The sequence below is a fragment of the Tauraco erythrolophus genome, chromosome 6, assembly GCF_009769465.1.
Source record: "Tauraco erythrolophus isolate bTauEry1 chromosome 6, bTauEry1.pri, whole genome shotgun sequence".
Taxonomy (NCBI): domain Eukaryota; kingdom Metazoa; phylum Chordata; class Aves; order Musophagiformes; family Musophagidae; genus Tauraco; species Tauraco erythrolophus.
Window position 1 is genome coordinate 41,774,555 of NC_141470.1, and position 288,358 is coordinate 42,062,912.

A 288,358-nucleotide genomic window follows, 5' to 3' on the forward strand; every position below is an offset into this window, starting at 1 on the left:
GGCTGTAGAATAGATAGATAACTCTCTAGTTTATAAAGACGTACTACAATAAATTTGATTTGCTCACAGAACTGGAAATTTTCCTCAGAATGGTTTCTCTAGTTGACATCTTGTTCAATTCTGTTCTAGCAAAATTTCTGAGAAGGTCAAGATAAACTTCCCCAGTTTAAAAAGTCTGAAGATACATGGAGTGAAGACAACGGCTCACAACTGTCAGTAGTTAAGAAAACTAATAATTGTAGAACTTGAAAAAGTAAGGGCAGCAAAACATGTCGTTACCCACTGAAATGAACCTGATGACCTAGTAACAAAACATGTAGTTTACTGTCTTAGTTCTCACAAGTTGATGGGACATTCAGCAGAATGTATCAGGCCAATAAATACATAGATTTTTCATGTTCACATTAGAAACATTCTAACCAAACACTGCATGCCCTAATGCAAAATTAAAAAAAAAAACCAGCAACAACAAACAGGTTAGTTTATCCTCATTTAATATTTTTCTCTGGGAAATATAAAAGGCTTTAAATTTACTGAGACTGAAATGAGAGAGTCTGAGTGCATCCAGAAACATCCAGCAATGAGTTCAGGGAATGATTTTGTAGCAGTTGATTTGATCCAAAATTTCTGCATTGAAAAATAATTTCAAATTTATGATAGTCTTAAACTCACTGCAATAACACAAGCTACTGTGATACAATAAATACATAAACAAAAAATATTCCACACCTTGCATCTCGATTCTATTTGGGGAATCCGGTCAAGAGCAAAGTATTGTTTTTCTGTGAGTTAACAAAAAATGTTCATCATTTACAATGCTCTAGTAGCATACCTAGAGAATAACAACAACATTCACATTGAATACTGATTTGATTTGCTACATTATCTCAAATGCATTGTTAAACAGTGAAAATCATGCCTTAATAAAGACAGTCTAGCTGTGTCAACAACTTAATCTTAAGAAAAAAGCTTGATTCGTACTGTGTGTGACAATATGTCAAATCATGAGATTTCCTAAATTACAAGTAGATTTACTATACTAAAAGTGTTCATAAAACCAAATATGTCCAGACAACTAATGCTCTTCACCTAACGTAAGCGCTGTCAGGAGAAAGCACAAAAGGGAGACATTGGTTCCAACAATAGCATTCTAAAAAAATTTTAAAAATACAGTGTCTATACTACATAAGTACAAGTGGTAACATAGATGGTTTATGTGAACTTTCACTAGTTTAGAAATTGGCTACATTACCAGAAAGGGCTGATACGCCTTAGTATTGGTTGAAAAAAAATATATTGGTGGTTTAAGTGCCCTATGAGTGTTCCTTGGACTAAGAAAAAAGATTCTTTGTTTTAGGAGTTTCTGTGTTATCTAGTGTCAGGGCCTTGGGAGGTTGGAATAGGTTTGGTGTTTGTGGGGGAGACAATTGTAGTAGGCAAGTAGGAAGGTAGGTAAAGAAATGTCTATATCTCCCAAAACGCACATGAAAGTAGCTTCTGTATCCATACGTTTTACTACTGTCATCTTCATCTTCTCCTAGTTTCTCGCTTTCTAGCTAAATTTGCAAGTTTTATCAATTTATTTATAAGGTGTTTATAGTTTCTATCATATCCTATGTTTTTATCACATATCTACCTTAGTGTGATGCTAGTACTGATAAATTATACTGTTTGTTAGATACAGCAGGTGGAATGAAAATGTTCCATGTAGACTGTAGCCCCTGGAAATGGTCAATAGCTTTATTTTTACATTCAATGTATTTTTGGTGTTGCTGGTGGTATTGTTATTGACAAAGGAACCCTGCCCAGTATGAATACCATACTTTTATCAAGATGAATCTGGAATGCTTCCTAGGTTATACATCTGCTTGCTCCATCTAATTTACATATCAGAAGATATGCTGACCAGGGGATATGGAGAGTAATTATATGTATTACAAGTTGTTAGGCTACTATTTCTACAACTGCCAAAGACTCATCGCCACCACCCCCTAAATCTAAATAAGCTTCTGGTTAGCTGGCTGTCAGAAGCAAGTTAGAGTGCTTGTGTGCCAGATACAACTAGCTGTACTGTGTTTACATGCTATCATGGACATATTGCAAGACTTGTCACAGGCTAAACATTTTGCCACTGACTAGAGGACAATAGCTTTTAAACATTCTAACATCACATGTTATACTTAAGATTCTTTATCCTTTTTTAACAATTTCCCATTTGTTTATTAATTGTTTTTTGTAAGCTGTGTTCATTGTAAATGAGCTCTGGACAAAAGTAGTGGTAGAGACAGATTGAAAATAAATTAGTTGCTTTTAAGGGATAGAGTCTCTTACAGTAACCTCTATCGTTGGTGCTTCTGCCTGGCTCAAACGTGCAGGGACAGTGTCAAGACAGCAAAACGTCACTGTTTTTTCATACCATACTTTGTAAGTGAAGCAACATATTATAGTAAGGCCAACACTGGAGCCAGCCACCTAAGTTTTGCTACTGTGAATGTGGCTTGATATGCATCCAACAATGAAGAGAATAATTATTGGGTAGTACAATAGTTTGTACCTTAGTGTTCAAGAATTTTAAATAATTTGTCTGAATTTCAGCTATTGATTGGTATCCGTCAGTACTCACGCCAATTACTAGAGAAGAACGAGGTTTCAAATGTTTCCCTGGAGAATCCGATACAAAGCTCGGCTCTTCTTTGTTCGTCCTCCCCATCAGGAATGATGAAACATTAGCCCAGGTCTTTTAAACACACATAGACAAAGTGTATAATATGGTGTCAGATCCAGAATGTTTAAAAAAAGATTAGCAGAGAACATGCAGTCTTAAGTGGATGTATTACTCAGTAGTGAATGCATTTCAGACGCAGCTTGTCATTGTGAAGAGGAGAGAAGAAGAGCATCTTGGTGTATCCAGTTAAACGTGCACCTGTATATAAACCTTATGGCATTGGTCTGAATTTTCACTGTACTCCACACTTGGTCAAAATTCTGCTTGCTACTGACTAAATAAGAAACATAAAATTAAAATTCTCTGACACAGATTTTCGGAAGTGTCCTGACAGGGCTAGTCCATTATTTTTTAATGGAGATGCACTGGATAATTTTAACATCGGCAGCTCAGCAGAAGGCATTGCTTCATCTGCTCACCCAGTCAGGTGTTGCATGATTTTGTATGAAACAGTAGCCAATACTCAAAACTTTATTAGTAGCGATATGGTGTAGCTAGTAAATATTTAATCATGTGATTTAGACTACCTCTACCTGAACATAATGGCTTTTGCACAAAAGGCTTATGTTATCTGTTTAGTATTATATAATTTATTTCAAATCACACCTAATCATCTAATTTCTCCATAAAAGTTGTGAAATATTCACAGACACCTAAATAAAAGACAGAGCATTATGTTTGATAATTAAAATGTTTTGAATACTTAGGTCAAAAGAAAAACAGGATAAAATCAAAAATGAATTAATTTTATTCATTTTTTATTAACTTCAGCAGTCTCTCAGAAATCAATACAGAACTGTCAGCCCCAAAGTTTTCCAAAAGTTCAGAGTCCTGATGACATTAGAAAGTTATTGAGGTTACACTATACAGGAGGTGAAGAACTCCTTGTTTGTTCTGCAGGTCACCACTGAATTCTTCTTTCTTATTTCATCTTTTCTGTATATACATGAAAAGTTTACAGATCTGATCCTCCTGTCACTTACATTGGAGGTAATATGACTGATCATGATGTGAAGGAAAATTTGAGGACTCTACACAGTCTGTGGATCAAATGTAGCTATATAGCTACCATAAAAGTTCTCCAACCCTCAGGTTCACAAGCTTTTCTCCTTCTTGTTTTTACTTATTAAATATGGTCTTCAAAAATATCAAGTGTTGAGTAATCCCATGTGATCTTGTATCAGTATGACATCCAGCTTCCAGCAAGAAATTTCATTTCAGAAGCCAAGAAAATATAAACTTTAATTTCCTCAGAAAAAATGTCATTGAATATAAGTTAACCGAATATTAGACGTTAGCAGAAATCTATAAATGTAAAAAGCTACCAGTAATGCAGAACTGTGCTTGTAGTATTGCATCTAACAAGATATTTTAGGTATTCTATTAGCTATTCCTATTTATAGCTGCTTTATTAGCTATAATGAGAGATTATTAGATACACTACCTACATTACTTGAGAATCATTCAATAGAAGTAATTGTATTCATTAATCTTTGAATTGCACACTATTAAGCTAAAAAATATTAACAGCTCAGTCTAGAAATGGAATTCGGTTTTACAGGTGACAAATGTATTTTAATGGATAAAATGCCTACAGTTAAAAGAGGGCTTTTGTCAGACTTTACAGATTTGTTTTTATTCTTTGATAAATAAAATGACATAAAATAAAAAAATTAAATAACTAAAAAAATTAGATAAATTGTTTCAGTGTTATTTTCTGTGATCCATTCTGTTCTATGACCGTATTTCAGAGGCAACTTACTATGAACTATCTTACCATGTTTTTTTCTTTTAATTTTTCTTTACACAAGTAGTTCACAAGACTTAATAAGATTTAATGGAAATGATTCCTGAGCTACATTAGAAAGTTCCATAAATCCTCTTTAAGAAGCCCACAGCATTACAGATTTGTTAAGTATGAATTCCGCACAGTTTTAGAAAGACTTTTTCTTTCTTTTTGAGAGAGTAAATTGGCCTACTATCCATACTGTGATGAGAAATTGAGTTGTACTGAACATTTGCAGGGTATGTGCATTAGTCCAAATAACAAAAGAGCTGTAAACACTGCTGACGACTTATTAAGTGCTTGTTTGGGATGTGTGCAAAAGAGAGTAGTTGTACTAAAAAAATGTCTTTTTTTTTTCATGCCAGCAATATCTAAAATGTAAAGTTGTTTATTTTAGTATAAAGTGATCGGCATGCATTACAGATGTAAAATGTTTGTTGCTAAAAACATGCATTTACAGGTGAACAATGTCCTAAGAACAAGAAAGGCTGAGACCATTCTGTAGGTGCAGACTACAATAAGAGGAATTGCCTTTCCTCCTTCTCCACTTCTTTTCCTTATCAAAACTTTGCAATATCTCAATTCATATTAAGTATCATTTCTGTCTAAAACATATGTACTTTTTAATATATATATACGTACCTACTTCTTCAATGAATAAAAAGTAAGAAATGATCACTTAAGAGAAGGGAATACTTTAATTCTGGTATTTTAGCCGTGTTAAAATACGAAGAAACATCTGGAAGAACAGATAAAAAGAGATAAATGTTTAGCTTTGTTATGAGTAACACACTAACATACGATTAGGTTGTAATGGTTGTAACTTAACAAAACAGTTGTATGAAATATTTTGTTTAGCATTCATTAAAAACTGCTAATGTACTTGTGGTTTTTCATGGACTATATTTTTATGCATATTATTAGTGGAATACAAATATGCAAAAAATATGGTGTTATAATGTGAAAAGAAATTTTACACCAATCTTAATTTTAATTTGTATGGGAACATTTTTACCACAAATTCCATATTTTAATAATACTATCCCAACTCTATTTTTTAAACTCATTTTGTCACTGTTTTGTAACAGAAACACTGTAAATATTATAGATGTGGTAAACTATTATACTTGTTTTCTTATAAATGAAATGATCTGTGCCAACACTGACAAAATGAATTAATGTGTTACTAAGGCAACAGTCACATTATATGCTTTCTCTTTCACAGTATGCGGTAGAGCATATGGTTTACTCTTAATGGAACACTAGCTTCTCATTAACATACCAGTAGCAATGTCAGAACTTACAAACTAGCATAACAGGGAAATGGAAAAACTTATAAATTAGACCCTTTCAGTACTATTGAGTGGGAAATGACTGATGTTGCAAGGTACAATATTTAGCTAATACAGTGCCCTTTTCTGCATCTTTCCTCTCCAAAAAGAAAAAAACTTTTTCTTGTTATAAATACAAATATAGAGGTGCATTTCTTTTTCTACTGTAAAATGATTGACATTCTTATCATTTTTAAAACCATATTTCAGTGTTTTTCTTTCTCTTGCTGTGTTTTACATAAGCTTCACTTTCTCTAGAATGTATTAATACCAACAACATTGTGGGGAAAATAAAAAGTGCTCACTTCTATAAGTGGATTATCTCATCAGTAGGTATAGTGAAATAAATAGGAATTGTAAAATCAACCACATCATTTCCTTGACCATTCAGGATCATGCAAAAGAAATGGATACATCAGACCACTGGGTCATCCCACGGGGACAAAATAATGTATCAGACCGTCACTGGAGTTTCTCAGTGTTGTCTGCCATACTAAAGCGTTTCCCTAACTGTAAAAGTTACAGCTGGTTTATGCCTACTGAAGTATTTTATCTTTTTTTTACCTAATGTGTCTGTGGCAGGCCAGCAGTATGTCATAAGTGTGGGCTATAAGAAAGTTTTATATAAAAGTTTCTTATCTTCTGCTTTTACAAAGAAATTGAGTGTGAATTCTGAGTGTGAGCAAATATGACAACAGCAGAGTAAAAGCTATATGTGTGACATTACTATTTCCAGGATAAAAATTCATAACAACTATTCTTTCTGCCGACAGTAAAAAAAAATACTGCAACAACAACAAAAAGTTCAATTATGCTGCATTTCCTTCACTTCAGTACTCTTATTTTTACATCCCAACATAGCAGTGATACAGTTGAATAACCTGGTTGTACGTGGTTGTCTGCTACCCAAGTCACTGCAGCGGTAAAGCTTGAACTGCCAAAGTCTAGGTCACTCCAGAATTTCATGGGAATTGAAAGCTGGCATTGAAATTCCAAACATTTGATGTTACAAACTATTGAACCTCAAGTCCCTTGGTATGTTGCAAAACATACCAAAGAGAAAGTGCTACATCTGAATGGATTCAGCATGACTGCAGTACTTCTAGTGACAGTGAAATTCTCATTAAGTAGTTCTATGTGATCCGACAAAATTATATTAAGCAACACTAGAGAACATAAGGAAAATCACCACAGTCTTGTCCTATATGTTATTTTACTTTCAAACACGTATCTACAGGTGGTTTTAGAAGTTTGAGTTTGTTATATGGTACTCAGGGCATGAGAAAATCTTGATTAAAAAATCTTTGTGTTATTGAACATTTACAGTACTGCAAGACAGAAGATTTGCTCAGCTTAGCCTGCAGAGGATTTTCTTTTTATTCATTCTCAATCAATTTTCATCTCTCTCCTTTCATTCTTATTCCTTGAATTGTTTTTTTGGTTTTTCATTGTTTGTTTGTTTGTTTTTTAATTCTGCAGCATGTTTTTCTGCTGTTTTCATCACAGTTAGTGAGGTTTCTACAATTACCAGTTAAGGACTATGTATTAAGAACTGAACAAGATCCATCTCTGCTCCTTGGGGTTTTTAGCAAACAGTAACAATATCCGACACAGGCTGAGGGCAGTGAGCTAACAGTGCTTACAGCAAAGACTCCAAAACCAAAAGTAAGAACTGTTTACACCCAGGTGTGGGGGTGTGGGTCTGTGTGTGTGTGTAAATAAACACAGTAAGGCATACTTCATTTGCAGAATCCTATTCTTTCATTGAGAGGAAGTCATCAACAAAGAAGTGTAATTATCAGACTAGCTTAGCTTCTCTTTTTTTCCAACTGTATTGTGTACCAGCACCTGAGTGAACCCTTATCTCACCTCATCGAGGATACCTAAGCTGAGTATCAGTTTAACTTAAATAACACAAACTGCTACTGCAATTAGTTCTATACTAATTCAGCAGTGATGTTTGTCCTGTATGCATTTTTAGTAACTAGGGGTAGTGCATCTATATCATTTGTAGAACATAAACAGGGTAGGGAGGAGGAAGCTTTGCAAACTCCTTCAACTTTAGGAAGCACAAAGATAATTGCCCTCAGCACAATTGCTTGTTAACTCTCTTCTTCCACAATCAACCTCTGCTAAAGAAGCACTCATTTTTACCATCCACCTTTGCACCTCAGCATTATAGGAAACATATTGCCATTGAACAGTAACACTGCTAACTCCTGCCATTTCAACAAAAATAAATTGGAAAAGGTTGTTTATTATTTTGGTGTCATTACTTGATCTGGTCACTCCATCATCGGACTATGCTGCTTCTACAGAGAGAAGTCAGTGCTTGTGAAGAAGTTGGACAGTCATTTGTAATTACTTTACAAAACAGTAGATAATAAGAGATAATTAAAATGTCTGTCTATCTGACCCTAGTTCCTGCCAGCTTTACGTAGCCACCATGTTGCCACTATCTTTGTTTTGTTTAGACAAAGAATCTCTATGTTGTGTTAACAATAACACTGAAAACAATTGCTGAAATAAACATCCAAACTGGAGAGTTGCAACACTCTTCTAATTCTGGTGAGGCTCATGTACTGTAACAATGGTTTCTTTTTCCAGGAAAAGCATTGTTTCATTGAATTTCCATTTGTGTTAAGACATTAAGGCTTAGCCTAGACATCATGCAATTCTAGATATCCTCTTCAAGAGAGAAAATTAATTAAACAGCAAAGGAAGCCAGCATGCTTATCATTTGATCAGGTCATTGACATAAGTGCTTCACACTTTTTAAAGCCAAAAGCTGTCTTGTACACCTGCTCAGAGGTCTCATCAATTTTATCTGAGCAAAGCCAGTTCTTTTAAGCTTGTCCAGGGAAAAAGGTGGCAATTGTGATGGGGAGGGAAAAAGAGAGAAAGATGCGTTGCAAGCTCTTTATCTTGATCTGACTGTTTGTTTTTGCACTGATGTGTGTAATGAAACAAAGAGGATTTAATCGTGGAAAACAGAAGCCTATTGGCACCCAGAGGGATCTCATTTTCTCTCTTACAAGTCTTTTTCGTTTCAGGTTGCAACATCTTCTTTTCAGCCTATCCACAAGGCTGAGTTTCTTACCTGGGGCTTAAACTTGTGAGGCGTGAAGTTCTTTTGTTTTGACAGGTGCTCTTTGCTACACATCAGCCTGGCATTGGCAGTGCTAATACACAGAATAAACTTCAGATATGCTAATGACTGTAGTTACCAAAATTCTGTCTGTAATGAGTTTTATTAGCTTACCTCACTTTTAGTTCTTGGGATAAACTGATAAAAACAAATTGCACTAATAGAAGAGTTGATTGCTTGTTATGCATTGTATGAATTTCTCCAGTTTCTATAAAATCTCTGGATTAATGAGAATATCATAAATCAGCATGTAAGAATCATATTATAACCTCTTGCATAGTATAGCTGCATGCAAGATGGTTCACACATAAAGAAAATATACAGAGGAAACTTAAAATAGTCCTTTAATTAATGGCTTCCCAGCTCTTCCAGAAAGGGATATCCTTTTTTTGTTGACCGACTGCCGTGAGCCTAACATATTATTTATGTGTTTTGGTTCTTAAGTGGCAGCCCAGAAGGTCGCTATAATATCAATAACAAAAAATAAAGCATTTTATGAGATGAAAAAGTGGACATTCAGGCCTTGAAGTTGTGAAGCAAATTGTGAAGGTAATTGCCTTGCATTACCTTGCCTTGTCTTCCCTTCCCATCCCAGGACCCTCCATCACTGAGGTACACCTCATTGGTACATCATACCTATGACGTATGTACACCTATCTATGTAGCCATTGGATGACTAAATTCTAAATATCTATTTTTTCAATTAAATAATGTGGAGCTGATGTTCTTGTTCTGTTCTGGTTCAGAAGAAACTTCAAGGGCTCCAACTGTGACTAAAAAGCCTGCTTAAAAGCAGGGAAAAAGAAAGAGAACTCACCAATATTCTGGAGTTAATAGAAATTAAATGCATGTACAACATAGCAAAATTATTATTAAACAATAATTCAATTACAATTTATTTCACTGTTGTAATAATTTCTATCAAATTTTAGAACATTTTTCCCAGTGGCTTGACTTTTGTTTTCTAGGCTTGTCTTTGTACTTTGAAAAAAGGGAAATCACAGCTGTAGAAGCTTGTAAAAACAAGAATGTATCACTTCTCTGGAAGCTGTTTAGATCTCAGTATACCTAAACAGTCTATGAAAAGTCAACAATTCAAGTAACTTGGACTTGATGGTATCAAAGGTTTTTATTTTTCTCCCCTCTCCTTTTATCCTATGAATAAACTTTGGCAAAGTAGACATTTCATTGTCCCACTAAGACACTGGCTAGAAAGGTATATACTGTCATCTCTATTTCAAATAGCCATGAAAGACTGTATCTTTCTTAATTTTGTCACGTTGAATAAACTGACTTCACTACTATGATTAAAGCAATCATACGATATCTATGCCAATCTAAAACCAGAGTGCAGCACCGTTGGCCAGAAATTGCAGGTTTTTAGGCCTCAACTTCTTTTTCTTGTTTTGTTTCTTGTTTTCTTTCTTTGCAAACTGTTTTTTTTTTTATTTTTATACTTAAGTGTGTTAACCTCTGAGTTGTTTGTTGTTTTGTTTTTGTTTTTGTTTTTTTCTTGAAGGGACACTTGATACTTGAAAACGTAATTCTGTATACACAACTGTTTGGATGGCAAATATTTGAACGGTTTTATTTACAGCTTCCAAAAACCACATTCAAACAGAGTCTCCTATGAGGAGAAAGGGCCATTATTAAGACTGTGAAATTTGGAAGGGAAATTTTGCCCAGAACCACCAGCACAGTACTTACCTACAGCTGAACTTTTAGGAGATGTTTTAACTTAGTGCTGGCAGGTGCTCAACTTAAAAGGTTTCATCCTGGTGTTCCATGCTTACTTCTAGATACTTCATAAGGTTGAAGAGTTGGGCAAATCCTGCTGAGATTTGACCTGTGATTCCAAAGTCTACATATTGGTGATCTATTGCTTTTCCGTATACTCATCAGCTTCTCCCAGTAAACTGGGCAGGAAGGAGAGAGGAAAGTTTTCCAGCATTACCCTAGTTTTGTCATTTTAATGTGGCTATATTTAAAACCACAGGTTTTTATAACCTTGTAAAGGCAGATGGACCTAAAGCCTTGCAATCCATATTAAAATTTGCATGAAAACATACTCAAGCAGAAGCACCAGTACATGCAACAATTTACTAAAAGTTAGTAGAGAGAAACTGAGCTTACTGGGTTTGCTGGTAAATGTCTGGAGTACAGTGAAATGTGCCTCAAAGCGTGTCTCCATTAAGCTTGGGATCACTGAAGTACCTCAATGGCTTTCAGTTCCAATTTGGTCTACTGTTGGTGAACCTTTCCTGGCTGTTAGATTGGGCACTAAATCAGATTTTGGACAGGGCGAGAAAGACTAAGAACTAATTGCAAAACAGTCCAATGTTAACCAATAAACATTTTGGTTGGTTTTTTTTACAGCACTTAAACTCTTGGATGTAAGTGCTGTCAGATTGGGGGATGTCTGGGGGCATAGCTGCATTTCTTTGCAGGAACTGAGAATCAGAGTCAGCGGAGTTGGATCTTTATTCCACCATGTGCAATATTTCACTTTTTCATTTTCTCCTCTAATCAACTGTGAAACAGGAACATAAGGACAGAAAAAGTATATCAGAAGGAAGTTAATACCTGAAGTTTGTGGAACAGAGTTGTTCTATAGGTCTTATACAAACCAGCTTCCCATCTCCTGACTGGCTTACTAGGAAAAACTTTTGTGAGTGATGACTTGACCCTGTACTCTACACAGTCTCCAAGGGTATGAGTTTTCTGACAGCAGGTTGTTCTTTAGCAAGATTTCTTGGCTGGAAGCAGAAGTTAGGCATCTTTTACTAGAAATAAGGTGCATATTTCAAATACTGAGAGCTCTCAATCATTAAGGAAAATTTGCTAAGTAACAAGGTGAACTCTTTCCTGTTTGAAGTATTTAATTAAAGATTTGAGTTCTTTCCACAACATTCAATCAAAAGTTCTAGATCTTGATAGGGAACATAACTAGGATGAGATTTTACAGTCTATTCTGTGGAAGAAAGTAGAGTGGCTACACATATGATTTCTCCTGGATTAAAAACCAATTGTCTCTATAAGCCTCATCCTTGTCCTTTGATCCTGTTAATTTCCAGATTCATGGCAACTACCTCAAAGAGAATCTACCACTCTGTCTTTGCACTTCCTGCACACTGTTTCCTTTCTGTTCCATCTTTCCTTGAAGTCTTTTCATAACAGGTTTGTCCTAGTTGTTTCACAACTCTTTCAGATTTTTAGTGTGCTACAAAATATTTAATTTGATTTCTCTAGTTATAAATATTTCCTGCTTTGGAGAAGTGTTGGATTTAGCCCATATTCTCCTTGGAAAAACCCGAGAAATGTGTGAATCTATCACGTTTTCCAGAGTGTAAACATTGTAGTTATCCACATCAGATTGCAAAATCCACCTTGATTTCAAGCCTAACCTATGTTTTCCTACCTTCACCCTTCAGCTTTTATTTCTAGAGACTCATAACTGTAAGCTATAATTGCTCTGAGCAGTGAGGGTCATCTTGGTAGCAAAGCTTGCCTGCAAATTGTAGGAGCTGAAATGAGAAGCTTGCAGTTGATGAGGCATCCTGCTGAAGGAAGGCATCTTCTTTCTACATCTTCCTGAAGACGATGAACTTCCAAGAATTTCACAAATAGAGAGAGATACAGAGAAGGTAGTACATTTAGGGTATTTGTTCTTTTCCCAGTGGCTTGTAATCTCCTCTATTTCATTAAGTGAAAAACAAGCCTAGCTTAAAAAAGCAGGGGCAAAACTTTCGTTAACCAGGAAGTTTGATCACATTGCTGATTCAGCTCTTGAAGGGTTAAATTGTAAACCAGAGAGCTCACTTTTCAGGGAGATTCTAGGAGTTTAAGTGACAATGGGAGTTTGGGCTTACTGCTGGGATAGGAAGTTGGACGGCAAGGTTCAGCTCTTATGAGGGAATCTAAGAGTAAGCCAAGAGGCCAGAAGGTTAAAGGGCAGTGCTCAGGCTTCCCATCGGCTCCAGAGACTCCAAACATTCAGATATTCAGTGGCTGGATTCCCTCATGACAATCAGATGAATGGCCAGTAAGGATGTGGAGCTAAAACTGATCCTGCTTTCACCTCAGTGTAACTTGTCACCCACCCTCATTCATTTAAATGGAGGTAATAATTGAAGAATATAATTCTACTAAAAGTCATAGGCAAGAAGAATTAAAGAGGAAAACATCGTTTCTCAAATGTGTTTAAGTCTAATTCTCTGTATTTTGAACTGCAAGCAGAAACGAACATAAAACCAATGAATGTTCAGAGAGCTCCGACTCTATTGTATCTTTTACCATGTCTGTGTGCAGTAAGGTATATTTTGCACTAAACATAGCTTTTTAGAGGACATATCTTACTGGAGTTTCTTAGAGGATGTAGCATAGAGGGCTTACGGAAGCTCAGAGCACAAGCTTTAGTAAGTTACAGCAGTCAGACTGAAATTCATGTGTTTTTCCAATTGTTGTTTTTTCCCCAGTTCTTTTCTTTTTGACAGCATTACACTACTTTTACTTTATTTAGCCTCTTTTTGTGATGAATAAAATAGCATTATATTGCAATCTTGCCTCCTGATCTCCTGATGATCTCTACACTACTTTGCTTTCAGTCCTTTGTGTTTGTTTTAAATCACTGTGTTCATATATTTTACCTTCTGACTGATTTTGCAAGTTTTGAGCAATAACTTCCATAATTTCTGTTTTCTGTTCGAGTATAGGAATTAAGGTTTCCTATCTAGATCCTACATGGGCACTAACATGTTTCAAGAAAATTTTATGCAATATTTCTTACAGCAGCAATTTCATCACAGTTTTTAGTGCAGCCTAATTGACTATCCCCTGCATATTTTCATATTCTGGCTTGTTTACAGTAACACACATGTACAGCTCCTGTCCTAACCCCACCAGAAAGTCAAAATTTGAGCTCTGTTTTTCTTTTCTTTATTCAGCCCTCAAAAAGTTCACCATGAACCCAATGAACAAATGAAAAATCTTAACGTGGATGTTTTAACTATACCTAAAGAGGCTTCTGTATCAGAGTTTGACTGTCTTGCAAATAGCTTACTGTAATGCTTGTAAACCCCTATTTTGGACTGTTTCCGGTTGCATTTGCAGAAGACAAAAGATTTGTTCATAATCTCATATGCTGTGACATATGAGAAATGCAAGTTTGACAACAGATATTGGTAAAAAAAGATTTTTTTTTTCAAATTTTTTGGCAAGAATTGATGAGGAGACATGAAAAAGAAGAAAAAAACCTGTAAACACCAGATCTATATAATGAATCCTTTAAACTAATACATGAAATTTAGCTCCCTGGGTGCTGAAGCAACATATATGTAAGGAGTTACTATGATTCACAAAGAGTCATCTTGCCGTTTAAGTACACTTTCAGCTACAGCAGCTGCTTTGATTCATAATCTGTGCTATAGCAAGGTTTATTTTAAAATACCAAGCAGGGGACAGGGCATTCAAACATCAATTACTTAACCGAGAGGATTCAAAACCTGAAGTGCTTGAAACTGAAATGAAACACATGGCAAATATTTTGCTTCCTGTCACACAAGGGATCCGATCCTGCAAGTTGTGTGAATGCAAAGCTCCAGTTTGTCCGCAGTCGACAGGTGAAATACTGACATTATTGTAATCAACCAAAATATTTCCTTCATCTTCCACAGGACTGGTATGACCACAGGGTTGTTTTCTGAACAGGGAAGGGTAAGGTCTCCGAGTCTTCAAGGTCTTAATACTTTAAGTTGGATTCTCTACAGACTTGTAAAAGTAAAATTGTTGCATGATCTTTGGAGATGCTGGAACAATGATGAAGAATGTCATACCTTCAGTCTCCTGGAAGGAGTGTTTGAATACCCACATGCGGCTCCTGCAACTGTAATTTGAGCCAGTTCACTTCACATCAGTCCTTCTCTGAGAATTTGCATTCAGTTCTTCATGCAACTTAATTGCAGCCTATATAGAGCAGAGTAAGATTAAAAAAATAATAATTAATAAAATTATATATCTATATATAGAGACATATAGGCTCAATCCCTTATAGAAATCAATATATACGTCTCAGGGAGGAATATACTTGCCAGCAACTATTAGTCTCTTCCTGTATTTGATAAGTCAGCCCAAGTCCTGATCTGCCAACTCAAGCAAATAAGCCACCAGTCAAGCAGCGTGTAGCATCCTTTCACCATGCCTTGGTTCACTGACATGTGAGGATTGCCTGGATAAACAATTTGCAGGATCAGGCTCAGACAACACCTGGAATTGTCAAAGTGTTCAGCCATACAGATGGTTGAGAGGAACTTGTATGTGGCACTCAAATTATTTTGTTAATGGTGCCATCTCCTGGTAGTAATTTGCTAAGCTAATCTTTGCCCCCATAAACTTATACATACAGTTTCTGTTTTAATACCATAACACCGAACAGAGGCAAACAAAATAATTTAGATTGCTTTGTTTGCTAATTTTATTTTTATTTTTTAATAAGGCATTTTCAAACAGGAAACAAGCTCTTATTAAACAGTGGTGCATTTTAAAAAATAATTGCAGGATATAGACCAAGTGCTTTTTGAGAAGATTGCATTTTTTCCTACTCAAGTTGCTTTCATTTCTTGCTTTCATAAGTATCAAATACCATGAAACCAAATACAGGCAGATGATACTCGCAGAAGGTGATGGATCTGCAAACCAGTGCAGATCTTAAACTAGCACATTTTGGTGAAAGCAATAGTGGAGTTCAGAATGGGTTTAAGAATATTTGACAAACAAACAAAGGAGTTGTACACTAGAAGAGACTGATGTACACAAAAGTCAGTAAGAAATCTGTCTTCAAATTCTGAATGAGAATAGTAACGTTTAAATGCCCCTTTCAGAGCCTTGGAAGAGTTCATTTTCCAGGAGATCTAAGAAATAAAGTGCTATTGAATTTGGAAATACTGAGACATCTTAGTGAAAGCAAAAGTAAAATATCCAAGTAATGGATCTAATTACCTGATATTACAATGAGGAAAAATATTTCCTGAACTTACTCAATAATTTCTTTCACTGATACAAAAGGTTTAGAACCTTTGTATTGAGGCAAAGATATTGTAAACTTATTTTCTGGAGCTCTAGTTCTGTTTCTGTTCTGGTTATGCCACAGACTTTGCTGTTAATGGGAAGAAAATGCCTAACTGAGATACATCTCAATGCTTTTTATCAACAGAAAGAATTTGTAACAGGAGTGATGGCAAGACTTCTGCAAAGATCGATAAAATAAAGTTTGCGAAGTACTTGTATGCTAGGAAGCTCAGAACCACACAGTAGCTAATCACAGTAGCTAATCTAACTTGTAATACAGTTCCTGTAAATAGGTAAACTTCTTAGTGCTCCTGAATTTGGCTTTTGCTGTACTTAGATTTGATGCACAAATTTCTTCAGGATAACAGAACAGCTACTTTTGCAGAAACATATATGGGCTCCTGAATGTATGGAAAGCTTCACTTACAAGCAAGAATGGACATGCATTCTGTGTAAGGACTTTACTGCTGCAAATTCCATTTAGATGCAATATTTATCTTTCTTCACATTGCTTTGCTTGGAAACCAGCACCCAGCTTACTCTACTCAGCACTTGAACAGTGTTATCATACCCCAAAGTTTAATCAGCCGACACATCTATCTTTTCCCAAGTGTGCCTCTTTGACTGGAGGAAAGCAGTCTTGTATTTTCATTTGCCATTTGCCCATTTTCTTCCATGTTCATTCTGTTGCCATGTAGCATCTTCTCAATCTTCCCATCTGAAGAGAAAAAGGAGATGTAAAGATAATCCAGTACCAAACTGGTCATTTCAGAACTGCAACTGATTTGCCCTGAAAAATATGAATATCTTCTAGCAGAAAGACTTTGTTGCAAATAGGTCTTATGCAATAAATACATAAAGGAGTCCAACTATGGTCAGTTTTGGGAGAGCTCGCACAAGAATCACACAGGAAGATATTCTAGGGGAAGAGACCATTTCTATTTACATGTGGTGCCTGACGTGCAGACAAGCTGAAATAGTAGCAAGGGAAAATGTTATCACATGTAGTGTGTGGACTACAACACAACAACTTGCAAAGGAATGGAGAATCGAACTGCACATCTACTGGGAAAGGTTGAATAATGTAAGTGGCAGAATATTTATTTGGGGAACTCTAATGGTGGATAGATGTGAGCTACAATCTAAATAATTCAACAGAGTTGGATATCTAGTTGTTTGTGCAAAAAACTCAGCTGAAGGTAGACTAAAACCACAGAATTAGGGAGAGATTACCATCAAAATGGTGAATAACAAAGCAAACTGTCAAAGTTTTCAATATATACTAGAGGTCAGACACTGCACAGTTTGAAAGCAAAAGAGTGGTGCGACTGAACAGGAGGAAGATCAAGAAATATAAAGTAAGAAGGAGAAAGAAGTCTAAGAGCAATAATCATCTCACATCAATTTTTAAGTGGTTTTACATCTTACCTTTCTTTTTGTATCTCCAAGTGTATCTCATTACAGTTTAGCTGTGGTTTTTGACTTGTTTTTCCACTGTGCTGCTATATTTCCTCAGGGGGTTCCTCAGGGGTCAGTACTGGGACCAGTGCTATTTAACATCTTTGTTGGTGACATGGACAGTGGGATCGAGTGCACCCTCAGCAAGTTTGCAGATGACACCAAGTTGTGTGGTGTTGTGGACACGCTGCAGGGAAGGGATGCCACCCAGAGGGACCTTGACAGGCTTGAGAGGTGGGCCTGTGAGAACCTCATGAAGTTCAACAAGGCCAAGTGCAAGGTCCTGCACGTGGGTCAGGGCAATCCCCAGCACAAGTACAGGCTGGGCAGAGAATGGATTGAGAGGAGCCCTGAGGAAAAGGACTTGGGAGTGCCGGTGGATGAGAAGCTCAACATGAGCCGTCAATGTGCGCTGGCAGCCCAGAAAGCCAACCGTATCCTGGGCTGTATCAAAAGGAGCATAGCCAGCAGGTCGAGGGAGGTGATTCTGCCCCTCTACTCTGCTCTTGTGAGACCCCACCTGGAATACTGCGTTCAGCTCTGGAGTCCTCAACACAAGAAGGACATGGAGCTACTGGAACGAGTCCAGAGGAGGGCCACGAAGATGATCAGAGGGCTGGAGCACCTCTGCTATGAAGACAGGCTGAGAGAGTTGGGGCTGTTCAGCCTGGAGAAGAGGAGGCTCAGGGGTGATCTTATAGCAGCTTTCCAGTACCTGAAGGGGGCCTACAGGAAAGCTGGAGAGGGACTTTTTACAAGGGTGTGTAGTGATAGGACAAGGGGCAATGGCTTTAAATTGAAAGAGGGCAGATTTAGATTAGATATAAGGAAGATATTTTTCACTCAGAGGGTGGTGAGGCAGTGGAACAGGTTGTCCAGAGAAGTTGTGGCTGCCCCATCCCTGGAAGTGTTCAAGGCCAGGTTGGATGAGGCTTTGGGCAACCTGGTGTGGTGGAGGATTTCTCTGCCCATGGCAGGGGGTTTGGAACTAGGTGATCTTTAAGGTCCCTTCCAACCCTAACCATTCTATGATTCTATGATTCTGTTTCATGGAAAAATCACTTAGATCTAGGGAAAAAAATGTTGCATTTGACTTCTATGGATACAACTAAATGAGCTTAATTTTTACTCTTATGAGTACATTTTTTTTTGACCAACTGCTACAGAACTTTCAGCATCTTATTTATATTCAAATAAAGATTTTTTTATGCAAGCTAAACTTTTCACTTCATAGAGACACTTTGCACAAATGTTAATTATCAGTTAAAGGGCTAATAATTTCAATGAATGTATTTGAATTGTTTATCTTATTATTGTCTTATTGACTAATGCTTTTGAACTGAAAGTGGGACATTCAGCACTCTTTCTATGCAGCATTATTTTAAAATTTAGCTGGAACTGGCTGCCTGTAAGCAGCTTGTACTGTGGACTCCGCTGACTAGAAGCTGCCAGAAGTACTATATCGATTCCTGTCTGTTGGGTATCTGCTTCTACATTTAAAAAGAGGTTATTGCCTTGTTATGGAGATTGAATGCAGAGGGGAACCTTACTGTTCTAAAACACAGATTCATTAGCAGCAGCGGTGGAAACTGAAACATTGTGACATCAGACAGGAGGAGACTTCACTACTCATCTTGTCATGAATTCTTGTATTTTCACATTAAAAATATGATAGAGATTGGCATGTCACGTACTTCGTATAAGGCTTTGTAAGAACAGAGCTATCACTGATTAATCTGAGAAAAGCCTCAGGCCTTGCTGTGCATCTCCGCGTTAACTCATTTATGCAGATATCCGAGATGGTCGGTAGGTGGCAAAGTACACAAATACACAATGCTGCTTCTGGGACTGAAAGACTGCATATTGCATGAGATTTACTCAGCAGCAAGCCTGAACGGACTGTAACAGCTAAAGTCATCTCTCTACTGAGAGATGTCCTATAGAATTTCAGTATTTTCAGTTTTCCCTAAGTATGATACCTTACTGAATATTACAGTTTAACAATAAAGTCTGCACTGACTTGGAAATAAGAAGTTGTTAAGTATCATCTTCTACAACATCCAAAAGTATGAAAAGATACTGGGAATTAAGTAAAATCAAACAGTCTTTCTTTCACAGTTATCATGCAAAGCAGACAACACAAGGTCTGGTTACCGGATGGCTCAGAAATTTGACAATACTCTGGCACTTTTGTCTCTGATTACTGGTTTGACTTCGATCTAGGATGGTAATAGTTACCCACTTGGCTCAAAAGAGATAGTTTTGGTAGTTCAAGCTAATGCACAATCATCCACATCATTAAATGATGACAGCTACTTGGCAAAGTGATTAGAAAAGGGAGGCCAAGGCTATGTCTGAACAGCGAAATTCTGCTACTTATGCAGATTTAGTTAAAGTGATATTATTGTCTGGATCTAGTCATACTCAACATACATATTTCTGTGTGAGTAGGGATTTACATTCTATAGCTGTAAGAGACTTTTATGTCCATACAGATATGTCTACTCTAGAGGCTGTGCCAACATACTTTTACTGGCAAAAAACTCAGCTTAGCCAACAAAAGAGTACAAATATTGAGAGAGGATTAGAATAATAAATTAATAACATTGTCACCCTTAAGGACACGAATAAGTCTGTGCAAAAAAGTTAGACATGGAGTATATGGACTGTGCTTTTAAATATCTGTGAGAGTAGAGTTATTAAGCATGAAAAACACTGCAGTATCTATGATACTAGTCCTGCACCCTCTGCACTACCTAGCCTTCCCACTCTGTTGTGGTCTCACCACCACTACCTACCGGTGGAACATGTGGTAGGTAGCCTTCTTCCTTCTGTCCAAATGCTTCCCGAGTCTCCTTTCAAGCAAAAGCATCTAGCAGATCTACAGTAAATCTGGAAACTGTGGAAGTCTGGGAGATGCAAAAGGAACTGGGTTCAAGGGGTTGTGCAAGGCCAAAGGGCCCCAAGCCTTTTACAGGAAGGGCAGGAGATGTCCCCTGCCCCAGGCACTGCATCCTCAGCCACAGGGTACTTCAAGGGACAGGCAAGGTCAGCTTTGGGTGGAAGACTGGGAAACAAGAAGCAGAAGAAATGGTAGTCCCAGTGCAGTCACTGACACTCCTTGATCCAAAGAGTAAATTATGTCGTGCAATCACACTTTTTTTCTTATAAGGCCATGAAAGATTGAAGTGCTATCACCCACCAGTGATACTCTAGTCTATTTGTGCATGCATTCTTTATTACCTTGAATGGCAAGATTGGTTTCTTCATACTCACTGAGAAGTGCTTCACATTTTGCATAAGGTTAGGAAATGGAGAGGTGCAGTTTAATGTAATGTCCTATGAAACTATATCTTACTTTGTCATAATACTTTGTTAGCCGTGTGCTAAGAGATTTGTGCTGAACGAGGTCAGAAGCCCATGGATCTGCCATGGCTAGCTAGGGCCTTTTATGAGGACCTCAAGAACTGTGCCTTTACTTGGCAGCTAGCATGCGGACACTGGGATCCGAGGTAACTGCGGTTGTAGTTTCAGGAAGGTGCTATATTTACAAGTTCTTTAAATGTCTGACAAAAAGGCTTCCTTGTAAATGGATTGTAATTGCTACATCATGCACACAGTGTAGCCTTTGCCTCCCACAGAATCCATCAACGGATGCATATTCTTTGCATGCATCCGAGTGACCTGGAAAGGTGAGAAAACATCACCCAGTATGCCTGCCTTTTCTCGGCTTTGAGTTCCAGATTACTGGTCTCTGCTCCCAAGTCATTCATTTACTTTCTTTGTCAGTTTGCCATCTACAAATGGAGTTAAATATAGAAACATAATGAGGGGCTGACCGAGAATATTGTACATTCCTGCATATTTTTGAATATTGTATTTTCCAAGTGTCCTTAATTCCATAAGAAAACTAAGATATAAGTCTGGATAGTGCCTGGCTGTGAAGGCACTCTTGTTTTGAGACTGCTTTTGAGGCTGATTTTTTTAATGCAAGTTTGTTTTGAGCAAGACAGTTCGTGTTTTTAAACCTGTTATCCCACCTGTGACACATGAACAGTGGTATTTGCCTACTTTCTTGCAGACAAGTGGCTAATAGTCATAAATTTTTAGAAAAGGTAAAATTATTGTGCATCTCAACAGTTGCAAAAAGGGGATCAGAATTCTGGATATCTAGCAGTTTTGCTTTGTGCTCCCTCCAATTTCTAAGTATGGATTCATCATCCCAATGCTACAATTTTCTTATTGAATTTCCTGAAATGTTGTGACCTTGAAAACCAACAGTCTGTGAATTTTTTTCCTTGATGTTTTACTGGGTTCTGAGAATGAGAAGGTGTATTTCAATTTTAAATATATAACACTGTCTGATGATGCTTTTCTTGTTTAATAGGAACTCTTCCAACTTTCCATTAATATATACGCATATAAATACAAATGCATTTTTTAGGCAACAGAGGATATTTTCAGGCCACAATTAATATGAAAAAGGCTTTATCCAACTCAAAGCAGTTTATCTTGAATTTACCCATTTTCCAGATGGAACTTTGATATACAAAACTTCTCATTAGGGTTAAGGTAAAGTTGAATTCAGCCCAGGAACATGAAAACTGCTTCTTATTAAGAGCTCCTTATTTCCCTGTGAAAGACTGCAGTCATTATGTTTCTACTGGTAGGTCTCATTTTGCTTATTAGAGGTTTTCCAGCCTGGGGCTTTGAGCCAAATGCCTGCTCTTAACTTTTCACCACTTTCTGCCATGAATATTCTTAACTGTATATACTTTTGAACACACTTCCTTTTGACAGATTACGAAATAAGGCCTGCAGATATAAACATTTTACATGAACATGGGTTTTTAACATCACCTTAATTATTGTTTTTATTAAGATTCCTGTTCATAACTTCTGTAGTGATTGTCTATGATAAGCGTATGCAGAGGTACAATGCCCTGAGTAAGAGTGGCAGGGTTAGAAACATCAGCAGTCCTTAATTACTCACTGAGGACCTTAAATCTTATTTCAGAAGAAATCAGGAAGCCCAAGACACCTAGAAATCCTCAGATATTCAGGCTTGCAAGCTCCTAATTCACTTTTGAGAAACGCAATTAAAGATTGGCATGTGATTTCTGGCAAATCTGGCTACAGTAGTTTAATATAGGCATTCTCCTTCCTGCCCCTTTTCCAGATGACTCCCTGTGGCAGAGCTGGCAGAATGGAGCAACACAGCTTTAACTCACAGTCGGGCAAATTAACTTCAAGATAAAAATTGTGTTCAGATGCTTTTCACTGTCAACTAGTAAAGTTGAATTTTCACTCTGTTATAAGGCCAGTAACAAACAGCTGGGGACTGAGACAATAACATCTTCAACTGCTTCAGCTGTTTACTTGGTAAATGTGAGCCAGGTCCCTCAAGTCAATTTTATTTTTTCTTAAAAATATGTCAGTACACTTTCCACTTATTAAATTTAGTGATCTAACTGCTCAAAATTAACTCATGCTTTTGTATGCCTAAGTCAACAGTGGAACCAAAATGAACTACTTGCTTTTCAAAGGGTAGTTATTAAGACTTTCTGAAAAATTAGTTCCAATTAAAAGAGCCAATCCAATTCCAAGATTGTAAGAGGTCATCACCAATAAGTCACTATTCATTTTGGAAGTTATATCAAAAACTATTTAAGTTATATTTGGCAAATGTATCATAAATTCATACTGGAAAATAGTTCATCTGGATAGAAATACTTCAACAGAATCTGCCAATTTTTGTCAAAATTTGGCAGCACACATGTGCTTGCAGATTTCGGTATTTGCCTTAAAGGCACGTTTTCATCGTGCCTGTTTTCCTTGTAGCTCCCCTGGTTGGCACCCTGCCTGGTGGACTTCTGCAGCATGAGGTGTCAGGCCCTCCAGGCTCACAGCAGAGCTAGATGCCCTAAGGTATAGCACCTTAGTACTTGGATGCCCAAGCAAGACAGGTCATTTCATGGGACTTTTGAAAATAGCAATTTTTCAATCCAAAACATAAGTAGACTTTTCTTAAATTCTTATTTGTGAACAGCTGATGTTCAAGTTTGTACATGTGCAACATGTACAAGGCAAAGTGTAAAGCAGCACAACAGTTTACACTTATAATGTGTGCTCCCTGTTCTTCACCGAAGCAAAGCAAAGATTCAGTGTGAAGCACAGACAAATATTAGCTCACCCAGTAGACCCTGATTTTAAGCTTTCACTTGTTTCAGTTGCTAGGAATGAGTTAAGCAAAAAGTAAGATGAAACTCTGCATCCCATTCAGGTGTCAAATTTGTCACCACTGAAAAGTACCGGATCTACCAAGTCAGTTCCTCTGGTATACATTTGATTCGGTTGAGATTTTTACCATCTGGCACATGCACAGTAAACCCCATGAATATGAGACTTTTGGTTCAGATTCCATAGTTCTGGTCATAAGGTAGAAGATGGCCAGTGCAGTGTGTGGCTGGATTCCTTTGTTGCTAGAATAAATTATACCCTATCTTTCCAGAAAGAAAAAGAAGAAAAAAAATTATTATCTCTGGGAAAGTGATAAACTGAACAGAGTTTGGGGTGCTGAACAGCTACAGGGACAGGGCTCTGGTTTATCTGTATGAAGCAGAGCTTTCTAGGATGTTGATATTTGGGTAGACCCATCCAAATAATACTGCACCATAATCTATAATTACTCAACTCTGATCTTTCTCCCTATGTCTTATGTACTGCAGTAGTATATGCGGGCTAACCTGCCCAGTGATTCACTCCCTAAAATAAATAATCTGGTTTGTTTGACCTCTCAAACAAAAAAGACTGTTGCTGAGATAAAAACTAAATGGTTATTGGCCTGCCATGAGGTAAGGATTTACAAAGTGAAAATGGCAACTTAACATAAATCAGAAGTTCTAGCATCCAAGTACATGTTGGCTACTTTCTGCACTACATGGCTAAGCTTTGACATAATAAACATGTCTACAGACATACGATCATGTGTACACATGTGCTTAATAGGCATGTGATATGCAGTAGCACAGCAGAAAAGGAAATACCATCAAGAGATCCTCAGGTCAGTATTTATGTGCAGCACAACCATTGTTGCATTTTGCTTCCATGATGTCTATGCAGGAACTGTTGGCCTAATGGAAAATCTAAAGGCCATGGAAACATTATTACAGAGCAGCCAATCATTCCTTTTCCCTGAGTAAAACAAGCAAAGGAAAATCATGTAGGGTGACATGATCCCAGATTTGCTTCAGTACTCTTTGATGCTGATGTATCTGGAAGAGCAAGTTTCCATTTAGGCTTTGAGTTAGGAATCACTGAATTCATCTATCTGGCTGAACGGCAAACAGTTCAAATTTCACAGTGCAACATTTTTGAACGGCAGCAGGGAAAATTTTAATTTATTATATTGGCCAATGGCAGATTCTTTTTTGAAAAGCAATGAATATTTGCACAAGCCCCCTAAAGCGATGAAGCAAGCTTCAGTGCTCAAAAAAACCCAGACTTGCGGAGGGAAAAAAGTATAATATGCCTCTAGCAATAAAACAAGAGCTTTTTTGAAATAATGTTTGGTAGCTAGTCAAAAAGTATCTCAGAGTAGTAATTTATTTATACTTTTGTCTCTGTCCTGTTGCTGACAGTTTATCAAAAGTGCTCCATGAGATTAAATATGTATATCCACATAGGTCTGGGCTCAGCAAAGCCTTGTGCACACTAAGCATTGTTATGGCAGAAATCAGCAGATGATGGGGTTTAGTTTAAGTACTCGATGTCCTTCCCCCACTAAAAGTTGCACTGGTTTTAGTTTTGTCACTCAGCTTCTTAGAGAAGCCATTGCAAGAAGCAAAATAATATGCTTTCTCTTTTAGTATCCTGACTAGTGTCCATGCTTGAGAACAGAGTGCTGGTACACTATTTGGTATTTTTGAGAATTTGTGTCATTCGAAATTACCTTTGCTCAAGGGTTGGTACACTAACTATAAATAAAAACAAGCCACTAATAAAAGCCTGACTCACCTAAACTGATCAATATGAAAGCAGAGCTCTAAATCTGTTACTGGTTAACATAGAGGAATGAGACAACAAAATTAAGGCACTTCCTGTGAGGTCATGGCTCCTTATGAACAGTCATGATATCAGTGTCTGAACAAAGTCTAACTGATTCTGATAATTTTCCTCAATTTCTTTTTAGAAAAGTTAGTTAATTTGGCTTGACTCCTGGAGTTGTTAAAGAACAGAATATAATCTTTATACATCCACAAGTCCACCACTGCACCTTTAAGTGGACTTGCTTTTAAATATATGGATACACTTTTACTGACAGAAATTTGATAATCAGCCTGAGTCTATTTTTATGTTTATTTTACATCTGATTTAACATTAAGAATGAGGCTGAACAAAACAGAAACAATGGCCAATGATTAGTCAAATTTAGCCTTTTAGGAAAGTCCTGACTGAAAATACAGGCATTACAGAATGGCAGAAAAGTCAACACATTCGAACTCTGCCCAACCAGAGCTGTTTCAGAACATGCTACAAGGGTAGTGTTATCAGAGAGCTTCCTTCAGGCTCCAGCTGAAGTGGAAAAGGATTTCTGAGCTTTAACTGATATCTTTTCTGGCAGTGGCAGTAGGGGAAAAGAGGTGAGGAGGAGGAAGAAGAGTTTAAGACATTTTTCACAATACTTTAAAAATTTTCTGTAAAATATGATTTTCCCCGCTTTAATAAAGGTGTCTTTTTTTTTTTTTTTCTACAGTACACACTATCTGTCCAGTAGAGGTGTAAAATAAGTAAAATTCTGCCTGCTTTGGTCATGTTTTGTATCTGTCATAAACCTACTCTGGACAAAGCTCTTCTTTGAGGAATGTATGGATTAATACGATGAAAAGTTCATGATTGTAACAGACAAGATTTGATCGGTAGAGGTTTATCATATATGGCTCTAATCATTGCACACTTCTGTCTCTCATCTGGTATATCGCTTCTTTTTTAACTTCATTCTTCAATACCTGTATATTAACTTTTTTTTTTTTTTTCAGAGTTCTATTCCATGTCTGGGCATAGAATAATTTTCAGCTTGTCACTAAGTTACTCCGGCACATGTTTTACAGTGCAGTCTGAATCTCTCTCACAGTTAAAGCTAAATGGGTTAGTGTTGGAACACTAAGCAATTGTTAGAAATGAAACTATCTTTAAAATTTTCAGGAGAAGGAGAGCGGGAGGGATCCACATTACCTTGGCAGTTCAATAGAACTCAGTGGAAAAGCAGAACCAGCACACTTCTCTCAAAAATAAATTTCCATTAATTTCACTAGTGCAAAATCAGTGTACTCAACCTCCCCACTTCCCCAGTATGTTTCAAAACTGATTGAACTTACGATGTGAAATTGTCCAAAGTAGGTTCTTACAAAGTGTGTTTTGTAAGTACACAAGTTAGCTGGTAGCATTTTCCTATCTACCTCCACATGGGCTTCTTAATGATTAATTAATCTACTCCACCTGCTTCTGATGCCATTCTAAGGATATTTTAACCAGAAATATAGACAGAATATTTTAACAAGACTTTTATTGAAAACATACACAAAGTCAACAAGTTATTTAGCTTCTAAATGTACATATTAGAGAAGAATATTTTAAGAAAAGGGGAAATACAACCAACATATGCTGCAGTTTACATTACTAAGGCATTTAGGCTTAAGAGCAAGTTATAGTGTGCATGTGTGTGTGTATCTACATACACAATACACAAACACATACACACAGGCTATCTGATTTGAAACTGTACAGTGGTATGCAACTCATTATTTTTTGCTTTCTCTATTTTTTCAACACTAAATAAAGCTTTTATCCAAATGGTAGAAGTTGTTCACAGAACAGCAGTTAAAATCTACTCTTCAAGAGTTTGCTTACAATTACAATACTAACGATGCACAAAAAAAACCCCAGATCTTCATGGGACAGTTCTCTCTTACCAAAATGAGGCTCAAGTAAGAAAAACACTAGTTTGCAAAGGCACCGTGGAGACAGGTTTTAATACATTAAATACAACATGAATCATTCACAATAACAAGTTTAGTGTTTCTGGGAACTTTTGTAAATACAACACAGTTGGTCACACAAAAATGTTTCTGTTGATTTGTCTTGGCAACTCAAATACATCAACAGTGTAACAGCATAACAGCTTTGTTCCCATCTGACAGAAAATAATGGCAGTTCTGCAAGGCAAACGTTAAACCTGACCGTATGTATTTATTAATTCCACAGTGTTTTGACAGATTATAGGGGATGCAACTTAAAGGATGCTGACACGCTCACTGAGGGCTTTCATTTCTGTTTCTTCTAGCTTGGTGCTTTCATTATGGTTAGCATTTGGACTGATAAGGTGTGCTGGATACTGCAATCCATGTTCTCCTGAATACTGTTCCCATCGGGAGTCGTCACTCTCATGGGTGATGTAACGTTCCCCCATTTTACATTCAAGTTCTCTTAAATCTAACCATGTTTGATAGTCCTGAAACAGAATAACAGTATTATTTTTAAATTTCCTACAATAAATGACGTTCCCTTCTACTACCAATAACATGCAAAGCACTATTAACTCAGTAATCTGAAGGTCATGCCACCTCTATTGCTCCAGAATGGAAAAATCTTATAATTAATAAATATGAAATCTGCCTACAGAGATAGGCTTCACCTCTAGAGGACTGTTTGATAAATCAATTTATTAAACACTGTCGTAAGTATCACATGGAGAGATTACAGGTTGTTTTGCAGAATGTATGGACAGTCTACAGATTTCCCTAATATCTAAATAAGGCATGGGTGGTAAAAAAATTCCTCACACTAGTCACAAGATGAATAAGGAAGAAGAAACATCTTTAAATCATACATGTACATCCTAGTGATCTGTATCTGATAGTCAAGACAGTTGCTTCAACTCAGCATAATGGTGTAGAATATAAATTCTGCTTGGGTAGAAAAAAGTCTGCTCTTCCAAACAGGCAATTACTGGTGTGCTCAAAGAGACGTATACATCTAAACATCAAGGTACTTTGGAACTCCATGTTGACAGTCAACAGTAAGGCTGGAAACTGGTTTGGTTCTCACCCTGTTTAAGCAATCATGCTCTGCAGCCTCTGATCTGCCTAAAGTGTATCTCAAGTTTAATAATTTCTTTTCTTATTCCCACCCAAAGCACACCTGATGCTGAAGTAATAAAGCCAATCCTAGTCCCATGCAGATTAACCTCTGCTCATGATCCTGCATACAGTTTTCTTTTTTCTCCTTCACCTTGTCTCAACCTAAGACACAACTCTGGTCACCTAGCCAAAGCACCAGAAAGTCCACACACTGTGAGTGCATGAAAACTTCATCTTTAGCATCTCACACCCTTTGGCCCACTTCTTACACAGACATCCTCTCAGAAATCATCTCTAAGTCTCACTGTCCTGCACCACTGTTATCTTTCCTTAGCCCACAAAGTTTGGCTCTTCTGGAAAGAGGACTAATCTTATCCATGGTACTAGAACTGCTGCTGTACTGCCTCGCATTAGATCACCTCCACTCACTATGCACAACAGATAAAAGTGGATGCAGAGAAGTGAAGGACTCTGTTCTATCACGTGAGACAGCCATCATCCTTGCTGCAGATCTTAGCCCAGACCGCCTCTCCAGTCCCCAAAAGCTCAGAGAAATGCATTCTGCAATGGTTGCCAGGGACATGAACGGTCTTGGAGGAAAAGACTGGAGACTGACATGGAAATCTGGGAGGAATAAAGCAAGCCCAGGAGAAACATCTCTGGGGAAGGCGTGGGGTGGGGTGGGATGTTGCAGCCCTTTTCCTCCTATAGCAGCAGGTTATCCTCTACTTTGAGAAACAGCTGCAACTATAAGGTACTGAAGTAGGAGCCAGTTTTCAGTTTGGAAGTTTCCTTCGGGATTGTGGATTACGCATTTGATCTGCGCTATGCCTGTGCCATCATTACTTTCCTAGATGCAAATGTGGATCCCTTGGGAGATCCCACAGGCTGATGTCCCTGCTTGACCTCAGCCTGTCTCCATCCCCTGCGAGGCGCCCAGTGCCCTGGCATGGGGCTGCCCCTGGCACTGATTCTGGTTTAGGTCTTGCAATGATTTGGCTGCTGCTAGGATAAAAAAGTTATCATATGAGGAGCAGAAGATAGTGGCTGCTAGCATCTCAAAAATTCCTAACACTTCAGTTTTCAGTCGAAGATTTCAATTGAAAGTGGCTATTGTATCCTCCTGGAAAGCAAACAGCTTCACTAGTTCTTCTGACAACTGTGAAGTGAAAGCCCATTGATTAGTTTCAATGGGAAGGAAATCAGGATAGACTTCAGGCAATGAGATAACATAAGTCAAATGACTATAAGGGTTTCTTTTTATACAGTATGTTCTCAGTGGACAAACAAGATAAAAATATTTCTGTCATGTATTTTGAAACATGAGAGTTTAGCATTGGAATCTAATTTGTTATGTACTTAGAGTCTAAATACATAGTAAAAAATATGGAATTTGTAACAATACCTGTAACCACGGGTGGCTTAAAGTTTTGTCCACACTGTAGCGCTTCCTCATTTTCACTTGCAACAAATTATTTATGAGATCAATAGCTGAAAAGAAATAATATTGGAAAACATCAGTTTAAATGTATTTGTTTCAATCAGGACATGCAAACACAGAAATAGACAGACATGATAGTTGTAAAAAGAGGAGAGCCATCCCTTCTTACTCCAGATTTTTACAAACTGCAGTCAACATTGTTGTCCCTGAAGGTACTCATGCAACCCTTCCTAATGGGATTACAACTGTTTTACTGAATAGTTGCCTGCTAGCTAGCATATTGTATACCTCCATGTGTTCATTCGCAGGCATAGAGCGAAGTATGGTATTCAGGCATATATGATCTTCAGAGATAATTTTTCATCATTTACTATGAATCTCTGTTTGGCAAATAGGTCAAGGATTAATGAAAGAGTTGATTATCCTAGGAACTGATTTCCGTCAGCCTACTGTTGAGATAGAAGTGGATGTTTCCCAAGATGAGCCTCTATAACTGCCAAGTACCTGCTGAATATCTTCCTGCCATGGAGTATTGACAATAACAGAATCACAGAATCACAGAATGTTAGGGATTGGAAGGGACCTCAAAGGATCATCTAGTCCAATCCCCCTGTCTGAGCAGGACCACCTAGATCAGATCACACAAGAACACGTCCAGGTGGGTTTTGAACATCTCCAGAGAAGGAGACTCCACAGCCTCTCTGGGCAGCCTGGTCCAGTGTTCTGTTACCCTTACTGTGAAGTTGTTCTTCCTCATGTTTAAGCAGAACCTCCATTTCCCCTTGTCCTATCATTGGATGCCAGTGAGAAGAGCCTGATTCCATCCTCATGACAGTCACCCTTTACATATTTATAAACATTAATGAGGTCCCCCCTCAGTCTCCTCTTCTCTATTATGCATCTTCTGTTCAATCCACTGGAAGGAGATATGACTGTGAGCCTTAAAAGTGATGAAATTACACATAGCTATTCAGCCTCCCTCAAATTACAACAGGATGAAGACCCTTTTGCCCCTTTTTTTCCCTTAGGACAATGACATACTACATGTAATAGCATATTTCTTTCTATTTCTGGGGGAAATTGCCAATGGCTTCTTGAAGTGACCAGAAAGGCATTGGTCTAGAAACCATGAAAGCACGACAAGATAAGGCACACAAAGAAGGACAGGGAAGGAAACCAATATGAAAGTGAAAAAGCAGTTTCCCAGGATGGTTAAGATTGTCAGTATTGAGCAACCATTTATTCCTGAGACCAGTTTCCACAGAGTCTGTTTGTTTCACCATTGGAATATTGCTGTCTCTGTAACAAGTTTTGGTGTTTGTTTCTAGTTTTTTACCTAGGGTTCTTTTCGCCAGGAAAGTTTTGAATATCACTTGCCTCTTAGCAATAAATAGGCACAAATGCAAGGTGACTATTATGAAGACTTAGGGCCAATCCCATTTGCTTTAATACTCAAAGTTTTCAAATGTAGGTAAAGAGAGAGATCAAAAATGAGTTTCAACTGCTAAAAGCATTTGCTATTTTTTACCAGGAGATCATGCAATCCAAGAAAAGCTACTTCTCAAGCATAAGACTATCAGAAGTCAAGATATAAGCAATACGTACAGGCAAGGCAACAAAAGGATGATGCTACATAAAGGAAAGCAGAAGATAGGGAGTTCAATGCAGACAGGCTGAGTGCTGGAACTGAAGGATTAAAAGACTTATTAGGGATCTGGAATAGTCTGTTAATGGGAAAATTCTGAATGTAACTGGTGTTAAATAAATTGTAGAGGTTCAGACACTGATATGTTCTGTGGGATTATTTAAAGGAAATGAGGAAAGATCCTGGTTATTCTCTCTGTTTCAGCCTCAACATCTTGTCCTGATAGTGTCCTGACAGCCACTATCTAACATGTTTGTTATGGCTACAGTTCATATAAGATGTACAAACAGCAATATTCATGTTGACTCATTTTCTGAATTAAAAAAAAAAAATTATATTATTAATAGTTTGATTACATTTTGAGTTGTACTGCCTAAAGATAAAAGAGATAAAAATTTGGAAGGTATTAATATTTAGTTTAGACATACAATGCAAGTGTGATTCAGGGGACCAAACTGAGGCATCAACTATTAGGAAATTAAATTTTCTGTCTAGGAAGATTAAGCAGTTTTGAGGAAAGGGTAGGAACTACGCTGTATTTTAAAGTAAATTTTATGAATTTTCACTAGAGATTGATTTTTATTTTTTTTTCTATTTAAATCAAGTCTTCAAGTAATCCTTGTCAGACATTTTAGGAGCTTTATAAAGTCTGACAATATTCCTCTGTAAAATCAGTAATTCAATAAACGCAAAGCATTAAGAAAGACCAGCTATGGTCTGCACATCATCTACAGGAATCCAACAGGTTATCAGCAAGGAAGCAAACTAAATGAAAGTTCTGAGAGGATTATGGTACTGCTTTCCCCAACACTTCTCTGGGCTCCTGTTCATGATTTAAAGATAGCATAAGCAGACAGCTGAGGGCCTGCCAAATTCCAGGAGCTGGAGACTGTTAAAGGGGATAAACCAGCTAACTACTCCAGTAGCATGACTGCTGGTCATTTAGATAGGTGATCATTCAGCAGAATCCCCAGTGGGAAAACTCAAAGGCAACTTTAAAAAGCTGTATGTCCCCTTGATGTTAGGGAAGTTGCATTTTACTGTAAAGAACCTCCAGAGCCAGAAGGTTCCTTTTTCTAAACTGCTTTGGCAGTTTATCAGTATGGCAAATAATTAATTGTATTAAAGACACAGTAACAATTTCCACTCTAAGTATCAAATTAACACATGATAATTACAGTTTTCATACAAATGATTGCTTTAACTCAATTAGGATGTCACCCACACCTTAACACAAAAGTTTATGAAATATCTGAAAACCCTATTATGAATCAATCATTCATTTAGTCCTACTGTACATTAGCATTTCACATAAGTTATAAAAAAGAAATTGCCTTAAGAATATCAAGAAAAGCAGTCCTAAACTAACAATAAATTTATACTTGGCCCAGAATTTTTGAAGTATACCCATAATGTTAGCTACTCTTCCAACCATCACTTGTAAAAATTTAAGCTGCTGCCATTAATGTAAAACTTAGGACTTCCTAGGCCCTAGATTCTTCTGAGTATAGCTCTGTTGATTAGCTGTATAATTATTGCATACACATAAATCTCTTTTCTATTGCTGGTCAATACAGCTTTGTTGGCAAATGCTGTAGCACACATGCAGTTATTTTGGCAAAAAAAATAATCTTCATCTGGCAGAGTTTATTATTTTCAGAGATATGGATTCAAGAAATCCTTGGGAATTATAAGCCGCACCTCTACAAGAGAGGTTTTCTAATACTAATCTATCCTAGCAAACCTGTGTAAGTAGAGCCAAGACCTTAGTTTAAACAGCTAGTTAAACATTTACTGAGCATCTTTGAGCTATAACACGCGTTTGACCTCCGCGTACTTAATGCCCATTCATGTGACTTTGTCATTAATGTGTGGAACAGAGTTTCTATTCACATTATGCTGAAACAAGTCTACATAAACACTGCCTTGAAGGCAGCTGTGGTATTTATTTCTGACTTAAAAGTAGTGTTACAGGCACACCATGATCAAATTTAATGTATGGAAGAAATTGCATTGTTTCTTCCCAAATTATTTAATAATACGAAGCAACGTGAAGCACCTAATGAACAGTGTGCACATCATATAGCTCATCAGGCTAGTAGTAATAGCTGTGTTGGTAGCTGGTGAAAAAAAAACTGAGAATACAATGATTTATGAAAATTCCACAACAGAACAAAACACACCATGAATAATCCAAAGCTTGATGCAGCGTGTTTTAGAACCATGCAGTTCAAATAAAAACAGCCACCATAGTGAAGACACAATAGGTAAAATACACTAACAGGCAGAAGGACAAAATCCTTCAGGGAGTTCTGTCTTTATATTTAGCAGTATTTACTTTTTTTGTAACTATTAGCTAAGTCAAAATAACCCTTTTGGGATGATGCAGATTTGGTGGACTGGAAGGTCAAAGTTGGAAACGGACAGTAATAATGCTGAAAATAGGCTCTATGTTTGCCAGATGTGAAATTTAAAGCTACAAAGTAGGAAACAATTCTGCAAGTAGATTCCTCTGTATGAGTATCTAGCAAAATTCCACAAACAAGTCTGAATTAAGGTCAAATTGTCATACAGCAATTCAGTGAACTTGGAAATGTAAGCTGGCTTGACAATCATTGAAGACAAAACAGAAATAGCAGATTGGGAAATGGAATGTTGAATGGCTGTGATAAAATCTGATTTTCTACAAGATACCCAAATTTTACCACAGAAACTACCTCCCTACAGTAATGTCTTACAATTCTATTTAGACATACGAATACAAACTCAGGTTTTGGGGAATACTCTTTCAAAAGAGAGAAGCTATTGGAAAAAGGTGGCAAAACGCAGCCACTTAGTGGAGGTGGAAATCAGAATTCCCTATGGAGGAATCTGTGAGACTGTGTGTGCATGCGCTTCTGACAAACCTTAAAATGAAAAGCAATTTGGTCTGGTAAAGTTACAGAAGGGATTTTGTGCATAAGGGTTAAATTTGGGGAAATGATGCTAGCAGAAATGTTCTGAATGGATAACCAGTTGGGAAAAAATACATTTCTGAGAGCTACAAAAATTGAAAGGTCTTAGTTTTTACAGGTAAACTTTTAATGGGGAAGAGGACAGACAGAGCATTACACAAAAAAGCTAGAATTTCTCAGCAGAAAGAGTTGATGAGATTAATCCAGATGTTATGACATCAGACAGAGACATTATGGAGAGAGAAGAGTCACAGTCAATGACTAGACCACATTCCTGAGTGGCAGAGAAGACAGAACTGTTGATAGTGACAGAAAGACATTAGACATTCAAAACTATTATCCTCAAATGGATTCTGCCCTCTTTCTTGGCCTGTGAGTGTAGATTTTTATTTTTAAAATTGCTAGAAAATGCTACAGAAAAAGTAATTCTCAAGAAAATAAACTAACACAGACTACATTCATGACACATTTTTCCTCCAAAATACAATTTCTTCCCACATGTTTTTGCTCTGAACCTGCTAGACTTTAAGCACGTTATTTATATAATCATGCAGTTTAAAACATTATGGATCATGTGTTTTTACAAATCTATCATAGAATCATAGAAACATTTAGATTGGAAAACACCCTTAAGATGATTGAGTCCAACCACTTCTCCCAGTCTTCCTGTTCTTCTTCTGCTGTTCCTTCTCCTCCTCCTTTTTCCCCTTTTCCTCCTTCTCTTCCTCTTTCTTCCAGCTTGTATTTCTTCTATTCTTTTGCTAAACACTTCCTCCTGACTTTCACCTTCACTCTTTTCCTTATCTTTCACCTTCCTGTGTTCTTCTCCATGTTTCTCTTTTCTCATCTCCTCCTCATCCAGTTCCTCCTCTTTTTCTTTAAATTCCTCCTACTATTCTTCCCTCCTGTTGTCTTCTCCTCTTGCCTCCTGTTGCTTTCTCCTACTACACCTGCCGTTTCCTCCTGTTGTCTTCTCCTCTTCACCCTCTTCTTTTTATTTCCTGCTGCCTCCACTTCTTCCTGTATCGCCTCATTAGTGCAGTTTAGAATTTAAAAAGCCAATTGAATTTTACCTTACGATCAATAATTGAATAAGGAACACAGAATGAGAACATTTAGGCTACTTTACCGCTGGTTTTGCTTTTCCAGACAATGTTTAGGTATGACCTATCTCATTTTTCTTTCCTTTTAAAATTTTGCTACTCTCTCCATTCCAGCTCCCAAATTAACATGCTGTTGCTTGGCAAGATGAGAAAAAGCATCTAGTCAGCACTAAAACCAAAGTGGTGATAAACACAGCATCATTTGCTCGAATTTGTGCACTAACCATTAAATGAAAAGCAGTAATAGAATATTTGAGCTTTTAATTCCTCTCTGATTACAATAAAAATAGTAATGATCTGAAAAGAGTGCAGAAATAACTACATTTGCAAGAAGTTTTACATCCAGTTTGGCTCTCTGAGCCACAGTAATAGTTATAAGCAAGAAACAAAAAGTTTGAGTGCTGTTCTGCTTTCCTCAGTGTTGATTTTTGCAATAGGCATACAAAAACTCCTTACACCGCTTTCATTAGTCATTCTGTGACAAATTCATAGAATCATAGAATCATAGAATTATATGCCCTTTCAATTATATGCCCTTTAATAAAATTGTTGTTTCACAGGCTGCCAATAGACTTGGTTGATGATCATTTCCCTTAATCTAAGCTGAAAATTGCCTAGCAAGGTAAAAACACCACAACTTTTGAAACATTCACAGTTCTACTAAAAGTACATGCACAGAATCTCGAGCAAACAAATAACTGCAGCTTAAGAAGTAACTAGCTCAGGTGTACCAGTTGCGTATGTTTGTGACCCTAACTTGGTACATTTGTGAAGTAAACTCTCTTATCTGTTGTTTTAGGGTATCTGTCTTATCTGCCATCACTTGCTTTAGGCATCAAGCAGGATTGTTGATATAGACAGCAATAGGTTTGAGTAAATGTTTCTTTTTCTTTTTTTTTTTTTTTTCAGCTCAACTTGATATGTAATTCCTTCTACTACTTTCCACTGTTCTGCAACAGTGTTTGTAGGAATCGTATCATGAACATTCATAGCAACCAGTACTGGCATATTTCAGCAGTAAAAAAAGAAGAAACAGTCATGCATATTGCATTTTATATGGTCAGAGAACCTAAGCATTTTTGTTGGCATGCATAAATCAGAGTTAATATTAGTTCTCTTAGATGGTAGCCTAGCTCTTCTAAGTTCACTGAATTCTCAGTTTCTGCTATTACTGAGGTATGTAATATAATCTCTGGATGAAGGCATCACTCTTAAAATCTAGCTGTAATGTACAATTCAGAGTCCATTGTTAAAGGGTGCCTGGACCCAGCACTGTCTTTTGGACATATGAGAAGTTTGCAGCAATTAATGGAGAAAGAAAGAATGAACCTTTTGACAAATGGCTCCTATATTTCAAATTTGCATAGCAAAACACTTTAAAAGATCTTTCTTACCTGCATTAAAGATAATATTTATTTTGCATTTCTTTTATCTGTGACAACAATACTTGCCTAATCAATTTTGGTTTCAATTTTTTAATGTTATAGCAGTGCAGCAAAAGTTTGGTTGAAGGCGTCTGTGAAGATTATGGTTGTTTATTATGTGTTAAAGTTCTCTTAAATATTTGCACAAGTTTTTAAATGTCAATAAATAAACTGGACTAACTGCTGGATCTTCAACAGTTTTTCTTTCTTAAAAGTAAAAATGTAATTTAAATAATTTAGTTTTAATTTTAGAACAAAGACTAATGCTGCCTGCAAGAAAATATCTGTGTAGATCCTTCAAGACAAACAGCAATTTCAAATCACATTGGCTTGAAAGATAAGTTGATCGATGTCTATTTATAAAGACCTTGCCAGATTCTGCTGCAGAACTATATTCCACACTGTGAGATAACTCCCTTACAAACTTGAGTGGAAGAACTAGTTGATGACAATTAATGTCCTCTCGGGAGAATTATTGTTATGATCCAAATTCCAGGAAATAGTTAAATAAGAAATCTATTGTGCCCTTAAAATAAACCTATTATGGATCTTTTTATGCAATACTTAAAACATCAAAAAAAGTAAACATAGTCATGTATGTTAAAACTTATATCAAAAAATCTTCAATGATTACTAATAATTGGCAAAAAGAATAATGGAAAACATAGAGCAGGCATATACCACATTCATTAGCTTAACCTGTTTGGGAAGCTGGAAGAGCCTATGACAAGCTAAAGGAAGACTTTCAAGTGCGCAAACGCAATCTGTTGGGATTGAAACTAATTCTCTGTCTGAATTTTGTAGATTTAAAGCACTTAGTGCAGAGAAATTTATGAGCCCCAGTGAGCGTACTTCAGCTTGAAATAAGCTTCATGTTACATTCAATTACACATTTCATTACACAAATATTTAATTACACAAACTTTTCTCAAATGTTTTTTACTTGCAATGTTGAGTAAGCAACTTCATATAAATCTTTAATCAATCATCTGTGTTTCCCCCCTAAACGCTTCAATGATTTATAGCATCAATTATCATGGCACTGTTCAGAACTGTAATCCAGATTAGATGTGCTCAGACACCAGGTACAGATTTGCATTTTAACCATGCTATATGGTCACAGATAACACATTGGATAGGGCTAGCAGGTGTACAGGGCCCATCCACTTGCTCTTTTGTGACCTGCACAGGAGCATGGACCAGAGCAGCTGACATGAGAAAACCATTCCTTTACTTCCCCTGGCCAATCTGGAGTTTGAGTTCAATTTTAAACTCAAAAAGTCAGCATTATCAAATAACTCTTAATGAAGGCTGTGATTCTATGAAGGAAGAGATAACATCCCAGTGGGTCAGTTTTCTGTAGGTGAAGTCTACAGAAACTGAATCTTCACCTCTGAATGTAGAAATTGATCTTCTGTCTACCACAGGAGAAACATGTAGGAGACAATTTCCTACAGCCTCTTCTGTGTTGATTGCTATTTGCTTATCTCTAGCGCCAGATAAAGCATTGCTGCCAACAGATTCTGTCAGCTTTCATATCAGAAGTGTGTGGAGGTTCAGAAGGACTTCAGTGTGTAATCGTGCAGATTTCTAGCTGCTTTTTTTTTTTTCCCCCCAACAGATCTCAAACTTCATCTGCCTCTGAGATGAAGTTTCATAATGCTCTCAAAGCATTTTTCAGCTGAGAGTCTCACATGGCTATAATATATATTATAGTAAGCAGCAGGCACACTTCTGTAAGCTACCACTAACATGGAAGTTAAGCATGTCACCTGAAACCCAGAAAAACTGTACTATAAATAATGGAAAATGTAAATGCTACTATTCTAATTCAATTTGATACATATTACAATTCACCAAAAAAAGACGAGAAACTGATATTTCGAATGTTTCCTTTGCTTTAAGACTTACGAAGCAATTTTGCAAAGAATTATGGACATAAAGATGAAAAACAAAATCCCAAGGAAAATCATGCTGGCTGAAAATGTACAAGATGTACAAGAAACATGTACAAGAAATGTAGGTGAAACCACAACTGGTTTACAGCATCCTACTGAACGAAAACTAAAGTACTGGCACAAGTAGAATGAGAAAAAGACTGCAGAGGCACTAGAGCTGAAAGAAGAGGTACAGAACTAAATATAAGCAACAGCAGTTCCAGCAGCTGAGGTTCCCCACAAGATACTATAGCAACCCAATCTGTAGGTGGCTATGTGCCTTCTCCTGGACAGATCCCAAGCTAGAGGATTACACCATATGCAGTCTATACGTGCTCTGCAGGAAATATCTAAAGCAGGTGATGGCACAAAACAGAGACTTTACATTATGGTACCTTGAAATTTCAAATCTTTTTTTTTCACCAGTGTGTAAAAGGAAAAGAAATATAAAAGCAAAACACAATTCTCTTCTTAGCATTTATATAAAATCAGTCACAAACCGGTATTACCTTCATGAGAAATTTCTTTCCATGGATTAGGTGGATACATGAAAGCAGCATTCTGGATTTGGTCATGTATGTCTTCATCTTCATTGAATGGAAAGGTACCACTGAGACTTACATAAATGATGACACCCACAGACCACATGTCCAGAGATCTGTTATAGCCTTTGTTTCTCAACACTTCTGGAGCAAGGTAGGCTGGCGTTCCTACGACTGAACGCCTAAATGACTTCTCTCCAATGATTCGAGCAAAGCCAAAATCGCAAAGTTTTACCTGTTTAAAGAAAAGTGCTACAGTAAGACAGACATAATTTTTATTACCAAATACATACTTGAGGAACTTTTATCATGGTTTAGTTGCAAGATGCATCTCCTGCTGTTTCTTCAAGGATGCTTTTTTTTTAAACTCCTCTCTGAAAGGGATACCCTTATTCTGCCGAGATGTTAGACTAGATTACCAGTCCATTGAATCTCCTCTATTCCTTCACTCCATGAAAAAAACACGGTAAAAGCAGTAACACAGGACAAAGTAACACAGGACAACTTAGAATGAAAGAATGGATGGGCCTAATAGCTCAGGCTCCTGGTGAAAGTAGTAACACAAAGTAATACTTATTCATTCACAGCATAAAAACACCGCAAACAGAAAAATTGTTTTACCTATTGCTTTTCCCTAAATCAAGCAAGCTGAAAAAATTTAGTTCTTGAACTTCCACTTTTATTTTATTGTGGACCTAGTTACACCCTGCCTCTCTGCAAACTTCCCTGTCTGATTTCTTCAGAGGGACAGATTTCACTGCTTAAAAATTCTCACTTAATGCCTCAGTATAGATCCTTCCTTTCCAATTATTGATTCTGGTATTATTTACAAATTATCCATAGTGCTTCTTTTGATTATGGGCATTTGGAGGAGATTATAGATGAACTCTGAAGATCAAAGGTAATATGAGCTGATACAAATACCTTTTAATGAGAAATACAACAATGAGCCAGAAAGTATATTTAAATATTCTGCAATCTACCTGGCATTTAAATTAATAAAATTAAAGAAGCAGGTCTTGTTCTTCATGAGCTATACCCTAACTTTCAGAAAAACAACTGTTGTTCTGGTGACTGCTTGCAAATTGTCACCTGTTTGGACCAAATCAACCAGGTAAGTAATTTGTGCTGTAATGGTGAGCAAATTAGAAACAATCACACAAGTACTTAACTCACACTTGAAAATCTAGTTGAATATTTTAGGCAAATGACAAAAGGCAAGGATTTTCAAACATGTCTTCTTTAGAAATTTTTTTGAATAAGTAGTCTGTTTTTTTCATATCTAAAAATTTTATGTAGTTCCTGGAGGAGATTCAGAGAGGTAACGAGTCACTTTTTTGTTTGTTCATAAAATAATCATTGCTAGCGCTTATTAATTTGAACAATTTATCTTAAGAAAGGGCATTTTCTACTTACCTGTGGGAAAGGATCAGCTGATGCCAATAACACATTTTCTGGTTTAAGGTCACAATGAACAATATTTTTGAAATGAAGATGTCTTAAAGCAACAAGAATCTGTGAAGAAACAAATCAGAAAGAAATTAATGTCATACTTTTTTGTTGTTGTTTTATCTTGTTCAGACAGTCAGTGATCAGAGAATCAAGGACCAGTGTAGAAACAATCCAAGAATGTACCTTTTACAACAATGTCTACAATAGAGAGAAAGAAAAAAAAAAGTCAGCTATTATTTGCTGTGTCTCAAATTTTCTTGATGTTTCACTGTATGGAATATGATTTTTCCCTCTCTAAAGACTTCATATTCTAAGCAGTTTTTTAAAAACTGGGTTCTAAGTACATGTTTACTTTTTTTTTTTGGTGAAATCTTTGGACACAGAAACATTTGCAAAATGACCTTCCAGATCTAAATTCACTGGGGGGAAAAAAAAAAAAAATCACAGAAATATTATGTGATCCATTTTAAACATTTTCTTGTGGAAGGAAAGTATAAGGAGCCTTGTATGTATTTTTAGTCCATTCCACATACAAGAACGTTGCAACAGAGTGCAACAGAAACTTTTATCCTATTCCTGTGCCTTTAATTCCTTTCCTGTGTCTGGTGAGCAGCTGGAAGAATTTCCCACTATATTAGAGCAGTGAATGGCGAGGAGAACGAATGAACCTGGGAAGGCAAGAAACTAATTTCTGAAGCTGGTGGCAGTTGCACCTATGAAAACCTGAAAACTAGAGAACCTACTACATCCTACCCTGAATAATAAACATCCAGAGTTAACACTTGTTCCTGCTCCTTTCTTTTTCCTGACTGCTGAAACACAGACTGCTCTGACTCTGAGGTCGCTCACCACTCAGTTGTGTATGTAAATTTAAATCAGTATTATGGGCAGCCAAAGAAGTAATATGATAATATGACAACAGGAAGAACAGAAAAAAAGAAACCCGGATCACATTGTTACCAGAATTCATACAGGAAACCAGATTAATTTAATCAGAGGTAGTGCTGAGATCCAATCTCAGCACAGAAAATATGCACGAAAGTGCATAGTACGAAATGCAATGGTTAGGTATGAGACAGTTCAAGAGGCTCAGACTTCTTTGTGTAGGTCTTCAACATTTTGCTGTTAGTGCTTTGTATCCTTTTCTTGTGCAAGCATATGAGAAAATGGAGCCTGGTGATCTTTCCATTCAGCAGCCAGACAGCAGTACACATAGAATCATAGAATGGCATAGGCTGGACATGTCTAGTTCTAGGTCCTCTTAATGACTTACTACCTACCAGATAATGCACACAAAGCTGTCTGTACCAGCACTGATATTACAATTCAGGCTTTCATAAATCAGACAGGTAAATTATGCCAAAAGCAAAACATAAGAAACGGTGATGATAATTGACCTCGAATCTTCTTCAGGCTCGCTCTATAATTCATTTCTCACCTGAGTAATTAAAAACTTTGTTATTATCTCTGGCAATCTGCCCTTTTCACTTGATAAGATCATCTCCAGCATGTCTCCATGGAGTTTTTCCATAACAACAAACACTCTTTCCGGTGTCTCAAACATACACTCCAGATTCACAACCCCAGGATGATGAAGATTCTATGAAAGATAAATACAGCACTTAGATTTCCTGACATGATTAGTAGGTTTTATCATTACATAGCCAGTCTTCAGACTCCCCTACACCAGACAACATTTCAGTCTTTCATAATTTAAACCGTGTGCCTAATCTTTAGGCAACAGGCATGAAATTTCTAGGTACAGTATAGGAGAATGGATGAATGTCAAATCAGTTTAACCAACATACATTTTAGTTATTGTGCCTGGAGCATAAGACTTTAGAAACTGTAATTCCTAACATTACATTCCAAATACATTTGGTCTTGGCTATTTATGCAGATAAAGCAGCAAAAATACTAGTATTTTTGCAAAATACTAGTGATTATCAATTAAAATAATTATATTATCTGATATTTATAGTAATGTATAAATTTAGTTAATATAGTAAAAAGAGTAGAAAAATACCTGTAAAATTGCAACTTCATTACGAAGTTGACTTTCCTGTTTAGTTGGAAACCTTAGTTTGTCAATTATTTTAATGGCAACATCTCTTCCTGTTTTACGATGTTTTCCTGCATTAATAAAACAAAAGGCCTCTATCAATTAACATGATTAATTCTGAAAAATGTTCCACTTTCACTGGATTGTACAAATGACTACAACCAAGTAACTCTCAGAGCAGGTTTGCAGTGAAGTTAGTCATGCAAGTCGTTAAAAGTTTTCTATCTTTTCCCTTCTTTCTACCCTTTAACAAGAACTTTTCTCATTATCACCTAACAAAGCTGTTTAAACCTGTAAGAAACATACACATATGAGAAAGTCAGCTCTGCATTTCAAGCATATAGATGCAAAATTAACTTTCTGAGAGAGATATATATGCTTGTTCATACACTTAAGCTGCATTCTCTGCAACTGGCAGCTGGTAGGCTTAGGCCTTCGATAGTAGTTCCAACTAGCAAATAATGAAATAGGTGATCGCCTTTAGGCATGTGAGTGCATGTCCCAGGTTTACCAGAGACTCATAGACACTCTTCAGTGAGAAATTTGTAGTTAGTTCTCACTTCACACTGTCTCAAACAACAGCTGTACCTAAATACACCCCCAAAAACTGCTGAAAAAAAGGAGGAAAAAGAGGAAAAATGACTAAGAAAGTTAAAAAATAAAGGAAAAAGCTCTCAAAAATATGCCACGAAAACCAGCCGGAATAAGAAATTACACTTTTTTTTCCTTCTTGAATTATAGTTCTGAAAAAGAACAGTTTTCTGTGCTGCAGGATCTTCTTTACTAGAACTTACAGAAAATATTAAGCTATTAATATACACTGACTCACTACTGGGTAGAGAACTTCAAATTGCAAACTACTTTGTGAAAAAAAAAAACAGTTTCATGCTTATATAAAACAATAGACAGCTAATTTCTGTAACAAAACATTTCAGAGTCCAAATACTTGCACCATTCAAGAAATTTTTTATCTTAAGCAGAAGTGTACAACACAGCAAAGCCTTACCTCCATAAACAATTCCAAACTGTCCTGATCCCAACACCTCATCTGGGAAGATTTGGTATACAGTGCTAATATCCTGTTTATATAAACATAACAAATATTAAGCCCCCAGATACGTAAACAAAATTTGTATTTCATTTGCTTTTTCTAATAGGAAGCAGCACACATTTACCTAATTCATTTCAAAATGTATTATCTGCCAAAAACATTCACGTACGTTTTCTTAAAAGCCATGTTAACAGTGGTGGCTGTAAAACCTGCTGCATCTTCGATAGGTTTCAGCTGCTGCCATCTTCCAGGCAAGTAGCCCCGAGCACACAACATTACACTTATCTTTGTGAAATTTGAAGATGAGCATACATGTAGAAACAAAGGGGGTCTTGTTAGCAATAGTCTACCCAGATGTCTCAGGATCCCAGATCTAGGAATTACTGCTGGTTTTTACAAAAAAGGGAGAAATTAGAAATTTAAAATTTTCTTCAAAATGTTTCTATATCAGCTCATGTCAGCCACGGAAATGCAAGTAGTTTCTTAGTTTATAGAAAGCTTCATGAATATCAGCAGTTCTGGGCTTTAGCTCTTTGTGTTTGTCCACAGAGCGGGGTAAAATATTCCATCCGTGCCAGACATGGAGTCTCACATCTCACTATTTCTTAGTGCCTAAACACCGGCTAAAGCACAAGCTGTTAGCAGATTCATTTGGGAGACTCAAACCAACCTCAAATCTTGGAGCTCAGTTTCATTTTCCTGATATTTAACCAGCAGCAGATACAAAGCAGAGGAAAAGAACGCCAAGGAGTTGATAATAAAGGCTGTCTTGCTTTTTCTTAGGAAACAAATGGATACATCTTTCCCCAGCATTTTTCTGCCAAATACCAGAGCTGCCCCAAAGCTTTGCTTGGCTGCAGGGAGTCCTGTTTATTTCCTCTGCCCATGAGAGAGAAAATCAGTGGTGTGACTGTTTTTCTTGACCGCATGTCCTGTGTCTAACAGTCCCAGGTAAAAGAAACGCAGGATTCTTCACACATGTGTAACAACATACGTAACTCTTCCTTTGGATAAAGCTTCATCCTTGTACAACAGAGAATATCTGATCTCTAAGTGATGACAGGAAACAGTATATTTATCAAGGCTTGTGATTAGCCTTACGAAGTTCACCTGACAGAAATCTCATGAACTAATAGCTTCTGCAGCTCGCTTTTCCTTTTGGCAATTAACATCCTGCAAGGATACGCACTTATATTCTGTTAAGAGAAATTACCCATATGTAATTCTTGCGTCTCAAGACAAGCTGCCATGAAGATAATTTTTCTCAGAAGTTAGCACAGCTAATTGTTTGTTAACAAACGCCTCTCCACCATTTCTCTTTGTAAACGTGACGGTTTGATGCAAAGGGGTTCTGGTGGCAGGAGAGGGGATTTGCTCTCTGTGACTTCCCTGGCTTTGGAACCAGGTCAGACCCGGTTCTGGCCACCAGATCGGACTTCCATCCCCCTCGGGGCTGAGGCAATCGGCGCCTCTGCGAATTGTCCTATTTAAGTTGGGACAAAGGAACTGGAAAAGGTGCACTTTGCCTGGGAGTGAGGAGACAAGGGAGGAGGGCACTGCCCCCGCTCCCTTGCTCCTGGCTGGGCGGCTGCCTGCGTCGGGCTGGCTCCAACCGCTGAGGACGGCGGCGGTTGGAGCCGCTTGGGGAACCTGGGGAGCGCCCCACTCCCTGGGTGCCCGCTGGGCCGAGTTCACCCAGAGAGGACTGAGATCTGAGAGAAACGGCCACACTGACACCAGGTCAGTGAAGATGGAGCGGGAGGAGGTGTGCTGGAGCTCAGTTTCCCCTGCAACCGGTGGCGAGACGGCAGGTGGCCCCCCTGCAGCCAGGACAGACTTGGTGGAGCAGAGACCAACTCACAGACCGTGGAGAAGCCCATGTTGGAGAAAAGATGCCTGAGCCTGAGGACGGTCGTGGAGCATGGGACGCACGACAAGGTAGAGATGCATCTAGAGTCCATGGGACGACCCATGCCGGAGTGAGTGAGAACAGCTCCCTAAGAATCCGAGACTGTGGTAAAGCCCGCACTGGAGCAATCCAATGGGGAAGGATTGCATCCTGAGGGTAGGACTCACGCTGGAGAAGTTTGTGGATTTTCCTTGTGAGTAGGGGATCCACTGGAGCAAGGGAAAAGGGTGTAAGGACTCCTCTTCCTTTAAGAAAAGGATTGGCAAGAACAACATGGAATGAACTGACCTACACTCCCCCATTCCCTGTCCCCCTGTGCCGCTGGGGGAGGAGGCAGAGCCAGGAAGAAAAGGAAAGGGCAGGGGGAGAAGGTGTTGTTTTTAAGATCTGGCCTTGTTTCTTTTTATCCTCTCGAGTAACTGGTTTTGTTTCCCTTTGTCCTTTTAAGTAACTGTTAATAAATTGCTTTGCTTTGACAAAGCCGAGTCAGTTTTGCCCAGGACCATGGTTGGTGGGTGCTCCTTCTCTGTTCTTGTCTCGACCCTCAGTCCTTTTATTATATTTTTCTCCTCTCCACTTCACTGGGGAGGAGAGAGTGGCTGCGTGGAGTTTAGTTGCTGGATCGGCATAAACTACGACAGTGAAATAGATCAATGACTTTGCAAGCTTAATCACAGCATGTCTAGCACCAGCATCCAGAGAACACTCACCACATTTTCTTGAACTTGGCAGTTTGACACAGAAATACTGACGGATATATCCCCTGGGGAAGAAAGTAAAATATTCTTTAGATTGCTGTGCTTTTAGTTCAAACATGTAGTACTAGGAAATGACATTCACATTACATCAGTATCTACTGGCAGCTCTAGAAATTGGACCAACTAGGTCAGCTTGTTCATCTACCGGCCAATCTAAAATTACACCAGCCACAAATATGTGACTTATCATAGAATCATAGAATGGTCAGGGTTGGAAGGGACCTCAAAGATCATCTAGTTCCAAGCCCCCTGCCATGGGCAGGGAAACCCGCCACTACACCAGCTTGCCCAAAGCCTCATCCTACCTGGCCTTGAACACTTCCAGGGATGGGGCATCTACAACTTCTCTGGGCAACCTGTTCCAGTGCCTCACCACCCTCTGAGTGAAAAATTTCTCCCTGATATGTAATCTAAATCTGCCCTAATCTAATTCTGACTTGAAAAATAGTTTTGCAGTGTATGGTAAAGAACAGAATTATACATTTCATTATTAATTTTTTAATAGTGGAATTTCATCATTCCCATTTTTAAGCTTATTATTTTTGTGCATTCCTTTTTGGGACTTTATGCCTCATGCAAATAACATATCTGTAACTAGGGTAAACTGTTTTTATTTAGTGGATTAAATAACAATTTTTATTCATAGTGTCATCTCCAACGTATTTGATACCATTCATGTCAATACACATTCACTGGGCATATGTACTTTTAAAAGTAATACGTGTTTCAACTGGCTTAAGAGGCATTATTAAAACACATAATGGAAATAAAAACTTGCACTTGTGCTTCAATACAACAAATATCAGATCCAAACTCTACAAATTCAGAGCTTAAGATGTTACCATAAGCTTTCTGAACTGCAAACTCATGAAGGGGTTCAGTAAAACTTGAAAATATGTCTATTGCTAAGTATATTACACAAATAGGTCATTTTAGTGGGAAAAGAATTGGTTCTTTGGAGTATTATGATCTCTGTCTCCTACCTCTGTCTTGAATTTCTTAGTATGGATTTCAGCCTCATCAAAACCAGTGTTCTCTACGATAAAGCCTGCATTACACACTGAAAACACTCACTACTGCCCATCAGCATCTTTCGCAGTTGCAGTAAGTAGCATGAGTAACTTCTGCCCCATGTGACTTATTCCCTTATCCTTTGCTTAGGAATAGACTGGTTTTGGAACAGAATGTTTCAGTTATATAGAGGATTTTATCATTGCCTTTTTTTTTTTTTTCAAATGTCTGTGCTGCTTTGGGTTTACATGAAAAAAAGCATGGACAAAGACATTGAGCAGAAGACAGAAGGTTGCTATCATCCTCAGTCCCCACAGGAGTTTATTCCAAAGGTCTGAGACGACCTTAATTTTCGCACAGAAAACCTAAAGATCACTACTAACTTGTAAAGAAAATGTTCAAACTTCTCAAGGGAGAAGACAGCTGTCATTCCATGTCCAGTGTTTTAGGTGATTTGTTTAGCTATGCTGGGCTCAAACCAGGGCACTAGGCAACTAGCCTGATTGAAATGACATCCAGAATTTGACACTATTTTATGTAGGAACTAAGTCAAGAAAGCAAAGGACAGAACTGATCTCATCTGATATGTGAGCTATTGTGCCTGGAGATGTAATGCCACAGTCTGTTGTATCACTTGGTTTCTGAAGGGTCTGTGCGGTCTCATTAGCATTTCACGCTGCATTAATAGCATCCAGATGTCAAGTGCTACGGTGGGTGTATATCGCAATAAAAGGTCTAATACAAATTGTATAGACATACACAAATTTGTTTTACACTGACTAGGCTGAGTACGAGTAGCAGAGCCACTACAGCAGCACGTGCCTAGTAGTGGGGAATTGTTTGCTCTGTTCTACTTTGTTAGCAGTACCTGAGCTAGATTTAAATGAATTTCATGTTTGGTTTAAATAAGCTGTCATCTTTGCTAGAGAATTACCAAAAGGTACATAAATTGGAGGCAAGGATATAGTCAGTCTTTTGGTTCTGGGTAACATCCATGCCTTGTTGTGCTTAGAACAGCTGTTCTTCACACTTAAGCTCATTTCACCTCAGCATGGGACAATGTTTGTGGCAGTTGTACACCAAATGTGATAAGACGGAGCATATCATCTCCACTGCAGCGATAAAGAGTGAAGACCTGCTTCTGCAGATAGCTAGAAACGTAAATCACAGTCATGATGGGAAAAATCTATCAATTCTCAACTGGAGCTCTGAAAATTTCATGCCTCTGCACAAGGAGGCTATTACTCATGTTAGCAACATAAATATGGATGAGATGCCTTACAAATAGAGCAACTATTTGCTCGCTAACAAATCTGTAGCTTGTATTTTAACACGGATGTCCTAATATAAACTGGAAACACACGGATGAGAAACTGTAACATTTAAAATAATACACAGACAGATGACAAGCCATGACAGGATAGCCTTTACTAGCTGTGCAATACCTCCTTTCAGTGTGTGCGGAAGATTGAGCAATGTCATTTGTGATATGACTCGACTTATCTGAAATGGAAGAAATGAATAAACTTACTGTGTAGGCTGGGTCCTGACCCAGACGATGTCCCTTTAGGGATGACAGGCATCAGGGCATGCTGTATTGCCATCTCCCACATTCGTGCCACATCGATGCCAATACCACTGGTGATAACACTATTATTCAGTGGAACACTTGAGAGGTTTTCTATGTTTTCTCCAACATAATAAACTATATTTGCTGTGCTTATTTCAAAACAATGAGGATTGGCTCCTTGAGGCAGTAAAGTGAAAGTTTTTGCAGGTTCCAGAAACAAAATTTCAGACAATGGGATTTCCTAAAATAAAAAAATGTTTTATTTTGTCTATAAAGATTACCAACATGCAAAACTAAAGCATGAATTTAATTAATTAATTTATGATAATAGCCATTGCTTTTAATCACATGCTGCTTCTACAAACAAAAAAGGCTCTTGCAACCTGAACCTCCATGACACAGAGGACTGTTGATAGTAAAAATATTAATGTTTCTCTCAAGATCAAGTAGAACTTTACTTATGCAAGTAAACTTATCAAATAGAGGAGTGAGGTGCCATCAGAAAAGAGCAGGACCATCCCTATATCAACAGAACTCTACTGGAAAATTAAATCCCGTTGACTCCTTATTTAAAATTTATTTGCAATAAATTATTTGCACAATAAATCTATTCAACATTAAGATTCCAAATCTATCTTTCACATAGGTGCAAACTTGATTGTTTCATCTTGAATAACATTTAGAGCATGTTTCACTGACATATTTCCCTGAGAGGAAGCCACATGAAAAAAACACTTTCCATTATTAAAAATTATTGCAGTTATGCCTAAGGAATTTAACTGCCTCAGGTAAAAGCATATGAGCATTAAAATAATCTTTTATAATCAAAATCACAACATGATGTCCAAAGGACAGAACTAAAATAATATATACTATAGCTAATTGTTTGGAAAGAATTTGCATTATGAATGACAACATCAGATGAGTTTTGTGCCAGAATTTGTTGCTGGTACTGAATTGTCCCTATATAAAACCCTTTCATTTCCACAACATGTATTTTATAGGTCCTTGTTAGCTGACACCTTTCTGATCTGAGACTTGTTTGTGAAAGGCAAAACACACATTTGCAGCTTAAATCAAGAAAACAAACATAGATCAAACTTATACTACTAGTGCACTTTCAGTAAGTATTTACTAATCCGGAAATTCAGTCACCATATTGTGCTGGTACAAAAAGAGATTGAGAAATATCCCTTACTTTGTAGTATTTGCTTCCAGTATCATTTTGAAAAAGTGTAATGCATTTGCTGTCCAGTCTCCAGTAGTGTCGCTTCCTCTGCAATGAAAAACAAGGGGAAAATCTTTCTAGCATTTCCAAGAAAATTAATGAAATCTTCCTTTCTCAAAAGCATCACTTCTAAGATGTTTCACTTAAGTTTAAAGAGATTAATTGTGAATGATAAAGATTCATTTGCTATTACAAGATTTGTATGAGGACTTGACATCTAAGTTTAGGCTTTATAGGGCCACCTTCTGCTGTTTCAGTAATAACCCAGCTCTGTTCAAATTGTTCAAATTTTAAAAATTTTCAATGTCCCTCATGTCTGCATTACATGCAGCACAACTTGCTACAGGTGTGCTGTTAAAACAGTTGAACTTTCTTTTTGTATCAGTTATAACACCCCAGCTCACTTCAGAAGTCCACATACTGAAGTATTTATTCCCGTTCTAGCAGCTCAGAATGAAAATAACTTTTCCTGTACTAAATCTATTTTACAGAACTCTCAATTCACCTTGCAGTAAGATATCTAGGAGACTGCAGCTGCAAGGTAAAGCTACTTTCCAGAACCCCTGAGGTGATAATATTATTTTTTATTTCTTTCAGAATGTCTTCACATTTGGCTGCCTATGATAATGCAGCTGACACATTCAGGTATTTTTTTGTGTTTCAACAGTCTTCTGTTTCTTAGAAGCCGTGCCAGCTCTGAGTTATGACAAGAGTCAGGACTTTAGGAATCACAAATACTGCAAAAAACGTCTTACATGAGTGACTGTAAATTCTCAAAGCCTTGTTAGGATTTGATTCCGTACTGTCATATAGCATGTACAGTAAGACAAGTCTTCCTTTACATTTCTTACCAGTGTGTCCTTGCTTGTATAGTGAACCATCCAACCCTCCTTCATTACTGTGCTACTTCTCCTTTTTGTGTGCTTCACAGATTGTACCACTCTCATTAATGGAATATTGTTGCTGGTTGAAGGGCTTAAGAATAAATTAATAAAGGCTTTTAAAAAGATAACTTTGGATAACAAGAAAAAAAAATCTTTTATATCAAAATCTGTATATATGCACACTTGATATCCACATTTATATTTATCATCACTATCAGACTTGGACTGGACAATATTTTGCTCTGTCATTCCAAGTATCTTGAGATTACAAAGAAAAAAATTGTAATGCTACATCAGGAGAATGTCAGAGACCTCTGAAGGCTTACACAGAAATGCACACACACACTCTATCTCCCAAAAATATTCCTAAAGAGGAGGTAAAAAGATGGGCAAATGACTCGGGCCTCAACCAGTGTGTGGGTGCCACAGCTCAGGCCTGTGCTATGCATGATTCAGACTAGTACTCGATCTTGAATGTCTCATAACCTAAGTAAACACTGTCCATCAGATTACTGTCCTGTGATCTTTCTTGGGTTCCAACACACGATGGAGTTATGACAGTTTACAGAGTAGAAAACGTGTCTGCTGACCAGCTGTGTGTACCCTGGCAGGGCACAGCAGAGACTCTGCAGGAACCTCTCAGAGAAAGAGGTTTCAGCTAATACATTTTGTCCTCAAAGACCTAAAGGAATATCCCATTGCCTTGCACTCTGGGGTATGCATGCTGAAACTTTCCATGACTCGGCTGACACACAGTGAGTCGGGAAGGCATGGGAACTTGACGGTACGCCTGATAGCACCATCAGATAAAACCTGGAATATCTAGTTGGAGAGGTTTAAGGAGCCAAGCCCATCTTCCCACTTTCCCTGCTGCTGGAGTTAACTATTCCTAGAGCAAATTCTGCATAATGGAATATGGACTCATAATCTGCTCAATCCTAAACCTAAATGCTTAGTTATTTCTGGCAGAACTTTAAACAGAGATGCTGCATTGTACATGAAAACACAGCACAGAGAGCTCATGTGTTCTGCCCTGCTGGCAAAGCTATTGGTACAACTACTTCAACAAAAAGGGGCAGAAAAAGCCCAGGAAAAGAATATTATCTGATGTTTCCACAGTTGTTCCGACTGTGGGTCTCTACAGAGTGCTCTGCTTCACTGTAATGCATCTTGAAATTAAAACATTTTGTGAACTGGCAGCTTCCAATCAAAACGCAAAATGTGTGCTGTTTTAATGTGTCATTAAGACTGTAACACACAGTTAGCATCTTTTTTTTTGTCCGAAAAGTTATCAAATGCACTGCAGTCCCTATATAAGTATTCTTGTCTGTACTGACAAGATATTTACTTTATTATTTGTTTTTAATAGATCACTTAAAAATCATCCATGGTCACGGTGACTATCCTTACAAATGTATTATTGCATACATTACAAAGGTATAACCGGAAATACAGGGATGCCCCCCAACTAAGTAAAACACGTACCTCGGTTATCAATGTTTTTATGAGCTATAATTGGGTACTTATATTTTGAAAACCTGCAATGCGGTCTATTTCTTGTAACTTGGACATTCCAAATGTTATATGACACTGATTTTGTGACACAAGCACAGGCTTATATTCCAGTGATACAAGATGTCTCTACATATTGTCTATGCAGATGAATATGGCAATAGGAAAAACAGTTCACTGTTGCGGGAGATAAAACTACATATTACTGAAATGGATTGCTTTCTATTGGCACAACAGGTACAGGTTAGTAACAGAGAGCTAAGAGGAACGTGTTACCAAAATAGGCTCCTAGTAAGCAAAATAAAAGAGGAAACTGCAGGTCAAACTGGGACCTGTGAAAGACAAATATTCTATAATTCTTCAAGGTATAGATCCCTTGCATCAAGGAAATTACAGCTGAAAGGACCTTGATTCAATTTAGGTTCCCTGAAAATGAATAATCTCTACTTTTTTCCCTACTACTCTGTAAGGTTCCCGTAAGTAGAATAATGCTTTCTTCTCTTCAGACATTTCTAAGGTAAGTTGCACAACTCAATTCCTATTTTCCCTCCTGATTAGTCATTTCGAACCACTAATCAATTTCGTAACTTGCTTGAAACTGTTACTTCAAGTTTGTCAAACTTTCCTTCTTTCTAAAGTATCTAAAAGTGTAAACAATTCATCTGATTATACCACAGCCACTTACATTATTTTCCTTTTTTTTCAAAAAAAAAAAATTAAATGACCAGACATTGCACTTTTACTCAGGGAAAAATAAAAAAAAAAATTTTCTATTGCTCACGCACCAATAAAGCTTCACAACATAATTTTCATAAGAGAGTAGACCTGTAACTATTACTTGTGCATCGGTTTTCAGTTGCTAGTTCAACTTGACAATAATTTTTAAGTTTCTCTTACATTCCTAATGCATATATTCAGTGCAGCAATCTCTCTGTGATTTCAGAACCGCCATATATCACTAGCTCTCTCCATTCTCAATGAACGAGAATAGGGACCACACAGATTCCCCCTTCAGCTCTAGACGTAATAGTCACAAATAAATATGAAAGAAGATGGAAGGTACACTCCCCAGCTCACCTGATCATCCTGTTAGACTCATCATGATCTGGATCCGCATCCTGCATTTCCCCGTTGTCACTATGGCATCCTGTCATTGACATCTCAGAATCATGAGCTATAGATTCTTCCATGTCATCTATAAAACCACTGTTTCTTTCACTGTCATTGTCATCACTCCCTTCTTCCATGACCACGTCAGACTCAGCCCCAGGACTAAGGAGATCTGGAATATAATTTCTTAAGTTATTATCTGAAAACATGCAATACTCCAATTACAACATCCTGACACATTTTGAGCCGCAGGAAAACTCAGGTTCTCTCTGAGTCTCTCTCTACTCAGTGTGTAACGGTGAAGTGCGGTCTCTGTAACCAGCTATTGAGAAAATCACTACGGAAAACTGAAAATGCATCAAATCAAAATACATTCAGAAATGTAACTTTATATTAAAAAATGCCAAAGTCAATGCAGAATTTCTTATCCATAGACTTCTACCAAACATTATACAATCATGAGTTTTATTTCTGAGGTCTGGCAGATTTTCTGTACTGCTTGAATACTGCATACTGGTGTGATGGCTGTTGGCAGGCTACAGCTGCAAACAGATGCTAGAAGAGCAGTAATTTCAAAACTAGGAATTTTGTAATATGATAATGAATTATTGAAATAACTCCCAAGACAATTACTTATAAAGTGAACTAGATTTTTTTGGAAAAAAAGATATTTCCTTTGCACCAATGTTCTCTGTGAAGGCTGCGCAATATGGCACAGTAATCCTTACTATTGAAATAACACTCCTTGCCTTTAGAACAGAAATACCAAACAAATATTAAAAAATCCAATGTAAGATAGCATAGAAAAAATACTAAGACTTAGGATTTAACTTATTTGACTATGACATAGTATTAACAGTGTCTTCTAGCTTATATTTAAATTATGTTAAACTTCCCAATTTCGAGACTGGATATGCCTAAGCAAGATCAAAGCAAGAAACAACTTTTTATTGCATTGCTACTTGTGAATGGATTTATCTGGAAGACAGAAAGGAATAGAAAATTTTAAACTTAGCTAAGGACTTACTTTACAAAACCAAACAAAAAAAAAAAACCACCAAAAAACTGGCATTTTATTAAAACTCAATCTGCTGCTATACAGGCTGCGATCTAACATGACAAAATCATCAGTCCCATCAAACAGGAAAGACAGCAAGAGTTTTTCTGGGATGTTTGCAGTGTTTCAGGAATTTGAAGATAAAATCACATAGAATACACCAAATATTCTCACTGAGAAACTTTTGCTTAATTGTGTGGAGGAAGGTTCACAACAGTCAATGTAGAGGATGCCCCAAAAGAAAAACCACATTGAACTGGCTGACAGCAAAATGTTTTGAATTGATAGAATTTCACTCAAATTGGAAGTGCACAGCTGAAAGGTTCGTTTCCATGTATAGTAGTCTTAAAATGTTTGGATATAAGTTACTGCTGTGTGATTAAGAGACACATTATACTTGATCTCTAGCAGAAAGAGCCATCCAGTCATGAATGACGCTTTACAGTGCAAGGCTCTCTCTTTGCTTTTCCTACAACACTTGTTAAATCTCTATTTTTAATAAACCCACAATCGGTTAAAAATAACCTCCCACATTTAGTATACAATGTGTTTATTAATTAGACCAGACTTGGAATTTTATTGCTTCAGCTCTTCCTTCACTTACTATTTTGGGGGAGATGGATCACACAGCAGATGGACAGAGTGACAGATACTGTATTTTATTTATTAAGTTTGAAAATGATGTGAACCAAATCACGGTAAAAATAGAAATGAGATACCAGGATGAAATTGCCTTTAATAATCCTAAGGACACTATATCAGTCATTTAGGACACACAATTAAGGGCTCTACTTTGATGCTATGGATACCACACTATGGATATTATTTCATAGAATCATAGAATGGCATAGGCTGGAAGGGACCTTAGAGATCATCTAATCCAACCTCCCCGTCATGGGCAGGGACACCTCTCAACTAGATCAGGCTACTCAAGGCTCTGTCCAACCTGGCCTTGAACACCTCCAGGGAGGGGGCATCCACAACTTCTCTGGGCAATTTATTCCAAAGTCTTACCACCCTCGTACTGAAGAATTTCTTCCTAAAATCTAATCTAAATCTGTTCTCCTTCAACTTAAACCCATTTCCCCTTGTCCTATCAGTGGACACTCGTGTAAAAAGTCCCTCCCCAGCCTTCCTGTAAGTTCCCTCCAGGTATTGGAAGGCAGCTATTAGGCCCCCCCGAAGTCTTCTCCTTTCAAGGCTGAATAATCCCAGCTCCCGCAACCTGTCCTCGTAGCAGAGGTGCTCCAGCCCCTAGATCATCTTTGTGGCCCTCCTCTGAACATGCTCCAACAAATCTATGTCTCTCTTGTGGTGGGGACACCAGAACTGGACGCAGTATTTGAGGTGGGGTCTCACAAGAGCAGAGTAGAGGGGGAGAATCACCTCTCTTGACCTGCTGACCACGCTTCTCTTGATACATCCCAGGATGCGGTTGGCATTATTTGGTGGGGAAAAGCCAAATTCTACAAATTTTAAGATGGAGAGCTTCAAGAAGTACACTTGGAGTGAGCTTGGAGTATGTATTCTCACCCCAAGTGGCTTTGCACCAGCTTTCCTCACTCAGCTCCTCCTCAGACAAACCATCACCTCTCATCAGCCCAGCATCAGATTCACGTGTAGGAGGCAAGTCAACAAAAGCAGTGTGTTGTTTGTGGGGAAGGCAGGGAGGGGGCACAGAGGGTGCGTTGGAGGGATGAAATGCAGTTGCCTCAGATGGAAAGAGGGAACTTCAAGGAGTAATTCAGAAAAAAATGTAAAATTTGTTGATTTAGTGCAGCTGTCCAGAAACAAGGTTTGCGTTCCTGTCTTCTCTTAGAACATTTGATTAATGCTGTTTTGCACTCCTCTCTAAAACTACACCTACACAGGAAAAAATTTATCACTCATAAGCAGATTTAGTTACTTTCTCTGACTGCAAATCTCAGGGAAAACTCTATACTGTTATCTGTGGAAGTAACATATGATGGTGTATGTTAGCTCTTGGATTTGAAAATCAAAATATTAACTCCCACAAGCATCGTTACTTGCACTCCTGAAGTTACGTTACGGGATGGTTAATAGTTAAGTGATCTATAAATGGTGTAAAGATTAAAAAAAATAAGATCCCAGTTTGAGGTGCATCAGAGAGGAACATGTAGTAGGAGTGCAACATCAACCTTCCAGAAAATCATGCACCTTATCACGTTTCAAGCTGGATACTCAGCATCTGAAATATTTTTGACTACACTTATAGCCATTTAACAGAAAAACTTTGTAGTAATACAGTCACACTGTTATGAGAAATACTATGAAAAGTCTTAGTTAATATGGATAATTTTGGAAATTCTTGATATCTCTTCAATAAAGTAGATCACTGATTTAAAGTTTGAAAAAGAATACCTGATAAGGCAATACTTTATTAACCCCAGAATCAGTTTAGGCTGATAACTTAACATGGTAATATGCATTAGAAACTGAACACTTTACCACACTTCTCGTTCCCTTATCACATAGAAAAGTGACATTTTCAAGGCAATCAACAACTCATCTACAACCATCCCTTTTTTTTCTCTATCACCGTCTGTCAAGCCTACCCATACATTCCCATACTTGACACAAAACTGACAGCACATGTATGGGAAAACTGGCAGATATTCAAACCTTTATTTCTGGCAACTGATACAATTAGTTTTACGCCAACAGTGAGACATGGAATTTCTTCCTGGAGGGCCTTCTCAGTTCCTCTAGGTACACTTACCCTTTTCAGGAAGATTATCTTAAAACAAATACTTTTTTTTCCCCCCTCAGATTAAAAAAAGCAATTTTGTGTTTGTATGTGACAGGTGAATGCCAGCTTCTCATGTGTGCAGCTTTTTGCTTCACTCTGGCATTCTCTACTGAACATGCCACGATCACTTGGCCGTTCTGCTGCTGACACCACCTCTGTGGCACAGCTGAGCTTGTCTGTCAGTGCCATCGATGTGGAAGACACAGGCTCTGAGCTGACGGTGTATGAACCACTCGTAGGCTTCCTCCCACACTTCATCTTTGACATACAACAGAAATATCGTGGAGGAAGAGCCACTCCCAAGCAATGGAAAAACATGTCTTTGTGCTCATCGCAGTTTTACTTTTCTCTTGTGTAAACTGATGGTTTAAACGACGCCAGAAACATTGAGGCAACTTACCTCCATTAATGGCAACTTCCCCCAGGCAGTTATTCGGTACTTTAGGAGCACAGCGTTTATGACAGTTGAACCTACAGTCTGTTAAGAAAAAGACACAGTAAAATTATTTCTCTTTTTCTGTGACACAATTATATTTTTTCCCACTATCCAGCATATAAATGTCGAGCTCCATTATTTCACTAGTACAAAGTTAACGTGCCCAGAGAGCATCCCTGTGCCTGGCTGCACTCCACCTGTCAGTGGAAGGGACAGGATGAAGATGCTAGAAGTGTGTTCCCCTGAGGGGGAAGGAAAGTATTACTGAGGGCAGTTGGGTGGAGGCACCAGCTGCAGCCGAAGCGTGTGCTCAACTCATCTAGGGGAGCGACTGGGAGACCTGTGTGCTTGGCTGGAAAGACAGAGCTGCTTTTCCAGTGAAAGAGGCAGATCAAGCTGCACTGTATCCACTGCAGTTTAAACGACTGACTACAAATCAAATGCTGCAGACTGAAACTTGAAAAAGCAGAACCCAAGCCAACAATTTTAAGCAAGAAAATATTTGTTCTTTGCATTGCAAAGCAACTTCTAGACAGCTTTGAGTGAAGGGTTCCTTCAATACCTTCCTTATTTTCTAGACGTTTTTATTTCACTCTACCTTTACTTTTTTTTCCTATCTGTAAGTAGCCCTTTATTAGAGGTCATCTGAACTGTTTTCTCTTGGCTTATGGAACACATTTTACATAGACTAAGAGCTGTAACTTATTAACACACCTGGAAAAGCAGAGCTGGGAGGGAAGAAATATACTAAGGATGTCTGTATGCTTGTAATTATCCAACTTCAGATTGATTCAAAAACCAACCAAAGTACAGCAGTGCCAAACTATTGGTAATTTATTTTTTTTTTAAATCAAGTTCATATTTGCTTCTGTCACTAGGATTCAAAATGAACTAAAAGAGGTGATGCCTTCATAGAGATTTTGCATTAGTTAAAATCACATTAGAATTGCATCTTAAGTTAAATGAATGCAACTTTGAATTTTTGCAGTGTTAGTTCAAAGAAGCAACACAAAGCATACTGATTAATTCTATGATAGCTATTGTTTATTTTAATAGAAGGAAGACAATTTTAAGGATCTGTTAGCTGACGTTATCTAACAACATCGCATGCACAATGCATTGAATTTATGGGCACTCTAGTTGGCCAAGGCAAGCCAGTGATCTAGGCTACAATCCAAGGGATTTGATTCACTTTAGCACCTGCTAAGGTACAACACCGTCTGACTTGAGAGAATATTAACCACATTGAAAAAACATGGTTTTAAATTCTCATATAAGCTCATCTTATTTTATTTCCACTACAATTCCCCCAAAACCCTGAACGGCTGGGACTCAGGCGCATGCTTCAGTTCAAGCATAAGACTTCATAGATTGAAAACATTTAAGATAAGAATACAGTCCTTTGTGTAATGTCTTCTGCTGTAACTGCCTGTCAGCACACGCTCACCTAGTGCCAAATACAAGATAATTTACACCTGATTTAAAAAGATGCGAGCTATGGCAGATACACTGCAGGATAAGAACAAGCAGCCGTGCAGCCAGCTCTTGCAGAACAGCGATTACTGTAATTTTGACTCCAGCTTAATCCAGTGTAATTGTACACGTGTCCACACCTAGGCAGTTTAGTGAAGAAATCATCAGTAAGGCTACATAGTAACTACTCAAATGCTAATTGACTAATTTTATTATGCTTAGCTTTTATGTTCCTAAAGGGCGTTTACTCACCTTTGCACTGCAAACCCTGTCTAAAAAGCCCTTTGAGCAGCTTCTTACAGTACTGGCAAACTGTTGGCCGTGTGTAAGAGTGGATGACAAAAGTGTGAGGCACTTTAACCTTGGACAATAAGATCTTGTCTAGCTGAATAGGTCGTCCAATGTAGGACTGTGAATTTGATCTCTTCTCTCGCCCAGTGAACGATTCTGACTGTGTCTTTTGCTGTGAAATACATAAAAAGAACATTTGAAATAATCATGATATATTCATTTTTAAAAGAGTATCATATTCACATATATTCACCTTCAAGAACAGTAGGCCATGTCATAAAAAGTAATGTAAGTGCTTTTAAACACTAATAGAACATGCAACACACCCTCTCTCAGATGGCTTTTGAAAAACTGGAATGGTATAAACAATATCTTTGCCAACACTACTATCATACATTTCACACCGTGGCTGAAATAGGTTGTTATTTAAAAAAAAAATATCAAAATGATAATTTTAACTAAAGATTTCTCAGAAAAGCATTTTGTGTTACAATCAAAACACAAGCCATTTTAACCTCTCATTTTCTGATTTATATCAAAGGTCTTTAAGTTTGAAAGGCTGTATTTTTTGTATAAACATTCGAAAATTCTTACCTTATTCTATGTGCATACAGGTTTTTGATAGAAAACGGATTAGTATTTGTCATCCCCTTTATTTGTAATTTTTGCTATCACTAACCTTACCATATTTAGATCATGCACAATAGATCACAATAGTATTTAAATGCATATATATAAATACGTATGAAGAGAGAGACACATAGTCCAAGGTATGGAAGCAAAAGAATTCCTGAAAGAAACGAGTTACCTGATTTTCTCTACTAAATTTATTTATATTAAACAAGGTAATGACCCCAGGAAACAACTGACTCAGAAAACTGCCTTCTCCTAAGAACTGCCCTTGAAAAACAACCAAACTACACCCACAGTTAACATGGAAAGGAGAAAAAAGTGACAAGATGCGGCTTGATCATTTAAAATTCAGCATCTTCTTGCCATCATCTGCAAATAATCTGATAATTGAAGGCTAGAAAATGAGTCATTCCCCAGTGAGCCTGCACTGTTCAAAAAGTTGTAGTAGCTGAAACTTCAGATTGGCATAACTCGAAAAACTGGTTTGTTTCAAATTAATAATGTTATAGGAAATTCTGTATCTGAGAAGAATGATTATTGTTTCCTGGTCATCAAAATATAAAAATACATTTCTGTATGCTCCTGTCTGAAAATCTCGAAAGAGGAATTTGAAAGTCATTTTGATGCCATTTGGGTCAGGATTAAAGGGAGGGCAGGGACAAGGGACATAGTAGTAGGGTCTGCTACAGACCACCTGACCAGGAGGACCGAGTGGATGAAGCCCTCTACAGACAGATAGAAGCAGCCTCAGGTTCACGAGCCCTGGTCCTCATGGGGGGCTTCAGTCACCCTGATATGTGTTGGAGGGACAACACAGCAGGGCATAGGCAATCCAGGAGGTTCCTGGAATGCATGGATGATAACTTCCTTCTCCAAGTGACAGAGGAACCAACGAGGACAGGTGCTTTGCTGGACCTTTTTCTCACCAACAAAGAAGGGCTGGTGGGAAACGTGACCCTCAAGGACAGCCTTGGCTGCAGTGATCTTGAAATGGTGGAATTCAAGATTCTTAGGGAAGCAAGGAGGGTGCACAGTAAGCTCACTTCCCTGGATTTCAGAAGAGCAGACTTTGGCCTCTTCAGGGATCTCCTTGATAGAGTACAATGGGATGAAGCCCTGGAGGGAAGAAGGGTCCAAGAAAGCTGGTTGATATTCAAGGATCACCTCCTCCAAGCTCAGGAGCGGTGCATCCCTACAAAGAGAAAGTCAGGTAGGAACACCAGGAGGCCTGCATGGATAAACAAGGAACTCCTGGACAAAATCAAACAAAAAAAGGAAGCCTACAGAGGGTGGAAGCAGGTACAGGTAGCCTGGGAAGAATACAGAGCAATTGTCCGAGCAACCAGAGATCAGGTTAGGAAAGCTAAAGTCCTGATAGAGTTAAATCTGGCCAGGGACATCAAGGGCAACAAGAAAAACTTCTATAGATATGTCAGTGATATAAGAGATCTAGGGAAAACATAGGCCCTCTCTGGAAGGACAAGGAAGACCTGGTTACTCAGGATATGGAAAAGGCTGAGGTACTCGATGTTTTAGATCCTCATTGTCTGTAAAGCACTTATGCATATGAAAAAAACCCCAACCTCAAACTAGTCTCAGTTTAGGACTAAATTTAATTAATACTTGTTAGTTAGCAATATTGTTTACCTGATATTTCCAAGGACAATTGCGTTAAGTGTTATGAAGTCAACATGAACAGGGGTTTGGAAGCGAGGGCAGAAGCTCAGCAGGAAAGCAAGAACGAGCCCTCATATACAGCACAAACTGCATTGCTCAGCTTGTGCAAACTGCCTGCAAATGACATCCCTTGGTACTTGTGGACAGGACAAAGCTCACAAGAGGAGCCAGAAATAGCTATGCGGTTCTCAGTCTTGTGTGTAGAACAGGGACTGTTTTGGCCTAGACTGATGCTACTTCAGTCTTATGAGTGCAGTGCCTTATGAGTTACATCCTCAGCCCTATGCTATGGTCACATGCCTAGTTCTAAATTTGCTCTTCAACACTCACAACAAGAAGGGTTATACATGCAATATACTACACTTTAATATAAGGATTTTCTTCTTGAAGAAAGCAATTCTTTAAAGGTTTGCCTTAATTCTAATCACTACCTGCAAGACATTAGTCGTAACGCTTTGCTGTCTTTATCTTGAATATGGACATTTGGTGGACTTTTCACTCTCAAGATGGATGTCAATTGACAAGGAGTAAGAATTTCTACGGCAAAAGAGTTCTATTGTTTGCTTTCATTATTTCACTGCAACAACTTAGTATTTCAGTTTACTGCTCTTACCACTAGAGCTATTTCTTGACTATCATACTCCTGCCTGAAGTACAAGTGATCTAAATATCTCCTACCAGTAAGATCTCTCTTAGAATGCTCTGTAGTATCACGGATATCTGTATTGTCATTCTTTGCCTTCATTTTCCAAATTATTGCCAAATCAAAACTTACTTTGGCAACTGAATACTGCCAAAAGCTTTTTAAAAGTCCAAATTACTTATATCTAGTTAACCTCATGCTCAAAGGATTCTAGAAAGCTGGTGCAGCCCAGTTTTTCCTCACCAAATGCCTTGCAGGTTTTAGAAACATCAGTAGCGTTGCTGAAATGTACCAAGACTAATCTCGGGCATTTATATGATTAACACAGAGAGACATGCTTCCCTACAGCTTTGGCTCTGATCACTGAGATGTGCTGCCTAGACAATGTCTGATCAAGTCCCTGGTGTGGTACTATATGAGTGTTGGACAAATTATTTTCTAATTTTTTTGCTTTTTTAGTTTGATGGTATTTTTCAGTTTTTATGTGCTATATTATATGTCTCTGGATGGTTCTGAAAAAACATCAGGTTGAACAAAAAGTGAATTCTGTGTGCTCTGCATTGACTCAGTCCTTTCTGAAAGATAACTCTGCAACAGTCACTCATTGTACCATCAGCTTTTAGCAAATACTGAGTTACCATTGATAAAGCTTTTGTACTGTTGCTTATTAAACTTGTTTCTCAAATTTCTAATCAGTCAATGCACAGTTATAATTTTTGATGGATTTACTTCAAGTCTCACTTCATATTTTTGTGAACAGTTACATTTTTGCTAGTAATTTAGAAGTGCTCTCTGCAGCTCAAGTGGTAATGGATACTAAACATAAGATTTACCTTTTTGGAAGACCTACTGCAGAATGTCAGTCTTCAAGATCAGTCTCTACTTTACTTTTTTAATGTGATACTAGTAGTCAAAGCACTGCTTATATTTCTGTTAAAAATAATACACTGAGAATGAATAACAAGCTCAATAACAAACCAACACAATTTCATCATGTTTACTTCAAAATGAGTCAAAGGAAATAGGTAGGCCTGAACTCAATGTTCATAGAAAATATCTGTCAGCTTTTTCTATTCCCAGAAAAAGAATTTCAACTTTTTCTTTGCCATTCTGCCAGCACTGGCTGCTATGCAGCAGCAGCAATAGCACACTGTGTAACACGCTGGCAATTTATAATTTACTGTGGCTTCAGGTCCAGTAAAAGGTAAAGTTCAGTTTCATCTTCTCCCATACTCTAGGAAAGACATCAGCAGTCTTGGATCTGGTCTCCTGCATGTCCAGGCCTAATATGGTGGACTCGCACTCCCTTCCCTCTTCCAGCCAGAGGCAACGTGACCCTCGGCTCCTGCTCAGAGGCAGCATGAGAGGGCAAGCTGTTGACAGAGAACTCATGGCAGCAGCTGCCAGAGTGGTCGCTCCACACTCCTCTGATGGCTGACAGATTAGGAGGAGGAACACCTTTGCCCTCTTTTCAATGATAAGCTGCTCCTCCAAAACTTCCAAAAACTCCTGTCAATATCCCTCAACTTTAACTTCTAGCGCTCTCAGCATCAGACAGATGACACAATTTAAAGTCCCTGAGAGAAAAGGAAACTAGAAACCATCCCATTTTCACTGCAAAAGCAAGAATCTCTTCCACAAAGCACCTTCTTCTTTGGCTGGTATGCCTGGCTTGTTAGAAAGATAAATTAGTTTTTCCTGGTAGTCAGCCAGACTACTGACTCAGCAAATCTGGAAACTTCCCAGGAAATGATTGCTTAACTGGATTACACCATGGAAACGGCCTGTGCGGATCCAAAAACTAAGCAGTCCTTTACAGCAATCATCCCAGCAAGGTAATCTATACTTTAACAGCTCAGAATATGATTTTCCAAGTGACAACAAACAAAGAAATGTGCAGATATTTAATTGTACGGATGTTCAACTAAGCCAGTGACACTGATCATATCCAGAGACTTCAATTCAATTACGCCTTAAATTATGGGAATATCTAATAGAATCCAGTGTTTGCTTACTCTTTTATTTTGAAAAAAGTTGTTTTTTTTTTTTTTGTATTCCAAGAAAGAAGAGGTGCCAAGCTTTTTCCCAATATGGGACATTCTGCATGACTCTTACTAGTTGATGCCTCACCCCTCCTTCTTGTTCAATATCTTTCTTTTATTTTTTGGAATATACTGAACCTACTCATGGTTTATCTGGTGAGCTTTGTTAAAAGCTATTCAAGAACACAACAGTTTGTCTACAGTAGCCAGAAGCACAAAATTATTGTGCAGAACCCTGACGTTGCAGGAAGGAGAAAGTCCTCCATATAACCGCTACTCCAAAAGTCAAAATCCCTCAGTGGGGGATCCCTCCTGTCTTTTTGCCTTGTCCCAATCCATCACAAAATACAATTAAGAAACTGAAATAAATACTTATTTCCTGTCAAGGGATTCAGCTGTTCTCATTACCTGCGGGAGTTTGACTGTCTTCTAGCACCGCATCTATCTCTCCCAGGCATAGAAATCAACGAAACTTTAGGGAGATGCTGGAAGGATTCATGGGAAGCAATAAAAGTCAACTGACTGGATGCAGAGTTGGCCTCTTGGGAACAAAGACAAGGAAGAGTCTTGCAATCCAACTACACAGGCTAGCAGAAAACAGAAAACAGACTGCTGTTTGCCTGACTTCTTTTGAAAGGTTTCAATAGTCCCACTAAAAATGTCCCAGGGTTTCTGACAAAACTACACTGAAGAGTTCCATGTTCTAGAAGATTTAGAAAATAAATACTTTAATTTTGATGTTTGAACTTCTTACTTTAAATCATGCTTATGGAAACACATTAAACTTTGTAAACTTCACTCAGAAGAGAACAGCTACATATCCTATACTCTCCTAAACATATAATTTTTCAACACTGTTCACAAAGAAGTGCCAACCTTCAGGCTCAATATCGAAAAAGTATTGTGACATTATTCCTGTACTTTACGCTGAGATATTCAATCCGAAATAACGCAGGTATTCGTATATTTATGAAGTGTTTGCCTTAACAAAAGAAACAAATTATCATGAACTTTAAATTTATTTGCCTGGATAACTGAGAAAAGTGCTATATATATTTACAAAAAGCAAACAAACAGCAATAACTGTCCACATAAAGTTTCATTTTCAGCAGTGAAGCATACTTGTTGAAACACGCATTTCCTTCCTATATTGAAGTCAGAGGATAAAGCCTTAATATTTTCATATACAATTTCTTCACAGGAAGCTACTGTCAAATGAGGTGCTAGATAACTGTGTAACCACAGGAACTTCTATGTTCTTAATGTAATGCAAATGTTGACTTTCTTTTACAAATTAAACTATGTGACTGTAATTAAGTGAATTCAAGGAAATAAATCTTCAGTTAAATATACTGAAATACCACACTTAGAATGCAATCAACTGTGTTGTCTTTCAAGGCTTCTTGCACTCTTCTCTTTAAGTCAAGTGTATGATTTAATCCTACAAGCACTATAGTTACATAGCTATGGTTTGAAAAACACTTCAGTGCAACATGTGTAAACACATCGAAGAACTGACTTCAGTACAAGCTGTTAATATTAAAGTATCCACAGATGGAAATTATTATGTACCCTGTTCCTCCACTCAGACACCAACACCAGCAAACAGTGGTTTGAATGCTGTCTGTAACCTGCATGATTTTCTAAGTAATAAGAGAAGATTACTAGGTTTCAGCAGTAGTTGTGTGACTACGCTGACTTCTCAAAGTCAAGGATTTCCCAAAACAAAAGGTCTTTACTGACAAAGGATTTGCTAGTGACAGCAGGCATAGTAGGGCTTATATAGCAAAAAGCTTTTTTCCTGCATCTTACAGATGCATGTTCTTTCAAAAATATTAGGTTTAGTTTGACATTCTATTATGTGCTTCATAATTTTAAGTATAATAATTTTAAGTAATACATTATTTTCATGTAAGTCTCTTGCACTACTAGAATGCCCACATCATAAGCTAGACTCAGCAGCTCAGTTGTGCTGATGGCGAAGATCTGAAAAACGAAGGAAAAAAGGCACATACAAAGGTGGTATAGCCAAGTTATAATTCAAGACAAAGCCCTTCAGGGAACAATTCTGGTTCATGCTATCACAAATGAAAATTGCCTGCCCCCCCCCCAATGTCTGTGTAAATGCGTCCCATTTGATACTATCTCCACACCATTCTTGCTAAACCACGGATAACCAGCAGGCCTTTGCGCTTAATGAAGAGCCACTGCTTTGGAAAAAGGTTTGGCAATGGACAGAGGAGGTCTAGGCAAACCACCTTGGCAAGGCCTGACTAAAGGGAGGGAGGCTGGGGCAGTAGGATGCCACAATGCACAAAAGCAAGGGAAAGCACCATTGAACATGTTTGTGCCAGGTCAATAGAGATACAAGATAGCACTGATTGCCTTTATTCCTCAGAATACTAATTGCAGATAAGGATTGTACCATTTCAGAAGACCTTGTGCCAACATGAACAATGTTTCAGAGATGCTATAAGGAAAGTAAAATATGTGCTGCAGAGCTTGCCACTTTTTTTCATTTTAGGTATGTGCAAACCCTTGTGTTAATACTTACAAACAGCAAAAACTTAGCTCTGACTGTACATTTGCTTAGATGTATCATCCACTCCTAAAGAATTCCTTTGCCACAGTCACAGAGCATCTCCAAGGCCTCAGTTTAAACTGAGGAGGCTTATATGGAGAATCACAGCCTGAAAACTACTATTATTGTATTTCTTTCCTAAAAACAAAATGGGATTTAAAAGCAAGTGGCAATTACTCGAGGACAAGAACAAACTGAACCTCTCTCCTCTTCCAAGGTGAAGACTAAAATACTCATAAAACTTCTCCAACAGATCACAAACAAGTTGCATTCAAAAACAGCAGCAGACATGACACACATGCAATTTCAGGACACGTACATCTTAAGCTGTTTACCATTTTCTCTTCTATCTATCTTCCTAGGTATTTGGAAAACACGAGGTGCAAAATTTATGCAATATTTAACACTTTCCTAAATATACATCTTTTAACTTAAAATAATTGGTCTGATCACCTTTTAGATCTTATCTAGCTGTGATGAACTTCTGAAACAACCATATGTGGGCAAATTAGGCCAGAAAAGCTCTAATTTAGTTTGAATTAGTCACAAGAAATTCAGTTTAGTGCATGGCAGCTAGTACGGGGACTACTACTATTTCATGGTACAGCACTGTATTCCAAATTTACTTTCTGTATCATATAATGTTTTAATTCTGTGTTCAACTGGACTTTGAATGTCATAGACATGCAATGCTTTAAGAAGAAAGGGAACTAAATTTTTAATATTTTTTGTTGATGTGTTTTTTACTTTTAATGTGTTTTCATATTTTAAATAATTGAGCAAAACCAAGGAAACTAAAAAATAATATCTAAAAGATTGTGGAATTAACTTAAATTCCTATTTAAGTATTTAACTTTCAGTGTCAGATTCACTGAGTTCTTGATTCTCAGTTCTGTTCAGTGCAAGACCCTAGATTCTCCTGATGAATCTGGCACTAAATCAATGTAACCATTACTTAGAATTGGTTTAGTTCACAGCCTATATTTTACATTTTTATTATTTTTAAATAACATCTAGATTTTGGATCTTAAAAAAATTCCAGGAGCACTCCTCAAAATAGCTCAGGGATTTTTATTAAACAAACACAATGAAAATAAGTTCCTGTAAGACAGAGAGGAATGTGCAGTGTACACCACTGGAGCATGGCAGGGTAACTTGGAGAATAGAACATAACTATGAGTGGTATAGTATATTATAATTATATGTATATTATAATATATATACATATAATATATTATATATATTAACTTGAGTGTCTTTCTTCAAGAGGAAATATTAATTTTGCCTCTGAGGATCTTTCATCTAATGAACTCTCACCATCAGAAAAGCATTTCTAATAATCACAACTGGCTTAAGGCATGAAGCTGCTCTCAGCTGCAACACCACAGCTCTTCTTTAACTCTTCCCTCAAGGGCTCCTTTTTACAGTCCAGTGAGTTGGGGATGCATATGAGGGATTGGAACTGGGAAAAGGAGATGCGTCTTCTGTCTGCACATGGAAAAGGCAGGCTTCAGAGAGCGGGAATTTTTGAGTCATGGGAAATGAAGACTCTATTTCAGTGAAGTAAGAGGAAAGAACAGCTGTATTAAGAGCTGAGTACAAGGGAAAGAGAGAAAATGCCTATCTACAACTCAAGACAATTCCCTCCCACAGACTCTACTGTCCTAGTTCTGCAAAATCACTTTTCTATATATAGCTGAGAAGCCTCAAGTCAGCTCTGTTTATAACAAATCTACAGAGGCAGGCAACATCTGGTGCTTTGTATTCTGTCAGTGATATGTGAATAGCTTTTTTAAACTAAATGAAGCAAATTATTTATTAAAAAATAATTCCTGATTCTCTCTCAAAAAGCAAAGATAATATGTAGGTAAATCTGTAATACTCTACCAAAGGTCTTGGGAGTCTGGGGAGGTTCCTGCTGACTGGAAGCTAGCCAATGCTATTCCAATTTACAAGAAGGGTGGCAGGGAAGACCCAGGAAACTACAGACCTGTTAGTATGACCTCAGTTCCTGGAAAAATTATGGAGAAGATCATCCTAAGTGCTACTGAAAGGCATTTAAAGAATAATGCAATCATCATGCACAGTCAACATAGGTTCACAAAAGGAAAGTCCTGTTTAACTAATTTGATATCTTTCTATGATAACATCACCTGCCTATTGGATGAAGGGATTGTGATGGATGTAGTTTTTCTGGATTTTAGTAAGGCTTCTGACACCGTCCCTCACAGCATCCTTCTGGACAAGTTGTCCAACTGTGGGATGAGGAGGTTCACAGTGCACTGGGTAAAGAACTGGCTGAACAGCAGGGCTCAAAGGGTTGTAGTGAATGGGGCTACCTCTGGCTGGCGACTGGTCACTAGCAGTGTTCCTCGAGGTGCAATTCTAGGGCCAGTCCTGTTCAATATATTTATCAGTGATCTGGATGCAGGAGTTGAATGCACTATTAGCAAGTCTGATGATGATAACAAACTGAGAGGTGCTGTTCACTCTCTTGAGGGACAAGGCATCTTGCAAAGGGATCTATATAGACTGGATCATTGGCAATGATTAATGGGATGAAATCTAACAAGTCAAAATGCCAGATTCTGCACCTTGAATGGAGTAATGCCAGGTACAAGTATATAATGGGAGAAGAGTGGCTGGAAAGTAGCTGTTCAGAAAGGGACCTGGGGCTGCTGGTCAACAGCAGGCTCGATATGAGTCAGCAGTGTGCGCTGGCAGCCAAGAGGGCAAACCACATCCTGAGGTGCATCACAGTACGACCAGCCAGTCAAAAGAGGTGATTACCCCGCTGCATTCAGTGCAGGTGCAGCCTCACCTTGAGTAAAATGTGCAGTTCTGGACACCACAATTTACGAAGACTGTGAAGGTCCTTGAATACGTCCAGAGGAGGGCAACAAAGCTGGTGAAAGGGCTGTAAGGCATGTCCTGTGAGGAGCAGCTAAGGACTTTGGGGTTGTCTAGTTTGGAGAAAAGGAGGCTGAGAGGTGACCTCATGGCTCTCTACAGCCTCCTGAGGAGGGGAAAGGAAGAGGGAGGTGCTGATCTCTTCTCCCTGGGATCCAGTGACAGGACACATGGGAACACTTCAAAGCTGCACAAGGGGAGGTTTAGATTGGACATTAGGAAGCATTTATTTACCAAGAGAGTGATCAAACACTGGAACAGGCGTCCTAGAAAGGTTATCAACGCCCCAACCCTGTCAGTGTTTAAGAGGCATTTGGACAATGCCCTTAATAACATGCTTTAACTTGGTCAGCCCTGAATTGGTCAGGCAGCTGGACTAGACGATCGTTGTAGGTCCAGTCCAACTGAAATAGTCTAGTGTATATTCTATTCTATGCCACTTAGCTGTGCCCCATAAGACACAGCATTCCTATTCTAAATGCAAAGCCTAGCTAGGCTTTTTCTGAGAAACTACTGACAATGTTCCTAAAAAATTACCTTAACGCATCAACATTCATTGCTTCTAGAAGAATGAGTAAAACTTACCAAAATAATGGAAACATATTAAAAAAAGAAAAAAAGAAATAAAATGCTGTTGTGTTGCATAAATGTATTCTAAATTAAAAACTTAGATGGTTAGCATACTTTTCCTTTTCACAAAGGAAACACAATTTTGTTTTTCCTCCAAATACCTTTCTTTTTTTTCATTACTACTTTTAATTACTGTTAATTTAGGATAATCCATCACCATCTGGATTGCTGGATTTACCATTTTTCAGATAGCACATACTAAAACTAAAATTATCTTGGATATTACAAAAAAGCTTTTTCTATATATGCTTGTTTGTGTTGTTTCATGTATTCCGTGGAGTTGCACTTCTGAGGCACACTATGATACTTGGGCATACTACAATCTGAATATATGTGTTTTAGGAAGAAATGAAGTTATTTCTTTCAAAGAGATAGATGTTCAGCCATGATAATCTTCACTTCAGCATAACAAAAACATTCCTCAGATTAACTATGTAGTATTTCTAAAAAGGAAAACATTTGCAAAGCCCTTTTCTCTGGCTGCATCTCAAATACATGCTTCAAGGGAAAGACGCCGAGATTTCACAGTTTCAAAACCTTTTTGAAACTTTAAACATGAAAAAAACTTATTTGGAAAATCCATCTTGAAAGCCAAAGAGGACAACATTTGACATGAAGTACCCATTAAAAAAAAAAATTGTTTTCTCATTAAGATAGACTTGATACTCTTTCTATACATAGCTGTAACTTTGTTGCACGCTGCTCATTTTTCTTTCCACAGAAATACAGAATCCTGACTTTTTTTTTTTTAATGCAACCATATTCTGAAATAAAGCTACTACATTGCATTATGGTGTCAGAGGTTATTGCTGGCAAACACTTCAAGGTCAGGTTTATTCAGATTACAATAAAGTGTTTATTTTCTACATTACTCCAGCAAATCCTCAATGTCCTGAAAGCGATGTTAAAATTTTCCTTCCATGTGTTACTACCAGTAAAAAAGGGCTAAAGTCCAACCAGTGACCTCTATGAAAATGCCACATTTGTATCAAAATATTTTAATGTTAGTTAATTTTACTGTTTAATATAAGACTTATGTCCTTCATTTTGGAATCTGGACTACACAGTTTTGCACTGGATAGACTTTTTCTGAAAGAAAAATAAATGCTCTTGAGTTCTAAAGATCATAAAATACTAATCTGATTAAATTCCTGTACTTCTTCACATTGACACTGATAATCATAAAAGAGGATGTTCCTGATAGTATGACAGGAAGTAGAGCAAATTCAGTACATACCTCATAGCCAGGGCTGACAGGAGACTGAGACAGGAGGTTGGAAAGAAGAAAAAAAGAGAACAAAGAAATAAGGGAGGGAAAAAAGACAGAAAATAATGTTACTTTAGAAGCAAGCATGAATGTGTGATTATTTTATACTTTCATTCTATGTTATAGAATAGAATGCAAAAGAATTGCATTTGAGCCATGGCAGGTAAAAATCTGAGTTACATAGCATTCTCCTAGTTCTAAATTTTTTTTAGAATTTCTGTTTGATGAGTTTTACTCTACTAAATTAGGAATCAAAAAAGAAGGATATTGCCCAGATTTTATTCCTTGGAGTTAGATTTTTAAAGCTGCACCTAAATGTAGCCCCCAGTCAATTTTCAGCTCAAATGAAATGCTTTATTGGCAAATGAAAACATTTATACCCAAAGTGAAATTATGTCTGTGTGGTGGTTCCCTATGAAAGGATAATTAAAGTACACTTTGCAGGATTCCACATTATCTTGTCTTAAAGATTTTTCGAATGCCACAATTTCCTAAATTAAGGCATAACTTCTTCACTTCATAAGTGATGTTTTTCCAGAAGCCAGACTTACAAGCTAAATTTAACACTGTGAGCTAAAGTTGGCTTCTTTCTGGTTTACACAACATCAACAAAAAGGTTCGGAAATCATAACTTAGTTAATAATTCAATCTACAAAAGGTCTCCAGAACTCCTTCTCTCTCAACTGCTCTGACTCTACGTAGTAAATAGGGGTTAAAAAAACCATTTTTTAGTCCTATTTGAAGAACTGAAAGATATTGGATCAAAATCAGTGGTCCCAAAGAGAAGCTGTATTTTGCGACCAGTGATTCAAGTCCCACACCAATACTAATAATGAATGATAGGATTTTGTGAACGAGGATGATGTTTCTCAGTATATTCACACAGGCTGTAGAAAAATGAAACACATTCCAAAGTGCATGCTTTGACTGGTACCACAGTATAAACTGCCATAAAACTTATCTCACAAGTACTGCAGAAGAATGGAGTCCAAAGGACAGATCTGATACAGGAGAACTGACAAAGCTTATGTACACTTAAAAAAAGGGAAAAAAAATTGTAACACATTTAATGCAAATAACCCAAAATAAAATCAAAGACATGTAGAAGCCATATGTGAGAGTACTTCTGAAAATCTGGTAAATGACACCATGATTTCCTGAAATAAAAGTGAAATCAGAAAGCTATTTCATTTCTCTAAGCTAATGTCCCTCCCTGTACCTACTGTAAACAAATTTTCTTTGTGCATGTACGTGTGTGTGCGCATGTGTGATGTTCTTCAACCATCAGCATGGGTACACTGATGATTACAAGTTCTTAGAGAAGTATAACCTACAGTATACATGAAACTTACTGTATTTCTACACTGGCAATTTTAATATTTTCAATAGTTTTAAAATATGCAGCTTTGCAAAACAGGTATTTCATATCAGAATGTATCAGCAAACAACAGAGTCATATAATTAGATATGTTTTAAAATTGATTTTTTTGCGATCTTCTAACTGTACAGTGCAGTGAATATTTGTAGAGAATATACCAAGATGTTCACTCATATTTTTTTTTTTTAAATCCAGAAACAATTCAGAATTAAGGCCAACCTTCCTCGAAATTTTCTGTCTTGGTCTGAATAAGTCAGGATTTCTGACACAATCTACTGAGAATTATGAATAATCTATAGTTTTCTTGCTGCAGTTTTTGCAGAACTTAAGCACCTTACTCATTTATGCACCTTTTAAATTAAAATTACAGATTCATAATGTTAACCTTAATTTCCAAGTAGCTTTAGGCTAATGATAATCAGTAGCATAAGTACATAATTATGGTTCGTAGATGGTACTGCATGTAACACCAGGTCTACATCATTTGCAATAGTGTCCTTTTAGTATGTCAAGTTTAATAAGTTTAATATTCTAATTGAGAGGAAAACATGGTAATTGTTGTGTGTACTCATAAATTCTTTCCTCTCTTTAAACCTTAAGGTTTTCAAAACTTTCACTTAGGAGTGGATTCATTTACACACAGAGTAAATTCTTAACTATTCAAGTGTATTATGACCAAGAGTGTTAAAAGGAGCAAATACGCCCAAGATAAAAAATACGTATCATTCTAATTCACTCGTCACTACATTTTGTTCTCAGAGAGTTGTTTTCATGATGGAAAACTACTATATTAATGCATATACAAGTATACCACATATTCATGTGTGTCTGTGTGTATACTGTACATCTATACATACATCTACACACATATATACAGGTATATACATACATTCACCAAAAAGATTTGTTTGAGGAAATAATAGAGATTTCTCCTACTTTCTTCTGAACACTAAGATATATGCTAAATACACAGGCTCCAACTAATTAACAACAGCCCTGACTGTTGCAGATACTCAGTTTGATACGGTGGTGTTTGGGTCACAGTGTTCTCCTGAGGCAAACCTTTCCTATATCATAAACCAATGGATATAGTGGTCTGATACAGAAGAAATTCCACTTCTAGTTCCAGAGAAGACACCTTCCAAGATGCAACTACTCACATTGGCATGGGTGGCAGTTTTAAACCTTCAAAATAACCTAATTCTTGCCAAAGGGAAGTACCACACGCCTTAAACCCACATACCTTAAGCTGGGGACCTCCCTTTCACGTCAAGATGCCTTTTCTCACAGCAACACTTACATATCACCCTCCTGTGTAGTCTATAACAGGCAAAACCAGATCCTATAGCACTACATGTCACTGTTCTTAACAGCAACACCCATGGCCTCTATAGATAGCTAGCGAATCCCATACCAGAAGGGCTTCATCTGACGCACTGAGCGAGGGTTCTGCAGAAACTGTCCGAACAGAGCTGAGTCCCGTTAGGGAAACATTTGACAGGCGCCTTTTCCGTACACCACTGCAGTTGTTGGGGATTTTAAATGCACATCTCTTATGGTAGTTTAGACCACATCCTGAAAAGAGAAATTTAAAACCATCTGACTACATTTTAATACTGGAAAAAGGAAATAACTTAAAAAAAAAAAAAAAGAAACAAAACCAAAAAACAAGGGTTCAAAAACGAGGGTTTTTTCCTCTACTCTGCTACTTTATTTCCTATATTTTACAAATATCTAGAGAGATAATGCTAAGAGCTCTGAATAGTTATATCTATAACCAGTGTTTTTTCTTCAATTTTTCAAAAATCTATAATCTCAAAGTGCAAGAAATTTCTGTAATCTGCATCTGAGAGGTAAGGAAGTCTTTCACTGGAAATGGTATATTCTATTGCATACAATCTGCCAGAAGTAAATTAGTTGTGGCAAAATGAGAAAAGAAAGCTATTACAACTTTACATGGACTGACAGTAATTTCAGTTAAATGATCTGAATTAATGTGATATAGAATTAGATACAGGCTCAGGCTCACAAGGGAAGTGTGGAACACAGAAAACCTTTCCTTAAAAGTCCACATAGGTCAATTTTTTTGCACTTCAGGTTACAGAGCCATATCTAGGAGGCTTCAGAGCAGTCAAAAGGATTAGCTCCTTAGTCAGTTAATTGTTGTGATAGCTCTCACTGCATCTACCTACTGTAATTTTTTTTTTCTGATGCCTAACCAATTTAAAAGCAGCATCAGAGACAACATGCATAAGTGGAATGGACGGGTCTCCTCCCGAGACTGAAAATGACATCTCCCTGCAGCTTACCTTCACATTTGAGTCCCTGACGCACCAGCCCCCACAGCATTTCTCCACAATGGTCGCAGAAGGCTGGCGCTCGATACGAATGAACAAAAAGAGCATGGGGCCGGATTTGAAAGTCTTCAAATGTAGCAGAAGCTGTAATAACAAGATCATTTCAAAAATGAGTAAAACTAGTAACATAACTGGTAGGCTTCATTTATGTGGTACTTCATCATAGAACAAAGCAAAAGACCTTTTGGTCACTGTGATGATGAACTCTGAATTTTTTATTGGACATTATTCTATATTTGGAAGATAAAAAGATTGATAGAATACTATCAACCAATGGTATATCATATACAATGACCACTGGAAAAAGAATACAGCTGCTTTTACAAACTTGCAGCAGTAACTTCTCTAATGATATTTTCCCAATAAAACACAGGAGGATAATAGCATATCAACCATTTATCAGAAATTGGCAGAGATCAATCAAGTTCAATCATTTTTCAACATACTCTTTTACAGACTGTAAAGGTCTACATATATGAGATAAGCTGAATACATCCACTAAAGAAACATTTATTTTTTTCAGACAAATAAAGGAAAATGTATCAAAAATGGGCTGTTTCAGCTGACCATTTGGTATATCTTATTCAGCAGCCTGCATTGGCATCAGTGAACTGATTGCTCAAGTTGAAAATACTACATTAGAGTTTTAAAAGAAAACATGTAATTATACACCCCATCATCATCAAAGATAAAAACTTTGCAGAGCAGTCTGGAAGACTGCTGTACATTTCCTGAAGTACCAATCTGTTCAAAGTGATGTGAGCTTGTGACTAGCATAACAGTTGCAAAAGTTACAGGGGCTTGTTAAAGGCACTAGTGTAAAACTATAAAAATAAGCAACAAATGTTTTAAGAAATATTTAATATACAGAGGCAGCCAGTACCATGATACATTTAAAAATACACTTTAATGAAATATTTTCTGTTACTTATTAAATATGTTAAACATCTATCAGATACTCTAATGAAAAATAATATCTGTCAAATGGTGTTAAACATCGAGCACGTATGCAAACATTTGATCTCATTCAGACTGCCATTTAAACAGGTGATTTAAGTGTGTGCTTCCTCTTCACTGATACCATTATGAATGAACCAGGTATGTAGCCACTTAATAGAAAAGTACTTTGTCTCTCAACAGAAATACATTCCTGATTTGCAACTGAGAGGAAAAAAACATTATTTTTTTTTTGCAATGGTTCAGTTCAAATGAATTCCTAAAAGATCCAAATACTCTTAGCCCCTGGCATGTTCTCTGTGTATTAATGAAAAGATCACCAAAAATCTGCATACAATCAAGAAAAGGTTTTTAACTAATTAGAGTGGTGTACCAATAAAGACCTATGCCCTGGACTTAGTTCCTTCTGTGCACAAAACTGCTACTCTTAGGAAAAATTTTCCAAAAACGGCCACAGAAGAACATGTTTCTAGTCTCAACCAATGTTCAGTCTAGGGATCTTTTAACAGAGGCAATTGGAATACCATCACAAAAGTAGGATCCAGTGACTTCAACGATATCAAACCTTCTTTTTTAAATTTTTATTAAAACAATCCAAATCATCTAACAGTTTGTTTATGTCAGGATTTAATTTTCCCAGAATTAATCTGTTTCTAGTTTTTGTAATAAGCCATGTTAAAAAGCTTACTTAATTCATAAAATTAGGGTTTTGTAAAACAGTCCAAGGTGTTAGAACATCCTGAATCTGAAATAAAAGTTTTGTATTCATTTAGCAATGTTAGGTCAGCCATTTTTTTCAGCCTCAAGGACTTCCAAACACACAGGATATTTGTTCAAGTATGTTGTTTTTCTACTTTTTTCCAGGCTGCAGAGGTCAAGTTCACTATTGTTAAGGCAATGCTCACTCTGTGATGGTAATGCTGTCCTTGGTATGCTAGAAAACACAACTCATCAGAACACGTTTTAGATGTACAGAATTCTTGTGATTTTACTTTGTCTAGAACTTAAAGCCAATCATTTCTTCTGTGCCGGATGTTTTTCTACAATTCTGACCAAATCAAAGAATAAAAGGGAAGGATCAAGCACTCAAACTTGAAAATATATTTTCAAGTATATATTTTCAAGTATATTTCACAGGCCTGTGAGAACCTCATGAAGTTCAACAAGGCCAAGTGCAAGGTCCTGCATGTGGGTCGGGGCAATCCTAAGCACAAGTACAGGCTGGGTGGAGAATGGATTGAGAGCAGCTCTGAGGAAAAGGACTTGGGAGTGCTGGTGGATGAGAAGCTCAACATGAGCCGGAAGGACATGGAGCTACTGGAGAGAGTCCAGAGGAGGGCCCTGAAGATGATCCGAGGGCTGAAGCATCTCTTCTATGAAGACAGGCTGAGAGAGTTGGGACTGTTCAGCCTGCAGAAGAGAAGGCTTCGGGGTGATCTTATTGCAGCCATCCAGTCCTTAAAGGGGGGCTACAGGAAAGCTGGGGAGGGACGTTTTACAAGGGTGTGTAGTGATAGGACAAGGGGCAATGGATTTAAACTGAAAGAGGGGAGATTTAGATTAGATATAAGGAAGAAATTCTTTACTCAGAGGGCGGTGAGGCACTGGAACAGGTTGCCCAGAGAAGTTGTGGATGCCCCATCCCTGGAAATGTTCAAGGCCAGGTTGGATGAGGCTTTGGGCAACCTCGTGTAGTGGAGGGTTTCCCTGCCCATGGCAGGGGGGTTGGAACTAGAATCATAGAATGGTTATGGTTGGAAGAGGCCTTAAAGATCATCTAGTTCCAACCTAGATGATCTTTGAGGTCCCTTCCAATCCTAACCATTCTATGATTCTATGTTATTTAAAACATAAAAATACGTGTTTATTCTTCACTTGTACAAACAGAACAAAATAAAGGCATATTAACTTCCCTATTTAATTTCATATTGAAGATATATCACAGGAACTAGGACAACACCTCCCCTGTAGATCAATGGTTTGTAGAGTTCAAGAAGGATTCATTTTTCTGTGCCTCTGTATCACGAGCATGCAAGCACCAGGAACAAAAGGTGCACAGTCAGGCAAGAGACACCTCTACGGTCCTACCACATATAGATACCAATTGAGCTATGATAGCCAAGGAGCTGGATGAGGTCAAATGATAGATATAAATTATACTGAACTTAAAGAAAAGTTGGACTGGAGGAGGAGCAAGGAAAACACTTTCAGGAGTTCACAGCCATGCTGTAACCTCTCTGCATAGAAAATACATGCTGCTAGCATCTGTGCTGGTCAGCCTCCAGGTTAGGAGGTCAGATTGTCCACTGTTGTCTCATATGGAAGCAGTTGACAGGGATATTCTCTGTCATCCGTTCTCCTAGAGACTACCAAGGAGTCATTTTGGGTCTTGGTAATTCACACCTTCCTCTCCTATCACCTGGTCTATGAAGCTGTGGTCTTCAGCATGCTGGAAACTCCAGTCACACAGCACGCTACCATATACCTCCTCAGCAATGCAGACCACTATAAACACATCATTAAGCCTTTGAATCTCTTTACTTATTCCCTTCAGAGTTTCAATTTAAGTTCAGAGCCTCCGCCCTTCTGTTCAGGACTTTTGATTCTGGGTTTTCCACAGCATATTTACCTACAGCTTTATGAAGAATATTGCAATTAACATCTCCACTTCTTCACATAACAAAAAGTTCATGGAAAAGCTATGTATTTGGCAGCTTTCTGAAGGATAAGCACCAAAACTGGAACACCATGACTTGTCAGTTTCCAGCAGAACTGCAACCTCCCCTTCTTTGCTATTGTTACTAGTTTAAATTTTCACATAACAAATATAAAACTAAAAAAGTTTACTAACACAAGATATTCAGTGAGCACGCATTTCTTCCCAAGGGAGAAGACAAGGAAATACACTACTGTAAGACCCTCAGACATGATAGCCATGAATTTTGATAACATATATGTGAACTATAGAGATGCAAACTTTTTGCCTTTAAGAATACTTTTGTGAGGTTGTTTCTAAACACATACAAGTAATAATCAAAGCACTATTAAAACGTGTGATGTGTAAAATAAAAACAGTGTCTCAATCTAGCAATGGATTTAAGTGTGTATATAAGTCTATGCCTATTTTCTTGAATACGTACCTAAAGTTATACATGTGTATAAATTCTATTTTGAGTAAATGACATTTGCTAAATTGGCAGATTGGAGAGGAGTTTTACATGGATTCACTGGGTGGTTTTTCAAATAGTATGAACAGTGCAGTAAAAACACAACTAAGCTTAGAAAAAGCAGTAACTTCAGGTTAGCTTAATAATTTAGATAATGGATTAAAATATTTTAATATATCTTTATATTAAAATACTAGTTTTTGTGAAAAGTAAATATCGGTATCTCTGTAGAAGCAAATCTGAAATTAAAGCCTCTCACAAGCAGTTTTGCCTTAGGGATTTGATCATTTGGCTCTCCTCCTATGTCCTGAATTCAATTCCATCCGAAGCTGTTAAGTTGTTGTTGACTATCATTCTCTCAACTCCTGTTTTGTGGTACTGGCCTCTTCCCTCTCCCCACAAATGGTGATGAAGTAATTGATATCCTTTCCATTAAAGCTGTAACTGAACCTTCCGGTCTCCCTGCAAATTAATTAATGGGTTATCATGGCTCACGCTCTTGTAATAAAAAAATGTTTCTACTCCCAAGGTAATAAAAGTGATTTAGAAATAACTTAATTATACTCTTTTGTTTAGTTCACGTTACAAATATAAGTGATATTAATTAAACACCACACTTAGCAGTAATAATGTTAATGCAATTTTAGGGAGGCAGAAATCAAATGTAAAGAAACCTCCCGAAATACCAAACTTGAAGTGGTTGTACCAGCTATTATAAACACACATAACACACATTCAGTATAACATATTTAGTTTTTTTCCTTCATTTAAATGTCCTTCAATTTAAATTTCTTTCATAGTACGTGTTGCAAAACAGAGATGACCAATTTTCAAAGAAATTGCCTTTTAATGGAAGCTTAAATTTTGCCTAAGCATTTAATTGATTACTGAATTAACATGGAGATTTTCTTCCTTGACAGAAAAGTAAATTGTCTGCTAAATTACAGCTGGATTTGAATAGCTCTGCAGCAGGTTAGGCTGCCTTTTTCATGGTGAACTCACCCTCCTGTATCTGCCGTATCTGCTACAACACTGTCTATCTATTGGAGTTAAAACTCAGCAGGCAGGGAGGAGCTGACTGGCAAAACTGTTCACCTACCATGAACTATGAGAGCATCAGAACTATACTTCTGTGACAATAAGGGAGCACGAGCTAGTAATGAAGGTTTCACCTGACCTGAAGCATCCTTAAAGTTATGTTGAGAAGTTCCAGAAACCAAAGACAAAGCATGGAAACAGTTTCAGGGAACAGTGAAGAATTCTTAGATCCTGCCTTTGCACAGGGTTTTGGGGCTGCAATACAAGGCAGTGTAGACCAGCATCCCAACATATCTCTACTAGAGGATTTACTCCACAGCTTGAAGATACTGTCAGGCACCACACATAGAGGTGGTCAGCAACAAATTGAACTTAACAACAAACTACTGGATGAGGAACACCAACCTGGTGCTTGAAAAGGTAAATGAGGCAGTGCTAGGCTGCTTCCAGTATTATCAAAAAAAGATACCAATAGTAAAGATATGCAGTGATAAATAACAATCTTATTCCACATTTCAACCCTCCTGGCTGAATAGCTGGAACTTATCATACAATTTTATATAATGATATATTAAAAAGCTGATATCATTTTACACTGACATGATAAATATTCAAAAATAAAAGGCAAGGAGGAAAAATCCAGTGTATTTTAAGAAAGCTTTAAATTTGGCAAGTACTGCAGAATACAGCAGCCAGAAGAATACAAAACATCATTCTGTCTCCTTCTTTTGAAACTATTTTGGCAATGTTCCACTCTGTTAAAAGGCATGGAAGTGTTTTGGGTTCTAATTTTTAAGGTAAAACACAGTGTTTTTCTAGGCTTCAGATTTATACGTTCTGCAGACAGCATTCTGTTTTCTTTTCTCATGAAATGCTGTTATTTCAGAGCACTATTCACTGAAACTAGTGTGTCTTTAGAACTTGATCTGGAAGAACTATGTTAACCAGCAAGTTACACAAATCTTTAATCCATATAAACATGGATAATTTGTATTTCTTGTTCTGTCACCTGTATGGCATAGTTGACTTTCTATGGCTAAACCTAGCACAGCTTAAATTTTCAGAGCATGCAATTACAGCAGCAGTCATATATGAATTAGGTTGTTCTTTTAAAATTCTTTCATCATCTTGTAACTCTTAACTTTTTAAAATTACGTATCTAAAAAGGCTTTCATATAGCCACTAACAAAGTTTTAATTTTCAGAACACTCCCACGTTATTCACTGAAAAAACAAAACCCCTGCTGATGAAGAGAAAGATATGTTTTTTTTTTTTTCATTTTTATCTTTTTTTTTTTTTTTAATGGAGACCTTTCTTATTAACAAAAAAGCTTCTGTCATGTCAGGCTACCCTTTTGCTTTTACAGAGCACTGATGGTGCAAAGGCAACTTTCTGGCTGGATGTAAAATTACGCAGTAAAAAAAGAAGGGATTCCAAATATGCCTACAACCATATCCTGAAAAACTTACTACTCTGCAGAAAAGTTTGCAGTATTATGTTATTAGTATGATACTGTTACACTGTTAACTCTCAGGTTAACTTGTCATCATTTAAGAATTCCTAGTATCATCAAAATACAGACATTGCAACTACAACAGTTTTGACAAGACTATTTCATCAAGTCTGTTAATGACTTGGCTGTTAATGGCTAGTACTCCTTGTTCTGGGCTCAGGAGCAGATCTATCATTCAACACAGCTGGAAATGAGAACAAGAAGCCATTGCAACTCACAAAGGCAAGGTCCTGCTTTCAGAAAGAGGCAAATGATTTACTGATCGTTTTGAGTTCCAAGTCCAAAAGGGCTTTGAACTATCAGCAGAGGTGAGATCCTGCTATTATGAGCAACAGAGTTTCAAGCAATGGGAGCTGTCATCTAGTATCCACGTCTGTCATAGCATAAGAAACCATCAACCACACAATTAGCAAGATCTTGCAGCTGTGAAAAGCAGACATTATCTTCTCCAATTTGGAATGCCTTTAAGAGTAACGCATGCAGTTAACTTCCCACAGCACTTATAACTGAGTCCCTACAAAAACTGCTGGCATTCACCGCTTAAAAACCTAAATGTAACATATCATTATACACTATTCCACTTCAAGCAGTGATTAAACCATAACAATTAATGACTGTATATGCAATTTCACTGGGCTAAGAGAAAGGAAAGCATTTTACTCTTTTTGATATTCCATCCTGGCGATCAAAGACAATTTAAGTTCTCAGAGTTCCATCAAAGTCAGCAGAGCTGGGGTGGTTCATACAAGCCAAAGATCTGATCTCTGATCTCCATCTTGAAATCTGATTTTAAAATTAAACTAAGATTATCAGGACCCTAATCTACATAATAGAAATTATAACTTCCTAAAATCTAGACTTGTACAGATTTATAATCACTCTGTTTATTTGTTCTGCTCTGAAATATGGAAACTTGGTTATGGAAAATTTGGATCTAATGAGCTTTCTGGATATGTATGCAAGTACTTCAGCACTCTAAACATTACATGCAGGAAAATCCTTCTAATCCAATACGTTTTGGTTGGTTTTCCTTACCTTTCATTGCTTTATCCCAATGATTTAAGTGAAAAACAGCTTAAATGACGAATGCTAACAGTTGGCAAGCAATTGGCTGTAGGAGGCAGGGATGGAGGTGGAGATAAATTTTCAGAACTAAATGTTGAACTCTCAAGAAGCATGCTATTTGCTAACTGCAACTGGTACAGGCTAGTTGCAATTTTTTCTAACATCCAGACTCCAGTGACAGAGAGACAAGGAACTAAATCACAAACTACAAGGCTGATCACATGTTGTGCTTCTGCAAATGACTCTTTAGATTGGGAACACTGTGAGCCTGGAAGTCTAGAAAGATGAAGAGCTGAAAAAGAAAGGTCCCCCAAAAGAAGCAGTCATCTCAGAAAGTAGAAGGGGGTCTGGAAAGACAAAGGTGAAGATCCTGCTTAGAGATAACACGGTGGAATTAGGGGAAGAGTCCAGAGATCAGGGAGATGGAAGCTACGGGAAATGGTAGAAATGTCACTTCTACCTTCAAGAAGGGCAAGGAGGAGGACCAGGGAACTATGGGTCAGTCAGCCTCACCCAAGCCCTGGGCAGGTGATGAAACAACTAATCCTGGAAATATATGACTACTTCTGGTACATGCTCTACTGTTTGCCTGACTAACAATGCTTTCTTCAGGTTTCAGATCTTTGATATGGGACCATCGAAGTCAAGGAACAGAAGCATGAATGTATATAACCATTGCGTTTTCTCAGTCTCACTTTAATCTTACTAGGATAACACTAGAAAAGGGAGAAGGGAATGTAAAAATGCTAAGGAAATGCATAATTTCCACATGAAATGCCCAAGATTACATAATCTGGAAGAAATAAATGAATTATTGCTCTGAATTGTGGTTGATTTTTTAAAATGGATTACAATAATTCAAGAATGACTCATCATGGAAACATTCCAGTGCCTGGCCAAGTAGATCTGAAGGTCAAAAAGATAAGCAACATGTTTAGAGAACATATCGTTGCTCCACTAAAGATAACAAAAGTGTTCTACTGACTTAAGTTTACACGGGATTTCACCCATGCACATAAATAAATGGGATTGAAATTAACATTGGGAAATAGTGATTCTAATATTCCTGACTTGATGCTCTGTGTTCAGTTTCTGTGAGACCGACCCAAAAAGAAGTATGGTAAGAGAGAAAAACTGATAGATGAGAAAAACTGCTGAAGGCATGGAAGAGACTTCCATATAAGGAGAGATTAAAAGACTGGAATTGTTTCATTTGAAGAGGAAATGAGTAAGAATTTACCGTATTCAAGAAGAGGAAGAAGCCAAAAAATCCAAACCAGGAAACAAACACAACCCCTGTAGTATAGCCTTCTGCACTAAAGGTGCAGAGGAGCCTTCATGTCCCAAGAAGCAAGCAAGTTCTCCAAACATCTTTTTGGCAACACGTTACGCTTTAACTAAGCTAACAGAAACACTCTTGGGGCCTCTATAAGAGCAAGCCTGAGCCGGATTTCAGTCAGAATGAGAATGTCTCCAGGGTTGAGTCACACTACCATCCAGATATAAACAACCTCAGATTGCAACCTGTGGCAGTTCCTGACTCTCTTCCTCCTTAGTTTCCGTTTCAAATTTTTATATTCCCCAAGGGAAGGAGGTTTGCTTGTTTGTGCTCAGACCTGCTTTAGTTACAAGCCTCAAGCACTTCCTAAAAGATGATGTGTATCTTACCACGAAGGGTTGCAAACATTGTTCATTGAAAATAAATGTGAGACTGTGTATTTCTATCTGCTCTTTCAAAATACCAAAGCCAGCAGTCAGTCAATGAAAGTAAATTCAATGAGTTTAATATTGGAAGACATATTTTTTTACATAAGCCATCTTTAATTTGAAACCTACTGGAGCAATGAGTTACTGAGACCATAAATTCACAGAGACTGAAAAAGTGGAGAGATTCTCCAAACAGTAGATTTTTTTTTTTTTCCTGACAAGCACAGTAGAATACACTGTTGACAGGTTAACAACACAACTCATCGATAGGCAAGTTATTCCAAGTGGGTTACTTTTTTTTTTTCAGTTATGTTTCTCTCTGAATCATTTACAGCTACTCTCCATTCAAGACTCACTACTATCAATTAACAAATACAATGATACAAATGTTTGGTCAAGCATGTATTGGTCAAAGAACTGTCAAACAAATGTATCAAAAAAAAACAACCTATATGAAAAATCAAAGAGTTTTCTACTTAGCCTAAGCAACGCTTGTTCCTGGTTCCATGTTGTAACTAGTGAAAATGAAGTGGGAGAGGTAGTTATGTGATGGAAGGGGATGGAGCCTGGTGATGAAAAGAAATTTTCAAGTTTTGGTAGTTTCATGATTAGAATCTGTGTTAGTAGCAGAAACAACTGAAAGAATATGAAGAACTGAGAAAAGGAGAAAGAAAATTTAATTGAAGCTTCCTTACTCACATAATCAAAAAAATGTTATTTAAAGTTTTCAGAGATGTGAACAACCTTTTTCCTAATAAACAGCTTTAAGTTGCCCTATAGCAGTGGTCCTCAAAGCGAAGTGCGCAAGACAATCCATTAAGGTGCAGGAAGAAAATACTGGAACTTCAGCAATACCTGTAAGTTGTAAATAAATAAATATACACATATTGGAGGTGTTTGCTCAAAATTTTTAGTGATAGGCTGCACAATAAAAAAAAAAAATTGGAGACTGCTGATCTACAGGTCTTTGCCACTCTACTCTTAAGAAAAGCTCAAGTTATATTAACGATACATCTGCTGAAATAATTTATAGCCATAGCCAAGTTTCACACACCATAGAGTAAGGAAAGACTAAATAGATTAAATAAATTTGTGAAACATTGAACAGAGTTGATTCATCATTTGATGGAAATATGTTTTGTATTAACATGCACTTTTGTTTTCTCCATCAACGTCTGTTTAATTATAAGCATTTCATATTGATTCAGAATGCTAATCAGATGATGCCATCACAGTAAAAGTCCAAATGAGCATAGAAATATATATTAAAATATAGGACAATGTACCACAGACTCCAAGTTTCATTCAACACCTCAAATCTTTTGAGAAAGGTTCAGCTGAAGTGGGGGCTGCTGAAGTTTAATGCTTGAATAATCTATTGAGCTACTGTTACTAACTGGGTTGTGTTAGATTCAGTCAAAATGATAACATCTAAAACCATTTAAAGAAGGGTAAATTTGATGTGTATCATATTAAGACAGGAAAAAAAAATTGCCTCACCCAAGTGAAAATAAGGTATTTTCAGGAAAATAAGTGGGTTTTTTAAGTTCAGAGGTTTTAACATACATACCTACCTACGTAACATAAAATGAACATCAAGAACTAATTAGATCGACTTTAAAAGCTGACAGACATTTTTTTTAATGCATTAACTGCAATGAATGTAACTGTAATGAACTGTAATCAACTTCAATCCCGCCTTTCTTGGAAAGCTGACTATACAACTTATTGATGCATAATAATTAAAAATCATGTAATTGCTTATTCTACCTTAATCATAACAACACAGAAAATCCACAGGCATTGAGGTTATCCCTGCTGAACTGACATAACTTGAAAAAGGTTTATTTTCAGTAAAATCTTGTGATAAGAACCCAAAAGCATAAGAATGACGGGATCAGATCAAAATCTACTAAGCCTGGAATGTGGCCTTTCAAAGAGGAGTTCCCAAAGTAGCATTAGCATCTAGTGGCATTTCCCCAGACGACCATCTCAGATGCCTATGCTCTGCAGATCAAGCATTATCTGAAGCAGAGAGGAGGTGACAAACACAGATGACATAAGGGCAGTGACATCACGAGCGTTTTCTGTTTTGTCTGTATTCCTTTCCTAAGAATTCCAAGACTTGCTTTTCTTTACTGGTACTGAGCATCAAGATGACATTTTCATATTATAACTTGAACTCAATTTTTGGTATTATCAGCTAACTCTGAGCCCCTTGTTATGTAGGTAAAAGTCAAGAAATTCCCCTGACACTTTATATTGATCTGAATTGCATCTGAGGTGACACCGACACTTTACTATTCATGCCTTCCAGATCATTTAGGAACGTATTTAACAGCACAGACCCAAGAATCTCTGCTAGTGACCTCCTTCCACTGTGAAAACAGAATATATTTCTACTTTTTGTCTATTGAGTCATAAAGAGTTATTTAACCATTTGAGCATCTATCCTCTTCTTTCATGAAAGCATAGGTTCTTTATTAGCCTTTGGAAAAGAAAGCATTTGTATGACTTCTGGAAACCAAGTATGCTATCTCAACTGAACTGAAAACCTGATATTTTTGTTAAACAGCACACCAATAAATTGAAAACGTATTATCTCTGAAAATCGGACAACTAAAGGTGAACAATGTGGGATGTCTGATCTATTAGCTAGAGGTGGAATAGTGAGCTCTCATAAACAGGCCCTTTCCTGAGAGAAGGACGTGTATATTTGTAGCTTCTCTCAAGGAAAACCCAACTTCCTTTCCAATAGTATTTCTTCCAAATTTTATTTTTTTTATAAATACAAAATGACATTGTTTATGATGAATCAAGCTTTAATATGACATCTAAAATCTTGACATGAATGAGAAATTATTCGAGTGCAAACAACTTAGTAAAAATATTTTCTTCCTATGAAGAAACACACTGCTTGCTTTCTTCCAATTCACATTCACAAAATCTTACAATTATTTCAGATTTTCTGCTGCTGAAATAATCATTAAATACTAAAAACATATAGAAAGACCTAAGAAAGAATAACTAGCATGGCCTGTATTTCTGTAAGAGCACTAGAAGCAAAGTAGGCACATTAACTGCTTCCCTACTAACATTTGCCTGTCACATATTATTTTACTCTGTGTGTATTGTTGATGATGGAGCCAGAGAATATAAGGAAGTGATGTTGATAGGATTATTTTTTTCATCTTATTTTTACCTACTCCCTCCTGCAGCAGAAAGAAAAGAATGGTAAGGCAAGACAGGCAGGGAGTTCAGAAAGATTCTGCTGATGCAGAACAAATACGAATCTTGAAGTCTGTATCCAGAAGGTAACAATTATAATACTTACGAGCTGACAAAAAGACAATGAGGCAAAACATAAACAAAGAAGGAAAGAATCTTTTAATCTTAAGAACTTCAAAATCATCTATCTGAAATTCATGATCCAAAATCGATGTAGGCTAATGAACAGTGAGGGAAACAAAACCAATGCTCTTCAACCTAATCAGTAGTGAGCCTGGCCTCTACAGAAAGAAGAAAAAAGTGACATCTAGACACAATTAAAAGGACACAGAGGAAGAATAATTTTAAAAGGTATCATCTTGGACAGGATAGAGAAAAGATAGTCGTATTTTTCAAAGACACCAGAAAAAGAGGGTGTTAACGTAGCCATGAAGACACAAAGAGAACAACGCTTTTCAATCACAACGAAGCGAAGTCACAAACTATGACCAACTATGCAAGTGCTATAAAAAGATGTTTAAAGATATAATGTTTATCTTAATAATAAAGATATAATGTTTATCTCAAGGAGTTGGCACTCAAGCTGATGATACAATCCAGTTGTATGTCGATATGTGGCATTTCCTACAATTGCACAGTCATCCACAGCTCTTATTCAGCTCAATATATTTTATCATATACAAGACAGTATAAACTGCACTGAATCCAAATAAAATGTCATCATCTAATGATCAGATGGTGTACCATCTATGTGATATTAAAACAGAAACAGCTTCCTAACAAAAGAAGTGGATCAATTCCCACCCTCATCAGCGCAGCAAGGGAACAAAAAATAGCTGCTATTTGACTTTCTTGCTCCAGGAATCCTGCCAAGCTGAGCACAACTGCTCACAGCAAGCAGATGAAGTACATTCCACTAATTTGCACAAGATGCTAACCTTTCATTGTTTGCCTTCCAGTGGCTGGCAGAGATCTCTTACATCCCAATGTAATTTTGCCCCAGTGAAAACAGATAGAACTTTTATAAGCAAACTCATATTAAAGCTGTAAATATAAAAATGTTTTTTTTCTCTATATAACATTAAAAGACTTGGGAAATTTACACAGCAGTTTTCAATCAACTTTCATGAACAAGTTACAGCATAGGACACAAACTACGCTGGCAAGAACAAAAGTCTGAAGGCATCTAAAGTAACTGTTTCCTTGAAGGCCTCGAAAAACACAACTCAAAAAGAGTCGTCAGAGTAAAGAAGTACAGAGCCACAGCAACTCTCATTTGTCAGTTTGTTCTATACAGTTGGTGTATGAAGAACTATACCTCTTGATCATTTATATCTCTTTTTGGCATTAACAAATAGCAGTTGACATAAATAATTTTTAAAGGCTAGTCAAAAGGATACCAAACAGCTTCACAAAGTAGGAGTTAAGCTTAAAGAAGCCAGTTTATCAGAGCAAGTATATTCCATTCTCTTCAAATTTACTTTGAATTTTACATTATGTTATTTTGGTGATTTGCATTTGCATCCTTTATTTCACAAGTAGAACATGAAAGTTACCTTTTCATAGATCCAGCTGAAGCTTGTAGCAAATATTACTTAATCACATCAAGACTGAAGAACACTTTTCAACTTAAGCTCACCTTACATAAAATTTACTTCCTTTTCTTGAGCAAACAGTAAGACTGCATTTTAGAGAGACACCTACAAAGATGCAACTTTTGGTTTCTCTTTTTTCTTTCAGTGTTTATGAACTACTGACTAGTCACACATAGCCACCTTTGTAACTTCAACTGCAACTTCTGTGCCTTGCTTCCTGGTTTGGGCTGCCAATTAAATTTTGAGAGTGTTCTAATCAAAAGGAACCCTTCCTACAAACATAACTTGATAAAATACTTTCTGCAAAGATTTGGATCCTTTTTCGGTCTGAAATACAATTCAACTAAGTAAATGCTAGATTCAATGAACACGTTAGTGGAGATTCCCAGAGCACTAGTGAAGGACTTTTCTCTTTTGTGCATCAGGAGACCAGATGCACTTTTCTAACATTTTGAAGAAGAAATGAAATAAAAATGCACAGCTAAGAAAACAGTGACATGGCAAGTAACACATTACTGTCAGAATTATTTTAGTGATAGTGCTCAATGAATGTCCTGGAGTGCAGCCTAATATATCAACCGAGTGCAACATACAAACTTGTGGTTTTAATACATTCCTGAAGCATCCCCATATCTCCTACACAAACGCTATTAGAATCCCATGCAGTCAACAGAAACACAGTGTTAAAACAGAGAACACTTAAAAAATACATAAAATAAAAGGAAGAAAACAGTATAATAGGTAAAAATAAATAAAAATAGCCCTATTTATGAGGGCTACTAATGTTCATAATGAAAGTTCCCTTTTCCTCTTTTAACATGCAGTTGACTGAATCTGTAACTCAGCATACTCTTTTGCTTCCACTCTCATAATAATGCCCAACCTTTAACTTCCAAAACGCCAGAATCTATATTGGCACTGAAGGATGATTCCTCTGGCTGACCGCAATCGCCTGTGCTCATCTCCTCTGGACCAGTCAGCAGGCAGACACACAACATTTGTTCAGCGAGTTACGCGACCCTTACACTCCATTAAAATCCTACTGCATCATGTACCAATGCAAAATACAAGTAACAGTGTTCATTATGAATACAAAAGAGCAGCAGGTGCTGCATTCTGAGCTGATTAAATGTCTCGTGTTTAACCAGAAACCTCTAGCTATACCACAAACTGTTTCAGTTATATTGTATGACATCTGCAGGTACAATTTTCTTCCCTAAATGGACCGAAGTGCTTCAGCTACATGAGCAACTCCTCTCAGCTACAAATTCTTCTAGATAACTTTTCATCTCTTTCAAGAGCCTGTAATATAAGTTCTAAACCAGCAGATGATCGTACTTATTATTCCTTAAACCGTCAAGAACATAAGTACAAAAAGAAAAAAAAATTAATCACAGGTTGTCCAGCCTTTATAAAAGACCTTGTAATTAAGTAAACTACAATGCAAATCAGCAAGCCGTAGTATTAGGATATGAACTGATTATATAACCCCTTAGCACTAGGGCTGACAGTTCAGCTTTCTCTACCCTGACCAGTATTGACATGTGCAATACAAAATGAATGCAGTGGATCAGTACAGCTTTTGACATCAGATATCAGGGCCTCAGGGGATGTTTACCCACAGCGCAGAGAGTTTTCAGCAGCGAAGCTGTAGCAGTAACACTACGTTCTACTGCCTCTTTCAGACATGCCACTCAAAAATAATTGCTGTATTATACCTTGAATTTACAGAACTTTAGAACGTGCATTCTGTTTTGATGTTTATAATGTAGGCTAGAAATAAAGCACTTCAACCAGTTCAACATAAGCATATGAACATATATTGCATTTTTCTTTTGTCATTCCCACTGATCAAGTGCTCAATATCATCCACTGTAGTGCTCAAGGCCAACCTCTACTGTTTTCAGAGAGGTTTCTCCTCCCTTCAAAATAAAGTTTCAAGCCATATCTGAATTATGAAGTATCATGAAAAAAATTCTTATGGCCCTATATTTAGGTAGACTTTTTTTTTTTTAAATTAAAAAGGAGAGATAACCCATCTTTAGCTAATTTATGATGCACTATTGCCAAAATCTATAATAACTTGAAACTACGCCTAAATATATTTCAAGAAAAAACTGCCTACATTAGTTTCAATAGTTCCCTAAATATTACAGACTGTTTATATAGTTCTTTCTCTTCACCAGTGTTGCAGAACCGGGAATACTTTCCTCCCCTCAATGACATGGGTATTTTAACATTGTGGAAATGAATTGCTGCATTTAGTTAAGGCTCATCTGTGGGAGGACATCAACGCTCGAGTGTTTACAGAGGAAATGCATCTAGTTTCTTGTACAGCTTGAGCCATCTGACTAAAGGCTTTCATTTGTAGTAGTGTAATCATCAGTTAGGCCATGACATATTAAAAGTTTCATTTGCTGTCCTTTACATTTAGAGAATAAAAAGTCTTCTGAACACAGTGTTGTCTAGTGAAAAACATTGAACTGTTAGCAGATGAGCCTAATTAAATCCAGCAATTTCTGCAATGTTAAAGTTCATGTGCAACTAGAGGAGGAAACCATTTCCAATTCTACAATATTAAAACAGGTACTGCTGGCTGATCTTTTACTTACTTTTGCTGCAGTGTTTAGGAGCTGGTATTACAGCATGTCAACATAGAAAACATGTTTCAGCAATTACTCTTCACAGGAAACTCCTTCAGTAGGACAGGAGAAAGACAAAGCAGATACAAGCTGATGAAAGCTGGGATTCCAGCTTCAGGAAACCACGCTGATAAATCTGCTATGACAATGCAACTGAAAAGGTGCAAACAACTGACCCAGCCCTTTTCTTGGGTTTCAGCTGTTAGACAACTTGAGATATCACCAACGGATGACTGAGTGGTCTCCACTCCTCCTTCTCTGCCAAACCACATGTTGTCAAGGTTTCATAGTAAGATCTCTTTACATAGCTAGGTGGGCAACAACTGTTTTTTTTTGCTGTTTTCTTTAAAGCTGGTTTTTGTGTTTTATTAAAAGAATCACAATGGTTGGTCTAAGCAGCAGCTTGCATCAATTAACTACATCACTTTAAAATCTCATACGTGCAATTGTTCTAGCAGAAACAGACTTATGTGTGTGTAATCTACAAAGACAAGTTGCATGAAGAGGTATGAGGTATGAAATTATATTTCTTGCTGAACTCATACCACTGTAATTGGGGAGGTAAAAAAAAGTCCTCAGCTCTAGAACTACACGAACTAGATACTTAAGCAGTGTTTCTCTACGAAGAATCTGTACAATTTTTTGATTATTCAAGAAGTACCAATTGCCATTTTTTGAGAAAAAGAGGGAAGATTTGTAAATAAAGTTTATTAGTCTGCAAGAGGAGTCGTGACATCTCACATTTTCTTTCCCAGTACCTTAGTAAAGTAATAAGCAATAGAACCGTTTGCCTTCAGAGCTCATATTGGGATAATATTTTAATGTATTTGTTGTCTGAAATAACAAAATCATGAAACTTCTGCAATTTTCTTTGAGGTTTTGTTTGTATTATATAAGAACCTTACAATCTTACATGCCAGAAAAGACAGTGTATCTGAAAATACAAGCTTATTTAGATTTACAGAATAGAGCTTAACAATGCATTATGCTTTTCTTGAGGATCTAAAGGTCAAAAAGTGAGAGAAAAAAAAATTCTGATTGCATGTACTATTGCAGTAATTTCTTTCATCCACTGTCAGTATTTAGGGTGCATATATTTTAAATGAAAACATTTTATCTTAGATTGATAGATATGCTATTAAACACTTACTTAATCTGATACTAAAATATTAAAATAGTTTGGGGGCAAGAAAATGAAATGATTTAAGTACTGTTTCCTGACTGCTTTAGCCCATTCTATCTGAATGGTCTTTCTAATACTTATAAACTGCTACCTGCTGTAAAATCCTTGGCATCTGTTTAGGTCATGTGTAAGAAATGTCACTTTTATGCAAAGTTCTAATTAGCTGTAGAAGATTTTATATAATGATATTCGGAAATTCTTGAAGGATCACTGGTATAAGTGGTAGATATAAAGTTAAAGAATCTAAAAAGTGGAACAAATAACTTCAAAAAAACCTCACAGCTCTTGTCAATAAGTGTCTTTATTTGTAACAAAAAGACTGGAAGCTTAAATCACGAGTAGCCAGAGGATCTAGAGATATATTTTGATCTGTGGTGGTATGATGGCTTGATAAGAATTAACTGAAATCATCCTTACAAAAACAATTTTTGGAATGAAAATGCTCGAGAACTGTTGTTAAAGGACATTAATTCTCTTTCTCAGTTTTGTTTCTTATAACAAGAGTGAAAGACATAACTAATAGCCTACATATATCAGCTTTCTTATTCATGTGGACATGCTCATCAAAGCAGAATAGGTCAAAAGCAGAGCACTGACTCACACGAGAACTCAGGCAATAGGAGAGAAAAGAGAACATGAAGAACAATGAAAAAGGAGAACTGATATTTATGTGTTACAACACAGACCTACTTTAACCATCTGAGGTGTATGCTTGTAATCTCTTTTCAGTCCCATTTCACCATATTGTGCTATGATGACTTCCACAAGATTAAGAGAGAATAACATTTGATTAAATGTGAAGGAACAGTAAGCTTCACCTTCGTAACTAAAGCAGTAAAAGGAAGACGAGAGCAAAATATGGTCTTGTTGCTGAGGACAGGCCATCTGACAATGGCTAGGGAAAAGGCCAAGACACTCAACGCCTTCTTTGCCTCAGTCTTTACTGGCAAGACTAGCCTTCAGGAATCCCACATCCCTGATACCAGAAGGAAAGTCTGGAGCAAGGAAGACTTATCCTCAGCAGAGGAGAAGCAGATTAAGGAAGATTTCAGCAAACTGGACATGTATAAATCCACAGGGCGTGACAGCTTGCACCCATGAGTGCTGACAAATGTCATTGCACAGCCACTCTTGAGTACTGTGCATTATGTCCAGTTCTGTACTGTGTCCAGCTCTGCCCTCCCTAGTCCTAAAGAGACACGGACTTAATCTAAATAACAATCTAATCTAAATCATAATCTAAAAATAATTTGCCAACTTTTGCGCAGGGGCAGAGTACATTTCTGGCATGTGTTATCAAATGTATTGGATGAACAGCATGTGAACTTGATTATTTGATAGCAATACCATTACTTAGGATGTAATTTCTTTAAGTACTTTGTACTGTGCTACACCTATTGCCTTTGAAGCTAGTTTAAGAATAAGTGCTTTTAAAAAGAATACTATGTCAGCTTTGCTAATATAAAATACTACAAATATTTGTATAAGAACTAGGTAACAATTTTTCCTTTCTAAGGAATGAAAGGCCCAAGGAAGACTTTCAAATCTTTTAGCAGAGAGGAAAAAAAAATTACTACTTCAATTGTTGAATAAAAACATAGAAACAAAATCATTGGTTTTGGGCTGTATGGAATTAAGAAATAAGTATACTTCCAGAAGCATCTTAAGATTCCTCAACCCTAACTTATAAGTAAAAAGCACCACTTCATTTCAATGAGAACATGAGTGATGGCTGTAGTTAAGATTACATAAATTAGACACTCTCAAAATAACATGTGAAACAGCTTTTAGCACTGGACTGGTGGTTGGTCAAAGAGACAGTAATATGTCTCCCTTATATTTTCAAGAAGTAGCTTTAGATATACCAGGCGGGCTGGGGGAGAGGGGAAGGGACGGAGACATGCCCCCCCGCCCCCCAAACAAAATAAAAGAGACAGAAAGGAACAAATTTTATTACTACAACTGCTAATAGGATGATAAAACTGAAACAAGAACTATTCCCAGGCATTAGAATTACTAATCACTTTCAGTGAAAACAAGTTAACAAAATGAAAAATTAAAAATTCAGAAACGCTATGACTATGCAGGTAGGTATGATCACACCCTATTTCCTGTAAAACTATAAAACTGTATGCAAAAAACTATAATATACTTAGTTCTCAACATATCATAATCTTACACGTGTTTTGCTTTGTATATTTATTTGAGATACAATAATTTTCTTAATTAATGAAATTCCTCCATTACAATGACCTTCTAAAAGATTTGGATCCCATAAATTCTCTTTTTTTCTTCTCTTAACCCATCATGACACACTGCTACAGCTGCACAACTTTTTACAGAGTTGACACAGTCGATGAAATGCAAAAGGGAAATAGCCAATCTCAGAAATGACATAAATCAATAACAAGAACATAATAAACAAAGATAAATTTCTTTCAGGAGTGTATCATAAATAAAACCAGGCAAAACGATACAGCTGATCAATACTGTCAACATCCGTATAACAGAATTATTAGGAAGCATGTAATAGTGCACTTTGGGGATTTACCTTTAGCTAAAATTCGGTTACTAGAATACAGTACAACAGTACACTGTGATACTAAAAATTCCAGGCCTTCAGCCGGCAATGTATGCTTGAAGCTGGAGGGTGAGAGGGAAAAATAGATGGGTCCTGGGCAATTGTAGGTACCACCCACACTTTCACGCAGTGTTGGTTTAAGAGCCTTCCTCTAAATATTGCAAAGTTGCTTATGCTTGACCACCTTAGTGGACAGATGCATCACCTAAAAAATAAACCCATAAATGTTCTAATGCTCTTAAACAGTACAGTTCTCCTTTATCACTTGCAAGTACTGCATAAAGTGCTGCTCTTGAAGATTTAAACAGCTGCTTGCCCAATTTTGGCAAAGTGGAAGATATGTGATCTCCATTTCAAAAGCATATGAACAATAAACACAAGTGGTGTTCCTCAGGGTTCAGTACTGGGGCCGGTGCTGTTTAACACTTTTGTCAGTGACATGGACAGTGGGATTGAGTGCACCCTCAGCAAGTTTGCTGATGACACCAAGCTGTGTGGTGTTGTGGACATGCTGGAGGGAAAGGATGCCATCCAGAGGGACCTTGAGGGGCTGGAGAGGTGGGCCTGGGAGAACCTCATGATGTTCAGCAAGGCCAAGTGCAAGATCCTACATATGGGTCAGGGCAATCCCAAGCACAAGTACAGGCTGTGAGGAGAATGGTTTGATGGCAGCCCTGCGGAAAAGGACTTGGGAGTGCCGGTGGATGAGAAGCTCAACATGAGCCGACAGTGTGCACTTGCAGCCCAGAAAGCCAACTGTATTCTGGGTTGCATCAAAAGAATCGTGGCCAGCAGGTCAAGAGAGGTGATTCTGCCCCTCTACTCTGCTCTCATGAGACCCCACCTGGAGTACTGCGTTCAGCTCTGGGGTTCCCAGCATAGGAAAGACATGGACATGTTGGAGTGAGTCCAGAGGAGGGTCATGAAGATGATCTGAGGGCTGGAGCACCTCTGCTATGAAGACAGGCTGAGAGAGTTGGGACTGTTCAGCCTGCAGAAGAGAAGGCTCCAGGGAGACCTTCAAGCAGCTTTCCAGTACTTAAAGGGGGCCTACAGGAAAGCTGGGGAGGGAATTTTTACAAGGGTGTGTAGTGATAGGACAAGGGGCAATGTCTTTAAACTGAAAGAGGGCAGATTTAGCTTAGATATAAGGAAGAAATGCTTTACATTGAGGGTGGTGAGGCACTGGAACAGGCTGTCTAGAGAAGTTGTGGATGCCCCATCCCTGGAAGTGTTCAAGGCCAGGTTGGATGAGGCTTTGAGCAACCTGGTGTAGTGGAGGGTTTCCCTGCCCATGGCAGGGGAGTCAGAACTAGATGATCTTTGAGGTGCCTTCCAACCCAAACCATTCTATGATTCTATGAATACATCAAATAAAGCACTAAATTCCTTGCTGTTTTTTTTCTATTGCCTCCGATTTACTGATCTGGAGTGATTATTTTCAGTGGGAAAGATGTAATAGAGATTACTGGTATCTTTTCAAATGGGAAAAATTGTTTCCTGATATGGAAAACATGAATGATGACTTACAGGAATGACTTGCATTCTTCTTTATTGTACTTCTTTCTATTCTAATCAAAGAGTATGGAATAGGGTTCTACACAAGAAAACTATACTTAAAAGCTCAATTAGCTTAGATTATGTGATCTAACTCTTACCTCCACTCTTTTCAGCATCCATTAGGACTTTGGGTTCCTCTTCACTAATCCTACACTCCTATAGATTCAATTTCTACCTTGATATGACATACACACCTCTCTATTTTTACATGTCTTTCCAGATGCTCTAACTGCATGTTCCAACTGCAAAAATAAAGCTCTTCAGCCACCTTTTAAGTTTTATTTCTCAAATATCATCTTTACATCTTTACAATTCTAGTATTCACTCTACTACATACCCTTGTAAACTTTGCATCATTCCTAGTCACATACCTCATCCCTTCTTACATCTAAGCTTCTGACAAGTCCTATTGACACCTAACGGCATGACCAGACTTCCTCTACATTCCAGTCACATAATTTCTGCTTATTTCCTACTTCAGTTAGAGTAATCCACTCTTTATAGTCACTCTGCTGGCCAAACATGCTCCTTAAATCCATTTATCATTTCATTACCTCCAAAATTTGGCCTTTCACCTCATGATTCACTCATACTACACCTCTTCTTATATCCCTTCACATGCTAGACACCTTCAGACTATAACTTTCACTCTCTCGTTTTGCACTGATCTATATTTTCAACCTATTTCCTCTGACTTTTGTACTTCTTAGGCTCTAAATAGTTATTTTCTTTTGTTCCACTTTTTCACCTCACCTTCCACACCATGATTTATACCAGTCAGACATCAATAGTCCTTTCCAAGAAGTATCCTGCACTCCTCTTGGACAGCCGTCTATAAATAATATATATTTCTTTTTAATTAAGAATTTAATTAAGAATTTAATTTACTTCTCCATAACATAAGAACATAAGTTTTCCTCTTACTTTCCTAAATAATTTTAAAAACGTAAGGAGTCAAAGCAGCCCTGGCAGGCATTGTTATGTAAGGCTTTGAAACAGCAGTTACTCTATTTTCAATGGATGTTTTTATGGCACTTCATATAAGATAAAAACTAAAAATCTTTACTTTAAAAGGAGCCAGGTCACTTTAGCAAGAAGAGCCTTGACAATTCCTCCACAGGTATCTATGAACTGACTGCATCAACTAAAGCAAAAAGGTGTACTCTATCCATTTAAATATTAAACTGCTGATACTTCATGCAAGATATGTGAAGACCAATTCTAGTTTTCAAGCTACTTTGTTAATTAAGTAAATGTTAAAATATCTATTGTATTTTGTCGTTATATTTTGTTTCTACTGTGCTTCTTTGAAAAGGGTTGTGCTGCCACACGGGATGATTTTTTTCCTTTAAAAATGTAGAATATACATATTTCAAATAGCTTAGTTGCTTAACTAGTAATATGGACAATATGGACAAAACAAAGGCTGTTAAACAGCATACAGTGCAATAGGAAAAAATGAATTAATAGGCATAATATCTCTATACATATCTGAGAAAGATTGTGACGTATTCATTGTAGAAGTGAATCCATACAAATAAAATCTCATTTTTTTGGAATCCTAACTGAGACAAAAATACTGTGGATCTTTTCGGTTGCAAAAGTGTACAGTGATTTTTCAGTTTTTTAGTTACCTGACAAGACAACTTCAACTAGGTCTCCTTCTTGAATATCTGCAGCTGATTTCACCAACTGGAGAATGTTTTCAGAGGTTGGGTCATGGCGGAAGAGCAGAATTTTGTCGTACATTCCATAGAAACCACATTCAGGAAACTGCAAATACAAACCCATGAGGATTTACTACATCGTAAAACACATAATTGTAAAATATAATTAATAAAATTAATTTTGAGGGCAGAGCTGTCTATTCCTCACACTAGTACCAAACAGAAAATATATTTTTCATATGACAATATTTATCACTATATTCTACAACGGGCTTTTCCCTCAAACAAGTAAGATCATTTGCCTTTCTCTTTCTCTGTGAGCAATACAGTATCCACTAGGAAATGAGAGAGAAATAAGTGCATCCCTTAGCTGCTGCTGATAACGTTTCAAAAGACAAGTTCCTGAGCAAGGTGATCTAATCAGACTCTCCTGGCGCAGGTGTTTGGACTAGATGACCTATGGAGGTCCCTTCCAGTCCGTATTATTCCATGATCTTATGATCTCTCCCCAGATTAGTGCCAGAAAGACACCTTGAGGCCAGAACACACATTTTTCAGCTCTGCCTAAGACACATCCTAATGCCTAAATGATAGCTCATTAGGAAATATCTATTTCTTGAGACTCGAATTACTAGATATATACTACCTTAAGATACTAGACACATAAAACAATGTTTCCAAACTTAATCATAATCATCTATTTCAATGTAAAGGTGTTGGAGCTTTGAAACCAGATTATGTCCTGTTTAAACTAAAATAGATTTAAAAAAAACCTCTAGATGTTGTAAATTAAACTTGAGATTACTATCTAGGCAACAATTTTTCCATCTTTTTTGCTGCAGCACAAAAATGGGAGTTAATTTTTTTTTTCTTGCTCCCAGCTTAAAGACCTAAGATTTTGTTTTGAAAACATAGTCAAGAAACCCTTTTTCTGATACAAAAGATTCAATTCAATTTCACATCATCGAACTACTCTATGTATTATTTGGGAGTTTTATCAACACACAGTGAAAGCAGCAATGATAAGCATAGCTCAAGATATAAGCTGTCAGGTTTTGAGGTTATAATTACTTTGAAAAGAATGTAGAATGGAAGGAACCCAACAAAAAGTACTTTAAAACAGTATATTTATTACTGATTACCGGAAGCTTTGAAATCTATCCAAGTATCCCAAGAAAGTTACGCACTTTTTTAAGTTTTAAAGCATGCAGTTAAAAGAGAGACAAAATGGTCTTATCTCTAGTTTGTATGAAATGCATCTAAATCTCTGAAGTTTTATCTGTCTTATTCCAGATTATACCATAAATACCAACCCACCCAACTCATTATGGCTTAAATTGTTTGTTCTCTCTTTATATTCTCATTCCATTTGCTCTTTTCAAATTAGCTCTATTTTTTCTACCTTTAAAAGTATTTACTACATTACATGTATTATATATGTGTATATAAATATATGTATTTTGAGGTATCATTTATTTTATTCTGTAGAGAAAAATAGATTCAATCACAACATTTTTTTGTAAATTATATACAAGAATTATCTGCTGGGTTAGAGTTAGTTTTCCTCAAATATCAACTACTTTCATGCCAACAAAGCTGTTTTGATGGTGCGAATCTCCAAACAAAACATTGTGTAAGGACCAACTGTTGCAACAGTGACAAAAATATTCCCTCAGCTAAGCTTATTCCTGCCAACGATGTTGATATGCACAAACAAAAGTAAACAAAAAGCAGCCACATTGCTTGGTACTACACCACTATAAATAGCATTTATTTTTGCCAAATACAGGGCAAAATAAGAAATGCGTATATGTCAATCTACCTACAAGCTAACTAAAACAAAGCTAAGTAAAAACTAACTAAAAACAATTATATTGGATCTAAATTCCCAACACTAACAAACAGCCCCTGTTTCGGTATAATAGCTGCTTAAAGTGGAGTTACCAGGAGTAAAATGGTCATTGTGATTTCTATAATGAGGAAATACGGTATTTCTGTAAGAATCAGGAGAGTGGAAAATTGTTTACACGGGGTTCAGAAAAAGGATCTATTTCTGGATGCTTAATAAGGCATCAGTAGTCATTAAGACACCACAACTGTCCATATACACATTGGTTGCCTACTCCAAGTGTGAAATAAAATGCATCTTCTTAAACTGTTTTCAGTGTGGTTTAATGGAAGGTGCATCAGTTTACAACTGAAGCAGGATAAATGACCTTCACAGTATAACAACTTGTTAAACTGTCTCAGTTTAGTCATGTATTTCAAGTGTGCTCCCCCCTGCCCTTTTTTTGAAAGACCAGCTCCCTAGCATGATTTATATCACTTGCAAAGAATTTTACGTTCCAGATTTGCAATTTTGCAAAACTGCTGTATCAATATAAGTCTAACTCCAGTCAGATAATGTTGTCAGATAACTCAGTCTCATAATGTTGTTATTTATTAGGTGTTTTCCATTTTAAAGAGAAGACATGTTGGACAGCATGCTTACAAGACTGTTTCTGTATGGAACATTAAGGATTAGCAAATTTAAAACACAGAGAGGGTAACAATACAGGGAATTAGACTATAAACAAGGAAAGCTTTGCAAGGATAAGAATTTAAAAAAAAATACCTTATTTTTGCCTAAGAAAAGGAATCACTATTACTGGAGGGTTTTTTAACAGAACAAATTAAATAAAATTAGGAATCTGACTGCTGATCTTTCTATGTTGGTGTTAGCAGGATAAAGTAGGCAACCTCACATGATCTAATGAACACGATGTTGAAAAGTTTACTGTCTAGAATAAATGAGGAAAAATAAATGGCTAAATGTGTATTACTAATTTGCATGGTATTTATTTACCTATTAAATAGAACTCCCTGTCCACGAGCAATGTTAAATCTTGATATGCCTATACAAGAGATATTAGGTCAAAAAAAATGCTAACCTTCACATGACTGATCTAAATAAAACTGTTATTATCATATAAAAGAAACTGTATTATTAATCCACAGGTTTTGTTCATTAATTTACTAAATCAAAGGTAATTTAATATAAGAAAGCTTTTTGTAAAATTAAAATATAAACTATCTGAAGAAGATGTACAAGTATTAGCTTTGCTATAAGAGCAGTTAACGTTGTCCAGCCTTGCTATGTAGATGCCATTCATTATTATATCAGTACAATAGACTTATAGTGGAAGCACTGTATCATTCCCTCATTCTGTATAACTGGTAAGCAGCCTGTAAAGTACCAGGGGGATACCATAGTACACTATGGGAAAACTATTGTAAAGGTTATATAACACATAAACAACTCCTCTCAAAGTAAACTATTACCTAATCTATGACATGCTCTTCTGCAAGAAAGGAAATAACAATATACTGGTTTTCATCATACTGAAAATGGCATTTAAACAAAAATTAATCACTCCCATGAAGAAACAAAATTCTGGCAGTAAATAAACTGCCTGTTTGTGAGGCTTAAAACTTCAAGGAAGATCTGGATGCTGTACCATTTGCAGGGCTGTACTGAATTGAGTTACGATTTGACTACTACTGACCAGTGTAACTATTTATAAAGCAGACGAATATAAGTTTGCAGGATAAAAGGTTTCAGTCATTAGTGTAAAATAGCATTATATAGACAAACAATTATGTCACAACAGAGTCAAACTGGTAGCAGACAGCTTGATGACAAAACCTGGTAATTTAGAGATCATCTCTCTTTAAAAATCAGCTTTCACGGATGGCAGAGGGGGACTGCTTGAAGTTTTAGTAAGATGATGTTTCTGGATCAAGCTGTAAGTTATTTCTAACCTGTCCACTTCAAAAAGGAAAAGTAAATATTCTTTTAACAAGACAATGTTCATTATTGTTGCTTGCAGTCATCACAACAGTGTTACAATTCTGAATAAAATGTGTTTATAGATGGTTAATAGCGATTTAAATTTGTTACTTTACAAGCTTTTAAACTATTAATATTTACTGAATGTAGATGCAGCAATCATTCACAGGCTGTGAATACTACTTTAATCAACTACATTTCCACAAGAAATAAAATGTATATACATACATCTCAAGAGGTGTGATTACCCTAAGGTTTACTTTTAAAAATGTCAGCTACAGAGATCTGAATGTCAGTTTTCAGCATTCCTGCTCTTGACTTTTCAATGATGCTTGTCTCATATTATGCTAATAATTTCTCCTCACGTGTACTGTAACATTACCACAATAAAAGTGTATTATCTGGGAAAAGCATAACAGACTTATTCCAAACCCAGAGTCTTAAAAAACTGCTGTCTAAACATTCATATAAAACATGTTTTACATGATATTGTAGCAGCTTTTAAGATACAAAACAGGAAACACTACTGCCATTTGAAGTCACCTGTGAGCAGACTGAAGGTGTGAAATTCTATCATTTCCTGAAAATATCATGTAATCATTATCTACCTATAAGACTTATAGGAAAAAAAAAAAGAAAAGAGAAATAAAAATAGCTTTTTCAGATGAAAAAAATTGCTGTTCAGGATCTCAAGTGATAATTTGGTATTGGCCATCTTGTGGGTACTATGGCAGCAGATTATCTATAAAACACAGGCCAAAAGAAGGCTTGGCACTAACCTTCACTCAGAAGATACCATAGCAGAAGATACCATGACAGAAGTCAAATGATCAAGCAAATTTTGAGTTTTCATTTAAAAAGACTTCAAGAGATATTACAAAGAAAATTACAGTCATTAAATTTCAATTAACCTCTAATTATATCAGTAGTTCGTTTAATCCATTATCCATTGTATTAGTCAATAATTTCAATGGCATACATCCATCCGTATGCAGACACAAGCTGAACTATATATGTGCATAACTGTGCGATATTATTCACGATTGTTCTCAATACAAGGTTCAAAGACAAAACTGCTGAAAAAAATTATTATATTTAAAACACTATCCAATTATTGTGACAATCAAATGGTTTTATTATTAAAGAAACAGAACTTTAAGAGACTTCATATATCTAAATGTGAAAGTATTTCCGATATGAATTGGGAAGCTTTCAATAATTAATAACTAATCATACTGAGTTATTTCAATGGAGAACATATTCAGCCTTCCTCTTTACTTTACCGTAGTAAAGCAGAATTTCCAATAGAAATTAACTAAAACAAAAGGTAAGACTGTCTAAGTCGAGACATCTCTCTCACCAGTTTTGTTTAATAACTATGTATTTGGAAGATTAGCACAGCAGATATATCAAATGAATAACTAATAAGAAATAAATTTCTTCCACGTAAAGAACTTTAACTAGAAGAAATGGAAAACACATACTCTAAACATTGACACTGGTTTTAGTGTAATTATTAATGTAATCCAACAGTTGAAAAAGCATGTTGCTGTGATCATTTTGCAAAAATACTTCTTTCAACATACTAAAATCGTCATGTTTTTACAACAGAACAGGTAGATGGATTCTCAGTGCTAAAGGTGCAAAGGAAATAAAAAAACCAAAACCACCTCCTCATGTTTCTATCTTTTTGTATGTTACTACAATTTTGCACATTTCCTGTAAGGGATAGATTCTGTTGCTTTATTGTAGGAAGTAATGAGTTTTTAATTTTTTCAGTCCTCATTGACCTTTTTCTTAATATTAAATTGAACTATGTCTTTTTTAAAGATAACTATTTCTTCCTTCTAAAAAGTAGCTATATTTTCCTTCTAAACTAGTTAGACTTTTTCAAGTCTTCCTCCTAGAGAAGTCCTGAGTGACTACAACAACAGCAACAAGAACCTTGATAAAACCTGGAAGTCTTTCACAGTACAAAGATAAGGATCCAGCACACATAAGGACTGTGGGCTAAACAATGTCTTCACAGCATGCGGAGAAGTTTAGTCACATTGAATGTTTGTTGACCTAACTTAACTTGCTAAAACATGTTAGGCTGACCTAACCTAAACAAGGTTGTTGACCTAACCCTAACTTGTTTAAAAACAAATAAGTAGTCTTACATTGCTACAACTCTTTTAAAATAAAGATATAAATGTACAACATTTTTGAAACAATCATATTAACCAAACTGAAACATTCTTCTTTTACATTCTTAAAATAACAATGCATTTTATTTTTAGAAGTCAGGATTTCCTTTGTCTACAGAGGTTATAACACAGCAAAGTCACAATACTGAAAAGCAGAGAATTTTTGGCCAAAAGGACTGCCTAAATTCTCACTTAATTATAGTAAACATTATTAACTCACTTGCAAGTCAAAAAAGATTTTTAAAAGGCTCTATTTACCAAGCACAAAGCTATCATGAAAATATTAGTCTTTCCTTATGCATTGAGAAAATGCCAAGACTTCATGGTTTTGTTGTAAAAAACCATCAGTTAGTATTCAAAGACCTTCACATACACTCCATTACAGTTATTACAAACTAACACTAACTCTGGAGTTTAAATAGAATTTCACAGTATAGCTATACAGAAAATGCATAGTAACATTTGAGTAATAACATGAGCTGGTTTCTGCCCAGCAGTAGTGGTATCTCCACCTTACTCCAGAATGTTTCATGCTGTGCTTAAGACATCTCAGAAATGGTGACTCTCTCTAGACCTTTCCAGTGATTGCATTTGCACTTGTCAGGCAGCCAAACAGCAAGGACAGGCAATAAACGCTTATTTCTTTTCCCTCTTTCCTTGTTCCTTTTTTTATTTTCCCCAGGCAAACAGCTTTCAAGTCATACAGGAAAGAAAAGTGTCAGAAAATACAACGAGTAGTACTGACCATCTCGACATTGCCTACATTGCAGTACTACCCAAGACAGGCCTAGGTCAAGCCCATTTGTCACAGGCACAGTAAGGAAGACAAATGATGGATGAACATAGATCTTGCATTGTAAAGGTAAAGAAGCAATCAAAGAAATCTTGAAAGGTTAGGAGGAGAGATGACCAGAGCAAGGAAAATACGCTTAGAACAGAGGCATAGGAAAGACCTTGATGCCTTGTGAGCCTTGAGGATAGCAGCAAGGAGCCAGGTTTACAAGGGTTAAACCAGTGAATGGAAACAGTAGTATAGGTCCTTGCTTCCTTTTTGCCTTTGTGTTCCCAAAAAAGTATTAGAAAGTTTGCTTCTGATCTAATCGCTAAGTGAAACAAGATGTTTCTAAGATTATATCCGTTAAACAACCAGGAACCACTCTCTGAATCCAAGGCTAAGTGGCACAGAAACGGCTCACTGCCATATAGCTGAACTCTTTCTCCAGAAGCAGGGAGATGACATTCCCACTGCTTATCTTAAAAGTCCCTTACACGTGCTTGTACACAGTCCCTTGCCCATCCGGGCATCATCAGAAAGAGTGTGATTTGGCACAGTCCAAATTGTATGAGGAAGCACACAATTAAACAACTAAATTTTACGTGATTTTGAGGAGGTGCTTGAGCCTGTATTTTCATTTTAGTTTACTTATAAACGTCTTTTGAGATATAACTTCAGAGAACCATCACATTTGGTACATTCCTAACATCAGTTAAGCTTCTTAATGCTTTAATATGGGTAGTGTCATTCCCTATTTACACTATTTATTCTTCTTTTTGCTTTTTTACTACAGTCCTTGATTAATTATATGTTCTATAAAGCACAACCGTGATACCTACAGCATAGTAGTAAGCCTTTTCCAAGTGGGCCATCAGAAAGGAGAAAACCTCTAATTGTTCATGATACAAACAATAATTTAGATAACGAATCTGCACATACAAAAATTTCGCTAATCCTGTTTGCAGCAGTGATTTGCTGCAAAAATCAGGTTCCTTCACCTCTCTTAGATCAGGAACAGAGGGCTTAGTCCACACACGCTGACTTGGACTGGCACCGAACTACAACTTTTTCTGCAGTTGCTATCTATGGAACAATGATGACCACAGAGGAAAAAATCCAGCTGAGCTCCCTCACAGAAATATCCATGAAACAGATGAAACATGGCCATGGTGAAACATAGAACCTGACTGTTTTGGAGAGAGCCTGACTTCTGAGCAACCTTTTTGTCAGCCTCTTTCAGTACAGGTTGTTCCTTGTGGCCATTCAGGGCAGGAGTTGCTTCCTTCCTTTGCACAATATCTGAAAGCAAACATGTTGCCTTGCTACCTATGCCTCCTGCCACTGCATGTTGGCTTGCCTTCTGTCACTCAAATTGCTCACTGCCAAAAATATTGTGAATACATCTAATTACCCAAGCTACTTATATAGCTTGGTTAAAAACGTCCAGTACAGGGCAAGAAGCAAGAGATATAGACTGAGAATCAAAATAAAGGCATCTCAGCAATACTACATGGCGTTTTTTCAAATCTAGACTCTTTTACCCAACAGGAAATGGAAAGCAAAGTTGACACATCAGAAACACAGCTCAGAAAGGTTGTTAAATTTTACTTGTGCGGTTGCAGTTGACAGCTTCAGTAAAACCATGGTAACTTTGTAGGTCCTGATTCCTGGTAATGTTTCTTTAGTCATTTTAAGAAACCTGAAGGAGGGGTGGGGGGGAGGAAAAAAAAGTTTTCTCTCATTGCCTCTGAACTAAGTCTGGCAAGCAGTTGCTGGATGGGGTCAACCCCACCACAGCTCAATGCAATTAAACATGAAAAATCTCAAATAATAACACTTCTCTCTAAAACAAAGAGATCTTTAGCATAATTAGTGTAACTCTATTTGCGCTATCACAAGAATCTAATATGAATCTCTCCATTTCTATTAAAAAGACTGGATTTACTTTCATTGAGACTTCTGTGGAACTACTTCATTCTTAATTACTGCATGTAATGGCTTACCAAAAATATATGTTGGGTATGTCTTGGAAATTGTTTTTCACTAATACAATGCAAAGACTACTTTTATTTAAAATAACCTCTGACTCTTACATATAATTTATCTTCTCCAAGATTCAGCTTTTCTACTGTTACTTCCTCAGCATTTTGTGAATATTCTATTACAGCTTCCAACTCAATCAAGATGACACCGAGTCACGCAAGATGTAAAGAGAGAATAAGTCAAATAATTCAGCCATTGAGAAAATCCTCAAATAGTTTATCACATAAAAATTCTAAAAGTTCATGTGCCATGCAAATCAAAGCAGACTTGTGTAGCTGACTTCTCTATCATGTGGACTGAGGTTAATTCAATGGAATTATTTACAAGAATAGTAATAATAAACACACAACAATGAACCTCAAAAGAGAAACTGGTCTTTGCATCCTGTTGCAGCCAATATTACGTATACCACATCTGCATATGTCGCATAATTTCCCTGAAAATTTTCACTGGCAGAAGCACTGAGGGAGACCACTAACAGTTTGTGTCTTCTCCGTTATTTCATATTGAGCGTTTGGGAGCACTGTTCTGCTAACATCAATAAATTAATGCCACATTTCTCTTTCCAAGGCAACACGGGGACCTCAGCAGAAAGGCTTCCACAGTTCCCGTGTACGTTCTCTGTGCAGCCCAACACTGTCCACCCCAGTACAGAATTATGGAGTTTCTGGTGAAACATATAGGCGAAGAACGCGACAACAATGTTGTCAGATTGTCGACAGGCATCCATTGATGTAGACACTTCATGAATAGATTGCATTTCTCACCAAAGAGGTTGAGAACTGGAGCAGAAATTTTCATGTCCTTCAGGAGACAGGCAGAAAAAGGATGATGAATCACTAAAAAACTCAAATATTTTTTCTAGCTCCTTTAATCAAAAAAAGATTTAAAACAATGACTAAAGAGTCCCTTGCTCACAAGTACTCAGTTTCTGAAGCTGCAGTTTTACTAATTCTATGCCATATACTACATCTGGGAAAACAAACCCCTAACTTAAACATGAAAACAAACTAATTCAAGAGCCAATTCTACACATTGTTTTAAAAACAAACACCCCTCCCCCATTTCTGTGAGAGTCTACCACCACACGTTTTAGCTATCTCTGAGCAAGCATTACATCAATTCAGGAGACTCAGTCAGGTACATAATTCAATAGACTACACAGACACAGAATAAGTGTCCTTCATCTCTTTACAGATTGGACATGTAAACTACTTCCATGCAGTCAAAGTTTCTATGTATGAGGTAAAAGATTTAGGCAGATCTAATAAAGGTAAGAGAACTTATTCTCACTTGTTTACAGCTCTACTTTGCTTCCAAAATACACTTAATTTCCTTCAAGATGGATGTCACTTTAAGCAACCGCTTAAAGATAAATTTAAAACTTTTTTTAAAAAGAAAAACAACAGAAAACAAAACAGCTCTAATCAAGACTACTGTTTTAACTAAAGCACTGCCAAATACGTAGTTTCCTCCTGAAAAAAGCAGAACTTCCTTACATTTTGAGTAAAAATGTTAAAAGATTTTGAAAATTACTTTTTCATCTGATCACAACATTAATTCCATATTACAGGAAATACAGTAAGAGTCATTTGAAAAATACTTGTGAAGGGCTCTCTTCTACCGAATTTGACAGAAACGTGACAGGTTTTTTACGTATAAGAAGAATGTTGGTTCAACTTTTAGTACTAATAACTAGTTTGCTCCTTGGTAAGTTGTCTATTTTACTTCCATTTAATAATAACTAGGATCCTTATTAATAAAAGATAAACAAACACCAAATAACAGGATTACTGGGCTCCCTAATCCTTTAATGAATATAATCAGGAGGAGATTATAGAAGGAGAAAAGGCTGAGACCGCTTATGCTGGACAACAGTTCAGCATGAGCATACATATCTAGAAACAGGTCCGCACAGGGAGTCAGATGACAAACTCACGATATCATGTTACAAACATTAATTCCCGATTCAAAACGTGGCTTAGAAAAGCCAAAATACTAAGAGGAAACTGTCCAGAACTGCCAGTAAAAGACATTACGACAGAAATGTCTGCAAATGATTGTTTTATGCAAATTTAGCATCTCTTTGCAGATCTCAGTAAGGCATGGCATGGGAGGTTTGGAATTCATTGTCCATGATACCCAAAAGGATTTTCCTTGCCAAACATCTCTTTGGGGATAGGAAAACAGCATGAATTTATTTTTCTAATATGACCAAAAAAATGGCAGCTTTTACATAATACTACTAGTCATATATATATATAGACATCTAGATAGTGAGCCACTCAGCAAGAGACCTTTTGGGTTTCTAGGCATTCCTTCCTACCTGAAAGTTTCAAAGCTGGACTGTACAACTTTTCAAACACAGTCCTAATCATTGGGCTAGGACAAAAATCACTAAAGAAACAAAAACCACTGAAAGATCTATGGGATCACAAACAGATCACAACAAAGTAACAGGCACTCAATAGAAACCAGACAGTTAAGAGATTAAAAAATAAAAAATCCTCCTGAAAGCAAAGGCCTAAACTAAGATTCCCCTCACCAAACATCTTGTCAGCAATATTGTTTCTTAATAAAAGTGCTGGTAGCTGCTGTGTTTCCATTAGTATCCAGTACATCCTTTAAGAGTACGTATATATGCACGTAAGGAAAATCTCTTAGCATGCTCAGGCATAAAGATTAAAGTTATATTTAAGTCTTCTGTGAATCTAGGAAACACTTTCACAGAACTAGGACAATCATTTAAAAAGAAGCACACGAATAAACCTTAAGGTTAATGAATTTTTTTAATTGATTTCAAAAAATAAATGCACTTAACATAGAAATTGCCAGGCTGCAAAAGGAGCTTTGAAATGTATGTTTCATGTATACAGAAATGCAATGTTCAAAACAGAAAGCTGATAGCAACATATATAAATAGAAACTTAAGAGCTGCAGAAAACCACTAAGGAAAGCCAGAAGATACGCGGAAATGTTACTGTCAGCACACTTAAGACACATTAAAAGTTTTGCAAATACTTTAGAAATAAAAAGAACTACAACAAATCTACCATCCATAAAAACGTATCCATCAATTTCCTTTTTTTCTTTTTGTTGTTGTTTGTTTGGCTTTTTTTCCCCACATTTTGGGAAAAGACAGTATTAGGTATTAATGATGAAACATTTTCTATTCTAACACCAGTTGATATGGATGTTGAAGAGGACTCACTGAAGTTGTGTACTTCTACTGGCAAGTCCAAAAAAACTTTACAAGCTCTTCCAATTTTGCTTTAAAGTCAATGGTTAGATTCTAGAGCAATCAAGAGGAGGAAAACTAATGTGCTACTTTTTAGAAAGAGAAACAGAGCTACCTGCTTACTCTAGACTTCTCAAAATAATGCAACAAAAGGTACACAGTTCAGCAAATGAAAACATGAAGGACAGTACTACTATTTAACTAATTAACTTGGTAATGTAATGAGGAGAGTGCACAAGCGCAACTTAACAGTTACACAAAGTCAGACTTTGCAAAATATTATGCCAGGCCCCTAGAAATATGGAATGCAAGCTGCTCTGTTGTTAACAGGGAGTCTATTCTGAAAAGCAATGATGAAATTTAGCTAACGTAGTGGGTAACTAGATGCGTAACTTAGTGAATTGCTTTTGCCATAAACTGAGGAATGTCAAAGAAGCACATGAATATATTACCTCTGCTTTTTGCACTGGTACAACTGCAAATGGGAGTCTGTGCTCATACCTAGCACCTAAAATTCAAAAACTAGAAGACTGGAAAAGGATTCAGGGAAGAATGATAGAACAATTAAGGAACTGAAAGACATGCGGTCTTGTACATGGCAGGAGGGGACTAAACTGTTTAATCTCTACGGGAAGGTCAGAATGCAATTTGATCATTTTTTGATAAGCATCAGTACGAGAAAGTGAAATCTGATTTTCTATTGATTTATCTGCCTTGCAGACAAAGAAACAGCAAGTTTCAATTTCTGACAGCTGAGACTATGTAGAATTAGACTACACAACAATTATTTTGCTGGTCTGATTTCTTTTTTTTTTTGCTTAAAGTAGCTAAAACAAGTGCTCACTGAAAAACAAATATGGTAATGCTATTTCCACATTATTGGATTTCTGTTTCTAAGAGAGACGCTCTGTTTGAAAAGGAATTAATTCATACAACTCCTATGGCCTTTCTTATACAAAAAAAAAATACTAGAACAAATTACCATGACATCATACTCTCTCAATCAGCAACAACACTCAGTCAGGCTAACCAGAGAAAGCTAACCACTTTCCTGGGACTCTTCTCAAAGCATCTTTTTCTTTTTTTTTTCTTTTTTTTTTTTTTTTTTTTTTTTTCAGTCTTAGGATGACAAAATGGGCATCTAATACACCAGGTAGCTGACATTATCCTGCCACTCAATTTTGGCATTGACAAGACATCTAAGGTAACATTCCATCTAGTTCTGGGTGCCCAGAAACAGTCCAAGGACAGCACCAAATACAAGAGTTCTGTAAAACATGACATAGAAGGAAAGATTCAAAGAGCTAAGCTACAATCAGGGGAAAGACAATAGATGGAAGTCTTTGACAGTCTTTAGTTCTGTTAGTTAGGCATTAAGGACTTTAAATAAAGGTGAAGTGAAATATTAACTAAAGATATTTTAAAAACTGGGAGTGACTTTTTGGAGATACTATAGCATCTCTGTCACTGGAGGTTCTCAGAACAGGTCAGAGGAGAAGGGTGCAGATAGAGCTGATCCAGACTTGGAGAGGAGGAAGGCCTTTCTATCCCTGTACCCACAACTTGCGCCTTCTGAAAGACACAAGAAAAAAAATTAGTTGCTGTTTAGAATAAGAAAAATAAAATATATAAGACACATTCCTACAGTTTACTGTTCTTTTCTGTAAGTGACATGCCTGCAACTTCCCTTTCTGATTATCCAAAACTCCCATTGTAAATTCAACTGAAGAAATACTTCCCCATTTTTTTTTATCCTGAACTGTTGTGTAGAGCTCCTCTGCAATGTTACATAGCTGCCACATTTCAAAAGGGAAGTTTCTGCATCTCAGTGTGGGTGAATACATGTCCACCCCCATCCAACTAGTACTGACATTATTTGACAGTTTAATTTCATTCAGACCTATCTGCCTCAAGAATATTTTTAAACATCAAGACAAAAGCTGCCTTAGAGTTTAATATGCCTGGGATGTGCATTTTAGAAATCATACTTCTAACAGATGAAAAGTACACACTATCAACTCTAAATTCTTGCATGGGTTTACCTGTCTTCAACTATCCACTCTTATCTTCTAATGCTTGTTTAATTTTTCCAATATAGAATTTACATGCACTAAATCTCATCTCTTCTCATACGATGGGATTGATATTGGACAGTATTGTTTTCAGGGTCAACAAGTGACTGAAACTCTTGTCATGGCTGTGTCTCTCTGACGTTGGACTTTACATAGGTACCCTATTGTTTTTGATGGGATTGAAGCTCTCCTGGTGCTAAAAAAAATTGTAAATGCTTTTATGAATACATATTGCCTTAATCATGTCTCTGAATATTTAATTTCAAGTGCTGGCTCCTGCCTTCTTTCAAAAACAGCATCCCTTAACATATTTTTAAGGCATCTTTTTTAATGTATTTTTATTCATTGTGCAGCGCTACAATTTTCAGTTACAGAACTGTGTTCCACAATTGATGCTGGAATTTTAAGAAAACACGCTTTTTTGGACTCGTCTTCTTAACAATGGCTTAAACAAAGCCATAAAATAAAGACATAAGATTATGATTATTTTTCTTATTTAAAATCAGAACTATTAAATTGTAAATGCTGCAGAAAAGAAATTTTCACCGAGAACAAAAAGGTAAATCAAGTCTTTGAAGCTACAGGTTCACAGGGTAATTTCATATAGAATACTGTATAAAAAAATATATTGCTTACAGCAAAGAAATTATGGCTTCCTGCCTTCTATAAAGAAACTGAAGTCTTTGGCATAAACCACAATATTTTGAAGAGCAAAGTCAAAAGTCTTTTCCTGCCAGGGAAAAGGCTGCTGTCACATTAAACTAAGTAAACTTTTCAGACCTTCATCTAACATGTAAAAAACCCTTAGAAGTTCTAATAACAAATGAGTCATTGTAAAATAATCTCATTTGCTTGAAGTCTCAGCCATTTGGCACCCAGCCAGCCGGGGGTGAAGAACCAGACACTTAATATACGAAGTTCCTAGCAACTAGAATTCTGCAGGGAGCAGGAGATTGTATTACCAACAGCTGAGTGAACAAGATCCCAGATATTACAGAGGAATAGGCAGAATTCAGTTTCCGTGGGTCATCTTAGTCTTTTGCCATAGATAGAGCAGAAGCAGGGAGACGGGCAGTAAGGTTCATAACCAAAGCGGGCAAAAATGAATATGTCAAGTAAACTGCATGATCCTATAAATGTGGAGTAAAGATGTTAGGAGGCTAACTTCTGATGAAAAGAGAACAGAGGGAATGACATGGACAGTCTCATTCATCACTGTTTTAAAACCCAATAACTCAGTTAAGCTAAGACAGTCATCTGTTCTAGCAAGACCAAAAAAACTTTTGAGTTTTGTTGGTTGAACTTTCAAATCCTCTTTTCCCACCCCTCATCTTTTCTTAGATAGCAAAAGGAAGAGGCAAGTAAAGTGACATGTAACTAAAAATCCTAAATCCTATTTTTTTCATTCAAAAATAGTGGTGGTTAATCCATTTAAGCTCTGACCACATTCATTTTTCTCAAGTGCTGCAGTGAGCCACGAATTCTTAGTACGCACCACGAGGAACAGATTCCTGGCCACTGCAAGATTCAGAGAATATGCCAGAGTCCAAACCAAGCCAGACCAGCTGCAGCTGGGTGCCCCTACTCTAAATCCTTTATGCATGATACCTATCCAGCATTTCCCATGCCCCATATTAAACGTTTAAGGTGCTTCATACACAAACACCTACTGCCGCATGCTTACTATCCACGTGCAACCTAACACCCTTCGCTCCACCCAGCTCCCAACATTTTTACCCACTCCTCAGGTACTGAAGGGGTCACTGTGATCATAAAAACGTCTAATGATTATTCAGAAACATAAATCTAAGTATTTTCTCATGATATGTTCAACTGTTTTGATTCTCTACAAGTGCCAGTGTTCTTACGATGCATCACTAAGTCATGAAATAATGGATGGGTGTGTTACTAAGACTATGACAAACACATCCCTTTCATTGTTTCAGATCCTTTGTAACTGCAAAGAGAAAATTTGAAGGCTTTTTTCCTTGCAATGTTTATGAAAGTACTTTAGAGATAATATTTGTGCTTCTTGAATGGCTTCTCTTTTTTCCTCACAGCAATGAATACTTTTACTCAACTAATTATGTATTATCAGCAGGTAATTTCAGTTCAATTATTTCTTGCCTCTAAAACTGGTGAGTGCACAACTGTGTCAGAACAAAGCTATAAACACTTCAAATAAGCACTGATCTAAGTACAGTGATCCAGCGTGCGATCTTGAACTGCCAACATGTATGGCTTCAACAACAACAAATGACATTTCAGAAGCCTAAAGCAATCGCCAAAGAATGCTTCAGGGGTTATGTCATCTCTGATTCACTTTATGCAACGTACCATTAGAAGCACACACTGATCACTAGTTGCTATGCTCCAACTAGGGAAATAAGTGCTTGAAACTGCATATAATGCAGATCAATTTGACTTTTGGGAATTTTCAACAGGGTAAAATGACTGAGGCGATGATTTTTAAAAGCATTCTGTAATTGCTCTTATTTATGGCAAATTAAAATTGACTTTTTAGGAATCAGATTCTCTTGGTTCACATTCATTTCTTATCATTGTGCTGACCATTTGTATCCTGCACCATAGTAAAACCTACGATGTAATAAGAAAGCCAAAAAAGGTCAAATTAAAAGACTGAAATATATAACTGTGTCAAGAGGAGGTATGCAAGCAGAAGTTCTGTTCTGTACAGTCAATTATATTTTCCTCACCAAATGATTCACCAGCAACATCATTTCCATCATTGTGTCACCTATGCACATAAGAGAAAGGGTTTTTTTTTATTATTCACAAATAAACTTGAAATCCCGTAAAATAAGAACAAGAAAAATCAACCAGTAGCAAAAATAAAGCTTAATGAAGTAGAAAGAAAATGTCTGTATTATTATGGAGAGTCAAATCTGAATATAGACTAAATTACTGGGGCCAGAAACAGTTTTGCATGCACAGATGCGGATTTCATACCCACAAACAGGTGCATGTTCAAATTATGTGCAAGTCGACATTGTGCATATTGGTTTCTAGCCATTCCCTCCTTCTCGTCCACTGGTCCTTCTTTGGACCTACCTGATTAGAGACTGCAGATCATCTTGGCTCACAACCACAAATCTGGTTGTAGCAAGAACCTCTATTTACAGCCTACAGAAGTCTATGCAGATTATCTCCTTCAGAAAGCCAAAAAATGCACTACTCTGAAACAAAGTTACATTTCAGCAAAGTGTTAACAACTGATTATTTCTCATGATACAGCATAAAATACTGATATGAAAGGTGGGGGTTCTAATTTCAGCGACTTAAAAGATAATTAAATAAGGAGTAGTCTAGAAATCTTCTTTGCAACTGTTTATTTTTATTTTCTTATGAAGGAAAGAAGACAAAAGGTTTAATGCTTTTTAGTGCAACGATAATACATCTATCATTCCTTAACACCACTCAAAATCATTCCAAGTTGCCAACTTGCCTATATTTTGTTAAATCTCATCTTAAATACAGGCCAGTTCCTTTTTGCTCTCAAGTTTTTACAACCACAAAAGTGGAGGAAAATGACCACTCTGCAGTGGTTGTCTCAGAAAAAAAAGTCTGGACAAAGACAAATTGCCAGTAGCTTGGTCTGCCTACTGGGTATAAGAAGCAAAGAGTCCATGCCAACTTCCTCATACCACAGCAGCCTCCTCCTCCCTTTCCCCTGAACTACAGCTGGCTTTAAGAGAAAAGCACTTGATTTTACCCAATAGCCCACACAACCAAAACAATGGAATCATCTGATCCTGAATGGAACTAGTTGTCTTTATGAAAAAAATGAAAGGGAAAAAAAAAAAAGGAACAAACTATGCTGTTAAGAAGAATTTTTAAACAGAAAGAAAATTCATCACACTGGTATTTAAAAAAAGTTAAAATTCATTCTGCCAATGATTACCTTCTGCCAAACTGGAAAAAAATCCTTCTGGTTAAAATGAAATATGCATAAATATACAGGCATGACAAAAGACTATAATTTCATTTAAATGGTAGGTGTTCTTTCAAAACAGAACAGCATTTCAAAGAGACATACAATCCTGTATTTCAAATGCAGAAGTCATCTCTGAAACAGTCTTTAAGAAAATTTCAAAATACCAAGCAGCAAACTACTGAAAAAAACTTATCAACTCCTGTATCTTGAATAAAAACATAATCAGCAGGAAATAAATGTACCTCTCCCCACACCTCTTCTCCTTCCTCCAAAGTCTGTGCCTGCACAAAGATATAAGAAGCCACTAAACCACGAAGTCTCCCACCTGCCAACCACAATGGCTAAATAACTCACCATATATCAGTGTCATTTTATACAAATGCCTTCCTTTGAGATTTGGAAATAAATAAAAATATGTATAGCAAAGTGATCACTGAAATTAAGTGAGAACATTTTAAAACATGTATCTTTTAACAGTTATATTTACTGAAATAAGTGATCTTATGTCTTTACAGTAGCATACAGAAGGCAAAGGCAGGGACTGGGAGAATGAAGAACCACCCTCTGTAGGAGATCAGGTTCAAGACCATCTAAAGAACCTGAAGGTGGACAAGTCCATGGAACCTGATAAGGTGCATCTGCAGGTCCTGAGGAAACTGGCAGATGAAGTTGCTAAGCTGCTATCCATCATATCTGAGAAGTCGTGGCAGTCTGGTGAGGTTCCTACTGACTGGAAAAGGGGAAACATAGCCCCCATCTTTAAAAAAGGGAAAAAAAAAAAAAAGACCCAGGGAACTACAGGCCACTCAGTCTCACCTCTGTGCCCAGCAAGATCATGGAGCAGATCCTCCTGGCGACTATGCTAAGGCACATAGAAAATAAGGAGGTGATTGGTGACAGCTAACACGGCTTCACTAAGGGCAAATCCTGCCTGACTAATTTGGTGGCCTTCTATGATGAGGTTACAGCATTGATGGATAGGGGAAGAGCAACTGACATCATCTACCTGGACTTATCCAAAGCATTTGATACTGTCCCACACGACATCCTTGTCTCTAAACTGGAAAGACATGGTCTTGATGGATGGACCACTCGGTGGATAAGGAATTGGCTGGATGGTCGCACTCAAAGAGTTGTGGTCAATGGTTCAATGTCCACGTGGAGGCCTGTGACGAGTGGTGTTCCTCAGGGGTCAGTACTGGGACCAGTGCTATTTATCATCTTTGTCAGTGACATGGACAGTGGGATCGAGTGCACCCTCAGCAAGTTTGCAGGTGACACCAAGTTGTGTGGTGTTCTGGACACGCTGGACGGAAGGGATGCCATCCAGAGGGACCTTGAGGGGCCGGAGAGGTGGGCCTGGGAGAACCTCATGAAGTTGAACAAGGCCAAGTGCAAGGTCCTGCAAGTGGGCCGGGGCAATCCCAAGCACAAGTACAGGCTGGGCGGAGAATGGATTGAGAGCAGCATGGAGGAAAAGGACTTGGGAGTGCTGGTGGATGAGAAGCTCAACATGAGCCGGCAATGTGCACTGGCAGCCCACAAAGCCAACCATATCCTGGGCTGAATCCAAAGATGCGTGGCCAGAAGGTCAAGGGAGGTGATTCTGCCCCTCTACTCTGCTCTCGTGAGACCCCACCTGGAATACTGCATTCAGCTCTGGAGTCCCCAACACAAGAAGGACATAGAGCTGCTGGAGAGGGTCCAGAGAAGGGCCACGAAGATGATCCGACGGCTGGAGTACCTCTGCTATGAAGACAGGCTGAGAGATTTGGGGCTGTTCAGCCTGGAGAAGAGGAGGCTCCGGGGTGATCTTATAGCAGCCTTCCAGTACCCTTCCAGTACTTAAAGGGGGCCTACAGGAAAGCTGGAGGGGGACTTTTTAAAAGGGCATGTAGAGATAGGACAAGGGGCAATGGATTTAAACTGAAAGAGGGGAGATTTAGATTGGATATAAGGAAGAAATTCTTCCCTCAGAGGGTGGTGAGGCACTGGAACAGGTTGCCCAGAGAGGTTGGGGATGCCCCATCCCTGGAAGTGTTCAAGGCCAGGTTGGATGAGGCTTTGAGCAGCCTGGTGTAGTGGAGGGTGTCTCTGCCCATGGCAGGGGGGTTGGAACTAGATCATCTTTGAGGTCCCTTCCAACCCTAACCATTCTATGATTCTATGATTCTATGTAATGTCTCTTTTTACAGTAGCTTGGTCAGAGGGGCTTTTTTCCCTAATGACAAAACCAACAAACTTGCTACATAGATTATTTTCACTAGTTCATTCTAACTGTTTAACCAACTATGACTAGAAGGAAAAGAATAAGGAGGGAATATGGAGGATGAAGTTTTTTAACTTTGGTACTACAACTTTAGACTTTTACCAAGAAGTACGAGGTTGCATTTAATCTTAACCAAGTATAAAACCTACGTATGAAAATGGAGGTGTACCGTCCCCCCCCTCCAAATACCTATACCTTAGATTCTAGGCATATCCAATAGAGGGGAATTTGTTCGTGCCATACAAAGCACTGGTAACACTTAATGGGAGTATGATGCATAATCCCTACACTCCACTGTCAATAGATTTATTAATAATATACAATTGAATAGGTGTAAAGAAGATAAGACTAATATGATGGCAGAAATGGGTAGTGTATCTTATGGGACAAGACTGCACTTTGATTAATCTGTCTCAACGAACCTGAAAGAGAAAATAATAGTAGCTTACACACATATCAAGATCTAAAACAGAAGGAAAAGAACAAGCAAAACCAAGATATAGCCTAAGAGAGTGAGTATCAGGTGACTAGGAAGAGACTCTGGCTGCAAATTTAAAGAAGACTCCTTAGCTTCAAAGAAATTTATCTTTTGGATAGTTTTTCCCGGGGCAGAAGGCAAATCTTCTTAAAAGTGAAGTTTGACAATTTCATGGCACAAGTTGATACAATTGTCTGCAATAGCAGACTATAACACAGGATATCCTTTTCTGTCCTAGAATCCTATTTGAATGTAAGTGAAAAAAACATGTCCATGTTGCTAGTACTCTTACCAAAATACTAAGTTATTACTAATCTGTTAATCAGTTTTATCCACTTATGAATAAGCTGCTGAGGCAACACGAAAATCTTCTGAACCAAGTCAATGTTAAAGCTGAAATATGCTGAAATCTCCCAGAGAAAAATTTTCATAGTGTTTTATACTACCTTGTGGTAATAGTGCAGAAGACATTAACTTTTACTGATGTGAAAATATTTTAATGTATATGATAAGTCAAATCAAGTTTTCCTCCAGAAAGTTCTTAAAGATTAATAGAAATATGAAACCAAACTCATTAATTCTATCTTCAACAGTCCAAAAATTTTTTCCTATTGACCTGAGAATTTTTTGTAACTTTTTGCTATATAATACACTTCTCTGTATTACTATAATGGCTCTCTGTTGTTCTAGTATCTATATACATTATGAAATTCAGTTTAGATATTTTTATAACAAGTTACTTCCGTTAATGTTTAATAACCAATTGAGGTTTTTGTACACACAGGATTTATTTCTGAGGTGCCGTCTCACAAGTACACTGGAATTACAATTTAGAGTGACCTACCTGCTGGCAGGTGTGATAAATAAATAAATAAATAGATGAGCTGCTGGCAAAAAGGAGAAGAAAAAAAAATTAAGTACTGCTGCTGCTGTGACCACGTCGGAATACAGACAATCCTGAGTGTTGCCCAAGCAGTAACTACTTGTCCTTCTCATGGTGGCTAACTAACTTATCACCGCTCCTTTTGCTAAAATTTCTCTCCGTCGCACAGGTTCCAAACTCCTTTTCAATGAAACAGTAACATGGATTAACCTAAGAAAAGCTCAGAACTGTTCTCAACTGTACTTGGTTGCAAGGCCACTGCTTCTACTTTAGCCCTAAAGGAGGGCTGGCATGATCTTTCCAAACATATCACTCAACACAGCAGCACTTTCTGCCTTCAGCCATCCCTACAACAGAGGCTACCTTCACCAGGCCTAACTATTTCTTTCTAATAAAGCTTCATTGCTAACACTGGCATCCATATCTTCTGCAGTGTTTCAAATATTATTCAAATTGTCATTGTCTCCTGCTTTAAGTTTTACACTCCTCGAGTTTGACAGTACATTAGTCTTAGGCTTTTCAATGGGCTGGATATTAAGAGTTTCACATACCTACATGCAATTGCTACAAGGATCTGTGATTAATGTTCTCTTTATTCTTCATATGTGTGTTATTTCTTCTGCTTACATATTTATAATTTCAGTATTTTCTGATTTTTACAATTTACATTTATTTATACTCATTTAAAATTAATTATTTCTAGGTAATTATTTTCATAACTGCATTATCTTGCATCTCCAGCAAGTCCTCTGACAAATCCTCCAAGCTTATCAAAAAGAATCAAAGCAATTTCATTCGGACTGAGAGTTGACATGGTCGAATCACCACATTTAGTCACATGTATATGCAGAATCAGGTCTTAACTTTTTACTTGAAAAAAGGCATACATTGCTGAAGAATGATCTAGTGTTCATTTTTTAAAAGGCAGCTTTCTGCATTAATGTTATCTTAGTTATCCTCTTCGAAACAGTCAAACCAAACTTACTGAAAGAGTTTACAACAGCACTAACACATCCTGCGTTTACACCACAATGAATGCAAATATAAAGTGTTTAGCAATAAGGATGTTTAAAAGGCTCACAACTTGAGCAGCAACACTAAGGGGTACCAATCTATTTTCTGTTTTTAAATTTCTTTTTTGAAATTCATTTAATACTTTGGTTTTTAAATACCTCAAGCTAAAGCAGTTGCAGTTATATCACATAGTTTCTGACTACCTTCTGACTGAATGGTGTATTTGCCTGCTAAAGCTACTCGACACCATACCTAACCAACCACTTGTTGCCAGAAATTCCTCCCGGTGAGAACTTCAGACTTCAAGCAAGCTAAAGGCAAAGCAGTGTTGCATTTAAGTCTAAGAAACTGAAAATCAAAATTCAGAGCTTGAATTTCCAAAAAGTCAAATTTCACATTTACATTTTAAAAGAATATGATCTCTAGCACACCACTGGTACAATTCAAGGAATACTCATTTTGCGTTGGTATTGGTAGACAGTAGGCATCACTAGGAAAAAGCAACCCATCTGGGACCTACTGCTATGCAAAGACCTCCCTGTTCTTGCCTCCTGCTCCTCAGAACCAGGCTACCACAGCCGCAAGTGAATGTCTGTGCAGCACTTAACGCAATCAATGCAGACTGCTGCAGAATGGAGTCTGCTGACACTATATCGAGTAATTTAAGTATTAGCAGACACAAAGAAGTAAAAATTATTTAATCAGAACTTTAGTTCAGTGACTACATGCTTTTGCCTTGCAAAGCTAAACACCCAGTGGGCATCTAGTGCACGGTCAGTCTTGAATTCATTGAACAGCAAACATTCCCAGTAGAATATTTGCAGTAAGTTTTAACATCATTCTCTTCAGCCCTCTCTTTTGGCTACAAAAAGGTAAACGTGGTGGTTTTTATACATGTGTATAAATATATTTTTATGTAAGTATGCACACAATAAAAATAAACCAATGCTTAATATTTGTAAGCAGAGTGAGGGATGAATTACAGTATCACAGGACTAATATTTTCCTTCGGTAAACCATTTCTTATAAAAAAAGTTAATTCATTACTGCACCTGAACGATGCTGTAATATGAAGAAGAAATTACATCTGCTATCCCAATGAGGGCAAGTGCAAGTGATATACAAACATTTTGCCACATAATAAAAAGTATCTACAAACTCTTTATTAATAATCCATTCCAACCGTGGTTGGAATCACTATGCTGACATAAAAAGGGGATATTTAGGAGCTTTGAAGACCCTAATAAGCACAAAATGGTTTCAATATATGCACCTGATTGACCAGTATTACTGAAATATTCCCTGAAAATATTTTTCCTTATTCTGTTTCACAGACAGCTGCAGCAATACAGCAGGCTAAATAATGACTGCGTGCATCAGTTTGCTAGGTAGTTATGTTACAATCTGTGACCAAACAGTTATCTGACTTTTCTCTTTATATGAGCAAAACTAACAATGGAAAGTGTAAATATTCAACATATATTCCCAGCTCCATTCATTTCCTTCCTTTAAGCCCCATATTAACTATAATTTCTATCAAATCTGTATATTGCCATCATTTCTGTGCCTAATTACATCAGTGAACACTTCTAAACTTTATTCACATGAAAGATATATTATAAAGATTTTATATAAAAGTACAAGAAGACAAGAATGAAGAGAAACAGAGTTCAGTTAGGCAGTACTCCGGCAAACAAAATCTTTACTGAGGTTTATTTCAAACTTTAATACTGAAATAGAATTAATATTCTTAGTTTGTAAATCATGGAAGTTTTTCTTTCTGTACATTTGAAAAATTCAAATAAGAAAAACAAGTATTGTCATCTTCTCAGGCAACCAAGAAAAAAAATTGTCCATCAGGTTAACCTGATCATAAATGCATGAATAACATGCTCCAATTAACACTAATATTCTAAGTTTAGAGACACCATTACCTCCGCTAGACTGTGTCTAAAGCCTTCCCAATGTCCCCACAACAGCAAGTAGTTTCTATTTTGGTGTCCTGGGATGCAGAGGCCAGTCTTCAAGCAGGCAGCACTGAGTCTCCTAACTAGAACTATCCTGGAAGAACACGTGTCAACTTGAATTAAGTGTCATAAAACCTACAACACTATGTACTGTATCAAATGGACTGGTCCGGTCCAAACTCCTTGAGACATCTGCATCCTGAGCCCCAATTCTGCAATCTAGTATGACAATGCTTAGATCTGTTACTTCACACAACATAAAAATTTACATTGAATAAGATACAAATATCAAGAAGTTTAAGCTAGAAGGTTCGAACAAGTTGTCACAAGAGCAGAAGGAGGAAGCAGTAGCAGAGTCCTGCCTAGGAGACCTGGGCAGCTCGACTGAAACCTGCAGCTTAGACCTGAAAAGAAGGAAAAGCAGGCAAGGGTCCTTCAGCCACAAGATACTGGAGGAAAGGACCAAATTCTGTTGGTCTGTCTCTGCTGTGTAAAAGCACCATGCTAATGGTGTTTCCTGTTGTCTCTTGCTTGTCACATCTTTAACCAAGCCAGATGCAACATCCCCTCCATTGTACAGCCAGCAGCTCTCACACTGTATCAATGATCAGTGGAAGGAGAAAGGTAGAGTTTGTATGAAATCATTTAGGTCATAAGCAAAATTTGTGCCCAGATAACACATCCACCAGTGGCCCAAGACTCCACAATATCAGTCAATATGCATCTTGGAAGTCCAGTCCTCTCTCACCCATCCCATTCACCAAAGCAAGTGTCCACATAAAGACACTCACTGAAGCTATGCTTCCACACAATACTAAATACTTGCAGAGCTAGGTCACCATTATTTCATGCTATTACATCCAAGAAATTCTTTCAAATCTAAAGCCATACAAGAGTGCATTGTCCAAGCCTATTGTGTGCACAGCCCCCACATCATATCATTCTACAATACATGTAAGTTTCCAGATATTTATGCTGCTTGGCATTTATCAGCATGACTGAGGTATGACAAGAGAACACTAAGCTGTGAGGCTTGCTGGGATCCCTTTGGAAGGCTGGACTATCTATAGTGCATCTGATGCAGGCAAGATCACATCCATGCTGCACCTAGAGATAAAACTCTAGCTATTGAGCTCTACTCTCCATTGGCCTTACTAAGGGAACTACTCACAACACAGTGTCAACAATCAGTGAGAGAGGAGGATGGCATGAAGCGTAGAACGCACCAACACAGAATCAGTCAGGTTGGAAGAGACCTTTGGATCCCATCTACTCCAATCTCCTACTCCAAGCATGACAGTATAGACATACTCTCAGAATTACCTGAGTCCAAAACCAATGCAGTAAAACCACATATTATCCTAAATTCAGAGAACTTTCAAATAAAAATCTAGCACCTCTTTAACATGCATTTTAAGACAAGACAATAACATATTTACGTAATATTAGACTTCACTGTAAGTCATTGTTCCATTATAACATTTCTGTTTGCATTAATAGCTGGGGAATGTATTTCTTACACCTTTTTTTGTGTCAATGATATAGATTAGACACCACAGCAGCAAAAAACATTTTAAGTTTACAACAATGTGAAATAGCTTGGAAGAATAAAATCAATTCTATTACTCAATAGCAGAAAACATGGACTTTTTCAAAACACGAGCCTTTAAAGATGAATATATAGGGAACGCAATATAAATACTTAATACTCTGAACAGGGGAAAAAACAAAACAAAACAAAACTGATTTCCTTCACTTACTGAAATCCCATCTCAATGGTCTGACAAATGATATACCGTTTTCTTTTTGTTTTTAAAAGCACAGTGCAACACAAATTATGCATTACATTAACTCCCCTGTAATCTTTCCCACTGTATTCTTTCCTTATAGATTTTAACCTCATATTATAACAAAGTCAAGTCATTTAAAATATCAGAAAGATCTTTATTCCAAAACAATGGACAGAGATTAAAATGTATCTCTTCTCTATAGCAGTCTTGCAAAAAACACCTGTATTATCTTTATAAGTATATTAGACTACCAAATTGAGAACTTGCCTAAATTTTCAAGAGGTTTATTAAATTTAAGGTGGCCATATATTAAACAGGAATGTTTTATCATCAGTCACCCTACTCCTTAGATATCTGTTATGGAAAAATCAGCAGCAATTCCTGAGTGTTTTCATGTAAAGACAGAGCACACCTGAACAATGTACTCATAATCCCCAAGAGAATGTAGATGTCATTAAACATCTTGTAATGAAAAGGACTGCAAATTGAGAGGTTAAATACTGCTAACTTGAAAGTGTGAATAAATGATATATTATCTAGCCATATATCAAAAAACACAGATGTTTTCGAAGCCCATGGTCTGACATTAGAAGCTCCTGAGAGAAAAAAATAAAAACCAAAGAAAAAACAAACAAAAAATCTGCTCGAAAAAATTACATATATAATCTATAAATCTTAAAAAAACAAACAAACAAACAAAAAACACTACAAACAAAAAAAATCAAGAACCCACATTGTTTTCTCAGGGGCCATGGTTTAAAGTTTTTCCTCAAACAATCTTAGTATCATAATAAAAATCTTATCTTGCATTCCTGCTCTAACACTGGTAAGAGAAAAACAAATTGCTAAAAGACATTAATAAAGAAGAACAGTGTAAAATATTAAGTAACTTGAAAGTTTCAATAAATATTAATGTTGGATTATCCTTTGCCACAACAAAAAGAAAAAAACATAAATATGCTTTCAGCATAAAACAATCATTAATTTCAAGTGGTACTTAATTACTGAGTCTGGAACAAATTTACATAAATTCTCATTAGAAGATAAAGCACATTTATTTCAACATTCTAAGTAAAGCTAACTGTGGGTACATTAAGAGTTTGACCATTCTGTGTCAGTATGGTTGTTAGAGCTTCATCTCCTGTTTTCCAAAGTTTGTTTCCTGACATTGTACCTTCTGCAAAGACTCACAATCCTATCTAGCAAAACCAGCTCTACATTGACAAAAAATTGACAGTGAATTAAACATCTTTTAACAGAAACAGTACTTTTAGCAACTAATTATGATTTTGTTAGTTGTGATTTTCATGAAGTTTGCATTTAAAAAGCTGCCATGATGCTATACAATTCTCGTGTTATCCCTTATCCAGGATAATTTACCATAATGGAGTTGGATTTATGGCGCCACAGTGCAACATTCAGTTTATACTTGCTAATGTTACCAGATGGAGGATTCAAAGACATGCTCTGTATTCCAATATCTGAAGCGTCTTATTGCATAGTGTTCAAAATACTTTTAAGTATGGGAGAAGAAACCTGTGTCTCATCTTCCATTTTCTGGCCTGTAACGTTAGGCCACTACTACACCTTCACCAACGTTTTCCTTATTATTAGTCCGTTATCAATTCATTAACAATTAGGCAGAGCTGCTCCGTGCTGATTTAGCATCATGTGCTGATTTAGCATTGTATGCTGCACTGCAATACAGTTTACCAGAACAGCCCTCACCTTCATAGCTTGTGTCACTGAGTCATGGCCACATCCTCCTCCCTGCTGGGATCCCCCAGGACTGCTGCTACTACCTGCCTTGACCAACTAAATGCTTTACCAAGCAGTTTCTGCACTCTATTCCAAAGATGATATACATCCATGCAATATATACCATTATGTTTTATTTCTTAGTTTCTGGAGGTTTAAATTTCAGTTCTCTTCATGATATCAACCCATATTATAAATATCACTGGAATATTTCAGGAGGATATAAACTAATATTGAAGGGCAGCATCTTTCCAAAAGCAAGCATAGAGAAGCAGCACGCCTCTTCCTTCTTCGCTGACCCACAGGCCGCAAAAGTCCACGTGGAGCAAATAACAAACGGTTGGAAATATAAACCACCTGAGATTTGGTGTGTCATGGAAGTTGCCCTTACTTTAACTCCTAGATTGCAAAAACGGGCGCAACACTGCACTTGTTTCAGATGCCCTCAACTTTTCTGTCCCAAGATGTTCTTTTGCAAAATATTCTTACAGAGTTTATGGCATTAATCTTTATTTTGAAGTAAATGTATTATGAATTAACTTATTTATTACTGCATGTGGCAAAAATCCATCTTTCATCTTTAGTGAAGGTATCAGAAAAAACCCACAAAACTAAACATATCTGAAAGTTTGGGTTTTTTTTTATAAATAAACCCTAAACCACATACCTGATCTTTATATTTCATAAAATTGTTTAGGCTTTTTCACTTCTTTTTTTCTTCTTCAAGAATCTCAACAATTATATTGAGACAGCAAAGCTTTAAAATAAAGTCAAAGCTTGGAAGAATCAAGTCCACCATTAAAAAAATATAGCAAGCCTCCGAAAGAGAATACCAATTTAGCAGCACCTTCTAGGCAGTGATTAATAACAATTTACTGTAAGCTTTCAACACAAGTGGCCATCTTACTGCCTGTAGTTTGTCCTATAATAAACTGACTCAAAATGTTGTCATTTGTTTCCTCACAAAATTTCTCGTTTCTCATGGGCACCAAGGACAGCCTAAAATCTGATAAACTGTTTTGCCAGATTTTGTACACAAAATCCCATCTTCACTGACATAGGTTTATATCAACTTATTTTCACCTCCTGTACAGCTATGCAGATTCTGCTATAAATGTAAATGTATCTTGTGACAGTTTTACACTTTGGCAGATTGCAAATGCTGTCAAATTAGAGTCCGTGTCTTTAATAAAGTAAATAAGTTACAGGGAATCACTACAGAAAAGGGCAGTGGGGGTGAATGCCCACATTCGTACTTGATGCTGTAGCTCTCAACAGTTGAGGATTCATGCCTAAAGGCTAGGTGTTGCTGCTTGTCATATTAAAACTTTGGTTTACATAAAGCAGTGACATACTTGACTTTTGATTCTATCACTTTAACCTCTGTACCAAGGCTCCAGCAGTTCCCCGTCAGGTACAGAAAACAGAGAAGAAAAAAAATCCCAACCGACAGTATAAAAACATCCATGTGTACAAGGGCAAGAAGTGGTTCTAGGATCATAAGCAAGTTATTCTGGGGGTCATTCTTCCTTCTTTTAATACCAAACTCCTTGTTAGTCCATAGCTGAAGCTCTGAGAATATCCTTGCATATAGGCAAATTTTGTATGACTTCAGATTGTCATTGAGATTATGACAGAAATATCTATAGCAAGACAGGAGACAACACAACCTCCTGTGACAGCCCCAAGTATTAACTCTTCAATGGGCTAAAGGCAATAAAAATACAAAGAGAATAAATATATATGTCTGTGCATATATAAAAACACTATATATCTTTGGTGACAGTTTTCTATTTAATTTTAGGAAAAGTTGTATGTAACAACTTCAAGCTGGTGCTTAAAGGTGGGTGCTATGAACGTGTTCCATGCACTTACCACTGATACACTCCAACATTTACCTTCAGCAAATGCTGAGGAAATCCCCTAAAACTCACTGGGACTAAGCAAGTCTCCAGACTTAAAACATGGACAGATGGATGAACATATTCAGAAATTAGTTTCCTACACTTTCCAATTCCAGAAATAGTTGCACTGGCACAGAGCAGTGCCTGAGGAAAGATCTACATGTAAACAATTTTGGACCAGCAATTATCCAAAAGGGCCACATTAGGAAAAAAGAGTCGTGAGTATGTGGAGTATGCAAAGTAAGGGGGACAAGTCAGTATTTCCAAACGGTTTGTCTTTATGTTTCTTATCTCTCTCTGCCTCTGTTTCCCTGCCCCCTCCCCCCTCAATACATAATATGTTTGTCTGAGAAGCAAGCCATAAGACATTTATTTTCAGAGCTCTTCATTTGTTTGTACTTCATGTATTTGTGCACTAGCTTAACATTGCCTACCATCTTATTCTCATCTTACACAACTCTCTTCCTTTCTGCTTCTACTTCTCAGATTTCTTTTGAACAATTGCCCTCCCTCACCCAGTTCCTATCGTGTTACCTCACTTAAGTGTCTCTTGAGATCAATTTTCTTCTGTTCTCCATAAAAAGACTACGGCAGACAGAACCGACAAGCTCCAGATGCAGGTAGGTCCTCATACTATCACTAGGCTCTTTAATCCCATCACCACTTCACCACAGAGCTGCAGCACCAGCATGGCTTCCACAGCTGATGGAGCTTCCTGCATTTCCACTAATCATTAGAAGGAAGCCTTGCTGACAGTTAGATTGAAGATGCTTCAAGTCAGCCACACAAATTCTTCTCATAGGAGAATCCTGCTGTAATTAACACAAGAAAAGAATCTATGGAAATACTATAGTATTGCAGAAACATTGTTGTACTGCTTATGTTATCCTCTTATCCAGCAACAATTAAGGCATGAGTCAAAAGGGAGATCATCTATTAGTCTATCCAAGGAGAACAAAGAAAGTCACAAAACCTGTTGTAACATAACATAATTGCAAATGGTGCAGTTTTTATACAATTCCCCAAATAACAACATACTCCATTGAAACACAAGAGTTTTCATAACAAGGTCAGCCTACCTTAACATACACCTTCCTATTAACTGCAGTTCTCTTCTATATCACAAATATCTGGCTACTGCTGTTTCTCAAGCAAGGAAGTGCAACCTGTTGATTTCCAATCAAGAAAATCTAATTTAGTTTAAAAATATACAGTTTAATAGAATGTTCTCAGAAACATCAGTTGGAAATTTTATCAAATTAGAGAAAAACCTGTTTGGTCCAGACAATAGTCTTGAAGTTGTACATCTAAGGAAAACCAGACACGACCTGTATGAAAACAAGAACTTTCTAAGAACACATTAATTTTAATGCCAATGTTCAGACAGAGCTACAATTACCATGAACATTAATTTGCTTCAAATGAATGACTGAACAGGAGGGAAGAATTGGGTGAAGTCACTTTAACAGCAGACTTTGTCACTGCTCTAGCCAAATGATGTCAGAAAAAAAAAACCCCACAACAGTTTTCACTCTGTCCAGCTTTATGAATTCTCAAATATTCTTTCTCTGCAGCAGAAAAATCTTCAGCTCTTCCAGAGTTTTACAGGATGAAAAACACATTTCACACCAGAAGAGCCAATAATACTCATCAGCACACTTTCAGGGGTTTGAGAGCCCATGTTTTGGCCCTAGTGCTCCCTAACTCAAATAATCAATTTCAGTTTGTTACTATATTCCCACAGTTTTTCTACAGTGCAATTCCCTCTTTGTCGAGCACCATTAATTCCTGGGTTTCTCTTTTCACTTAAAAAAAAAACAAAACAAAACACAACAAACCAAAACCCACACACAACCCACACCAAAAAAACCCGCAACACAACTCTGTCTAAATCAGTGTAAAAATATCCTTAAAAACAGATATTAGAGTGAAAAACCATCTGTCAATTATGGCACAATAACAGTTTGTATTGATAACTGCAAATAACAGTTCCGCTTTTGGGTCATTTTTCACACATTTTGATGGCTTCTATCACACACACTGGCAGGCTCGAAAGTTGAAAGGTACGATAGCGAAGCTTCACTGAAATCAGAGCTATCTTTCATTGTGCAATTTTAGGCCTACTAGAAACAATAGTAAGTGTTGATCTCCTCCAGTAAGTTCATCTACTAACCAGGAAAACGTGAGCAATTTTACTAAGTCCTGCTATTCTCAAACTCATTTTTAGGAACAAGGATTTTAAGCCATTTTGGGTATGTTAGGAGAGGATTGGGGTTTTCTTCTCATTAGTAGCTTCCATCTAATTTCCTTAAGAGCTACTGAAGAAAGCTGAACTATACTGCCAGCCATTCACTTGCAAGCGATTTGGCAAAACAGTTCCTCAACTGAACATAACCACTAATTTTAATTATTTTATCTTCAATATTAAATATATAAGTAAAATGGTCATGGAATAGTTATCAGATTTTACATTTTAAGTTTACTATTCATTCAGTAACAATATCAAGAACCTTATTTAAATGAAAAATCAAATCCAATGTTGGTGAGAAATCTTTCACATTTCAAAACAGTGACTCTAGTCAAAAGCTAGATTTTCTTAAAGACAAAAGCCTATTCAGTTCACATAGAATTTCTCTCTTTGCAGTGCAATATCCGAAATATTTAAGTATTATAAAAAATAAGAAGTCAGAAAATTCTGAACTGGAAGCAAACCACATCTATAAACATAACGAAACATACCGTAAAATACAGAATTACTCTTAGTTTTCTCCACCCACAAGTCACACCAATTTAGTGTCATAATCTGTATTTATACAGAATGTCCATATTTGTAATCAGTAACTTTGACTAGTGCGGAAAACTAACTCAGTGCATCCAATTCTTTGTACATTTAAGGACTGATAATTTCTTGCCTCTACATCTACCAGCATCTAGCTCACAAATTATACTCACAGTCACTTTCCCCCCATCAGCACAGAAAGCAGTCTAGTTTTCCGGATGAAAGACTTGAATAAATAATGCAGAGTTGTTTAACGCAAAGTATTCATTACACTTGAGACGAAGAGCTCAGTCAGCAGCAGATCAAATTTAGTGACTTCAACAACTAATACCGTGTCTTTCTTAACACCGTCTTTTTACCTCCATAAGTTTAAGAATGTGATCTAGTATCATTTATTGGCAGTCATCTGTCCAACTTAAATACCAGCCACATAGTTTGGACCTTAATAGGAAAATACAATAATCTATAATAGGATTCATTCTGTAATGTTCAATTTCATTGTAATAATTAATTTTAAAAATAACTAACAGTCCTCCTTTAGAAACTGATATCATGTTGACAATCCTTCAGTAAACAAGAGTGCAAATAAGATCATTCCAGTAAAAACAAAAAAAGATACAAAAATCTTACAAGGTCTTACAAACAATTACCCTCAGTAGGCAAAACCGAGGAAAATCCTGACACCAGGATTCAGTGAACAGTCTAGTTTGTGCTATTAGTTATATAGCTAGTGTTTATACAGAAAGTATATGAAAATGAAACATCTGCACTATTAACTACTCAGTTTTCTTCAAAAGCCCATTTGCACCCAAGAACATTAAGCCCGTTTTTCCTCCATTAGCATTTTTGTTACACAATTAATACCGAGCGGTGCAATACCAAACGTCTGTCTGTTCTCCACGAGCGAACTTCCCAGCGTACCCTGCAAGCAGCAATCAGAACACGCACAGTTGGAAGTCAGCGCTCAAGGCACTTCAGTTGTTTAATCAATCCATATGCATTTTAAGTGAGTTGTCGGCAACAAGAATGGTGGTATATTCCCAGCAGTGGTTACAGTGTTATGCTAAGCAAACAACAGAGAGCAAAAAATATTTTCTTGTTAGGGAAATATGAGGTACGGAAAAAAATAACACTACAATTTTTTTTTTTTTTTTTTTAATTATTCTTTAGGTGGGTATCAGTGGTCCACTGACAATTTATTGCCTCCAGTTCCTCTGTGCATTTAACTGATGGTCTATGCTGGATGTGCAGTTTTAGCCATCAGAAGCCTGTAACTATGACAAGTTATTATGACACTTGGTTTATAAGTTAACAATACAAATCTGATATATCTGTAACATTGGTTCCAGTAACTGCAGCCATGAAAATGTTGGAGAGCTCAATAGAGAAGCTTCATTTTCAGGATGCTTATATTACGTAATCTAAGTTGGAAGCAGTGTGAAAAATTTCTTACTCACTTTGTTGTTGTTATTCAGGGATTTAATTTTTTTAAAAAAATATTTTGCAGTATTCCAGATACTTAGGTGAAAATTCTCCTGAGAAACCAATACAGGCAAAAATGTTAACAGTATTAACAATTTCATACTCATATATAATTACTATCCCGTATTTAAAGAGATGTTTCACCTCAATATAAGAAAGCAATTTTCTACAGTGAGAGCAATCAATTACTACATCAACCTCTGCAGGGACGTGGTAGAGACCCCATCACCGGAGGTTTATTGAGATGCAATTGAACAGGGTGCTAGATAATCGCATCCAGGCTCCCTTTCCCATTGAAGTCTGGACCAGATGATCTTTTGAGGTCCCTTCCAACCTGGGCTGTTCTATGATTCTATGATATAAAAATCTGGCCATCAGAAAAACAAAATAAAAGAATATACACAATATACTGTCAGTACTGCTAACAACCAGTAGCAATTTTGAAATCATGCGACCAGTTAAATCAAATAACAAATAAAGCAATTTTTCATATTTTCTTTGTCACTAGAGTAGGATAAAATTTTAATATAACAATGTTACTTGACTCCTCTTTTGGGTTTAGGTACACTGGTTCTTTTTCGCCTGCAAGTCTGCTCTGTAACTGTCCTCCACCAATTTGAAATGTACTGGAACCATCATGTTCTGCAGGAACTTACTTAAAGTCTACTTTTATTCAGGAAGACTGTAATAACATGGTAACATATGCAGACTCTTTTGACTATGTATGATGGAGGAGAGGTTCGCCGACATGCAATTTTTATTAAACCAAACTAAGTCAGAAAAATAAACCACTACTGAATTGCCTGTCATTCTTGATTTTAAACAATATTTTGTACCATACTCAACTGCAGTACAGATAGTTTCTACAATGAAAGTAAGGTCTGTATCGTTTCGCACTGTTCACAACTCAGACATAAGCCACCAAAAAGCTGGTTTAGGTTAGCCTTAACCTGTGTATGGAAATTATAAGAACTCTTTCTTCATTTCTCATTTTAATATCAGTGCAACTTACTTATTTGGTTGGAGGCAAATGCCTTTCATCAGAAAAAGCCATTTAATAAACCTAAGTATTTCTTCAACCTAAATATCTGAACAAGGAAAGCACACAACTTCGAACTTGGTTTGTTTTAAGTTAGCTAAATCAGGTAACACAACAATACATAGACCCAACAAGTACTGTTTGTTAACAAGAAAGGCATTTTAAAGCAATTATTTGAAATTAAAATAAATGTTTTATCCTTATGTTTAAAGGATAACAATTACATGCTACGAATTGTTCAATACAAATATTTTTTGTACGAGTTACAATTACTAAATTAAAGCAAATTAAAAATACTGTTTCAACTGGCAGTGAAGCAACCTATCTGCCAAAACTGTAAAATTGTGAGTATCTAAACAAACAGAAAGAAGTTCTACTTAAAATTTAACTACGTTAATTATTGCCCAAAATTTGCTAATCAGTCCTTGGTGATAACAACTTGTACTGCTCTCCTAGTGAAATAAACAAACAAAAAAGGCCTCTGATTTAGATATTCTTTGTTGTTGGCAGAATTCACATAAAGCTTTTATTTATAGACACACACATATGTATATAAAATATTAATGAAGTAACAGTGTTACATGCAGACATTGCCTACTTTGTCTCTTTCACTTGTAAATACATTTTAAATGAGCTAATTGAGACAACACATTTGCAACTACTGTTGCTTTTTCTCCAGCTTTTATTCACAATTCAAATCTTAAAATAGCTAATCTACAGCATTCTAAGGGTAATCTATGGACACTGTACTTAAAAGTGCATTGTTTGAGCATCTGGAAAGCTAAAAATCTAGTAAATAGCCAATCCCCTAAACATATGATTAGAGAATAAAAATCTATCTTAGATCTGTTCATAGAAATGACTTGAAACAGTATACACTGCAAACTGTACTTATTTCTGCTGGATATGTTTTTTAAGAAGTATAGATTTTACTTAGTCTTAATTGAAATCTGGTCTGGTAAATGACATTTACCTCACAAATTAATTTACTGAAATTTTAAATTATTCCTGTTAAGAAATTATTAAGAAAAATGTGATTTTAAAATATTAATTTAGCTCCAAGAGATCATATGATATCAGTCTGTCTTGGTAACGTCTTTGAGCAACATTCAAAATAGATGCCATCTGTGGGGCACCAAAATACTAATTTCCAGACATTAGCCAACAGTCAAGGTTCAACTAGTTTTAAGCACTGTTATTATTGTAATAATAACACATTATGGGTAGATTGTTTTAAGGTTGTTGGTTCGGGTTTTTTTAAGAAAAATGCATAATTTAATGTTTTATTCATTTTAAGCAATACTGTTACTGAAATTACTATGAAGAATTGGGTTAACACTAAAATACAGCTGAAGAGAAAAAAAATCTCTTCAGAGAGTTCATAATGACAAGCCGACATGCATTTTATTTAAATTTTGCTCATTGGAACAGCCTCCTGGGAAGCGTATCTCATTTAAATGAGGAGATTTGGATGACAATTGTAAAATTTGACTATGAAATGTAATGACTAAGCTCTAAACTGCATGAACTTTCAGACATAATTATTCAACATGTACCATACAGTATAAGCAAATGAAGTGAGAAGATACATTAATCAAGTTTAAATACAATGATAGTGTGGTATGAATTACATCCAGCAAGTGCTATAAATAATATTCTGCAAACAGTACAATCTAAAGTGCTCTACGATCTAATATTTATTAAAAAATTTCTCAACGTATTTAAGAGTTTCTAGTCATTAGATATGATTCAGCCCCACCACCATCACCACACCAGGAAGGTGACCACTTTAGAGGTGGTACAGGCCATTAGGGCAAGCCCCAACTTAGGTGCTCTAAATTGCATTGTTCTCAAGCTTATTTTCCCTCCATCACCATACAGAAGAGCCTAGGTTAGTTTAAGTACCTCTCTTGCACATTCCCCCAACCCTACAGCTGATCTGCTTACAGTGCTATATTTCTACTCCACTGGGAAAGAAAAACAGTTAATTGGACTATTATTTATAGCTACTTTGGCTTATTGCAACTTGACATTACAATATAATCATAGAATCATAGAATGGTTAGGGTTGGAAGGGACCTCAAAGATCATCTAGTTCCAACCCCCCTGCCATGGGCAGGGAAACCCTCCACTACACCAGGTTGCCATAATCTCTGCAGACATGGAAGGAATTAACTTCACACTACGAAAAAATTAAGTTAGCCTCAGAAGAGAAGCTATAGTTTTGAAAGTCTTAGGAACTCCTTTTTATTTTTTTCTGTGTATTCCATAACAGTGGTTGTTGGCTTTGATCACACTAACTCCATGTTACAACAGACGGAAGCATTGAAGTCTATCCATCAGCATTATCCATCTAGTCATAATTGAAGGTAAAGAGGCCACCTATATTTAGTATGTGTACAAACACATTTCTAAAGAACATACACAAAAAGATTGGAAGACCCGCTGACTGACTTGCTGTCTGAATGTTTGCTTGACTCTGTACATAAACCAAAGGTAAAAGGCAGAGAGATCAACCAAACCAAAACACAAACCCTTAATTTATGGGTTAACTTCAACTTAATGGCAGCTGTTTATCTTTCTTATGGAGATGGAGCCCCTGAAACAGACATGATTTTCAGGTTGACCTATAGTATAATTTTATGAACCAGAGCTACAGTTTACCTCATTTCTTTTTAAACATACAAATATCTTCATGATTAAGGTATCTGCTAAGAAGCTGTGAAATTAGCATATTTAGTTTCCATTGAAAACATTAATATGCAAATTGATGAATATCAAAGGAGAAAAATAATGGAGTTCACCTTTGTGTAATCAAACATTCTGGGAAAGACATTCTTTTTCTCCTCAAAAATGGAAAAAAAGGAAAGGCAGTATAGGAATAAGGCTACCATCAGTCTGTCAATGTAAGTAAAAAAAAAAAAAATTACTACTGATGACCTTCAGCTCTATATTATTTGCAAACGATAATATCAAACAAACAAAATTTGAGTTCTGTAAAATATCTTTAATTTTCATGGTAAAATCTGAGAAAGCAGTTAAGATTTTGAGTAACAGACTTATGTAATATATTTACAAGGCAACCTATCAGTAAATGGTATACTCAGTTGCTCCTAGTGCAAATCCAGTAGGACAAGCAATGATGGCTCATATCTTAAATTTCTCAAACTATTTCTTCTAGAAAACTAGAAAAGACAAGACAAGGTATCCACAACACACCACCACATAAAAATCCAGCAAAATGTAAGAAGGATTTGGGAAGTCCCCATAGCATCAAAAAAAAAAAAAAAAGAAAAGAGTGAAGCATCTTGGAAAATCTTTTCATAGAGAGGAAAGTTTGCAGGGTATAAGTAAAATTAATATTGAAAATCAAAGTCTATTGTCTGAAAAATAAAACTGAGACTGATGAAATGTCTTTGAATATAGATACATACCTCCTTCCCAAGTTTTAGATTGAGTGGTAGTTCAGGCAAGAAAACGTGCCTTTTACTTCCATTTTTCCACACAAACTCGGTTCACGAGGTTCTCTTCAAGGTTTGGCGTGCCCGCCAATGTACCTCCCAAAAATAAACCTGCTATTCCTGTACGTTCATTGAAATAAGACGACCCATGTGGACCAGACATAAGAATGACCATGCATATTTCTTTCATAAATTTAACAAAAGTTCTTGTATTGACACAGTAATTCCTTTGCTTAAATTCATTCAGAGACTAGGCCTCCCGGAGGAGGGGAACTTGGTCCCTTCTCCTTTTCCTATTTCTCCCCAGAATTCACACCAGAATTTTGGCTTGCTGTACATGAATGTAAGAGTCACATCCACTCTACGAACTCCAGTTATAGGAAATCCTGTCTCTGTCTTTCTCTCTCTGCATATAGAATATTTGTACAATGTTCCATCATTGTACTTTTACACTTCAGGAATCTAGATAGTGTGGTGACAGGTCTTCAGCAGTACCTGAAATGGATACTCATATCTATAAAATTTACCCATATCTTGCATAGGTACAATATTATAGGTGTGTACATGAGAAAAATAGTATTCCAAAAGTATTTCGAAAGTGAATATGGACCGGCAGGTACTAAAAAAACCCTCAAAACTAATGAACCATTGCTTCCAAAAGAAAAAAAAATAGCATTTGCAAGAAAAAAAAAAAAATTCCTGTGGATGTCATCAATATTTAAGTAACAATACTGAAGAACATTCAAAATCCTCAGTACCTACTGTGTCTTCCATCGTTCATAGGGTATGAACTAAAAATACTGTTTTGCCTGACAAGCTAATACTCACCTTTCAAACTTGTGTCACATTTTAGGGAACAGGGGGGCTGAAGAGGGACAGCGAAGAGATAAAATGAAAGCAAACACTGTTGTTCATACACATGTTGCTTAGCAATACACCATATGAAACTAGCAGAAATGGTGACATTGGCCCCCGGTTGAATTTACATAAACACTAAACGTGCGTCACTGAAAGAGGTGTGAATGCAAAGTGTCAGGTATATAACCCATAACGACAATAGAGACACAGTAGCACACAGATACGTGTTAGCATTATAAAATCTAAACAAAAACGTCACTACTTCTTTATAGTCTAGAAATGTTTAAAGCAGCAGTCTTTCCCTTCTATGATTTGGGAACTGATATGAACTAAAATTCTAAATAATTTTCTTTTCCTGATAAGCACCATAATAAAAGAAATTGATTTTATTCCTATAACAATGATTAAATATACATCTTTAAAACACGTATTTCCCACAAATAAGATTTGTCCTTATGGCACTGCTACTACTTTTTCTACACATTTTATTAATCACCAATTCTTATTCTGAATAGAAATAAAGTTTTAAAACAGCTAGGATACCAGTAATAGTAGTAGCATTTGGTTGTAACACTCATGTCAGCATTGCCCATTGATCTCAAAGCACACAACTGTAGAAAGAGCAAAATATACTTTTCATCTTTTTTAAAGGTGAAAAAATAAACGCACAGAGTGATGTGATGACTCAATCACTTGTATGAAAGTGTTAAAGAGTAAAATTTTCACAAGAGACAAAATATTGAAAAGTAATAGTAAATTAACATCAGCACTTTTATATCACATTTCACACCACAGTCCATATATAAGGTCAGTTCTATCTACAGCAATACGTCAAAACAGAGATCAAAGACTCAAAAGGAGAATGGCTTGTTTTAAAATTTTTACAGGTTTTAGACACACTGTTAAACACATTATCCACACACACACACACACACACACAAAAGTATGTGTATATTCCCTTCTTCATTAAAATGAAATCTTTAGAAAACAGTTGAGGAAATTTCCTAAGCAGTTGCCCAAAATATAGTATATAAAATAAATATTTTTTTCCAAAACAAAGGGAAAAATAAATAAATCAGGAACCAAAACATTTTTCAAATATTTGCTATAAAATAGTCCATATTTTTATCTCAATAATATGCAACAGTCAAAAGAGATAACAAAGGACACCATAACTTCATATTATAATGCCTTATCACTACATAGCCAAGCTTCTTCTTAAGAACAATTACTTTTCAAGCAAACGGTGATTCAAAAGCTGAAAGGTCATCATATGACACTGATTCTACATTAAATATACTAAGTAAGAATGTAATCTACAAAATGAGAAAACAAATACCACTATCTGTAGATAAAGCCATTAGTAATTTTTTTTTAAAGTAGGGTTTAAGTAGGGGTTTGTATTTCATGATAATGAGAATTCATATGGTCTATTTCTATTTCCACTTACTGATTTTCACATACATAGCAATTAAACAGCTGAAAACAAAAAAAACCCTGCCAGATTGTCCCCATCTCCCCAAAAGACCACTGATAATAATTGCATCTGTCTTGTCAGACTGAATACTCAGTGACATGGGCTTCACAAATATGGATCCACAGCTGAAAAAAAACAAATAAATGCATAAAAATTCCCTTCCTAACAGCCTGTCCAGTGCCATTTTGAATGAAGTGCTCCACAGGGACAGTCATCCCACCGCTCTGTGAGCAGAAAATATCCTCACTGCCCTTCAGAAGGCAAATCCCTACATTACTGCAGAGTAGACATTCCCTTTATTTCCTCATTTGAAACAGCTGCAATTCTCCAAGTTACACTCTTTTTTTGATAGCTGATCAACTGAGTTGGAAAAATGATGCAAACTTGAAATACAGTAGGATATAAAAAATGCTGCCAATTGTTGCTGCATTCTGAAACTTTTCTTCCTGAACAATTCAGTCTCTATTCTTTACATACACTAATAAACAGAATTTTAAAGCAAGAATGTTTACTAGTGTTTATGTTCAGGTGTACCTATTTCTTCCTCTTCTTCTGAATTAGGATGGCTCAAAAGATGTATAATAAAACTCCAAAATCTAGAGAAATATTTTATTTTCTATTAATCAACCAGAGGAAATACAAAATAAAAGTTAGATCATATTACTGAGTTCAATATATTAAAATGATCTCAGAAAAAGGTCATTGCACATAATGAACTAGAAACTGTTGTTTTCCTGTATAACAGATACTCACAGCTAGCCAAAAATGCACGGAGGTTTTTCATATTCTGTTCAGAAGCAACAATTACAGCAAATATACAGGAGACTTACATAAGTTATCACAGTGAGGCATTCTAAGTATCGTGTTTTTCAAGTTTCCTGAAAAAAACCTCTGAATATTCAATATTCATTTCAGAATGAAAAGAACCCAAGTCATGATGAATTTTGATTGATGGATAACCAAATGATTGATGTTTACATTATGGCTTCAACAACATGTTTTACTTTGCAATTGTAGTGGCCTAAAAATATACCGAAGGATCAGTTAGTTACAGCATCAAGTGTGATTGAGATAATTTAACCACGCTTCATTATCTGTCCATGCTCCAGCTGGTTCATACAAAATCAACCCAGGCAGAATCAAGTAAGCTGTGTCTAATACTCAGATATATACGACCACCATCTTACCCTACCAGTAGTGCCCATCACGAAGCAGAGGATGACTGCGGTTTTCCCCACATGAAAACTATACATGCAACTGTTGAAGAGCTGCAAGGATCTCATGAACGAGAGCGCACGGCAGAGTTACAACATAACAGAACAATCAATTTGGCCACACTCAACACTGGCTTTATTCAGGCCCGTAGTTCCAAAATCTTGTGGTGTATTCTCAGAACACAGTATAAGACTCAAGATGACCATAAGATATGAGAAAACTATCCCTGATGGCAGAACGAGATTTACACACATAGCTCTCAGCATGCTCCAACTGACAAGTACAGACGACTCTTTCCCTGCAACTGGAAGTAGCACTCTAGCTAAAGAAATGCCTCAGGTTTCTTAGGCACAAAGTACACAGACTTATAGAAAATTTGCAAGCTCTTTTTTTATATAGCATATAGGGGTCTTCTGGAATCAAAAGCGTCGACGAGATCAAAAAGGCATTAGACAAATAAATGGATCACAGGTTCAGAACAGATACTCAAATAAGAATGGATGTGCCCTCTAAAATCCCTAATCAACGATTCGGAGTTGGGAGGCAGCGTGGGACATAAGCTCATAAGAGAGGCCAGGCTTGAGTTGCCTCCTTAAAGAGCTTCTCCTAACTATTACTGCTGGAGACAGGAGTACTTGGCTGAAAAAAAAACTGGTCTGGCTCATGAGATTTTCATGTGCTGAAGTCACAGAATCACAGAATGTTAGGGATTGGAAGGGACCTCAAAGGATCATCTAGTCCAATCCCCCTGCCGGAGTAGGACCACCGAGATCAGATCACACAAGAAAGCGTCCAGGCGGGTTTTGAACATCTCCAGAGAAGGAGACTCCACAACGTCTCTGGGCAGCCTATTCCAGTGTTCTGTTACCCTTACTGGGAAGAAGTTCTTCCTCATGTTTAAGCGGAACCTCCTATGTTCCAGCTGATATCCATTTCCCCTTGTCTTATCATTGGATGCCACTCAGAAGAGCCTGGCTCCATCCTCATGACAGTCACCCTTTACTTATTTAGAAATATTAATGAGGTCCCCCCTCAGTCTCCTCTTCTCCAACCTGAGGAAACTCAGCTCCCTCAGCCTTTCCTCATAAGGGAGATGCTCCACTCCCTTAATCATCTTTGTGGCCCTGTGCCGGACTCTCTCAAGCAGTTCCTTGTCCTTCTTGAACTGAGGGGCCCAGAACTGGACACAATATTCCAGATGCGGCCTCACCAGGGCAGAGTAGAGGGGGAGGAGAACCTCTCTCAACCTATTAACCACACCCCTTCTAATACATCCCAGGATGCCATTGGCCTTCTTGTCCAAGTCCAAGATAAGGCCAAGTCCTTCAAGTCCTTATGTTCAAGACACAGACTGGTGCAGTATGGAGACTAGAAGAAAAATCAAGTATCATTTTATATATTTTTTTTAAAAAAAAACAACTCATAATTGTTTATCATCAGGGCTACAAATGCTACGGCCATTTCAATCCATTTCCCACTTAAACAAAAACAAGTGATGGCAACTGAGGAGAAAGGAAATAGAATTTCTGCTGCAGGTGTTTTGTTTTAAGTAGAAGAATGTCAGTATGGCATGCACACTTTATGTCCCTTATGAGGCAGGTGCTTTTTCAAACTTTCTTCCTTGTACAGAAAGTACTTGCCTCAGGGGATCTAAATAAAAGAAACTTCCAAGTCCTGCACATATTTGCAGAAGGGACAACACAGTTGCCTAGAAGTAAAGTTAATTGCACCATGAAGTTCCAGATCACTGTATTGGAAGAGCAATGAATGTACTTGATGTGAGATTATGGAGTTGAATTCAATTTACTAGGCTGCTCATTAGCATCAGTTACCATATATAATTTGCTCCCATATATAAAATGCATTCATTCAAGATACTAAGATATTAGTGCTCTTAAACCTAATGCATACAATATAATTTTAAATTAGAGGATCTGAGTAAAAATTATTCATGAATATGAATCTGATTAATGTAAAAAGAGTATAATTTATAAGAACCATATGACTTAATAGCAAAGTCTTTGTCCCAGCAGTGATCTTCTTCTGCTCCACTGTTCAAGAAATGACCTAGGAAACAGATACTTTGATCACTTGAACTACTTACTCAAAACCAGATTGGCAAAAATATTTAATTATAGCACTATCTGAGAATTTTTCTAAGTGTGAAGTGTTTACAGATATTTTCTAAACATACCATATTTCATCATTGAATGTGATGACATGACAAGATGCAAGATGAAAACAAACTTTAAACATATTTGTCTAGTTTATTAGGTCAATTGGCAAAACTGTAAGAAGGATTTAAGGTTTCCAAGCCTAACAATAAGGCACACAAACATCAGTACAAATAATTTTCATTCTCTTTGTATGTTTTTGAACTCATACATTAAACATCTGAACATACACAAAATCATTTTTAAGTTTGCAAAGCCATACATTTTAAACCTCAGAAGTGCCAAAATTAAGGACATGTATAAAAGCTTAATCTGCTTTGCAAGACCATTATACTGGAAGTCATTACACTTGTATGCATACTACTTTGACCCCTCCATCACTTCATGCCTAAATGGTTTCTTTTCTCCTTGCTGTTCAGACACAGTACAGAACAACTTATTTTAAGATGCTGATAATTTTAAAAAAATAATTTTTGAACACATTTTCTTAATTACTTATGTATGATACTCACTGCTATAGTATGTTAATCTTTCCAAAAATATTACTGTGACAACAGTCATGTGAAGTAAGAAACATGATTAGGTCTGTTTGAATTAGCAGGAATTTAGTCAAAGAGAGAGGAAGCACAAAGCAGTTGTCTGCACCCAGTTTGATCTTACATGTATCTGGGTGGGTTTTTTTCCAAAGCACTTCTCATTACATGTGGCTGATACATATAATGCAAACTCAGGAGTGAAGGTGGCACATCCTCTGTGTCGCAAAATATAAAGAAAAGCTGTGGTTGGAGCCATGGCAGGAACGGTGGAAGAAAAGGCTTTTCACAGCACTGCAAGTTATAAGTGATGAAAGGTAATCAAGAAAATAAATCCACAATAGGTTTCTACCTTTTGCTCCTTCCTTATACCCAAAATAAATAGGTATTTGTTAACATAGTGTTCAGTTCATTCAGCACTTCATGTAGTTGCAGCTGCAAGTTCCCATGCTTCTGCAAGCCAGGTCTCACGGTTTGAGACGAGATACACAGAAAGTGATGGTGCAGTATTACTGAAAAGTTACTTGACTTGCTCCACAAAGGAATTTAGCAACAGGCATAGGGATGAACACAATCCCCCCAAATAGCATCCAACTTCACAAACCATGCCATTATCCGTTCTCTTTTTCCACTTTTTTCCTGCATCACTCACCACATACACTGCAAAATTCGCAACAAACGAAGATAATTTCATGTTGGCAGTAACCTCCTTCACTATTCAGTCCCAGTTCAACCCCAGAGTTACAGCCCAAAGTTCAAACACATACGTATTCCTCTGGGTGCATTCTGAGTTTTGGTTTAGTTTAGTACGGAGGTATATGATACTCCTTCTGGAGACATTTCTGCTCATCTTCTGAAAAAAAAGAAATGGGAAATGCTTTCTTTACCAGTGGAACAGCTGGCATGGACCTATCGCTTCAGATCTACAAGATCTTCGCAACTTCAAGGTATTTGTGCAGCGAGCTGTACAAACATGATTTCCTGCTCTACTATTGCAAATAAATGACGACGTAACATATAAGCGGTTCCAGATACAGAGGTTGCATAGAGAACCAGTTGTCAACAGTTTTACAGCTCCGCCCTAATTGCGTTTTCTACTTTTGTAAAGGTCATTATCAGTTTGTACATTTTATAGAATATCTCATGCTCAGGTTAAAAAAAAATAAAATTGGTATTTTCATTAAAAAAAAATTAAACCCAAAACTTACCTACACTCCCTTCATGCTTGATTTCAATCAGTAAACTCCACTATGTTCTTGTTCCCTAGGTTCCCCTCAAAAACCCTAGTCACTCATCAGATCTGAGAAAAGGTGAGGTTTCATTAGCAATGGAGCCAAGCTCTCTGAAAATTTGTTTCTTCTAACGATTATCTCTTGGAGCTACACTAGCACATGCACTAACTAGTAAAAGTTTACTCTCGTGTTACTTGTGTCTCCTAAAACTGATCATCTAAGTGTTTCTACAGCTCTGAAAGAACTGTTGGCCTTCCTTGAAAAGAATCCTAAAGGTAAAAGCAAAACCACCAGGTTCCCGAGGAAACAGATTCCTTTTGTGGATACACAAAGTGAAGTGCCCTCAAGTGTTGGCTGACATTCAGGGAGCTATGCGAGAAGCCTGCATGTGCAAACAGTTGATGGAAAAACAAACACAGAATAGCAAATTAAAAAGTTCACAGACAACTGTTTCTCCAGACTTGGGGATCAGATCTAAATGACCACTTCCATCCGGTCTCAAGTATTTATTTTATTGTTGCTTAACTTATTTTAAGGAATGCAGGAGACTCTCCTCATCCTGACAGAAATGTAGAAAATCTGTGCCAGTTACAGAGAGCACTAAGGAAGTTAGTTAGCTTGTTTACAATCAGTAAAAGAATTGTTCTAAAAATAATTATATTCTTAAGACTTACAGCCAAACAACAGAAAAGTTTTTAGCTTCAAATTCTAACCAAAGTAGAAGTACAGCATTTTTTAAATCAGCTTAAACATTTGTTCCCTATGGAAAAATGCAGTCAAGATTAAAACACAACATACATTCAGAACTAAAACTGTGCAGCATTTGCTTGGACATTTTTTAGGATACTATCTCTAAGCTTGATTACATCTTGTATGTTCCACGAAACAGTATCTACTATAGGAGTAAATTGCATCTTCTTAACAAAAAGAGTCGTAAATAAAAATGTAACTGATATTCTTTTTTCAGGCCTCTCCACTTGACATAAACTGATTTAATAAACTGAATCTTTAATTTTGTTGCAACTTTTTCTTCTATAATCCTTTCTTCATAAAGGCTACAATGTAGATAAACCCATATGTCCCAAAACTCTACATCTAAACATCTCTATATCTACATCTCTACATCTACTTGTATTTCTATAGTAAAATATTGCCTTTGTTATCAGTTATACAAATAAATATTTCCCAAACATAAATACATCCCCAGCTATTTTTTCCTCAATCAGCTCCCTACTTGTTCCACTGAGTTACCTTTTCCAATTGTATCGGTCACTGCTTACTCAACTGATTTCTCCTTTCATGACAACACAGCTTCTGCTTCACTATCACCCCAAGAAGGTCACGCAAATTGTAATTCTTTTTTTAATTGGAGAGAGAAAAAAAAACGGGTGCAATCAGAAATGATTAGAACCCTAGTTCAGATTCCCTCCACATTTCATGAGACAAAGAAAGACCAAATTAGGTTTAGTGTATGATGAGCAAAAGCACACCCCTTCAGCTGCAGCTCTCTTTCACAGGCATTCATGCATACTAATACCGTAAAAACAAAATGCTAGAGTTGAAGACAACTTCAGAGTATCTGGGTTTTGTTCAAAAGATTTACTATTATGAGTGCAAGTAATATGACAAACAGTCTTAAATTTGCATTCTACTGCTATATCACAAGGTGTCCAACATACTGAAACATGAACCACTTTGTCCTGTTAAAGCATGGCAAATTTCTGCATATTTTTAGACATGTCAATCAATTTAGATCAGAAGATTCTTGAAAACAATTCCAGCTTGTTGCATTCAACCAGAAGGATTTTCCAACCTTTGAACAAGCAACCTCACAAATATTAAAAATTTAACTCTTAGTTTTCAAATGAAGTACTATTTCTTCCAACGTGCAGTATCTCTGCACCCACTGCTTTACCACCAAACCTAAACCAACAAGCCTTATTCTTCTTGGAGACTTCATAAATGGTTAAGCAAAACTCATGGCTGCACTTTTCTGAATCTTGCCTGATGGGGAAAAGGAGACCACTTATAATCACCAAGAGACACATTTGACAATTTTAGGATGCAGATGTCAAGCTGCCTGAGTAGACTTTGTTCCACGACCATCCTGTTTACTTCATAGTTCCTACAGAGAATATTATTGCTGGATTAAAATTTGTCACTCAACTGTCTTTGTGTAGTCCTGAAACTGGCAGGTTCATAAAACTGTTTTACAATTTTTGATGCAGGAGAGGAAAGATCACCTTTTAATTTTTACATATCTGTATGGGCTTCTGTTGATAAGTTCTAATTATATTCAGCTATTTAAAAAAGACCTCTTTATAGGGTTTGTAAAAATTACCATTGCAAAGAGAGCATATTTTCACGTTTGAGTAATATACAAAAAATTCTGCCACAGATTAGTGAAAAAAAACTCTGTAAGGTACACACATCTTTCAGGGAAACTACAGCTGATTTTCACAGAATCCAGACATGATAATCTACTGTTTCAGATGATTCATAGCTTCACTTAATGTAAAACCAGTTGGGGGGGTAATAGTGGAAACTCATGTGGATAAATATAAAATTCATCATCTTCAAATTTTCTTAATTTTTTTTAGACTCTTTTCTTGGTTAGATAGGGTTGAAATACAGCTTTTTTATTTTTCTTAAGCAAAGGAGTCAGCAAGATCATTGTGATAGTTTAAAAAATTGTAACTTATATTCAGTAGTAAAAATAATGCTAGATAAACTACTTATTTATTTCCTACTAGTAGCAAGCTGGTGCTTGCTGGTAAGAAAGGAAAATATGTATGTAATTTTCAAAACTTTAAGCAGGACCAAGAAAAGTGGAAAATGAGAAAATTTCATTTCAAAACTCATGATGCTGTGTAATTTTATAAACACTTTGAAACTCATTATTTGAATTGAAATTCATTTTTGAATATGCTAACATAACTATACCCAGGATGCCTTCAGATATATGAGTCACATTGGATTCACTTGGAGCAATCCATTATAAAAATGGGTTGAAGAACGAATTGAGGAGCTGTAGGGACTTTTAACAAAACAGCAGTGTACACACTTCTAAGCCTCATGCTTTTTTCCATACTATGAATTTACATGTTTGAATATTTTTCTCCTCTCTGGCTAAAGTGATTACATGCAGATCATTCCTTCATTCCCCTAGAAACAGTCTGATTAATTTTCAGAGAACCATTTTGTCAGTAGTTATGGATTTGACAGAAGCAAAAGACAGCTGAGGCACATTTATATAGTTTCAGAAAGCAGTGGGTGGAAGATAAACAGAGTTTGAAACTCTGGGACATAAGCGAATCTGCACACAAAGAAAGAGAAATGTGACAATAAATACAGGTAAAGTGGTGGAAAGAGATATTTACTTTTTTACATTTTTTTCCCCTGGCAGAAGAGAAGAAACATCCACAAAGACAAATAACTCCTTCTAAATCATGTTCTTGTTTCTACAGCTTCTAGCTGAAATTAGTCTTTGTAGCAATAGTGGCTCACTTGCCTGGCTGGACTACTAACTAGCACATAATTGAAGACATAGAGCAAAAAACCAACCAACCAAAAAAATATATATATTCCATGAAGAACAAATGTGTCACACTTTTTTTTTAAACAAAAATTCAACCAAGAAATCAAAAAAATCTTTTTTGCCTGTAAAGATTTACTTCCATAAATGTATTCACGGCTTTTTGTTTCCTTCTAGTATTTAACAAAAATTACTAGTTGATCGTTACCTAAAACCATGGAAAACATTTGCCAATATGTTGTTCACTTTTAGTAACACAGCTAGTCAAGGAAGTCTGCAATAATCGTTTATCTTGAACACAACTGCTGCCCAGAGTCTTCCTGGGCTGAATGCACCAGACCCCATTTGCACTTGGAAGCCCTGGACCCTACTACTTGAACACCACTCAGTAGCCCTTGACATCAAACACAACCTCAAATAATCAAAACTTAGTGATCATCAGACTATTGATACCAAATACACTAGTAGGGGGGGTGAAAAAAGCCTAAAAGTAAGACTATAACAACTGAGAATGTTGCCTAGAATATTTAGACAAAGACAGGAGACCAGAGAAGGAATGTCAAGTGAGGAACAGAACTTAAAAGTCCGTTTTTGTTTTTCAGGAAACGGACACCTACGTTTCTGCGACCTGAACTTGGACTAAATTCAAAGAAATGATGCAACTGTAGAACAAAATGCTTTCTTTAATGATGATACAACTCAACATGCACAAGTAGATTGTTTATAAGTGATATTTAATGGTTTGTGGGCCTGTCTGTTATTCTTCCTTTAATATTAGATCTTTAGTAAATCACTAAATTAGGTCTTTAGTAAACCATTTCCCCAGCTATGTATCCAGAAACACTATTAATAAAATTCAAAATTGTTTCTGCAAACGTAAATAAGTAAAATCAATTTTCTGATAGAAAGTAGAACCTTCCTGATATAGCCATTAGAAACACTTACAGATGTTTAATGAAGTGCAGCCACAGGTAGAAGAAAAGACATTGCCTTCAGCTGCATTTCTTTTGGAGAACTGATAAAGTTATTGAGAGTCAAGACTACATGCTGAATATTTACTGTATTGATTTATTTTTAGATAGTTTATTAATCTAATGGGTATAAATTAATCTCAGAATTATATTTTCAAATATTGCATGTATCACAAGAAAGCTCAAAACCTCTACTGAAAGCTACAATAAGTTATTTTCCATCTATGTATCAATGTACTATTTACAGAGTCAGTCCTACAAGCTGACTAAATATGCAGTGCGGGATACAATAGCAGCATGGTCCCTCAGTAGCATGGTCCAGAATTCTTTTTTGGACAATTCTCTTTGACAGGATATAGAAAAAGGTTGTAAGCTTTGCATAAATCACAGTACAAGCAGACAAGCAAGCGCCAGTTTAGACTTTTTTTTTAATCCCATGATAATAAATCAAATTAGGCTATTAAATTTGTGGATACCTGCCACAAATCACTCACTGAAACACTCAAAAAAACACTCAGGACAGGAGTCTAGGCAAAATGGTTAAGCTTCCAAGATTCTAACTGTACTTCCAACAGTTGACACAGTCCACTAGGATGGCAGAAGCCACAGTTTTCTATTCCTGTTCGTTACCTTATTTCACTGAACCACACAGGTTGGAAGGTCCTCTGGAGGTCATCTGGTCCAACCTCCCCTGCTCAAGCAGGGCCACCTATAGCCAGCTGTCCAGGATCATGCCCAGACAGCTTTTGAGTATCTCAAAGAGAGAAGATTTCACAACTTCTCTGGGCAACATGTGCCAGTGCTTAGTCACTCTCACAATAAAAAATAGTGTCTCTTGATGATCAGATGGCATCTCCTGCATTTCAGTTTGTGTCTACTACCACTGGTCCTGTCACTGGGCACCACTGAAAAAGAGTCTGGCTCTGACTTCTTTACACTCTCCCTTTAGGTATCTATACACTTTGGTAGGATCCTCCTGAGCCTTCTCTTCTCCAGGCTGAACAGTCCCAGCTTTCAGCCTTTCCACGTTAACAGAGATGCTCCAGTCACTTAATCAGCTTAGTGGCCCTTCACTGGACTCTCTCCAATAGCTCTATGTCTCTTTTGTACTGAGGAGCCCAGAACTGGAAACAGTGCATCAGGTGTGGTCTCACCAGTGCTGAGCAGAGGGGAAGGATCACCTCCCTTGACCAATGCTTTGTCTAATGCAGCTCAGGATACCATTTGTCGTCTTTGTGGCAGGGGCACATTGCTGGCTCATTTATGTATAAATAAATAAACTAACAAATAAATAAGGAAGTAGTCACTAAACTCCACAGTAAAGAATAAACACAGGCATGTACAAAACATGCCTTGTATTAAATAGGAGAGATGGCTACTCACAGCAACGTTTCAGGAGGAAAACAACTTCGAGACCTCACACAAAACAGCTTAATACATAAAGTATGGAGAATAAATCAGAGGACATAGATGTACTAATGCATAATTAAGACTTACTTAGCTGGTAAAATGGCTCATATGACTCTTAAAAACAAGCTGTATCAGTCTTCTAAATAGTAGACTAATTCAAAGCACCAAATTTTAATTTCTTAGGGATTTGAGAAAAGTACAGCAAGCCACAGATACACATCTAGGTTAGGGGCTTGGTCTCCTAAAGGGATTCTTTCAAGTGCAAATGTACCTTTGCGTTCATTCTTGGGAGTTATACAGCGCACAGTGATACACATCACTGGTGCATTCAGCAGTTTCTCTCCAGTGAAACCAAGGCTGAAGTTGTGCACAGGAGCACTGCATGTGCAAGGCAGACCAAAGGTACCTACTATACTAGAAAGCGTACCTTCTCAAAGCTCCCCAAGTAGTATGCTCCCTGTGCACACATGCAAATCTGCAGAGAAGTCTGCTTTGCACCACACACAGACATGTGGTACACACGACCAACACCTGGTGCAAACTTCCCACAGGTGATAAATACATGATGTGAACATATGCTCCTAGACCTGTAACAGACTGCACAAAATCCTGGTTCCTTTCTCTTTGCATTTTCCTAGTCACTAAGGCACCAGATTGTCCCTCAAGTTCTTGGAATGCATTGATAAACATTATTAGAAGGTGAAGAACATAGTAAAAGGCTTTTCAAATTCTGACTACAATCAATACAAAGGAAATGACTGAGAACAAGAAGGTGAAAAGCGCTTTGGCAAAGAACAGCTACAGCATGATGGAGTTCACATCCCTCAAAGACAGGAGTGAGAAGAATAAAATAAATGCAATGGCCTTGCAGTCCTCAATAATCTCAGAGTTGTGAAAAGTCTAAGGAGGAACTCAAATATGCAGTTCCATTAAAAAATTAAACAGCCTCAACTAAAAATAGTAAGTGTACTAAAAGACTGAACTAGGCAAATCATGTGGTTTTGATTGACCTCAGACATAAAAAGAAGACATTCAGAAAGTGGAAACTTAGTTTAATTAAGAAGGTTGAGTACACAAGAACACTATGAACATTTAAGGCCAGACCAAAAAAAAAAGCACAGGAGATTGCATTAAGAAAAAGTATCAGCAATAGGAAGTAATAATTTGACCACAGTTGTATAGCCCTAGACATATCACCAAAGTTCACCTGCTAATTTGTGGAGAGATCAGTGGCATCAGAAGGGCTAAAATGAAAATGTTTTTCTTCCTCAAGTTTCATTACAAACATTGCCAGAACAAAGACAACTAACCCAGGCTGAAGAAAAAGAAATCAGAGTACTCATGCAGAGTAGATATTTTCAATAAAGGACGACTCTGAAGAACTTAATCCACCATTTTATAAAACGATTCAAAGCAATTTTAATACCCTTGGCAATTCCATTTGAAAACTCCTGGATGAATCCTTAATGAAAAACCATTAGACATAAAAACCATGGGAAAAGAGAGAAATTGAGGAATTACAGACTGGTCAGCTAAACTTTCATCCTAAAAATACTGGTGCTTAATTATCACATTACTTATATGAACCTGGAAGACAGATAGGAATTAGATGGCAAAAAATCTAAACATGGTAAAAACAGATTATTGTGAACCAAATCTAACTTCCCTGATAGGATAATGTGAGCTGTAGAGTTAAAGGGAAGACAGCAGAAGCCATGTATTTTAACTTTGACACGACTTCAAATACTGTTTAATGTGACACGCTTAGGAGCAAATCTGACATTACTTATAGAATCATAGAATGGTTAGGGTTGGAAGGGACCTCAAAGATCATCTAGTTCCAACCCCCCTGCCATGAGCAGGGAAACTCTCCACTACACCAGGTTGCCCAAAGCCTCATCCAACTTGGCCTCATCCGCTTTCAGGGATGGGGCATCTACAACTTCTCTGGGCAACCTGTTCCAGTGCCTCACCACCCTCAGAGTGATTTTTTTTTTTCCCTTATATCCAATCTAAATCTACCCTCTTTCAGTTTAAATCCACTGCCCCCTGTCCTATCACTACATGCCCTTGTAAAAAGTCCCTCTCCAGCTTTCCTGTAGACTTCCCTTAAGTAATGGAAGGCTGCAATAAGATCACCCTGGAGCTTGTCTGAAATTGTCTTAAAATGGAGACAAAACTGATTGGGTAGCTAGACCCAAACAGAGTACTTAGCACTGTCGGAAAACAAGGACCTGCTGAAGAAGGCTGGGAAGGGCAGGTTCCAAAGTGGAACCTGGTCTTGGTCAAGCTTTTTACAATGATTTCATTGACTATCGGGATGATGGATCGGAGAAAATCCTTACCAAATTTTCATACTATACGGAACTGCGATGGACAGCAAGTGCATTACAAGAGAGGATTAGAATTCAAAAACATCTCAAAAAAAAAAATGGAGAAGTGACTTGAAGAAAAGAGGATGAAGTTTTACAGGGATGTGTTACTAGAGACAGAGCTTGAGAAAAGCAAGCATGGAGAACAACTGGTTAACTAGCACTTCTTCAGAAAAGGATTCAGGGGTTACATGCTGAATATGAATGAACACATAAATTTTGAAAAGATCAAGAATAACGGTAGGAAAACTGATACTGCTTCTCTAAAAGCCATTTCTTGACATCTCACTGCACCTCTAAAAGAATCATTAAAGAAATAGATGCAGGCTCATGTCTGGAGGGCAACTATTATGTTACCTGATTCGCATAGGCTTGTTTAACAAAGATCTTAATCTCGTACGCAACAGCAGACTGGCAAAACCAAATTACACAGATGAAAATTTTACATGGAAACAGGTATCTTCAGAATCTATGAACTTCCTCTTAGTAGCTGAGAACATTATAAAAGTCAGTTGATCTCATCTGAGTTTCGGCCTTTGTTTCATTTACTTGCCAAGTATGCCGAGTTAACTAGTTGGTTCGTGGATTGGGACTTGGGAGGCCAGGGAGGGTATCACCAACGCTGCAAAAATAGTTGATTTATTCAATATATAGGCCAATTACGCCTAGTTAGATTTTGCATGATCAAAATCCTTCCATCATATAAAAAAAGTTTAATTTCATACAGCACTGTAAATCTCTTTCTATCTCTCACCCTAGAAGAACGGTTCCATCTGACACTTGCTACAGTGCAAATCAGTATGTACTAGGTAGTCGAAAGTATATTCATGGGTTTTAAAATGGTATTTTTGTGAGCTCAAGTATAGCACGTTAGCACATCACTAACCAAACCCTCTTTTTTTTTTTTTAAACTCAGAGGTCCCCATGAAAATTTTGTTTAAGCCTACATCTTATAAGACATTTTTCTTGGTGTCTTTTTTATCACCTGTTAGCTCATAAAAGAGCAGGTATAATACATTTGGCAAGTGTCTTCAACTAGCAATCACAAAAATCTTTATCAAAAGATGCTATGTCAGCCAAAAAAAAATTCATGTCCAATCTCAATGGTTGCACGATTCTGTGATAGCTGCTTAAAATAAAGTATACAAGGTAAAGAAAAGTATTTTCCTTAAAACTTTAAAAAAAATATCTTTGACATCAACACAAATGAAACTGTTCTATAAAAAAAGCAGGCTAAGCAACTAGGTGGAACTGCTAGGTTTAGTTGTAGCTCTCGCATTAGGCTAAAACTAGCTTCTATTTGTGGTGTAAACAAACTTGTAAAACAGTAAAAATAAAATGTATATCCTTACTTGAAATTCTATTTTTACAAACATCCATGAGCAACAAGAAAACCACTACGAAACAGAATATGGTCATGCTAATTTTTCTTTATCGAATAAAGTTTCTAGAAAGGATTTTCATTCCTTTGACCATAAAAAAAAATAGATTCTGCTGAATCTTCCAGATTATTATGGATGTTACAGTGAAAATTTCAAAAACTGAAACGTGCACTGCGAAAGACAGCGAAGTAACTTCATTTTTCATGCCCTCCGAGTGAGATATCCCATATTCATTGTTTCAGTGGTCTCAGTCACTTTTTCATTTAGCTACATTAGTCTATGTAGCAGATATCATGCTTAATATATCTTGTCGGGCAGGTGTGCTCCAAGGCGCGCAAGGGACCTCAGAGCACAGCCCGTATCCCCAGGCCGCCGAGAACGCGGCCATGGTACCCACCTGCATCTGAAGCTGGAAATGATTCCCAGTCTAGCATAGAAGAAACTCACATTAACGTAGCTTTTACAATGCACAAATAACATCAGCAGTAAGTTGTGGAAAACATCTTGGAATATTTTGAAAGTGCACATGCATTTTAACTATATTCTGTCCCTTGTTCTCTAACAACCTTTTAGCCAGTCTGCATAAAGCAATATTATGCAATGAAAATTGAGGGCAAGAGTGGGAAGTCATTGACAATTTGTTTTAGCAATCAGGTATTAATACAATTTGTTTGCTCATCTTTATTTATGCAGTAATTTTTACCTCATTCAAGATGGTTTAGAGAGTATTGTTATTAGACATTTTGATTGATTTCCCTGAAAAGTCACACTAACTTCAAAAAAAAAAAGACGTAAAAGTTATCTTTATGAACCCAAATTTTCGTGTTTCATTAATGATATAAGTTGTTCATATTATTTAGTATTAATGACAATTCAGGTAAAAGAACATGTCCAGCATATGCTTCAGGCCTTGTTTTTGTTATTATAAGGATTCTGAACGAAAAGAAATATATGTACACAGATAACTTTTATAGCTGTTTTTCATTAGGTGCCCACTATTTATCGTTCAGCTTTCCCAATTCAAGTCACTGCGTGACAGCCTTCAGCACTTACTTTCTAGAAGACTATTTACTTGCAGAATTTTTCCCTTATCTATTTATTGTTATGTGATTTTTAAAAAGCCTCAATTGTCACCATGTCTTAACATGAAACCACAAGAACAGAAGTTGGACCTTTCATTATAAATACTCTTTTGTCTGAAGAAGCGTTCTACAAAATAATGTCTGGTTCTATATTCTGTATTACAGCCCTGTATCTGCCTGCATTCTCCTTACTGAAACCCCCATTTTCCAAGCAATAATAAAAAATTAATTCCAGAATGGAACTTGGCAAAAAAAAAACCAAACCCACACACCTAGTTTAAAAATTTTATTTCAAAAGCAGTTCTGTTAATTTCTTGGAAAAAATACAGAAGACTCCACCTAGTTAATGTTTACAAATCTGATAGTTTTCCTATGAATTTCAGCATGCTTAGGGGCTTTTTTTGCACGATATCTACAACAGTTCAAATGTGCAATGCAACCACAGAAATATTTGTACAGCATTGTCCTCATATATTAGCAACATTGCACAAAATATAAAACTATGTAGTAAAAGAGAATTAAAAATGAAAAGTACCAGTACTCTATTCTTGTGTAACTAAACTATATACACAATATATTCTAAAATTAATTACTGTGTTAATTACTACCACTATAATTTACCAAAATGATCATATTAGAAACCTCTTATTACAAAATTGTACAGGCATATTTTCAAATGAGTTGTAATCCAATTTAACCATAGTTTTCTGGAGCAGATGAGGTTATGTATAGACATACAGAAAGAAATAATTATAATAAAGTGCCTTTAAAGTGTCACAGATTTTTTTTTCCTGAAAACTCTTGTTTAGATGCACATCTATCCTTTATATATCGTCATTGAAATTTGCATTAGTATTCTCAAAGACAACAATACTTTGTAGCAGAATTTAAAGTGGGTCTGCTCTTTTAGGTGGTGGTGGTGGTGTTTGGGGAGGCTTCTTGAAAAAAAAAAAAAAATCAAAGCCAACCACAAATTGTGTTCTAAAATTGCATATTAGATCTATACAAAAAGATGTCAGCACATCAATCTGAATGAGAAGGGACAAGAAAAGTGATCTTGCTCACGTAAGAAAGATGCTAGTTAGTCTAGTCAGCATCTGCCTGTAAGAGTCACAGCCCAGATACTGAGATGCTAGGAGAGACGATGTGATGAAAGACATTTAGAATAAAGAACTAATTTAAGAAATCTCATTAATATTCTATCAATATTTAAGAATTCACATGTAACTAGGGAACCTAGAAACAGCTCATTTAATTTTGTCTGCTGAGGCAAATTAGAAGGCAGAAGAGAATCTAAGGATGCACAATGGTTTACATCCATTCAACTTAGTAATAATAAAGCTTGACTTCTAATGGATTTGTCTCACGATTGTTTGTAAATTCTGATGTAAAATTTCCTATGCTAAAGCCAGTTGAAATGTCTGTCTCCTGTTTTAATTCTCTGCAACCTAATAAGCCTGCGCTCCAGGGCAGCCTACCTTCAGTCAGGTTTCTTGGCTCCTTGTTCTGCTCAGACTTTGGTCTCTGAAAAAACAGAACTAAATTCTCTTTGATACTTCTTCCATCAAACGTAATGTAACTGAAGACAGCCAATTGGGGGAAAAAAAAAAAAAAAGTAGGAAGTGGAGAGACAGAGATGACAGAAAGGGGAAGATGACAGAACACTGAATATGCAGCCTTAGACTTAGAAAATCAAGATCTGGTTTCTTTCAGTAGTGTCCACTCCACCCGCCTGCCATTTGTCCCCATGCCCCCGCTGACCTTTCAGAGCTGCTGTGCAGTAAACTGGATCAGATAACTGACAGAGGAAAAGCTGAATGCATGCTTAAGTGCTACGTAAGTAATACTCAGTTCAAAAGAAAAACTAACTGCTCTGAAAACCCAAACATTTACATACTGACCAACTATTCTAATCACTATTATATAAAATAATGGAAGAACTGAATTATGTTTGAATCAGATTAAAAGACTGTCCAGATTAGATATCACCATATATAGTATATACAGTTAAACAGAAGCTCTGACTTAAACTGAAAAGCCTCTGCTGCCAAATTTTTAAATATCAAGAAATTGTAAGCAGTAGAGAACACTAAAGTAACCTCAGGGCATGGAATTATCTTTACAAATAACAGACTATAATTTCTCTTTTTCAACTTTTTTTTCCTCCTTATCTATCTTTATAGGAAACTCAAGCATTAAGACATAGATAACTTACGTAACAATGATTTTATTTCTAGCCTTTCCCTGGAGGTTTAAAAGAGATTTTATTTTTTAAAAAAAGTAAAAATCCATAAATTCTTTTTAAAATATAAAACCATGAAATACTATGGAAAAAACATAGTTTACTTCCAAAAGAAAAAAGAAAGATAAATAGCATAATAAAGCACACAAGGGAAACTGCAACTATTTGCAACTTGATGGAAATTCAATATAAAATAGATAAAACAAATTCCAATATGAATCTGCAAGCCGTGGTCTCCAATATTACCACCTAAGAAATTGCAAAGAAGGAGTAAATTTAGAGTATCTACTACACAGAAAATGTAAATTTTACTTAATACTGGAAATAACTTTTCTTCTATTTTTATCCCTTGGAAGTGCAGAATCATTCAGGTTGGAAGAGACCTTGGGAGGTCATCGAGTGCAATCTGCTGCTTAAAGCAAGGTCGATACTGAATTCCGATGAATTCAAAGGCTCTAAATCAGAAAACAAAAAGTGCACAGCTCCAAAGAGCTGAGTCAACCACAACATTAAGAGTTTACACCAGTATCTTTCTGATGACTGAAAACTGTATGCCCCCCTTCTGATAATAACGGGCTGCTGAAAGTAATTTTCCAGTGAGGTTTCAGCTGCTATATGTACTTCCTCACTTACACATCAGCTGAAGGACTAAGAAACACGAACCCACAACAAAAAGGTTTTGGCCACTTTTTCTTGTTTCACTAGCAATGGAATAGCATCGCCAATCATCGTTTCTACTCTTTTTTTCCCATCCTGCTTAGAGGAAGACATAGCAAACTCCTTGTTTCAATGAACAAAACAACCTCTGCGATATGAAGTCTTCAATAAAATGTTTCCTGTCATAAGCTTCAAATCAGAATGTTTCACAGAACGAAGATCAAAAAGAAGAGAGGTCACCTACTCTTATTATGCTGACGTTTCTGTATTTTTCAATACAAAAACTTCAGTGACATTTTACTCTGAAATATGAGAGCTATTTCTGGCTCCTTTAAAATCAGAAAACTACAGAAGTTTCCAGGGAACCAATAGCTGAAGACGACTCTGAAAAAAAATCTCTCCTTAAAATTAGGAACTTATTTGAAGGACTCTTTTTTTAAACAAATCAAAAATAATGAAGAAAAAAAACCCTTATTTTTCTACATAAACAAAAATTTGATTGCGTTAAAATGTTTCAAAAAAAAATCCAAACCAAAGCTACATGAAAGCACCTTGATTTTTCCTACAAATTTAAGTATTTTTATATTTTGATGCTTAGCAACATCTAAAACACAAATTTGTATATCCATACTCTGACACCACCATAAGAAGAAAGAAAAAAGGTTCAAAAACATCCACTAGAGTGTCATTTCACATGCTCTAGACATGCTTTAGACAAAGTTTTATCAATACAAGAAATTTGCTTGAAACGGGTAAGATATACTCTTGTTGACATCTGCTTTCCATTGATATTTTAGTTACATTTTTCCATGTTACAAGAAAATGCCCAAGAAAAGTAGACCTTTCCATAGTATATCTCTGTCTGTGGACATTACTGAAGAAGAATTCTAAGAAATTACAAATTTGAGAAATTTAACGATATACTGGAACAAAGGGCAAATTCTTTGTACCAGAAGAAACGACTGTAAAATTAGCACACAAAATATGAGCATTCGAGCTAAGAATTCATCCACAGAATTCTAACAAGACATTCATGGTCAGAAAGATACCTAGAAGTATATTTTACACTCCATAAAAATGTCTTATACAATTTAAAACCAATCCTCAATATAGACTGGAGTTAATACTACTATAATTCATTGTAATCCTTTTTAATTGTTACTTTCAACTAGCAAGTATCTATATACTAACAATCTTCTAACATTTTGGAAACATTCTAAGGATATATTACATAAATATTCATCAATATTTCTGGTTGTATACACACATCTTTGTACCATAAATTCTAAGATTTCTCAAAAATCACTCATATATAAACTTCTATATATGAAATTCTTCACTACTTTACATAGAATAAACAATTCTGTTAAGATGACTTAGGGTCAAAATCCTGCTTTATTCATATTTAGTCCTCCTCAGTATCAATATGCCATTCACAAAGGGAAACTAATACATTAGGGAAGGAAGTGACTTGTTCAGCAGCATCGACGGCCAGCAAGAGTCAGAGAAATGATCAAATACACCTTTTCCAGATTCAGTATTTTCTGTAGCCCTTAATGTCAAAGTTTGTAAATCCAGCATAGCAATGCATCTCAATGTACCTGAACATGCAAACTTCAAAACATTTATACTAGTGCTTATGTTTATAATTCTAATACAAAGAATCGTTTCCTAAACACAGACGAAATAACTAGACAAAGCAAAAGTTCTCTCATAGTGCTACATTCACATACATAAGCAATTCTTTATATGTGTAGAGAAAGAATAAGATACACATTATTCTAATTTAAAGCTTCACGTGTTTTCAAACTGTTGCAGAGTTGGTTGATTATCTAATTCATAAGGATCTGAATGAAAACTTCAGAATGAAATAATAGTATCTCTCTTGGATTAAAAAAATGAATAGTTATTAATCGTAATAAATGGATTTGTAGTTATCATGAGGTTCAGTCTCAATTTTATTTTACTTTTTAAACTGTTGTTCTATTGTTTATCTGTACTCATATAAGCATGATATCAACACAGTAAGTGACATTCAACATTCATTTTTGATTAAACATGCAGGGAAAGGAAGCGGGTAACAAACAAGCCACACTAATGAAAGATTTTTATGCATTCCTATTCAAAAGATGGAAATTAATTTGTGAAGCCTCTCTCTTGTTATATAATGATTTTTGTTGTTTTCAGAACCTCCCTCTTGTGCTGCTAAACAGAAAAAAAATGGTGACATTATTCCTCAAAAGAGTTCTTAACAGAAAAAATATGTTTCCCAAATTAAAGGTAAGCAATGCAGCTTCACTCATCAGCAATGGATGACATACACATGGTATTTCAGTGAGACCCATGAAGGACTTGTTTTCCTTCAAACCTCCTCCTGAGGCATCTCCAAATACATTCTAGCAAGTTTTTACATATTGATTATTTACCTCTCAAATAAGGAAGCAGACATTTGTCAACCTTTTCAACTGACCATACAAAGTCTTCGTTCTTAGGTCATCTTTGAATAAACAGGTCTGATTTTCAGTAGCTTTGAACGTTTAGAAATTCTTGTTTCACAGTTTAGTCTTCAAAGGGGATTTCATCCTTATTCTCTTGTCTAGGCCGTACCCAAAAAAACGAAACTTGCCAAACCGTCAGTAAAACTGCCACAAATTTGTTTTTCCTTTTGTAATAACATAAAGCACATATTGCTGAGTAAACCAAGGTATTTAACAAAATTAAGTGACCACAGTACGAAACAATATGCAACCTATATAGTACTTTGAATGTTACTAAAATATTGTTAACATTCTTAAATTTAAGCATACAATTGCACATGCAATTACACACAATCTGTACATGCACAGCATGTTAAGATATGTTGAACAACCAGGAGCCAAATTTTAGCTTAGACTGTATGCCTTTATGTTTACTTAATGGCTGTCTATCAGTCCAGGATATTAATTTTAGATGACTAAATTACACAGTGCGACCATTTGATAAGAGCGTGTTCAGAAGCATAGGAAAGATGAGCAAAGGGGGAGGGGGAGGGAAAACAAGAAACACTAGCTTCAGCTTTGCCTTAGCCTTGGCCTTCCCTCTAAACCCTAACAGCAAGTTGGGGTCTAAATAGTGCATCATTTTTCCTGTAGAACATCTCTAACACGCACATTGTCCTCACTGTGAAGACAGATAAACCAACTATGTCCTCATCAGTTCACTTCTCAAGCAGCATATGGTCTTCCTTCCTTGAAAAACTACACGTTGTTCCACTTAAAACAATCTTTGCAGCAGATGGGTGTATTCTTTCATTTTACCATTCCTTCCTTTCATCTCTGCACAGACCAACCCTTCACCATTCCACGAGGACAGATAACTCATGAAGCTCCTCCCCTACCTAACAATGTTTTATTTCTAACCTGTAAGGTTTGAGGTCTTTATTTCATGTTGAAAGGGCTGGTGGTTTTTACTAACATTTTTGCTAACCACATGCTTCCATGAGGAACTTTTGCGCTTTGCCCACAACCCGAGATGGATTCCTCATAGAGTTTTCTTCAAAGATACTGCAAATAAACTGCATTAAACAGATATCGTTCCATGTGGTTTAAGATATGGCGTAATAACCAGATGCCCAGCACACCTTGACTGTAAAGTACTGAAGGCAGGGACTTCTTTCCTGTTCACAACATAGCATATGATAAGTCTCTATCATAACACAGGCTGCTTAATATCTACTAGGCATCAATGCAACAAATAGACACACATGTACACATAAGCATTTAAAAGCACTACCAGAAATAGTTTTTCCAGCCGCATTCTACCTCTTCTTTTGTAGGTATATTTAAGTATCAGATATAACTTCTCTTTTTGCTCTACGGTCCCCTCTTTTAATACACTAGGTGATCTCCTACAAAGCATTACAGTGACTACTTTAATGTGCTATCTTAATAGCTATATTCTCAAAGATACAGGCATACTACTATCAATATTATCATAGAATCTGTTGTGGTTTAGGCCGAACCCCACACACAGCCAGTCACTCACCGTCCCCCACCCCCAGGAATGAGGGAGAGAATTAAAGGAGAAACGGGAAACCCCTGGGTTGAGATAAGAACAATTTAATACAGATGATTTAATACAATGTAGGTGCTCACCACCCCTCGTATGCGAAGCCCATCTCGTCCCGAAGCTGCAATCCCGGACGAACGTGAGGCCCCGAAATAGAGAGGGGCAGAGAGAGAGAGAGAGTACTCCGAGAGTGGGAGTACTGGGAGAGAGAGGAAAAAAAAAAGCAATAGAGCAAAAGCACAGCAAGCGCAAAAGAGCAAAAGCGGCGAAAGAGCCAAAGCACAAAAAGCCCTTCTTCCCGGCTGACCCTCGCTTTTATACTAGGCATGACACTGCATGATATGGAATACTAATTGGCCAGTTTGGCCCTCAATCTTAAGTTCCACCACAAATCACAAGGGGAATCGTGGCCCCCTTGTCCCAGCTATGCTCCCCCCTTATCCCGCCGTGCTTCTGCACTCCGGCACACTGAAAAGTCCTTGGAGTATCACGTCCAACCACAAACATCAGCTTGCTATCAGCATTCTTCTCAGAGCGAGCCTCTGAGTAAAACCAAAACATGGAGCTCTTCTAGCTGCTAAAAAGAAGAGCTAACTGTCCCAGCTAAAACCAGGACAGAATCGTAGAATTGTTTGCGTTGGAAGAGACCTTAAAGATCATCTAGTTCCAACCCCTCTGCCATGGGCAGGGACACCTTCCACTACACCAGGTTGCTCAAAGCCTCATCCAGCCTGGCCTTGAACATTTCCAGGGATGGGGCATCCACAACTTCTCTGGACAATGTTCCAGTATTTCATCACCCTCAGAGCGAAGAATTTCTTCCTTAAATCTAATCTAAATCTACCCTCTTTCAGTTTTAAGTTATTGCCCCCTGTCCTATCACTACATGCCCTTGTAAAAAGTTCCTCTCCAGCTTCCTTGTAGGTCCCCTTTAGGTACTGGAAGGCTGCTAGAAGGTCTCCCCAGAGCTTTCTCTTCTCCAGGCTGAACAACCCCAACCCTCTCAGCCTGTCTTCATAGCAGAGGTGCTCCAGCCCTCGGATTGTCCTCATGATTTTTTTTTTTTTCCTGATCAGAGACAAACAAGAGCCTACAGATACAACACAAAGCTTGAAGAGAAAAACATGGACTGATAAAAGCCATATATAGGCTGTGTCGATTCCTGAACTAATTTTAGCTATGTCTTATAGGGGAATGCTGCTACTTTAGCTTGAATATTAGTTTAATTATTGTTCATACCAAACTGCATACTCTGAGAATCAGAAACATCAGAACCTCTGGAAGTTATCTGGTCTGACTTTTCACTTACAACTCACCTGTCTCCAACACAAGGTTTTGTTTACCCAAGTCCAAAACCAAAGAATGACATTTCCACCACCTTTCTGGGTACCTGTTCCAGTACTACACTACTCTCTTTTTGTAATGTCCAATCTGAATCTCTTTCAAACCATAATTTGCAGTTATTGCTCTTTGTTTCACCTTTTGTCACCAACTACAAGAGTTTAGCTCCATCACCTTTGTAACTTCCCTTAAAGAAGTTACTTAGTTCACATCAAGAACAAATTCAGCACCAGAATACAGCTCAGAACCTCCTCGGTTCTGTGACAGTTGCCAAACAAAAGAAATCAAATGGAAGGAAGAAACAGCAGGTTTACACTGGATGACCATTTAACCTAGATTAAGAACTGAAAGTCAAAACACTGGCATTTGTTTGTAGGTTTGAAAGTGAGTCATTCTCTGGGTCAAGTTCAGATGGCATGAAAACAAAAAGCGTGGCCATAAAACAAGACTGAAGATAGACAAGAGATATGTTTCTAGATGTAGACCACAAATATTTATTTTCCAAATTGTTTGATTTTACTGTATTTTTCTGCCTAACAATCTGTTCGCTCGTTATCTGAACTCTTTCTGCTACAATGACTTATCAAGATTTGTCTGACAAACAGGCCAGCACACATACTGTTATATGAGAAGGATAACATACAGACAGTGAAATTTTATGTTCCTTGGGAAATAAGGATAAAAATATAGACACTGAATCAAGAGATCCTCTCCCTTAATCTAATTCCCCTCATCCCCACACACAGACTATTAGCAGATTGTTTCAATTTTCACTCCTTTTTTTTTTTATAAATTTTTTATGTAGGACAGCCAACTCTTTGAGAAAAAATGCAGTGAAAACTATGCGGGTTTGGAACTGGGCAGACTCCTACTCATATTCTACATATTTTGCTGCATTCCTTTTCTTTTTTAGAGAGAGATAGGTATAATAAATGTATCAGAACAAACGCGTAAGTTCATACATACTGCAAGTATCTGAAAGGCCGCATTTTATTATTTTAGTGTACAATTTTCCCACTTTCCTAGATGTAGTTGATTTTGGGTGGCAATACAAAATCCTCAGACAGATAAGGTCAGCACTTACAACATTAGCACACCTAGCGTCACATCATGCAAACGGACAGCAAACCTGTAATGCAATCCTTTAAAGCTGATGCAGAAGGGGACTAACCACAGAGCAAAACGTGGAAGTTAATACAGCTAGACTGAAAATAGTGTTGATAAGTCATTCTTATCAGTGGGGCTTCCTTCACCCCATCCCATAGATCAAAACCACAATTTAAAAAGCTTAAATCACATAAACATCCCTTTGTGGCCCAAGGACCTATGAGGCTTTCAGGACAGTTTCGGTCTGAATACAGACCCTAGCCTAGCATCCATATATTATACAAGGACATAACGTCACATAATTTATGGTACCACACAAAGGGAGCCCCTGGTATACTTTACTATTATGGTCCACATACATTAGTAATTTCAATTTTTATGTAAAAGGATTTCTCAAGTGGTAGGAAAAAGATAAGGCAACAGGAAAGCTGCTGGTTTTAAGGACAAGCATCTTTTAGGCAAATTGCCTCCTAAGCAGAACGTTGCTCCCAGTCCCTCTGTGCTTTTGCAACTGACAAGATGCTAACAAAAACTATTTCTAACTCTTGAAAAAAAAAAAAAAAAAAAAAAAACAGAATTCTCAAGGTCAACTTTTTTTAATAACTTCAAGAGAGAAGAAATAAAACATGCTTTCAGACTGCACAGGACATTATAAGATACGGTTCTTTTAAACTGTACAAGATAGAGCTTTAGAGCTGGTAACCGTGATCATGGTTTGCAGCTTCTCTTCGTATACCTTTACATACCTTGTGCTTAAAATTACATTGGAAAGACCTTTTTATGCCAGCCACTAATAAGAGCCTCTAAATGCCACTTTTCTTCTCTTAGGAAAGAGCCAAGATGCAGATTAGACAAAGTATGTTCATGTTTCTCACGTTTTAAAAAGGAATAAAATGTTATATTTGATAAATCTCAATCAAAATAACCAACTACATTCTAGCTTTAATGTTATAACACTGTTTCTGAGCTGATTCTGACTGCAGAAGAGGTACACACGGCAGACTATGGCTATCTAAGAGAGACAATCACAACACCATTATACATTTTGCATAGTGGGAGAAGTGAAAGCTTACCTCTTGAACAAGTTTCCCTCAGTTGAAGAGGAAAACAGAATTTCAAGGAACAAGCAAAAGGAACCCAGAAATGGACAATGATAAAGGAAAAGACAGTGATATACACTGACATTTATGTCTAACTTTATGTCTATGCATATATCACTGTAATATGTCCATATTATTACCTCTACATTATAGCGTGATACACTACACTACCTTTCTAACCTTCACACGTTGTTCCAGCAGTTGAAACTAGAAGAGGATTTAGAAAGCAAAAACCCACTTCATGAAGTAGCTGACTTGATGTACATACTTCAAGGTTTTATACTTATAAAGTTCAAAGCAGATATATATATACAAGTTATTTTAATCTCATACACAGTTTTTAAGTAATATCAAGTCTGTCATCATCTTAGACTGTTCCATGAATAAAAAAGAAAAGTCCCAAAAAGCAAGAGATCGTTTAGCAGTATTAAAAGACTTGTATGAGGAAAAAAAAAAGTTTAAAGTCTGTGAAAGAAATCCCGTTCAATCTGCAAAATGGTGGACATTCACAAGCATGCCACAAGCCAGGAGAATGTGAACAAAGGCGATGTCCAGGCAGAGCACCGAGAAGTTCATGGTGGGCACCCAAGCTTACCCCAGTGAGGGCCCCCATCAGTCAAGCACACAAAGACATTGCATCAAAAGCCTCCTCTGACTAAGTGGTTAAGCACAATGAACATAACATGTACGGAAAGAAACACACTGTCAAAGACGAAGTAAAAGATATATCAACAAAAAGAATATTTTTTTATATATTTTTTTTCCCCTCTCATATAATCCACATTTATTTGGAGTTACTAAAACATGATAACAAAATTCAGGTAGCCTTTCTAGAAGAACCTCTACCATCAACCCCATGTAAGGGACACTGAAACCTGATGCCCAAAAATGAAACAAGTATTTTACTGGAACACATTCTAAAGTAAATTTCAAATCTATCCCAAAGCTGACAACTTGACATTATGCAAGAAGCATATAGTAGCTCCAGAAGACAATCTGAAAGAGAAGTCCTCCTCCAAGCAGCAAGAGCCAAATACAAGTCAATTGCTAGCATAAAGGCACATATACAGCAACACTCTTGGATGGTGAGGATTAATCAAACATTTCTACAGAACAGATCAACTTGTGGCACACACTTCTATATGTATAGGCAGAAGTAAAACACTTCCCAACAGATGCAGAGCATTTAGAAATCTGTGCTGAGTAGCTACAATGAATTCACCTACACTTTGGATAAACTCCTGGGAGAGAGATTTAATTTATACACTTAGTTACATCTGTATAACTGCAGCTATATTACATAATGTCAACATAAACCTGCCTGATGTCAACCAGAGGGCAAAAGTCAAGAAGTCAGTGATGGCCTAGAACATTGTACAAAAAAAAATTTAAAAACCTACACACAATACATGTGCTTATTGCTGGTTACTTGAGATAGACAACACTTGGTCTCACTGTACTTGATTTTTCTTTTTCATTTGCAATTTTTAATTTCACATAGTAATATTTTTAAAATTGCACAGGTGTCCTTAAAATAATTGTTAGCATAGAGCCATTACAAAAAAAACCCAAACAAAACTGACATAAACACACAAACCACCACCAAACAAATAAAAAAACCCCACAAGCATATATTTGGCAAAAGTTTTTCATCAAAATAGTTTCATATACAGAATACAATAAAAACAAGAAATCTAAAGTAACAATATGCAGACTTCAAGAAGCATGCTTGTTTCCTTGCAGGTAACCACAGTATAACACACATGGTAACCATACAGCCAGATTTCTCCAAACATACTAAAAAAAAAAAAATCTAGATAGGCAGAGCAAATAGTTTAGGATGTTCGCGAGGGACTACAAGAGGGCCTACAAGAAAGCTGGAGATTTAAATGGATTTAAACTGAAAGACGGTAGACTTCAATTAGATCTAAGGAAGAAATTTTTTACAACGAGGGTGGTGAAACATTGGAACAGGTTGCCCAGAGAAGTTGTGGATGCCCCATCCCTAGAGGTATTCCAAGGCCAGGTTGGATGAGGCTTTGAGCAATCTGGTGTAGTAGAGGGTATCCCTGCCTGTGGAGGGGGGTTGGAACTAGGTGATCTTTAAGGTCCCTTCCAACCCAAACCATTCTATGATTCTACGATTTCCAGAAGTGGGAAAAATACCCATGGACAAAGTCTGCACAGATCCATAAAGAGATTTCACACATACCAGGTGTTTCACACATGATCCACAGCACAGATCACCTGTGTACAAGCAGCAAACCCACCACAACTTCAGGGCTTACTGTGTGTTCTCAGGTCATCCATGTGGTTTGTGCCCAGTTAAGTCTTGTATCAGACAGATAGTGAGAACCTGTGCTCAGTGAATTTGAAATACTCATGTCATATGATGTCCATATAAACACTTCCGTCTGCAAAATGTCACAACTTCATTAACAAATTCCACCCTTTCTCTGGCAATAGAGCTTCATCTCATCGGCAATGAGAGAAGGAGAAGCATCTTCTATGTTTATTTACCTTCTACTTTTTTTACATCATTGTGGAAATTATGTATTTCCTGGGAGAACTGTCAGTAGGACTAACACAAGACTCCTTTTATAATTCCTTTAAAAATTAAAATGTCAGCTGCTTTGGTTACAAGCCTATCCTCTATCCAAAGCTCCATCTTATTTCCCATTCTGTGAATTCATTTGATAGTCTTTAATCTTTGGCAAGGAATTTCTCAAATGCTCTAGATAAAATTTGTGGCATTAGATCAATTTTCTCATCTGGATCACTGACAAGATAGATAACAAAGTTAGCATTTCTTAAAAGCCCCACAGTTTCTTTAAACAAATTCAGACTGCGTTTCATCAAAGTTATGCTTTTCCTAATATTTCCTCACACATGCTTCAAAAGTAATTTTAACTAATCTGCAAACTACTGTTACATACACTGACTTACATTTTCCAGGGTGGAGTAGAATAAATACAAAGTCAATAAAAGATTAAATGGTAAACATCGAAAGCCTCACTAGAGTTTATAAGAGTGAAATGATTAGAAAAGTACTTTCACTTTGGAATATGTTTGTACGCATAATGACAAGGCACCTCGCATTCCTCAAATGAAATTTAACAACTTGGTTGTTTTCACAACACAGGCAGAAGGAAGCATTCAGTGCAAAGAAAGACTCACTTTAGGGAAGAAAGTTTAACATTTTGTTACAGGCATATACCAGTTAAAGACTCCACGAGACCATAACTTTAACAGATAAACAGCACATCTGTACGAACTTTTCCAGAACATAAGATGACTGTGACTACAGCCAAAAATGCAGTAAATATATGAAATGCCTACATCCCTGTGTTTGATTGAAGGCATATGAGTTTTGGTCAGCGTGGCAAAAACCTGCTACAGTTTCTCTGTTTATCCTGAAGCCAAAAATCTTTCTTTCTAGTACTCTATTTACCCCAAGTCCCTATCCCCACTCCAAATGAAATTATTTCATTACCACCAGGCTCTTGTTTATTTTAGGAGAGCTGGTAGGATTGGGGTGGAGGGCAGGGTGAGGGGAGAAAGAAATATATCATCCATATAAAAAAATCCCATATGTTTTCCACAACTGCTCGAAACCCTTGCAGAAAAGGTTAAACATATTTTCATGCTGACCTTTAGAAAAGCTCCTTTCTTTGCTTAGACCACAGGTTTAGAGATTCTAGCCTGAGAAAACAAAGCTAAGTTTATTTTTGTTTTCCTATTTTATTTATTTAAGAATAAGCAAGATTTCCCATTCCAAGGACAGCCAGAAGCTCAAGTGGATGCATATCTGTTCCTGAATATGTTTGGTTCGATTCTCAGGGATGGATTAGGTATAAGAATATTTTTAAAACACTCTTGGCTTGATTGGCGACAATTTTCCTAATTTAACACTGAGTACTTTACACAAAGGTGAACCTGGGTACAGTACTCCAGCTGCAGTATGCCACTTGGATCACCTTTTTATTGCTTTTCTTTTCGTCCTTCCCCCTTCCTGAAATGGCCTACTTTCTGTTTATTACTTTTTTTTCCCCCCACTGTGAAATTTCAGAATTATCCAAATTGGTGAACCATCTACAACACTTTTTATAAATCTGTCTGAACTACACATGGCCTATGCAGATTAAATTTTGTTCCTTGTATTTGTTTTCTGTTTCCTATTCCTTGCAACTTCTCTGCCTTCAAATGCTGAAGGAAGGCCTAGCCAACATCTGATCTTAATGGCTGACTTAAGGGCTATTTTATAAAACCCACATTCTCAAGTCAAATAATGTTGCATCGTATATTTACTTGAGAACTCAAAGTTTTCAAAACTTGGCAATGCCACTACGGTAGCCCAATATATCATATGCGAGGCATAATGACGACAAAGAATTTCAACAAATAGAAAATATAAATAATAACTAGTTTCACCTTTGTATTAAAATTGTATGAATTTGTGTAAAAAATTGTATAAAGATTCCTTCCTTTGCCTTTTATTACTACAAAGTCTTTGATAATATCATCATTCCAGACAATTAAAAATATGCCACACTCCTACTTAACGTGCTTTGTATTACACTTTTGCCCTAGAGAAGTAGCTCTATTGTGTGCAGCTAAACCCAAAAAGGGCATTAATTCAAACTATTTACCTTCTGAAAACTAAGACTGTATTTTACAATATTCTCCCACTGTTCTTGTGGAGAGTCAGACTAAAAGTCAAACACTGACACATATTTTGCCGTTGATCCTCATTTCTTGTCAATCATACCATCATTTAAATGTTAAAATTCCATTTCGACTAAAGAAAAAATAACCCGACATGAACCAGTCTCAAGGTTTTCACATCACTGGCTCTAAGAAAGACAAAAACCCACACAAACTCAAAGGAATCAAATTTCGTTGTCTTCAGATCAGTTCTTAATGTCTTTGAATTTATGCCTGAAACTGGTACCTATCATTTCATCTCCAGATTTTTTAAGAAAATTTCCATACAGCTATCTCAGGATGAAATTCCTGAGATAATGCCTCTAATGGACAATGAAGAAAAAGACATATTTTGCTCATTCCGTTTTTTCACATCATATACATTAGATTGTTAACGTAATTATACTCTCTATCAAAATTAGAAAACCTAACCTTTGCACTTCACATGCTGTGTAAAGTCCACTGGTCTAAATATATGCAAATACATGTTTATATCTAAATACAAAGTTCTAAATTATAGATAGCAACAACAGTTTTATATACATGCATGCATGTGTATATTATAGACTATTTATATATAAAACCACCATAAGAAGATACAGATAATACATACGTACACACATAAACACACATACAAACACACATCCCTTCTACACTAACATCCTACTCAGGCCTATATATGCTCCACTCTGTACACTCTGAGAAAGCTTAACTCAATTTAACATAAATTTTGAGCAGCACTAAATTAAGTTGGTGTACAAATCTGTGCAGAATAAGGATCATAAATATCTTGACTCAGTTATACCCACATTACCATGGAAGGGGCTCTCTATAAACAGATCATCTGACACCAATACTGAAGAGAATTTGGCACAATCCTAAAAATAAAGTTGTGTACTAGAGGACTGCTTAAATATTTAACAGCACACCACAGAGACACAGTTGATTTTAGCAGCCTAACACGACGTGAAGAACAAAATCATATTTTCTCTTCCTTATATACTGCTTAAACAATCCAGACCAAACAGAGACTTTGGGACAAAATTGTTACTTGGTAGGTCGTTACTTTACAGACTCAAAGAAACTTGAAAATAGTGCAAGATTTCAATAAAATATTCTTTACAGTATTGTTCCTCCTCAATTCTGATAAGCAAATACATCTTTTGCATAAAAAAGTTACCTCATAAAAGTTCTAGGTACCACATAATTTTTTTAGAAAAGAGGGTCTCTGCCAGTACGCTGAGCAACTTCGTACACACAGGCCATCCCATTGTGTTTAGTGAAACGATATGTGTTAGTGAAGTCATATACACAGACATACTTGCAGGTTTAAGCTTAAAATAGAAATTCTGAGGAATAAATAACATACTCATTAATCTGCAGAGTAGAGGAGGTAGAGGCTACCACCTGAAAAGAAAAAAAAAAAAAGAAAAAAAAAAAAACACCCACCAAAACCACAAAGCCTATCTTTCTTCCAGTTTTCCCTTTCTTTGAGCCACTTCCTTCTCAAAAGTCTTGGAAAAGCAGATGTTTGGACTCAGAGAAACTGTGACTAGAAGAAAGTTCCTCACTCAAGCATGCTGTGTAAAGAAGCAGCTAAACGATTCTCTCTTATGTAGTCAGGAAACTGCAACAAATTGAAGTGTTCAAAAATTTTGTGTCAATGCTTCCTCAAATAAGTCTGACTCTGAGCACAAGTCAATGCATTTAGTTTTCTATGATAATGATACGTTGTTAAGAAATCAGGATTAGACTCAAGTTTACGGTAAACCCATTAAATTAATAAACTACTCAAGCACAAAAATATAAACAATGCATGCAACAATCTTAATGTTTCCATTATTGCTAGCACAACAGATAACAGTGAAATATTAAAAGTATCTAAGTTGTTTCTGACGTATATGCTACGAAGTAACAAGTTTTGGCCTAGCCTTGAAAGCGAATACGGTAAACGTTCAACAAAACGGTACGCCTTTCCTCAGAAATGAATTTAGTAAAGCACGTAACCATTTCTTAAACTAAGAAAAATACAAAATTTAGAAAGGAAGATGCATATTTCATACTTTTTTGAAAACGTTTCATCAGGTGTCTTCAAAAAAAAAAGGATATTCTGCTATTTAGTGAAGTTCAGATCAACAGGATCTACAAACAGACGTAAAGCTATCAACTTAAAAAAACATATCCCTGCCTGAAATTATTTTACCCCAGTGTAAAAAAAAAAGAAAGAAGGAAAAAAGCCCAACTTTTCCCACTATCACCGTCCTGAACATTCAGTCTTTTTTTTTTCATCCTTTGCAATCACTACGATACTTCTATGCGGGTCTTTCACACAATAAACACTGATAACGCAAAACTTTATTTTAACATGCAACATTAAAACAGAGAAACGGGAAAAGGCACAGGGCAGTGGAGACCCAAACCAGGTGGATTTTAGCGCGTTGCTCGAATTTCAACGCGCTCCCGGCGAACCGTACCTAGCGATGCTACCGTTCCGGAGGAGGAGCGGCGAGTGCCACCCCCGCGGGCGGTGCCACCTTCGCTCCCCGGGGCCACGGCGGCAGCCGGCCGGCGCTCGCCACCCTCCCGCCGAGCGACCCGCGGCCGCTGCCAGCTCAGCCCTCTCCCGCGGCGGGCACCCAGCGCCAGCCTGCGCCTCACACCCCTCACCCCCGCGGCCTGGCACCGTCCCAGGGGCAGGCGGGACCGGGGGCGATGCGGTGAGCCCCGGCCGCAGCTCACGGCTCCGCCGGGCTGCCCGGCGCGGGAGAAGGCGTGCGAAGCGCTGCACGCCGCTTTGAATCCTGGGCTCTCGGGGTTGGTTTTTCCTTGTTGCTGTTTGCTTTTTTTTTTTTTTTTTAAGTGGAAAGTTTCCTCTCCCAGCAGAGGCCGGGACAACGCGCAAACTGCCCCAGGGCGCCGCGCTGCCATCACAGCTGACAGGTTTCTGCCTCCCCCCCCCAGCCCCCCCGCCCCGCTTCCGCAGCATTAAAAAGCAGGCAGATAGATCCGGCTGGGGGTTGTTTTCAATAACAGCTATTAGTACAGCTAATTGCATCCACTGCCAACAAAATAAAAGTCAAGCTCGCATGCGAGCATCCCGCACGGAGCCTCCTCGGCACCGGGGCCGGGGGGCGCGGCAGAGGAAGAGCGGAGGGCTGGGGTGAGGGAAGCGGGGCCGCCGGCAGAGGAGAGGCGCAGGAAAGTTGCGATCGGTCTCGTTAGCCCCGGAGCCGGGAGGCCGGGGAGAGGAAAGTTCACAGCCACCAGCAGCGCCCGCGGGCAGCGGGTCTAGAGGCGGCGGGAGGGGGTTCCTCTGTCGGGGGGTTTCTTCTTACCTTCTGGTCGACGATGGAACAAGCCATTTCCCGGACATGGGCGAGGCTGAAGTCCCCCGACGAGTCCTGCAGCAGCAGCACCGGCTCCCGGCTCAGCCCGATCTGGAGATGGAAGGCGATGCCGCCGCCGGCAGCAGCCCCCGGCGGCGGCAGCGGGCTGGGCGGCCGGATCAGCGGAGTGGCGCTCATCGAAAACTTCCCGCCGGAGCCGCAGCCGAGGGGTCAGGGACGGAGGGGCAGTGGCGGGAGCCGCGGTGAAAAGTTTGCGGCCGCCCCGCAAGCGCCGGGCGAGTTCTCCCGGAAAGTTTCAGGGAAGTCCCGCTGAGCTCCTCCCGGGTGAAAATGGCGAGGGGGGGGTGGAGGACCGGGGAGGATGCAGACAGGAAAAGGCGGCGAGAGAGACGCGCAGGGCGAGGAGGGGAGCCCGGCCCAGCGCCGCCGAGGTGGTGCCGCCGCTCGGGCTGTTGGCGCTGTGCGCGGCGCGGGGGCGGGACGGGCCGCGCCCTCCGCCGGGACGGGCCCACCGCCCAGCTGGGCCGGGCACGGGCCGGGTCGGGCTGGGCCGCGCCGCGCCGCTCCGCCACCAAACGGCGGCCGCGTCGCGACAGGCGGCGGGGGCCGAGCTCGGCGGCGCGGTCCCTGGGCTGCCCAGCCCACGTGAAGCCGGCTGGTCTCCCCGCAGAGAGATCTCCTCCCCCGGCCCAGGCCGTGGGCTGCCGCGCTGCGGAGGGGAGAATCTCCCCTCCCCCGGTCACCCCCGTTGGGCAGTAGCTCAAAGCCGCCTTCATCCCGCCTCGTCCGGTCCTCTGCGGCCTCTCGGTCCGCAGGTGGAGGCAAATCCTGAGAAGAGCCGGGGTTTTCCCTCGCCGTCGGGCAGCACGGTGGCCTTTCCCGGGCAGGGTGGCGGCAGCCGCCCCCAAGGACGGAGAGAAATGCCAGGGGAGCGACGGCTCCGGCCGGGTCCCTGCTTTTCTGCTCGGCCTCGGCCGGCCGCTCCGGCCAGCACCGTGCCGCCGCCTCTAGCAGCTTCCCTAGGTTTTGGGGAGAAAACGGACAGCTCACACCCATCTCTTCTCTAAACCGCCTTCTAGTTTCAGGTACGGGCTGTGCTAAGGAGGAGCTCCCTTGTAGCCATTTAAAACCAGGATGAATTACTGTACCCGGATCTTGGGGCTGGTGCAAGCCCCATCCGTTCGCACAGAGGACCGACTGATGGCAGGCAACCTTTAGTCTAAAAAGCCCATCCCTAGTCTCCAGTTGGAAATCTGTGAAGGCAATGGAAACGGGAACTGTAAATGGTTTAGGTACCAACAGAGAAACTCTTCAGCTGTATATTTGGCACCTGTAAGGATGACAGTGCTCTGTGTATGTTTGTAAGTATAGTGGTTGAACAAATTTACAACCTGTTTCTTTACAAACTGCTTTTTTCTGACTAAATGTACAGCTGCAGTGTTGTTTCATTTTGATCTGCTGTCTTATTAGGACCCATTTTACTGTTGTCGGCTTGTTTCCCACCTGGGATTTGAACACACATAGCACCTTACTGTCTATATAATTTTTGAATCCCTTTATTCTTTGGTGAATTTTGTTTTGAAATTGTTGCATTTTAATCTGCATCTTCTACAGACTACCAAATCTGCTGAAAATGTCAGCACTCTAGAATAGGAGGATTACTAGTCCCACTTAGTAGACCTTTTCTCACCACATGAGAAGTAATAATCATCTTCAACCATATTCTTTGGCTTTGCTTTTGAAAATCATACTTGATCTTGCTGTGTTCTGCAGTATTTCCTTAGGAATTAGTCAGTTTCAGTATGGTAGTGTACCTTGGCTATGTTGGTTAGCATTGTGATGGGCCATTTCCTTACAGCTCCCTATATACTAGGCATTGTGGTGCTTGGATATTTTGGAGCATGTACGTTTATGCTCCCAGGTCAAAGCCTGCTGAGGTGTTATAACTACTGCAAGCTTCCCATGATCCTGTGGCCCAGCTAGCTCTTCTGTATAGAAGCCAGCACAGGAGGTCTGTGAGGTCCAATCTGTCGCAGGAAGGGCATGTGAGGTCCAGGTGCTGTGCCTGAATGGCTATCATGAATTCAAATGCAAGGCTAGAGCCACATCAGATAGCCAGTGGCAGTTTTTTTCTGAGATCTGTAGTTCTTTCTCCTCCCTTGTTGAAAGAAGTATACTAGATCCTGCAGCCTTGCTTCATTGTTCAGGTGATCCTCGAATACAGTAGAGTGTCGTGTCACCAACTACTTTCAGAGTGCCTCTTCCTTGCAGCTCACTGGGAAAAGCAGATGTGTCTCTGATGGTAATAGGGGCGATGAGTTGTCCCCCTCTCTCCTGCCCTTGCCATATTTACTTATAGGGTCACATAATTGAGCATTTCACAACGTGAGTCACATGATGGCATTTGCTTTCAAGGGAAAAAGTGGAAAAATGACAGCTGTAATGACGTTAGCTGCTATACGCTGCTATACAGCCCTTCTGCAACTCTAAAAGTAACCAGAGGAAAGGATAGCAGTAGTAATGCTCAGAATTATGTATTCTTGTTTTTCTCTTCTATGTGAAATCTGGTGATAGAGTTCATAGTTTGTGACTCGCCCACACATCCACATCCTCTATGCAGACATGGGCACAGGTTTTTCTTCAAAAGAAAGATTACAGTATTTTTAAAGAGTTTTAGGTTGTTGAGTCATTTGACTAGTGATCGGCCATGTTGAGTACATCTTTGTAATCAGAGTAGATGAGGACAGGACTTCTTCAACATTGTGTCAGCCAGTCATACACAAATGCTATTTATCAAAGGATTCGGTGAAATCACATGACGTGATCCTGAGTACAACCTGGCCTGTTGTACTGGCTGAAATGTCATCTATTTGATGATCCTTCCAGAAGGGAGAATTACTGCACTGATGCCAGGGAGGGGAAAGGACTGTCCACAGCAGTCTGTTCTCTTCCTCAAGCTGGTACAGTGTGCATGCCTGGTTGAACCAATCTGTACATGCACAGCTGGAAAAACCTCCCGAAGTTTAGGTTTTACTACACCCATACAGATCAATTAAGCAATATATGAACTGCTACATGAACCTGCAGGAAAAAAGGAAAAAAAAAAAAGATTTTGCCACACATGGCTATACAGTTTGTGCATCTAACTGTGTACAGGAAGAGGGCAGTCAGCAGAGGATGTCACTGTAACATCATATTACGAAAACCTTTCCCAGCTGCCCCCAAGGTACAGTTGCTGTACTGTTACCTCTAATTACTCTGTATTACTACAGTAGGAAGGATGAACAGCGATCTGTGTGTGTTCTTAGGTATTATATACTTGACCTGCCACTGAAGCTGTTACCTTTCTTTCAGCTTGGTACATTGTATAGATGGAATTCTGTTCTGTTCCTTGGACATGAGAATCATCCCCTTCATTAAGTTTTTATTGCTTTTTGCTTTTCTCCATCTGTGATGTGACTGGTCCTTTTTATGCCAGTTATGCATCTTTCTGCTCTTTAACACAAGCAATTATATGGTGCATATGTTTTAATTTAAAAAGTGTAAGATCAAACACCTAGGAAAGAATAACGCAGGATATGCCTAAACAGTGCAGAATATTCTATAAAGCAGTTTCTGTGACACAGATGGTGTTAGTTCTTAGGTCGAAGTTGTTGACCTAAAATTTAGTTCTGATACGTTTACATGAAGAGTAGAACACAGGTGATTAGGATGAGATGCATACTACTGGTTTTGTGAGGCAGATAGTGGAGTATCATTTCCAGTTCTGGGATTAGTATCTTGAAAAATAGGTTGCTTGGCAGTGTACTCAATAGAATAGTGTTTCTTGGCAAAGAGATAATAATAAGACTAAAGCAGAGAAAGAAGGAAGAGGCAGCAATCTCTGGAAGCTGGACAGAAAGTGAAATTGGAAATAAAGCTCAAATTTTAACCATAAAAATGGTTAGTCATTAGAATGAATAAGCAAAGTGACAGATAACCTTTTTTAATGTTTTCAAATTCAGACTGAGAGTTTACTCACACTTAAGCTTTTGGGAACACTACAGTGGTAACTTCTTTGTTTCCCAAGGTCAGAGTGGAAGGTAATGGGCTTTGTCTGTTAGTTATGCTCTTAATGGGATCCAAAAAAGGCAGGCAGATTTCATTGTCTGTGACAGCACACACGTCTTTCTTTCTCCTTTGAAAAAAGTGTATCTTTTTTACCTCAGAAGGAAGGCATCATCTGTTGAGGAAGAAAGTGAGTTGGCATAAACTCGTTGTTCCTTAGGTGACTTCCACTCATTCACCTCCACTGGACTCCATAGGCTGTTCCACACAAAGCAGAAGCCTGTGGCAGAGGGTCTTCTCCAAGCCACCACTGAAGACAGCAACAGCTTTTCATCCTTGAAAATTTACCTCCTCACCCTGCAACAACAGACCAAATGTAAAAGCAGTCAAAGACACTGTTGCTGAATCAGGCCAATACCCATTTTTGCATTCTACCACTAAAATTTTTCTGTTTCCCTCATCTCACACATTCCTCAACCACACAGACACACCAGTTTACTGCTTTGATCAGACATCCCAATGCCATTTTTGCAAACAGTCCAGCTTCTTGATGTATTGACTTGCATCCAGAGCAAGTCCATTATAAGCTCCAGATCTCTTCCTGCTAAGTAATTATTTTGTTCCTATTTCTGTATATCTGGAGTTGATTGTTCCTGCACACGCATCCTTCATTACACATATCTGTATAGAAACCCATCCTATTTTTCCAGGCCGTTACACTGATTTGTCAAGATCATTTGAATTTGAATGACAAGTGCTTCCATAGCATTTGCAGTCCATCTCCTTTTTGTATAATCCACAAATTTTAAAGGTATAGTTATTATTCAGGTCATTAGTAAAGGATTGAATAAAACAGGATGAAGTACAGAATCCCGTGGAATTCCAAAACACTGATAATTTTGGGGTGGTATTACCTACCTGGTTTTGTGTCGACTTTATTATATTTTCTGCTCAGTCTGATTGGCTCTGTTTGCTCAGAAGAATGGTTTATGAGACTGTGTCAAAAAACTTATCAGTCAAAATACATCACACCTATTGTTTATGCTCTGTAATAGGAGGAAATTGGATTCATTTGGCATGATTTGCCTTTTACAACAAGTCAGTGCTGGCCTGATACTAATTTCACTGTTTACAGTGAAATTCCAGTGTTTACATTTTTTTGTTGTTCTAGACTACTTTCACACATCAGTAATGCCTTAAATATTTTTTTTTTCTACTCTGAATCTTCCAGTATCACACCTGTCCACTAATCTTCAAAGGTAAGTATTTATCATTTTTTAATTGCTTCAGTTAGATATTTAAATAACCTAACATTCTAGGTTTATCAGACACTATTAAAAAATTATCTAAATACTCTATAACTTATTGTTCTCCCTACTAGGTTTATTTTTTTCCTTGTTAGTAACAGTGTCACTGTGCTAGCCACCTGCTGGAAAAAGAGGCATTATGGATGACAGAATCACCCAACATATCTTTTCTGTTGGCAGTGGATCAATATTTCCAGAAGTTACTTTTCATTGTGTTATGATCTGCGAAATGTAGATCATGTATTGCCTATTCCAACTAACAAACTTGAGCAGAAACCTCAGATTTTGCAAGGAGTAGCTCTTGCAACTCGATGTAGTTTACACATTCTTTATATAGACTCAGATTTTTACACTGGACTTTCAGCCAAATCTGTTTGTTAAGAATATGTGAACTTTTCCTGTTTCTACAGTTGAATACTGTATTATCTTCCATGACTTTCTGCTAAATGTTTTAGATAATTAGGACAAAACATTTAAAAACATTACATTTAAAAATTCAAAACTCAGATTTAAAAATCTGAGACAACTCGATGTAGTATGTTTTATAAATGGAAAACACAGTTGTTTGTTTTGGGTTTTTTTAATAGCTTGGGAATGGAAGTTTAGGCTGGTTTAGGCTGATTTAGACTGGCAAAACTTTCTTCTGCCTATGTAAGCCTATCACTGGGTAAACTGACCATGAGCATATAAAGTAGATTAACATTAAAATAGGATCTGAAAGATTGCAGGATAAAGCTTTCTTATGTCAAATGTCTTCATACTCTTGTTTCTTTTCTCTGAGAAAAAAGTGTACTGGTTTGGGAGGGAAGAGATTTTTTGGTATTTTTTTCTCTGTGCTCCAAAGTGACCCCACTATCCTTGAAAAACTCTAGGGTAGGACAGGCTCCATTTATCCCAAAGTATGCTTTGAGGATGTTTGCTATGTCTTGACGGTAGAATAACTGATGCATTTAGATAAGCATGAGTATCTTGGCGTTGCTTGTGCATATTTGTGCAAATTACATGATTACATGATTTTTACAGTTTAGCTGGGGGTAATTTTCAGCAAGCAGCTAGTATGTTTGCTATGTTTTGGTAATTTTCTTGAAACTGGATTGATGATTCAGTTAGTAAAATATGTATGCTACTGAAAATCAGTTACACTATATTTTAGTTAAATTTGGTTTTTATTATAGCAAAGTTCTTGAAGTACTGTTCACTTACTAATGCATACAAGCATAACTGATTTACAAACTTTGTTCTTTTACACATCAGGAACCTGTTATATTGTTACTTAACACTAATATTTTTGTGGCTGCTGTCCAGGCCTCCATGTCATTTCCACTGAAATTCTTTGGCAGTTCAAAAAATAATCCAGGTCCTGGGAATGAGAATACTGCCCATGTAGAATCAGATATGTATGTTGTAATTTATGCATGATTTTGACCTGTAGGAATGGGTGTCATACTATTTCTGTGAGCGGATACAGCCCAAAGAAAGAGGTATAAGCTGTTAACTATCCATCAACAGTTGTCTCCAAAGCTTATGGGACACGTCAAAGTAGAGAACATGCAGAGTGGCCAAGGGTACAAAAGGATGGCAGTCTTATTTGCAATCTAAGCAATGTCTGATAGTATGGAAAGCATACAGGTTTACAGGCAGTTTTAAAATTGAGCTAGAAAATATATCTAGGAGCTAGATATTTCTGAAATGACTACTGGCTTTCTGCTCTGGTGTTTAAAAAGATGCTAACTGAGCTTGTCAGACTGGTTAGTTGTACTACGACTAGTTTTACCATACTTTTATGTGGTTTGATATTTTTATCTACAAAATTTAGTGTACAATAGAATTGTAATAAATTAAATTATGGTTAACCTAACTTGCTGCACGATTACTAAGATCACATGCAGGCCCAGGTAATACTTAGGTGGGATTATTGAGACAATAGATATAAGACGATCTATAAACACGACTCCTCTATTCTTTTGTGCAAGTTTCATTACTTGTAATGATTTAATGAGTTAAGAAAGACTGCACATAGGAACAGGGAGTCAATAGATTTCTTACCTAAACCGTCATTGATCTTTTAATGCTTAGTGAAGTTGGTTACTGCTGCTGCTTTGGTTTCACGACATGAAACTGAAGAGCCAGAGCTAAGAATAGCATTGTGGGAGAACTTAGTGTTTTACACAGGAGAGGGGGAGGATGAAGGAATGGAATGGTGCAGGGGATCCCAAGGAACCTGAAGGAGAGACAAAGGTAAAAACAGAAAGAGGGAAGATTCACAGGTAAGGAGTTTATTGCAAGTTTATTACAATTGCGCATCGCAGTTTCTTACTTGAAAATGTTTGGATTTAAAAATTTTAACCTTAATAGTTCAGCAAATTAGAACTTTATTTTCCCTTCTCTTACAGTCACCGTCTCGCAATCTTAACTTCATCTTATCATAGCTCTTCAGTTTGGAATTCAAATTAAGAAACGTTTCTTTTCATTTCCATATGCAACAAATAAAAGACTGGTAAACGATGTAACCACATACTACGTACTATATGAATGCTAAAAGTTGTTCCATACAAGCCTTGTGAATAACTCAATGAAAGGTCACTCTTACACCAATTGCATCATATGTTTATTTATGTTATCAGGCTAACATTCTGCATTTATGTTGTGAAGACATGATACTATGTTTGTCTCTGAAATCTCTCTTCTAGAGGTTTAAGGCAGATTTGTTTCTCATTTCTCAAGAACTTGTTATCAATGCGATAAGTAGCAAGACTGGTAAAGAGGTTCACTGGATTCTTTGTGAGCACAAAGATCCAACTGAAGTCTTGGAAATGTTTTGAGGATCACATCTCCTAGAGAAGGAAGCATTAAAAGAAGCCTGTAGAGCCTAGAGAATTTACCATGCAGTCTTAAATTGAGACAGAGTAAAGAACTTAATCTGAATTTGAGATTCTGAGAGCTGCTTTTTAGTTGTTACCTAAAGCAAGAATAACCTGTTTCAAGAAGTACTTTAAGATGGTTACACCTTTTCAGACAGAGATAGTGCTGGAATAGCAACCAGGATCATCAGACCCTGAGATGATGTTGACCAGCTGCATCATGCGTTGATGACAAGCATAATGCACAGCCTTATACCTGATGTCATCATGTCCCTCAAACCTCTGGTGTTCATCAGTGACCAATTCCGGCTGTACACTGCGTTCACTCCCTTACATTCCTTTCCTTCATTTTTCCCTAATAGCTGTACCATTTGTCAATGGGTAATAGGACTACCTGAAGCTCTGCACCATGGAGACAGAAAGAAAAGAAGAATCAGACTGGCCATTAATAGGGTTTAAAATATGTTCTGAGCTACAGAGATGCTGTTGCCTGCACTGACCCCCTTGTGTCCATTTTTTGAGATAGGTACTTGGCCTGGAAGATAAACAGAATCTGTTCCTTCTGCCTAGAATGAATCAAGTCAAAAATACTGCTTTGAGAGTAGTGTTTATCATGAAGGGGACATTTGCTCTATATTGTTCTCTGCACAACAGTTGCTGGAGCAACTCCAATCTTCAGCCGGAGGCTCAGCCAATAATGCAAAGAATAGGCCTTCTTTAATAGATTCTGTGCAGTACCAGGGCATGTATATACAGAAAGAATAATGACAAAGCTTTAGCTCCTGATGCAGGTTGCTCTACTTCTTCTCTTAGTAGGTATCGCCCTAAGTCAGGCAGTTTCCTTTCTGTAGGTTGTAGGACTCGGAACCTAGTGTGTGAATGTCTATGGACAATCAGAAAACCTGGTCTGCAGGGTACCACCAGTGTTACTATACCTTGATAGTTTCAACACAGCTGTGTAGTAAGACATTAGAGGTGAGGAAAAGGTTGCTAAATATTTCATCTTAGTGTCTCAGATTTCTTTCCGTTCAATTTTCAACCCGATTCTGAGTAACTTTTGTTTAAAAAAATTAGTCACTAGAAAACGGGAAAAAAAAAACAGTTAAAATCTGATAGTGCACCTGAATCAACAAGTGTATATCTGTAAATATATATCCTTAATTCCAAAAACATCATGATAGAATGCTGCACTTACACATAAAAGATGCTGTGGTGCATAGGAGTCAGTTATACTGGCACAAGAAAAAATCATTTATTTGTTAAAGTTTATTTGTTTCAATGAGCAAACTATAGCCAACTTTGCGTCATACAGTACAAAGCAGGATTTAGCTTTTTCCTGTGTGACTGATCACGACTAATGAGAGTCTTCAATAACCTTTGTGATGTTAGTGCTAGGTTTCATGCATTATGAAAGCAAAACACAATACAGCTTCAGGAAGCTGCTCCAAAACTTCTAAAGCAAAGCCACTTCCTATTTCGGTTTAAAGCAACTGTTGAATTATTTGAATTGTACAGCTGGAAAAGGATTTTTGCTTCAGAAGGACTATAAGTGGGACAAGCTGAATATATGGATTCAAGCTTTTCTGTGATATAGGCCAATAACGTATCTTTGTGATTTAATCCAGCCTATGTGCTATACATTTTTTTTAAATACTGTTTGTCCCATTGCAGCCACGTTATTCTCATGTTGTAATTACAGCTCAGGGTAAAGACTCATTCTTAACATTTCTAAAAGTAAGAAAAAATATCTTTTTTCTTCATGTTTTTCAGACTTACTATGAAGACAAGTCTTTGCTAAGGACACAAATTAGCGGACTTCCACTGGCTACCTTGAAGGTGTTAGGGTAGCACTGTATTTTAGAATTTTTTAAGTATTCACCCCATGCTATCTGAATATCTCACTGTTTTTGAAGTATATTTTAATAGCAGCTTTGCAAAACAGAACAGAACTATTATTCCTGTATTGAGAGTCATGGAATGAATCACATTTTTAATTCATGAAACATTGTGAAAACAAAGATACGCAGTCTCGCTTTAAACTCGTATACGTATAAGCTTTATACTTTGCAGTTAGCCAGCTGCAGGGACACATATTAATTTATGTGTGATTAATTTCATACCAGTGCACTGTGCTTTACAGCTGAGACAGTTTCTCATAAATTACAGAACACATTGGTCTGTGATAGAGCAGGGAATTGAATTCAAGTGTCACCAATATCAAAGTAACTCAATAACCACTTGCCTTCCACCTGCCTTCTGCCAAGAAAGAACAAACATACTCTCCTCTGAGGAGGAGGCTGTGCATGCATGTATGTTGGTGCAAACCTCCAGCTGCTTCTTTCAGTTTGGACTTGAGCACACAGCATTGTGGAGAGCACTTTACAAATATCCAGATAAATGAGTTACAAGTTTTTAATAAATCTGATTTATTTGAAGAAATTTGATTAAATAATAGTTTTAGGTAACTTTATATCTTCTTCCTTTAAGACAGTGAGATGTGAAAGTCCTCACAGATGTAGCAAATACCAGACATTTGTCTAAAGCTTGACTCATTAAAATCCTAGGTGGTCCTGTTTGGCTAGTCCATATTAATTGCAGCAAAGACAGTTGGGGTCAGGGGATCATGGAACAGCTGGTCTGTATTACTTTGACCTAATCTCAGGTGATGTGGTCTAGGAAATAGTTAATTCTATTTATCAGCACTCCAGTGACTCACGTCTTTAATATTAGGGTGATTGATCTTTATGCTTTGTAGGCCCTTGCAGCTGTTCCTCGTCATAAGCTGCTTTCTCTGTATTCACCAGAATAGTCAAATAGATTCAGTTAAATTTCATAAATTATGTGATTCTTTAACCAGCAATGCAGTATCTCAAAGTAAGCAAATAAAAATCTTCCTAGTATAAAGCTGTGCTGGAAACTCCTTAGGGACTGTCGAGGGAAAGAGTGGAGCAAATGATCAGAAAACATTTTTTTCTCATTTCAACCAATCCCCACCCCTCCCAAGTGTTTCAGTTAAAGTTTTGAATATGTTACCTTTTTAGACATTTTGCAATAGACAAAACATGCAAACCATGAACTGAAAAAATCAGCTATTAATATTGAAAGATTTGAAGTACATTTAAAATACAGCACTTCATTAAACTGAGTCAGTAGTTGCTAGATTACATATGTGCTTTCAATGAAAAATCATCTGTTTTTCCAAAAGCCAAAACAATTCAGTGTGGAATGCCAAATATTATATTCATTGCAAATATTTATGTTAATTCAAGAGGATGAGAACAGTGTATAGAAGTCGGGAAATTGAATTTTATGTTTTTCACAGCAACTGTCACTTAACTGCATTACAGCCACAGCAGCATATACTCACAGCATTGTTCTAATGAAATTTTGCTTTTCTACAAAGGAGCTCAATGCCAACGACTGTGAGAACCTGCATTTTGAATTTCCGGAGTCTGGCATATTTAAATTTTCATCTATAACACTAGATTAAATTAAATCCTTATGTTGAATATATGGTAAGAAGCTGGATTAAGCTCTGAATTCTGTAGTTAACACTCACAAAGTGCTTCTTGAAATAAGATCCTTTGGATCGTTTATCCAGTATAGCATTCATGAAGATAGATGTTCAACATTTCCGCGAGAACTCTTTGTCAAAAGTTTATTCTGCCTCAGACAAAGTTCAGCTGTTGTAACTGAAGTGTGTCATGGCAAAGGTCTGAGTGTGCCTCTCTTACTCCTTTCAGGAATACCATAACACTTATTTGGAGGGATAAGAATCCCATGACATTCATGAATGTTGTTCCACAGATTACTGTTTGCAGAAGAGAGACAGGGTTTTATGAACATTTTGAAAATGTATTTTCAAAGTATTAGCTGGATCTATAGAATTATTTTTTCTTTTTGCGTTTAGTGACTCTATTTTTAAGTCTCGCTTCATTTTATTAAAACTTTGAAAGCTCTACATAAATATTTGACAGGGATTTCAAAAATATTTCTTAAATATATTTTAAACTTTAAATAAACAAATTTTTATTCATATGCGTGCATATTCTGTGTTTTTTTCCACAGTACTACATATTTTTAATCAGAAGAGTATTCACAGAAAATCAATAAACTTCAACAATCAAAGTCATATATGCCTGTAATATAAATTACAAGAAATTAATCTAATTAGGATTTATCTCTGATATTACACTTAAGCAAAAAGTTTGAATAGCAAATTTTAATATCTGTTCATGATAAACAGTGGTTTAAAAAGTACTTTGAAAAGAATCATTAGGTGATCTTGGCTGAAGAATGGATTGGACTTAACTGTAATCTGCTTAAAGATATTTCCACAGACAGAAAGCTTTCTGCAAAAAAAAGAAAAAAAAAAGAATCATTTAATAAATTTCAGCATATGCTTCTGAATGCACCTTGACTAAGGGCTTTGAGATCTTGTAAATATTCTACATTTGAAACCAGTAGCTTTCATACCAACATGATTCTTCTCTAATGAGTTTCTGGTATTTGTGAACATTGTACAGTTTTACTTCTGATATTAAAAACTTCTAAAACATTCTTTCTGGATGCAATTGACATTTTTTCTAATTCAAATATACGTATTGCAAAGAGCAGCCGACTCAAGGTATCAATTTATCTGGCAATTTGTCCTCCTTTAAATTCACAGCTTAATATGCAGTGAATTAAACATCAGAAATATAGAATAAAAGGAAGACCCATCATATTTTCTGATCAAAGTTTGATACATGGGTTGCTTTTCATCAAATTCTTCGTAACACTGGTATAGTTCTGCCTCGGGGAAAATGGTGATTAGGAATAAGAAGACATGATAATGACGGCCAGTCAGTCATCTGTTATGCAACACTCACCTCTTTATTACATGCAGTTCTTAACTAACAGACCAGGGACTTTTTCATTCCTCTGACTACAGCCTGACCAAAACAGAAGATATGAATTGTGATCTGGCTCAGTTCTGAAACATAATAAAAAATTCATCATTGAAACACATGAACTGACAAATCATTGTATTAGATATTCACCTATGTCACATCCCAGCGTCGGACACTTGAGACTCTATAATAGGAGAATTTGTTAGCATGCTTCGCTCCAAGAATTGCCTTAATATGAGACAAGGCATGGCAGCTGGATATAACTATCCTGGAAAAATTGGTAATTAAATTAGCCACAAGGAGATGAAGAAAAATTTAACAAGTTAGTTTATGTGCAAAACCTGCAGATTCCAGGTTTATGTCAGAATACTATGACCTACAGACAATTTATTGGACTCTAATGTAAGAAGAGAAATAGTTTCATTTAGTTTGCTTTACAAGCAATTAATTCAAAAATTACAACCATTATTTTCTCTTTCTTCTGCTCCAGGCCTTCTTACCAGGATCACCTTCCTAGTTAGAGTAGTTTTACTCAGTGCTGAAGAGTTGGTTAAGTCAATGCATGTTTCATGACAGTAATGGATCCAGTGATGTGATGATTAAGGCAAGTAGGCTTTCCATTCTCTAAAGAATAAATGCATGGCCAGGTTCATCTTTGGTGACTGTGACATCATCACTTCAAATGTACACTCCTTTCTTCATTATGTTATCTTTCTTTCATATGAAAAATACATTGAAACCTTTCAACAGGACTGAGAGTATTTGTTCTCATTTGATGCTTACCTGTGAAAATCCAGTCTTTGTAATATCAAGAAAATTATTATTTTTCTTTACTCTTTTAAAATTGTCTCTGTTCTGAAAAAGATTGACAGTGACTTCAGGAACAATTGGATTAATAAGATCCCAGATATAAGAAATAGTCCATGCATATTAAGCTAGTTTGTCTTTAATTTTTTGCTTCAGTGTTCCTTTTCTGTTCCAGTGCTATCAAAAAGTCATCCAAAATCCTATATCTCATCTACACTAATGCTGAACAACTTTATATCCTGCCCCCTGGACTTTTTGAACTCATGAAACTAGAGATTCTCTCGTCCGTTAGTTTGGATAAATCTTGTGTTTCTTAGAGCACTTCGCAGAGGCTTCTATAAATTAATTGTCTGACATTCCTTAGATAGTCAATGGTGAGAGATGTGCACCTTTGTGTGTTTTATGAACTGACTTAACCTCTGGAGCTGCTTGTCTCTCTCCAATGTCTATACAGGGATGCTGAAGTAAACATGTTCTCTAGTCCTATATTCAGCTATCATTATTTAGAGAATGTGGCAGTATTCATGCTTTTAAAAAGTTTTAATAATGTTTTCGAAATGGTCTTGTTAGTCCGGTCGCACTTTGAATTTCAGGGAGAGCTAGCTGCTGTATTTCAAATAATGAGTTTGAAAATTCCAGTAAACATCTACTTCAAAATTTTTTCCTCATAGTTCAATGACTTAATTTCCTAAAACTAATGGCTCCCACTTCCATGCATGTGGTCATGATTAGATTTTTGGCCCAAGCCTCTAGAGAACAGGAAACTTGCTTTTGACATCTACAAGTAAACAAGAAGCCCTGGGCTGCTTTAGAGCTCTGGTCAGGCAGAGCCTCGGGAGGTGGTGAGACTGCTTGCATTTGTCACTGAGCAAGGAGGAGAACTGATGAGGCCAGGACTTGTTTCCACTACACACGTGTAGCAGCTCGGAGCATTTCAGTTAAAGCAGATCTTGTTTGGAGGAAAAAAAAAACAGTTACTATTATCCTCTGTTGACAGAACAGGTGACAAAAGAATGAACTGAATGTGCCAGGGGAAAGAAGTTTGTACAACTGTTAGCACAGATTTTCAGTAAAATAACTCAAAATACTGACAGCCATGATTTGTAGGGGATTTTGGTTTTGGCTTTTGGATCTGCTTTTTAAGGTTTTGTTGTTGTTTGGTTTTTTTTTTTCCCTAGAATGCTAGTAACACTGAAGAGTTTCCCAGTGCAGTTTGTTGAAGCTACATAAAAAAGGTCATTCCTGTTTTTTCGTTTGTTTGGTTTGTTTTTGGTTTGTTTTTTGTTTTGTTTTGTTTTTTTTTTTTCAGATTTCAGGAACTTTGTATTACTAGAACAATATTTAAATAATTTCATCTGATAATATTTACTGATAATTCCACATAGCAGGTTATTTACTTTGAGTTTGAAGTACACAGGATATTCCACAATTAATTTGAATTCAGGTATCCCTGTTCATCTCTTTTGTGTTAGTCTTTGTCTTGCATTACTATGTATCTTTTGAGGGGTTTGCGGCTTTATATACTGGAGGCATACTGAAGATTTGCATTATAGGAAAATCCTCCTGCAATTTTCTGTGTCGTGGTCCTGCTGGGTGGTAATGTAAAACAGAATGAAAACATGCAATGGAAGTGAATTCCCCAGGAATACTCCACAGTTGATTATGACAAACAAAGCAAGAGCATTCAGAATATATTCAATGTTACCATGCTGCAAGTGAAGTGTAAAAAAAGTTATTGTTGTACAGTGTTATCCCTAAATACACGTTCAGAGTTTACTTCTAGATCTGTTTGACATATTTGGAGCATGTGACAAGATCTTCAAAAATTTTCCACTTTCTTGACTAGCCTTCAACACTTGTGAAATAAACTGACTACAGAGTGCCATGTTAAAACTCCATTTTCTCTTCCTTGCTTCCTTGTCTTTTTTTAACAGTAATATATTCACAGGGGATAGATTCAAGGCTCTGGACTGAATTAGGTTGACAAAGTCTTGCAATATTATTAAGTAGTGAACGTTGTTTGTTTTGGCCTACTTCCTGATTTTTTTTGTTCTTTTACTGCTTACCTTTTTTCTATGTTCTCAAGGAAAGTGGGACTGAGCAGGCAAAGTTTAGAGTACGTGACAAAAGCCAGGCTTCCTTGCATGAGCTTCTCCATTTAGGGAGAGAGTCAATATTAGGCACTGGTCTGAGGACCATAATAGATATTGATGTGTAAATGATCATCTGTTATTGTTTGGTTTTTTTCATGATATGACATAATACCTTATTTTGTGATTTCCAGACAACAGAAAAAAGGAAGGCATCTTATTTAAGTCTGGCATCTTAGAACTGGGGCGAAGGGACTCATAGCACCTGAGTCTAAGAGAAATAGTGAAGGCTGAGGAGGGGAGTCAGGTGTCTAAACAGTGAAACGTTGAAGGTGGGCAATGAGTTGCCGTTAAAACAAAACTAAAATCAAAACTGATTGCATAGAAAGGTTGAAACAAGATACCAGTGTATTGCTTTCAGGGCAAAGTTGGAGAAGGGATAGGACTGCAGGGGAGGTTTTGACATGACTTAGAATGTGGAGGAAGAATTGAAATAATCTGGCAGATATACAGACATGAGAAGCCAGGGAGAAGGTTGGATGGAAAGAAAACAAAAAGGAAAACCCATGAATGCCAATATTGGTTAGAGGACAGAAGGGTTAACTAAGGACAAAGATAAACCATCTGGAATTTAATGAGAGATTGGTGGGGCATATGAGCTGTAAGACAGGAAATAAGCAAAAAAATTAATTTTGATACAGTAAGTTTGAGCAGAGAAACCAAGAACATTAAACATGCTTGTGGGATGACTCCACCCTCTTCTTTCAGTGCTGTGTGACCAAGCAGTGGATATCTAGGGAAACCAACTAGAAAGTAGGTGCTATGCTGTTTTGTGCAGAAGCTGGAATAAGGAGTGGAATAGAAAGAACACAAGATATGGTTTCATGATGAAGGTGGGGAAACCTGCCTGGAAAATTGTATTTAGATGATGATTTTAATGGCAGTTTGTGTGTGATGTTAGCCTTTTCCTTTAAACCATCCATCTTGGAAATTGTGACGAAATGTGCGATAGTTATTCTTTGCATTCGACTTGCACTTATGACTTAAATGAAAGTTAATAAAAATTGTTTTTAACATATTTGTAATGCTATAACACTTAACATGCACCACCACCCCAAAATACATCAGACAATTCAATGATCATTTGCAAATACTTTTGACCTTAATCTCAAAGCATCTGTTTTCCACTTTCTAAAACAGAGAGAATATCACAAAGTCAACTCACCAAACCTTGGTCAAGATAGAGTGGCATTCATGACATTATGAAACTAATGAAAACACAAAAAAAGCATTTCCAGAAATTAATAAGATGGGCTTCAGAGAAGTTGTAGCAGTGTGCAGTGAACAAGGCATGTGGTTACATACTGAACAATGGAAAGAAAACAAAAGGTTTTGTCCCTAATCTAAAACTGAACATTCACTATCCTGTGTTCTGAGAGGGAGGACTCCTGCTGTAAGTAGGATTTTGCATTTAAAAAATCTCAATCTTGCATTAAAAAAAAAAAGTCATCATTTCTTGTGTATGTTGATCTTGGTTTAGCTGACAACCTTACTGCAGGAATCTCTGAATTTGTAAACGCTTGACTGTCGTTTCCTGGTTCTTAGTTTTCCAGTGACACACAGCAGAAAATTGAAAGTTCCTTTATGGAAAAAAATTAATCCATTTCCTTAAAAAGAGGCAGATTTATGAAAAAGAACTAAATATAAAGTTTCTTATTTCAAATTTCTATTTTAGAATTGCCATTTGTGGTTTTTACTTTATTGTGAATATTATTCTGAGCATTCCAGTTCTCTGTGAACGTTGTTCAGTGTGTTTTTTCTATTTTATTACTATAATTTGCTTTTGGTATTTGGTATGTTTTATTAAACATTGCTTTTCTTCTTGGTATATTTTCTGTAAGGATTTTAAATGTAAAAATACATGTATATGAAAAGAATGTTCAATTATAAACAGCTAATAATTTCACAGAATAAAATTTCACAGATAATGGCTTTTTGTTGTTTCAAAATATTAAGAAAAGAGTTCTGTTGACTTTTTTAAAGTTTGAAGTACTATACCTGCCATCTACTGGAAGTACAAGGACGATGCGTTTAATTTGTATTATGTTAACTGTTCAGCCAATGACGTATATAATCCTCCTACTTTATTATTTGACTTTTTTCTATTAAAAAAAAATGGAATTAACTTTAACCTGCATTATTTGTTTATTACTTTATTAAAAAATGCCAATCTTAAAATTTAACTCGAGTTTTCAACTCTTCAACTTTCATAGTTTTTAATTAACCCACAGTAAAATCCAAACAAGTATTAATAATCAAGTGTAAGAAATACATTTTCCTTCTTCATCTGCACCATTCTACATGACCATTCATTTTTATGGATCTGTACAACTTGCAGTTGGAGTGAGAGTGAACAGACAAGTAAGTTTTCAGATACTTATTGATGTATTTTCTTGGAAAAGAATAGCTACAGTATTTTATAATGACACCTTACGTAAGCAAGTGGTTTCGTTGTTATTAAAGTTTTTTCTTTTAATGTAGCGCACATTTTTAAGGGACAGGTAAATTATGTTAGATCCATTTTCATCGATTTTTGACTCATAGTTCTGGTCTCATAAACCACAATAATTTCATTCCACCATGGTCACTTGGGCTGATGAAAAACCAGGCAAAGTCATGTGAAGGTGAAGCAGTCCATTAGTCTGATGTTGCCACTAGATATGGGACAGTCTGACTTAAAAATATCATTTGATTTGGTTTAGTAATCCAGAAGTATTTAGCAACAGAAAGAAAAAAAAATATGATTGTGGCTGCCATGAGATGTGGATTCCCAAGGTTGCATACAGTCCAATATAGAATCCATTTTGATATGAGAAACAGTATTTTGTCTGTATATTAACAGCAAAGGCTAATGAAGATTCTTTGGTAAGCTAGGTTTCTATCAGATCAAACTGAGAAAAGGAAGAGAAATAATTAAGTGTATATTTACCTTTCTGAAATGTATCCTTAACCAAACAAAGACAGGCCTAAAAGGAAAACAAAGAATGTCACCAGTTGTCATCAAGGAAGTATTGCTGAATTCCTAAGCGGTTATTGTGGAAATAAACCTTTTCAGCCCTCAGAAAGTTCTTTTACAAGACTATAATATTGGATACCATTTAATCTGGGGCACTACTCAGCATCATTTTATTGTCCATTATTAGACATTCTCAGAGTGCATTCTGAGTAATTTATGGCTAAAATTGTTATCCCTTTCTAGAATAGTTGCCAAACAAGAAAGAAATGATATATTTATTCTTCTCTGTTTGCTTTCTTTTAGTTTATTAACATCTATTAGTACATATTTTATCACTTTACTAGAGAAAGAATGACTAGGCAGTGAAATTTCTTTTCACTCTCTTTAAAATCGAATTTCTTCTTTCTCACACTGGGCTAGGAATCATTTGAAATCTGTATGCCAAAAACAGACAACCATGGACAAGAGTTATTTTCAGTGAAAAATATAAATGCTTTAGGCAAAGGAGGTCTTGAACTTTTGCCTTCTGTTTGAACGGTATACATGCTAGTTTAATTATAGAAGAGTACACACTGGATTCTATAATATTTAAAATTGATCTACTATGCTAGGTATATTATGTTGGCATTTTCCCATCTTTCTATCTAATCAAATGTCTAATTTAAAACCGTAAAATTTCTGGAATCTTTTTTAAGCAGGATAAAAAAAAAAAAAAAGATAATTCCCTTTTTCTCCAAAGTGGAGTTTTATTGAAAACTTTAAATATAGGGATAGTTATTTTTTATTAAAATAAAATTATTCATTATGAATGATAAATATATTTTATTAGTGTCATTTATTAATAAAATATGTAAAAACACTTTTGAAGAATGGCAAATTCACTTAATCTGAGAGATGGAGTGAGGCTCCATGCTGAAGCTGGGATTCCTCTGTGCAAAGCCTCTAACCGCATCCACCTAAACATCTGAAAGCCCTAGACATCTAAGATACCTTTTTCATAAATGCTTTGTGTATGCTCCCCACCCCAGACAACCTCTAGCTCAGTTTCAAACTCCTCTGTAAGGTATTCCTGTTTTCCAGACATACTAATACAGGTAACCTTAAGGCTGCTAGGCTTTTCACTATGAGCTATAAACTTTTTACCTTCTTTTTCTGCACATCCTGGGAAAAAGATATTTCACGTAAGCAATCTTTGTATTTTCCAGGATTATTTTTTCTTTCTCTCTTTGACTTCAAAGAAGAAACAACTGAAGGGAGGCAGAGGTTTTTTGTTTATGGATTTTTTTCCCCAGATCTGCATAGCTCTAGGCCAGACCTGGTTAACTATTAGCAGTTTAAATTAAACACTTCACATGCATAATAAAAACCAGGTCTCTTGTGTTGCTGCTGAAGCCGAATGGCTCTTTTTATTCAACATGTGCTTTGATAGTATTCCAAATTCATGTTTTTGCATTTAGATAGGTTAAGTGGTGCCTGAAGGATGATTCGCAAATTATTACAACAGTGGAGCAGATAGTCCACAGCAAAAGAGGAAATATTAAAAGATGTTTTTCTTTTTTAAGGAAAATGTCATCCAAAGTTTAATATCCATGTGGAGCAGACATATGCTCATTCAGTATTTCCCCACCAGAATTGCTCTTTTTCTTTATGTCAGGCAAATTTCTGTGCTATTGGCTTCCTCACAGATGTTCATCTACTGCCACCTGATAGAAAAGATCTCTCTGCTATCTACTCAGTTGATTTCCCCAAATGTTATTTAAGGTTCTGTAATCTCTTTGTTCTGTAAATCTCTGAAGTTGCTTTTTCATCATGGAGACTTACTGTGTGAGATATTCCCAAGCATGCAAAAGTCTTACCCACTAGAATTATTAAAATCAGAGGAGAAGCAAAACAAAATGCTTGCATTAACTTAATGCATGGAAATTTTTATTTCTTCTGAACTGAAGTAAACGAAGTCAAACTGTATAAGCCTCTTTTCATTGAGTGAATGGTTTCTTTCCTTTCCTTTCAGTATCCCAAGTTCTCTTCTTTAGTAACTTTGAAATCGGATTCCAGAAAAAAAATCAGTAAGAAAATGCAGTTTTGTTTTCATGCTGCTTTCCTTTAACACTGTAATTCTATCAATGGGGTTTGATAAGTTACTTTATCTCTGACTTTAAAAAAAAAAAAGCATGATTTCTTGGGGTTGCTTTTGTCATAGATGAATTTTTTTTTAGATTTCATTTTGGATAGTTGTCTAACAGCACTTACTAAGTTAATGTTGTGATTACTTAATGTAGCTATCAACACAGCACAGGTTTTCAATGCTAAACTTGTTTTGTTGGAGAAAGAATTTGGGGCAGTGTGACAGGACTTTCCCTTAACTGTTTCAATTAGTGAAAATGCACTTCTGGGTTTCTTTGCATGGATTTTCTGCATTAAACCTTTGCAGAGTAGAAGAAATTATTTCATTAGTGTTTTTAATAGAGGAAGTTAAAAAATGAAATTTGATATGTTCATCAAGGTTTTCTGCTAGAAGAAATGTATTTCCTGGAATGTATAATCACAGTATTTTTATAAACTAGAATACCTGGAGGAACCTTAAAAACACACTGCTGACATCTCTGCTACCTGCATTGCATGACTCCTTTCCTCATCCTTGACTGAAGATCTGAAGACTTCTCTAAAAATTAAGCAAATACAAAAAGATACTTAAAACTAAGTTTGGTCAAATTAAAAAAAGAAAAAAAAAAAAGGAAATCCTGCTTTTAAAGTATTCCCTAAAAAGTTGCATAAGCATTCAAGTCATCATATATTGATGAGAATCTTGTATGTAACAGAAGTGAGAAACAGATTAAAGGAATCTATAATAACTTAAATCAGACTTTGACTTTTTAGCTATGTCTGTAGAATAAGCATTCTGGGCTGACTCTACAAAAAACCTTTTTTTCCTCAGATGCTCAGTAGAACATGGTCAGCCTTTTCTTTTTTAAAGATAGTGTTATTTCCCCTGTTAAGGCCGTTGAGAACCAGATGCTGAGAATTGCACTTCTTTCTGGTATGTGCCATCTATAAGATGATAAAAAGGGTAAAATCATATTAATTCCATGTACACATTTCACCAACTTGAGTGGGTGATAAAGGATCAAAGAAAATGAATGACATGCTAAATGACTTTTGGAACTAGTAATGGCACGCTGGAACAGCTGCATTTACCTGGTTAATAAAAGAGCATAAGAAGGGAAGTGAGAAGAAGGCAGATGATTATGTTTTGAATACAACATGACACCTGTATGCCCAAACTGAATTTCCAGATCTTCCAAACTGTGTGACTTTGAGCATGTCAGTTAAGCTTTCATAAGCTCCAGCTTTGTACCATCAGTGATGATGATACTTTCCCTGTCTCCCCAGAGTTCCTGCGGAAAGTTTGTGGTAAGAAGTTCTATGTAGCAACGACAAACTCAAATTAAAAAATTGTTTTGTGGCTTTAACCAAATAAGAAGTAGTGCTATTTTATCATATAAATTTAATTTCAATCTAAAGCACTTTTAAAATATTAGACATAAAAATACCACCTGGATAATCCTGTTTTAAATAAATCATTTATTTGTCTATACTCGTATTAATCACCACCTTAATTGCTAGTCAAAATTTCTGTTTCATTTAAGTTGATTATTCATTTAAGATATCTAGTAATATGGGTCACTTGACACAAAAAGTTATAAAAAAGGAACCTAGTGTTTTTCTCCAAGTTTCTGATCTCCTAGAAAACCATTTCCTTCTTTTGAACAGCTTTCATACAGAAATAAGACTTCTTTCAGCAGTAGTGTATCTAGGATAAATGACACTTTCCACCTCTGTATTTTGTTGGGTGCCTAGGAATAATGTAGACTGCCAGCATCTGTGCAACACATAAGCTCTTACAGAGAATCTCCCAAACAGAGTGAAAAGATCATTAACAGCCCAGATTTCAATCTTCTTTATGCAACTCAGGTATCAAATGAGTAATTTGCTGTCCGTAGCTTTGAGAAGCTCAAATATAAAAGCTACAAGAGACAGGATAATGGTATCTTAGTGATTACACTGTTTTTCTAACTACTCCCAAGGCTTTCACTTCCAGTTCTGCCTTAACAAAAAGATAAGCCTGAAAACAAGCCAGGTCCTTATTAAAAGCATAGCATATGTCTAGGAAAAAAGGGTCTTGCTGTTCAGCTGTATGTCTTTTGGCAAATTTACAAGGTGTTTATGTATAGTAGATGTGATCCCATGGACAAGTGCTGAAGGCTTTACTTAATTTTATGTTTAGAAATTCTCATTAAAAGAAGTTCTTGGTAATAAGATTTAATTCTTAGTAACGATTTAATTCTTAGGAACAACACTTTTCAGGATGAAAGAAGATGGTGCTTTTACCTTATTGCAATAAGCATGTTTCACAACTACAGCTGGAAAGGCCAACCAGTGAGGAATGGATGGGTTACACACTGCATCTGTCCAAACTTTGACTGACATACTATTTCTGTAGCAAACATATAGTTCATCATCATTTTCTATTCAGACATATGTTCAGTAGGCAGTGGGATAAGATCATGAATTCCAGATATGTAGCTGTTATGCCTAGCTTTGTTATAGATGGGAATTTATAACAAGTCTCTGCCAAAATGTTTTTAGGGCATATTAATTAAACCAGGATCAACTATAATCAACATTTGTTCCAGATACTTTTCGCTAAGAAGAACAGTACTTCAAGGACTTACATTCTAAGTATATATAATCTGGATATGAGAAAGCAGATGCATGTTTACGTGAAGTAATTCAGAAAGGTAGACCACGTGAAATGTATTAATCCCGTGATGTACTGCTTTTTCTCATTTGCCATAGGGAACTGTTTTCCTAATATCTTTGGTAAAGGTTGTAGAAACATAGGCTTAATCACATGGTTAAATGTTTGCACATGACAAAGAATACTCAAAATGACATGTTAGAAAGGATGTAATATATCTTGCACTGAAGGTTTGCTATGGCTCTAAATTGCAGGTTTAATATTTTTCAGGAAATCAGAGACTGTTTTGTAGATTACTTTTTGTTCTGTAAAGACCAAAGAAAAAGTGCTTTTAGCTATTACTGTTCTCACATTGCTACCCAAGTCACTGCTTTTTGTTCATTTGGTAAACCTGTAGATAGATTGTAGTACTGCAAATAATGGGGATGCTTAAAATGAAATATAGAATCTTCCCTGGAATACCTAATTATTTTCAAAAGGTCATACATGAATCTGAGTTTTCAGATATGGATTTTCTCCCATTATATTTGTTACAGTATTTTTTTCCTCTTATTGTTCTCTGTAGTTCTAAAAATAACGGTGTAAACCTTGAATATCTTCAATATGCAATTTTTCATTCTTAATAGTTCTGGAATCACTTAGAGGAAAAATATGTGGAAAAAAGTGTTCAAATGCTTTTTATTGTAAGAGAGTTTCAGTATTTCAAATAAAATTCATGGAGAAATGCACAATCGAGGTGGCCACTAAGGCAAAATAATTTCACCGCAAGGTTATTCCATTACATTTTTGTCAAAAGCTGGTATTCTTTATCATGCAACTGGAGAAAATAAATCAAGATCCTCTTCCTATATGTTTTAAATACTTTTGTAGAGCATTTAAACATTTAAAGCATTTATTTTTCAGTTTTCTTTTATCAATAAAGAACAAATAACTATGTAAGGAATGGATGACAGAAAGGGTGCTGGCTAATAATAATTTTTAAGACTGGGACAACACTAGATTCATAAGGCTTCCTTTTACAGTTTTATTGAACAAATTTTATGGTACCAGTTAGTTATATCTATAATAGCGTAAACTGTTCTGTATTTCTCCCTCCCTCTGTTAACCCCCAACTTCTTCTCTATATTTAGTCCATGTGGTTGGTAGAATGGCACTCCTACTTCTCTCTCCTCAGACACCATTCCTTGTCATTCATCACCAATTTATGCACTCTGTAGATAATGATTTCAGCTTACAAGTCTGTTCTCCACTGTGATAGGAATCTGCAGAAAGCCGAAAGTCTTGCTAGCAAAAACCATGTAGCATCTCAGCTTAATCTAGTGCTTCATGTATGATTTCCCTGGTGTGGTGCTGCGGACATCTCTACCAGTTTCTCTACAAAGCAGGTTTTTCTTTTAGAAGCAATTGAAAAAGTGCTCTGCTGAGAGGAGTAGATATCTGTGCTATTCTAAGCAACGTTGTTGGGGCTTTGCAAAACAAAAAAATAGTTCTATTTCCTCTGTTTGTAAATCTCTCAATGTTGTCTCTAAAATGTTAACATGATTGTGTGGAGAACACTAATTCTGATCTCAGTGAAGTCAATGGGAATTTGGACATTTTGCGAAAATGCGTATTGTCATGTTCAGAAAAAAAAAAGGTACTTTTACAGAGGGAAGAACTTTAATGGTTGCTTAGTGACAAACTATGGGCCTGAGAAGGCAAAGGTATAGTCAAGGTAAATAAAGCTGTGTAGTTAATTAAAAGTGTACTCAGCAATCAGAAATCACAGGTGCTACTACTTGTATCAGAAATCAGGTATAAGAAATCAAATATAAAGAAAAGGATGAACCAGAGAGAGAGTAATCAAAAAAGCTGCTGACTGCTCTTTCACTATTTCAAATGTGAAGGGCACATAACATATAGGAATGAGTGTTCCCGTTCTTTCTCCTGAAGGGGAAGTATGCTACTCAAAAAAAATAGCTAAGTGAAGCATCATGTTTCTGATGGATATCTGTAGTACATACTTATTTTCACACTGCATTTTTCTAAATTATGTGGAAGATTGATAACTTTAAAAATTGAAACAGAAAATATTTTAATTTGGTAGGCCTCTAATTAAATATGAAATAAACTTACATATAACAATAAAATTACTATGATTCGCTACAGAATCTTCTGACGAATTTTAAATATCTTGAAAACTATGTTTCAGAAGCTACATGTTTCTTATTACCCGCATCATCTAATTAACTTTAAAATCTTTGTGATCTTTTCCGAATATAATTTCAAATAAAGATTTTTTACCTGTATCTTACACTTATAAAGCCTTAGAAATTACAAGACTCGTAATAAACACAGACTTCAAAACTAGGTTTATAGATCTAGATACATTCACCATAAACTCAGTCCAGCAGGGAATTTTGCGTGTGTCCAAAAATGGGATACTTGTCAACAGTTCTCTTATAAACTATACTGAGTAACAAATGAGCAAAACTTCAGGGAATAAACTGAGTTAACTTCAGCTGTGTTGTTGATGGTACCAGTAACAACATTTATTAAAACAATTGACGATTGATTATAAAAATAGTCGGCAAAATTCACCAGGCTAATATGTCACCAGTGCCTAATATTGTAAAACTGACTAATAACTGTACAGTCATACTGAAATTTAATCTTAGTCTTTAAATATCTGTAAATATTTTGTCATAAACACTTCATGTTTCAGCTAAAGCAATGTGCTATTTCTTTTTTAAGCAGTGCATGTCACAAAATTTACGGTGCATGTTCAGTGTTGAGTGCAAACAATTGTATTTACGATGAGAAATACATGCTGGAGTTTACAAATGAATCCCCTGAGATGTGAGGTCTTTGATATGTGGTGAACTAGGTCGCAACCTCTGGGTCAAATGTCACTGTGAATTATAATAATTGCAATTTATGGTAAAGACCAGAGTGAGGTTTGAAACCTGTCAGTACATATCGTGAAGTAGAAATAAATTGCAGCTCGTCATAAATGACAGATTTCTGTTAGGTGCTTTCTTTCACTTCAACTGCATCAGACCTCTATCCACCCGGCAATTAACTTTATTCGCATTAATATTCAGCAGTGTTGACAAGACTGACACAGTAAAACTCAGTTTGTATAAAAGTAAAGACAGTTTGATGTAGAGTTATTATATTGTCTCGTAATTCACTGTTGAGAGGTAGATCTTGATAAATGAAGAACAAAGCTATTGACTCTGATGTTGACTTACTGTGCCAAAAAGGACTCTGGTTTTCTGTTTTTCAAGGTACACAATTTTTTGTTTGGAAATAAACAGTAATTTTATCTAAAGCATTACTAAAAGTAATATTAACACAGTGGTATCATCCTGTTTATTATTTCCATATATTCACTGGTTCCCCAGATATTTTTTTGAATATTCAGAATAATTATGATAATATATAATGTTAAATAAGGCTAATCATATCTTTAAAGCATGGGTTGAACTTCTCTGGGAAAGAAAGATGTGTGTACTACTGCTACCCCTGCTAAGGTAATGGCCACACAAAAGGAAAAAATAACTTTTCAACAAAAGTGGAAAGTAAATAACTACTGAAAACAAAAGTCCCCAACAGTTGGTATATCTGTCTTATATAATATTACCCAACAAGAAATGAAGTTAATCATGAGAGAGAGCAGGTTTTCCACTGTTTAAAAGAAGTGTTACAGATGTTGTCAAGAGATTTAACAGCTGCTCTATTTAAGTTTATAACATTTACTCAAACTGCATTTACAAAATTGCTGATGCACAGTTGAAGCCGTTACACAAACACAAACTTTAAATTAAAAAGTACAGATACAAGCTTTCTTCTGGTACCATTTTACTTTCGTAGCTTCTTTTATGGAAGAATCAGAAAGCTCTTAATTAATCAAGCCTTATCTCAGGCACAGCATTCGAGTTAGATAAATAAGATATTACATTATAGTGGTTGACAAAGAGACTTCTGTACAACTCGCTGAACGCAGCAATTTTACAGCACCTTTCTTGACAGGGTCTCTGAATGGGATGGAAACAGTACTAATTCATACCATCATCGCCTATAAGTTTAGTCTCTTTTATTCCCTGTTTGTTCCCATTGAATCTGTAGATTTAGGTAGAGGAAATGTACATAAAAGAAGTCTGAATCTCTGTTGCACGACAGCCTTCTATTGCTACTTCAATACAATGAGACCACAATATAGGTAAACATGTTGGAGAGACCTTGTGAATCCTCCACAATATATTTTAATGTGTACTAAACAAAAAGGAGGTAAATGTCATGGTAGAATGACTAAAACCTAGCTTATTGTTATTTCTTGGTGCCAAAGGTTTTCCTGCAGCAAGGCCAGCTGAGAGCAAACTGGAGCTGCTCCTGAGCTGTTATAATGTACATTAACAGCTTTGTGTCCTAGTAATAGAAGAATTAAGCTTGCTTAAGAACTACATTGTTTCTCCTTTCTATTTCTCATTGTAGGCTTATTAAACAAGAATGTGAGTTTTCTTTCTGTGTCTTTTAAGAGACCTTTTAAGATTTGTTATCCCTTCAGAGTTCACTCGGCCGCTGGATCTAGGAGTTGCCAGTTGTGGTACTCTTGTCCAAACACGTCTGCTCTCTTGCCTAAGTTTGATGGTGCTTTTCATTCTGGGCCACCCAACCCTGAAGAAGAATTTGGTATTGAGACGCGATTGCTGATGGTGTCGTTCTTACCTCCAGGACCCCAGGATGAACGTGAATTCTTTGCTCAAAGGAAATTGTTTTTTTTGTTTCCCACATACCAGTCCATTAGGCAAAAGAAATATATCATTACTCCTCATCAGTCTTGTGAATCTAAGGTGAAATTTTATTCCGGCTAATCCTTTTGATAAATTTATAAATAGTTTTAAGATTAATTATGTGAATGAATTTATGATTAATTATATTTTTCAGATAAGCCCTTTACTACAAATACTCACTAACCTGTATTATAAATTCTGCCTGAGGCTGTTATGATTTCATTTTGTGGATAGAAATAATTTTCTTGCTATTTTTTAATCTCTCATGTCTTTGGCATTATATCACATTTACTTACTCTCATTTCTCCTGCTGAATTTGATCATAATTTTCATCAGTGCTGAAGACCTTCAGAACCTACCAAAACTTGTTTGGAGATGTAGGCTGTGAAAATGAGACTTGAAAGTTCCACTAGTGAAGAATACAGACATCTGCAGCCTTTAGCTCTCAGTTGAGTTCAGCATACAAGCAACCTATGCAGTATGTAGTTCAATCAGATTCATGAGAGCCAGCAAGCCAACTGAGGCTTTATCTTGAGTGCTTTGGGGACAGTACAAACCATACTAGATCTAGATACTTACCTCTATATGAGTTCCAGTCTGCTGTGAGATGATTAGATTGCAGACAAACTGCAATCTGTTACCTTATTAACAACAATGCGTTCAGGGGTAGGCCACTTATTTTTAAATCTCTGTTCTGCCTGATTTGGAGGAATGCTTTGAACACAGGCCTGTGAAACACAGATGAGTTGTGTGGCTCCTGGGCACTCTCAGATGAAGCTCTCTCAGTCATTCTTTTTTTCTCTTGCTTTGTATGGACATATGTTCACACTTGACTTTCCATGGCACTGTGAACACTTCTGATCACTATATCACAGACTCAACCTTGGTCCAAGGTTTTCTCTCCTTGGTCCAATAATCATAAAATTATTGATTCACAATGAAAGTTTGATGTGGAATGACTTACAACCTCTATGTGTGTTCTCTGTGGACACGGAATAACAGAAATAAGAGTAGGCTGCTTAGATGCAGGGCTGATCTCATAGGTCTCTATCTGCTAAGTGAAAGTCCAACCACACACTGAACAAATCTTTTCTTCAGGATTTTTTTGTCTGCATTTTCCAAATATGCTTAACTGTTGTCACTTTAACTGTCTAGTTCCACTTTGGATCTCTCTCAGATTAACAGGAACAGAGAGGGAGAAATATTAAGTACTGAACAAATGCATAACTACAAAAAAACCCATAAAAAACCCAGTAGATAGGTCAACTGGACTAAACTAAATTGTTTATAACATATTGGCTATTAGAGCAATCATTTTAAACTTCATATAGACTATTCTGTAATTCTTATTTTTCAAGACTAATGTGCAGGGAAATAGATCTGAAGGAAGAGAACTTTCATTTGTTTTTTCTCTATTGGCAAAGTTATCATGATTAAGTTTCTGTGAGTATAATCACAGAATCATAGAATGGTTAGGGTTTGAAGGGACCTCAAAGATCATCTAGTTCCAACTCCCCTGCCATGGGCAGGGAAACCCTCCACTACCCTGTACTTTCTGTTATCCAGCTGCTATGCCAACAGCGTTGTCCATACTATAATCCGAAAAGCATCGCTGTTATTCTGTAACAGTGTAAACATTAGAGTACACAGTGTAGTTCTTCATGAGTATCATCAGGAGTCATTCAATTTTCCCTAAATTCATTAACATTAAACTTTCATTTATGCATTTGTATGTCTGTTAATTGTAAAACACTTTTTCTCAGGTTTCCAGCACTATTATAATACCGTCTTATCTTTCATGATTTGAAGATTTGCAATAGTTTTCTGAATTTATTGATTTCCTTAACTACAGGGCAAGCCTCATAGCATATTTACATGAACATTGTCTGGCTCGCTATTTTCTTTTCTACACTGAAGTAACTGTTAGTCAACAGGAAGGCAGACCCCTTTGTAACTTTTCGTGCCTGCTGGTTGACATTATGCAACTCTCTGTTCACCTAGAGAACGGTAGAGTTCTTATTTTTTTTGTTTCCCTACTGTCAATGGCTGGGTATGGCTGTTATAAAAAATCATCACTAAGATCTTCTTATCCATTCTTCATTCTCCTCCTTTATCATCAGAATGTTTTTGGCCGGAATTTGTTTTTTAGTGGCAGACTGATTAAGCTGTAACTTAGTTAAATTTCATAAACCACAAACTGGCTGCAAGCCTGGAAAGACTGAAACTTTTGCCTAATTGGAATCAATTGCTTCTCTATTTATACTGGATTACAATGTTATTGGCTCAATTTAGTTTGTGGGAAATAAATTGTTGACGGTTTGGCTGAGCAGCTGTAACAATGAAAAACTGGAAAAAAAAAAGATGTGAAGATAACAGGCACAGCCTGTTTAGCATTGCTAAAGCCATTGACATTATCATGGAGAAATGGCTTCATGCCAAGAGAAGCTCGTTTGGACAAGATGGAAGAGAAGAATTGTGGAATGTTACTGAGCATTGCAGACTCAAACGATATGTTTATACTGTCACCTTGGCACACTCCCTGTTTAATGCCAGGGTCCTAATCCACTATTGTTCATGCTGCATAAATGTTAATATGCACATAACCTTCATTCTGGGATGAACTAAATATTTCTCTTGAGGGGAAATCCTACCTACGTGATCTCTGTAGCCATAAAGGATAAAGTATGCTGGTTTCTTAACCTCACAATATGTGCTAAGAACGTAAGATATGTCAACTACCTTTAAAGGACCTCTTCTTATGCCTTTGGAGAGATCTTAGGTTCTTTCTAAGAGTATTAAACCCATATGCACATTTCCTGTACAACATGATAAGAATAAAACTGCAGCAGTCCCAGCAAGAAAGAACTTCTAGCAGCTTACTAAAGGAGACAGCTTGACTTCTTCTTTCCCTCTCCATCTCATCAGTACTTGCTAGAATTCTCTTTTCCTGCAGTCCAGCATAGCTCCACAGAAAACTGAGTGCTGTTCTCAAGGCTCTGTCTTCTAACTTCAGTCTATGCACACTTGCCAGTAGCTGCTATGTCATCTTGGATCTCTTTTGTAATTCTTCTCAAAGGCTACAAAGGAATAGATGTATCTGGGCCTAGGCAGCTGCTTAGACATTTGGGAAGTTTACTCAGGGTTGGGTATGGCGTATCTGTTGTGCGTTACACATGTTGCTTTCCAAACAGCAGTGCTAACAGGCATGCCATATGTCCTCAAACACTACCAAGAATTGATGTATGCGTTTGTTTTAACTCCACTTACTGATAGTGGAGAGAGTTGAGATCCGACTGTTTTAAGACTAACTTTTGTAGCAAAATGCAGGATTTTTCATTAGTAGGCTGCCACTGTAAGACCTGATGAGGGAACAAGGGAAAAGCAAAAGAAATCTTTCTCACTCAGGCTAGGAAGAACTGGGGTGACAGAGACAGGTGTGGAGAGACATCTATACAGAGTGCAGAAAAAAGACGTCACCCATTTGAAGGTGGCCAGGCAGGCAGTGTGATTCTGCATGTACACATGGTATAAAAGCTTTCTTGAGGCAAGTTGTGGAGAGCACAGCAGGCCAAGCGATGCAGCTGGCTTTGAGTGCAACAGTGCCAAAGCCACCCTTGAGGACTTGCCTTCCTTCTTCCAGGCAGTTAGCCTTCTTCCAGGCAGTTAGGCTCGCACCTGACCTCTCTCCCTAGAAATTCCAGATTAATAATTTTAAGGAAGCTCAGGGCTGCTTCTTGTGAAAAATGCCAACATTTCAAAAAAATAGGACTGTTGTATACCTGACATGAATGTGGTAAACCAGGGATTTTGGACCATTACTGACTGTGAAAAAAACCCTAACTCTACATCTCCAACTTGAGCTTTCAGCTGACAAAAATCAGAAAACCATCCTACAGGACCTGCGTGCTTCTTTGCTTTGCTTTAATACTGATGCAATGGTATATTCAGATTTCATAGGTTTTAACCTTAACCTTGAAAAGACACTCAAGCTGTTGAGGTTCTTTCAAAACAAAACATTAAGTAATGCAAACTGTGTTTGCAGACAGACTGAAGCCATGACTACAATGGATGAGCATTTCCCATCTGTCATTAGTCTCATTGTGATATGTAGCTCTAAAGCTCAATGATGTTCTGTTAGCAACCTTATTTGCTGTCTTAGGAGTGATTATTTTAGTGTACATACTGTAGAAGGAAAGGAAGTGAAACTGTTGGAAGATATTAAGACTTTTTCTTTGTCTAAAATATAGAGGGACAGTCTGAATTAGGACAGAAACAAACACGAAATAATTGAGAAGAAATAATGGCAGGAAAAGAAAAAATAGAGAAAACTGTAACTCTTGAAAAGAACCTTTTTCTCACAAAGATCTTGTATGTAATATAAAGACACTGAAAGATGTTAACAACAGAAACACAGTCTGATATCTTCCCCAATCACTAGGCTTGCTGCTGATATCAGAAAGCATGTCACAAAGAATTGAGAGCAAACCTGAATTCATCCCCAGCTGATAGGAAAACTCAACTATCCCCTTAGAAAAAGTTTAACATTCTTTTCCTACTCTATCTGAAACAACAGCACTGCCAGAAGTCTTACATTTTCCCCATACAAACTAATCTGGTATTCTGTGAACTCTGATTATGATTACTTAAATACTTATATTATTAATTGTTTCTATGCTGAAAGATGCAGCAGATATATTTATCAAATGCTTTTATGCTATGCATCTGGACAGACCTGTCACATCTTGGAATTCCACTCACATAAGAGAGACATGCAGCCACATTATTTAAACAACACTGAAGAAAGCTTTAAAAGTAAGGATGAAGCGCCTCCTTTTTATTTTTTTTTTTTCTGTTATTTTCTTTTTTTCTGAGACATTACATATTTTCTCTGTAAATGAATGTCAAATCTAACTTTGGGCATAGCACTGAAATGGATACAACTGTATCAGTTTTCCCAGATAAGAACATAAATGTGGATATCCATTCGCTTTCAAGTGCATTAACATTGACCATGCATATACAGTGATTCAATAACACAATGATCAAGTGATCAATTTTCATTGTAGTTTTTTTACTGGGCAAAATTTTACAAAAGACGAGGAAGGTTTTTAATTTTATTGAGCAACATTACAGCTTCCCTTCACAATACATGTCATGCAAGAAAATAAAATTTGGAGAAGTGGAATGATAATAAAGGTATAACAAAGAAATCTGTTAAAACTGATATTTGAAGTAAAGACTCACTTTTTATTTCCAAACTCTAATGAATTTGTTGCCATCTTGAAGATGTCACCTCCCAAGGTACTGCAGGAACAAGAGTACACAAACAGGTAAATTACATATCATTTTCTAACACCTTCTCACTAAACTGATTTAATTTACTGTATTTGAAAACTGTTTTTTTAATAACTTGTATTGAGATGTACTTTATGTATTGGTTCTAGTGCCTGTGCATTTTAATAGCTGAGTGATAAGCCTCTAATGAGACATTGTCACACTAACGATTACTGCAGAAAGGAAAAAATCAGGCAATGTCATGAACCCTTTCCTCATTCCTCATTTCTTTCCAGACAAAGCATGACTATCCTTTAAGCCAGCTGAGGCAGAGCTCCTTTAAAACAGCTCAAGTTTGTTGAATCATAGAATCATAGCGTAGTTTGGGTTGGAAGGGACCATTAAAGGTCATCTTGTCCAACCCACCTGAAATGATCAGGGATGTCTTCAACTAGATGAGGTTGCTCAGAGCCCCATCTAACCTGACCTTGAGTGTTTCCAGGGATAGGGCATCTACCACCTCTCTGAGCAACCTGTTCCAATGTTTCATAATTTTTATAATAAATTTCTTCCTTATATCCAACCTAAATCTACCCTCTTTCAGTTTAAAACCATTAGCCCTTGTCTTATTGCTACCGGCCTTGCTAAAAAGTCTGTCCCTCCGTTTCTTATAGGCTCCCTTTAAGTATTGAAAGGCTGCAATAGTGTCTCCCTGCAGCCTTCTCTTCTCCAGACTCAACAGCTCCACCTCTCTCAACCTTTCCTTACAGGAGAGGTGTTCCATTCCTTTGATCATTTTTGTGGCCCTCCTCTGGACCCACTCTGACAGGTCTATGTCTTTTCTGTGCTGAGGACCCCAGAGCTGGACACAGTACTCCAGGGTGGGGTCTCACCAGGACAGAGTAGAGGGACAGAATCACATCCCTCAACTTGCTGGCCATGCTGCTTTTGACACAGTCCGGGATATGGCTGACTTTTCAGGCTGTGAGTGCATGTTGTTGGCTTGTATCCTACTTTTCATCCACCAGCACTGCCAAGCCCTTATCTGCAGGGCTGCTCTCAATCCGTTCATCTCCCAAGTTGCTTAGCTTGAGCCTGGATGGGAGCACTAAATACTGGATGCTGGCTCAGGAAGTCATTTAAAGTGGTGCAAGAAAACAGTATAATTAGTCTTTGTAACTTTTGGCCATTAGGGAAAACAGATGACACCATCTGCCTGTTAAGTTATCTTTTAGTGTTTCATATGTCTTGCAGAAGAGTAATTGCAGTAGATTTTCAGAAAATGGTACAGAGTAGTACAAAGTCTTGCTACATAATATAAATGTTCTGGTTTATGTTGAAAGTATTCAATGTGTCTGTGAATAAGATAACTCAAGGTCCAGTAAATCATATTCACTCTGCAACTGACCTCTATAGGTTTTTATTTTGTGCTTGCTTTATCTAAAAGATTTTTGAAGTAAAAACCTCCACAAAGCTGTAAAAAGTATAATTCTGGAACATTGTATTCTTAAATTTAAGAAAAATGAGAAAATCTTAGGACTTAGCTACTTTTTGTAGCAAAAAGTTATGCTGCAGTTAGAGTTTGCTGGTGGGAATTTTTTTTTTTGAGTGTTCTTCTGTGACTATGCACCAAGCACAATAAAATTACCTCTATTCAATTGAATATTTGCTCTTGTCAAAGGTTAATAGAGTAGGTTCAAATTCAATCAGTGTAAGAGGCTTTACCTTTGATGGGTTTAAAGGATACTTTCAGCTTGTCAATGGAAAAGTATGAATCTCACTTTGGCCTTGAAGTAACATTAGGAAGTTTTTGTTCAAACTTTTGTACTTAATAAAGTTCATTGCATTCAAAATGTCACATCTTGACATCTGTTCATTTTCCTTTTGTGTCACCTACTTTTTCTCCCCTGCAAGGCACATACAATAGGAAGAATAGTTACAACACTAGAAAATTTGAGCTAGGATTTCAAAATTATGAAACCAAAGTGCATCCATCAAAACAAAAGCTTTGAGAACAAACTAAACGCATTGCAAGCTTGATAATGAGTATGTGCTGTTATGAATAACCTTACTGTGAAGTCTCTGAAGCTGTATAGACTCTGTGTTTCATGTTTGCTACTGTTATGAGTCATGGATAACAGGACCTCTGACCATTGCATTAAGCTGGCACATTTGTTAAGCTATTGTTTTACCAACTGTCCTCCATATCACAGCTGATACGAACTCAGCATGATCATGCATAGTTGTGTGTGCAGCTATAGCTGTATTTGCATTTGAATCCTGGAAAGACTATTTTGAAGTTTTGATAGGTTAAATATTGTTTGTCTTTGTGTTTTCAGAGAATGAGTATGAAAATTGTTTATTTGAGTGACCATCTATAGCTGAACATCTTTAGAGATTTCCTGGCTGGATTCAATCTATTTAAAATTAATTTACAGTTCTGAATCACAAAGACTGCTTTTCAATAGGGCTCTAAAGCAGAAAAAAAATGAGAACAACTGAGGTTGAAATGGAAATGCATCAGAGCATAAATAATTTGCTTTTCTGTGTAAATTGAGCAATGGGAATTTTTCTGCATCGATTTATGTAGGAAGATATTTAGTTATGTGAAAACAAAAAAAAACCAAACCAAAATAGATTAATTCATTGTAAAGAAATGACATTGAAAAGAATAAAAGCAGTAAAAGCTCAAGTGCTTAACTGAGCTCTGAAGCAAGTGTAAGCACTCAGGAAGAGCCTGGGTGGCATGACAGACATTGGAGTGAAAATCTTTTCTTGTATAATGTTCTTGTTTCATATGTAATGGTTAAAAAAATGCTAGGAATAGCATTTGAAAGGTAAGTTTAGACTTAGTCTTTTGGACAGAAATCTAATTTGCTCTTTTTCGAACTTCGCCTCAGTTTCTCCCTTTATTTTGAGATGATGCTGCAGAAGATTTTACCTATCACTAGGAAGACTATCGAAAAAAATATCATCAAAATCATGGTATATGTAACTCTAAACAATCATTCTTTTTATGCTGTGTTTCCCACTCATGACGCACCTGCGTTTATGTGGGTGGATTTCTTGGCAGAGTTGACTTTACATGGCTGTAGATCTTACCTCAGTTTAGCTGTCATTTCATTGATGAGTAATCTGATGGCTTTTAGGACAAGCTTTTAGTTCCTCCAAACACATAGGGGCACACCTTTAGAATAATCCTTTAAAGTGATGCGGAATGAGGACACCAAATGTGTTAGGAACTGGAATTTATGATGTGCATGTAGATAAAGGATGATGAAATTCTCAGCTGTAGAGTACCAAGGGAAGAAAATAAACCTCCAGTAAGGAGGCCTTTCTATCCAGCAGTCACAGACCTGAAGTCACTGTGCCTACAGTAAATAACTTTACGCGGTGTTTGCTATCCAGTAGCTGTAGAATGCTTTATTAATACTGCGTGTTGTGTTTTGACACAAATGCTAACAGAACTCTAAATATCTGAATTGCCTGTGTTAGCACTATTAACATAGGATATTTTAAAGCTGTGACACTTTCTATCAGAATGAAATCTTGCAGAATTGAAAGTAGGAGACTACAGAATCTGCCTTTTGTCTTTTAGACTTCCTGCTCTCTTTCTAAGACTACAGAAGTATGAAAAATTAGATAACCTGCAAATAAATAAATTATTAAGCATTTATTTGGGTTCGGTGGGGTGATCTCCCAATTATTGCAAAAGTGCAGACTTTTTTCCTTGTTTTCTTTTTTTAGTTTACTCATATACTAAAGGTCAAAACTGATCCATGTAAAACAAATCCATGTGAATGTAGCCATTCTTTTATTCTATAGATTCCAGAAGATGGTAATAAGATCATAAGGACAGCCTTGTTTTCTTTTTTGGTAATGTAGACTATGTTTAAGGTTTATTTTACCTGTTAGCTGAAATATAAAAGCAAGTATAGGAAGAATTGGCAAACAAGCTTAGAGGAGGGCATATGTGCTAGAAAGGTTTGAAATCACTGATGAATAGTCCTCTGCATGTAATCTGCTACCTTTTTATTAATTCCAATTTCTAATAATTGTAGAACAGTTTCAGATCATCATAAAACTTTTTCCAAACATATCTCTTACCTGATCCTAATCTGTAAATCTAGGAATTTAATATACCATGAAATATACCCTCTTGCAAAGCTTCTAAAATGGCATGCTGTTTATCGGTTTAATTCTTCTTTCATATGATATAATTTCGTTTTGTCCTACCCTAGATCTTACTGATGAAAGCTGTGACCTAAGATTACAGATTTTTGATTTTTGCTGGCTTTTTGATTTTTGCTGGCTATTTAAAAAGTTCACTGGACTAGTTGTGGATAAAATCTGAACCAAAAAACATCAATGTTTGAAAAACTCAAGGAAAACAAATACAGACATACAAAATTAGAGTTTTTTAATACCTGCAGCATTATTTTACATGTCACAATCAGCTATGTCTCAACCTCATCAGAAGGCAAAGTTAAGTTCTAGAAAATGAAGTACACTTGTAATCATTTCACCAATTCCATAAACAAGTGTAACTGGAATCTAAAACCAGCAAGGAACAAAAGATTCTTTTTCTAGAATTAATTTTAGTTTATTAGAGGTCACTAACTTATAAAGGCTGATAAAAATCTTTTGTCTGATACAGATGTACTTCCCAAACACTATCAGTGAACAACAGGCAACATGCTAACCTCAAGGAAGAGGTATTTGCAATATTAGACTTATAAAGCATGACCGTGGCCACCACAAGCTTTGAAGGCACAGATCATCAATTATTGCACTAATTGTTTGTTCTGCTTGTGTCTGAGGCTAAAAGGAAAAAGTCACCGAAGTGAAAATGAGACACACAGGATTACTACCTCAGTGACAGTTCAGTTTCAGCATCTCATTATTCATTATATGTTTTGTTGTGCATATGTGACTTTAAGTTTTATGTACTCATGTATACTCCAAGGTGCATACTGTGCAATACTTGTGAAATCATTATGCACATTATTCTGCATTTCCAGGCATGAAAGCTGCTTCTGTCAGCTTCTTTCTTCAGTTTTGTTTCCAACTCAAGTATGAAATATCAAAGCCACTCATTTTAGGATTTGAATATCTCTAGATTTGAAATCCAGGTGTTAGCAAGCACATCTCTAGGAGGAAAATACCTCCATCTGAACAAATGCACCTTTTAACATAGCTTAGAAAACAGATTTCCATTTTAAGCACTAACTTGTTCATCCCTATATTTCTCTTCCGAAAAGGACCCAACTGCATGATCTTTGCAGCAGTATTGTCCAAATGATAAAAGTGACCTAAGAAAGTTCAAAAAGTACATACCATTGATAGTAGAAACTTCCTTGATTATGACTGCTTCTCAGAATGAACCAAGAAAGATAACATGTAGACATTGCATTTAGCAGTCATAACCTTTTCTCGAAGGTTATAAAAATTATATTTCATGATATAATGTTTTATAAACATTACAATATCTATCAAATATATAGCAAAACAGTAACAGTGTTCTGATAGTAGACATACCTACTTTGCTATCTTATAGCTAGAGAACTATGGTCCTTCATTAGCAGCACATCATGCTATCTCTTAGCTTGTATAATTTTCTTTACAGTTATACTCCACTTTGAATCCTACAACCTTTTTTTCTTTCCAAAAAACAGGTCAAATAGATTAAGTCTTTAGAAGAAGGTATACATACCTAACTCTAAGATATGCTTTCAATGATACATGACAGAAAGACCAAGGAGTATATGGGAACTCATGTGCGAGAGAACCTCCTCACTCTCATAAAGTACATTTTTTTTTAAAGCAGGGATTCTTCTTGCCTACTTTTATTAGATGAATGACTGTCTGATTTTGAAAAGTGGGTAGTGATACATCTGTATGTATAGTCTTTTCAATTATCCCGTTCCAGCACTAACAATACTTGTTTGAAGAACATCTGAAAAATATAATTTCTATCATATTCAAATTGTATTCAGGCTCCGAAGTCTGAAGAAAATATTATTTTGCCTCTAAGTTACTATTGTTTCCTTGCAGAAATTTCTTTGTAATGAATTTGTATTTTAAGGAAAAGATATAGTTTTGCAAACATGCAAAATTTTTGTTCATTTGGTTTTCATTTCATATTCAGCAACTGTAACAAAGTTTTAAGTGTTTAATTCTTCAAAATTTTGTGTTCAATGTTTTTAATTAAATTCTCGTACAACTCCAACTATGGGTTGCATAAATCTTTTTACTTATAATTTGCTTTAAAATATTCCAAACAACACAGACATACTGGTGATCTACATCTATGTAGTTAAATAGAGATAAGTATCATATTCAATAATAGCTTTACATTTTATTATAAATAATGGTTTGATATTATCAAAGATAATATACATATCTTTTAAACGTTCAGAAAGAATTCACAGTTTGAAGAGGTATCAAAATTAGCTAGTATTTTTTATAACAGTAAGTTGAGCTTTTTTGACAATGTATTTACATTTTAGTGGTGAATCGGAATACAATCCTACAACTATTTGAAAGATTATTAGGTTTTAATATTCTGAAGTACACCTTTAAAAATGACTTCCAAATACGAATGAAAACTCTATGTGAAAAGTGAATCTTCTTACTAATTAGATTTCCTTCAACTTCCTTCCATTTGAAATATACACTTAGGTGTATTAATTGATTATTTTTATCCCCCATATGCTTTTTGAGACAAAAGGCAGATTTTTAAAAAAAAATGCTGAATTCCATGCACAGAACTAATTGACACAGTTCAAAACAAGATTCAAAGTCTGGTTGTACTGATTCTGATCAAAGTTTCATCTAGTCCTCTTTACCTGTTTCTGCCTGAACCTGCACAGCAACTGACGTTTCAGGCAGAGCCCAGACTGATAGATCTCAATCACCTATCAAAAGCTGTGACCAGTCAACATCAACCATTAGAAAAAGACTGAGCTGGTGGGCTGCTCTTCAAGGAGCAGGGTAGAACTCCCTAGACCCAGGGTCACCTGTTGTGTGCTAGTAGTGGCTCACTGATCTGAAGGGGAAAAAAGGACTGGTTATATATGGATGTCTGGGAAAAAAATAACAAGGCAAGCATGAATGCTCATAATTGCCTTCTTATACATTCCTAGGCTGAAAATCCTTTCAGCATAGGGAATTTCCTGAGGGTTATGCAGTTTGCCACTGTGGTGTGGTTTATCATTTACAGAAGTGAGAACTCACTGATAACAGAAAGTTTGTAGAGATGTCTGTGACAGTGTAACTGGATCAAAGAACCCTGCAAAACAGAGAGCAATGCGTAAAGAGGAAACTTCATGTTTATAAAATTGGAAGTTCCAGAGAAAAACACTTCATTTTTAATGGATCACACTTTATTTTGAAGTCATTCTATGCCTGTAGGTTTGGACTAACTTAATAAAATATCCTAAATAATCCTTAAATGTGATATTATATAATTTAATTTAAATTCTTCTCTGAGTAAAATAAGTTTAAAGGTACATATATCGGAGTAGTAGTAATTTAAGACATCGTTTATCAGCATCAGCTTAAAATCTTATCCTTTTAATAGTTGTGTATTTTCTAAAAAAAGAACACAAAGTAGTAGTATAGGATGTACAGGTGATAGTGTTTACCTTTCCAATGAAATGCCACATTTATTTTTTTTCTAAATTTGCCATGAAGTGATCTTGGGTAAGGTTTGGAAAAACAACATTCAGAGAAGATGGTTTTGTTCATCTCTTAAACATCATTTTCTGAGAAATTCTGTCTCCTCACAGTTTTGCTGTATGTACTTGTAGTTTTGTGGTGAGAGTCAGTGTGGTAAAAGACACGTCTTTCACCATCCATATATAAAGGTATTCAAATCCAGCCAGTGGCTAAATCTGTGAAAAGTCTCAGTTCATAGAAATTCTACAGAGAAAAGTTCTTAAAGTTTGTCTGTACAAGGAGAACTTTAGTATTCACTTTCTAAATGGACAGTTTCATGACACTCTTAAAGATAAATTTAAAGTCACAACAGGAAAAGGACAAATTGACAAAACAAACCCAGAAAAGGTCTAGGGGTTTTGCTGGTAAACAGGAAGCTGCCTTTGTGCAGCTTTCATATACAATTACTGTTCTCTCTTGTTTACCTTTAAGCACATAATCAATGTATCTGGGCACAGTAGGTCAGACATGAGAGACTAGTCACGCTCTGTAGCCAAAATTTTCAGTAGTGTTTGGGACTGATATAGTTGTTTCCAGCAGCTAAAAGTGAGATTTCTCAGTTTTGTGTGTGACAGCTTTTTTCATTACACAAACAGTCAAAAAGGGACCCAAGTTTCCAAATAGGAATGGAAAATAATTGTGCAGATAAAGACAAATATGCTGTTCCTCAATTTAAAAAACACAAGAATGAAAAAGAAACCATAGTGATGAGGAGCCATAGGCAAGAAAATGAAACCAGTAAAAGATAAAAAAATATTTAAAACCAGGAAGAGTCTCTGTGGTTCTATTGATAGCTGTTTCATTAGCCAAACTATTCAACTTCTCAGCATTAAATAGTTGCTAAATTTCCTGAAAAGCCTTTCCAACTAGAAATGGGCACGTACTATGACTTGAAGCAGATTTGTAATAGCATACTTGGGCACTGATAATGCCTCCCTACTTTGAGTCAACCTTGTGGATATCATTAATTCCTGCTTAATATTTTGCTGGAGACTTGTTGCTGAAGCATTTTAATGACATTTTATTATTATTACTGAATGACATTTAGAATTCCTTTCCAGCATAAAATACAATGAAAACACGAAAGAAGTAGTGAAAAAGAATGCGTAGGAAATGTAAAGAACAAGACCATAATATATTGAATTTCATTTATTGCTTATGATTCTACACTACTTAATTTTGCTTAGTCTATTTTGTACATTGTCTTATATAGCTAGCTGACTTCTAATTGTCTAGCCAGCAAGTTGACAAATGAAACATTATGTGTCAGAGCTTTATAAATAAATACTTGTTCTTGGTTTGCAACAAAATTAAAAACAAACAAACAAACATATATAACCACAGAATCACAAAATGGTTGAGGTTGGAAGGGACCTCTGGAGATCATGTTGTCCAAACTCCTCCATTTAAGCAGAAGTCTGGAAGGAGTATATTCTACTCTCCTCTCGTAAAGGTGTTCAAGGCCATTTTATTGACTTACTAGAACAGAACTGTAAGTAGCTAGATTTGACTTGTGGGTACTACCAGTATCTATTATTGACTGAGTGGTCTTTTTGTCACTCTAAAAATTTTGTTGAGCTATTGAATATAATTGATTAAGTCAAACCTGATATGTTCCTAGCCTTCATTTGAATTCCCTTTCTCTGACTCTTTAAATAATTAAGTAGTACCTGCAAGACAGAGCAAATAGGTTAGCATGAGCAAATGAGATGAATATGTCCTTACGGTACAATATAGTGAACAGAACAAACTGATGAACACTTGGAAATCCTCATGAAGGGCTTGAGATTGAACAAGGCTAAATCCTTCACTTGGGTCCCGCACTTGGGTCACAACAACCCCATGCAATACTACAGGCTTCGGGAAGAGTGGCTGGAAAGTTGCCCAGTGGAAAAGGATCTGGGGGTGTTGATCAATAGCTGGCTGAATGTGAGCCAGCAGTGTGGCCAGGTGGCCAAGAAGGCCAATAGCATCTTGGCTTGTATCAGAAATAGTGTGGCCAGCAGGACTAGGGAAGTAATCATCCCCCTGTACTCGACACTGGTGAGGCCACTCCTCGAACACTGTGTTCAGTTTTGGGTCCATCATTACAAGAAAGACATCGAGGTGCTGGAGCTCATGCAAAGAAAAGCAATGAAGCTGGTAAAGAGTCTAGAGCACAAGTCTTACGAGGAGCAGCTGAGGGAACTGGGCTTGTTTAACCTGGAGAAAAGGAGGCTGAGGGGAAACCTCATCATTCTTCAAAACTGCCTGAAAGGAGATTGTATCGAGGTAAGTGTCGGTCTCTTCTCCCAAGTAATAAGTGACAGAACAAGAGGAAATGGCCTCAAGTTGCTCCAGGGGAGGTTTAGATTGGATATTAGGAAAAATGTCTTCACCGAAAGGGTTGTCAAGCATTGGAACAGACTGCTTAATAACTTCATTGCCTCGATTGTATTTCAAAGCAGAAGTATATTTTACTCAGAAGCTATGTTCTTACCTAATGAAAATGTTTATTTATGTATTTCTTAAATTATGTGTTATTGATGCTATCATAATTTATTATTTCCCAGCTGCATTATTTTTTTGATTACTCTTAAAGATATCATTTCAAGTGTATAGAGCCAAGCTAAAGGAAAGCCTCTGCTGTTGTTTCACTAGGCTCGAGTGGTTTCACAGGTTCAATTTTTATCCTTCAAGAACAATAGTATCACTCACAGTGAATTATTATTAGAAATAATAGTGCAGATAAAATTCTAAAAACTTGAGATCAGTCTCAGTTCTTTTTAAGTTCTATGAATCCATAACTCTGAGCTGGACATTTCATAAGAAGATTTAATATTTCTGCATAGATTTAGTAAATATCACTTTGGTATAGTCGGCTGACATTTCTATTTGCAGTCTTGCCTGTAAGCAGTCTATACAGAACTATGAGCTGATGAAGAGAGAATTAAACCCTTCTTTAAAATATCCATTTGTTCATTTAGGGGTCTATAAATATCAGTATTGCACTGATGTGAATTTTGATCAACTGCTTTTTTGCAAGCATTTTACTTCTCTATTTTGCTGTCCCTTCTTTAGCCCATATGCTGTTTGAATTGCAGCTGTATCCCAGCTTGAACTATCTTCTATAATTTACCATAACAGAGAACAATCTTTACTCTGCCAGTAGGGCAAGAATTATACCATTTGTCTTTTAGTTTATTTTTGCAACAACAGAAATGAAAGAAATATGTCAACCGACAAAGTAGGTTCTGATAGTCTAGGATGCAGGCTAACAGAGAGCACACACAAATCTTCAGTGTTGTATTTCTGTTAGATTTACATGAGTTCTGAGGTTGTTATAAATCAGTTTTAAGGCTTATTAGAAAGTAGAATATGGTATCCTCAGGTCATCATATGGGCACAACTTCACAGAGAACACAAGCATCTCAGTAAATACACTGACTTTTACAAACTGTAAATCATCTGTGAGCTACTACTGTTCAACTAATTACAGTAAGAAGCTGTGCTCATTAGCTGTTCTCATCTGGTTCACTGCACGAGCTAAATAGTCCGTAAATGAGCCAGCAATTATTGCTGTATTACTGCTACCAGCTCTGTTCATATCAAAGTATCCTCACCAAATGTTGTGCTTCTTGGTATTATCATGTTAGGAATTTCACAATTTCACATTGAAGCAGTTAATTGGGAGATTGTTTTTGGAAGATGGAGGAGTTTCTAAAACTGCAATGAATGACTGGCTGTCATAAGTATCTTCAGCCCATTTATGAAACCTCTTAAACCAGGCAACTACATGAATACATAAATAGTGTACTTAACAGAGAAAGAAAATGCATTCCTTGCTATTCATCCTCAGCTCTTCTTCTAATAGTAAACTAGGTACTAGATTTAGACATTTAAACATGAATGGGAAGCTTTGTGGATTTTGTAGTGTTCATAAGCAGTGTGATAAATTAGTCATATAAGAATTAGTAGTAATATACTACATTAGTAAAAGAGGAAATATGAACTTACTGTTGTATTCCTACTGGCATTTTCTACAGCAAGGTTTTTCAGGCAATAACCTGTGTGCCAAATACAGCGTGTACATCCCATCCAAATGTCCTGCAGATGAGTTTTCAGACAGGGTATTGTGCTTTAGATCCAGGGATAGGCAGGGGATATGAGCTTTCCTTTTCTTACCTCCAGTCTCACACATAAGCTAAGCTGTAAACACTTATCCCCTGCTGGTTTGGGTACATCTTTGTCTGGTTTCTGACTCATTCTCATTTAAAAATTTCTGAAGTTCCTTGCTGCAGGATTTATATTGAGTCTGCTTATGTTGGTCAAAAGGCCACCCATTAGCTCTCCCCATTTTTAATCAATGAAGTTCAGACTTTGTTCTTTTCATTGCCTGTGTTATTCAGGAGAGTTTTGCCACAATACACAATTAGAACCGTTTTTTTACGTGGAGCGCTTTCTGATGGTGCTGAGAGAGAAGGCATTCAAAGAGGAAATAAATATTGATTTTAAAGACATGTCTTGTCTCTCAGAAAGTCAAAAAGGCATGCATTAGAGAAGCAATTTCTAAACTACAGCATATTTCATGAACTTTGTAAACCTGGTGAGTTTAAATAACATGATAGTAGCAGGATAAAAGACAGTAGTTAAAATTTCCAAGATGTTTCTATAGGAGCATGTGAAGTTGTGAAAGTATCTGTCCATCAATATGTGAGAATTGCTCTATACAACTTCATACAATACAAGCACCATTAATTCAACTCAATTGGCACAGGCAAATTTATTTTGATTCTTAGTACTGGGCTTAATCCTGCTGGCCAAGGCTTAGGAAGCTAGGCCCAGTAACACAATAAAGCAGAGACTAACACAAGGAACTGGATAATTACAGTATGTGTTTTCAAAACTAGCTCCAGGATTGTGGTGTGCTTCCCTGAGGGGCTTTTATGGTGCATGATCAGAGATACAGCTTTCCCTACCTGGAAAGTAGGGACTGCCTAGCAGTGGCTGCTTTCCTCCTGTCACTGCTTCTCAGTAGAGGATGTTAAGCATCAGGGACACTTCAGGTCTGGCACAAGGCAGGATTCTTCCAAAGGACACTATGGTGAGTAAATGGGAAATGGGAGAAGAGCACTGGGAAGTGGTTCTTTGGAAAAGGAAGGAGGGAGGAAGTATTTTGAAATACAGTGATGGAAATACTCAGACTATTGAAGTTTCCAGGATTTCCACCTCACTAGAATATTTATTCTATTATTTACATTTTAACAGCTATCAGTCAAGTAAACCAAAGGAAGATTATTTAATTATGGCTGTGGTAACTGTGCTACTCTTAAGCATCGTTTAAATTGAGGATTAACAGAGTAGGAAAAAAACCAACATTCTACATAATTTTTATTTCCCTGATGTGATTATCCTGCACTTTCAATAAAAGCGTATGCTATATAAACATATACTGGTTTAAATCAGGACCTATCAGAAAATCAAACTTTTATCTCTCAGTCACTTTTGAGGCTTGTAAAACTGTTCTCATCCTGCATTAGAGTGAAAGTAAATCCTTCCAAAAATAAGATGAAAAATTTAATGTGAGAGAAAGAGGTGTAATACACAGGAAACAGAAGCCCAGAATTTTGGGCACCTGTTTGGATATGGGAGCCCTTATGGAAAATCTCATCACTTAACTCTCCTGAAGAAATTATATATTTATGAGATCATGTACATTATATCGAAGATTATGGTTTTAAATGTGTTTTCAGTGAAACACACTTTTCTCATGACAAATATGTTGTCAAAATATTCCAAAACAGCTCCAGTTAGGACTTTTTCATATCAGGTGATTGTGCTGGAATTGTTAGACATAATTGCCCCTAAAAAGTAAGCTATCACAAACTACTAGAATGTTCAGCTGACTAAATAGCCTGATTTTTCTTTCAGGAGGGAATTGTTGGCATGAAGGGATGTAAAGATAGCTTTGAAATAATTTATCATTCTTAGATGAAAAAAGCCCAATGCAATGTAGTACTCACAGTAACATCTTTTTAAAAAATTAATCAGAAAAGCAACCATGGTGAATGTATTATGTAACTTGTCCATTGCAAACTTAGTGTCCCCATTTTATACAATGAGGAATTTTGACCTGTTTTTGTAAAAGTATGTTACACTCTAACCGTTGTTCAGCAGAAAAAGTAAAACGCAACTGTTGTGTGTCAATGTAACGGATACCTTCAGCCAGTAAGTGATCATCTATTTTGATAAAAGGTCCTTTGGGTTTAGCAGCCTTAGTTTGATTTAATGGAAAAGAATCTAGTATGGATGGTCCTTCCTTTTGTTGTCATTGTTACATGCAGCAACAAACAAATCAAGGAAAGAAAGATAGGAAAGCAGGGCTGCAGTAAAGCAAAAGGTCTTACCCTGATGTTTCATGTTGATTCTGGAGAATTATTAGCTGCACGGTGACTGGCACGCTTAACAGTACCTTCATGATTCATTTGCCAGTCACTCTGCAATTATTCCAGGTGCTGCTGGGGAAATGACTCTTAAGTTTTATAAGAGTAATCAGCATATTGATGTTGGCAGGATAAAACCTCCAACACAGGCTTCAGGTGCAGCACTCAATGCAGATGGAAACACTTCAGTCAGTTCTTAGAAGGGGTGGTTATATCTCATCTGGAAAAAACTTGTTCTGGCGGAACCTTGGTTTTTATCCTAGTCTTATCTGAAAAATGGAAGATAAAGTAGAACTTAAGAAACTTTTTTGTATTCGAAAATAATGAACTATTTTTTTTTTTCTGAACTAAGTCCTTTATGTAAGGAGCAAATAAGAAATCAGAACAAAGGATGCTGGGATTCAGGGGTGTGTGTGTTATTTTTATTTTTATTTAAAAGAGTGCCCTGACTTATCTTTCTAGTTCCTTTTCTTCAGTAAAATAATCAGTGATGCTAATGTGGCTCAGGTCAAGGGAATACAGACAGCACCCTGTTGTTTAAGTCTTGGCATTTCTAAAAGGTTCTCACTCGCTTCCAAAAAAGTCTGAGTCAGTTTTAAAAGATAGCATAATAAATACAATACAGTCTGTCAGCCTGCTTTACAAATGTCATTGACATAAAAATATAACAACTTCAGAGCAAGATAGTTTCTGGGACTTGATGAAAAATCAGGATGAAGGGGTTAATTAATACGGCTGTCATAAATCTTTAGTTGAAAATATTCCTTTCAAACTGTTAAAGAAAGCACAATTTGACCTAAATGAAATTTTACATATGGAAAGTGCTTCTTTCACAAGTTTTTTTAATGAAAATGCCTGGTACGCAAACCATTGGAAATAGGGAAAAACTGTATTTGGATTCTGTATGCTTCTTCCATATTCAGTGAAAGCTCCAGTACATTGTCTTATGCCTCCATTTTTCTTTATGATCTAGATTAACCAGATGAATCTGAGTTGGATCCACTGAGGTGGACATTGCTTCATTTCAGAGTCTGGACTGTCTTAGAAGAGAGTACAAACACCTAAAAGAAACCTAGAAATTAAATCCTTTTTGCTTTTATATTTTATCCAAAAATCAACAAATAGCCAGTTGGCTCTAAAAATGATTTATACAAACTAAACTTCTTCAATTATGTAACTCCAGGGAACAGTATAATGCCTCTATTCCTTAAATATTATAAGGTAGCTATAGATCAAAGAATCATTGGTTTGTTTTGCTAAACTGTAATTAATTAAGGTGTATTATTTTCAGCCAATAAATCTTCGGCTTAGTTTGGAAATTAACTTTCTTTTTCTTTTAAAATCATCTGAATGATTTTATCTTTAAGTATATTTCATCCTGTCCTTGGATCATCCTTCTTGTATTAAGAAGAGAATGCATGGTTTTGTAGCTGTAGCGGTATTTCATGGACAGACACAATTTCAGTGTCTTCAGTGCTGCTCAGGCTCGCTAATCTGAGAAGGACAAGGGATCCACAAACTGTCTCAGCAACTTGGTAACTGTCCATGCAACAGCATTCAGGAGAGTGTAACCATACACATTGATGTTTTTCAAACGCAGAAGAGTGATGTCAGAAGAATGAATTTTGCATTTGGCTTAAAGACTTTTAAAGGAGATGGCTATTCTGATTTATCTTTTTTTTTTTTTTAATAGTCTGAATTGCAAATCATAGAATCATACAACGGTTAGGGTTGGAAGGGACCTCAAAGATGATCTAGTTCCAACCCCCCTGCCATCGGCAGGGACACACTCCACTACACCAAGTTGCCCAAAGCCTCATTCAACCTGGCCTTGAACACTTCCAGGGATGGGGCATCTACAACTTCTCTGGGAAACCTGTTCCACTGCTTCACCACCCTCTGAGTGAAAAAATTTCTTTCTTATATCTAGTCTAAATCTGCCCTCTAAATCTGCCAGTTTAAAGCCACTGACCCTTGTCCTATCACTACATGCCCTTGTAAAAAGTGCCTCCCCAGCTTTCCTGTAGCCCCCCTTTAAGTACTGGAAAGTGGCAATAAGATCACCCCGGAGCCTTCTCTTCTCCAGGCTGAACAGCCCCAACTCTCTCAGCCTGTCTTCATAGCAGAGGTGTTCCAGCCCTCGGATCATCTTCGTGGCCCTCCTCTGGACCCGCTCCAGCAGCTCCATGTCCTTCTTGTGTTGGGGGCTCCAGAGCTGAACACAGTATTCCAGGTGGGGTCTCACAAGAGCAGAGTAGAGGGGCAGAATCACCTCCCTCGACCTGCTGTCCATGCTTCTTTTGATGCAGCCCAGGATACAGTTGGCATTCTGGGCTGCCAGTGCGCATTGCTAGCTCATGATGAGCTTCTCATCCACCAGCACTCCCAAGTCCTTTTCCTTGGAACTGCTCTTAATCCATTGTCCGCCCAGCCTGTACTTGTGCTTGGAGTTGCCCCAACCCACGTGCAGGACCTTGCACTTGGTCTTGTTGAACTTCATGAAGTTCTCACAGGCCCACCTCTCCAGCCTGTCAAGGTCCCTCTGGATGGTATCCCTTCCCTCCAGCGTGTTCACAACACCACACAGCTTGGTGTCATCTGCAAACTTGCTGAGGGTGCACTCGACCCCACCGTCCATGTCACCAACAAAGATGTTAAACAGTACAGGTCCCAGTACTGACCCCTGAGGAACACCACTCGTCACAGGCCTCCATGTGGACATTGAACCATTGACCACAACTTTTTGAGTGCAATCATCCAGCCAATTCCTTATCCACTGAGTGGTCCATCCATCAAAACCATGTCTTTCCAGTTTAGAGATAACGATGTCATGTGGGACAGTATCAAATGCTTTGGATAAGTCCAGGTAGACAATGTCAGTTGCTCTTCCCCTATCCATCAACGCTGTAACCTCATCATAGAAGGCCACCAAACTAGTCAGGCAGGATTTGTCCTTAGTGAAGCCGTGTTGGCCTTAGCATAGTCACCAGGAGGATCTGCTCCATGATCTTGCCGGGCACAGAGGTGAGACTGACTGGTCTGTAGTTTCCTGGGTCTTCTTTTTTTCCCTTTTTTAAAAAAGGGGGCTATGTTTCCCCTTTTCCAGTCAGTGGGAACTTCACCAGATTGCCACAACTTCTGAAATATGATGGATAGTGGCTTAGCAACCTCATCTGTCAGTTCCCCCAGGACCCGCGGATGCACCTCATCAGGTCCTACGGACTTGTCCACCTTCAGGTTCTTTAGATGGTCTTGAACCTGATCTTCTCCTACAGTGGGCAATTCTTCATTCTCCCAGTCCCAGGCTTTGCCTTCTGTGACTTGGGCTGTGCCACTGGAGCTCTTGCCAGTGAAGACTGAGGCAAAGAAGTCATTGAAAACCTCAACCTTCTCCATATCCCGGGTAGCCAGATCCCCTGTTTCCTTCCGGAGAGGGCCTACATTTTCCCTAGATTTCTTTTTATCACTGACATATCTATAGAAGTTTTTCTTGTTGCCCTTGATGTCCGTGGCCAGATTTAACTCTATCAGGGCTTTAGCCTTCCTAGTCTGATCTCTGGTTGCTCGGACAATTGCTCTGTATTCTTCCCAGGCTACCTGTCCTTGTTTCGACCCTCTGTAGGCTTTCTTTTTGTGCCTGAGTTGGTCCTGGAGCTCCTTGTTCATCCATGCAGGCCTCCTGGTGTTCCTACCTGACGTTCTTTTTGTTGGGATGCACTGCTCCTGAGCTTGGAGGAGGTGATCCTTGAATATCAACCAGCTTTCTTGGACCCCTCTTCCCTCCAGGATTTCATCCCATTGTGCGCTAGCGAGAAGATCCCTGAAGAGGCCGAGGTCTGCTCTCCTGAAATTCAGGGTAGTGAGCTTGCTGTGCACCCTCTTTGCTTCCCTAAGAATCTTGCATTCCACCATTTCATGATCACTGCAGCCAAGGCTGTCCTTGAGCAGCACGTTCCCCACCAGCCCTTCTTTATTGATGAGAACAAGGTCCAGCAAAGCATCTCTCCTCGTTGGTTCCTCTGCCACTTGGAGAAGGAAGTTATCATCTATGCATTCCAGGAACCTCCTGGATTGCCTATGCCCTGCTGTGTTGTCCTTCCAACATATCCTTTACCAAAATCTTCTCACTGTCATGGCACAACTATCAACACTGTGGTTGGCAGTTCTGTGGAATGCAGCTGTCATAAGATTGAACACCATAATGGATAAACCTTGCTTCAACAGACTTTCATTTCCCATACCATTCTGTATTCTCTACCGGTCACTTGAGAAAAGCCTTCATTTTTCTTTAAAAAATTTATTAATATTTTTACTTTTTCAATTCTGAAGATGAGCACTCTGAAAGCTGTTCAGGTGTCTGCTTACACAAATATGAAATTATGAAAGGCAGGATAGCCTGCCTACATGGATGCAATCATCTAAACACATCAATATGACACAGCAATAAGAACCCTGTCAGAAGGCAGTTACATCCTCACAGCTGTGTTTCTGTGCTGAGTTAAAGAACAGGCAGGTATTTTGCAGTTACAGTGCAATGTGTAAATGAGAAAAAATGTGAACCACGGTGTAAATCCATTATAAACTTAGTACCTGAGGACTTTAAGACAATGCATTTGTCTGACTTCAGTTCCTTCAGATGGCATTGCTTGTGAAACTGAGTGGATTTACACTACTGCTGAAAGCCTCTAAGAATTAAAAGCTCTAAGAATGTGTCAACAATGACAAAAGCTGCTAATTGTATGTTCTTGTTTTCATCACAGGTCCTGGTGGGAGAAAAAAAATCCATTGGAGAAGGATTAAGAACCTAGGGTGTCATTTCAAAATGCTTGGAAAGATTGTGGAAGTAGAACATGAAGCTCATGTTGCTGAGGAGATGCTATGAAACTGCTTGTTGGCATATGATGAAAACTGCCTTATGTGTTCAAAGTTCATATCATTAATTAATACAGAGTTTATGTGCCAAAAGATGAAACCAAGTCAGCTTCGGGTTTTCTACACTCCGAAGGCCGATCAGATTACTGTAGGTTGAATTAAACATATCAAAACAGTGACTTTGTTTAATGAAATGACATTACCTTGTCATCTAGATTTGCTCATGCAGTAGCTAAACTTACTCATTTGGATTAAATTCATGTAGTGTTTTATCCTCTACTGCATTTCAGGCATGGAATACTACTAGTGTCTTTGAGTCCATTTGTCATTTCACAGAGGTCTTCAGAGATATTAAGGGTATGTGACTAACAGGTACTATTTCTGTGTTTTCTGAAGTACTTCTCTAATATTAAACCTCATAAGTGTTCTAGGAAAAATTCAACCCAATGTTTTTGCCTGTGTGTGTGTGTGTCATTCAGTGACATTCTCTCTTCTAGTTCTAGTGGGTACAGTACAGAGTTGCTTCCATGACCTCCTCATGACCCAAGGACAAGAAAGAAAATCTTCGTTAAGGTGATCTTCTATTCAATCTCCTTAGGAGACTTTGGAAAACTTCCTTTGCATTTACCAAATTTGTAAAGAAATCGCTGAAGTATACCAGATTAACAGTTAGTTTCCCAATTAATATAATGATTAGTGTTGCATTTTAGATACATTAGTAAGTGATCTTGTTATATTTACAGTACAACCTTTCCTAGTTACACAGTAATGAATCTTGCAGATTACTAAATTAAGACTGCACTAGGTGTAAATTATTTTCAAATAGATTTATGAAAAGGAGCCTGTGATCTTTCTAAACATTTTGCAATCAACAAATATTTTCTACAATTCACTCTGCAGTTATAAGTATTTCCTTAAAAGTAAGGAGAGACTTTAGAGCAGATGTTTTAATGTTTTGTTTGTTTGTTTCTTTGTTTGTTTTACGTACAAGAGCCACCATCAGTAGTTGTGGTCCCTAATATCCCTGGCCATGACCAGCTTTTACTTCTGTGTTTGGAGAAATGGCTTGTGTGTTATCCACCATACCTTGCGAACTGCTGCTACAGAGATTTTATAGAAGCAGCAAATTCTGTTAGCCTACAGAGGGTGGAAGCGGAGACAGATAGCCTGGGAGGAATACAGAGAAGCTGTAAGAGTGACCAGGGATCAAGTGAGGAAGGCTAAAGCCCTAAAGGAATTGAATTTGGCAAGGGATATAAAAAGCAACAAGAAATGCTTCTATAGGTATGTAGGGGACAAAAGGAAGTCCAAGGAGAACATAGGCCCCCTCCGGAAGGATACTGGTGCTCTGGTTACCCGGGACATAGAGAAGGCTGAGGTACTCAATGAATTTTTTGCCTCAGTCTTCACTGGTAAAGCCTCTTGTCTTACCACCCAAGCTGTGGAAAGAACTAGCAGGGACTGTGAGGATGAACCACCGCCCACTGTACTTGAAGACCAGGTTCGAGAACATCTGAGGAACTTGAAGGTGCACAAGTCCATGGGACCTGATGAGATCCATCCGCGGGTCCTGAAGGAACTGGCGGATGAAGTTGCCAAGCCACTGGCTATTGTATTTGAGAAGTCGTGGCGGTCTGGCGAGGTCCCCGATGACTGGAAGAGAGGGAACATAACCCCCATTTTTAAAAAGGGGAACAAGGAGGACCCGGGCAACTACAGACCGGTCAGCCTCACCTCTGTGCCTGGCAAGGTCATGGAGCAGATTCTCCTGGGAACCATGCTAAGGCACATGGAGAGCAAGGAGGTGGTGGGTGACAGCCAACATGGCTTCACCAAAGGCAGATCGTGCCTGACCAACTTGGTGGCCTTTTACGATGGGGTGACAACATCGGTGGACAAGGGTCGACCAACGGATGTCATCTACTTGGACTTGTGCAAAGCTTTTGACACTGTCCCGCACGACATTCTTCTCTCTAAACTAGAGAGTCATGGGTTTGATGGATGGACCACTCGGTGGATAAGGAATTGGCTCAATGGCCGCACTCAGAGAGTAGTGGTCAACGGCTCAATGTCCAAGTGGAGACCGGTCACGAGTGGCGTCCCTCAGGGGTCCGTGTTGGGCCCGGCCCTCTTCAACATCTTTGTCGGTGACGTGGACAGTGGCATGGAGTGCACCCTCAGCAAGTTCGCCGATGACACCAAGCTGTGTGGTGCCGTCGACACGCTGGAAGGGAGGGATGCCATCCAGAGGGACCTCGACAGGCTGGAGAGGTGGGCCCGTACCAACCTCATGAAGTTTAACCAGGCCAAATGCAAGGTCCTACATCTGGGTCGTGGCAATCCCAGGCATAAATACAGACTGGGTGGTGAATGGATCGACAGCAGCCCTGAGGAGAAGGACTTGGGAGTACTGGTGGACGAGAAGCTCAATATGAGCCGGCAATGTGCTCTTGCGGCCCAGAAGGCCAACCGCGTCCTGGGCTGCATCAAGAGGAGCGTGGCCAGCAGGTCGAGGGAGGTGATTCTCCCCCTCTACTCTGCCCTCGTGAGACCTCACTTGGAGTACTGCGTCCAGTTCTGGAGTCCCCAACATAAGAAGGACATGGACCAGTTGGAGAGGGTCCAGAGGAGGGCCACGAAGATGATAAGAGGGCTGGAGCACCTTTCCTATGAGGACAGGCTGAAAGAGTTGGGGCTGTTCAGCCTGGAGAAGAGGAGGCTCCGGGGTGACCTTATAGCGGTCTTCCAGTACCTCAAGGGGGCCTACAGGAAAGATGGGGAGAGGCTGTTCAGGAGGGCCAGTTATGATAGGACAAGGGGTAACGGTTTTAAAATAGAGGGAGGTAGGTTCAGGTTGGATATTAGGAAAAAATTTTTTACCATGAGAGTGGTAGAACACTGGAACAGGTTGCCCAGAGAGGTGGTGGATGCTCCATCCCTGGAGACGTTCAAGGCCAGGTTGGACAAGGCCCTGAGCAACCTGATCTAGTTGGAGATATCCCTGTTCCTTGCAGGGGGGTTGGACTAGATGACCTTTGAAGGTCCCTTCCAGCCCTAACCATTCTATGATTCTATGAAATTCACTATTGATATTTTTAGTCCTGGTAGAGTATTTTACTCCTGACAGGACTGAATAGTTTAGACAGTTTTAGTTTAGTTTTTCATCTTGATAAGATATTTGTACTTCAAAAAACCCAAACAAACAAACAACAAACAAACAAACAAAAACAACTAATGGGATAAGGAATTATATAAATTGGGACTACCTTCCACGTCAAAATGCTACCTGTGGTTTCATTTTTGAAATTTATGGAGGAAAGCATCTCTATAAAAAGCTTGAAAGTGAGACACTTATTTTAAAAACAGTATAGAGCATAATCTCTTGATGACATTTAGCTGTGAAACAACTCCTCTAGGAGAGAAAGGGACTACAAAGCATTTCCAGAGGAACATCCATGAAGTGCTGAAAAGGCCTTTTAATTTAAAAAGTTTAATAATTACCTTTAAAGCCTAAAGTTCCTATGTAATTTTTATTTTCCATGTGGAAGTGATAAATGTAGTTAGTACCAAAAGGAAGACTCTCCTAAACTAAATGTTATGATGCATTGTGAGGTCTGAGAGGGATGGGAAATAGGCATTTGCATATACCTTAACTTCCAACAGAAAATTTGTGCGCTACAATGATGGCGCACTATAATTAGTATACATAATGTATACACATATATACATAATTTCTACTCTTGATGTTCTGAAACACAATAAAGAATAACAGTGCCACTTCCTAGTGGTAGCAATATTACTGAGGACTGGGAAAAATGTTGGCTACTTGAGAAAATCAGGTATTTATTTCTGCTTACATAAAATACAGGTAGATCAGTTTAGATAGATAATTCAAATGGTATGAATATTGTCTTCTGTTTTGGAGGGCTGAAAGAATCTGACATGCTCTGTGCAAGGAAACATCTTGTTGACTTTGAATGTTCATCCTCTGACTGACCGAAACTGAAGTTGAAATTTAAGTAGCAAGAGCATGGGCATTGGCTACTTCTCAAAGCTGTTTATGTGGCACAAAAGCAGCATCTCAAAGTGTGCCAGTGGAAAAAGAACTATTGCATACGTTTGGGGAGGACTTCTGTCTCTCAGGGATATTCCGTTAGCATTCATTTCTGGCAAGGATGTTTTTTCAGTCTGTGGGAAGAATTCTCCGTGAGCTGTTAACTTCACAGGTCAGCATGAGGTTAACCTGTTAGGCCAGTGTAAGCAGTAAGGTAAGCATTTCGTTGTTAAATGACAAGGTAGACTGCAGATTTTTCAAGGAATTTTAAAAAATGGGTTTCCTGATGCATAATTGATTCATGTACTGATGAGTGCTCACTATTCAATATGACAAAACTGAAGCTGTTGACTGTCAGTTGTCCACATATGACTAACAACTCTCACTGCTAACTAGACTTCCAATGAGAGCCTAATAGAGCGTTTATCAAGGTAACAGTAGTTAAATAAGAGACTATGATATGCTGTTAATGTTAATTCAGGAAGACTGAAGGTCTTTCTGAACAGCATAATGGACAAAAAACAGAGGTACTTTAAAATACAGAAGGTAACGGGTTTTCCCACTCTATGTGGGAATAGTAGCATACTATTGTATGAAACATTGTAACAGGTTATTACAATATGTCACAATATGTCACTATATGTTACAATATGTTACAATATGTAACATTGGAACAGGTTGCCCACAAAAGTGGAGTCACCATGCCTGGAAGTGGTCAAGAAAGGTGTAGATGTAGCACTTCAGGACATGGGTTAGTGGGCATGGTGGTATTGGGTTGACATTTGAACTTGATGATCTTAGAGGTCCTTTCAAACCTTAATGATTCTGTGATTCTGTCAGATTCCGAGATTGGCATATTCTGCTTTTTCCAGAGTGCTTATAAACCAGCATCTAATTCTGAAACATAATTACAGTCAGAAAGCAAAGATATTGAGCTGTTCTTTATAAATACTTGACATTTACTAGTGTATAGCTTCTCTCATCAGGATTGCTTTACTCAAAATGTTTGCAAGCTCTACAGGAGCAGAAACATTGAAATGCACCAACATCTAAGTGGCAGGAGCCAACTAACACAGGGAGAAACAACATGAGCATTAGAAAACTTTAAGACATAAGCACAAAGTATAAGCAGCTTTTAAAATATTCATCAAAAATGCAGAAATTTGTGCAAAGTGGAGTGCAAAAGATACACAAGCAAGATCAATTTCATTAAACTGAAGTTTTCAAAGGGACGTATTACCTCTGCCAAAATTCAGGTCTGTGTGTCGCTGCCACTTTTCCCAAGGAATAGCATTGTCCTTTACGTAATCTCAGACCCCCAGCAGGAGAGCAGGAGAGATGAATCCTGACCAAGATGACAGCTACTCTGTTAAATCTCATGACTTATCAAAAGGATGAGGAGGTCTGTCACATGATCCAGCTTGGACCACAAGTCTTAGTATGTAGTCTTATGCACTGGATCTGCCTCCTGGATGCTTTTTTTGCTGTTTATGTAAAAGTAATCACCTTACCGTAGAAATTGTTGACAAAATTATCATAATTTCTGTAGCAGTAAGGCTAGGAAATAGCAGGAAAGAAAAACTTCAGGTTTAAAATGAGTATTTTAGTAAGATACAGTAGAAATATGTGGGTATTGCTACTGATTAATTTATCTTAGAGTATCATTTCTCACATAATCTGAAGTGGAAGGGAAAAATGTATAGTCATCTGTGTGAAAATGTAGAAATTTTGGGTTATATATCTATTCAGAGAAGCCCTTGAGGGAAAATAAACAAACAAACTAACTAACAACTCGCATCCCTTCTCCCCCCCCCCAAACAAACAAACAAACAAGAAATATATTTGACATATTAGGTGATTGGTCTTCAGTTTCCAGGAATTATTTGTGTTGATATTCTTGTGTTATTTGCTTTTAAGCACATGTACTACCTCATCTGATTTCTCCTGTTTATACTGGAGAAAAATCCCTACTACTAATCTGATAATGATAGTGAAAGTGACATTGTTCAGACTTTGCACTTCCCTTGATTCCATTAACAGTTATTTATGTAATAGTGTAAGAATTCAACGTGTCATATTAGCAATACTGTGTTTTAAGTTTTAGGGAAATTAATATTTTATCATCTGCCTCACTGATCTATGAACAACAGTTCTTCTCCACTGTTATGTTATACTCTTCTCATGTGTTTCATATAAAATGCTGGTGGCTCAATATTTTGTGCATGCTGTGCAAATTTATGGGTAACAATTCCATCAGAGACTGCAAGCATGAAATGCATTAAAAATTCTTATTCCCTGACAGCAGAAAAAAAGTTCAAAATGTGGCAAATAGGAGAAACAGCAAGAGTTACTTGTCAGGACATCAAACCCACCTATAATAATCCTTTTTCTTCAGTAGGATTTTGCAACTCTAGTATTAAAAAAAAAAAAAGTCAGATGAAGATTTGATTAAGGCTGTACTGTTTGTTGCTGTAGAAGCAACAAGAACTGTTTTTCTCTGTTAATGTGTGTGAAGTACTACAAGTATTTTCTTAACATCTTTACACAATGCTGTTTAAGCATCTCAGGTGTGCCAGTAACGTAGACAGTCTTAAGGAAATTCAGATTAAATTTTCCTAATCATGCTCACAGTGGAAATTACTAAGCTAGGATAGATGTAAATCCACAATGAAATACATTTTTCATCTGATGTGCTGGAAAGGTAAGGTAGGTGCAACATTAAGTCTTCTTTGGACTGCAGAGAAAATGGTACATTATCATTTGGGGTGACATGAATTCCCCCAGCCTGTGTTGATACCAGGGATTGCTCTAAGCCAGGTGCAGGACCTTGCATTTGGTCTTGTTGAACCTCATGAGGTTCACACAGGCTCACTTCTTGAGCTTGTCCAGGTCCCTTTGGATGGCATCCCATCACTCAGGTGTGTCAACTGCACCACTCAGCTTGGTGTCATCTGCAAACTTGCTGAGGGTGCACTTGATCCCACAATGTCATTGATGAAGATATTCAACAGTACTGGTCCCCATATGGACCCCTGAGGAACACCACTTGTCATCCATCTCCATCTGGATATTGAGCCCTTGATCACTACTGTCTGAATGCGACCATCCAACCAATTCCTTAACCACCAAACAGTCCACTTATTGAGTCTATATCTTGTCAATTCAGAGAGATGGATGTTGTGGGGGACCGTGTCAAACATCTTGCAGAAGTCCAGATAGGTGGCAACCATAGCTCTTCCCTTGTCCACTGATGTAGTCACTCCATCATAGAAGGCCGCTGGGTTGGTCAGGCAGGACTTGCCCTTGGTGAAGCCATGCTGGCTTGTCTCAAATCACCTTCCTGTTCTCCACGTGTCTTAACACATGGAGATCCTCTTCTAAGAGGATCTGTTCCATGATCTTCCCAGGTACAGAGGTGAGGCTGACTGGCCTGTAGTTCCCAGGGTCCTCCTTTTTACCCTTTTGAAAAATGGGTGCAATGTTTCCCTTTTTGCAGTCACCAGGAACTTCACCTGACTGCCATGATTTTTCAGATATCATGGAGAGTGGCTTGGCAGCTACATCAGCCAGTTTCCTCAGGACTCTGGGATGCATCTTGTCAGGTCCCATAGACTTATGTATGTTCAGGTTCCTCAGGTAGTCATGAACCTGATGTTCTCTTACAGTGGCAGGGACTTTGCCCCCCCAGTCCCTGCCTTGAGGTCCATCCACTTGAGAGGTGTGGGAAGAGAGTTTGCCAGTGAAGACTGAGGCAAAAATGTTGAGTACCTCAGCTTTCTCCTCATCTGTTATTGTCAATTTGCCCATCTTGCTCATCGGGGCTGTACACCTTCTTTGACCTTATTTTTATGGCTGACCTACCTGTAGAAGCCCTTACTATTATTCTTTGCATCCCTTACCAAGTTCAACTCCAGCCACGCCTTGGCCTTGCTGATCCCATGCCTACACAACCGGACAACGTCCCCATACTCTTCCCAAAACATCTTTTCCTGCTTCCACTGCCTGTGCATTTCCTTCTTGCCCTTTAGTTTTACCATCAAGTCTCGACTCAGTCATACCAGTCTCTTCTCTTTCTTGCCTGATTTCTTACATGTAGGATTAGAGAGCTCTTGCAGTCTATGGAAAGTGTTACTAAAGATCTGCCAACTCTGTTCTCCTCCTTTGTCCCTGAGAGCGTTTTCCCAGGGGTACTGTTGACTAACTCCTTGAATAGCTGGAATTTTACTTTCCTAAAATGCAGGGTCTTGACTTTACTCTTCATCTGGCCTATATCCCTCAGGACTGTGATTCCTCCAATCTTGACATTATTGATCATCAAAATCAACAAGGTTATGCTATGCAAGGTGCAGTTGAACTAGAGGATCACTGCATGTTCTTTCCCACTGAACTTAACTTTCTTTTCTTTTCTTTTTTCTTTTCTTTCTTTTCTTTTCTTTTCTTTTCTTTTCTTTTCTTTTCTTTTCTTTTCTTTTCTTTTCTTTTCTTTTCTTTTCTTTTCTTTTCTTTTCTTTTCTTTTCTTTTCTTTTCTTTTCTTTTCTTTTCTTTTCTTTCTTTTCTTTTCTTTTCTTTTCTCTTTTCTTTTCTTTTCTTTTCTTTTCTTTTCTTTTCTTTTCTTTTCTTTTCTTTTCTTTTCTTTTCTTTTCTTTTCTTTTCTTTTCTTTTCTTTTCTTTTCTTTTCTTTTCTTTTCTTTTCTTTTCTTTTCTTTTCTTTTCTTCTCTTCTCTTCTGCTCTGCTCTGCTCTGCTCTTCTATATGTTGTACTTTTAAGACTGTTATTTGGCATCAAAATACCGGATATCATAAATAACATAAACTTAGTGGATTATGAGACAACACACAGCAAGATACGACAGAAAGTGGACATCCTGTAATTATTTTTTCTCTGTCTGCTGGTGGTTACACATTACCACTGCTTAGAAGATTTACCTCAGAGGTGGTTTGCTCATATGATTTTGCAAAACCACCCAGGAACAGGAAGGATCTTCATTTTTCCAGGTCGAATTACTTCTACCGAAAGCATTTTCCTTTGAAAAATAGATGGGAGAATTAAGAGCATTTGAAAGTGTATCTAGGCTCGAAAGGTATACCACTTTCCAAACAGAACTCCAGGATCTGTCATAATATACACTTTATAATTTTTTGTGAAATATCATATCAAATGTTTTGCTTTTTTATCTAGCTGGGTCCATTCTCTCATGTAACTTATCAAGCACTGTTGCCGGTGAAAAATGACAATCAGAGAATCTTTTGCGTTCAGTATGAAATGCCTCTTTTCTGTGATCTTCTTGTTCTTCATATATTGAGAGAGTTTGGTACGGTTAAAAAAATAATAAACTAGGATGCTGAAATTACCTAGTGAACCTAGTAAGTACTGACTGAACTAAACTGCCCAGTTGTTTCACTGGCTGTAGTATTGATACTTTGGATGCATCCATGAATTACCCCAAATTATACCAAATATTTCTCATGTCTCAGTTTAAGTTTTATATAGACAATTTATTTTAAGGCTGCATCACTTACACACCACTACCACCACCACCTGTCAGTAGAAAGAATGCATTGCACAGACTGTGAGAAAATCTTCATAAACTCCTACAGTTTAGTTACCTGCAAAGGCTACAGTCCATGTGAAATATCCTGAGATCCTCGAGCAAATTTGTGTAGGACCAAGGAAGGAATAAATAGGCCACCTAGAAAATGCTGACTGGGAAACTGATTACACTTAATCTCTTCAGCAGTTAAATTTAAGAGGAGTTTATGCGCAACTGGCTGCAAGTCTAACTGGTAATGGACCATCCATTAAGAGTATAAGTAAACCTCTCCAGTTGCTCAACATGCACTTATAGAGTCTGGAACAGCTCTGATTTGAGTGCCTCTTGTACCTGTGCTTCTGGCCTCCTGTCATATCATCCTCAGTCCCCACTCAGCTTCTGACCAAGGGTCCTCTTAACAGGCACATTCTTGCCTTATTCTTTTCTTGACCATAGGCTGATCCTAACTGCAGCATTTACTTCCTTTTTTTATTCCTTTCTGGAACTATCATCACCATGTCACTACCCTAAACAGTTCATGAAATAATGCTTTAGTATATTGTGCATCTTTGAAGAGAGAGCCTATAGCAATAAAAGACACAGACCATGCATGTCTCTCTCTCTAAGATTTCTTTCTGATACCATGTTTTGTACCACCCCACGTTTTGCAGGTCTTTCACTTAAATGGCACAGGCTCAGTCAGCGGAGAGTGTAGTCTGTGTTTGAGCATTATATGAGTATTATTTGAGCATAATGGTTGATTTCCCAAGGGAGCAAAATTATCAGAAGACAGACATTCACTAACCACTGCAGATGGTTGACATGGAGATTTTCTGATTTCTCTAAAAGTCATCAAAGGGCAACTGCTGTTAGACAAGAAATAATCATTATACAAAATGGATGATAACACACTCCCACAGTGTTTCTCCTGGCATTTTATGGAAGTTTCCTTAAACATTCTTATGCTACGCAAGGATTTATGAGAAAGTGAATTCATACTTTCTTAGACAATTACTCGGTTGAGCCAATAGAACAACATGTTTTTCAAATTAGCTTAAGTCTAGCTTATATCAAACTATAATATAAAGTGTCTTTCCATGTTGTTTGCCAGCAGTCAGACACATCTTTCCTGGATGTTAACATACTTCAGGTCCCTAACATTTAGTAAAAGGCAGATAATACTGTAGCATGGATACAGTGTCCTGTCAGTGACGAATGGCACTTATGCTGAGCATATGCTGCTGCCAAAGAAAATAAGAATCATAGCTTTTGTGTATAACATAGTATGATGTCATGTATAAACTTATAGAGCATTTAATACAAAGGTTGGGTTGAAACTTGGACATTGCATATATCAGCTAAACCAGGGAAGAAGCGATGATGGAGAAAATCAGTCAATCAACTTATTAGATGAAATTTTTTTCTTAACAGGAAAAGTAAATCTGCCAATAAAGTTTGATAATATTTTGCTTGGTTTCATGTTATTATGGTTTACATTACATTTGCCTTCTGGGATGCTTTTGTTAGAACAACATCACCAATGTAAATAACATCTTGCTATAGTAAAACCAGGAGAACAGATGATGTATTACTGCTTAAATCAATATAGCGTATACAGGTTCTGTTTCTCAAAAACTCGACTGCTCAGACCTATTGACTCAAACTCAAATATTTTAAAACACTCCCACTTCCCTCTTTTTCTTAGGCAGACAGAAGGCAAAGCACAATAATAAAAAAGACATCCTACGTCCTCTGCCAAAACATATTTTTAACTTTTTGGAATTTCTCCTCTCTACCTAGCATCTGTGGAATGCTCATGTTTTCTCTCTTGTTAGGCTTTGTTAGCAAAGGTGCTGTGTCTGCATTGCAAAAAGTAGAGCATACTGCCATCATGTATCCCTTTCCACAAAAAATATCACCTGTCAGGTCTCTGATATCAAGTATTATTAAACTGAGTAGTTGCTTGAGGGTATCTTTCAGAGAACTACAACGCTACAGGAAGATCCTCCTGTGTTTGATTAAACAGGTTTTTTACTAAGTGAGCTCTGTACCATTTTGTCTGTTTTTAATGATGCCTCCATCCTTTCTACTAAGAAGGGGTAAGTATGCTCTTAAATTCTTGAAGTAACCTTAGAATTCTCCCCTGTTATTAGGTTGTTTTGATATCTGAGGGGAGAAATAAAATTTTAAGTCACAACAACTTGTATAACTTACAAATTCTAACATTGTTAATTAGGCCCTGTCTAAAGAAGGGAAAAAATTCTGGCGTACCCATACAGAATAGTAATGTAGTCACTTTCTCACTGATTTAAGACTTCAGATACAGTAATTACATATTGGACAAGTCTCCCAGGAATGTTGCTCACACTCTCTTTAACCGGACCTAACCTTGGTAACACTTGTGCTTGTCAAGCTGGGTGGAGTTCAAAAAACTCCAGAGATATCTCTAATTCTAGCCTCTCTAACACAATGTTAGAAAGCAGACATTGTATTTAATATTATTTCTTGTAATATTGCAAGATGACATTTTAGAGGTAAATGACACATAAAATGAAAAAAGTGAGCCTTTCTTATATACTCAGCTGTTAGGAAGTACGGAATAATTAGAGATATAAGCAAAAAAACACCTTGGTACAGTTTCTCTCTCTAGCTTCCCAAAGCCTCCCTGAGACACTCCATCTATGTCTTTTATTTCAAGACTTCTCAACTCTAACTCCACTGAATCACTCCAACTTTTGCTTTCTGCTTCTATAATGAAGTAACACATAGCAACCTAGGATATTGAGTCTCACTTGCAACTGCAAAAAACAGAGAACAAGCAAAGAAGTGTCCACAGGTTCTGATACCTCAGATTCTTCTGTTGTTGGGAATTTCAATATTCCAGGGTGCAGTACTGACAAGGGAGGGTGTTATGTTCAGCAGTACTGCCTGAAGCAACCATGCCTTCCACGTTCATAGGTTCAGGAAGGCTCTGCTTCCATCTGCAACATGCAATGTTTCATTCACCTGGAAATTGGTATTTCTAAATGCTGGTAATAAAAAGGAAAGAAATTACATAAATTGCCATATGTATTCTCTAGTCAGTTGTGTGCATAGTCTTAATTTTTTTTCTTATAACTGAAGTGAGGAACAGTTCACAGAATCACAGAATCACAGAATGTTAGGGATTGGAACAGACCTCAAAGGATCATCTAGTCCAATCCCCTGCCGGAGCAGGACTACCGAGATCAGATCACACAAGAACACGTCCAGGCGGGTTTTGAACATCTCCAGAGAAGGAGACTCCACAACCTCTCTGGGCAGCCTGTTCCAGTGTTCTGTTACACTTACCGGGAAGAAGTTCTTCCTCATGTTTAAGCGGAACCTCCTATGTTCCAGCTTATATCCACTTCCCCTTGTCCTATCATTGGATGCCAGTGAGAAGCGCCTGGCTCCATCCTCCTGACAGTCACCCTTTACTTATTTATAAACATGAATGAGGTCCCCCCTCAGTCTCCTCCAACCTAAAGAGACCCAGCTGCCTCAGCCTTTCCTCATAAGGGAGATGCTCCACTCCCTTAATCATCTTTGTGGCCCTGCACTGGACTCTCTCAAGCAGTTCCTTGTCCTTCTTGAACTGAGGGTCCCAGAACTGGACACCATATTCCAGATGCGGCCTCACCAGGGCAGAGTAGAGGGGGAGGAGAACCTCTCTCAACCTACTAACCACACCCTTTCTAATACACCCCAGGATGCCATCGGCCTTCTTGGCCACAAGGGCACATTGCTTGCTCATGGTCATCCTGCTGTCCACCAGGACCCCCAGATCCCTTTCCCCTGTGCTGTACCCCAACAGTTATAGTCCCCAACTTGTACTGGTATATGGGGTTGTTCTTACCCAGATGCAAGACTCTACACTTGCCCTTGTTGTATTTCATTAAATTTCTCCCCGCCCAACTCTCCAGCCTGTCCGGGTCTCTCTGAATGGCAGCACAGCCTTCAGGTGTGTCAGCCACTCCTCCCAGTTTAGTGTCATCAGCAAACTTGCTGACCATGCACTCTATTCCCTCATCCAAGTCATGGATGAATATGTTGAACAATACTGGTCCCAGTATCAACCCTTGAGGGACTCCACTGATACAGGCCTCCAACTGGACTCTGTCCCATTGACCACTACTCTCCGGCTTCTATCCTTCAGCCAGTTGACAATCCACCTCACTATCCGATCATCCAAATCATGCTTACTCAGTTTAGCTGTGAGGATGCTGTGGGAGACTGTGTCAAATGCTTTACTGAAGTCAAGATAGACCACATCCACTGCTCTACCATCATCCACCCACTGGGTGATGTCCTCATAAAAGGCTATCAGGTTTGTCAAGCATGACTTCCCCTTAGAGAAACCATGTTGACTGTCCCTAATGACCCTTTTATCCTTGATATGCCTAGAGACAGTACCAAGGATAAGTTGTTCCATTATCTTTCCAGGAGTGGAGGTGAGGCTGACCGGTCTAGTTACCTGGGTCTTCCTTCTTGCCCTTTTTGAAGACCGGAGTGACATTTGCTTTCCTCCAGTCCTCAGGCACCTCTCCTGTTCCCCACGATTTAGCAAAGATGATGGTGAGTGGTCTGGCAATGACATCCGCCAGCACCCTCAGCACCCACGGGTGCATCCCATCAGGACCCATGGATTTATGGATGGCCAGGTTGCTTAACTGGTCCCTAACCAAGTCCTCATCAACCAGGGTAGACTCCTCCTCTATCCTGACTTCCTCAGGAGCCTCAGGGTTCCGGGGCTCATCAGGATAGCCTCCAGCAGTATAGACTGAGGCAAAGAAGGCATTCAGTAACTCTGCCTTCTTCCTATCCTCTGTCACCAGGTCACCCTCCTCATTCACCAGTGGGCCTACATTGCCTCTAGTGTTAGTTTTATATGCAACGTATTTGAAGAAGCCCTTTCTGTTGTCCTTGACCTTTCTTGCAAGGTTTAATTCCAAGGAGGTCTTAGCTTTCCTAGTTGTCTGCCTACATCCTTTGACAGCAGACCTATATTCCTCCCAAGTGGCCTGCCCCTCCTTCCATGATCTATACACTCTCTTTTTCCACTTGAGTTTTCCCAACAGTTCATTGAATGTAGCTTACAATATGACTCCATCTGACTGCTACCTTTGATTCTGAGATACTAAGAAATAGCTAAAATAGTGAATCAACACTAACAGCCTAATACTTCCTGCATTGACCATGTATGGCCAAGCACTTAGAGGCTGAAGCAGTTATACTGAAACTGCTTCGTCTTTGAGAGAATGCTATACTAGAACTCAGCCTTCTTTGCAGGAAAGATGGATGGCCTTGTTTTGTGAGATGAAGTGATCTGTTTTTTTATGGTTGGTAGGGTTTTTTTAATGTATTTCTGTTTGCTCTCTTTTCACAATATATTGAAACTTAGGGATTTCAGTTTACTTTGGACCCCATTTTGGTTCATAATTTCATTCTAATTGAAAACTATCAGCTCGTACAGCTGCAGGAATCTGAACAATAGCAGTTCATCTCTGAGAGTCAATGTCATTTATCATAATTCTGGGGCTTATTTTCTTTACTAAATAAAAATGGGCAGTTCACAGCTATTGCTTCACCTCTCTGCTACCTCTGAAGAGCACTGGTCTGTGATTTATACTGAGGCACACTTTATCAGTTTCCTTCAAAACTATTTTGTCTAAAGACTTGTTAAAAATGAGAGCTTGGAAGCCAAGTAGTTGATTGGCTTGTCCATATACCCACAATGTGGTCTTGCCTTCCAGATGGTTTTTCACAATTCTTTAGCTGGAGAACAGTTCCCATTGTGGGAGGTCCCATTCCACTGAAACTTTGCATCACATAGCATATTTTGCTGCTGCTAAACATAAACAGCATGCATTTTTTAGAGGTACTGAAAACATGTTCATGTCTCCTCTAGGACTCACTGTTGCTCGTTTTTTTCAAGACATTAGCTTTAGCATGACTCCACATTGATGTAAGATATACTGTCCCAGCTGCTAGAAAACCCTAGTAAAGACAACTGAAATTACTCCTTCAGTTTTGGGTAGTTAATTAAACAGTAATTTAAATCTAAAATGCAGTCTAGTGACTTTCTGCTATAGCTGATAACATAGTCTGCTATATACACAGTGTATACATAGGATTTTCTCTCTATTTAGAGAATGTCTGTAAGAAACCAAGTTAAATGCTTTGAATACTATACTAGTTATTTTGTTTCTCTTCAGTATGCATGTGCAGCCCCTACTAATTGTGATGAGTGCTATGTGCAGTTATCATTGGTAGAATATTAGACAACTAACATTGTTTAACAACACCCCTAACACCCCCTCATTAGCATTTGCTTACATTTACACACACGGACACATAATCTCAGATTCTTGTAGGCAATCATTTTAATGTTATTTAGGCTGGCATTGTCTCTAAAGTGTTTTCTGGTAGAAATTAATATAATGGGGGAGGGAACAAATTGATGGCAATTACCAGTGAATGACATGTGATATGGCATATCACCAAATATCTGCTACTTATCTCCAAAACAAGTCCAACTTGATAACACTTAAATTTGATTAAATCTCATGCATTTCTAGTAAAATAAATATCTAGAAAAAGTTATATTAAAGAAATTGAGCTCTGTTGATTGAAAGCTTCGTATTACTCTGTTGTAACCCCAAGCACATGATCACACTGACACAGTAGTAACTGGAATCAATATTGGGTTTTGAATGATTTTGCATAGCAATAAAAAATTCACTTACTACAATTTCAATAAAGTTCTGACACAGAAATCTGTCCATTGTACTCGATCTTCAACGCTGTTTTTTGTCAAAGGACTCAAATTGTAGATACCATTTCAGCCATGAAAAGCTGAGGTACACAGTAGAACAGTGCCAGGAAAAATCAGACGTTTTCTGAGTCTTTACCTGGTTTTCTTGCAGAAGAATATTAACATCTATCAAATTATCTACCTGAATTTTTGCATAATTTAAGCTCTCTAGGTCTCCACTGTCTCAAAGATCCCTTTCTGTCTTTCGCATACATTAACAAAGTTTTGTAGGAACCTTTTTTTATATATACTCTACAATTAATTATTAAAGATATAGCAATTTCTCACATACTTATGAACTGTCATTCCTCTGCGTGTCTCTGCATTTTAAAGAGAATGAAATTCAACCTAAACTTCAGTCCCTTGTATTTGTCTTCCAAGGTATAATTGTCTCAGTCACTCTTCTTCAGGTACACATACAATAATGCTAAATATCTTACTCTTTCCCTTACTCCACCATATCCTTCCTTCATATACATACATTTGCTGTCACATTGCTAGTACATTTTACGTATGCCCCTCTGTCCTAATGGGTACACATACACTGTAGAATTACTGGTTACTTTTATCTCAGACATAACCCCCATTTTTAAAAAGGGGAACAAGGAGGACCCGGGCAACTACAGACCGGTCAGCCTCACCTCTGTGCCTGGCAAGGTCATGGAGCAGATTCTCCTGGGAACCATGCTAAGGCACATGGAGAGCAAGGAGGTGGTGGGTGACAGCCAACATGGCTTCACCAAAGGCAGATCGTGCCTGACCAACTTGGTGGCCTTTTACGATGGGGTGACAACATCGGTGGACAAGGGTCGACCAACGGATGTCATCTACTTGGACTTGTGCAAAGCTTTTGACACTGTCCCGCACGACATTCTTCTCTCTAAACTAGAGAGTCATGGGTTTGATGGATGGACCACTCGGTGGATAAGGAATTGGCTCAATGGCCGCACTCAGAGAGTAGTGGTCAACGGCTCAATGTCCAAGTGGAGACCGGTCACGAGTGGCGTCCCTCAGGGGTCCGTGTTGGGCCCGGCCCTCTTCAACATCTTTGTCGGTGACGTGGACAGTGGCATGGAGTGCACCCTCAGCAAGTTCGCCGATGACACCAAGCTGTGTGGTGCCGTCGACACGCTGGAAGGGAGGGATGCCATCCAGAGGGACCTCGACAGGCTGGAGAGGTGGGCCCGTACCAACCTCATGAAGTTTAACCAGGCCAAATGCAAGGTCCTACATCTGGGTCGTGGCAATCCCAGGCATAAATACAGACTGGGTGGTGAATGGATCGACAGCAGCCCTGAGGAGAAGGACTTGGGAGTACTGGTGGACGAGAAGCTCAATATGAGCCGGCAATGTGCTCTTGCGGCCCAGAAGGCCAACCGCGTCCTGGGCTGCATCAAGAGGAGCGTGGCCAGCAGGTCGAGGGAGGTGATTCTCCCCCTCTACTCTGCCCTCGTGAGACCTCACTTGGAGTACTGCGTCCAGTTCTGGAGTCCCCAACATAAGAAGGACATGGACCAGTTGGAGAGGGTCCAGAGGAGGGCCACGAAGATGATAAGAGGGCTGGAGCACCTTTCCTATGAGGACAGGCTGAAAGAGTTGGGGCTGTTCAGCCTGGAGAAGAGGAGGCTCCGGGGTGACCTTATAGCGGTCTTCCAGTACCTCAAGGGGGCCTACAGGAAAGATGGGGAGAGGCTGTTCAGGAGGGCCAGTTATGATAGGACAAGGGGTAACGGTTTTAAATAGAGGGAGGTAGGTTCAGGTTGGATATTAGGAAAAAATTTTTTACCATGAGAGTGGTAGAACACTGGAACAGGTTGCCCAGAGAGGTGGTGGATGCTCCATCCCTGGAGACGTTCAAGGCCAGGTTGGACAAGGCCCTGAGCAACCTGATCTAGTTGGAGATATCCCTGTTCCTTGCAGGGGGGTTGGACTAGATGACCTTTGAAGGTCCCTTCCAGCCCTAACCATTCTATGATTCTATGATTCTATGTTTTTGAGCACATAATGTGTAAGTAGGGTTTAACTATTCCTAGGATGTTCAGAAGGAAAAAAATCTTCAGTTTTTCTTGTCATCCCATGTAACATTGCTGGTTTCTTTTTGGTTCCTTTTTGTATATACATGGAGTGCTTGTGAGTTTTTACCCCTTGTGCAGCCCTTTCCCATACCTACACACATTCCACAAATGTACCATAGCTTGCTGAAAGAATACAACAGAAAGAATTATGTAAACCTGAAAAATTCTAAATGTTATTATTTTTATGGAAATACTATTCAATAAATGTTGTGTTTGTAATAAAAATGCAGAATGCTACCCAAATAATTATGTTAATAACATCTGAAAGAACATTAAAGCTGGTTAAATAATGAATGTATACATTCTTGAACAACTTATGAATACAAAACTATTTTACCCATATTTCCAGACACTGAGACAAATTGTGCCATCTGAATGCTCAGTTTCGAAGTTTGAATACCACACGCAAAAAAAAAAAAAAAAAAGTATTTCTGAATATTCAGAGTCCTCTATTTAGAAATTCCTGACTAAATTAATCTTAAAAAGCGAGACCACTTCATAGAGTAAAAAATGTTTCCTCTACTACTGGTCACTCACATACCAGTCAACATTTCAACTGGATGTTTGTGCGAACATTTATCATGTTTAGTGTTGGTTGATGAGAAGCTCAACATGAGCCGCCAATGTGCATTTGCAGCCCAGAAAGCCATCTGTAGCCAGGGCTGTGTCAAAATAAGTGTGGCCAGCAGGTCGAGGGAGGTGATTCTGCCCTTCTGCTCCGCTCTTGTGAGACCCCACCTGGAGTACTGTGTTCAGCTCTGGAGTCCCCAACATAAGGAAGACATGGACCTGTTAGAGTGGGTCCAGAGAAGGACCACAAAGATGATCTGAGGGCTGGAGTACCTCTCCTATGAAGACGGGTTAAGAGAGTTGGGGTCATTCATTCTGAAGAAGAGAAGGCTGAGGGGATGACTTATAGCAACCTTCCAGTACTTGTAGACCCCAGTATGGAGGGCCTACAGAAAGATAGAGAGGCACTTTTTGCAAGGGCATGTAGTGATAGGACAAGGGGCAATGGCTTTAAAGTGAAAGAGGGGAGATTTTGATTAGATCTGAGGAAGAAATTCTTCACTCTGAGGGTGGTGAAACACTGGAACAGGTTGCCTAGAGAAGTTGTAGATGTCCCAACCCTGGAGGTGTTCAAGGCCAGGTTGGATGAGGCTTTGGGCAACCTGGTGTAGTGGAGGGTGTCCCTACCCATGGCAGGGGGGTTGGAACTAGGTGATCTTGAAGGTCCCTTCCAACCGTAACTATTCTGTGATTCAATCGCCCTATGTAATTACAAAGTATTAATTTACTTGTTCTAAATACACAGGTCTCTAGATGCCTATGCTGCAATAAATATTGTGGTGCTTGTCCTGACGCTCTGAAAGATAAACGAGTTACTTCTCGGTAGTAAGCCCGAGTGAATGCACGTTATTCTCAGCTGGTATTCCGAAAGCAGCCTGACGCCGTGTTTGTTGAGAACCTTGTTCTTCAAGTTTAACTTATTGTTACTTCTCTCTCTTCCCCCCGCCCCCCCCCCCCCCCCCCCCCCCCCCCCCCCCCCCCCCCGCCCAAAAAACGCGCAGACAGCCGCCGCAGCTCACGCAGGAACCCGCGGGTTCCCCGCCGGCGCCGCCTCCAAGCGGCGTCCTCTGGTGACACCTCGTGGCAGCGGGCGGCCACTGTCCGCGCCGCCCCGGCCGCCGCCGCCGCCGGGACTGCCGGCGCGGGCAGGCTGCGGACACCCAACACCGGCATCGGGAAGGTTTTCCTTTCCTAAAAATAAAAATAATAAAAAATAATAAAATTAATAAAAAATAATAAAAATAATAATAAAATTATAGAAATTATAACATTAATAATAGAAATAATAAAAATAATAAAATTTTAAAAATAATAGGAAGAAATAATAAAAATTTAAAGAGGGTTACACAAATTTTATGTCTTAAGCAGATGTGGATGAAGTTTCTACTTGTTGTCCGTGGGCTCTCAGGCTTCGCCGTAGAAAATAGCAAAAAGATAATTTAGGCCGGGTTTAACAGACACATGGTCACTCACCTCTTCTTTGAAACGTTTGTTTTCTGTGTCACTTCCTCAGCTTTCTCTACTTAACAGTATCTCTAAAGATAATCCTTAGAAATAAAACATCGTTACTGCTATGTTTTAGCAATAAATAATTATTTTTATAAGTTATGTAAATAACTTTTACTTTATATGAACAATGTTTAGGCCAACTCTATCAATAAATTTAAAATAAAATTGCAATCTAAATTACTTAAATCAGGCTTAAGTAATGTTCATTGTTAACCAGCAGCCCAAACTAACTAGTTTGGTACTCTGTTTATAAAGTATGATTTGGGATTTGGGTCCCATGCTCTGTTACCCCTCAGCTGAAGATGTAAAATGAAAAGACTTTTAAAATCCAACAAGGTAAACACAATTCCATCTCACACTAAGCAGATTATTCATGTGGGGAAGTGCCTTTATTTTGCTCCATTTTCCTTCCACCCGCTCTCCACTCTTAACACAGTAAGTCAATTCCTTGGAGAAAATCTCTTTAAAACACACAAGCTACTGTATTGCAGAATGGGCTCACAGGAACATGAACACATAAGCCTTTCCTTGGCTTAACAAAAGAAAGCCTGTTAGTGTCAGGCATCATCATGTCCGTAAAAAGTATTGCAGTCCGTTACCTACACAGCAATTTTCTAAAAATACATATCAGCCCCCTCTCTAATGTATTCCTGAGTTTTGTACTTGACTCTCTGGAGGTTTGTTTGTTATTCAGCTTACTTGTAAAACAGTGTCTGTTAAGTATGAAGAAACTGCCATTTTGCTTCTGTAATATTGCATTGCAAAATGAAAAGGTTTTAATTTTTATGAACAGTTCTGTAACAGATATTTTTCTGTGACAGACATTCTGCTGCAGCAGAATTGGTTGAGCAGAGATGAATAACATACCTGAAAGATAGTCTAGGGTTATATTAATCTTTTCCAGTGTCCACCACTTGGAAACCATGAGAATTTTCTTAAAATCCAAATTATTTTCATCATCAAAACTCTTGAAATGTGATTCCTATTCACAGACCAGCTATGAATTTTGGAGACTTAAGTGGAGTCTCAGAAATCTTCCCATAAGTTGACAGTCTAATGACATAAAGATTTTAATTCCATTAGAGCAGAGATAATTTTAAAATCACAAATGAACAAGAAAATATGTGGAAAAGAGCAGAGAGATGGAAAGAAGCAAGAGAATCACTCAAGAAAAATTCTGGCTCAGAGAACTGTGGTGAGATCTTTCAACACAATCTGAAATCACAGAAAATTCTCTGTAGTGATGGGCGACGTGCTGTAATATCTTTGATCTACTTGTTATTTGTCTCTGAATATTGCCTGAGAAAAGGAAATTTACACCAAGTCATTGTTATTCATTACAATAGATTTCAGAGTATTGGACTCATGAAATAATGATGCATGTGAAAAGAAATTTTTTTTTCAATTTTGAAAAAGTAAGTTAAAGCAAAAAAGCCAGGAATACTGAGTTTTAATTTGGAAGAGAAAGGAAAACAGATGAATTTAAGGGTCAAGTATGTATACTAAATCTACACCATTAAGGCAAAATTTCTAGAAAATACTTGTCAGTAATTTGAACAAATTCCCTGATTCATTCTTGCCATCAGGATTGATCTAGAAAGATTATCTAAGAATGATGAAAATAATTTTGCTCAATTTCGTGTAGTCAGCTTATATATTTAAAGCATTTGTTTTTCTAATACACAGCATAAACTGATGCAGAATGAGAGAAATTTAAGATATAGAAATGTACTCAGCACATTTCTTTGGCATAGGATACATACAGGATATTTCCTGAAGCACATTTCTTTTTGTCAAGTTCAGTTTAAAAATTCTCTTTTGATGCCATTTCCATCATTTCCCTCAGGAAATAATTTCTCTGGGTAGTGTATCATTTTGTCAGAGAATTTTTCTTATGATAAGCCTAAATATTTTCTCTTTTGCTTTGGCTGATTAGCTTTAGTTACCTTTAAATGGATTTTACTCAGCTAGCAGTATTGTGGCCTACGTACTATGGTTGCTCAAGTTAATATACTTCTCTTGACTAAACACTATGCAAGTGTCAGCTCATGAGAAGGATCAGTCAGGAAAACCTTTTGTGTCTTCTACTTCCAGCAGTTAGAACTTTTGAGAGGTACATAGTTATGAATTTTTGTGTTTCTCAGTAGTGAGAAGCCATAGTCTGTATTTGGAGAAGGAGCACCTGCCCCACCCACAGAAAACTGTCTGAAGCGTCTAGAATGAAACTGGGGAGAACACTGTTTTCCACACACTCAGTTTTGCTGCTGTATGGTGCCACATTATCTCTCCAAGTTTCCATATTGGGAATGTAATGTTTGGGAGGAGCTACATCAGCTATATAGAGCCCCAAGTTACAAGGAAGCTGTGGTGCTGCTTGTGTTTGTGTCACGGCATCACTCATGGAGTCCAAAGGCTGAAGGCATGACTCTTGATATATCATCAAGTGTTAGAGCTGACAGAGATCAAAGTGAAGAAGGGACAGTGGGAACCTTGATTCTTCTGTGAATGAATTCAGTGGTGCCCCAGAGAACATATTGAAGAGACAGGGCATACCTGGGTTACTAATGAGTGACAACACCGTGTTTCTACTCAAAGCTGTGGTACCAGGCTGCTCAAACTATTAGCCTGTTCTCCAAAATTAGTGGACCCAAGATTATTAGCTCTGGAGGTCTATATATGCACATATGCCAACTTGTGGCATAAATGCACAGCATGTTTGAGGCATCCTGGGAAAAATTTGGCACAAATATAGATGAACTTATTGTGTACATGCTGTAGGTCTGATTTATTCAGGGTATATTCGACTCACTGTGGAAACAGTATGGTCTTTATGCATATATGCACTGGCCATTCATTATATACCTGGAAATCCAGTAGATCACCATCTAAATGGGTAAAGTGAAAGGTTAAAAGCAGGAGTCTATTGCCAAAATTGGTATGACTGGCAGATTTTTTGCTTTTTTTTTTTTGCATTTATTCTTCACAGACCTAATTGGTTTTGCATGCTTCTTCACTTGTCAAAGATTCATCTGTGCATATTAGTTCTGTGAAGTGACTCTTAACATGAGCTTTCTCACCTGGACGAACGATTGCATCTCCAGCTTTAAGCTGTATCTTAGTGAATCATGAACCACAATTTTACTGGTAGTTATTTGTCTTGCTATGTCTCCCGTGGCAAAGCAGTATCTTCTGTATTTATAAACAGTACAAATGACCCAGGTGTTTTATATATATTGTAGATAAAATGTACTGGTTTTACTGCTTAGCATACCATCCCTTTTAGATCCATTTGGAAAGATGCAATGGAATATTTGATGAAGCAAGCTTTTACGAAGAAGACGTTTTTTACATAGCAAGGCTAAGGATTAGGTATACGACTTGATGATTAGCATTTATGACTTCTACAGATTAAGTAAAAATATAAATGTCTTTTAAGATCTAAGCAATCATTTAGAATTCTTAATAAAATGTGTCATCAGGCTCAAATTAGATTACATATAATGGGAAGCTACAGTTATGATATTTTCCTTATATATCCAAAGAAGACATGAACAGAAATGAAACAGCTGGAGAGAAAAATGAAATGTGTATTTTCTCTCAAGTGAAGGAATATATAAGAGATTTCCATTTATCTATCTGTCTGCCTATCAAATAGCAATACTAATCCCTCCAGAAATGAAGAAGCTTCTTTCCTGGGAGAAAGGAATATATTTTCAACCTTACAGACAAAATTTCCTTAGAAAGATGAGAAAACATTCATAATAATTAAATTTAAAAAAAAAAATTGTAAAGAACTTGGAATATAATATGTCACTTTCTGTAGGCTTAAGAACCGTAAGAAACACCGTAATATTTTGGATTTAGAACCTTTAGAGACTAAAGACAGAACTAATCAAGGCAGAAAAAGGACATTTGCAAAGGTGCTTTTATTTCACATGTATAGTTCAATCTATTAATTTTGCCAATCCATCAAAATGCTTACAACAAACATCTGAATAATCCCATTATAATCAGTTAAACTATTCGTGTGTTTAAAATTAAGCATATACCAATGAGTCATGGATCTTGACCTATAATCAAATGTATTCCCAAACATTTAAAAAACTAAGCACTCATAGAAGAGTATCCATTCTGATGCTCTTTTTCAGTTCATTTTCAATAGCATCAATGGCCACAGGCAATTCAGTATTCTTTTTGATTTAGAAGACAGGAAAACACACCAGTACTATATTAAGAAGCAACATTGTTGATCCTAATATGTCTTTTAAAACAATAATAAATTTGTAGTAATAACAATTTCACTGTTAAGAGCATCGCAACAGTAATTTCCTATGTGTGTGTGTCTTCTCTCTTATTTCTATTAGGGTTCTTCTATGGTGTTACAATTGTTTGGCTTGTCCTTTTCTGCACAGTTGAGGGAGACAGCCTTTCTTCTCAGTACCTAAGGAAAGAGAAATGGTATCCATAGATTTTGTAAGTCTTACATGAGATCTTTTGTAAATTATTTGCACATTTTTCATTTCAAAATAATAAGGCAGGAACATTCTACTTAGTTGAACTTATTTTAAAAAGTAAGCAAACGAAACAAATTACTTAAAAGGCATAAGTCAATCACAAAGTAACATACAGTTAACAAATATACGATGACTGCACAGATAAATGATACCAGATTGATGCACAAGATTGTTCCTGTCTTTCTCAGATGTTGCACACAGTGATTGAAGGAACACATACCAACTTTGCATTAGACACATTGGGGTGTCCTATTCTCTAAGAAATCAATCAGAAATAAAATTAAAATGCAGATCCTAGCTGCCTTCACCATCTTTTTAATGAGGCCAAACTCCAAAAACTGTCTTCAAAATACAAATGCACAAAGCCACGTCTCCTGTCAGTGTACTATGCCAGTAATTTGCCAAGAATGAAAAGCAAAGAATTTAAGACCTAAAGACTTCTTTGTGTTAAGAAGGCCTGAAACGTTTATCATGCATGTTTTGGTTTTTTAAAATCATCGTTACTTTTTCAGTTGACGAACATGAAGTCTACTGTTTCTTTTTATAGATTATATCAATTGTAAGGCCATAGGGATGACAGCTGGGTTTTAAAGATCAACTCTTGCTGCTCTAAACTGTGACCCAAACTGCACTTATGCCTCCTTGAAATTGAGTATGTAAGTAGTAACATTGATAACAGCATGGCTACTTTATGCTTAAAATAAATTACTGCACCAAATAAGGAAGAGACTATAGCATTGTCTCAATAGAACCAAAGTATCAAGCCTTCTTTCAGCATCAAAGAATTTGAAGAATGCAACAAAATAAAAGTTTTTCTTTCAACTGTTTGTTATACATTTATGATAAATGCTAAGAAAGTTGAATTAAATAGTAAGGGTCTTTAAAACTTTTACTGGTACATTCCCTTACTTAGTTTGCCAGCTTCAACTACGAATTTTTTATTTATTGTCCTGGTACCTCTCCTTAATTCCTGTTCATCCCAGCCAAAGCTTAGGGGGGCTAACCAGCTCAAGAAGATGAATGCAGCCTCCCCTGAGGTGTGTGACATGGCATGCTGTCTCTAAGAGTGGAGAGATCTACCTGTACCACATTCTGGAACAGCCGAAGATCAGACTTACACACCTTCAACAGCTTTGGCACAAATTCTGACTCCTCTTCACTAACTCTAACCTCTCTGTGTGGGATCTTCACTGCCTGTGCAAGAATTTTCTGAATCTGTCATTATCTAAGTGGTACAGAGTTCCTCCTGTGCTGTCATGCCACCCAAGAAAAGAATGTGTAAGATCAGACAGTGAATCACGAAAGCTCTAGTTGACTGAAAAACCAACAAGGTTGTCTGACTGTTGTCACATAGAATATTGAATCTGGCTCTTAGCAAACTTCCCTTGTCAGTAATGTCCATGCTTGCTATTGTCTTGGACATCTCTGGACACACTGCGCTACATGGAAATGCTTAGAGAAATGAAAAATGCCCCTTCTGACATATCTGAGAGCACTTTCTGATTATCCTGCTTGCTTAAACCTAAATTTTAAGTCAAAGTAAAATTCCATTAAATTAACACAGGAAGGAGAGCTACTGTTCAGACTCGTCCTCATCATGTTCACCATTCTGACACAGTGAAGATGTCTTTCAAAAGCAGTGGTCACAAAATGCCCTAGCAGGTGCCATTGCCACATACAAGGTTACAGAAGAACCTTTAAACACCCAGTTAATATTTTGCTATCCAATTCCACTCCCAAGGTCATGGCTTTAAGATTGTATCTTATTCTATCATAGACAGGATTCACCCATGCTAGTCTCCAATTTCAAATACACAAACTTGAGCACCAGTATTTTACTTTTTTCCTTCTTCTAGAAGAAGATGAAAACCCCTCCTTTTTCTAATGCAGCTCTGATAGCCAGAAATACAGCTGGAAAAGATCACATTCACTAACCTCAAGCTTGCCTGCAAACAGGTAGCTGTCAAGATCATGAACTACCTGTGACTCCCAGTTTTCCAGACTCGGCCTCTTCCAGCATTGTGCTATGCCATTGAAACATTGAGATGAAAGTGGAAAAGGATAACCTGATCAGAAAAGCCTTGACCCATGAACCTGTAACTTAACACAATGAAACTGAAGGAATGAGCTGACAGGAACAGGACTAAATACGACACTTTGTAAGACACATCATAGATCTTGGTCATGACCGAATCAAATGAATAGTCTACCACAGCTGTGTACCACTTGCATCAATTACCAATAAGTAAATTACTGGGAGAACATCAGCCTATATTCATCTGGCTCTTTTTAGCCATCAAACCAATAGAGTAGACTCATGAATCTTGAGTTAGTATCTTCTAAACACACCAGGAGCCTTCTTGAACAGGGAATAGCGTGTTAGGGATCCGAATACCTTATAGCTTTATAACGTGGACTGAAGTCCTGTCTGGTAGGACATTGCTTCCTACGCAACCTGCCGGACACACAAACAGCCACCTATTAGCAAGGGCGTAGTAGACTGTAATAAGGTTAACCACAGCTTTGTGTATTTAGTTTGCATTCTGGGTCTGAATTCCATACATTTCAGACCCAGAGTTTTCTCTCAATATACCTTGAAAAAGATTGCATCATTTTGTCTGTTTTCTAACTAAAGACATCATATGAATTTAAAAAAAAGACCAATAACCATTAAACAATTGATAAAGAAGACTGTTTTTGGAGGAGAGCTGGTCTCTATGTGCCCTGGGTTCTGCCCAATTCTTACTACTTTCCTTTCTTCTCTCACACAATTGATACCTTTCCCTTTAACAATGTAGCGGAGATGTCAAACCGGAGCTTGGTTGAGGTGTTTAAGATTTGCCTAGAACACTACACTGGCTCAAACACCAGGTTTCAGGCTTTGCTTCTTTGGCAAAAGTAGCAAAACACTATTAATCTCTGCCTCCTACCTGCACGTTCGGATAATGTCAACATGGCTGCTCCTCAGCCCCTGAAGCTGAAGTAATCATCAAAACCAAACATCTCTTCCAGCCCATTTTCTCTTCCAGTGGAAAGAGAAATCACTGTTCTCTATGTCTCTCATCCTCTCAGAGCCTCAGATGTGTAGTTTTCTCTTTAGCATTAGGGAACTAAAATCTGTTAGCACTGCTGAGAAGTCTTGAGCTGGCTCTGAATCACTTCTGCCAACCTCTCTGAATTCTGTTAAGCAAGCCCCCACTGACAGTAAGCCTGTTTTTTTAGAAGCATTACAAGACCCCAGAGTAGGAAGATAAAACTGCAATGATGATGCAATACTTTTAAAATAAACTTCCTTTGCTCCTCCAGTCTTTTTGCTTCTTTCTTAACTCAGGTTCAGGATGCTTATTCCCAAATTTTCCTTTGATCAGAGAGGCAAGAGAAAACACCTGGAACTTTGAGTTGCTCATCAGCACTGCCTCCAGTACTTGGGCTGCAGAAAGTTTGCTGTTGGATTACAGCTGTTCCTACCCACAGTAAACAAACCAGGGAATGTAAAGAACTCAGTTTCAAGGGACTAGCAGAAAACTCTACTCACATCCTGCATTGGTGCTACATCATGCAATGCTAGGTGACCAGCAAGCGAGTTCCTGCAACCCAGGAGAAAGCCACATGCCAGCCCTGCAGTTTCTATGAGGAGTTAACTAGCTCTTTCAGTGTGTCGTCTGGTCCATTCCCAAGCTCCCTAGTGGGGTCCTGCTCCTACCCCAGCTGCTGTGTTGAGTCAGCTGAGTACCCTTCCCATGTGGTGACCTCCCATTTAGTTACATACCTTCATACTTGTCGTCTTGTTGACGTGATCATTCCTACCAGATCTACATCTGGACTGAATTCTGGCTCATAAACTTTACCATTGACTTCTCTGAGACAAAAACTAACCACTCAAAGGTTCTCAAAGAGAAGAGCTGAGATAATACATTCAGGATATTTTAACCTTTATGTCTTTGCCTCATTCCAGCCAAATCCCGTAACTAACTGCAAAGGGTGGTGTGAATTATTCATCGGTCATAAACCTTTCAGGAAAACAAGATGATTCCATAGTTTTTCCATAAAATATAGCTGAAAAAGTAGCCAGGAGAAGAAAAAAAGAAAAAAAAATGTTCCTCAGGTTTTCTTCATATCATATACAGAAAAGTCAAAACAAATAGAAGTGTGCAATTTTTTTTTTTCCTTTAAGCGGTCACTTATAAACTACAATTTTATTTTTAATCCTCTTCTGTTTAAACAGCAGACCTATTTTTATGTAGTACTTCTGTTGGCAATTTTCCTCCAAGTGCTTTGAATGTGTTCATAATAAGAGCATTAGTTTAGTGATTGCTGCACTAATGTGATGTAAGGAATGAAAAGAATGATTCATTTCTTATTCTAAAGCTTTAAATATAAATTAACACCAAAAAAAAGCCCCACTAATCTTCTTTTGGGGGGATTTAGATGTTACAGTATTACACAGACTACTTAAAAGCAATAAAAGAAATAACCTTAGACAATTAAGCAAAATGAATTTTCAATTCGTTTCAGAAACCGCGACAAACGCAATTTGAAAGGAAAGAGTAAAATGCAACTTTGTTCAGTATAAATTGAAATTGCCTTTTGTGCTTAATATAGTTCACTTATAATTAGCTGAAGATTTTGTTCTGGTTTGAAACAAAGTTCCATCTTGAGATTACTATGTACTGTGTACACAGAAGTTTTATCAAGAAAGGCTGGTGCTGCAGGGTTTGCTTTGACAGCCTTTATCATAGCTTTATAGAAATGAAAAGTGAAAGAACACAGCTGGTTTTAACAATGGGGCATGCTCAACATTAGACCAAAACACATTAGATATTGCAAAATATTGCACATTATATTTATAGCTCCATGCAAGTTTTTGAAATTCATGCTGATGCTGCTCTAATCCAGCTTCTTAGAACAATCTGTCCCCTAATGATGGAATTAGATTTCACTGTGAGAAACTGCTTTTTAAACTGGTGGCAGGAGGGTCAGATTCAGAGCACTGATAACAAAATAATGAATTTAAGTAAATTCTAAAACACTTTGTGATGCAATTTGAAGGTCTCTCTCAGACTCTGAAACTACATTTGCAGTGCTCTGTTTGTCATTATGTCTCACTGTTTTTGAAAATGTCATTTTGAGAACTTCCTGGCATCCAGCCATGAGGTCTTTTGAATTATGCTTATGGTAAACACTTTTAGGATGAGATTCCCCAAATACATTTAAATAGCAGGTCCAACATTTAAGCACCACTGAAAGCTTCAGAAACTGCACTCATTGCTTCATCATGTTTGAAGAATCTAAATTTCATACATTCTGCCAAACATACACAAGGTCACTTAAATCTTGAGGTCCTTAATCAGTGTAACACCTAAACCTTTGCAAATAGATTAATCAATCAGGCATTTTTGTTTTGCTTTCAGACACGGGGCCTTTTTCTAGCTACTCAGAGCATTCCACACCAAAGACAGCAGAAAACAGTATTATTTTTTTCTAGCAGGCTACTGGTTACAGTCCTCATCAAATGTATGAGAAATTGAGAATCCAATTTCAGCTCTCCCTATTTAGGAGACAATTTCAACACAGATCTACTTTCTACAGAATCATTCTTAACATAGTAAAAAAGATAGAATGGCTCACAGAAGAAAGCTACTCTATGGCACTAGATGAGAAGCTTTGAAGTAGATCAGTTTGTGAAGCAGTTTAAGCAATAGTCCATAAATCACTAAAGTCAGTGAAAGTCTCAAATTTAAAAGATTCTGATCTTTATTTTATAAACCCTTCCGTGTTCTGTATTTATAAGACTGTAAGGCTGAAGTGAAAATGAAAGACTATACCCCTGCCAGTGAGAAGGGTCATATAAATACAAATTTGTCCCCTAAGCACTCTTGGACAATGGAAATGATGGAAATGGTAGAACTAGAAGATATTACAGCCTCAGAGAATAATACTGTTCTTTTTTTCCTGTCCTCTGTCATTGCCTCCTTTTTCCAGAACTTCCACAAAGCTATTAATTCTAGTGTTTGGGGACTGTATTAGACCTGTGGCATAGGAGAAAGGAATCACCACTTTCCTAAGACTGATGGCAGTCTCAAAGATTTGCATCCCCCAATAGAAAAACTGTTCTCAGGCCTCTGGAAGAAATTAGAAAAGATAGGGAAGAGATTCGCAGCTGATCAGTCTGTTTACATGTAAAATAATGGCAGAGAAAATTACTACATCATACTACCTAATTTGTAGATTTGTAGCATTCAGTACTGGAAAATCACAGATCAAGCTTAAGGGAAGAAGCCAAGTAGCCCTTTATTTTGTGTGTTCTACATGAGGTAACTGTATGAAACATTAAAACGGTTCAGTTAGAAATATCTCTCTTCTTGAAGGTATGGTTCAGTTTGACCAAAGAGGGTAGATTTAGATTAGCTATAGGAATACTAGATTTAGACTTAGATTTAGATTAGATATAAGGAAGACATTTTTCACTCAGGGTGGTGAGACACTGGAACAGGTTGCCCAGAGAAGTTGTAGATACCCCATCCCTGGAAGCGTTCAAGGCCAGGTTGGATGAGGCTTTGGGCAACCTGGTGTAGTGGAGGGTGTCCCTGCCCGTGGCAGGGGGGTTGGAACTAAATGATCTTTGAGGTCCCTTCCAACCCTAACCATTCTATGATTCTATGATTCTTTATCTGTTCGGAGTGATTCTCCATCATCTGTAGTGGCAAGATGCAAGCGTGGCTAATGCCCACAGACTCAGTGAAACCCTCATTCTCCCACTGCACAATAAGGGCTGATCCCTTCTGCTGCCCCTATAGAAGCCTCCTGAGTACAGTTCCCAGCCCAGCCCATCCAGTGTACCACGCCTGCTTTTGGCAAGGAGAATGCCAGCTGATCCAGGCCAAAAATACGCCAAACAGTTAAATGATGTGGATGATGACATGAGAGTGCCAGGACTCAAGCCCTGAATGGTTTAGTTAATTAGTACAGCTTTAGCCATTGCTCACATAAGAGATTATAGATAGGGCTGCTCCTGATTTACTATAGAAGCAAAAGTATATTGATACCTAATATGGAACAGGTTGCTCTTTATGATGTTTGGAAGAGGTTGCAATCTTCTGCTGCAAAATCAAACTTGTTCCAGACTGAATCTTTTGATCTCATTGTATGTGACCAAAAAAATCCAGTGAGAAGAATTTTTTGTGAAAATTTGAGATAATACTCCTGTTTTTCAGTATTTTTGCTTATATTTGTAGTCAAGTTTTGAATCCATTATTGTGAGCTTGACAATAAACAACAGCTGAGACTGAAACAACAAGATTAATATTTATAACTGCTGTAAAATCTTTGTCTACCAGTGGTATACTAAATGAGATTTCAATATCAGAAAGCAATCCTATGTCATGAAATGATGACTATTTTCCATGGGTAAGGAGTACATTGCATTGCTGAGCTGTGGAATGCCATCTTCATGTGCTCTAGTTTGATTGTACTCATGTTAGCAACTCAGGTGACCTGGCAGGCAGTCTGATGATCCACTGTGAACGTTCAGTCGCTTTACAGGTGTAAGTGTCAGAATTCTGCTGATATAATTATCTTGACAGAGAATTTTTAATAATGAAGTATTATATAAATATTTTAACCTGTTTAGTGTTAGCACCAGTACTTTTACTCAAGGAGCACAAATGCTGGGTGTAAAGTTATTTAATAGACTGTGAAGGCATAAATAATGGATATTTAAAACACTTTGGGTTTCAAATCAGAAATTGTCGCTATTAAGAGAGTCAGGATATACCTTTGATTACGTGAAGTCATTAAGCATGGCCTTTTTTTTCTCAATTTCAAGTTAGTGGATTACTGCACTAATGGCGGCATATGAAAGCTTGAAAAAACTGTAAATCTTACATTTTGCATCACCATAATTACTAGACCAATTCTGTAAATGAAAGGTAAGAGTATGATTTTGGTTTTTGCTAAACTCAGCTGTGGGAAGTTGGATGTCAACGATAAAAACTTTTAAATATGAGAAGGCGTGAAAGCTGGATATTCAGTGTAGCCAAGCTCCCTAGTTCATATCTACAATCAATCCCCTTTCTGTGACTTGTGGCTGATGTGTATGTTTCAAGAACTGCTTGGTAAAAATGGTAGTTTGCTTATTGCATGTACTGTGTGGAGTTTGTTTGTAATATATGTTATTTCTACATAGCGTAATGTCTAGTTGTGTGAATGATATGACATACATCTTTAACTGCACTAGTTCATCATGTGTTATTAAAGTTCAGAAGGAGAAAATGTATTTTCACTTCTGTTGATTTCCATTCTCTAAAGACCAGTTTTGTCTTGGCAGAGATATTTTTCTGAACTGTGTCTAATGATAATACTTCATTTAGGTGTAGTACTTCACATTTATGAATGCAAAATCAGAGCCCTACACATCTTCAGGATTGGCTTGGCAGTAACAATGCTCTTGCTCTGCATAAAAAGGAGCATCACTTACTGACTGATTGTGGGAACAAAATCATTTTTTTTCCCTGGGTTTTGCTCAGGTTTCTTTGTCTTATCTTGCTGAGCAAAACATATTGTGTAATAAATTAGGCTGATAATAAAATTCTAAATGAATGTATGTTGCAAATACATTATTATATAGCCATTTTACATCTTTGTCGTATGCATCCTTTTAGTATTTGGTTAAAGATAAAACATTGCATTGGCTAGTCAGATACTGTGACTATTTTTTTCTGGCTTAAGCATTTATGAAGACCAAAGCAAAGCATGAGGTGGAAATATACTTAATGACTCTAATATCATGAATCTACTTAACAGAATACAGGAAATATAGATGAAACACACTGTTTGATACTCAGATGTAAATCTGATGAAGGCAAAAGTGGCATTTTTATAATAATCGCAATTGGATTAGGATTTTACCCAAAGTCCTCTCTTTCAACTTTGGAGATAACAGTACACATCTGAAATGTTTGATGTCTGGATAATGACATTCTATCCTAATCAAGCAAAAAAAAATTTTAAGGTGTGACTATGGTAGAATAGAGTGGAACAGTAACAGCAATTAAAAAGACTGACATGCAGAGAAATGGCAGCAACCTTTGTCGTACATCAGAAAGCATTCCTACAAGTTTCCTGTCACATAAAATGAGAGGTATATGTGTTCTTCTTGTTTCCTAACAACTATGTCTACAAGTGTGGTTCATGACTGTGAATGTGAAGACGTGCCCACCAGCAAAGGTTGCAAAAGATTGTTTCAAGTCAGTGTAGTTGTCAGATATATGATAATGTTGTCATTTAATGATACAAGAGCATATGAGGCTTGAAGTTCAAAACATCTAACAGTCATGAGTATAAACAAAAGATTTGCAATGCTACTGTATACATAATCTAACTCTCAATATGGCACTAATTTTTACATAACGTGTTTCTTTATATAATTCATGTGGAAAGAAATATGTGAAATATCAACTTACTGCAAACATAAACATAAAGGCATTTAGTACAAGTTTATGATCTAAATTATTTTTTCAAAACAAAGTTACAAAAGAAACAAGAAATTTTAGAAGCTGATCTCTGAATAACACTCCTTTATATTAAAATATTAGGTACACTAGCTGGATTTTTGAAACATGAAATATTTATGGGAACAGAAATCCACATATTGTTTGCCAGTTATGGTTATACAGAATCTACCACTATGAGACGATGCCATTGATCAGTTTGCTGAAAGAACTGAATTATCATTCATATTACTGACTATTCAAGTGTATAAACAAAGTAAATAATGCATTAAAAAATGCATAACTGAATCCAACAAACCTATGACATTCTTGCTAATGTTCAATCTGTCTTAGCCATACTTGAACTGAATGAATAAATAAATAAATAAATGGACTTTGAAGTGAGCCTTATAAACTAAGACAGGAGGCCTCTGATTCAGTAAGATACACACCCAAGACATGCCCTGCTGGGGTCAGACTAGCAAATTTGACCATTGGAGCAGTATTCTGTCTCCAATGACAGCAACAGGAGATGACATTTAAAATATATACGTTCTCTTTTGTTTAATTCCATGAAGGTCATTGGTAAAACACACATAATAAAAACACTTTGCAATGAATTGTATGACGTATTTCTTCATTTCTTCCTGTTTTGCCTTTTTTCACTTGCATTCTAGTTTGCTGATAAAAATAATGTTTCAAGTTTGCAAATTGTAATAGCTTGTTTGCCAATCATAAGAAAGACTTTCTCACCAGTTCCCATCTATCTTGCACTATTTGTGAAAGCACCAGATTTATGGCCTCAAAATCTGACCTTTTCCACCACCAAAGGATGGAAGTGGTGGGAAGAGGGGGAATTTGAAATTCTTCGCATTCTCTTACAAGTGTTAAATCACAAGGCATTGGCAAACAATGCTTTAAAGGACAAGCTCACAGCCTTCGATTCTTCACTATCTGCATTTGTAAGATCATTAAATTTTGCATAAAGCCATTAAAATGAAATAGATAAATTGAGCAAAGTATTGCGTGACAGAATCTTGGTTAAGTAGTACTGCCCCTATGCATCTGAAAGTTCAGAGCCTGTGGAAAAGATAATGGAAGGAAACTGTACAGGTTATTTCAGTCCCTGGCTTTTCCATTAAAAATGTCTTTGATCTGTATCTCCAAAATTTCATAGATCATTAAAGGTAAATTAGCGTACATGCAGAATTGGAAACATTTTTTCTGTTAAATATCAGCAAGCCTTTCCTGCAAACAGCAGCATGTGTTATTAGCTGTTCTTTGTACCATTGAAATTTTTTGTATTAAAGGGCTAATCACCACTTATGTCCTTGGTGTGCCTTTCTGCAGTAGATTTTCAGACTCACACAGATTTACTGTAACACAGAGTCCTACTGCAAAAAGAACTAAGGCTGCCTTCCTACATGTTCCTCCAGCCCTACAGAACAGGATCAGTCACTGTACAGAAAGGCTGGGCTGTACTGTTATTCTACAGGCCAGAGGTTGTATAGGCCATTTTTACTAGATACTGTTAATAATAAGCCATGAGCTTAATGGAGAGATGTTTAATCTTCCAAAGTTCTCAAACTTTTTAAAGTCAATTGAGAAAATTCCTCATTCAGGTATTTTGTTGTCTGCAGACAATTTTGTACTTAGTGACGCAGAGATTATGCAATATCACTGATCCTGTCAGTAGGGTGGATGATGTATATGAAGATATTTTTTAAAAACTCAGAGTAGTAAGTAGAGATAGTGAATGCCATGTCTGTGAATATTTTCGATTAAGGAGAGTTGAGTAAATTGTCCTCACTTCTCACCCCAGTTTTTCGTGCTGTTTTTTTTTTTTTTTTTTTTAATGCCTGGGTTCTTCTTCTAGTGTGTGTACACTAAAGATAGGGTCGGGTGGGGGAGACTTTGGGGGAGGGAGTAATCATCTGTATAATCCTTGTTATTATATCTAAAGTGATAGTTGAGGGCTAGGAGCTGAAACAATATTTTATGAAAGTATCATGTTGAAGTTTTTGCAGGTTTCAAAATATTTAAATATGTAAATTTCAATGAAGAGACTTCAGATTTTTTGATAGCCTAATGATTTTAAGCATCTCATTTCTAGTCAAACACTGACAAAAGATGTTCAGATTGCAGTGTGAGATGGTTTCTATGGTTACAGTTGTTTCCTAGCATTTTAGTGACATCTTTTGTGAGCATTGGCTGCTTCACTTATTTGTCACTAATGTATGTGTAGAACTATAGTTAATAGCCTTGGGCGGACAATTTTTTTTTCTCTGAATGGTGGTATTGTTTTTTAGCAGCATTTTTCAATAAGGTGACAATGCACTAGAATACTAATGGTATGTATGGTATTTTAAGATGTCAAGTTTTCAATAAAATGGTAATGAAAATTTTGCATTTCATTTAATAGCTAAATATTCATGAATTTTTCACAGCGTGATCAAGTGAGCAAAAAAATAAAGAAACTGTATAATGTGTAATACTGAACATCATAAATTTAACTTCTTTTCATAGAAACTATTCAAGATTTTTTAATAAGTAGCTCTTTATAGATGTAAATCAGCTGTTATAAAAGTATATAAAACTGAAACTTTAAATTAATTTAAAATATTTTGATATGTCTTGTTTATATTGTAGTGTGAATGAAACATACTTTATGAATAACATCCTAATGTGCAGAAAAACTGTTATGACCAAAGACTGGGCACTTATGTGTGATAAACAATTATTTATTCAGATGCAAAGACCACTCTAAAGCAGAGACTACTTTGTTAAAAATATTTGCATTTATTTGTATTTATTTAATCACAGTGTCAAAAGTGTGAATTATGACCAGCTAAGAAGAAATGGGTGAAGCATTATGAATTGTAGAGCTTAATGCTATCAATTCGTCAGCATATTAAGAGTTTGGTTCTGTTTCTGTGTTAGGCAGTAAGAGTTTTACTGTTTTCTTTAACAGAAGCAGAATTAGGTAATCAGGTGAGATAATTCCCTATATTTGCAGTGCCAGTAGCCATATGTGCAGTGATTTATGATGATTTCCCCTTTTTAGTCTGTACTTACAAAGATCTCTTTTGCTGAAAGGCAGCCACTCTATGCTAGGCATTTTTAAAATGCAAGTATAAAGCGTATTATTCAGCAGCAACACAGTAGAGGAACACTGGGCTAAGGCTTGTTTCTCCTCTACATATGAGGGAGCTGTCTATGGATTCAATTCCAAATCATAAGAACCTGTACCATCAACTCCATGACTGTTGCATGACTGCAAGGCATATTTTTCCTTACTTTTAATTTATTTTTTTAAAGCATAATAGATTGGTTAGTGTGTTATTTCAAGTTATTCATTCTACATATCTTTCCCTATACAAATAGTACAAGTAAACATAGGTACAGCATCATATCTCCAAAACACATGCTTAGAATACAGACATGGTCCAGAGCAATGGAAATTATATAGTCAGTTTGTTCTGTTACCATCCTGTCAGTTGGGCTGGATTCAAGACCCTCAGCAAAATACGTGAAGCAAATGGCTGGGACAACTTAGGCAAAATAATCAACTATATATGCATATAGGTGATAGAATAAAGCGCGTTCTCTGTGTAGGGAAGCACTAATGTCATGAAGAAGTCAATCATCCCTGTATAGGGCATCCATTCTCACTTCCATGACATAGTAAGATAGCTAAATGGCCACAAAAAGCCAAAAAAAAAAAGCCTCTGATTAACTGGTGATTGCTTATGACTAAACTGTTTGCTCTAAACTACCCTCCAGACTCTGGTTGCATGCAGCTGAACTGAGTCCTTTGCACAGATATGGCCTGTGACCACAATGAAAAAATCATTATGTTAACATGATTTTATTTTGCTTTTAATGTGCCTGAATAAAGACAAAATAGTAGAAAAATCAAACTTTTAATGTAATTCAGATCCTGGCTTCCTTCCTGACTTTTGGGAAGTTGTTAAATTTTTCATCTTACAGGTTTTTTTGCATATTTGTTTAGTCTCTTTTTTCCTGTCTCTTTTTAGGGAACTGTTATTTATTAAGCTGGCTAATTGACTGAGACTTTGATTTGAGTGGTAGAATTATCCAAAGGTCTCTTGCTAATTTGCTCCTAATAGCAACTGTTTCAGGTTTAACAGTGAAACAATTAGCTCACATTCCTATCAAATATGTCTTCTTGAGTGACTCAGAAATTCTAAACAGAGGAATCAAATTCAGTACTTACAGATAGGATGGGATATATATAAGTCTTCTTCCTGATAATTTATGCATCAGTATGCCAGCTTAAGCCACAGAAGTGGCTTATGCCAATTTAAAAAGAGGGCTAATGTATTTAGGTTTTTTATGTAATTCTCATCTGCTAACTACACCTTCTAATGTCTAACAAAAATGGAGTAAGAATGCCTCTTAATTATTACACCTAGAGAAAAGTAAGAGAAGCTCACTTCCTGCATCTTCATGAGTTACAAAAGCCAGATCTTCATGAGTTACACTTTAATACTGTATGTACACGTCTTTTTGATTTCCTGTTTTGCATACCAAAGGAACTGACTAAACACCATAGAATAAATACCTAAACCAAACTGTACTTCACAGGATTATTGGCTGAGTGATTTTGGATTTGACATACGTTCCTCATTAATCTCTTCACTCAGAGATCCTCTTGGTTTATAATAAGCTCTCTTCACAAGTTTTATCTTGGACTAGAAGTGTAATGTTCCATTATTGTTAAAACAGTTCAGTTCACTTTTAACCACTCAATAACTTGGATAGTGAGAGGCATGGGAAGAAACTTAAAATCTAGGTGTAAATGTAATGTAACTGGGACGCAAGTGCATTGTACTTGCATATAAGATATGCGCACTTTCATTGGTGGAAGCTTAATTATAATCTGTCAACCATGTCACTAGCGTTACTTTAAAAGAACAAGGTTTGGCTTTTAAGAGTGCTTTAAGAAATGTACAAACCTAAAATGAAAAATCCACCTTCCAACAGAGGCAGCACTGTTTGTTTTTTTCACTTATAACATAGCAAGTGCTGTAATGAGATGTAAGTTTCTATCTGCAGTTCAAAGCACCTTAGAAAACAAGAGGTGGTGGCTCATTATTGTATTGATCATACTGTATCGTATTGCTGAGCACAGAAGTAATATCAGGCTTGTGACTGAGTAACCCGTCAGCAAGAGGCATGTTGTCAAAATGTCCCCACAAAGATTCCTCTGTAGAAGTACCGCATATTGATGAAGCCTATGCCGATAATATATTATCTGTGGACCTGAGAATAATTTTTTAAAAGTGTGCAACCTTTTCTTTTCTGCAGTGCTGGAAGTTATCTTGGTCTTTTGCATCCAGATTGTACTGAGAGTGCCATACTTACATCTGTTGTTGCAGTAGTTCATAGGATGTCCAGGTTGCCGCTCCCATGCTACAAAATGTCAAGTACAGGCAAAAGTGCCGTATTAAGTCTTGAAGTGATTTATTTTTTTTAGTGTCTCAAAGCACAGCCTGTCGCTAAGCTAATGCACATCATATGTTCTGTAGACATAGCGTACCACATGCCACAACATAACTGCTTTTTTTAAGGTGTTTTTCGTGCAGGTGTTCTTCCTGGGAATACAGTGAAAGTTTAAGGGTAATTAAACTGAAGATGATCGTCTCTTAAAATTGAAGAACATTGCCTCTTCCTCCTCCTCCAAGCTGCTCTTTAGAGAAAGAGAAATCTGTCTTGAGAATTTGTATTAAATCTTGACATCAGACAAATGAAATTTTTGTCTCTGAGAAGATCAACCAGCAGCTCCAGCTCATTATACCTATTAGAAGAGCAGGTGGTATGTGGTGGTTCCTAAAGATAAAAGGATCCCCAAACTGCTGAAGCTGCACTTTTTAAGCACTCTGAAAAACAGAGCTGTTTTATTGTCCATTTTCTAGACATAGGAGTCTTATGCCAAAGAAGGAGTTGCCCATGGGCAGAGCATGTGGGCGGAGGTGCCTCTTGAGTCTAGTCAGGGCCATTAAGGCTCTATTACAGTGCGCTCAGGGACCTCACGGAGGTTTCTACTTATCTGCACTGGGTGAACGTTCAGAACGGTATTGTATCACATGCTGTTCCCCGTGTACAGTAAGAACTCAGACTGCTGTCTTTAGGATAAGCTAAAAACAACCCTAAACTTACTACATGACCTCAGCAGAAAAAAAGAAATCTAAAGCGCTCAGTGTAAGATTGAACATTTGAATGGTCTATATACATGAAACTCCATGTCTTCCATGTCACAAAATGTCTTGCCACTCCAGCAATATCAATCACAGCAGTATTAGGCATAAACTTTATACTCTACGAAATATAAAGTAAAAAGCATATTTAAGGTGTCTCCCAAAATATTTTATTCTCATACCTTTATTCACAGTAACTGCACTTTAGTTGTAGAATAATTTTTACCACTCTGTATTTCTTTATATATACTAACTTTTTTAAGAACAACAGTAACTCTTTTTATCTGAAGCAGTGCCGTGTCCTATACAGCAATAATATCTTGCATTTTATAAACGTTTAATAACAATCACTATTGTACTTTGAAAACTGCTGGTAGACAGCCTGTGGAATTTTGTAAGATGCAAGTGATACCCGAAAGTGTGGTCAATGTTTAAAAAGGTTGGAGATTAGTCAAAAAATCTTGGAATAAAATATGGACAATCATGAAATCCTTCTAGAAAGTTGCCTTTCTCAAATGTGATGCAAGTCCTGCTTCTGCCAAGGACTATTTTTACAAGGCAGCTCTCTACTAATGGAGAGGCCCTCTGTGATGCTGTGCCTGCTACTGACTGCTAAGGGGTCTTTTTTTTCCTATTCACTATTCATACTAGATTTTGAGTTGGTTTTATGCCCATGAAACTGAAGACTAACAGTCGCTGGAGCCAAGCATAGCCTCTTTGTTGGGTAGAAATAAAGCCTACAGGAGAGGATGGATGTGCTCAGCGTCCCAGCAAGTGGCTTGAGATGAAGTGATATTGGCAGGATTCAGACTGAAATTATTACAAAACATGAATGCCACATGTGCAACTGCTGCCTGGCTGTTTCTGTGCTTCTCTCCTTTTGTTAAAAAGTGCTATCTTAAAAAAATAGTAATAACCTTGATCTTGTGCCATTGCTATCTGAAAATTGCAGGGTCTTATAGATCCCAGAATGAAGGATCAAGGGGGAAAATTATTGTTCTGCCAAACATGAAGCTTTTGTAATGACAGTATTGTATATTGCTTCCACAGAATAAGCCTCCCATTTAGCTTAGCTTGTAAACTAGCCTTACCTAGAAGTTCAGTGACATGCTGTCTCCTTCTCAAAACAATCTGAGAAAACTATTAAAAATGGTTACTATCCAGGTCTGGCAATTATTAATAGTAGACTGGCATATTTTCAATTTTATTCATTTGGGTTGCGCTAATACAAAGTTATATGGGATTTCCTTTAGCTTAGGTAATCACACTAGATTTTGTGATGTTATACTGAAGAAAAGCACTGTCTCGAGACAGTTGCAGGCAGGCTTCCTCGATCCTGCCAATACTTCTCAATCCTAGTTGTGCTGTCCCTTATAGTCAGTCCTGGGTTTGTCAACAAGAAATCATGCCAGCTGAGTAGTGAGTTTTTGATAAGAACAGTTGGAAATTAATATGAGATAATTTTCACCTTAGAAAGAGTTTGAATCTAGTTTCAAAAGTGAAAAACTGATACTTACCTCATTGTCTCTTGTTCTCCTTTTGTGAAATACTGTTGGGGTCTTCTGCCATGACCTTCGTTATTCTCAATATCATGTGTCACTCTATTTTTGTTAGTATAATAATAAGATCATTATAAGCATGTTAATCCCAGAGTCATGAAAGCTAAATTAAATTCTTGACTTTGCCAGAAATGTTTTGCTAGCAGTGCAGATGAGACAAGATGAAAATATCTTAGTAGATATCCTATGGTCTGAAATTGGAATCAAGGACATTAGTGAAGCCCAATTGCATTCCTTGATCCAACGAATTGGATTTGTTACTGAACTGACATCATTATTGGAGTTCAGTTGCATTCTTTAATTCTGATACTCTTTAGAAGAAAGAACAGCTACCATTATTTCTTTGGTAATGTTACTCATTTTGCAATTACTGCCCATGCATACTTGCAAAATTGCAATTGTGAATCACACATGCAGGCATGACCCTCTAATAAACTCACTGTTCTAGGACAAGCCTGGTAATTGTTCCAGAAAATGCATTTTCTTGGCATTTGTCCAGAAAGCCAGGCATTTGGAACTTGGCCTCTCAGTCCAACCTGTTTAACATCTTACGCCTTCTACTGTAGTAATATCCTTCTACAGATTGTGACAAACGTGCACTGAAGCTCTTCTCTTACTGGTTTATATTTCAGTTTCAATTTCTCCACCATTTTTTGTTCCTAGTCTTGCTTAGTCTTTTCTCTCTGTTCCCTCCTAGCACACCCTTTCTTAAGTTGTGCCTTCCTCGTAGGTATCAGATGAAATAATTTTGGTAGGCCAGATTTCCTTTAATACTTTTTTCCCTTTTCTTGGCTTATGTAAAATATAAACAATCTCAGTCTTTGGTGTAGCGCCATGCAGGTACTGTCCTCACCTACTGCCTAGCAATGTTTAAAAGAATCTGAAGAAGCTAAATTTCTGTAATTCTGTCCCTTCATATTTTGGCTTAACCAATACAACAGTATATTGTCTTGATTCTGAATCACCACAATTCAAGATGAGTTGTAGTCTGTTAAATTTCAAATACTACAGAATCTTTAAGTGAATGAAAAATGCTTGGGTTTTAGCCTGTCATTTGGGGGGAAAAATAAGGGCAGGATTACTGACTTTACCACCAAAAATCTAGGGTAGCATTTTTCTAATTTATTAGTGTCAAGTGGTGAGAACATACTTTTGTAATTTCTAAATCCTGTCCTTAGAGCAAAGAATGTGATCATGCTGACACATGAATAGGGTATTTAGTAAATGAATAAATTTAGCTTTCATACAGTATAAAGAATCATGAGAATGATGTTTTTTCTTTTTTCTCTAAAACTTACTGGTTCTATACTGAAAATAAAAGTAAGAACACTGTTGGATTTCCAGCTGCTGTTTGATTATCATCCTAATTTTTCTTCATCTTTAAAGACTGTTTCCAAAGACTATGTTTAGAGGAAAATTTTGTTCATAGCTTTCTGTTAATGGACATTTTTGCTAGTAAGAACCTTCTTTTTCCTTCTTTTCCTCTAATACATTAATTTCAAATTATGTTTTTTTATAATTTTACTATTTTCAAAATTATAATCTGGAATATATTGGTCTCTGTTACTCCTTTGGACTCTAACGGTAACCCCACATTCTGTCTTTGAATAATTTCCACTTGATTCTTAGTTTTGACCATCATTATAAACTTACAGTTTCATCTGACTCCATTACCTGTGCTATAACAGGATATTTTACATTTTAATATTGCAATATATCTAAAAGTAGCTCCTATTTCTTTATAGCTCTTGCTAAATTTTATGTTCATGAATCTGCTTCATTCTCCTCGATTTTACCTCTACTGATGATACAGAAATGACTCAGAGTCTGTAACTAACATCTTTTAAATTGAAACCAAAGATAACTTACATCATTAAAAATATTAGCACAGTGTGATTTTAAATTATTCTATGTTTTCTGTAAAGTGCTCGTGGAGAGATGCTGTAGAATATCAAGTGCTAAGGCAGACATTTTAAATGTGTTTTATTACTATTTTATTACTATTTTCTGTTTAAATTACATACACAATATATAGCATTGCTGAAACACAATTGTGATCTGAAAGGCCAGTTTGGAATTTTTCCTGCATGAAGATGCATAGTTTTGGGGCTGAAGAGGAAAATCACTGCATCTATTTAGTACATGAATAAATCTACGGTTGTAATTTTGAGTGAGGAGGTCTTCTACAGGGACATTTGCAGCAAATATAAAGAAAACAAGAAATACTTGTATTTCAATTGACAGATCGTGAGAAGAAATATTTATTATGATAGCACATATTTTAGATGTGTTTTATCCAGGGAGATAAGCTCGTGTAGTTCATTTTACAGAGAGAACAGTGAACGGACAAAGGGCCTGTTTGATGTTGATATGATGTTGATTTTCTTATAGTAAGTCATCTGTAGAATAAAGAATATAGGATTAAAAAAGACAGAATTTGAACTATTAGATTCTGGGCATCTCAAAGAGTCTGTAATTTCATTTCAAATACCCTACATGGACATGTTACCAAAGAACAGCTATTCCTGACATGATGTAGCCTAAAAGCTGCAGTAGCCATATTTTTTTTCTATCCATAGCTCATTTTTAATCATCACTTCTAATTTGGGTTTTCAGAAACTATTTTATTAGTATATTTTATGTATCGGGATAAATTTCTAAAATAATAACTTGTAAGAAAAATAATTTTAAGTCCACAGAGAGCTGACCATTATCAGAGCAGTCTTTCTTTTTCTTTTCTCTTATGCTCACCAAGCTGAGGAGATGGACACACATAGGATCACTAAATACTACTTTTCCTGCAAGCAGCTGCTAGCTGCCACATCAGAATTATGAGAATTCAGATTCCAGGTTGCCAGAGAAGTTGTGGCATGTCCGTGCTTGCATATGTTAAAAAAATCGCCTGGATGTGTAACTTAGAGGTTGGATCTGACTTCAAAATTGACCCTGCTTTGAGCAAAGGATTAGAATAGATGACCTCCAGAGATCCCTTCCAACCTGGATTATTATATGATTCTGAGTACGCATGATTACGATGGACGGACACCTTTTCTGACAAAATTATCTCAAAGTAGTCTCAAGTTTCTTGTTCATTCTTTTTTTAATTCTAAAACTTCTAATTCTGCACTAAGAGTTTGTCAGGTCAGCATTACAGTGTGCTTAATATTCAGAAATATTTTTTCCTATCTTTTGACCAAATTTAAGATTTTTTTAATCTTGTGACCCTATAAGGGGAAGATCAAAGTTTTTGCTGATTTTTGTCTTGTATAATTGATTGCATACTGACTTTATGATGAGGTTCCTTTCAGACGTAAGCTTTGCCAAGAAGGTTTTATCCAGTGAATCTTGAATACCTACGTATTCACTGAATATATGCCCAATAGGACAGTAAATACAGACAAACCAAATTCATGTTTAAATGTGGGTAAATATTCTCAGGCACATATCCTCTGCTTATTCCATTTGTGTAAACGAAGAGTTATCTTAATATTCCCAGCAAGATGTCAATTCTACCTGTTCATAGTAGATGTAATGTAAATGACTGGTTATCATAAGGATAGCGTTTTATCAGAATGTAGGAGTAAAAACAACTCTATTATACTGGACCATTTATTTCTCTTTAGCTAACATTTGCCTATAAGACACTAACATTGCTGAATTCTATATTAAGGTAACTGAGTGACAGTTTGAATTTTAAAGAAAATTTTATAAACTATATAAAGGATTTTTTGGTTTTCTTTAAAAACTGCTTATGGTTTTGTCCTAACAGCGTTCAACTTCAAGAGAAGCTGTTACTGTCATCTTCTCAAACTGCAAGCATAGATCCTATTTTTCTGAGGAATATGACTCATTTTCCAACAGCCTCAGATTACAAATCCATATTTTCTGAGAAACTATTTTTCTGCATCTATTTGTGCATTGTACACAGTGACCATGTACCGTTCTTCAAAACAGTTAGAAATCTAGAATTACTCCCTCAAAATTTAGGTCAGAGTTTGAACTGATGTCTGCAAAACTTTTCTTATGGGCATGGAAGGTTTGTGAAAGGTCATGCATAGATTACTGCACATTTTCCTTGGCAGAGAAAGATCTTTCGTCTTCTGCTCCGTAACAGTCTCTTTGTAATTTGCAATATTTTGATTTTAGCCTTCTTCATAGTATGATTTTTCATATCTTCATAGTATGATTTTTTTTTCAACAAAAATGTATACCTTGAAAATATAGCTCACTTAATTGAGCAATCTCTAGTCTGTTATTGAAAGAGTTTATAAACTCGGATATTGTCAGTGTTTTCTACCAATCAGCTTTCAGAAAGGACAAAATTTGGTTTGTGTTTGTTTTCTTTTTAAACTCAAGTGCCGACAGTCCTAGAGATGGGAACTATGGCAAGAACTCATCCACTATGTGTTGTATTAAACCATCTTCTCATTTAATTTAGTTTTTCCCTGTGTTTTTCAGTGCAGCATCTTTCATGTAGGTTTGTGGTAGGAATGTCTTTGGGAATCAACTAGACTCCTTTTTTAATCTTATTTGCTGAAATAGCTGAGTATATGAAAGCTGCTGTAATTGTAATCTTTTTGTCTGCTTAGTGGAAGTCTGTAAAAAGTCTGACATTTTCTGTAGTATATTATTATTCTTCATCATGTAGATTCAGTAAATTTGTTGTTACAGGACTGTTCCAAAATTCATTGATAATGCTGGTAATGCTTCTTTCTCCGAAGAGAGAAAAGAGCATTTAATCATGTATTTAAAGTATTTAAAGAAACGCTTCAATAAATAATTTCACGGTCTGTAAAAGCACCATATTAAGGAAAAAAGGAATAAAAATCAACCAATTTGAAACTTTTTCCATGAAAGTTGGCCCAGTTCTGAGTGTGTTCAGTAATTCTAGCTGTTTAGTACTGCAGAGAGTTGTGCTTAGAAGATCACTATGAGTGACCATTTTTCATACTACAAAATAATTGTTTATCATATGTATAAAAAATTATCATATGTCTATGCACATTAATTTATTCTTGCAATTTTGATTAACCTCCACCATCAGAAGGTGAAAATGGTTTTGTCAAGTGATAGCCAGTTTACTTCATGGGTTTTTTTTCTTCAGTCATTTCTGGATAACACACAGAAGAGTATTACACATATTTTTTATTTTTTGGCTCATCCATATGATAATATTTTTCTATTCCCCACAGTGATGTCACACAATCAATGTCAACGATTTTTCAGCAACATCATTGAGTTAAGTAAAAGATGGTTAAAGTCACCCATTCCAGACCAGTCAGTAAGAAGAAACAAGGTAAACTCTATAAACTCCACTTACTCTCTACTGTAAGGGTATTTTTTCATCAAAGGTTAACCTAATCTGTTAGACTTCACTGACATTCAAATAAAGACATTTCATAATACATAAATCTATAAATGAAATAATTAACAGACTGTAACACTACTCGTTTTATTCGGAATACCTTATGATACTTCACTGATTTCTTCTTCCACTATCATTAGCTATTTTTCTATTCTTTCTTTAAACACAAAATACTTCACAGAAGACTTTATTGATGTCATTCTACCCATGTTTACACAGCGTTGTTCTGAGAGAAATGAAAATTTCATAAAGATCTAAGTGCTACAGCTGCTTAGGCAGTTGTGTTTCTGTTTTACCACTGCAGATCCAGTAGTAAAATCTGGTCACAAAATATGATGCTAACATTTTAGGAGCAAGATCCTGACATAACTATTCCAGCTCAACATCTGTGCTTTTCCTTTTTATTTAAAAAGTCATTGAGATAAAACTGTGTATTATGTCTTTTGCTTTCATTTTTTCCCACCAAAAAATAAAGGTCATTTATTTAAAATGCTGTATAATACATATCTTAAGTAAACAAATATTGTATTCCTCAATGGACAGTTTTGCAAAGTCTGAAATAGACGTGAATAAGAAACTTGACTGATTCAAAGATGAAATAGGTTCAGGAAATGCTTGGGACTTCAGAAACTAGTTTAACTATAGAAAAGATCTTTGGAAGTAAAGGTCGTCAGGTAAAGATGATTATGTATGTAAGACTATACTGGTGACTAGAAGCAAATAAGAAGCAGCACAGTTTCTGCCCTGAAACTCAATCCAGCAGGCTTTCTAGAAACTGATATTGCTATTATGGACTAGCAGAAATGCATTAAATACTTATCTCAAAGTTCAGGTAGCATGGATATTGCACTTTTGAGTCTGTTTTCCCATAAAGAGCTGTCAGGAAGAGAAGATAGTGTTTCAAGCATACTCTGTCTTGCACTGAGAAAATAGTAAAGTCGTCGTGTCATTTTAACAGATAACTGATGAGCCTTATTGCAGCCTTAAAGACTCACATGTTTACATCAAAACGTTCATTGTATTTTTGTTTGAGAAAGTTGTTCAGTATTTGTGTGTTGATGATCATAAACTGTACTTTTTTAATCGATACATTTGAAAGATATATAGAAATGAGGACCTAAAATTGGATTTTTCAAGTTTGAAAGCTTTTTGCGTTATATTTTGCCTATTTAGCTGATAATAAGTACTTACTATTTCATTCTTATTTCAGAAAAATTTTGAAATGCCACAATGTTCTGTAGAAGGAAATACATAGAAATATAATAAGTAGGACAATAGATACTGGTAGGAACAGCAGGACAATAGATATTGTTTCCCAACAGGGGAAGAGGTAGCCCTAACATGAATGGTAAAAGGAAAAGGTAAAAGAACTCATGGCTTGTGAAAGAAGTTTGCCAATCACAGTGCACCATGACTAAGCAGGGGATGGATTACAGCTCTGTTAGTTCTTCTATCTGTTCATCTCATTAAATCTGCACCTAATAAAGATGCGGTACAATAAAGGGACCTCATTTCCAGAGGAAATCAGAGTTTTCTGAAAATTTGGCCTATTATAGGAAGTATCAACCATCATTTGAAAAAAAGACATTAAAAAATTGTATCTTAGAATTTCTAGGTTGGAAAAGACCTTAGAGATCATCCAGTCCAACCGTCCCTAATCCCCATTAAACCATGTCCCTAAGCAGTTCGCCCACCCTTTTCTTAAACACATCCAGGGATGGGGACTCAACCACCTCCCTGGGCAGCCTATTCCAGTGGCTGACAACCCTTTCAGAGAAGAAATACTTTCTAACATCCAACCTGAATCTCCCCTGACTAAGCTTATACCCATTTCCTCCTGTCCTATCACCCATCACTAATGTAAAGAGCCCTTCCCCCACCTCCCCACCATCCCTTCTCAAGTATTCTTGGCTTTTTTAGCCTAAAAAAAAAGTGTTAAGACAAAATATTGATTAATTTTATGAAGAGATTATTTATGATCACAGCACTTAATCTCTTTTCTTTCTCGGCTGTGAATTCGCATGTCTGAAGTCATATAGACTGTGTAAATTAATGGTATGAGGAAGACTAAACTAATGTCTCAGGAGTTGCCATGGACAAATCAGTCTTCCTTAGGCTCATTTGAAAGTTATATGACCATACACTGGCTTTGTCATCAGTTATTGAAAAGGGCTGCTGTCCTTTCTCAAATGCCTGTGAAAGCAATGCACTCAATGAAAAATCTATTTTAAGGTCTAGAAATATATATGAAGACGTTGTAGCAAACTTTCTAGTCTTTCTAGTGGCATACTAAGACAGACAGGAAACTCTTTCTGTGTCTTGATTCAGTTTGGAGTGGCAAATACTATAATGCCATAATGGTAGTAATTTAGGCCAAGGTATTTGCTGTCAGGGTCCCTAAATGGGATTTGGAAGTACATCTTTGTAATAATTTTACACATAAGTAAGATTTGTAAACTCCTAAACTTAACTTACATTGAAGACAAAGACAAACTGTGATATGTGAAAGGAGTGGCCAACATAAAATGACAGAGACAGTATTTGAGGGCAACAGAGTGAGACATGAATGAGAAACTTAAGTCTGTTTTTTTGTGGATTTCTTAAGCACCAATTTTATATGGACATACTTGATATTCCTTGTTAATTTTCTGAAACCTTTTTTTTCTAATGCCTCTTTAAACAATAATTGTTGTGTAACTGCATATGAAAACTATATAAATATGTGTAACAGCCTGATTTATATTACAAATTTGAGAATAGTCTATCCAGTATCATTACAAAAATTTGAAGTGTGTGTCTCTCCTTTATATGAGATCCTTTGTCTGAGGAAACAGTAATTTTTCTTAATCATCTTATAATCATGTTCTTTTTGGTATAGATACTCTAAAATACCGAGAAATCTGTAGGTTTCCATTCCAGTTGTCATGAATCTTAGGATAGGAAAAATGAGGAGGACACAATATTTAAAAAAAAATAAATCGTTTAATAATATTGTTTAATTTAATAATATTGGTTTTAAATAAATAAATTGTTTTGGCTGCTACTTGAATAAACTTGGAAATATTTTAATGTTGCATCAGCAAAATGTACTACTGAAATGACTTTTTTATTTGTAAGACTATTTGTATTTAACATCGATAGTATGGGTGTCACATCTACATTACATTCATTAGTTTACTGATTACATGGTCATATTTTATATAAACTATAAACATCTCTCAATCCCTCTCTAATGAACAGAACAGCCTTTGGGATTCTGTTATTATAGCAGTGTCAAGTCCTAGACTAGGGTTCTACAGTTTTCCTCTGTAGCTGTAGTCCCTTGATTATAAAGATTACTAGTATTCAAAAGCAAGCGAATTCAAACAGAAGCAAAATAGGATTTAATAAAAAGCTTGAATTTTGCAAAATGTTGAACATATTTTTCCTTCTATAACAGTCAGCGTAGACAGTGGGGCTAAAGGTTGGTGGACAGGATCCTGTTCTAAACATACAGTTCAGCTTTGCTGTTTTTCAAGTGCCATGGGCTATTATACTTGTTAACTGCATCAGATAAATCTAAAACAGCCCAGCTATAAGGTATTATGTATGTTTCATATATAATAGCACAGTAGATCTAGTTAATTTTAATTAAAAAACATCATTTATTTAAAAAATTAAATATAACATAAAAATTGTCACCTCAATAAATCTCAGTGGTCATGTATTCAGAATAATGAAATGCACCACGTTTCCATATAAACCAAACGGTTGGTGTGACTGGCAATTTTTTTTATTTGATTTCTACAAACAAATTTGTTCCTTAGACTTCTTTACTCGAGTGAAAAAAAACTAGTCAAAATTCTAAGGCAACTGAAACCTTTTAAAAATAAATCATTAGAGTTTTTTTTCCTAATAATGCATGAGAAATGATAGGAGATACTGTACAAAGCCTAGTAACTATTTGGGGGTTTGGCCTGAGATTTTATGTACACTTTATTAAAACTGCATGTGCAAATATCATATAATGGGCTTTGAAATTTTCAGAGTTTTATCATGTAAATTCCTTTTTAAATATTTAAATAAGTGAGATTAACTGAGGCTCTGTCCCCAAGCTGCTTTCACTAAATAGTTTCATATATGGCTTTTCTGGAATACCAATATAGAATCTAACAGCAATTGCCTCATTTTGATTTTAAGTCATAAGCAGTCAGAATGCTCTGAACTGTTTCCATTAGAGGAGACAAATTATTTGATAGAGCTTGTTCATTTACAAAGAATTTACAAAATCTTCTTTCTATGAACAGAGCAGGAATCCGGTAACTGGAGACAATATGTCTTCTCACATTTCTCAGCATTTTCCCGGAGTTCCTCTCCCCAGAGATGTTTCCACTCTTTCTTCTGCCTCAGGGGCCCTTTACTTTTATGTCTCTATGGCTGATGACTGTTTCTCCAACTTTATTTGTCTAGGTGGTTTCTACACAGATACACTCACATCCACTTATCAGTGCCAAAGAAACTCCTTGTCTAAGCAGTCTTATATGTCCATGAATTATCAATTTTTTTGTGTTTCTTGTTCAAAAATGTAGTAACAGTTAACAGGTTGCTACATGTATCCTGAATAAAGAGTAACCGTCAGCTTAAGCATATTAATTCTCTACCCGAAACAAAACCTTATGTATTGTCTGGGGATGAACTGTGTACATAGTTACTTTAAAAAATCTTGAGACAATAAAATACATTTCACATAGAATTCCTATCCAAAATGAAATATGTACCCAAAGATCTTCAAGAAGTACAGTGCTTAAGTTGTTTTGTTCCTCCACTGGCAAGCTGCGTGAAGAACGTTAGCCCACAAACCGCTTTTGAAGGAGTTTTATTCATGTTCCTCCTAATCGTTTTTTTGTTCCCTGGGCTGACAGGAAGAGTCTAACAGAAAAGGATCACCAATAATGTATTGTCCCAGCAGAGTCTGTTTAAAATACCACAGTAAGAAAGGCAATAGAGAGTGGACATAACAAAGTGCCTTCTATTTACAGGGATCATAATCTGTAACACGGTTTCAACATTGAGATAGACATTATTAAGCCTGAAGGATTTCTGATGCTTTAGCAAAAACTTTGAATGATTCTAAGTGCTACCTGTGCACAATTAATCATTGATTAACAAGAAAAAGTTATTCTTTTTCCCTGAAATAGTCACACAAATTGCTACGTACTCTGTCAACTTCTCTTGTCTAGAGCAGTGATGTTCACAACTGCGAAGAAGATCCCTTCACTGAGTAGATAATAAAGGGCAGAATAATTTATTTTTTGTTCACTCCTAACTAAATTTCAGACATAATCCGTAAAGACTAGTGATTTACAAGAAGTTTTCTTCCTGAGAGAGTGAATCAGAAGGAAAACAATATTAACTATCAGAAATAAAGATGAAGGAAATTATTTGTATAATTCGTGAGTCACTGTGCTGTACCAGCCATTGTGAAAAACACATCACATACCATGCAATTAACAATCTTCTCTGTCTAGCCACCAAGATAGGCAGATATGTAACAGGCTGACCAATTTATTGTAACAGGTTTTTTTAGACTAGACTGATTGCAGAAGAGACTGATTGCAGAAAAAATTACGGAGAATGTTGCAGATGACATTAAAATATAGATGCTACATATGCTAGCATTTTTCCAAGTCTTTATTCATGCTGAATATTACATATCTCTCAGTATAGGGGACCCCACAGGCAGCCATACAAGAGGATTGAGCAGGCTGTCAGAATTTTTTAGATAACACATGGTTAGACCATGGTAGTTAATTTTGCCCAATTCTGCATGTGTCGTTTTCAGGCTGCCAAAGGCATGTGTAAACTGGCTTGCAGTGCCACTGTTCATACTCTTGCTGATCGAGAAAGAAACCTCATTTTATTATCATACTATATATGGACTCATTCCTTAATAGACTGGCTTTGGAATGTTCACAGCAGATCATTCCTGGTGCTCACTGAAGTAGCTGTAACTCTCCCTGTTTCTTGGTAGTATTACGTCTGAGAGTATTACACTCATGGACTCAAATTCTTGTGCAGCTGAGAAATAAATATGCGGAACAGTGTCTGTTGGAGTAGGACCTAAATCTACTGAGTTATAGTCCAGAACAGTATCAGTCAGAACTTTCTTCCTTCTGTACACATTGAAGCCTTTGTGTCTCAGTTCGTGATCTGCAAAATCTGCAGAAACATGAATTTAGAGGTTTTACAGATTTATAAATAAAATTCAAGACCTTCAGTATGTGATATTGATTAGATAATATATGGTACTCTTTCCTCAGGTTCCTTACAGGTGTACCTTCTTGTCTTGGTATGTTACTGTCAGTCACTGAAATACTAGACATGCCAACTTGTGAATGATATTTAGAAAACTCTTACAGTCAGTAAGCATCCCATGTTTTTTTTACAAGAGCATCAATTTTGGATGAAGGTCAGCTGGAATTTTGCCTGCCTCACACTTAAGTTATTCTTCATAATGTACAGTCTTAAACTATCATGAAGTTTACTCAGCATTTCTTGAAACTGCTATATTTCACACTAGCATCTGTAACGTAGCTGGTGGACTGATCCCTGTTATGTCTTATATGAATACTACCTTTCCCAGCTTTGCAAAATCATAAATTCCTTAGTTTCTAAAATAATAGCTATGGGATTTTTCTGCTAAGATAATAATATTGTTTACTTTTAAGGCTATTTTGAATTATGCTCTAGATAAATTAATCTACATTCTGATGTTGTTTATATGAGTTCATATGCTCATGCCCTTTAGAAAGAGGACATTGTGCACACTTTCAAATGTGTGACGTGTGTGAGAAGGCACAGAAGCCAAGCAACAATGAGGTAAAATGAAGAGAATAGACTTCTTAGCATTGCAAGTACCATCTGTTCTGTAGAAACGCATCCTCTGTGTTGGCATTGCCACAGTGGTATGACATGTGTTATTACTTTTAATCATACTTTGTGCTGAAGAAAAGTCTGGTTACATGACAGATTCAGAGGTTACAGACTCCCCCAGAGTTAGTGCCTAGAAATCCAAACATCTTAGAGTGTTCAATATTTTTGTTTCTGAAATATAATGACCTCTGTAAAATTATGCTACTGGGGACCAAGCTTTTGAGGCACATATTATTACATTTGTATATGAGATTAAGAAAGCAGACAGTATTTACATGAAAAAAATGACATTTTCATCATATTCTGGCAAATTGTATACCGATGAATTTGTCATCATTTTCATAGGGTAAAATTCTGGGTTATTACAGGATAATACTAGACAGAAAAAATGATGGAAAGTTCTCTGTCTTGGCTTAGACTTTTTTGCCAGATTTACTGATAAAAACAATGCTGTGTTTATCAAAACAAGGAAACCGTTCAAAGCCATTACGTAAACCGGACCTTACTGAGGCATCTGTTGTGAGGTCCTTGCATATGTAAGAAGGAAAAACGTACAAATCTAAACAGTTTTCTTTATACGTCATAACAACTTTGTTTGTATAACACCTGAAAACAGGTGTCTAATTCTTGTCTTATAGCTAGCCATTGTCAACCGAGGTAGATGCAAGATGTTGTCCTTATGTAGAGACAACATGGGTAACTAATATGGATTGTCTTTTTTACAGCTACTGACATATTATAACCACCAGTCCTGGAAGCACACATTCTAGTTCTGTTTGCAATGACAACCAAATGATGTCATATTTCTCTCTTGATAAGACCTCACTTTTATTCATCAGTGACAGTGACCTTTAAAGCATAGACATGCGGGGATATGTAACTTCTGGCTATGTGTTGTCAGGAGACTATTATCTGGAGCCCAAGGTTTCCTGAAATAAGAGAAACAGCCTTTTGGTCTTGTGTTGCGTTCAAACAGCATGGCATCTAACTCATACAGTTATGATGGCCAAAACTACAGAAGCTTGGCAATTCAGGTAGGAACTCAAGTACTTTTTGGATAAAAATTGAATATCGGAGAGGTATTTTATTTGATAAAACATTTAAATCAGTGCTGGTCTGAATATACTCTCAAAATATCTTTTCTATGGCTATATTTCCACATAATGCTTGTTTGGTAAAAATCTGTGCAATATTTCGGGTTAAATGTTTATTTTTTAACATTCTGATTTGACTTGTCAAAAATCTTCTCAGTAGATGACTGTGGTGTATTCTTCAAAATTCTTCAGTGTTTTTTATTATTATAGACCATATAGAGTTAATCATAATATACAGTTTAGTTTTATAATATTGATTGCAAATGATTAATTAAAGAAAATTAGGTTATGTCAGGTTTTGTAGTAATTTTCACTTGTTACTGGAATAAGGTTATAAAACTGTACTCAGAAAATATACTTTCATAGTCTTCATGAGTCATTTAGGAAAGGACATTGTTGATTAACATTCGTATCTAGGATATTGTCTTGCACTTTATTACATCTGAAAAAAAAACGGTTTGTAATGTATTTATGTATTCTGTTCTAGCTCAGTCTTCAAAGAGGTGGGTATTAGAAATGTAGTAGTTTGCATGCATATTAGAGCAGATGTCAATGAACTTGTACCACTAAAAAAAGCTATGTAAAGTGTGCAAATCAAAATGTGTTCATCACAATCACTTAATATAACTGCAGATATAACATATGCCAAGACTCATTAAGCATGTATTTCTTTGAAAATAAAACAGTGTTCTGCATTCTTTCAATTCTGTTTTCATCCTTCCCTTTGAAATTCCTGGAATTTTTACCCTGAAGAAAAGAATAATATAAGTGATAACACACTATTATCCATATGATCAGTCACATCATTCTAGTCTTTGGGAGACGTAAGAAGGAAGTACTAAAATCTGCTAATTGTTAAACTCCAAATACATTGATTTCTTTCACTTAGGATTCTCAAAAAGTAACAACTACTACAGCAATATCAAATATCTATTAATAGATAAATAAATAAATAAAATGCTGTTTTCTGTCATTGTATTTCCCAAACCATTTTCGCCAGTTACACTGAGTTAAGAGTCCTATAAAAATACCAGAAAATGGTAACAGAGAAGATGAGATGTGTTCAAGGCCGAGTTGGATGAGGCTTTGGGCAACCTGATCTAGCGGAAGGTGTCCATGCTCATGGCAGAGGGGTTGGAACTAGATGATCTTTAAGGTCCCTTCCAACCCAAACCATTCTATGATTCCATGATTCTATGGTATGTCACAATTTTGAGATAAACATGGGCCAAGTCCTCCATTGCAATACTAGCTTTAATTCTAGACTGACAGAAAATGTAAAGTTCAACTTATGATAAGCCTTTCTAAACACAGAGATATTCAGCTCTCATTTTTATTGTCTGGCTTTCAAATAAGGTCTTACGAGGCTTAGTAGCTGCAGCTGAAATTTGCTGGAAAATAAATATTGCAGCTACAGACATATGTGAACACACCTTTTTGATGGTGGTTAAATCACTGGACTTCAAGAAGACAAGTGATGTATTTTAGTTTTGAATAAGTTGTCTTTTACCTAGTTGTAGAGATTTATTCATTTGGAGGTTACAGAAGCAGGTTCTAGACTTCCTTCTTACTTACGTACGATGTAAGTACTTCCTTAACTCTGAAGTGTGAAGTTTGTTCTTTGGGTGGCAAAAACATTCTTTAATGCTTACAGGGTTCCTTCACCAGTTTACTCTGCTGTACCAATATACTGATTAAGAAAAACACATAGTCCGTGAAACTCCGATGGACATTTACTGAAAAAAGGTTCCTAGATTTTGATTCCTACTCAAAATGAACTGCTGCTCATCCTGGTATCGGAAGTTCCAGACACTGGCGCTGGGAAATAGGACCTCTCATTTCATATGGTGGTCTTTAATATTGTGTCTGAAAGGAAGCACTCAGTTAAACAATCCATACCTCTACAATTTCACTTGCTCCTTTAGCTGAACAGTTTGCACAGAGTGCAAATATTAGATGCCCAGCTTGACCTGCAACCTGCTCGGAAGTCAGGCCACCACATTAGGTACTATCTGTAGCTTTGATATGCTCCTCATGGGCTTTCCCAAAATCCATGTATTACAATTATTCCGTCCAGAAGCTGCACATCTCCCTGTGCTGTCTGTTTCCTCCAGCAGTGCTTGAAAATGTGCTATTATTGAAAGAGTTAAAAAAAATCCCCTTGGAAAAGCTAATTATTGCATGCAGATACTTCTTTGTGTGATCAAGGAGGGGACAATTTAATAGGCTCTGTAATACAACCAAGAACAAAATTGCTTTAAAGGAAGTCTCTTGTTGAGTGACAACTCTGTTGCCTGAGCCAATTAGGTCCCAATAAAGAGTGTTGAATTGGCTCCTGCTTTCTCATTAATTATGTTCTGTCACAGACATGGGGCTTGATTTAGCAATTTTGTATTACATTAAGATACTGAAAGGAATGGAACAAATGGCTCACTCTGATAATAGGCATTCTATACACGGTGTGACATTTACTATCCAGCTGTCCATAAGGCAGCCTAGCACTTCAGTTCAGGGGTTTATTTGTCATTGCTTCAAAGGGACACTCAGCTTTTCACAAAAAAGAAACAGAGAGGCTAATAGATAGGACAAAATGTACTGCTGATATGCTTTATTAGAGATAGGATGCTAGGGTTTTGCTAACAAGCTCATCCGTTGGGACTAAGCCGAGTTTGCTGTCAATCATCCTACACACAAAAGCACACTAGTTAACAAGGAGAAATGAATTACAGACACTTATTCCTGCCTGTGGGATCACAAATACACCAATCTGTGAAAGAGGCACAAACTCAGAAGACAAACTACATATTTGTCAATAACCTCCTAGAAAGAACCCTAGTAATTCTTTGAAGACCTTTGATTTAGCTTCCCTCTAAAATACATGTATAGGAAATGTTTTAGTTACCATGACATTTTTCCTTTGTTACTCGTACAATTTTTCATCACATTAAAAACACAGAACTGAGGAGGTCTGCAAATGTTGTGCTAGGTATATACACTGCTTTTTATACCAAGCTGCGGGGGGCAGCTGCTGTTGTAATATTCATTAATAGCAACAGAAAATTAAATCTTACAAACTTTAGGTTCAAGCTATCTTGAATCAACGTGTAGAGCATAATCTAAATCCCAATTCATGTCTTATATAATAATTAAAGTAGCAGGATTTTTTTTTTTTTGACTGTGCTAATTGTTTTACCCTTCACTGCATATTTTCATAGTGAGTTTTTATCTATTGCTTGCATTGCACTTCCAGGTTCAGATGCAGTGTGTATAAGTAGACTTGTTTATGTGTGTAAGTAAATATTATTAATACATGCATCTATGTGAATGTGTGAATTTAGACAGAACTATTTGACCCTGATTTCATCTTCTCAAAGCACTGCCATTTAGAACGTTATATGTCCAATATAACTGACTTCACCTAGAAATAACAATCCTTAGGAAACTGAGGATTTATTTTACAAGATGCTATTTTAATTTGAAAAAAATTCCAAGAACAAACTCTAAATACAAAAGAGCAAAGATGAAAAGAAAATGAATGTGTATTATTGCAAAAAGAAAACTAAGGTTCATTTTCCAGATAGAAAGGCGTAGTCACATGTGTATGTGTATAATCTTTGTCATTGAAGTCTTATCTAAACTTAAGTGATTATTTCCACAGTTTTCCATGTTTGGAGGATTTTCTGCAATAATATTTATCATTTCAGGTGCGTGGAATAGTATTTCTGAGACTTTACTATTAGCCAGTGACGTTACTTATTTGGGAATACCTTATTTTACCTTATTTTGATA

At 37.1% G+C, this 288,358-nt stretch overlaps 1 protein-coding gene across 3 annotated transcripts; it reads right to left on the reverse strand.

Annotated features, from left to right (window-relative positions):
* Positions 1-27,286: 27,286 nt before the first annotated feature.
* On the reverse strand, positions 27,287-176,177 carry PRKD1 (protein kinase D1). 3 transcript variants are annotated; one of them, XM_086612781.1, is made up of 19 exons: positions 175,989-176,177; positions 100,257-100,395; positions 76,339-76,470; positions 75,444-75,604; positions 72,622-72,645; positions 60,230-60,440; positions 58,469-58,546; positions 54,209-54,413; positions 51,587-51,710; positions 50,706-50,783; positions 49,469-49,748; positions 46,879-46,931; positions 44,215-44,287; positions 43,173-43,279; positions 42,585-42,746; positions 41,111-41,209; positions 39,662-39,929; positions 30,054-30,139; positions 27,287-28,020 (listed from the first exon to the last, which is right to left on the reverse strand). In XM_086612781.1, exons 1-19 carry the CDS (start codon positions 176,175-176,177, stop codon positions 27,802-27,804), a joined length of 2,688 nt encoding a protein of 895 aa, XP_086468907.1. In that variant the 3' UTR covers positions 27,287-27,801. The 3 variants fall into 3 exon arrangements, with proteins under 3 accessions (XP_086468907.1, XP_086468906.1, XP_086468908.1); XM_086612780.1 differs by having other exon boundaries at positions 54,209-54,440; XM_086612782.1 differs by lacking the exon at positions 72,622-72,645.
* Between the last annotated feature and the right edge of the window lie 112,181 nt (positions 176,178-288,358).

Coding starts and splice junctions, on each gene's coding strand:
- PRKD1 (XM_086612780.1), bottom strand. CDS start 176,177: ATGAGCGCCACTCCGCTGATCCGGCCGCCCAGCCCGCTGCCGCCGCCG. Junction 100,396..175,988: donor GTTCCATCGTCGACCAGAAG/GTAAGAAGAAAC, acceptor TTGTATTTGCAG/TTTCCTGAATGTGGTTTCTA. Junction 43,280..44,214: donor GTTTGGAATTGTTTATGGAG/GTAAGGCTTTGC, acceptor TTATTAATGCAG/GAAAACATCGTAAAACAGGA.